The following is a 243,793-nucleotide window of genomic DNA, read 5'->3' on the forward strand; positions in this document are numbered from 1 at the left end:
AAAGTCAATTCTTCCAGACCCTTTGGAGGCTTTTTGCCTGCTCTCGGTGATTTTGTCTTCAGCGGCGTTTGGAAGGAAACCAACCCGACCACTTTCTCCCAGTCTCTGTAAATCATTCCCCCACCCCTTCCACTTTCATACTCAAGTTAAGGAAATAATTAAAAGACCAGGAAAATGAGCTGTTGGCAAGTTTCCTATGAAATTGCTCAGCGCTGGGGTGCTGTGCAGAGTTTGAAGCCCTTCACAGGAGCAGGGTAGACTTTCAGGGAGCTGCTGTGATGCCTCCGTCAGAGGGATTTGGCCACTTCTGTGGCTCTCCGTTCCCTTCCCAGTGCTCCGAGATGGCAGTTTGCTGTCTCTTTGCCAGAACAAAAGCACTGCTCAACACCCAGGTGGCTTCTTTTCAGCTTCAGATGAAGCCAGCCTTCGCACAGGAGCCTGCCATGTCGGTGGAGTTGCCAGCCAGCGGCAATTTCCATCTCAGAGGGATGCTTTGAGGGAAACCAGAGTGTTTTTCCCCATTTACCCCATGGCTCGCCTGGCTGGGGGGTTACTTTGGGGTTCCCCAGAGGGCTCCATTGTACCCTCACCCTTGTCTTGCTGGGCTGGAGATGGGTTTTCTCAGCTTATTTGGGCAACATCTCACACCCCCGGGGCCAGACCCTCTGCGCTGGGACTTGCTGAGATGGTCCATCAGCAGCAATAGGAACTGCGTGCGGCCGGGGGGGACACCACTGCCTTGCCCTGGCGGCTGTAGCCCCTCTCATGTTGTCTCCCTTGCTAAACCCCCAAACACATCCACCTGGGGCTGGTTAACCTCTCCCTGCTCCCTCCAGGAAGGCCACATCCATTAAGTAAAGCCCCATCAGCACCTCGCTTGGTTTGCGCCCAGCTGCGGCAAAGCAGAAGCATCTGGGGGAAATTTGGGGAAGAAGAAGAAGAGGAGGAGGAGGAAGAAGGGTAGGGCTTTCCCTTCCCTCTGCTTTTCCTTTCCCACTGTCCCTGCTGGCGGTGGCAGTGCTGTCCCTCCTTCCCAGGTGAGACACGGTACCTCTTGGACGCGCTGAGTTAGGGGTGGTTTGGAGCGAGGTGGCTGCGGGGGTTGGTCTGGGCTCTGTCACTGCCCAGACACCCGTGTCCCGTGCTAGGACACCGTGTCCCGCTCCTCCGTGTCCCCTACCCCATGTGGGGTTGTGGGGACACCCTCAGACACAGGGACTTTCCCCACCTCTGCCCAGCCTTGCCGGGCACTGGGGGGTGTTGATTTTGCCCCTTCCTCACCTGCTCACGTTTTTGGGCCAAGTTTATCCTGGGCCAGGTTGATCCTGCTCCCGGCACGGCCCTGGTTTCTGCTGGAGCTTTGGGTGCTGCAGCAGCACCCACAATCGCTCGAGGCTTGGACCACGCATGTGTGTCCCTGACCTGGGTCGACAGAGGTGTGACGATGGGTTAAACCAGCACCTTCTGACGCCGGCTCAGCCCCGTCTCTCCCGGTCTGGGCTGTGGGGCTGGAAAACCCTCAGGTGAGGATCTAAGAGCAGGTGAAAAGCGAAAAGCTGGCACACAGCTCTCCTGGGGGCCGTTAGCCCCCACCTCGACTCCCCTGGGCACGGGGGGGCTCTCACAGCACGCGGCAGCCTCGGGGAAGGGTCGTGCCCGGCGCTGGCACATGGCCATCGCCCCGGCGCTCCCGGCTTTGCCGCCGAGCTGCTTCCCATTATTTGGGAATGCGGCTTTCGCCGGCATATGGGAGGCAGATTTTGCCCGGGGGTGCAAAGGGGGGGCATGGGGCTGCTGACGGCGGCGCTGACCCCCGTGCACCGCGCGGGGCAGGTACCGCGGGGGCCGTTCGCAGCTCAGGGCTGGAAAATGAAACATCTCCAAACCCCCCCCTCCCTGTGGCTGGCTGCACCCCCAAATCCAGGCTAAATTGCCGGGGAAACCTGCAAGAACACTTGCTCGGCTCGCTTCTGCAGGCAGACAGATGGACGGGGAAGAAATATAGGTGAGATTAGCGTTTGTCAGCTGCAGCTGGGCGCCCTGCGCTGGCGTTTCACTTGCAAAGCCCCGCTGCTATTCTGGAAGCTCAGCTTTCTTTTCCCATCTTTGTCCCTCCGCGAAGGGAAGGTCCCAGCTCCCCGTAGGAGCCAGGAGTTGGATCAAAAGCATCTTGGTGCATCCTGGGGTTTTAATATGGGGTTTTTTTGCCTTTTTCTCTGGCACTGGTGAGGCTATCCAACACCTCGCGCTGGGGTTGGCAAGTGGTTTAGCAAAGCGGTGGTTCTTCGCCGGGGGTGACGGTGGCCGGAGCGAACGTGTGGGTCCCGCGCGGGTCTGTCCCTGTGTTCCCAGGTCGGTGGCTGTCCTCCCCCGCCCCCCGAGCCAGCCCCCAGCTCCTGCAGAGCTCCTCACAGCAGATGCGAGATTAAGCAGGGGGCCGCTCTCTCCCTCCCCAGGCACCCATAAAGAAGGGGAAGGAAGTTTTCCAGGGCCTTTCCCCCAGCCCTGCTCACCAGCCGATGCGAACATCAGGCTCCTTTCCAGATCTTATTGTTCCTTTTTTTTTTTTTTTTTTTTTTTTTATTCCCTCCCCTCCTGCACTCACCATAAATCAGGTTGTTCTCCCCAAGGGCCGTCTAATGCAGCTGATCCCACACATGAAGACCACCTCGCAAAGCTCCCTCCCTCCCTCTCCCCCAGCACGGCTTCAGCCTGGGATGCAGGGAGGGTGATGCGGGGGAGGATGCTCGTTGCCCCCCCCCATCTGCCAGATCCAGGCTCCTTCCCGGGGGCTGAGGCAGAAACCCGTTCGCAGCCCGGCTCTGCTCCTCTTCCCCATTCCTGCCTCTTCCCCAGGGGAGGGTGGGGATTAAGAGGAAGCAGATTAAACCTAATGGATTGATTGCAATTATTTTCCCTTGTTTATTTGCAGTACCGTGTGGGAGCCTGAAAAAAATGAAAGGGAATGCTCTTTATGTGCGTGCAGTCCTGGTCCTCATTACGTTTCCTGCTAGAGAGCGACCCGGGCCAGCCAAAAATAAAACCGGCTACATTTGAGCATCCTATTTCAAGCTCTTATAAACTGCGATGTGTGAATACTTCTGTGCACGAACCCACACGCGATCCTGTGCGGAGCAGCTCCGACACCAGCCCCGCGAGGTCCCAGCTGCCCTCGCCCACGTGTCCCGCGTTGGCTGGGGACACGCACCCCCCGGGGAGCCGTCGGGAGCTCCCAGGGACAAGAGCCAGCCTCTTGTTTGGGGGAAGATCTACCTGTCACCACGCCTGGGAGGCTTCCCCCCGGCCCCCCGATTTGACTGCCCGAGGGCCATGTGAGTATTTCACATCAGAATCGTGCCCTGTATCCCTTTGCCTGCCCGGAGCTGAGCCCTCCAAGCTCTTCCCGGACTTGTTGCAAAAATTTCCCCCACCTGAATAAGTCTCCCCAGGTCCAGGGGGTTTGTGTAGGATCCCGGGAGGCTGATCCTGCACCGTGGGGTGCCGAGGGCAGCATTGCTGATGGCACCGGGGCGCAGCAACAGGCGCCTTGTGCCCAAAGCAGCAGAATGCGTCAAAATTAGTGGATTTGAGCCTTTTAATGCTCTTTTACAGCAACTGAGGTAACTCGGAGGGGTGCGAGGAGGAATCTGCCTCCTTTTTCTGGGTTTTTTCCCCCAACATCCAAGATCTCTCCTGGAACGCACCGGTTGTGCCGGGGAGCGGGGCGGGAGCAGGGCTGGCAGCGCTGGGGGATGCTCGGAGCTGCCCGGCACCGCCGTAAGCAGCTGTAAAAAGCTGGATAAGTCGTGTGAAGCTCCCGGCGCCGCGTTCCTGGCTGAGGTCCGAGTCTCCTCCGCTCGCTCCCAAGAAATCCTCCTCCACCAGATAAGGTCAGACTTTACATTCCTGTTGTTTATAAGGTTAAAATAGGAGGACGGGGGAAAAAAGAAGGAAAAAAAAAAAAAAACCAAAACCCACCCTCGAAGGCTTTGGGGCCACCTTCCCTACCATGGGTTCACAAACCTCGGCGCTTGGCTGGGGGGAAATAACCAAGCGTCACGCCGACGTGGAGATGCTCTTTATTGGCATCCGACGGATACACAAGGACAGTTACCCACCCGGCCGGCGCGGCGACCCGCCACCCCCCCCGTGCATCGCCCCCCCACCTCATGCTGCTCACACCCCCCCACAAACCCCCCAATTCCTTCTACGACGGCTATTTCTTCACCGTAAAACTTCCTAATAAATCGGCACTGGTATTACAGAGGGGTGAGTGGAGAAACACACATTCTTTGTACAACAGAAACATTAGAAAAGGACACAAAACGTACCGACGAGCACTAACTTTGGCTTGGTTTTCCCTCCCTGGTTTTTTTTTTTTATTATTATTTTTATTTTTTTCCTGCAACCAGGGATTTGAGGCATCCCCCGGCTTCTCTTTGGATGCTGAGTTTGTCTCCGTTTCCTCAGCCCTGAGGAAATCCCTTTACCATGGCAATTGAAACCTGAGACCGTGGCAATATTGTCCTGAAGAAAAGCAATTTCCAGCTGGCCAGGTACGGCCAGGTCGGCTTGTCAGACTGAATCGGGCAGTTTGTTTTGCTTTTGATCTGGGCACTTCGTTCCAGTGGCCCTCAGTTCGTATTTGAGTCGCTTCACCAAAAAAAAGGGACCGATGGAAACAACCTGGCGATAAACAACGTGTAAATTCATCCAAAAAACATCCCTTGTGGATGGCTTGCTCTGGAAGGAGCTGGCGCCCCAGACAGGGGCTCACAAGCCGCAGTCACCCGCTGCAAGTGGGGTTGCATATTTGGGGCAGTTTCCGTGGATTTTAGTGATGGGAGAGAGTCGGGATGCAGATGTGGGAGTCAGACCCCTGTCGAGGCCAAGTGTTCCTAACCAACTGCATTGGCATGAGCAGCCGGCGGCCAAAGTTGTTCCTCCAAAGGGATCTTTGCTCTTTTGTTGCACAAGGGCAGGAGGCATCAAATATCCCATCCTGGAGATCCGGATTCAGCCTGTCCTGCTTTATCATCCAAAGCACAGGGGGCAAAATTCCCAAAAGCTTTTGAAGGACCTGGGCGCTTGAATCCTATTGACGCAGGCTCCGATCCCTTGGGAAGCGCCGAGCTCTCCCTCCCGACGCTCGGTAGCTCTGCTGGGAACGGCCAATCCTTCCACATTCCCAAGTTTCTCTTGGACCTGCTGCAGTGATTTTGGGGGTGTGCATGTCTCCCTGCCTCCAAATTGAGTCTTTAAGGCCAGAAACGGGGTGGGACCGAAGGCTTGGACTGCAAAACGCAAGCTCACCTTGCAGGCAGAAGGGCTGCGGGGAAGAGCAGAGGGGCCGGGGCGGGCACCATCACCCCATGTCACACATAGAAACATCAAGCAGTTAGTAAAACGACACAGTATTATTTACAAATCTTGCTTATCTCCTTAGAGAGGGGAGGAAAAATCACCTTCTGCGTTCAGGAAAGGGTTTCTGGCTGAACCCAGAGGCGAAGGGGAGGTGGACCTGGCGCCGGTGCTGTGCACAGCTCACCGCGCAGTCCTTCCTCTGCAAAACGTCCGCGGTGCTCCAGGCAAGCGAGATGTCAAAGCTGTGCCTGTGCTGGGGACATCCCCCAGGACCACGGTGGCAGCTCGCTGGGGGAACGAGGTGCTCGCCCGCCCGGCGGCTCCTTGCCAGCATCACCCATGAGTGAGCCGGGTGCTGGGAGATGATACGCCAAGAAAATGCACTTTGGAGACGTGGAGGCAGTGAGTGATGTCCCCTCCCCGGGGCTGCGGTGGGGTCCAGGCAGAGGGAGGTGCTGGGGCCACCCGGGGATGCCCCGGGGAGGCAGTCGGTGCTCGGAGGGTTGGCAGCACCCACTGCACGCCCAGACGGAGGCGAAGGGCCCGTGGGGAGCGGGCAGGGGTGTTTCTGAGCCCCCCTTCGCAGTGCTGGAGGAGAAGGAGCCCTTACAAGCAGGGGTCAGGACCGCCAGCCCCAGCCGGGTCTGCGGGCGAGCAGGGACAGTGCAATCGCGGCAGGGTGGCTTTGCTCCGGGGTCGGTGCAGCACAGGGACACCGGGGCTGGCGCCGGGGGAAGGATGAGCAGAGCCCTTTCGTCGTGTCCCCGCTGCGGGCAGGCACTTTTTCAGCCCTTTAGACCTTTGGTGTCCTCCCGTGGAGCTCTGGCGCCGGGGAGGTGGTGGCACCCAGACACACGGTCCCCAACGTTCGGGTGGTCCCGGCCGCTCCTCACCGAGACCAAAGGCTGGCAGCGCTGCGGAGCGTGCGTGGGGGCTGCGTCCCCCCAGCTTCACAGTGTAGGTTGGGCTGCTGGAAGCCAAGTCCTTTCCCCCAGCCCACCCCCCCCGTGGTGCAGCCCAGCCGTGGGACCAGCCCCTTCCCCAGATCCCACTACAGCAGCTCCGGTTCTCTCCGTGCCCATCCCAGCCCTACCCTTCGCCTGCGGTTTTGGGGGGAAGCAGCTGGATTTCAGGGCATCGGAGGGGAGCAGGAGATAGCAGCGGGGTGGGCCAAGGAGGAAGATTGGGAGGAAGAGGAGAAATGGAGCCCCAAGGAGGAAGGAGAAGGGGCTGGGAGGGGAGAGAGGAGAGGGCTGAGAGCGCGGTGCTCGTTCCTGCATCCCTCCAGCCTCGACGGGCTGCAGAGGATGCTCCGGCGGCAAACAGGCTTCGGGCCTTGAGCGAGACCGAGCCCTGCACCCATCCCACTTACGGGCTGCCGGGGGGAGGTGGGGCTGGGAGGGGGTGATACTGAAACCAGGAGCTCAGTGCATACAGGACTGTAAATCGAGGGGGCCCGGGGAGCCCCCGCTTCCTTCTCACCCTCCCCTCCAGGGCTCTCGGTGCCGGGGAGGGGAGAGGTGAGGGGGCGAAGAGGGAAGGGGACCCCGCGGGGCCGCCCCGGGCCACCCTTCAGACGGGGGAGGTGGCGGTGGACTCGCTGTACAAGCTCTTGGCGATGTCCCCGTGCTGGATGTTGCGCAGGGCGGCGAGCAGGGTGTCCAGGGTGGCCGTCTCCTTGGAGGACCAGTGGGCCAGGAGAGCCCGGGCGGGCGATTCCTCCCGGGTGAACGAGTCTATGAGGTCCTCTTTGTAGCCCAGCTCCCTGGCCAGTTGCCTCCACGTCTCCTCCGCGGAGCTGCCCAGCAGCTTCTCCACCTCCTCCTGCTTGCTGGGCGGCAGGTTGGCGTAGAGGTTCCCGTCTCCCTTGGGTGCTGGGGTGGACGAAGCGGCGTTAAGCCCATCCCCGGGGTGCCCCTGCCCACCCTGCAGCCCCCGGTTGCCCTACCTGGCCCCTGGGTGCTCTGGCCGGGCGGCTGCTGGTCGTGCAGGCTCTGGCTGTCCACCGAGATGCCGCTGTCGCTGTGCAGCTTCTCCCCCTCCGGCGAAGGTGTCTGGTTCACTGGGCGGTTGTTGGCCCCTTGCTTGTTCTGTTTGCAGCTGTTCCACCTGCAGGGAGAAGAGCGGGGAGGTGACAGCCGGTGGTGACACCCCCCAAGGCTGGGAGGAGGTTTGTTGCTTTGTCCCCCTTTCCTGGGGGACCGCTTTTCCCAGGGAGAAGCATTTCTCCTGCAGCCTCAACCTCTCCAGCGTGGTGGCCGGATTGGTTTAAACTGGCACTTCTAGCTGCCCAGTGGGTGCCGAGCTCCTGAGATTTATCATGGAATCACAGAACCGTTTGGGTGGGAAGGGACCCCAAAGGCCACCCAGTGCCACCCCCTGCCCTGGGCAGGGACACCTCCCACCAGCCCAGGTTGCTCCAAGCCCCGGCCAACCTGGCCTTGAACCCCTCCAGGGATGGGGCAGCCACAGCTTCTCTGGGCACCCTGGGCCAGGGGCTCACCCCCCTCACAGCAAAGAATTTCTGCCTCAGATCTCAGCTAAATCTCCCCTTGTTCAGCGTAAAACCCTTCCCCCTCGTCCCATGGCTCCCCTCCCTGCTCCAGAGTCCCTCCCCAGCTTTCCTGGAGCCCCTTGAGGGACTGGAAGGGGCTCCAAGGTCTCCCCGGAGCCTTCTCTTCTCCAGGCTGAACCCCCCCAGCTCTCTCAGCCTGTCCCCACAGCAGAGGGGCTCCAGCCCTCCCAGCATCTCCGGGGCCTCCTCTGGCCCCGCTCCAACAGCTCCGTGTCCTTCTGCTGTTGGTGCCCCAGCGCTGGAGGCAGCACCGCAGGGGGGTCTCCCAGAGCGGAGCAGAGGGGCAGAATCCCCCCCCTTGCCCTACGCTGCTGGGGGTGCAGCCCGGGGTGCGGGGGGTTTCTGGGCTGCGAGGGACGGGTCAGGGCTCCCTTCTGCACGGAGCTGCCGCAGAAAAGCCTCTGCGCTGCCCGGGCTCGCGGGGGTCCCGGTGCTGCCTGTGGGTCCCCCCCACTCTCAGGGTGCCTCCAGCCCGGGGTGCCCGGGCAGCGGCCGAGCCGGCCCTGGCTCGCCCAGGTCCAGGTGCAAGCCCAGCGCCGGGATGAGCTGCTGAGCGTGATCGGCCGCGACGGCGCCTGCGGCGTGCTGGAATGAGCAGGGGCCGGGCAGGGGGGGCCGTTGCAATGAGGGCTGGGTGGGGTGCGTGGTGTATACCCCCACCCTGCTGCCATCTCCCTCTTTCACCTCCTCAAGCTTTCTCATGCATTTTTGGAAATCCAGCTCCTACCCACCCAGCCTGGTGCCCTTCCCTCCATTGCTGGTGACAGCTCCGGCTGCAGGACCTCCGCGGCGGGGGACATAGCCTGTTTCCCACTACCCAAATCCTCTGCCATGCCCCCATGGCACTGCCAGGGTCCCCCACCTTTTGAAAGCGATGTAGGCCACCAGCCCCACCACCACGGCCGCCAGGATGGAGCAGTAGACGGGGATGAGGTTGTCGGCGGTGCCGCGGCTCACGACGGGCTGCGAGCTGCCCATGACGGTGGTGCCGGTGTCTGCCAGGGTGCTGGGCATCACCTCGGTGTTGAAGGGGTCCCTGGTGACAGGCTCGGGGCTGTCGGAGCCCACCAGGGATGGCGTGTGTGTTGTCCAGCGAGGGTGGAGGTCTGCCGGGCAGGAGGGGAAAAGAAATGAGAATAATTAGCCGTGCAGCCGGCCATGCCTCGTAACGGGCTGTGGTGGGTGAACTGGTGAAAGGACAACGATCTCCAGAGGGATCTTCTTCCAATGGATACGGGGCCTGCGGAGGTGCCAGCTCTGCCCCATCCTGTTGTCCCCAGGCTTGTCTTTGCAAACCGCCTTGTCCCCAGACAGCACTGTCCTCCCTGGTCCCCAGGACAAGCTGAAGCCGTCCCCTGTCCCGAATGGCTGGTGGTGTCTGGTCACGGACGGGGACATGGCTTCATGAGCTCTTCTTTCACACCACTGGGTTTGCTCGAGTCCTGCAGCTCTTCCCCTGACGTCCAAGCTGCAGACTGAGCCCCGAGCTCCCACCGCTGGCACCGAAGCCCCAGCTGCCTCCCGTCCACCGCACGTCTGCACCGGGCCCGTGTGAGGCAACCAGCTCCTCCACAGCTCGCCCGGAGCCGGGCTCATCCGCTGCCAGGGCCACCAGTGCCTGGATTTGCCCCTTTCCCGGCCCCGGCTGGGAGTCACCCTGCTCCCGCCGCACCCAGGCACGTCCCACAGAGCGAGTGGATCCGTCTGGTCTTGCCCAGGGAAAACGCTCTCACCTGTGGCTCTCCCACCCCTTCCCCTGAGTGCCGGCTCCCTCCCAACCGCCCAGCCGAGCCCAGGGCTGCCCCCGCCAGCACCGAGACCCGCGGGGAAGTGCCACCTCCGCCGGCCCGGTGAGGACGGAGCGGGTGCCACGGCGGGGAGCTGGCACCTAGGCCGGACGGACAGACCCCCCTGCCCTTTGGGAGCGGCGCTTCGGTGGCCGGCAGGGCTTTTTCCGGCGGGGCCCCGCTGCCACTAACAAAGCTGGCCCTGTGCTCCTTGACTTATGGCTCCATTTACTCGACCCTTTCAAGAGAGCTGCGCTGGCTGCCCCCGCGCTGTGAATCAGCGGCAGCCGGGACAAAGCTCTTTTCTCCCCGGCCAGGCTCGGGGCAGGGAATCGCGCTGCTGCTGCCAAGGAGCCACCGGGGCGTCCCCAGCCGAAGCAGCCCGGTCGCTCCCTGGGGGCTCTGCAGGACAGCGGGGTGCAGGCTGGCACGGCGGGGCCTGCTGCTGGTGAATGATGCCCTCCCCCTTCCCCTGGGCACTGAACCCTCCTGGGCTGCGGGGCTGGCTGTTCCCCTGCCCCTCAGGGCAGTTAATTCCCATCAGAAACCCATCAGCTGCCACCGTCCCTCCTGATGAAGGCTGGGGCGCTGGCGAGTGTGGCATCCGAGACTGGTGAACCTCTCGGCTTCGCTCGCCGTTCCTGGACGCTCAAAGCCACCCGGCAGAGTCCCTGCGCCCGCAGCAGCGTCCTGCCAAGGGAGCCCCTGGGAAGGGCTGGGCAGACCCTGGGGCCGGGCATTCGCGAGGGAGTGGAGGGCTCGCGGCAAGCGCTGCCTCGGCAGGGAGCTGCGCGCTGAAACGCCCAAGGGCTGGGGGTCTCAGCTGGACACCGGGGTCCTCTCCTCTCCCCTGAGCCCAGGGACGTGCCCCTGCTGTGGTGCAAAGGGAAACTAAGACAGGGAGAGCTACAGGAGACCCGGCGAACCCTCCGCAACCGCTCTCCCCGGAAAAGGCGGCGTTACCTCTGCATTCGGCGTCCGAGACGGCCGTGCACTCCTTCACCAACACCTCGTTCTCCTCGCAGGTGGTGCAGGGCAGGCAGGGGTCCACGAAGTTGGCTTCACTGGAGAAGGTGCCCTCGGGACACTCCTCGCAGACCGTGTCCTGCGAGTCCTGGCAGGGGAACATGAGGCCGAAGCCCACCTCGCACACCCGGCACTCCTTGCAGCTCCCGCTCGGCTCGTCCTGGTAGTAGCCGTAGGCGCAGCGGCACACAGCGTCGTCCGACTCCACGCAGGGCGCGGACATGCTCTTCAGCCCCACGCACTGCGTGCAGGGCTTGCACGGCTCCGTGGCGCTCACCGTGTCCGAGTAGGTGACGCCTGGCAGGGGACAGAGGGGGAGGTGAGAGGGGTCCCAGCATGGCGTCCCCATCCCTGTGGCCACTTTGCTCCCCGGTGCTGGCTTCGTCCCCTCACCAAATGGTGCCGGGCCAGGAAGATGGGCTTGTGCAGCAGCTGCTGGCTGGGACCATCTCCTCTTTCACCATTTTCTCCCTCCTCTGAGCCAAAGGGAGAGGTGCGTGTGCCCCCCAACACCACCAAGCATCCCCCAGCTCCACTCCCCATTAACAGCTACACCCTTTCTGCAGCAGTTCCCAGTGGGGATCCGGCCTCTGAGCTCCTGCAGCCTGGGCAGGGCTGGATGCTGCCCTCAACGTGCCCGTCCCTGCCGTTATGTCCCAGGGTTATTAAACATTGGAATAGGCTGCCCAGGGAGGTGGTGGATTCACCATCTCTGGAGGTGTTTAAAAAAAGGGTAGATGGGGCACTGAGGGACATGGTTTAGAAGTGGCTCTTGTCAGGGTAGGCTAAAGGTTGGACTCGATGATCTTAAAGGTCCCTTCCAACCTCAACAATTCTATGATTCTATGATTCTATGATCCCTGGAGAGGTTCAAGGCCAGGCTGGCCAGGGCTTTGAGCAGCCTGGGCTGGTGGGAGGTGTCCCTGCCCAGGCAGGGGTGGCACTGGGTGATCTTCAAGGTCCCTTCCCACCAAAACCATTCTGTGATCCCACTAGTTGGTGCCCGTGTCCCTGGGTGAGCATCCCTGCCCCCAGGCAAGCACCATCCCCGCTTTCGACCTCTGGATGGTTCCCCTGGGCGTCCTACAGCCATCACAGCTCCCCAGCATCCCAAATGCTTTCTCCTCCACATCCTGCCCGGGGGGTCCCTCGGGCCATCGCCACCCTGTGCCCCCTCCCCGTGTCCCCAACGTGGGGTGTGATGTGAACAGGAGGTTACAACACTAATTGCTGACTCTCCTCTGACCCCGGGGCTTCTTGCTCTCCAGTTTCATCCCGCAGGACTGACTCTGCCGGGGAAATCAATCCTCCTCCCGCAGCCCGGTAAGCCACCCCCGCGCCCCCTCCCTCCCCTGCCCGCTCCCAGAGGTGTTTGAAGATATTTTTAGCCCTGGAAGACGGGTCAGCTCCCGTCCTGGAGGGCACAGCTGCTGTCCCTGCGTCGGCTGCCTCCTGTCGATCCCCCCAGAGCCCACACTGTCGCAACGCCCCGTCTTCCCTCGTCCGAAACGCCGGGGTAAAGTCCAGCCTCCTTGATGGAGAAGGTGTCGGGAGATGAAGCGCATCCCTCTGCTAGCCCTGCTCCTCGGGAAGGGCACCCAGCCACGTGCTGATCTGTAATTACCTGCCTGTCTCCTGGGGATGGTCGTGGGAGAGAGCAGCTCCCACCCTCAGTGGCCTCCAGCTTCCCTGGGTGGCCAACGAGAGACCAAGCCATGGACAGGCTCAGGGCAGAGCTGTTCTGGTGCTTGATTTTTGGCTGCTTTCAAGACAGACGGGAAGGAAGAGCCCCGAGACCGTGGTGATGGGCAGGGTTAGCATCGTCGGCACAGGAGGAGTGGGATGGAGGTGCCGTCCCAGCCTCAGCGACTGCTTCCCCACTGGGGCTCAGCTGCAGCAAACCCTGAGCAGCGACAGCCGTGACATTTCCAGCCCCCCGAGTATCCCCGCACCGTGTCTGGGTGTCCTGCTCCTCTCTGGGGGCTGGTCCCGTGCCCTCCCTGGAACTGCAGGACCCCTGGGATGAACCCGCTCCGCCACTGCTGGCCCCGAGCCACCGCCTTGGCTCTGCCGCGGTGTGGGCTAGTAGCCCACTGCCCATCAGAGCCAGAACAGCACCGGGTCGGCCGCTGGCATGCACGGCTCCCATTAACCTGGGCTCATCCTTTGCATTATTCTGAATTATTGATAGGCACCATTAGAGCGGGGAAGTGGCCAGGAAAGGCATACGGCTGAGTGGGCACATTTTCAGTGGCAGCAAGGTATCCGAGCTGAGCAATTACAGCTGAGATTCAACCAGGGCCCCCTCCCTCCCGCCCGCAGCGATGGAGGCTGGCGAGGGGGATAAATAAATCATGAGGCAGCAATCAGGGGTGGCTGGCAAGGAGGGGGAAGAAGGAAAATTATAATACAAAAAGCACAAGTGGCCATTTGTGCTAATGCAGGGATCGGCCCCCCAGCCCGACCCGCACGGGCTTTGGCAGGGCTGGTGCTTTGGTTGTAGGGAATGTTTTGCAAAACAATTTGGCTGGTGAATCAGGAAGATGTCCAAGGCTCGGAGACAGCCCGGGGTGGAGGTGGGGATCCCAGGGCCCAGGGCCGTGCCCGCATTCCTGCCCGCCGGCTCACGTTTGGCAGCGAGGATGCTCTGCTGGGACTGGGGCTGCCTGCGCCTGCCCAGCCCTGCCGCGGCGGGGGCCAGAAGGACCCTCTCCCCACCCCAGCATAGGCCAGCAGGTCTCCTTCTCCTCCCCAGAACCTCAAAATCCCACTCTGGGCTCAGAGGAGTGCTGGGGGGCATTTGCCCCCTCCCAGCTGAGGAGCTCCTGGGGATTAGTCCGTGCTGCCATTAATGAATGCATGAAAGGCTACAGCTGGGGCAGGGCTGGGGGTATAAAGCAGGAGGGTTTGCAGGGGCTTTGTTCTGGTTGTGGATCCTTGGTTTGTCTGCTGTCCCCTCTTTGGGGCTGGGTCACCCCCTCGGTGCTCCTTCTGATGAAGGCTGCCTGATCCTGCCCTGGGGTGTCCGCCACGTGCCGTGCAGCTGGGTAAGGAGGGGATCCTGCGTTGTAGGCACTGCCAAGCAAGGGGTGGCAGGGCTGTGAGCTGGTGGGGGGGGGGAAACTGGGGCATGGAGGGGGGACTGGCAGCTGCCTGGGGGTCGGGAGCACTCAGCCTTGCTGGCCCAGCAGCAGCAGAGCGGAGCGGGGCACAAAGTGCTGCCCTGGGGCTTTGCTCTCAGCCTGTGTGTGGGGCTGGGATGTTGCGGTGGCTGCTCCTGGCTGCTCTCGTTCCCACAGGGGTGGAGGAAGGGGCCAGACCCTTTTGTCCTGCTGCTTTCCAGCTCAGCTCCCTGATCCAGCACCGGAGCTGCTGCCTGATGTTAATACCCTGCAAAAATGCAAATGCCTGGCCTGGGGCAGCGTGGGGTTGGGAAGGACGAGCTGGGATGCAAACCAGCGCAGCGGCACTTGCACCCTGGCTGATGCGTGGGCTTCCAGCACCCAGGCCATGGCCCTGGTCTCTCCATAAGCCCCATGTCCTCCAGGGAGAGTGGGATGTCCCCCCAGCCCCCAGAAAGAAATCAGGGAGACAAGCCATCTGCCAGGCTGGAAGTGCAGGGGGTTACGGGAAACAGGCTCATCGGAGCATCCCCAGGGACGGGAAGGGATTTACGGCCCCACATGCCCGGCAGCTGGAGCCTGACACCCTGGGCAAGTTCCCTGCAGGAAGGGCTCATGGGGAAGGATGGTGGGTGCCCTGGCACCTCGGAGCAAGATGGGTCTGAGCCCGACGCAGCCCAGGAGGGAGCGATGCCGGTGGGGTTATCCTGCGCAACATCCCTGAGGTTGCAGCTGGGGGGATCCAGCCCCTGCAGCCAGGCGCTGGGAGGGTGAGTGCTGTGCATCGATTTTGCAAGAAAGCAGAAGTATTTTTAGCACTGCCCTGACACTGCTCTGTCCCCTGCTCCGCGCTGGCGCTGCTCTGCTTACACGGCTTCTTCCCCCCGGACTTCGCCTCCTCTTTGCTCCCCCGCAGCCGCGCTCCGTCCCTTCCCCCTCTCACACCACCTCCCCGCAGCGATCCAGGCTTGGCTGGCACAGCTTTTCCTACAAATAGTCGTCCTTAGGCCTTCAAAGGGTTTGCAGCAGTAAATTTGAAGGGCAGATTGCTTATGCTTATCGTGGCATTGTTTAAACTGTAACAGTTGGGCCACTTCATCTGTAAGCATTTAAGCAGGTCTCCAGCACACATCTCCGACCGACGTTTATGAAGCATTTGACATAGGCAATGCGCCTGGGGCTGGCCAGGAGAAAACTGCTCCCCTCTCTCCTGGGGACCTACGTGGTTTGCTGCTTCCCTCTCAAACTCACTTTCATTTTGCAGTCTTTATACGGTTTAAAAAAAAAAAAAATTAAAAATACAGGTAGCCCATTGGGAGACATCCTTGTGGCTGGATCAGAGACCGATGTGCAGTCGGCGTGGGGAGGGGAATTTTTCGGAGGCAAACGCTGGCCACAAGCCAGTAGCCAGGGAGCCATCAGGAGGGGAACGGTGCAGGAAGGGCGGGGTCTGCAAAGGTGCCTGGCACCGATGGGTCCCAAAACAGGGAGAGCTGCTGCACCCACGGCTGGGATTTGTCGGGCAGATGGTCTGGGGAAGGGCTGGCAGGAACCCGGGTGTCGGTGCGGAGATGGCTGCCCCGGGAAGGCTGCGTGGGGTGATGCTGTGCCCGGGCAACACTTCCAGGAGGGAAAGAGCGTGCACATGGGGACGCCCAAGTGCCTACTAATGCTCATGGTCCCCAAAACCCTCCCCAGACCCCGTGCCGGCCCCTTTGTGGCGCTTCAGGGGGGAGCGGGTACTCACTGTCCAGGCAGGGCTCGCAGACGGTCTGGTTGGCCCCGCAGGGCTGCACCACCCCCTCTCCCAGGTTGCAGGCTTTGCAGCACTCCCCGCTCGTCGTGTACATCTTGGTGAAGCACTTGTCCTTGGAGCCCCAGGCGGGTCCCTGGGAGAGAAAACGGAGCCGGGAGGTGACCCTCGATACGGGACCCAACCCGCCAGGGCAGGCGGACACATGTGGCGCACCCGGGTAAGGTCCTGCTCTGGGGTGGACGTTCCACATCGGGGCTAAAGGGGGCTCGAGTTAAATACACATCTTGGGAGAAATGACTTTCCTATGCAAAACTTGCTCATCAGGAAAATCCACATCTCCATGATCCGGGCTGGTGGGTATTCTGTGGGGGGGATGTGGGCTTTTCTGCAGAGTTACAGCATTGTTTGCCCTTGTCTGTCATCTGAGTTGTCTCCTCTAAGGATGCTGTGCTATCCTGAAGGGTCCAGCCCTTCCCACCCTGCAGGCTGGCGGCAGGGAGACCTGCCTGCACCATGGAGGGTTTGGAGAGCTGGGGTGGCAGCTCTGCATGTTGCTCTTGCTGCACATGGGGATCAGAAATCAGACCCCAGGATGGAAGTGAAGACTTTGGAAGGAGCACTGAGAGCTTCAGCAACATGACTGCCTAACGGAAGAGTATCTCCTTATAAAACCTGTCATCGCATATGGAAGCAATAAACCTGCCGCGAGTGGCGGGGTCAGAGCCACCCTGCACATGCACTTTGCAGCCTGGGGTGTGTTTGTGGGGCATCTGCTCCCCAAAACACCTCTTGGCCAGGGCGAGGAAGCCTCCTTGCCCAGATGTGGGGTTTCCAAGATGCTCAGGATGATCTGAGCTCCGCCGGTGCCCCTTTTGCTCCCTCTGCATGCAGGCAGGTGTGCTCCCGGGCTGGACCATGCCTTTGCCATCCAGCTAAGCCTGATTTTTCTTTTTTTTTTTTTTGGGGGGGTCGGGGGGAGAAACTCGGCGAATGCTTGGAGAAGCTCTCCCTCCCCGTGCATCTGGATGCCTCGTCAGCCAGTTGGCCGCCTCCTTGCACAATGCGGCGTTATGAACTCGCTGTGCATCATCCGGCAGCATCCGGCCCGGCTGAGACAATGGAGCGCCAATTATAGGCATCTGAATGACAAAGTGCTCCAATTACCCTGCGCTTGAAAGCATGTGCTCTCCTCGCTGGCGCTGCCTCGCCAGCCCAGGCTGGCAGCCCGCTCCGGCACCCGGCCCCAGCTGCGCAGGCCGGGGGGTTTGCGGAGGGGGGGTGTCTTCCCAGCACCCCCAAATGACAGCTGGGGAACGGGCTTTGGGGTGAGGGAAGGGGCTTGCTCCGCAGGGGGACAGACCTGGCTCACCGGGCTGTGCAGCAAAACCGGCTGGAGCTCAGCCCGCTGCTCCATCCCCGGCTTCCAGCGCCTCCCCTGCTTGGGCGGGGGTCTGTCCCCCTCCCACCCGTGGCCGTGGCGGCCGCCGCCGTGAGCGGGGCCGGGGGAGCGGCCGGAACGTGCCTGGCTATAAATAAGCGCTGGGAAGGCTGGGGCAGCGCAGCTGGGGCCGGCGGCCGCCGGCTCTCCCACGCCGCAGGCAGCTGTGAGCGGTCCCGGCCGCCCGCTTCCTCCGTGCGACACCCCGGCCCCCGGCAGCTGACCCCAGGGACCCCTGCTGGCCGCACGTCCCCCTCCCCATAGGGCTGCCACGATGCCTCCTCCCTGCCACGTCCCCCCTCTGCGCCCCTAAATGCTATGGAAAACGCAGCTTCCAGTCCCAGGTGCTGCACCCCCCGGCTCTGCCCGCGTTTCCCTTTCAGTTCTGTGTCTTGAGCACTGAAACCCCCATAAAGATTAACACACTTGTGAGAGGGGCACATGGTCTGCATTAGCCCGCTGAAATGTGCATGTTATTAACACAACTCCTGTTGACAAAGCCACAGGTATTAACACCATAAAGCATTTTGACAGCTGGACCGAGGCGGGGGGGCACGGACGGAGGGTGCGAGCAACACCTCTGTAAGCTTTTAATTGCTTTTGGAGTTGTGTCAGTGGGTTTTTGTGTCCTAGCAGATGCCACCGGTTGAGGAGATGGGCTCAGAGGAGGGCAGGCGAAGCAGGAGTTCGGCATGGCACCATTAGCTCCGGAGCCCTGGCAGAGAAAATCGCTTTGCACCGGAGTGGAGAAGGGAGGGGATGCTACAGCTGGAGATGGGCCCAGCGGCAAGCCTGGATCCGAACCGCCCGCGAGCCTGACGGACGGGCTCTGCCTTTCTTGGCGAAGCACCCTGCCTAGGAAAAGCCAAACCCCTGGCTCCGAGCAATCCCCAAACTTTGGGCAGCAGAGAAAGCCACGTCTGAGGTCTGCAGGTCCGGCCAACCCTCGGCATGGCGGGATCAGGAGGGCTCTGCCTCTTCCCACACGGAACTGCCGGCCAAGCAGCGCAGGTACAGAGCAACGAACACGGGGTGCCGGGGGTCGGGTGTCCCCGGGGCTGCGGCCACAGCTGGGGGTGCACATCTGGACCTGCCCGGGCTCAGCAGAGCAGCCGGGCTCCTGCCGTGCGCACCCCCAGCCCCCCCGGCTCAGTGGGTGAGATCCTGGGGGGCAGATGCAGCCCCGAGGCAGTGGGTGCCCCGGCTGGTGGCGGCTGGGCTCAGCCCTGGCCCGGGAGGCGGCTGCGGGGACGTGGGGGACACCGAAGCCCAGCCCCACTGCGGCAGGCGGGGGGCTGCCCCAGGTGGGTAATTCCCTGGGGTGAAATCAGTTGAATCCATACGGCTGGGACAGTCTTTGCCTTTCCTGCCACCGACCCGCCACCACGAGCATCCCTGGGGAGCTCGGCCAGCCCGGTGCCGTGCCCGGCACTGTGGGAAGGAGCCCCCCCGGCACGGAGCCGCGCACCGCTCTCCTCCTCGCTCTCCGCACGAAACCACTAAAGCGCCGGCTTTAATGTCCTGCCCGAAAGGTGTCCTGCTGCCTGACGAAACCTCTGGGACCCCCGTCAAATCCTCCCCCGCCAAAAGCCCTGTTTCTGCCCCAGGTAGGTGGGTCCATCCCCGTGTGCCCCCACCCCCGGCTCTCCTGCTCCGGGCGTTCCCCTCTCTCCTGGCCCCCCCGTGCCCTGAATTTCTGTCTCTGGCACCCGCTGAGGCCGTGCCCGTCCTGGCGGCTCACGCCGGGGGGAAAAGGGTCTCACCCCTCGCTCCGGGCAGCGAAGTCGGAGCTGGGAAGGTCTAAGGGAGATTTCTCGGGATGTGGGATGGCAGGAGATGAAGGCACTGGGGTGTGGGCGGCTTCTCCCCCCCCCCGCCCCCGCCATTGACTGAGGGCTCTGTCATCCTTTTTTCCTGGGTAAAAGGGATGACAGAGCTCGGTGCAGCGGGATCGGAGGGGCTGCACAAGCCGCCCCTGTGGGTCCCCCACCACCACCCGCCTCCCCGGGCGCCCTCCCTTTGCCGCCAGCGGTGTTCCGCCTGGCACCCCCGGCTCCCCCGCTGCTGCCCGGTGCCTCCGGGACCTCCCGCCCCGCATCCTCAGGGCTCTGCATCCCGGTACATGTGGGACCCTCCGTATCTGCAGCCTGCTACCACCGGGGACCCTCCAAATCCCCCCGCGCGGTGCCTCCGGGACTCTCCATCCCACCCTCGCCCGGTGCCTCCGCTACCCCGGGGACCCCCTGCGCTCCCGCGGGACGCCGCACCCCCGCTCCCCCCGGCCGGTCCCGCACTCACCGCCGGCAGCAGGAGCAGCAGCAGCGGCAGGAGCCCGGCCATGGTGCGCGGGGGCGGCGGGGCCGGTCACCCCCCCGAGAGCCGGTGCGCGGCCGGGCTGCCCTCCCTCTGCCGCCCGCCGCCTCGGCGGCAGCCAGAAAAGGGCTGCAAGTCCCTCCTCCTCCTCCTCCTCCTCTCCGCCCCCGGAGCATCACAGCGAGCGGCCGAGCCAGCACCCTCCTCCGCCGGCACACAAAGCCCAGACCCCCCCGGGTTCCCCCCCGGCCCCCACCGCTCTCCCACGAAGCGCTTTTGGGGTGCGCTCCGTCCCCAGCCCCTCAATAATTCGCGCTCATCCATCCCTCTCCATGCACCCTCCTTTGCTGTCCATCGGTCCACCTGTCTCCATCCCCTCAAACACCCACGTCCATCTGTCCTTCTGTCCCTGCACACCTCGCTCCAGCCCTCCGCCGGTCACCGTCCCCGTGACGGGTTTGTTAATGGTATTGCAGCCCTCTGAGAGGCTCTGGGCAAGTCGGCAGCTGTGGCTGGGATGGGGCGACCAGATCTCCTCTGTCTGCGTGAGACAAGGGACAACATCCCATGGGTGCCTGGATTTGTGACACCCCCAGGACGCAGACCCCAAGGTCTGTCACAACCGTCCGGGTGACAGGGAGGGGTCCCCAGCGGGGAGCAGGCGGGTGATGCTGCGGTGTCTGAAGCTGCCTCTTTGTAAATCCACCCTTGGCAGTAAAAAACAAACCCAAGCCATATTGACCGTATCTCCTCTGCCCCGGCGCTCCCAGCTTTTTTGCAGGATGTCTCTCCCTGGCGTCCCGCCCAGCCCAGACCCCACGGTGATGGAAGTTGGAAATGTCATGGCCTTTCCCCCGGCCTGGCAAGGACCCTGCCCTGGTGTGTCAGCGCCAGAAACGCTCTTTGTGGGGCTCACTGGAGAAATGAAGTGGGTTTTCTGGTGGCGCTGGAAAGGGAGGGTAGCTGGAAACGGCCCAGACAAGCTGTTGCTGGCCCCCGGGATGGCTCCTGCGGCCGGGACGGAGGAGAGATGCCGTCTCTCCCTGACTTTGTCCACTGCACAGTGGATTTGGCCTCGTGCCCTGCCAATGCCAGGTGTTTCCTCACCCCTCCAGGCTCTGCAGGTGCTTTTGGGGGTCTCTGTAGTGATGTTTCATCCAGACTTTGCCACCACCGTGACCCTTTGAGCCCCACAGCTCCCGACGGCCCCGTGGCCTCTTCCCTTGAGTCACATCTTTCTCTCTGGGTGCCAAGTGCCTGGGGCTGAGCGCAGCTCAAATGGATTTCCTCCTGAAAAGCAAATTATCGACCTCCCGAGGCTCACGAGGTCAGCTGCTCCCGGCCGGGCAGCCGGGAAGGGGTTCAAGGAAAGTCCCTTGTTCGCAGCCTCACCTTTTAATAGGACAAAACCGAAGCCAAAGCTGCCGTTTGTTCTCCGGCACAGAGATGCGGGAACACATGTGCGAGCCACATGGTGACAGGTTTGCCGGCCAGAAAGCCATGCCAGGGCCAGGTGGGGATGGGGCAGGGTGCGTGCGGGGCCATGGGACGTGGGATGCCCACCCGCAGGTCAGATGGGCAGGGAGGGAGGCGAGAAGCCAAACATCCCGCTCGCTTTTTAATGCACCGATGAATGGAAACGGGGCAAAGCTGCCTGTGGGCACAGCGGGGGGAGCAGCACCTCCTGCCATTAATCTGCCTTTGCCGCTCTACCACAGCGAGCGGCAAACCCAGCGGCTTTCCTTGGCCCCTTTGATAGATCCCTCCACCCCGCAGGGTGCTGGGCTGTGGCATCCCACCGCAGGATGCACTTGCCGGGGATGCAGGACTTGGGACAAACGGTCCCCAAGCCCCTCTCCCTCCCTGCCACCCCCCGAGCACCAGAGCTGCACAACAGCCCGATGCCACCGTGGTGAAATCCCGGTACCGGTGATGTAAAGCGGAGCCTGAGGCAGAGACGGCCGCTCAGCTGGGCTGCATCTGCACGAGGCTGGGCCGGCGGCCAGCGAAGGTAAGTGAAAACTTCTGCTCCCATCCCAGCCTTCCGCGGCTCCTTTGCTGACGGGACTCGCTAGCGCTTTTCATTAAATCCCCCGCACACTCTTTTTTTTCCTGTCCCAAAAAGGTTGCGGCCCTTTCCTGGCTCCATGAGATGACAAAGAGCCTCTTAAAAGTCTGCTGTCGCCTCTTGGAATTAAAACCAAACGCTCCAGGGGTTTATTTTCTGGGGGAGCATCCTTTAGGCTGCCAGTGGAAGACGGCACCCACTGCCGTATTACAACCCCTAAGGTCAACCAAAAGCTGCATCCCCCCGCAATCGGCTCCGTGTGCCAGAGTGTGGCCGGTCACACTCCTGGGGGCCCAAAACTTGGTCTCAGCGACGCTGCGGGTCCCGCTCTGCCCCGGCGGGACGATGCCGCGGGGGCTGGCGCGGCGCTGGCTGCCGGCAGAGCGGGGTCTGCCTTGCTGAGCACAGGCGGGGGGTGGTTTGGTTGCCAGCTGCTCCCTTGCCATAAGGAAAAGGGTTTTCTTGTTGGCTCCCCACCTCCCTTCAAGCTTGAGGGGGGACACATATCGGGAGGGTTCCCCACTGGAGGGGCAGCGTGGGGCTGTTGGCACCTGGGCAGCGTCGCTGCCTGGGAGAGAGACAGCCGGCGTCCCTCCTCGCCCCTGCAAAGGGAAGGTTTAATTAGCTAGAGCCCAATTACAGCTTGGTGAAATATTGCATTAAGCCCCTCTCAAGGACGGAGCAGGCAGCGTCCTTGGAGCAGCCGTTGCCGCCCCTCCTTATTTCTTCAGGCTCATCCAGGTCTTCCCCCAACCGCCTCCAAAGGCCGCAGGTGTCCGAGCAAACCCCGGCGACGCTTTTCCCCCTCCCACCCCCTGCGGGGACCCGCCGGAGCCCCCAGACCAGCACAAGTTAAACACCCAGTGCGAGCTCCAGCCTTCAAACTTTTTATTGATTTTACTAAAAAGCATAGGTAATTACTTTCCCGACAAAGACAGTAACACAGTAATGGAAAGTTATAAATAACGATGAATAAATAATACACATTGGGAAAATATCATCCCGGCCGTTCACAGCCAGGGCTGAGAGCATCAATAAAGGTCTGCAAGGAAAAGCCCGGGGAGGGGCAAAAGGGCCCCCGTGACCATGGGCTGGGACCGGTTTCGGAGCTGGGAATGGGTCCTGGAGCGTGGCAGAGCCTGGTTGTGCTGGGGGGAAGGTGGGGGGGGACCCTGCACTGCCCACGTTGTGCTGGGAAAAGTCCCTTTTGAGGGGGAAAGGGAGGAAATGTGGGGTGGAAATGGGGCTGTGGGGTTTGTGCCGCTGACTTTAACTGAGGGGCTTCACTTTGCCGGGAGCCATTGGAGCTTTCCTCAATGGAGAGGAATTCATGGCAATAAGGCACCTTTTAGAAAATTCATGACTTTTTTTTCAATGGAAAAAGGTAGAGGAGGAGGAGAAATTGTTTCACGTGAGCTCTCGGTGGCCAGTTCATTTGCACCTTGGGCCGCTTGGCGAGAGCCAAACCCCGTGGAGAGCGCAGGCAGCTCCCGCGGTCCTCGGGCCCCCGGTTCTCCTCGCGGTCGATGGGATTCGGGCACTGAAGAGCTCTGGAGGCTGAGCTCGGCTCTCGCACGGAGGGCACGGACCTGCTCCTCTCTCCCACCCGCCCTCGGCCCCTCCGCCAGCTCCGAACCCCCCCATCTGTTCTGTGTGACGGAGGGACGGGAAGGTCAGCTCCATCTCGAACTGCAATTTAAAAACGGCCCAGCATCTTCCCCGGCTGAAGCGTAGTAAACGCCGAGCGGCTCCGGGCTCCTACGCCCACGGCAGAGTTTTACCATTCAGGGGAAAGCTGCGCTCTCGATTTAGACAGCCGGGGAGGGGCGGCCGATAAAACCTCCCCTTTTTCCCTTACTCGAGCCGTGTGCCTGCTCATCCTATCTGTGCCGTGCTTCCGATGCAGCCTGCGAAAAATGGGGAGTGCTCTGAAAAACCAGTGTCCGTGCTCTGCGGGGAGCTGTTATTCCCGTGGGGATGGGGCTCACTTATTCCCATGGGGATGGGGCTCGGTTATTCCCATGGGGATGGGGCTCGACCAGACCATGGCACCCAAACCACACGGTTCAGATGTTGCCCTCCCGGCCTGGGGAGGGAGATCCCACCATTCCAGTGCTGGCTGGGGCAGGATGAATCCGCAGTCCCGGCCCTTTGTACGTGCTGGGGTGGCCGCAGCCCGCTGGTGTCGGCGGTGCAGGTGGGTCGGGGAAGGATGAACCGCCGGCGCTGGGGACACGCAGGGCAGTGGGGCGGAACGAAGGGCTCGGGGACACGTGGGCACGTGGCCGGTGACACAGGGACGGGGGCCATGGGGCCACCCCGGCACTGTTTGGCAAAGATTTCACTTGGGTTTTTGCCCCCAAATACCCTCGAGGTGTGGATATGGCCTGAAATCGCTGCTGGGCACCAACCCGGGGGGAAGGCTCGAAGCACCCCAAAAGCACAGCTCTGGGGCAGGAGGGATCCAGCGCTCCCCAAACTCACAAAAAAAACCTGATTTCCATTACTATCAAAGTATCCCAATCTGGTTTCGATTACGCTCCTTGATTTCCATGCCTGTAATTTCTCCTAATGCCTCTCTCCATCCCCCCCTCCCTTTTCACTTGCTGATCCCCAGCCTGACGGCTCCCAGCCTCCCTCCCTTTCCTTTTTCCTTTCTTTAACTGTCTTCCCAGCGCGATCCATCACCCGGCTGCAGCAGGGGGGATTCGTGGTAGCGGCTGAGATGAATCTCTTGTTCCTTATAAGGACCGACCGAAGGAATCTCCGGCGAGCGGAGACCACGATGTCCGGGAAACTCGATCCCTCCTCGGGATGGAGCTGATGGAGCCATGGCAAAATCGTGAGACAGTAAAAATAGACCGTGGTTTCCCTCCCTGAGAAAGAAGCAAGATTGTGAACAATTTAAAATAACACTGGCAGGGCCAGGCAGGGGGGAGAAAATTGCTCCTCGTGGCACATATAACAAAGGACATAAATACGTCCGCGGCAGCAACATTATCAATATTTTTCTGCTTAAGGTATTGACTGATTCCACATGCCAGGGGCAGGGCTGGCTTTCTTCTCACCAGCCCGGCTTTTGGGAAGTGATTGATTCAGTTTTGTTGCTGATGGATCAAGAATTCTGCTGTTAGGAGGAAATGAATGTCAAATCCGTCGTGGCATCGATAAGGACGGAGCAAGGCAGGCGGCGCGGGCTGAAGCGGGATTGGAGGGGGGGATATTTTTTTTTCTTGACTCATAGTTGGGCTTTTTGCTGGTTTTATTTTTATTTTGGAAGTGGACATTTATTTTAATTGCTTCAATGCTTAGCCAGTTTAGAATAGAATAGAATAGAATAGAATAGAATAGAATAGAATAGAATAGAATAGAATAGAATAGAATAGAATATTTCCGTTGGAAGGGACCTACAGCAATCATCTCATCCAACGGCAGGATGCTTTTCCAACTGTTTCCAGACTGCGCATAGCCCGGACAAGTTATGGGGCAGGGGCTGCCTCCCTCTTCCCTTCTCCCAGCATCTGGCCCGCTCCGAGCGGGGATGGTATTAGTGGTTGTGTTAGAAATATCACCCGCCCGCTCTGCCGTGCCTCAGTTTCCCCCGGTGTAAAGCAGGGGAAAGCTGACGCCTGCCTCTCTCACTGGCATCTGGAGAGATGAGCCGTTTATTTGCCGTGTGCTTAGAGATACTGGGGTTCTATTTATTAATTAGTGAAACTGGAAATGTCGGTTCACGGATCAGGGTGATTTCTGCTCTGCTGGTCCCAGGGCTGTTTTCTGGGCCCGTACGGGTGCATTGGCAGGTTGCGGTGAGCGTGGGGACATCCGACCATCCCGGACGACCAGCGCAGCCCCAGGACATTGCTCAGCTTTGCCGGAGTGGGACCACCATCCGCGGGGCGTCCGCACTCCTCCCCAGCCGACCTCCAGAAAACCCAGGGAGCATCCAGGCAGCAAAGCTTCGTCCTGCTCCCGGCTGCCAGGGAACAGCTGAGGCTCCGATCCGAGGAGGAGATTCCCCTTTTTGCTCCCCGAAACCTTTGCTACCAGAGTCACCAACCCATCGGCCACCACCCCACCATGGCCACCTGTGCGTTTGCACCGGCCACTTCCCGCGGCTCGGCCCCATCCCAGCCCTTTTCTGACAGCAAGATCCATCGCTGCGGCCGCCCCGCTGCCCATCACTCATCCTGCCTCCCCGCGGCACCGGCCCGAAAGGTTGCGGGTCGTTAAATCACCTTCATTTCCCCTTTCCAGGCATTTCTGGCAGCGAGCAAAGCGGGGGGGCGGCTGGTTGGGGGCAGGAAGAAAGGGGCTGGGGGGGGTCCGAGCCCCTTTCCTGGAGCGTGACGAGGTTTCTGCGAGGCTGGTCCAGGGGGGAGCGGCTCCGGCAGCGCCTGATGGTTGCAATCTGCCGGGGATGTGCCGAACAGCTGCAACGCTCCAGCCCCATTTATTTCCCTGCTCCCCGGGGTTCCCTGCAGTCTCCTGGTCGGTTTTGCTCTCGCTGAGGTCGCCGGTGAAGCCTTGAACTCCCGCTGGAAGGGATGAAATGCCCTTCCCACACCGCCCTCCGTCCCGTCCCCACGGAGACCCCGCTGCCCCCCAGCACCATCCAGCCCAGCCCAGCCCCCCTTCCCTGCCCGGAACAGGGAAATGATGAATCCCTCCTCCCGGGGCCAAACGAAGCCTTTTCTCCAAGATTTCCTCAAAGCCAGGTAATAAGCAGGGTAATAAACTCGACCAGGTCACGGCTTCCTAACGAACTTGGCCCTTTCCTCGCAGTGACCATCCGTTCCCGGTGGCTAAAGCCCTTCGGTGTCGGATGGTGCCCTGCTCCCGTGGATGCAGGGCAAACCGGAGCAGAAAGAGCTCAAAGATAATCCCATTTTCTCCTTTTCCACACCCAAAATCACACAGCCCGCAAGAGCGGAAGGACAGAGCCGGGTACCACAGCATCAGGGGACTCCCTTCTCCTCTGCTTTTGATTAAAATGCAAAACATTTTGGAGCATTTAGGGAAACAAAGAGATCCAGAGAGCCGCCTTCATTTTCCCGGGATAATGATGCCATCAATGATGTCAGCAAATGGGGGGGGGGATCTCGAGTGACCCCCGACAGCCCCGTTCCTCAGATCGCCATGTGGCTCCTCCAGCCCCGTCTCCCTGATGGATGGCCCTTTCCCGTCGCCTCTAGCGAGGGCAAAAGGTGCTGCCTCCGCCCGGGATTTGGGGTGACTTTGGGCTTTCCCTGGGCTGGGGCTGCGCGTCCACCCGCGGGGCGAGGAGGGGTCGGTGCAGCTCCGACCGCTGGGTCTCTACAGCCCAAACCTTCACTTTCATCGAGGGATACGGCTTTTTGGGGAGATGCCTGGCCATGTTTCTCTCCATTCTGGTCTATGCTGGTCCCAGCAGCCCCCATCCATCCATCCATCTGTCCATCCCTCCATCCATCCGTCTGTCCGTCCATCCGGAATGGTGCTCTCCAGCATCCAGCCCGTTCCTCCCACACCAACCCAAGGCTCCCCTGGTGCAGGAGGAATTTGGCCCTGGCAGAGCTGCGGAATGGGGCTCCTGGCAGAGACAGGGAGAGGGAGCGGAGGGAAGGAGAGGAGGCCGGGATTGCAAATGAAGCCCAAGCTGCCGCTCAGAGATACTGTCCCTATGGCAACTGCTTCCAGGCCCCGGCTGCAGCATCCTCCCCTTTTCATCTGCGCATCTGTGCGCAAAAGTGGGGCAATAAACCTCCTGGGGAGGGTGGAGAGGGGCTGGAGAGGGGGTGCCATCGCAGGGCTGCGAGGAGAGGTAGGAAACTGGGGGGGTTCTGCCCGGAGAGCTGTGGGGGAGCCAGTTTGGGGGGCAGCAGCGCTGTGTCCCCCCGCTGCAGCCTCACGTGCTGCTCCAGGAGATGCTGGATGGCCGGACCCCAAACCCTTCCTTCCGCTCAGGCGTCCCCAGGAGGCTGGTTTGGGGACAACCTGGGGTTTAAGCCTTTGTGTCACCCAATAGAGACCCCTCCCTTTACTTTTTCCCCAAATCTGCCATTTTAGAGGATGCTGGGGACCTTCCCAGCCTGAGCTGATGACCCCAGCAATGGTCAGGCAAGTTTGGAAACGGGAAGCCCTGCAGGGCTTGAGCCCAGATGGATTGAATTAAGGACTTTTAAGGCGGATGGGAGGCAGGAGACGATGCTGGGAGGGCAAAGCCATTGCACCTGATATAAAAGCAAAACTTTTCTCAGCGTCATCAGGGTGTTGTTCTGGAAAACTCACAAGCTCTTTGCTCTCCTCTTTTGAAAGGGGTGAAGGTTGGAGCCTCGGGAGCTGTGGTGGGTCCTTCCCAGGGCTCGGCTGGGTGCATTATCCAGCAGTGATGTGGTTGGGAGAAATGCATTTCCATCCGTCTTCCCGCAGGAGAACGGCTCCCATCAGCGCCTGGCAGCCAAGCGCTCACCGAGGTGATGCTCCCGGGGGTGGGATGGGGAGAGGGGCTTCTCCGCGCCTCCCAGGCTCATTAATATTCCTGCAGGGAATAAATCTTCAAGGAAAATCACTGCTCCGAGCCGAGGGAAGGAGTGGGCTGGGGGTGTGAGATGTGGGCAGACACATCTGCTGTCCCCGGGGGCGTCTCTCCCCAGCGGGAGGGTGAAGCGGGAGCTGTCGTCCCCGGGGAAATGCCGAACTGGGGCTGGCTCCGACTGCTTCCACGAGCAAAGCGGGTGCTCGAGGCTTCCTTTATTTCATCCCTACGGGATCTGGCAGAAAGGGGGAGGGTACGCGCCGCAGGCTGAGCTGCAGCGGGCGAGCGCGGTGTGCTGGGGTGACTGGGGTGACTGGGACGGCGGCTCGTCCCGTCAGGCTGAGCCCGGTGTGGGTCTGGAGCGGGCTCTCGGCGCGGCGGCCACCTCCCCCCACCATGTCCCCAGAGCCTCTTCCCAGCAACTGTGATTGAATCAGAAGGGAGCTAATTTCCCAGTCTGCTGAGATGATGAGGTAAACTAATTGCTGCCTTCATTCCCTATGCAAATCAGCCAGCCGCCGGCCCTCGCAACAAAGCCCAGAGCATCTGCAGGAGCCGGGCTGGGAGCGGAGCTGCCCCGCTTGGGTGGGAGCCGCTGGGCGTCGTGCCCCGACTTCTGCCAGCCCAGCATCCATCCATCCGTCCATCTGTCCAGCATCCGTCCATCCGTCCAGCATCCATCCATCCGCGCGCGGTGCCGACTGCTCTGTCCCCCCCCAACACCCTGCCCTGCCCGCACCCAGCCCAGCTCCTGCCCCTTCAGCTCAATCAATTATAGAGTTTGAGTTTTTTAATTAACTGCTTCCCTGTGGGTTATGGCAGGTTTAGCGGCTCTTTGCTGGGGACTCGGCCGCCCGTGTAGAGCAGAGCCACGGAGGGAAGGGAATGGGACGTTGCAAACGTCTTGTGCTCTGGCAATCAGGTGAGAGCTTTATAAAGGTCAGATAAATGAAGATCAATTGGATAAGGGTAATCTGATTGGGACGAGCAGCGCTGTCTCCGCAGGGAAGAGAGCCTTTCAGACCTGCTGGAATTCTCCAAGTAAGTAAACAACGCTGAGGACAAGGAGGAAATTGGTAAAGGCAATTTTATTCTGGCTTCTGGAAGGGTTTTAATGAGGTCCATAATACGACAGCAATGCACAAAGGCAGCTGGCGTTTGCCGTGGCAAGAGGGAGAGCAGAAAATCCACCCGGGAGCGGCAGCGCCTGTTCTGGAGGAGCGTCCCTGGGGGTGCCCGGCGGACGGGGGCTGGGCAAGGCAGGGAGCCCCGGGGTGCTGTAAACGGGGCCACGGCGCAGGGTGCAGGGCATCCCCCCCACCACCCCAGGTCTGGTCACCGGAGGGTCCCCGCGCTGGACTGGCAGGGGCTCTGCCGGCACCGTGGGAGAGGGAAACATAAATGCAGGAGGCTTTAATATCTTTATAAACCGCGGGCGGTTGGCTCCGAGCTCTCCAAGAGCTGCCCGGCCCCATCCTCGCCGCTGCGGAGGAGCAGGCACGGGATGCGAGGCCGAGCCTTCAGACTCCCCGGGGACGCGCGAGACACGCTGAAAGCAAACAAACCATTCTCTGCCGTTCCTGTCGCCAAAAGCCTTCCCCTGTGTCCGCTCGGCCCCGCACAGACAGCACAACAAACACCCACGTGTGCAAGAGGCAAGGGCCGGGGAGCCACCGTCCCCCCCACGGCCTTGGGTTGGGGGTTTTGGCTCAATTTCTGCTGGGATCGGTTAAATCGAGCGCAGGAAAGCCGGGAGGTTTGGGGAAATGCTCTCGCAGCCGGAAGGATGGAGAGGAGGAGGAGGGTGCAATGCTGTGGGGGTAGCCTGGGGGCTGCGTTTTGGGCTGAGATGTCAGGGATGGGGACAAGCATCCCGGCGTGAAGATGTAAGGAATTAAACCAAGCCCCTAATTCGCCTATTGTGCTCTACAAGGTGCTCAGAGCAGCTCGGGGTGGCTTTTCCTTCACCCACCTCCCTCCCCGTCCCTTGGGGACCCATTTGTCACAGTGCTGGGGGCTGCCTGAGCCCCCCAGCCACTTCCAGCCCTCCCCCAGCAGGGCTCGGGGCCACAAACCCCCTTATTTTGCCCTCTGGGTGCTGCTGGTAGCCCTGGCCGGGGCAGGGACGGACGTGGCAGCCCCGGCTGAAACCTGAGCTGCGGCCACTGGCAGTGACGGATGGGCTGGGGGCTGGCTGCTGCTTTTGAAAATCTCCTTGTTTTAAAAGCATTACGGCTCCCTGGCTAATAAAGCGAGGGATTTGCTGAAGCCGCTTGAGGTCCCATTTTCTCTGGAACCCATTTCCACGGCATGAATCACCGAGTGGAATGAACTCAATTAGTTCAGACAGAGGCAGGAGATAAATCAGGGTCCCATTAGGAAACCCTGAGGTTAATTTATGGCCTCGAGCAGCGCTGGCTGTCTCCCTTCTCTCCCCATATGCAACCTGCTCCAGCGCAAGCCGAGGAGCAGGGTGGGATCGCTGTTATCTTTCCCCTGGTGGAAGATGCACCAGAGTTATTCGACCAGCTCCCGGCCCTCGCCTTGACCAGATGACCCAGCAGCGGAGCCGCTCTCCTCGCAGGCAGCTCATTCACCCGTTTGCTCATTCATCCGTCACAGGTTTCCTGCGGAGGGAGGCTTGGAAGAACGCTGCAGCCTTCCAGGAAATCTGGGCTGGAGCTTCCCTCGCAGCAGCTCACTGCCTGGATGCTGGAGACTTTGCCCCGTTAAATCCATCCGTAGGTGATGAGCTCCTTGGGCCGCAGCCCGCGTCCCCTGCTTGCGATCTCAGGGGTGCTCGCTGGGCGATGGGATCCCCCTTCGCAGCAGAGGAGCTGCTGGGTGCTCTCCTGAGCACCCACTGATGGAGGCAGAGCTCCAGGAGGAGGGAGATGAGCCTGGACTTGGTCTCTCTGGCCCATCTTCCAAGGCTTGAACCACCAGCGAGTTTCCTGGGTGCTCGGCGTCTGCTCTGGAAGCTGCATCTCGACCCTGGGCGTCAGGCTGAGATGCTTCTATGAATAATGCAGCTGCTCTGGTCTCCTTCCAGTCAATGGAGAAGGACAGGAACCTTCCAGCGACAGTTTATATCTCAGATGGGCTGAATCATTGCCTGGGAAGAAAGAGGCATGTCCATCCCTTGCTGAGGGATCTTAAAGCAGACAGCAGCTCAGGGCAGCTCGGGAGGGGGATTCGTCTTTGTGCACGCACCCAACTTCACTCACACCCCTCAGCCAGGATTTTCCAGGGCAGTCAGGACGCCAAAAGCCCGCCCGTTGCTGTAGGGCCAACGGGAAAACCCTTGGAAAAGCCACTGGCCAGCTAGGGGCACTTGAGCCTTGGACCCACGAGCAGTTTCCCTGGAGCAAAGGGCTGCCGGGGAGGCTCCTGGGGAGGAGCTGCTCCTTCCGTGCTCGTTTTCACCAGGAAGGTGTTTGGGTGTCCTGCCAAAGCATCCCTGCTGGGGGGGCAGGACCTTCCTGGCCCCTGGGGGCTGCGGTTGTGGTGGTCCCGCGGGGATCAGCTCCGCAGCTCTGCCCCGGGAGGTGGTTTTGCTCTGGAGGTCCCTGGCTGCCGTCGACGAGTTTGAAAAGAAACCGCAGAGCACTAATGGGCTTCTGCAGAGTCCTCCCGGGGCAGGGTGCGCTTGCAACGGGCAGGATAAAAAACATAGATGGAGGGGGCGTTTGAAACATCAGCATCCCAGGGATCTCATTACGGAGCATCCCGCTCCCATCCTTCTCACTGCCGCCTCTCGGGTCGTGCTGCTGCGGAGCGAGGGGGGGAACCCGCTGCCGGGAATGCTGCCGCACAGGAGATCTGGACGGAGGGGACAATGGCACCGGTGTGACCTGAGCGGTGCTGCTGGGGTGCCTGGGGGGCAGAAGCGGATCCCAGCCCCATCCTTGCGTGGGAATGGGTTCCTCCTGGCATTCCTCGCCTCAGTCGGCTCCCTGAGGCTGCACAGGTGGGATAAGGGGGAAACCTGGAAACCAGCTTTCTAAGTGTATTTAAAAGTATTCTTTTCTAAGTGTATTTAAAAAAACAAAAACTTTTTCTAAGTGTATTTAAAAAAACAAAAACCAAACAAACAAACAAAAAAACACTGCCCTCTCCCTGAACCCACAAATTCGGAGCTTTCGGTCGGTTTTGGCTGGAGGCCTTTGCTGGGGATGGGGACATGATCCGCTGTGTCAGGCTGCGTCTCTGCGGCCCGAGCACTCGGCTGGATTATTCCGCATGAACCACTCGCCCCAAACGCGGCGGCTGTTCCCGGCTCTGGTTGTCTGCCCTCCTCCCCCTTGGTTGGTGTGCCATTTGCCGCTGCTGTTCAGCCGGCTCCCGGGAAGATTTGAGCGGCACTTTCTGCAGGTTGCCCTGGGCCGAAGGCAGCCGCTGGGCCGTGGGTTCCTTCCCTGCGTCCCCTGCTCGCGAGAGGTTTCCCTGGGACACGCAGGGCAGGGAAACGGTGCCGAGGCCAAAGGGTGCAGGGGGGGAGCTGGCGGTCCAGCCGTTAGTCTGTCTGCTCCTCTGCAGCTTCATCTCTGGGGCTCTGCGCCGCCGGTTGTCACCCCATGGTGCCTGTACAGCCCCTGACACAGCTTCTGTGGGCTCCGTTTATCCCGGCGGAGGAGCCGGGAGCCCTCGGGAGCGGGGTTCGGGTCAGGGGGCTGCACCCAGCCCTGCTCACGCCCTCCTAGAAATCCCATTGCCAGCACCTCCAAAGGATTTTAAAATTAAAACAAACCATCATGCATGCTTTTTACCCCTACAATTGCATTTAATTAAAAAAAAAAAAGGAAATCTGTGCAATTCCGTCTGCACCGAGGGCTGGGGAGAGCTTTGCTTGCTCCGCACAGAAACCCTCGGCCCCAAAGCGCTTTGAGCGGCGAATTGCTCCTGCTGTAACTGCATCTGGGGGGCAGAAAGCAGCTCAGGCACGTTCCCCTCGGGGAAAATCCTTCCCTGGGTGTCTCCTCCGGCTGCCGTCCTTGCTGGGGACACGACTGTCCCTTCCCTCCGGCGATGCCAAGGGGGGGACCCACCTTCACCCCCTCCCAGGTTTGCAAGCGCAGCTCCGAGGTCCCGCTTTCTCCGCAGGACCCAGGGAATGCAGCCGGGGGGGTGCAGTAAAATGGGAAACCTTGGGAAAGACTGGCATGAAGGTGTTCCCAGGCGGAAAGCGGGGGCAGCCGGGAGGGCTCGGTCGTGCGTGCAGCGGGGAAGGGCCCCGTCACGGCGGTTGGCCCCTGGTCCCCGGGGAGCTGTGCGGGGGGGGTGGGCAATCTGCTCTGAGTTCCCAAAGATTTTCACGCCTGGAGGGGGGTCTGGGGAAAAGCAGCAACTTTGCTCCCTGGTCTTCGGGAAAGAGCTCCCTGCATCAGGGATGCTTTCCCCAGGAAGAGTCGTAAAAGGAGGGTGCGGGGTCCCCTCTGGGGCCAGGCGGGGGTGACAGCTTGGGTGAAATTTGTTTCCCCCCCCCCAGCTTGGCCAGCCCTCGGGGTGGGGGCTGAGCATCGCCGGGCCCTGGGAGCTCCGATTCATCCCAACCATCCCCTCCGGCTGGAGGTGAAGCGGGTGGGAGAGGAGCCGCTGCTGCTGTCACCAAGCTCTGGGGTCCCTGTCACCGCAGCAGAAGGGCAGTGGGGAGGGATGGGGGGGCAGCAGGGACCCCACCCCGACGTCTGGGGGAAGACAGAGCTGGCGGCAGCGAGGAGGGTCGTGTCTGGGGGGGTTACGTGTGTCTATAAACCTCCATAACGCGCCGTGGCCGAGACGGACCCACGATGTGGCCGGGGGAGATGCTGCCAACCCCCGGCAGTGAGAGCCCCCCAAGCCCCCCCCAGCCCCACTCCCCCCAAGGCGCTGGCAAGTGGCGTTTTGAAGAGCAATGCCCCGAGGAGAGGGCAATGGTTTTTTTGTTTGGTTGGTTGGTTTTTGTTTATTAGCCCTCATAAAACCGCCGTTCAAAGCCCCCGGGGAGCGAGTCTGGCGCAGCGCAGGCTCCCGAGACACCGCCCGGGGAAATACCCCCCCGCGGGGAGGTCTGGGTGGAGCTGGGGGGGCAGGCGGACGGAGGGCGGGGGGGCAGTTCCTATTAGGGCAAAAATTCCCTCCAGTCTTTTTTGGCTTTTATTATTTACTTAGCGGCTTTTGTTTAAACCTCGCCGCTGTCCGCACAGCGCGGCGGGGAGCGTCGCTCCGCTCCGGCGGCCGGCGGCGTTCCCGGTGGATCCGCTCCCGGAGCGGCTGCTCCCGGAGGCGGTTGGAGCAGGGAAGGCTCGGATTCGGTCTCTCGTCGCTCCAGACCCCACGCGTGGAGGGTGGATGTCCCAGTCCCGGTAGCGTCCATGAAACCCCGCTGCTCCCAAGCCACGTCCCCGCGAGCGACGGGCTGGGGACGAGCCGGGGGGGGGGGAGATGGGGGACAAAGTCCCCCCCCGGGGGCTGCTTGTGGCTGGGTCGGCTCCATCGCGCTACACGTCCCAGGTGATGTAGGGACACTAATAACCCCTAATAGCACCTGACCCGTCGGGCAGGATCTGCCCCCCTCGACCCATCTTTCTGGGCGTTCCACATCCCCCCCCAGCTCCCTCCTGCCAGACCTGGGGAAACGCTTTAATGAAGGATCGGCTTTGGGAGAGGGGAGGGCAGAGGTCCTTGCGATCCCTCTCTTTCACTGGCAGCGACCACAAGGCTTAATTGAATTAAATGATTTAAGGATTTCCCCTTCGCTGCGGGGGAGGTGGGGAAGAGCCGGGGGGAGGCTGCGTCCATGTCCCGGCTTCCTGCAGATTCCTTGGGATGGGGGTTTCTGCTCCCCCTCCTGCTGCAGCACCTTCATGGACGGCTCATCCTTCATCCCCGCAGGAAAACGAGATTTTCTCTTTTGCTTCTTCCCCTGCAGAGCAGCGGCCGGCGCTGGGGGCGGCTGCCTGGCCCCGCGGATTTGGCTTTGCAAAGTGAGGGCTCCGCGCCCCCCCGAGCCGCCCCCAGCCCCTCTCGGTAGCGCTGCCACCAGCCTGCCCCATCGCTCAATTAGCAGCGGTTTGGAAAACGAGCTCCATCCCTAATGCGGAGCCGGAGCAGAGCCCGGCAAGAAACCCCAGCCGGGACCAGCGTCCCCCCCCGGGCAGGGGCCTGGGGGAGCTGCCCCCCGAAAACGCCTCTGCTGGAGGTCACACAGCAGTGTCCCCAGCTGGGGTCCCCCCCCCGCCAGGAGCAGCCCCCAGGGCTGGGGTGGGATGCCTCCTCGGCAGCGATGGGGGGGGGAGCCGTGTGTCACCTCTCTGGGGGGAAGGTCTCCCCCAGGACGCAGCTGGGTCCACCCCAGCCTGTCCCCACTGCCACGACCTCCCCCTGGTCCGAGGTGACAAGGGCTGACCCCAGCAGGGATGCGACGTCCAGCCGCTGTCTCCGGAGGAGCGGATGAATCCCGGCTTTCCCCGGGGCTGAGCCCCCCCCGCGCCCTCCCCAGGACCCGCGCAGCCCCCGAAGGTCTGGCTTCAATAAACTTCAAAGCCTCCTCCGTGGGCAGCCATTAGCTGAAGTGTTTTTTCATCTGCGTTTCGTGGTCGGACTCATTATTTCTGCTCGCTGCTGCCCAGGCTTCCCCGCATGGCGTGGGGCAGGGATGCCGGGGGGGGGGGGGGGGGGGGAGACGGGACTGGGGGCACCCCCCACCTCGCCTGGGGCAGCTTCGTAGCTCTGCAAGGGCGGGGGACGGGGCAGGATGTGGCCCCGCCGTGGATGGCCGGATTCGGGAACAGCAAGGAGTTATCCCATGGATGAGAGCATTGGGGGAAGGTGGGAACTGGAGGGGGTGTGTGTGTGTGTGATGCCTTTCCCGGAGCCCCCCAGGTCCATCCGAGCTCAGCAGATTCCCCGCAGGGCGGGATCTCTCCCCTCCCGGCTTCGGGGATGTTTCAGTAGCAGCTTTCGGTCGATGTGAACTTTGCTGCCGGGTCTGGGAGCCCGAGTGCGGGGCTGAGCCCGAGTGCGGGGCTGAGCCCGGGGGCTGCCCCCGCGCACCCCCGCCCCCCCCGGCTCACAGAGCCCCGTCTCTCTCAGCATCTTTCCCCCGCGCTCCGCCATCCGTCCGGGCGCAGCGGAGTAAGGACGGACCCGCACGGCCCCCGAGCTGCCTCTTTCCCAGTATCCGCCGATTAAACATTACGTGTGTCAGCGGGGAATTTAGGGAATCAATTGGCAGACAATTAAAGTGCATTGAAATTTGGGTGGATGGAGAAATAGGCAGCAAAAAGGCTTAATCTCGAAGAGCTCCCGGTTGTTAACGGTGCCAGGGAATGAAAACGCTGGGAGAGAGCCATGGGGGAAGTGATACCTGGGGAGCGATGGAGATGCATTTGGCAGAGAACGCCCCCGGCCTTTTAGAGCCGGAGGAGTTAAAGGGAAGGGCTGGAGGCGACGGGGCGCTCGGCTGGGGGCTGCGGCGGCTGCCGACCCCCCCCCGCGGGCTGCTAAGACAGCAGCGGGGCAAGTTGTGCCGTGGGGCAAAGAGCGGGGGCTGGGTACCCCCACCCCCGACGCCTGCCACCCCCCCGTCGGCTCTGGCTGCCGGCAGTGGTGATTCCTGCCCTGACTCACAGCGAAGGGGCCCCGCGGTTTGTGTCCCCCCCCCCAGCACTCTGCCTGCGGGACAAAAGGCAGCCTGGGGCTGCCTGACCTCGCCGGCGTTTTGGGGTGGTTTCTTTTCACGGCAGCTTCCACAAAGCGCCGGATTGTTTCCTCCCCGGCAGCCGGCAGCGTTCCTGCCTCCTCGGAGATGGCGGGGCGGCGGGGGGGGGCCTTTTTTTCCAGGGAGCTGCTCCAGAGATGGCTCCCACAGCCGGCATCGCCCCTCGGGGTGCTGGCTCACCGCGGTGCCGCAGCGCGGCCCGGCCCCGGGGGTCGGCACGGTGTTGGCCGGGCTGAGGATGCTCTGGCTGGTACCGCTTCTCCGGGGGCGGGGGGAGCTACACCACCGAGCGGAGCATCCCCGCACCCCATCCCTCCTGCACGGACACGGGGGGATGAGCTGCCCCCGGCAGGGATGCGGGGATCGTGCCAGGGACGAGGTGCCGGGCGAGGGCCGTGCCGGGGCTCAGGCGTCGCCGCAGCCGGGCCCAGCGGTGGCGGGGGTTCGGCATCCCGCGCCGGGAGCGATCGATCCGGCGGCTCGGAACGGCCAGGCCGGGCTGGAGAGGCATCCGCCGGGGTCACGCAGACAAGAGCGAGCACCTGGGACTAATTGCACTAAATAAATGAGCAATTAAAGACATTACAGGAAGACTAAAACATCCCAGACCTCCCCCTGACCCCCTCGCAGTTCCCCTGGAAACAGCCGCCCGGGCAGCAGCTCCGGGATGCTCAGCCCGGCTGTTCCCGGCGGGATGGGGGCCATCGCGGCCCCCCCGGGGGCGGAAGGGGCGCGGGGCCGTGGGGCACGGCCGTGGGGGCAGCTGCTGGCGGCCGGGCGAGACTGAAGTGCTTTTGTCCCCGGGGCGATGGGCTGCAGCGGGAGAGGCCGGGATTTGTCCCGCACCGAGCCCAGCCCGTCCCCCCGCAGGATTTCGGTGGGAGACAGCGATGGGGGTGGCAGGACACGGCCATCTCGGTCAGGGACCACCGGGATGCACCAACCGCACGCACCCAGGCCCCCCCCGACACCTCGCTCTGAGCCGCGCAAAAGCCACCAGGAGGGTTTTTCCTCCCCGTGGGCACCCGGCAGCGGGGACCCACAGACCCCCACCCAATCCTGGCCGTGTCGCCCCCAAAACTGTCAACTTTGCTCTTTTTTTTTTTCCCTACAGATGAGCCGGGGACTGTTCCTGCCCTTCCGGCAGGACGTGACAGTGGCACAGAAAGGTTGTGTCCCCCCGGGCACAGCGGCTCCCGCCAGCCTCAGGGGGGTCCCGGGGCTCCCCAGACTCCGGGGGGTGCTGGGGGCGCCGTGAAGGAGCAAGGGAAGGGATGGCCATGGCAGAAAGGGGAGGGGGGGATGTCAGACAGAGCCCAGGGTGGGCTGAGCGCTATTCTAGTGTCTGCGGGACGCCCTTTCTCCATCCCCCCGCCCCACAAGGCTGGAGGGGTGAGAAAGCGCTCGTTAGAGGATGCTCTTGTGGCTCGGGATACGCGCCCCGGGGTGAGCACAGCTGGGCTGTGGGGAGGGGAAAAGCCCATCCTGGAGCTGCTCCCATCACGGGATGGGGAATTAATGAGCAGTTAATGAGGAGCGGAGTCCAGCCCCGTCTCCGGGCTGCTCTGGGGGGGCTGTGAGGTGGGTGGGTGGGTGGGGGCTGGCGGCAGCACCCAAACTTCCTTTGAGGGGGTTGTACAAGTCCTAACACCCCAAAAATCTTAATTAGATTTAAGTCTTAATTTTCTGCGGCACTGCAAATCCTCCTCACCAGGGGAAATGAGCGGGGGCCGACGGCGCGGCTTCTGGCGCGCTGGGCTCAGGATTGCGGTGAGTGGTGGTGCGGGATGGGGGCAGGGGGCTCACCCCCTCCAGACTGGGCTTTACCTGCCCCCCCCTCCCAACACACTTAACGAGCAGCCAATTTGCTGGGAAGGAAATAAAAAGGTCTGCAATTAAAAAGCTGGTAGCCGCAACCAGAGAGGGTCAGTGGTTCACGTGCTAATGCAAGCAGATTTTGTTATGATTCATTAAGTCATTAACTCCCTTTTAATTGGAGCTCCTTTATGGAGATGCCATTTTACCTTTGCAGAGGAAACGGGGGTTGGGAGGAGGGGAGAGACACCCCCCGCCTTGCAGCGTACGCGGTACCCCACACACCTCCAGAGCCCCCCAGGGTCGTGTTTTGATGCCGGAGCCCCGGAGGAGCCCGTTTACTTCACAAATTTGATGGAAGCCTGAGGAAGGGGGTGAGGGTGGGGGACAGCTGGAGGATGCGGGGATGATAAAGGGGCGGTGGGTTTTGGGGGGCCGCGGTCTCCCCTGGCCCGGCCCCAGCCCCCTCGGAGCTGCTGGCCGGCAATTACCAGCCATTACAGCCTTCCCGGGAGCCGCGCGGGGCTTAATGCAGCCGGTTTCAGCTGGCTGCTCGCCTCCACCCGGGAGGAAACGTTGTTAAGCGATGATAACCATCGAGGAGCGCCGAGAAACCCTGGTCGCGGCGCCCGCGGCGCTGCCGGGACCCCGGCTGGCAGGGAGCTGGGGTGCTCCGGCTCATGGGGCGCTGGGGAGCCCGGCGGGGGCAGCCGCAGCTCGCTGCCGGGTGGAGCCCGACCCCAAATTATTCCCTGATGGGACTAGGGATAACCCCGGTTTTCTCGAAGCCCGGCAGGATTTTCCATCCTCAAACCCACGGCTGAGCCCTGGGGTCCCAGCCCGGCCCGAGGGGCTTTTTGCTTCTCCAGGGTGAGTCAGGTGAAGTTGCCCAAATGAAAGACAGGCTCAATTTTAAAGCAGATTAATTAAACTGCATTACGGGCCTGTGTGGACAGAGTTCAGAACGAAAACAGCCTTAATTCGATTTCTCTGACTTGCAAATCGCAGCAGGGAAGTCAGCTGAAATCACATTAAGGCCGTTTCCACTCTGAACCGTGTCCTCGCAGGGGTTTAATGTAGTTTAACTAATTTGATTTAAATGCTTATTGAGACTAACTGGGTTACGTGCCGGCCCGGGGCTGGAGCTGCCGGGGCGCAGGCTGGGACCCCCGTGGGGGGCCGGGGGTCTGGGAATGGGGCGGCAGCATCCCACCGTGTGTGACCCAAACCCACCGTTTAGGTTGGAAAAGTCTCATTTCTGCCATTCTCCTCTCGGGTGGCTCTGCTGCTGCATCCCCGCAGATCCACACCGTCCTTCACGGCCCCGCGTCCCTGGGGTCACCAGCCACCGAGCACTCGGATTCTCCGCAGTTTGCAAACTTCATGCCATAAATTTTTTGGGGGCAGCGGCGGCCGGGGACGCCCGGTTGCGGAGGGCTGGAGAAGAGGAGACTTTTTGTTCCCGTGGCAGGAGCTGGGCCAGGCTGTCCGGCCCCGGCCGCGCCGCCTGAGGACAATGAGCCGCTTCTTGAAGCCGCCGTTTCTTTGCCCCGTGGAGGAATGTCTCCCCGAAACGTGGCGGACGGCAGCCGCCTGCTTAAAAGACTCAAGCAGGGGGCTCAGCTCGCTGCCGTCGCCCATAGGGGGGTCCCGGCCCGGCGCTGTTTCGGGGAGTGCCTCCACGGCCACCTTCGCCTCACTCCCCAGGGCCTGGGATGCTCCTGGCTGTTTCGGGGCTGCTCATCCCGAACCCGACGGGTCACCAGCCACCAAGGCTTTGTGCCATGACCCCCATCCCCCAAAGGCAGGGACGGTCCTGGTGGGGGGTGGGGAGACATGTTGGGTCCCCCCCGTGCCACCAAGCAGCGTGTCAGCCCGTACCACCGGCGTCAGCCCCAGCTGAATCACCCGCCAGAGATATTCCCCGCACAAAGAGCCCATTTTCCTCCATTTTTGCCATGCGGGTGTCACCGGCTCCGACCCGGCGGCTCCTGGACCTCCCACCCTAAAACCTGGGACCTGGACCAAAAATCTCCATTGCCACGAGCCTTTTTCCATGAATGGGAAACGCTCGTTTTACACAGCGAGGGAAAGGGAAGGGGCAGCACAAACCCATCAGAAAACACACCCGTTATGAAATGCAAATCGCGGGACGATGCCAGGCAGGGGGTGCAAAACCCCAGCCCTCCCATCTCCATAAATCCTGAGTTTAATGGTTGAATTGTGCCCTGCATGAATCTCACGTCAAAAGGGAATAAATCTCTTGGTGTTTATAGCCGCGGCTTTGTCACCAATTAGGATGTTGTTATTGGATTAGATGCAAGCAGATAGAAGCCTCCCAGGACAAAGTCATCCCTGGGGGAAAGCCCAGCGGCTGGTGGGGGGTGCACGGGGACAATGCTGGGCCGCGGGGGCTGATCCTGGCACGCAGGGATGGTGGCGGATGCTCCTGGGGTTTGTCCCTGGAGGGACGCACGTGGCCAAGAGCAGGCGCAGGAGCACCCAAAATTCAGCTTTACGGTTCCCGCCTGCTGCAGTGGGGGGGCGGGCAGGATCTGGCCCCCAGATCAGTTTGTGGTGCCCAGGGGTTTTGGGAACAGCGACTGCAGTGAGGGCCATGTCCTGCCTGGGTAACTTTTAGGGCTTGTCCGTGGCTCCCTGGGGCACCCCCAATTTCAGCTGGGCTTCAGGGGGGGCCCCGGCAGGTCTGGCTGCCATCGAACACCTTCACCTCATCCTGTTCCTTTTTGGCGTCCGCCTCCCAGCGCTGCTGAGGCACAAAAGACCTTTTGTGGCCTTGGAAGGAGTGTTGCCAGACACAGGATGGGGCTTCCATAGCACATCTGTCTGCACAGCTGTGCTGGGGACCTGGGGGACCCGGGGATGCCATGGGGGATGCGGGAGGGGGTGACCTTCCCAGGCAGGAGCTGCACACACGGGGTTGGAGGCGCACACAGACAAGAGCTGGGGACGTCGGCTGGGACGTGCCCTCGCTTGTTGGGCCCCCGACTGTCACCCCACTCAAAGGGCAGCACGGGCAGCCGGGAGCCTCCATCGCTGGTTGTGGAGCAGCTCCGTGCCTCAGTTTCCCCACCCAGCGCAGAGCTGGTGGGAAAGGGACCCTCTGAGCTCGCAGAGGGGACGCGGTGCTCCCTGATCGCTCCTGGGACCTGCTGGGCCCTAAAGGAGGGGGTTCAGCACCATTTCCACCCCGGGATGCTCCAGGGGAGGACGTGGCCCGGGGGGTAATGAGGTCCCCTGTGCCCAGCGGTGTCACATCAGAGGGAAAACCCGCCGGGGGGGGGACGGACGGGTCGGGGCTGCCTCGGGGGAAGGCGGCTCCTCCGGAGCCTCCCGGGGCAGAGGGTTTATTTCTGTTGTTCCCTCTCTCTTCTTTCCCCTTTAATCGGGATTCCTGGAGCCGATGGGAGAGTGCTGCTTCCCTCTAGCGGCACCGGCCCCTCCTGCTCGGGGGGTGGCCGGGCAGCGTGGGGGCTGCTGGCGGGGGAAAAAGGGGCCTTTGTCGGCAGCGCCGGGGGCTGCCCCGAGGGTTGTCTGGTTTCTCACGCCCGAGGGGACAGAGCGCCCGGCGGGTGTCTGCCCGCCCCGGGGACGGTGTCGCGGGCAGGCGGGGGATGTGGCCGGACGCCGGCGGGTCCCTCCTTGGCACCGCCACCGCCTCTCCCTGACCCGCTGACCCGCCGCTGTCCCCGCGGCTCCCCCCCGGGCCCGCCGCCCCCTGCCCAGGCGGTACCGGGAAAGGCCGCCGCCAGGCCCGTTTCCTCCCGTGACAAGCCGGGGTGGGCACGCGACGGCTCACCCTCCCCGGGCCTCCAGGCCGCACCTCGGGCCCCGCAGAGCCCCGCACCGGCCCGGGGCAGCCCCCACGTGGCTCCCCGCCGCCAGGACTACAGCTCCCAAGAGGCCCTGCGCGCGGCGGAGAAGCCTCAGCCAATGGGAAGCAGCCTTGCTCAACTAGCCGGCCGCCGCGGGGCTCGCCGGGAGTCTGGCGCCGCCGGGCCGCGGGAACGGACAGGCAGAACTACATATCCCAGAATGCCGCGGGAGGGCGCGCGGCCAATGGGAGGCGGGCGTCTTGGGGCGGCGCGCAGGCGCGCTGGGGCGGGCGGCCGCGGATTCATGTGGAGGTCAGGGGCGCCGCGGGAGGGGAGCGGGGCCGGGGGCGCGGTGGGTCTCGGGGGCCGGAGGGCGCGGCGGGGGCCGAGCCGAGGCCTGCGGGCGGGAGCGGGGCCTCGGCCCACGGGGCGCCTGTCCTGGGGGCGATAGGCCTGGAAGGGAGCGGGGAGGGGGAGGCCTGGCTGCGGGCGGCGGCCGGGGCGGGTGCGGAGGGCCTTGGAGCGGGGTTAGCGCCGGGGGGCTGGAGCGGGCTGTGATCCGGGGCGGGGGTCGGGGCAGCGGCCTGGGCCTGCGTGGGGTGCTGCCCGCCTCCGGCGCCGGGCCCCGGGAGGAGAGGCGGCGGGTGGAGGGGGCCGGCGGGGCCGAGGCGGCGGCCGGCGGGGAGGGGGAGCGGCTGGGGATGGCCCCGCTGCGGGCTGGGTGTTGTGGAGGGGGGTTCGTCCTCGGCTCCCTGGGCGCCCACTCACGGGAGCCCCCCGCCTTCCGGCTTCGTAGGGTTTTAACCAGCTGGGGGGGTTTCGCAGGAGGGGCTTTTTAAAGGGGCTGGAACCGGACGTGTGAAATGGCTGCGAAGGTGTTTGAAAGCCTTGGGAAGCTCGGCCTGGGGTTGGCTGTGGCAGGTGGAGTTGTCAATTCTGCTCTTTACAATGGTGAGTGGGAGAAGCCGAGCGCTTCCAGTTCACTTTGTATCTTTTTTTTTATTATTATTTTTGTCTGTATCTTGGCTGTTCTGTGCTTTTATTGCTCATGGAATCGGGGGAGAACAGACACGAAGCCTTGCCGGGCTGCTTTATACCTTGTGTGTTGCACAAGCAAGAGGGTTTGTGGGGCCCTTTCTCTAGGAAACTGTCGAGTAGTTGCTGCCCTTGTGGGCAGACTGGGGGACGGGGAGTCATGGCTGCGTCCCCTCTTGGCCTCATTGCCCCAAATGATCTAATTAATTTCACTGGTCTCCTGTAGTAAAAGGCTTTAACTGTCCTCGATGGAGCGTTCCGTGGAGGAGGTTCCGGTGTACAAGTGCAACGGGCAGCAACTGGGGAATTGCGCTTGACCTGCTGTTTTCTTCTCTAGTTGATGCGGGCCACAGAGCCGTCATCTTTGACCGATTCCGCGGGGTCCAGGACACAGTGGTAGGAGAAGGTACCCACTTCCTCATCCCCTGGGTACAGAAGCCCATCATTTTCGACTGCCGCTCTCGCCCCCGGAACATTCCTGTGATCACTGGCAGTAAAGGTGAGTGTTCGGACCCAGCAGCCCTACGAGAACCGGGTGCTCTGATGATTTTTTTTTTCTTCTGGATGTGGAGATCCCATGTCTCCTGAGTCCAGCTTGGAACAGAGTCAGGAATGGTTTCACCTGTGTTTTTTAGTTACAGAACAGAGAGAGGGACCCTTCCTTCAGTCCTGTAAGTCGTCCCTTTCCACATAAAGTCTCTGCCTTTACAGTAGGGCAAGTAACTCCCCACATCGCAAACAAACTGAAGCTTAAATCTTATCTGTCAGGAGGATTTGGATCCCATGGTGAAAGGAGCAGTAAAAATAACTCTTCTTTGCTGGGAAAAAGAAGTCTGAATGTTTATTATTTCTCCTTTATTTGCCCTGGGGAGGACAGCTTCAGGATGTCTCCTGTGCCTGCGGTTTGCCACTAAACTTGTGACTTTCTTCACACAGATCTACAGAACGTGAACATCACGTTGCGTATCCTGTTTAGACCAGTGACTGCCCAGTTACCGCGGATTTTCACCAGTATTGGAGAGGACTACGATGAGCGTGTCCTGCCCTCAATCACAACCGAAATCCTCAAGTCTGTTGTGGTAAGGACAGCGTGAAAGCTGCTGGGCTCTGCCCGTCCTCTTTCTTTCCTCCTTTTAGCAGTGAGGACCTGCTGGAGTGTGGAATATGTCGTGCTCCAGACTAAGGCTTCTCTTTTCACCCCCAGGCTCTTACGGGCCATAAAAGTAAAATAAAAATAAAAAGTTAATTGTAGCTACACTAATTGTTTGTGTCTGGGTCATTCTGACTGCTTGGCCTGGCTTGATTCAGTTTGGATGATCTCTGGATGGAAAAAAGTTTCTTCGTTCCCTGCTCTTAGGTGTTGGCTCTGCTCTTCAGGATGGGAGTTGCAAGTCAGGAGACTGGGATTTTCACTTCTCCTGTATCAGCTTCCTGAAGATCTCTGGCTTTGGAAGCATCCCCTGGGGACTGACAAATAATCGTTAACTAGCTCTAGTCAAGTTTTTGTGTTAAGTGCTCACCTGCACAACCTCCTCTCCAACTTATACTTAAATTCGCAGTCATTCATTCAGTCTTTCTCCTGCTTCACATGCCTGGGCAGCTCGGTGTGTGCTGGCTTTGGGAGAACTGGGTTAACACTGGGGCTCGTGGGTGCAAAGACAGGCAGGGCATGGAGAATCCATCACTTCTCGGAGCTGTCTCCTCACTGGTGTCCATCCCAATTCCAGGCTCGCTTTGATGCTGGAGAACTGATCACTCAGAGAGAGCTGGTCTCGAGGCAAGTGAGCGAAGACCTCACGGAGAGAGCAGCGACCTTCGGGCTCATTCTGGATGACGTGTCCTTGGTAAGAGTTCTCCCTTTTTGGTTTCTGTCTTTGGAGTGTGCTCCGGTAAGGGCAGTGGAGAAGAGACTCAGAGACAGAAGGCTGAAGAGTGGGCTGGAAGTTTGGGTGTGTGGACTGTGTTTGTCTGTCTGCAGGGGCATGTGATGTGGTGACTGCAGCTCAAGTCAGTACTTCTGGCTTTGTCGCTGGCCTTGGGTGACCTTGAGCAAGCCCTTGAAGGCTCAGCTGCACTGACGTGTTGACAGACTCCACTGTTGCAGGGCTTTTATAGTTAAAATGAAGAGCAAATGCTTCTGTGGATGGTGGATCAGGCTGCACATTGCTTTAGGGAAGCCCGCTGTTCCACGAGCACCCTGACATACAGGGAGAAAGTGCTAGGCATGAGGAGGTAGTGAAAATACTCTTGATAGCATCCTTTTTTCTCCAAGTATTAGGTTTTCTCCTGACTCTGTCATCTTCTGAGACTGTTCAAGCTCTCCCCTCCTCCCTCTCCTATCTCCCTATAAGCTTTGTAAATTAAATCTGTTGTAATCTGGCTTGTACGTGCCCCTCTCCCTCTCTCTTCTGGGGTTCCCTCCAAAGCCTGCTTAAAGGAAAGGAACACGAGCCGTTTCATTTGGCTTTGAACATATAGGAAGCCTTTGCGGGAAGGAGACTTTGTTTCTGCAAAACCTGAGATTGTGACTCTTTGTATCTGGTGCTTTCCACTGAGCGCCCTCCTGAAAGAAATTCACCTTTCCCTGTGCCATGCCAGGAGCCTGCAGCCGCAAACAGCGGGGCTGAGCACACCAGTGCATAATGGGGCATGAAAGGTGTAGGGTGGCTTGGCCGACAGCGGGCTCCCCTGCCTGGGAGGGGAGCGCTGGGTGAGCGGGCTCCCTCTGCCGAGTGCTCGAGCAAGCGGCGGTGGCAGGAGCGCGTGGTGTCTCTCTGAAGGTACTGGTGTTACTGGTCTGCTGGACTGGAGCTGCACTTGTGACATCTCCCTTAGGACTTCAGAACTGGATGGGGAGGCCTGCTTGTCCCAGTTTCTGTTCTTTTAGGGATACTGGCTTTCTATTTCCACTCCAGTTTCCCTGATGCAGCCAGGCTGCCTCCCCCCACCGGGAGCTGCGTGGGTCACAGTGGTGCCGCTGTAAACTCAGCGTTGTGAACTTTGCTTGATTTCTGCTCTGCAGACCCATCTGACCTTTGGCAAGGAGTTCACGGAGGCGGTGGAAATGAAGCAAGTAGCCCAGCAAGAAGCAGAGAGAGCCAGATTCATTGTGGAAAAGGTACCTTGTCCTTCTGAGAAACTTGGAAATGGTTCCTGGTATTTCCTTCCCACTCCAGCTTGCAGCGAAGATCTCACTTCCCTGTCCAGGAGACTGGGCAGGTTGTATGACAAAGTCACTTAGTGTCATAATGCTGACATGGTTCTCAGCTCTGGCATATGATTGTTGGACAGATAAAGCCTAAGGTTGGGTTTGTGGGTCTTTTTTCTTCCTTCCAGTACTGTGTCACAGTCTTATTGGAGTGCTGAACAGAAATGTCTGTGTGGAGAAGGAGGGAGGAAACAGCGCTCAGGAGAAAGCGTCAGTTAGAAGCAGGGCTCAGGGTTGAGATTTGCAACCCAAGTGATCCTGCTGTTTGTGATTTTTGAGGGGGTGGCCGAAGCTTTCCATGGTGTTTGATACCACGGGCACAGGGGCCTGTGTCCTAGGAGTGTTACTGGCTGCATCTTGCAAGACCCCATAATCTGAGATCAACCCGGGATCTCGGGGAGCATCCACAGAAACAATTTTGTGTTAAAGTACCCTGGTACAGTGAGAACGTGCCTGTTGAGATTCTAAGAACCTGCAACTACACCCAAAATTAATCCAGTGGGTACAGTAAGATGCATGTAATCAGCCATGATGATTTAAACAGAAGTGTTTATCTGACCTGGTTTTAACTCCACTGAAGTTCTTGAATCTTTCATAGGCAGTTTTCCACCAGGAGTGCCCTGTGGTGGGGTAATGTTTCATGAGGTTAAGACTGATAAGGCAATTTCAAGATGATTTTTTAACCTGTTTTCCACGGTAGGCAGAAAAACAGTCTAACAGAATACAGCCTTCTATCTTAGCTCTCCTGCTGGGGAAAAGAACAGTAGGGTGGTGAAGTGGGAATTTCTGTTTTAAATGTGACACTAGCATCTTCCCTCTCTTTTGTGCTTCTTTTCTGTTGCTTATTCCCCTTCTCACCCATGTACTTTCAGGCTGAGCAGCAGAAGAAAGCCGCTGTCATCTCTGCTGAGGGAGACTCAAAAGCAGCCGAGCTGATTGCCAACTCGCTGGCCACTGCGGGCGATGGCTTAATTGAGCTGCGCAAGCTGGAGGCAGCTGAAGACATTGCGTACCAGCTCTCACGGTCCCGCAACATCACCTATCTGCCCTCTGGACAGTCTGTGCTCCTCCAGCTGCCGCAGTGAACCTGGCTCTGCGAACATAGCTAGCCTCATCACCTCTACCTACCAGATCAGCCCTTTCCAAAAGAATCTTTGCAATTTCCTCATTGGTAAAAGCAGAGGAAATTAAAATTCAACCCATTTTGAAATCTTAATCAAATAAAACTGAACGCTCTTGACAAGAAGCCTGCATTCTTCCCATGTACGGTCAGAGGAGTGGCCCCACTGACCATTAAGCTAGGTTTGAGAATTGCCCCTTTCCAGGCAGTTTGAGCAACAGGAGCAGAGTTTTCATCTGTTCACTCCTGGCAAACAGGTAGCCCAGGTGACTCCCTGACCACAAGAGTGCTGTATCAATCCGGTGTCACAGCGATGCTTCAGTGCCTTTAGGCTGGCTGAGCCAGGGTCGTTACAGACTTGCAGGTCCTGGACTACGGAACAGGAACACTCAGGGCTCAGTCTTCAGTCAAGCCAGTCTCTTCAGGTGTCAGCTGGGAGAAAGAGGACATCTCAGCTCTTAGGACAGTGGCTCTGCCGTGCCTGGCTGAGCCATAGCACTGATAGCTGGAGGCACAGATCGAGTGGATTGTGGCTGGGGGTGAGAATAGCAGAGATTGACTTCATGTAGTAGATGGATTTCAGGCATGGAGAAGAGAAGATACTTCCTCTGCAGGAAATACTTCTCATGTACATGGGGCATCTCCACTTCTCCCCCTGCTGCCGCACACTGATCTGTTTGCTGCTGCCTGCCCTTCTTTCACCAAGGTCAGTAGAAGTGGCAGTTGGCCTATTCCAGATGGCACCTGGGACAAAGGGGGGATGACTCGGTGCTCCGTGGCTCAGGCAGTCAGAGGTGGGCAGAATTCTGTGTTACATCAATGCTCTTTTTATTTAGGGAAACTGAATCGTGAGGAGGATGTGATGAGTGAGATTGTGTAACCAGCCTTCAATAAATGTCACGGTCCCAAGTGTAGTATTGTGGGATGTTGTTTTGTTGTTCTTTTTATTATCTCAGAAGAATGAAGGTTGGTCAGCGGAGCAAGACATCTCATGCTTGTGCTAGATTATTTAGATAAAAGTCACTTAGCACAGGCAAATAGGGCTTGTTCCTGACAACCTAAAACCTTGAAATATGATTCTTGGGCTGAATTCCTGCAACAAGGTAAGGCTGAGAGTATCTTGAGGTCATTGTGAAGGCTTTTAATTGCTTTCCATGCACGGTTCAGGCTGTCATTTACTGCATGTACATACATTCTCCAGGGTGCTCTTTTGATGCAACACGATGCTGTTGGAAAGAAAACGGGGGTGTATTGTACCAGGTACAGCCTACAGCAAACTTCAGACCTGTCAGCGGCTGTCAGAAGGCGTGGTACTAGCCTGGCACACCACTACCCCCATCCTGCAAATCGGGTGCTCGTACAATGTCTGTTATCCCTGAGCAATGCTGTCTCAGGCGGGCGTCATCGCTACCCTGAGGATGTTGAGCCCTCGGGAAAGCTTCTGTGAACGGTGGGCTCATTTCGTCATCGTACAGCCACTTTGGATTGTTGCCCTCACCTCTGGCGAAATGGAAAGACTTGCCTGCTCTTTCTGCTGGGCAGGGTACGCTCTTGCAGTGATGAAGTGCCTGAGCTTGCAAAATATTTTAAGCAGCTGAGCGGTCGGGTCCATAACTCCTAAATAACTTCCAGACCTCTTCCCCCTCCAGTGCTCTTGTTCTTTATTCTTCTGGTTTACTGCTTCAGACACTTGCAAGGAAGCTTCCACTTTTCTCCCAAGGCTCCTTTTAAAACCCCCTTAGTGTTTCCCGCGCTTCTCTCTGTTAGTTTCATGCACCAGGTGTTGGGCTCAAAACAGCGTGTCTGAAATCCCTCCTCAGCTTCTGTGGCTCTGCATTACTTCTCCCTCCAGTTCTGCATTTTCAGTGGAGTGTGGAGTGTTTCCTGCTGCTTTTGCTGTTACCCTCTCTGGAGGAGGTGTCTGAGGCTCTAACGGTGGCCCCTGGGTCTGATTAATCACCATTTCCTTTGCTTTTGGGTGTAATTCTTTTTACAAATGTTCCCTGGCTGTTAACTGCTCCTTTACCCTCGCTCTGCCTCGCTTAATGCCTAAACCTGCCATGAACTCATCAGACTTCAAAGCTGCTCTTGAACCCGTAGCTGTCTTGGTGTGTGCTAGCTGAACCCCCTGTTTATATTGTGTTTATAGCGGCTCTTCGGCCTTGTAGGCCATGCAGACGGTCGAGCTCTCTGGCTCCAGGTGGGAGCAATGACCCTAAAAATCAAGACATGGTTTTGAGTGGGCTGCACAGGGATACTGGGTGAGGAAACAGCCAGCTGCTTGCTGGATGAGCGCCGCTCTGAGAGCTGCGCAGCAGTGAGTGCGCACTGCCTGGCATCCTCTGCCAAACCTCTCGGGTGCTGGCAGACTCCTTGATGTAAAAACAAAACAAGAAGTTGAGATCGTGTAGTCAAGGACTGGCCTGCCTGGCATTCCTGGCCGAGGCTGGACTAAAGGGAGTTGAAGGCTGAACTCTGCCCGGGACGCCGGCCCTTCCCTGGCAGCGTTCGGGAGGTGTTAGCAGGGTGTGAGCGCTCGCTCTGTGCTTTACTCGTCAGGGCAACAGAAAGGGCTTGAGTAACACGAAGGCAGGCCGCCCTCGCTGCTCAAACAAACAAGACGTCCCCACCCTCTCTGTTTGGCATTTCTAACCTTGTTGCTCTTAATAAACTAGTAACAAAAACTTGCTGGTGAAAGTGGAGCACAAGCTGAGGTTGGAGAAACAAGAGAGAGGGTCAAGGCGTGTGGCTTTGTACTGAGGGCAGAGAGCGGAGGTTTGTTGCGCGGGCCCTGGTCTGCCCTCCCAGAGAGCCTGCGTAAAGCGCTCCACCAGCCTGGCGTCCCGAGACTGTCACCTGCTGCTCTGCCGGCTCCCAGCTGCAGGGCAGGGCTATTGCAAGGGCTCTTTGCAACTCTCATGCGTACGAAGGTGCTGGAGATGCTCCAGAAACAGCAGATCTCCCTCCTTCACCTCATCCTTAGAGAGAGTGAGAGAAGGGCTGTCTGGTGACCTTGCCTGGAGGAGCAACGACGGGCTGGGGCAGAGTACTGCATGACCGCCATGTGCCAGGTCTCGCGGGTGGGACGCTGCAGCCCAAGGTAAGCCGTGACCAGGGGTGGGAGGCAGCTGGATGATGACACTTGAAGGGAGATGGAGAAACTTCAGGTTTGTTTCTGTGAACAGAAAAGCCCGTGGGCCGGCTGTTATGCCTGGATTCCCGCTGTCGGAAATGAATGGCACAAGCCTGATTGATGGAAGAATTTCCCGCATTGGGCAGTTATACCAATTCTCTATTGCGTGGACTTTGTGCCACTTTGTAAGGATTGTAGCCATGCTAAAACTTCTGCTCGGGGGAGGGGAATGCTTTCTGTGCTCAGTTTTTTCATTTTTGCCACCTATTTGCACAAAACACTTTGAATTCAGTATACCTGACAACTTTTAATCCCCCATCAAGTTAGTTTGAAATCGGTTTTCTCTGGAGGAAAGACAACATGATTGCATAAAGCCAGTGCTTCCCCAGCAAGGTTGGATGTGTTACTGGGCTGGAGATGGCAACGCAGCTAAAACGGCCCAAAAATTTACTCAGAGAAAGGCTCTGCCCCAGTCTTCTCCCTGGGTGTTCACTAGTCGGAATTAAATGCCCTTCTGTCAGGTTCTCCCTCCCCCAAGCTGACTCACACCAGCATCACACTAGGTACTCCTGTATCTTCCCATTTTCCAACAAACTGTTACGCTTAGCACCAAAGTCCTGGGGCCGGGGGTGTTTCGTGGGTGAGCGATGGAGGCTGTAGCTTTGTTGCTAACCGTGACAGACCGCCTTAGCCAGGAGGGACGCTTGCGAAGCGGCCACCTTCTCCAGAGGCGAGATGAATGCCGGCTGAGGCCGGCAGCTGGGCTGCTCTCCCACCAGAGGGCAGCAGCAACGCCGCGCTGGGCACAGGGAGCAGAGCGGGGACCGAAGGGTGTCCCTCAGCCTCCCGTGGGGACAGGTGAGCGGGGGGGTCACCCTGCCCTGGGCAGAGGAGGTGAGGAGTGGGCGCGGACGAGGGCAAACGCAACAGCACAGTCTCCGGGCGAGGAAGGAACAGCACAACCTGGCATGAGACCTGTGAGATGGGCAGTACAACTTGGGCAGGCGGGCATGGAGTTCAGTCCCTGTGCCTGGTAAACCTGATGCCCACTGCGGTCTGCTGAAGATCTCCAGCAACAGGTTCTAACTCCTCCCACCTGAGGTAGCACTCTGGAAGGTGCAAATGCCTGTCTCCCTTTCTAACCCTGCTCCCAGTGTGGCTTGGCTTTGCAGCCTGCCCCCTTGCAGCCTTTTGAGCGCTACTCCTTTCCCACCCACCAAGGGCCACCCCTAGTTTATTACTGGGACAGGAACAACAGAAATGTCTAGGTATGACTTCAGAGGTGCAAGCTGCTTTAGCTTGACATTAGAGAACAGCATTGAGTCCTTGGGTCCAGCCCACAAGTATGATGTGTTCATACGGGAGGGCCCAGTGTCGGTAAGAGCTTGGTAGTTTTTTTTTTTAACCTGAAGTCCTGTAGTTTTGTGGCCCCAGAGCAATTGGAGTAATGGCAGCACAGAGTCATCACTTGTATTTCACTGAAGACAGCCCAAAAACTAAACTATAGTACCAGGTTTTGGGCAAAGGCCTGCTGGAAATGGGCAATATAAGACTTGCTGGGATGACTAAAGGGCCCTGTATGAAGGAGACTGCAGCCCTCTGCTGCCGGAACCTGTCTCCCACTTGAGACCAAAGAGCAGTGGCTGGTTGGTTGCCGCCTTCACACATCAGAGCCCTACAAGCCAAGGTGAAATCTCCCTGCCTACTGCTCTTGGGCTGCAAACCTCCCGAGAGGTTTGGGTTTGGTTTTCTTCCTGGGAGACTTTGCCTTGCTTCTCCTTCCTTTCATGCTAGTGGAAGAGCTCAGCTCTGCACCACCCGCAGCAGCTGGGCCAGCCCGGTAGCAACATTCAGACCAGCCAAACAAGCTTTTGTTCGTGATAAACAAACAGGAAACTGCCTGATTTCCTCTGTGTGTTCACCCTCTCTCTCGCGTGCGCTCTCTCCCTTATTTAATAGATAACCAGTCTACCTGACTTGTGAAGAGGAGACCAAAAGCACCCACATGGACAGGCGCACTGGGGCAGCTGTAATTTGCAGTGTGGCTGTTGAACTGAAGTGGGCTTCTGCTCCCCGACAGTCACTGATGCACCGGAGCTGAAGCCTCTCCAGGTAAGGGAGCTCCCGAGTCTGTGATAATTTGTACCCTGCAGCAAGCTGGCAGCACGTCTGAAGTGGTTAGAGCAAGGGATAGGGAGGAGTTTCCTTATTGCTTCCTTTGTGCTGTTTATATCCAAGTGGATCTAGCAGAAAATGCCTCTGTCCTGAAACACAGAGGATGTGGTGGGGGCTGCGGGGGGAGAAAGCACTTGTGGAAGTGGGTAGGAAATAATGTCCTAAGCCAGACTGGAGCTCAGCTCGGCTGGGAGATGGAGAGCAATTCTTAGGGCCAAATTTGGTTTAATTATTCCTTGCCTGGCACTAGTCAGTGCTGGGGGCTGAGACGTTCCTCATATGCCTGGTTTCCATCAGCAGAACTGAGCTGACTTCGGCCCAGCAAGTCCTCACTTACACTGGTGTAACTCTCAGAGGTAGGTCAGGTTTGCTTAGGGATGGCTCGACTTTTGTGATTTGGTTTTCTACTTGGTGAAGCAGGGGAGGACTGTCACAGGTAGAAAGGTATCAGGGTGAGTGATGGGGGACATAGTGTACTCTATCTAGGGGATGCAGAACAAACTTCCAGAGAAAGAGAAGCACTTGATGTCTTTAGAAAAATATGGTGGATACTTCTTTTAACCACATGCTCACCTACAGCCATGCTTGGTTTACTTTCCGCACCCATAGAAAGCAATAAAACCCCAAATCTATGGGGAAAGGACCTGGTGGAGCAGGCATCCAGTTCTTGCTGAGCACAGCCTCAGAAAGGAGAGGAACTAGAGAGGCTGGGAAGCTCCCACGGGAGGCTGAGCTCAACTGCTGCTGTAAAAACAGCATTTGGGGTTCCCCACAGTGGATCTGCACACAGTGCTGATCTGGACCGAGTCAGAAGCCTGCAGTAAGTTATCCTTGATCTCTGACAAGTCAAAGCTGCGCACAAGCACGGGAAATTGTGTCCCAAACTGAGCTGCAGGATGGCAGTGCAGTCAATGGAGTGAAGTCAGTGGAAGATGCCAGTTGCAACATATGTTCATGTCCCCCATGCTGGTAGGGGCAGGAAGGGCAGGAGGAGGCTAGGAAAGAGTGCGTGCAGGATGCCTCTGAAGCAGTAGGTTAAAAATATTCGAGAGGCAAGAACAGGAAGGAAGCAGGGGTTAAGCCTGAACAAGGTGAGTCTATCCCAGAGACATTAATTCAAACATGACTTTCATGGGGATAAGTCTTGCAGTGCCCTTTCTGCAAAGCTGGTAAATACAGCTGTTTCCTCTGTCACAGCATCTTCCCCCCAAGCACAGGCTTTTCATGGGTGTTTTTCAAACCCAGAGGGATGTTTCTACACAAAAAGCTAGGCTGGAAGATTGGGTGTGAATGGAAAGGACTCTAGTTAAACCAGTTTGTTCTTCACCAGCCAAGGTACATGGACCCTACTTGCACTGCTTCGGTAGGGGTTGATGCTGACCTGAGCAGAGGTGCTCTTTAATGCAGGCACAGAAATGTCTCTAACAGCCTGCTATGGTGATGTTTCCATTTAACAACTGCCCCAGCACAAACTTTAGAACTTCCCTCATGCAGGCAGTCTGACGGGGAGACCACCTGAGATTACAGCGTAACACCAAAGCTGATCAAACAGACCACAAAGAATAAAAGCCCAATTCTCTAAGTTGAGTTTCCCTCACCCTGCTCTTGTCCAACTGCCATATCTCATGATCTGTGTTTTACTTTATTTAAAATTAAAATTAAGGAAAAAAAGGGGAAAAAAAGCACAAAACCAAGGCTCCCCGAAGAGGATTTGTTTTATTTTTATTTTTTTTGTGGCGTGATTTTTATGCAGAGGCTGGTGGCTCTGACAATACAGTCATGCTACCACCCTGCCCCCAGTACCCCAAAGAAAGTTAGTAACCCACACATAAATCTGCCAGGCTTTTCTGTATTATTCAAGGCTGTTACCACTGCCCTGCCCAGACACAAGGCCCTGCAAAACCATGCTGAAATCAGCTGGCCATACTGCATCCCTGAAGAGCTGCCCCTCAGCACCCAGGTGCTTGCTGCGCTAAAATACTTGTCAGGGAGGGCTGAGTGTGTCTTCTGAGAAGGGCAAAGTTAAAGCTGTGGCACACGAGTAGGTGTACCAGTCTGGAGTTCTGCTTCTCAGGTGTTTATTGCATATCAACTGCGCCTGTACCCTGCTGCTCTGAAGGTCTAATCTCAGGCAGAAGAAGATGTTGGTGGGTGTTAGCTCTGCTATATTATTTAGAGGCAGTTCATCTTTAATTGTGGCCTTACACTGAACTAGTAAAGGAGAAGGGAGAATGGGAACCGGAATTTCCTCTGCTTGAACTTCTACTTCGCTCTGATACAGTCTCAAAGCCCAGTGCCTCTGCACTCAGTGGTGGTGGTTCCCTCAGACAGTGCAGGGTTTCCTGTGACAAGAACTAGCAGGAAAAACCCTTTGTTTTCCTTTTGCTTCCTTTCCCATTGCTTGAGAGGATCCTGAATCTTGCAGGACATAGCAGGATACCTAAAAAATAAAGCATTAATCTGAGAGTCAACTGGTTGGGTTGCAGACTGGGTCGGCAAAGTGTCAGCACCCTGTCCATGCCTCAGTTTCTCTTCTCCCCCTTGGTTTGTTTTCCTAGTGGGGCTGGTCCTTGAGCAGCACCTAGCTTCAAGGGCCTTTCTCCCTGGGGAAGGACAAAGTCCCAATTGCAACTATGCCCACATAAGTGTCAAGTCATGCCCAGTTCAGGCTGTTCCCAAACAGAGCTGTGATGATATGGCAGCCTCAGCAAAAGACTAACATGCGGAGAAAGGCTAGTGCTGTTCCCTGCTTAGTGCCAGCCCTGTCACCAGCACCAAGAAGCCACCAAGAGTCACCTCTCACTGCAGTAGGAGACAGGGAGGCTAGCAGGAAGGCAGCCCATCTCCCTGTTGGCTGTGGGAAGAAAGGGCTAGAAGGGCTGGTTCCCTGGCTGCTGAGTTTCCCAAGAAATCATCACAGCAGGAGTCTGGATGAAGCAGAGAGCCATCGCTGCCCAGGTAAAGCCGAGAAATCTTGTAAATTGGGCCCCATCTCACAGGTCATGTGAGTCCGTAGGCAGACATCTCCCTTACTAGAGGATTTCAGACCTGGTTTGCTGCCTGAAAGCCATATGAAGTCACCAGAGCAGATGGCTTGGGGATTGTCCAGGAACACCTAACTTTGCAAACCCAAAAAGCCTGCCCATGCCACAGGAAAATTAACTGCTGATGAAAGTAGGAGTTCACCTCTGCTTGATTTTTCTCCTTCCCACACTATTCTGCAGCTGGTACTAGTAGTTATCCCCACCACAAAGCTTGCTGCATCTCAACAATACTCTTACTTGTTAAGTTTGCTTTCTCAGCAAGTCTAGAACACCTGGTCCTCTAGAAAAAACACAGGTGGGCAACACTGTGTTCTGCTGTGTCCGAGACCCCTGGCCCAGCAAATTCTCATAGTTTTATTGTATTTTTCACCCTGAAATGTCCTAAGCTGCTTAGCAGAAAAAAAATCTGGTTTCCAGGAAGGGGCAATGTCACCTACTGCTGTACTGCTGCTAGTTCTGGAGAGAGCTGCAGACAGCTGCTTGCTGAAACATTGCAGCAGTTTAGGGAGGAAATGAAGATCTGTATCACCTGTCCCTGGCACCACATGCAACGAGAAGGACATGTGAGGGTTATACTATGTTATAGCCCCACTGGTTACACTACAGAGAGAAGGGAAATGCCAGAGAGAGCAGGCGCAGGAGCCACAGCATCTTACTGAGCAGGGAACGAGATGCAGAAAAGTTGCATCTAGAAGTTGTACATCAGTGTGAAGGGAAAGCAGAGATGACAGCAAGGAAATCAGAGGGCTGATAAGGATCTGTGGCTGCGAAGCAGGTGTGTGCTAGGGAGCGGATCATATGCAAGAAGAGATGTGGGGCTGTTGCCACATTTTGTTTGTTTCCCTTTACCTGGCTGACATGTCTTTTCATGTCAAAAGCTAGATCAAAGAGAGGGATGTAAATAGCTGAAACAGGCTTCCTTGTGGGAACAGGGCTGAGTGCCACAGTCAGCCTCTCAGCTGGATCCCTCCTTGGGAGCAGCATGAGGAGCTGTCACCCTCCATTAGCCAAGCACCCAGGGAAGAAAATGTGCGACTGCAGGGTGCCCTGGGCATTCAGGAGCCAAACCACACAGTGAGGCTAGGAAGAGGCACTCTGCTCTGCACCATCTCTTCCCTAGGCCACTGTTGATGGGACACGGCAAGGCCACAAGGACAAGTGCTTTGGTTTCATCGTGTCAGAAGCCCTTCAGAGTCCAAGGATATTTGCACTTGGTCCCTGATTTTTTATTTTTTTTAAAAAACTACAGAGTCATGGTGTCCATTGAGAAAGAGGGATTTAATGCTTCCTTTTAATCTCTGCATAACTCTTACTTGGGGGGACTGAAATCAACCTCGCTGACACCATTTAAAGCTGAGGATGCAGAGCACCTTTATTAGGAATGGCCCCTGCAATCTTCCAGTAGCTATTTCAACAAGAGGGAACCTCATGCTGCAGGCTCAGGGTAAGGAAGCCAGGTTAGAAAGCCACAGACTGCATCAGAGAAGAGGGAACAGCCTGGGAGACCAAATGCTCTCCTCACATACTGGAGAGAGAGAGATATCATTAAGGCCCTGGCCCACTCTTGTCCCATGGATGGACACCAGCAGTGGCTTTGCCTTTGTGGGTGTTGAAATAGTTGATGGCTTTACTCCTCAACTGTGCTCCTTAGGATAAGAGTGCCCACTGATTTCCCCCATCCCTCTACTGAAATCCCACATTTGGAAGAGGGGCTCTGTCACTCATTGCTGTCTTGTTTGTTCACCTTCCAAAAAAGAGGTCCCCTGCATTTTTCTTCCTGCCCTTTTCAAGGCAGGAAATTCTACTACATGGCATCCTTCACGTGCATACAGTTAACCAACAGCAGCACCACATCCCCTGACATCGTCACTGTATTTTTCTCAAGAAGCTGCATTGCGTGAGGGCATTGGGCTAAGATGGAACAGTGCCCATGCTCTCAAAGCTCAGGGTCTCCCCTGGCTACGCCTTCCTTCTCCGGCTATACACAGGTCCCAGCAGAGATCAGAACAGCCTGGGGCCTGCTCTGAACTGGGCCAGCTAATAACAGCTCCCATGGGGCTGGTCAGAGCAAAGTGCACTGTGCTGTGCCCCTTTCCCATGCCCCCGCAGCAGGGCTTGCTGGGGCAAGGAAGAAAACTGGCAATGTTGTTCTAATGCCCACCATGGGGCTTCACCAGCCTACCCTGCCCCTTTTATTTGATTGTGAACTGACTCTGAAAGCTCCAATCCCTGCTCTGCACAGGGAGTTTAAACCTGGGTTATTATTCAATAATCAAGAACAGGTCAAATACACTGGTACATAATATTACATTTCAGGGGAGTGAGGGTGTACAGATTTTTTGCAGAACCTCAAATCAAGTGCCCTACACTGTCGGGGGGGGGGAAATTTTCAGCAAGCAAAACAGATGAGGAAACAAACCACAGGTAGAGAAAGGACTGCGGACAAAAGGATTTAAAAGAGGGGGCTACAGCAGGAACACAAGTCTGAGAGCAGGCAAGAGGGAGCCAGAGCTACAGGGCACAAGAGATTCCTGAAGTCCCTGGGAAGCAGCTAACACTACCAAAACAGCTGGAGCCCTTCCCCCTTTTCCTGCTACTCTCGCTAATTCTTTTACCGCCGCCAAACCTAAACCACAGCAGTGCTCTTCCCTCCTACACAGCACTCAGCAGTGGTTTTCAGGGCTGTGGAGTAGGCTTCGCAGCTTCCTGGGAGGGGTGGTACCACTGCGAAATGCTGTGCCAGCCTGGAAAACAGCAGCCCCGACCCTCCCTGCCTGCTTTTATGAGCCCTATACGTGCCACCAACAGAGAGCTCTACCAGCAACAAATACTTACTTCTTGTCACATCTCCCTCATACATCAGCCTGGGCCCTGCAGGTGGGTGTAATCAAGAAACCACAGGCCAGAGTTAAGTAGTTATTAGTATTTTAAGGGGAGAGGAAAGTTTGAACAAGTGGGAGCTGGGGCTTGGCATAATGACAGAAGCGATCAACTTCTCTGGCTACTGTAAATCAGATAGGGCCTCACTGATGAGGCCCTTCTTAAGCTCTTACCTGGCTCCTGAGGAGCAGCTCTGTCCCTACACGGCACAGTGCCCTTTCAAAGCGCCGCCCATCCCGAGGCCGCAGCCGCCGTGTGAAGCGTTATCCCCCTTTATCCGTGAGGAGCGGGGCCCCGAGGCCTGACACCGACCCGGTTCCCCATTACGGCCATCATTCCGTCGGCTGCCGGGCTGCGACCAAGGGCCTTCACCGGCGCGGCGGCGGTGCCCGCGGAGCACGGCGAGGCGTGGGCCGAGGTTAGCCGCAGCGCGGCGGAGCGCTCGCCACAGCATGCCCGGCTCAGCTGACTGCAATTAGGGCGGCCTCTCTAATTACCTCAGCGGAGTAACGGTCGGTCCCGCTGAGGGGAGCCGGCGCCCTCCCCCCCCCGCCGCCTTCCCGCCGCCCCGCGCGCGCCGCCTCACCTGAGCCCCGCGGGGCGCCGGCGCATGCGCTGCCCCCCCCCCCTCCGCGCGCCTCACCTGCGCTCCGCGCGCCCCTCCGCAGCCTGAGGTGAAGGGCGGGGGGGAGGCGACAGCCCGCGTGCGCATGCGCCGCGCGCCGCTCCCCTCAGCCTATGGGTGTCCCCCCTCTCCCCCCCCCCGTCCGCCCCGCGCGCGCTCCCCCGCTCGCGCACACGCGCGCGCTCCCTCCGCTCCCCCCCCATCTCAGCGCGGCAACCACCTCCTCGGCGCGCGCCCGCCGCACGCACGCGCGCCCGCGCGTGCGCGCGGCGGAGTCGCGAGACTGGCGGCGGCGGCCACGTAGCGCTGCGGCGGCGGCGGCCGAGGGGAGCGCGAGCCGCGTCCGCCGGCGGCGGCGGCGGGGCCTGGGCCTGAGCCCCGAGCCCGAGGCAGCGGCTACTCGAGCGCCGCGGCGGCGGCTGAGGGGGCCGAGCGGAGGGAGAGAGGGAGGGCCCCGGCCGCCCTGCCCTCCGCCCTCCCGCCTCGCCTCCACCCGCCCTCCGCCGCCTCGCCTGGTGCCCCCCTCCCCTCGCCGCCCGGCATGGAAGGCGGCGGGGGCGGCCCTGAGGGGATCGGCCTGGGTGAGTGCGGGCCGCCCGCTCGGCTGGGGGATCCCCCTTCCCTTCTCCTCGGGCCTGGCCGCAGCCGCCGAGCAGCGCTAGGCCCGGCCCGGGGGTGGGTGACGGAGGGAGCGGGGTAGAGCCGCCTCCCGGCCTAGAAGGGAGCGGGGCGGGGGGGGGCGGGAAGCGCCGTGCCAGGCCCGCAGTCCCTCGGGGGAGCGGGGTGCGGGCAGGGCACCCCCCGGGCGGAGGGGGTGCAGCTTGCGGAGCCCCTCGGCGGGAGGAGGGGGGCGGGCGCGGGAGGAATGCTGCCGGGGGGCCGAGGGCTCTGCCCGGCCGCTGCACCCCGCGGGGAAGGGGCTGTGCCACCTGCATGGGGCAGGGGAGGGAAGGTGAGCTGCGCGCAGCGAGTTGGGGGGGGGAATAAATAAATCCTTGTTCGTTTGGCTGTGCTGGAGCGCCTTTCCACGGCGCTCGCCGCTTTCTGCCTTTGCTTCCCAGCCCCCTCCCGCGGAGTGGGGGCATGGAGGTGTGGGGACCGCTGGCAGCCCCCGCCTTCCTCCTTGTCACCCGGTAATTGTGCAGCCACCACCATGCGGGGTCCGCGATCGTTAGGAAGGGACGCGGTTCTTAAACACACTCCCTTCTGGGACTGGAGTTGTCAGTGGGTAGGTGAGGAAATGAGGTGTTACCTCCTCCAGTAGCTGGTTCTGGGTCTAGGTGTGTGAAAGGGGGGAAAAAAAAATCAGATGTTTTCTCTCTTCTTCAGTCTTTTGCTTGGATATCTTCCCCTTCCCTTTGCTCTCAGGACAGATGTTGCGCCCTGTGTGCCCTGGGGTTTTGGTTGTTTTGATTTTTAACTGCCTTCTGTGCAACTTTCGGTCGTGTGGATGTCTTGGTACAGGTATTGTTAGAATGAAAAGATATGCTTCGAGATAGTGTATCTCTTTGGTCTTAATAGCATTGTGTAAGTATCTTTTATCACAACTGAGTTTTGGCATCTTGTGCAGTAGAAGTGATTTAAGTCAAAGCGAGGGAAGTACTGTAGACATAAAGGATGTGAGGAATGTGCATTTTTATCTTTTCAGGGGATGACCTGAGCTGTATTGTTCTGGGAATGGCAACTGGCACATGCTTTGTTGACAGTGGTGTATGCGCGGTGAATCAGGAGAGTGATGGTGGGATATGTGTGTGTGCGCTGAATAAAGGAGATGTAACACGTGAGCATTGATTTGTGAAGGATGGTCTGGTGCACCTTGATTTGCCACCGTGCTGATTGACTGCGGCTTGATTGTTCGCCTGTGGAAGTTGGGTGCTCTTTCTCTTGAGGTGTCTGCTGTGTATTAACAAAATGCGTATTACAGGACTATGGACACTGGTGTGCTTAAAAAGGCTGTGGAGTAGGAAAATCTCATATAAAAAGGACCTAATATTTTATGGTGACAGATAACTTACATCCTTTACATGGGTCTAGTGTTCTCCTGGGTACCTATTTGAAACCCCTTTCTCTCTCTACCTGCATGCAAGATGCATTTTTTTCTGGTTTGTAGAGGTTAATCAAGCACTTGCACTATGGTTCTTGTGCTGAATGGATGAAGAATCCCATCCCTGCCCCAGGCAGCCAACACTTTAAATTTAGATGTTGATAATAAAGTTGAGATATAGAGTAAACTCAGTGTGAATGTGTGTAGTTGAGGGGTAGAAATTTGGAAAGCTTTTTCAGAGAGTGTGTGTTTGAAAGAGAAGTGCAAAATCATGATGTCTTTTTTTTTTTCCAACTAAGCAACTGCATTTAATAGGATGTCAGAGACTTGAGATTTTATTTATAATTTTGTCTAGTGTTTGGTGACTAGTATTTATAGCTACATCAGCAATTCTTTGCAGTAATCAAAATCAGTGTATTTGGGAAGACCAGTAAATGCTCTGTGGCTTAGCATTTGTAATATTTGTAAAAAAACCTTTCAAATGTTTACATGATCAAAAGAGACTTTGGCATTATAGGCTATTGTTCATTCGTCTTAAGGAACTTACTTGGTAATATTACTATTTCTTCTCATCTGATACTGATACAGGAAGCCTTTAACTGATGTTTTCTGGAGGGGGAATTCTTCAGCAGTTTTATATGAATGGTTTGGTACGTATGTGAGTTAAATTATAAAAGCAGTTTGTCAGGTTGTGTTGCAAGATATTGGGGTGTTCTGGTTTTATTCTTACTGCCAGAATCATAGAATGGAAATTTCATACCGAGAGGTGGATTTTCATATAAAGATGGAAAGTTTATATGTACAAGAAATTGCTTATAGATCAAACAGACTTTGTCTGGTGGCGTGCCACCTAGAGCTGGATGTGTCCATGTCAGAACGACTTGGGAAGAATCCTTTGAATTCACACAACTGCGTTAAATAGATATTTCCAGTAAACAAGATCCCATCTTCCAGTCTTGATATCGTGTGCTGTATCGGTGCCTAATGGAAGAGTGGTGTACCAATAGCGTATTTGAGATAGGCACAGGTGTGTTTAATGTGATTACAAAACTACATGTCATCAGTGACCTATTTCTCTGTGGCACACTATAATATCCCTTATCAAAGAATAAATTACTTTCTAACCGTGTGAAAAAGAGAGACATAATTGGAAGGAAGTACCAACCAATTGAGAAGATTGATATGTTCTCTAACAACCTGATTCTATAGATTATTATTGTATTAAAATATTTTATAACCGTTCTCTTGGTTAAATTCCTACAGCACAGAACAGCTCATCTCTTAATGTATTCAGCTCTCTCCCTACAAGATCCAGATCTTGGCTTCTAAATGGAAGATGAAGTAAATTTTAAAGAACGTAATTTTGTTTTTTAAAACAATATTAGTTTACATTTTGCTAAATATGTGCTATTTGTCTTTTCAGAATCCTAGGATACCAAAGTTTGGGGTTTTCCCCCCAAAATAGTTAGAAAAAACGTGGATTTTTATGTGGAGGTCATTTTATTATCATGAAGTTATACGCTTTAAATATTAATGCAGTCAGTGAGCAGATAGTGTCTACAGTTGACATCACCCTGTAATGTCTTGTGCTTTCTCAAGCTGAGGAAGCATGGTTGAATTATTTCAGACTCTTTTCCAGTACGAATGTGTAGTTTTTAACCTGTTCTTTCTGTGGATCTAGATGCCTAACTTCCAGCTGTTTACACTGTAAATACTAGGCTTACATGTATCAAAAGTCTAAATAACCTCTGTTAACATAAAAGGTTGTTTCGTCTACAAGTGACAAAATTGATGCCTTTAAGAACATTTTAATAAAAGTAAGATTTGTCCTTGAAGTTGCAAACTCTGTTTAAACACCCTTATAAATGAGTGTGAGTAAAATTACATACCATCTTGGGTCTTTGCAGGGTCTTCATTTTCAGTATTTTGGAAAGTGGGTGGGGTTTGCTCATAACTCTTAAATAGAATTCGTGTAGCTCTCATAACAGACTTTCCTAGTTCAGTTGAAACATTCATTATAACTTAAACTTCTAATATCTAATTTCCGAATTACCTTCACAAATGCTTAATTTTCCAAGTGATGTTAAATTGGTGATTTTTAGGTTGCTCCTCCCTCCTGAAAAACAATTGCATAGGGAGTGAAACTGTGGCGGTAGCTCTGGTGCCAGCAGCTTAAACTCATTAAGACGAGCAGCTTGCATTAGTTTCCTTGACACTTTCAGACACCCTTCCCTGAGGAGGTTTCAGAGTAGTAGTTTTCACTAAAGAGAAACATTTAGCTATGCTAAGCAATTACCTGCACTTTATGCTGTGTTGCCCTCTCGTTTGTGTATTTTTAAGTTTTGAAACTTGATTCTTTCCCTGGAAAAGTGATTTTAGGAATGTAATAATGAATCACAAGTCTGTTAGAGTGGCCCTGCTTGAAGATAAGTTACTGGAATTAGGATCCATATCAACATTTGTGACAAAACCTGTTAAGCCCATTTCATTCTGTCCCAGGTACTAAATACAAGTGAACAGAAAGTTTTTCAGCTGGAATTTTGGAGAAATATTTGTGGCACCGCTGTGAAGACAGATGGCCTGGTAGGATAAGGTGGTAGAGCTTTTCTTTTTTTTACAAGCAGAAAGTTTTATAGTTGAAAATGTACAGACAAGCATCCATTGAGCCACATACCTTCTTTTATGGGAATGTTGTACACAAAAAGTTGCAAATATTTGAGTTGGAGCATAGCTGAATCTTGCAGGTGCAGAAAGCTTGCTAGAACTTTGCTTTTCCTATGGCTGACTAGTCTCATGGAAGACAGTAAAAATCTGTTCTGAACTACACAGTTGCTTGCAGGTCACGCTTATTTAAGCGTTTTTAGTGCTTATGTGATGAAAAGGGAATTATGGAACGTGTCTTAATAGTGCTGTCTGAAGACGAATTACATACAGTGACAACTGTGAATTTTAATGGTAGAAGGCAGATTATTTCCAAGGAAAAGCCTGATTGCTGGTAGTGTCCAGTATCATAGCACGTAGCAAGTTGTGTCAACTAGCTGTGTCACTGTAATATTTTTGGACGTTTGCTGAAGAGGCATATTTATGTTTTCTGATTGATGCAGATATTTTTTGCTACATATGTTTTAAAGAAGGAGCTCTCTCTCTCTCTCCTTCCTGCTCATACTTCTGTAGGTTTTCTGGTTCTGTCCTTCCTAACAAATTGCTCTGTTTTGTACAACGCTGGGAGCTCTATCCTTAATTCCAGTAACTTCCCATGTTTTTCTTTTCTCTTTCAGGCCAGCAAATTTGAGGTCTCACATAAATGATGGGGTCAGGTGCATTGCCATCCCTCAGTATATTTTGTGTGCTTTCTCGCTGTAGTAAATTCTCTAAGTGCCCTGTCGAGGGACATGCGCTGTGCTTAATTTCCCATGTTTTAACTGCATGTCACTTTATGAGGGACTCGTGTTGGGATAGGTGTTTAATGCATGGTGACAGTCAGCTCGACATTATGAAAATACAAGTTGTGGTATACAGATGTGAAATCAGAAGTCTTTAGCAGGGACAGAAACATTTCCTAATAAATCTTCATCGCCCATGTCATGTAATAGTAAAAATGGCTGCTGAGAATCTCTAGTTTGCTTTATTGTAAAGTGCGTGTCTTGAATCATTCATTTCACACTTACTAGCTGCAGGACAAAATCTGTTAGTCAGAGTGAAATGCCATGCTGACTGCAGTTTAAAGGTCTGAGAAAAATTATGTTCTGAATTTAATTGCAACTTTTTGCCAGGCAGTTATGTTTTAACACGTACCTTGTTGCACCTTTCTTCTTTCACTTGTACCTTTCTAAACTCATTCCAATTCTGTTTTCCTGTTTGATGTCCCCTCACCCTACTCTTTCTTTATTACACTGTTTTCTACTGCCTTTTTTAAACTTATTTCCTAAACCAGTCAGTTTTTTCTCTTTTAGATTTTCATAGCTTTTCCTCTAACCTGCAGATTTCTTGATGAAGGATCCCACCTTCTACTTATCTTTGATAAATTACCTAGCCCACTTATGGTGCTATAAAATCATTTAACATAATCTCTCCTGTGCACAACCGACTTCTATTATCCCACACTCCAAGCACTTTAAATTCAGACAATAAGATGAAGTTAATTATCCCTGCTGTCAGTGGACACTCGTCTTCCCTTCTCACCCTCCCTTCACATGAATAACCCCAATCTGACTGAGATTCTTACTGAGATGCTACTCCCTGTCTTGCTTAGGGAGCTGAGTAAGCGTTGTTCCTTTTTGCCAAGAGGGAAAAGAAAGGGTTTGGGTTTTTTTTCAAGTGTTCTCTCTCTCACCGTGAAACTTGCTGGCTGCTGTATAGACAGCATCTCATTGCTGCGATTTGGAATTTGTGCGTCACTGGGTAGGTCCTGAGGTGGTTTCTGTGATAGTTCGTTCAGACCTTTGCCAAGATGTGAATTTAACTTGAAGCCTGTAACTCTGATCCTGCTGCTGTTAGGATAAATCTGTGGGTTTAGATTATAATGTGTCAGGAAGGAGAGGGCTCTCATATCTAAGAATATTTTCATTATCTTTAAGAACTTCTTACTTTTAAATGAAAGCATGAGCTACTCAAAGGCTGAAGTCATTTGAGAAAAATTCCTGTTTGCTACAGGTTCTTGAAAGTACATGATTTTTTCAACCTCAATTCTTAAACATAATCCTCAGATGTTTTCCAGAAAGTTGTTGTTGTGCTTCTGATTCTCTTTCTTTGGTGTTTTATGGATGGTTAAAGCCAGATTGCACCTGTAGAACAAATTGAGTATTTCAGGAAGCAAAATCTTACAATGGATGGTAGTATTCACGAAGTTGCACAGTGAGCTGGTTCAGAGAACTGATCGAGCTGGATGTTTATCCCAAGGAATGGTTATTTTCCAGGCAGACTGATTTCCCAAGGCATCTCGCCATGCAACCATAAGAATGCCAGCGTTGGCATATAAATAGGGAGAGCGTACTGCCTCCTTTGGCAGCCACGCAGACTTAGATCAGATTAAAATGAACAAGTAGGAGCCTTAGTTGATGATTGTCCTCACTTTGCCCAGAAGGAAATTTAAATACAAAGCGGAGATAAGATGTCCATAGCTGCATAATGAATTAGAGGAAAAACTGGGAATAAAACCCACTGTATCAGTGGGAAGAGTATTTATGCTTGAGAACTGTACCTGTGAAACGTGTGAAGGTTGAGATGAACTGCCGCCGTGGTACAGGGGCTGTTCTGATCGCACACAGACTGGCTGAACAGCTTCGTATCTCCAGGGCTAACTCTGGTAACGGGAGGGAGCGCACTGAAGGTAGTTTCTACTTGCAGATATGAAATATGCGCAAATAGGAGTTCTGTTGAAGTATTATTACTTGGTTAGCGTTTTTTGAAAGCTGATAAATTTGTGTGTTGTTAAATGTGCTTTGTTAAATCATGTAAATATTATAAAAGCGAGACGGTCTGTTTTTCCAAGAGTTTATGTTGTGCGTCTAAAACAAACTCTGTGTGTAATGGTTCAGAAGATTCAGTAGCTCAAAACAAGACAGTAATTGATAGTGGAAGATCAGCATAGCGAATGGTTGTTCAGGGTTTACAGGAGCGTTGTGACATTGTGCAACAAGAAAATGCTTACAATGGTATAGTTTTGGTATTGGCACATTTAGACTTTGTCAACACCAGATTTCTTAAACTTCTGCTGGTGATTTGTGCTTGCATGAACACACATATTGTCTTTGTATTAACTGCAAGGTTAGCTGGGCTTGATCCGAGTAGCGTTTGGTGATTCAGTAGTTAAAATGCTGCTCGAAGTTACAAAACTGAAACTGTACAGACGAATGCAGGTGTGTTTTTGTGGGCAGGCTGAGAGGAGGAGATACTAAGAGAAGGGAAAGCTCCTTGTGCGAACTCTCCATCAGCACAGCATTGACCGGTACGAGAGCGCGGTGAGTCCCGCTCCTCGTGAGTGCATCTGCCGCTGCGCGGGGGACATGGCACAGCTGGTGCAAGCTTTCTTGTTGCTATGGAGGTTTTTTACAAACTCGTTGCTGGTTTCATAGTCAAAATTATCTAGTGCGTAAAGAGCTCTAAATGAGAAACGGAGAGGATGTTGAACCTATCCGTAAGCACATTCCAATGATGTGAGAAGAACAGACTTTATTTTAGAGAGATCAAATTCACACTTCCACGAGGCCAAAGAAGATTTCGCTATTTAAGCCTTATTTTTTCTGCTACATACCACTCTCAGCAAAGTTCCAAAATATTTAGCAGGTTTTTTTGAGATAAACTGATAGACTGAAAACAAATCAAAATGTTTTTCAAAAACTCCATTAAGCTGTGACTGAGGGACTCTGTAAAGTGTGTGTGTGTGTAACAGCACACACTCAGCTCACATGAGATTATTTTAAATGTTCCGTTGTAACAGCATAAAAAATAAATAGTACAGGAGCACATTCCGAGCTGTGATGTACAGGCTGATCAACAACTGAACCTGTCTGTGAGTTCAGTTAAACTGAACCCTTCTGTAAAATACACAAAATTTTTACCTCCGTCCTGCATATTGCAAAGGTCTCCTGTAAGGCTTGCTAGGAGAGGACGTAAGCCTATTCTGGATATAAAAGTTTATTATTTCTTGCAAAAAAAAGAAAAGAAAATGAGGAAAAACACCTTTCTTCCAGAATACGTGTCCAGGTGGGAGCTATACCTGTCAGCTTCACCTTGTGAACAGACCATTTACATTTGTTTTTGAGCTCTCTCAACTGATTGCCATCTACATATTCAAAGACACAGATACGCATCTAATGGGTTTTTCTCCACTCCTCCTTTCTGGGAGGAAAAATGCTAACTTTGGGAAACGGAAGTACAGATCTTGATGCTAGATTTCCTTTTTGTGTTCATATGGCTTTGTTTGTAGCCTATATTGTTAGTGCAATCGTTTGCAATCTGAGAATAGGTTAATGATGTTTTATAAGAAGTGTCATCACTGGCATCTGAATATAAATCGATGGTTTAAAATCTTAGTGAAGTTTTTACTAGTCTTCAAGATATGTGAGCAGATAATGATGAAAGCAAGAGTTTTTAAAGCAAAAGGGAATCTAGCTGCTGAACAAGAGGAAAACCGGGCAATAAAAAGTGATTTGGAACAAAGAACAGGCTAATGAGGGCAACAATTGCCCTTCAGTATCATAGCAGTGGGCAGTTTTGAACTTCTGGCACATCTTTTGATGAGTATACAGTTTGAAGGGGCAGATAATTCCTTACTGTGGTCATACAAAGCTTTTTTGCCTCATCTGTGTGTCTTCAAGTTATCAAACAATTACAGAAAAATAATAAATGGGAAAGGTAGGTGTATACTTGTGAATGACTACTGTTAAGTGGCGACTACCTGGTTTTGTTTTAATCTTGCTTTCTGTTTGTTTGCACTGAATGATACAGATGAGACACAACAATAGATTTGAATTCCTAATTCAGTCACAGGTGTTTAATTTTTATATATTTAAGGTAGTAGGAAGGGCTTAGACTTCTAATTTGAGTGTATGTCGTGGTGTACTAGAACTTCTTTCAAGGTGGTTTTGCCTAGTAAAAGAAAAATGTTGAGGTTTATGGCCGGCATATCTAAAACTAGTTCATAGCCAATAGAAACCCTTCAGCTTATTGCAAAAGCTGAGGGATTATAATGCTGCTGAATTCTGAAATGGCAACCTCTTAAACTACTTTCTGTGGAGATAATGCTTGAAAAAATTCCAGCTTCACAGTTCTGGAAATCACTGGTTTGAAAGCCTTTGTCCCTCAAACCAGATTTCTAGATACAGCCAAATAATTCATCTTAAGAAATGGAAAAAAGCCTGGAGATTTTTTTTTATCATAGTTTTTACGTTTTAGCTGCAGGATATTATATAAAGGCGTCTTTCTGGAATTGGAAGTATGGTCTGCTTCATTTTCCATTAGACTGTTAAATACTTACAGGCAAATAGCCAGGTTCCATACAGTGAAAATATGTTGCCTGCTGAGTTAGCAAGATACCTATCATAGATTATTTTAGGAATGGTCGAAAAAAAATAACTGGAAGATAGGACAGTCTGGATGCTGTACTGCATCTTCAGGCTTTCATATACTACCCCGCCATACGTACTTCTGCCCGGAGCTTTACTTGGCGAATTGGGCAGTATTTATTCACTCTCTGGTCTTTTGTTTCCCTGCCAAGGCTGCCTGCAATACTCTCCGTTGCTGCCAGCCTTGTTGGGTTTTTATGATGTGCGTGTCGGTTTGCTTAGTTGTACCAAGACTAATCCATTTGAGACAGAGATGCCCAAATATGTTGCATAGCTTTAATTTCACCAAAATACAAGGCACAGTGCCGCACACCATTTTATGTCTGATCTTTTATATGAGTTGATGGGAAAATCTGTTTCAAGTGAATTGAGAGCTTGCAGTGAAAAGAAGAGAGTTATGATTTTCTCTGTTTTTCACAGAAGAGTCCCAGGAATTGTGAAAGCCGTTTCTGAATATCCTCTGGCCGTGTTACACCGTATTCCCAAAGTGCGTGTCCCGCTGGTGCAGGCGATAGGATTACCCTTCCCTCCTTGCCTTTGTAGCTCTGCTGAGCGTGAACCTATTGCAGATACCATCTCTGAGGTGGGTGTTACGAGCTGTCCCTTGTGCTCTGGCAGATGAGGGAATGGATCGTTAGTACCAGTCAGTCTTTTTCTTTTGCATTTACATGGGCAAAGGCAGGCTTGAGTACTTACCCAAAGAAATGCAAAAACTGTGAGGATGTGCTGACTGTGGCTCTGTCTTGAGATAAAACTTAGCACTTAAGAACATATTTTCAGTGCTTTTGCATATAAAGCAGCTGAGATGCACAAGAAAGGAGTGATTGTACGAGGATATAAATAATTCCCTCTTGTGTTATAGCCCTGATTGCTCTCCGCTGACATGATGTAACTTGTACCAGATGTGTGTTCCCACTGACTGGGAGTCGCTGTGCCTGTGCGCTGTGCTGTTTCATGCACCTGTTCTTCAAACTGTGCAAGGATATTGAAACTTCTTTTTTCATGTGCTCTGAAATATTGCTACTGTATTGAGCTGTAGGTGACTGGACCATTTTACTCAAGCACTTTGTATTTTCACGTTTCAATCTCTAGTTACTTCTTGCTAATACGGTTTTCAGAATTCACATTACCTAAGGAGCGGAGTTGTAGTGAGAAAGCATTAGTGTTTTGTTATTTTTAGGAAAATAAAGAAGAACTTTGAGTTGGGCAGTATACTTAAAGCTAAGGGGTATCTGTGCAATGAAAATTATATTTTTCTGATGCATTTTCTTGTATTTCTGTCCTGCCTGCTGATAAAATGCTAACTTGAAATTGATTAATGGATAACACTGATTAATATCAACAGAAGCAAAGGCAAAAATCACACTCTTATTTACCTCTACATTTATACATACCAGAACGATGCGTTCTCTTATCAGCGCTTTAAGATAAACACATGTGCCAGTTTATCATAGTTCTAATGCTTCTGTATCCAAATAATGTGACTAGTAAGGTGAAAGCATTTAACTTTAAATGATGCTGCTCTTTTGAAAGGGTTGACCTACACTTGCATTCTGAATTCACATAGGATTTAGCCATACTAGAAACTTCTACCTGATGAGTAGAAGGGAAGCAGGGAAGCCGGCGCTCCAGTTTTGGTTAGAAATTCGGGTGGTGGCCAGGCTGTAATGTGTCCCAGGTTTGGCATAATGTTGGAGCTGTATTTAATTAATCCCCCCCACCTGCAAGCACTGCCTTAGTCCTGTTCCAACTGTAATTTCTTCAACAGCTTCTTGACTAGTTTGAAATTGGTGTGTTATCTTAAATAATGTAAATTATTTATTTATGCACATGGTTGTTTCATCACCTGTAAACTGCGTGCAAATCTGGTTGCCCCAGGACTTAATGGAGCTGTAGCTTCAAACTGAAAGGCATCCAGGATCCTTAAAAACTTCAGGTTGTTAATGCATATGCAAAATGGCATTGCCTTTAACTATAACACAGTTATAGTTAAACTGCAGTCTGAGAGAAGTCTTGTTTTATGGAAAAGAAAATTTCAACTTTCAAGGTGCTCAGACTTTCTCATTGAACTTGCTTTTATGTGTAGTGGTCTGTATACCTAAAGGCAGAGTGGAAAATCTGTTCGTTCCCCGCAATGCCCCTTGATTGTATCCATTAAAAAGCTGCTGAAATCTGTCTGCTCTTGAACCGAAGAGGGGGAGAAGAAGTTCTGGGGGTTGTCTCATGTGAAGTTACAAGTCTTGTGCTGTAAGGGAAGCATGCAAATTATTTGTGATGCTTGTATAAGGTGTGTGGTATTTCGGTGCTGTGGCGCAGGTTCCCCCACATGTTGGGTGCGAAAGCATTTTTGTCTTGGGAGCTGTATTAAGATTGCGAGCACTTTGTAGTGTACCGAGTTGGAAGTGAAATCTAGTACAAGTGGCTCATAAAACCAAAAAGTTATGTTCTGTACCTGTCTTGAAAAGGCTGTATTATAACAAAGAAAGAAAATAATGGATGGCTAAGAAGTTAATGCATTTGTCATGTTCTACATTGACTATTTTTTCTCTCTTTTTTTTTTTTATAGTATTTGCTTTTCATGCAAGAAGTAGGTGAGCTGCAGGAAAGCCCCAAGCTCTTACCCTTCTTCCTCTTTTTCCTTCTGGTTTGTGTAAAAAAACTTACACAAGCAAATGCCACTGATTTGTGAATTGAGGCATGGGTATTTTCTTAAAGGCATTTTCTGGTCCTTATGGCTATCCGGGAAGAGTGGGGGAACTTCCAGATGTTGATTAAGTAATAGATTGATACAGTGCTGTCTTTGTGCCTGTGGACAAATCGCCCTTGTGCTTGCAATACTCCTAGACTTGCCAACCTACAGCAAGGCGAATTATACCAGCGTCTGTCAATTTTCAGAGCTAATTTTGATAACATTCCGTGGGCAGCAATTAAATTGGTTAAAAATAAATAAAATAAAAAAAAATTAGGCCGCATTGATGAGGAGCGGCGGGGTCATCGCTGGTTGTGCAGTGCCCCAAAGTGCCTCTTGTGTCTTTTTCTGGGAGCTGCCAGAAACGTGTGGGTAGGAAGAATGAGCAGTGGAGTGTCCATCTGTGGAGCTGGCACACAGCTGTGGGCCAGGCAGGGTCAGAGGCTTGCGGGGAGCCTCGATACGCAGAAATGACTGTGCAACCACTTCACTTATTACAAAAGCTGGAAGCAGCAGTGCATTTTCTTTTTTTTTTCTTCTTACACAGTGTCTGCTTCTGGTGGATGCTTGCCAGAATTCAAATCGTACGTCCTTGGCACAGGTTAGACGAAAATATGAGATAGCCAGACTGTCAAGCTGGTCCCTCTCTGAGGACAAACTAAGGACATGTAATTTAAAGTCATTAACCTCAGAGTATATCGCGCTTGGTCTGTGCTGATTTCAAGGCGTCTGTTGAGCCCGAGCTGGGGCAGGTAATTGTGCTAGCGCGCTCTGCTATAAATTGTTCTATTTTTAGTACAGATAATGTGAAGAAATGCGGTTTTTCTTTAGAAGTAGCGAAAGCATCGTATGAAGTGTTGCTCCCAGATACACATGCTTCCTCCACCTACACATTTGTCTGCAAGTTGTTTGTACTTTTTTTCTGGGTTGGAGCCTTTAATAGTCTTAGGCTTGCAAACCCTTTTTCTATGATCTTTGGTCATTACTAAGTGTTGCATGAACTTCATATGTTCATTCTATGCTCGTAATACAGTTATTCCGGAGGTTTACATCTCGATAAGCTTCTTCAAAAATTGCTTTGAGACGTGTATCCTTTTTGCGTTTTAATCAGAACCTGTATCGCTCCCTTCTGTAGTATGGCTGAAATGGACTCTGTGAGCCCAAGCAGTTCACCAGGTTTGAAAAAAGCAGATTCGTCTTTTTAAAAAAAAAAAAAGGCAAAAATAAAACCAAATGCTGCTTTCTTACCTTTGGGATTAGAAACTGAAGGAAAAAACTCTTTCTCTGAAATTATTTTGGGCGGTATTTAAACTACCATCCCTCAGAACCGTCAGCAGCGTAGTGGTGCGTTGCTGGTATTGAGTGTATAAGGAGGGCTTTGCTTTACCAGCTGTTGGACTGTTAAGTAGCGTTGTTCGAAAGTTGCGGGTCCCTTGAGGGTAGCAGGCGGTGTATTCAAAGTGAAAGTAGGTTACTGATTCTGCAGAGTGAAGTGGTTTTAAGACCAAATAGCTTTGATAACTCAGAATAAGCCCCTTTGTTGTTTTTCATTTGAAGTGGTACTGTGTTCATACAAAGGGGTTTATTATACAGAATATCCCTTAAATGAGCAGAGGTGAAATGACGCGGGATATGGAAAGAGAATATTTTGACGTGCAGTAAATAGAGGGTGGGTGGAGGTAAAGCTTCCTTTTCATGACAAGTTTTTTGCTTTTTCTGACTACGTAGCAGCAGCATTCTGATAGCCTTCCTGATTCACTCCTGCAACTTGAGAGTAGCTTAATATGCTGAGGAAATAATCGGGTATCGTTTTCTACATGACATCGTGATTTTCTGAGCTTCTGAATAATTCATTAAATTTTGTTAAAGGGAAAGCTAAACGGTGGATTTCATCATGCTCGCTGCTTTCTAAGGGCCTTCCTGGGTATAGGGTTGTTAATTTTGGCTTGAAGTCGCAACCGGTTTATTTTATTATTTACCACCTTTTCCATCTGAATATTACTTGTGATCACAAGCCAATGTTAACAGCCCGTCTCCACGCATTTCCCCGCCCAGTTGGGTCTTGGCGCTGGTCTTCCTGCCTTGACTGTGGAGCTGGGAAGCTGGAACCCAAGACCCTGCTGGGGATGGAGCGAGGAATAGACCCCGCTGTTGCTGTGCTGCGAGTCTGGCTGTGGGTCGCTCTGTTGGGCGTCTTCAGGGCACTTTTTGAGGGCATTTGGAAATATTGGGGAACCGTTCAAGAATCTGTGCTAGTAATCGGATGACTGGGTATTGGTCCGTCTCTTTCCCCAGCGTGTCACTTCACAAAGACTGTAGGACAGAGTTCAGTCATCTTTATTATTCACACCACCGAGACCATTGCTAGATTCATCTCCTGTTCAATTAAATTCACTTCAAAGGGGGAAATTTCTGGTGGAAGAGTAAAATAAAAACTATAATATATAAATTGTATTAAAAGATGTTTGGATGGAAGTTACTGCATTAGTAGTGTGAAGAGTATTTTAACTCGGTACGATGTGGAAGGAAATTATCATAAAAATCCGTGTCTGTAATACTGCTTTAGGTTGGTTGTTTTTTATTGTTGCTCCAAGAATACTACTAATAAAAACGGCCATATGATTCTGTGAATTCCAAGTGTTTTATACCTGTCTGCTGGACTTAGCCCAAGCTTACAGCCTCAAGAAAATTTTCCAATTGCAGTAGTGGGGATCTGGTTTTCTTCATGTTTAGCTGCTCGATCCATCCATTTTTGTTAGGGACCTTCTTTGTTCTCAAGTCATGGGATGTCTCTGAGGCGCTGTCCTTAATTCTCCTCTTCTGCACCCTCTAGTCACAGGCTGCTTGGCCAGGAGTTCCAATGTAGTTCTGATTTGATCTGCACAGTCAAAAATCTTGGCTTGATGTTGCAATATGCTGCTACCAAAATGTAATTGTCCGGTGAAAAACAGATGCGAGAGCATGATTACTTGTATTCATTAGGGATCACGTGGTGGTTTTTTGCAAGAGGAAGTAACAGTGTCCTGGTCAAATTCCAACTTGGATAACTGCAAGTGAAATTTAGGTGGGCAAATGTAATATTGTTTGGCTACTGTATTGAGGAATAAGTAGCTGGGGGAAGGGAGAATGAGACAAAAGAATAAGTGCCTTAAATCAAGAGGCTGTATGAGCGATCTGTGAGGTGGAAACAAGCAGGGGACACAGTGTTCTTAATCTGATTTAATGCTGCAAGTTGAAAATGTCTCCATTGAAATTCTTCATGCATATCTACGTTAATGGAATGTTGTTTGGTATAATAGGCCCTCATTCTGGGTAAGGATGGGATCCCTTTGGGAGATACAGAAGGAGAAGAGGTATTTCCATGTAGGTACGTCCCTGGTTTGATGGAGAGGCGTATGGGAGTAGAGCAGAGTTTTGGGACCATCAGTGCTCCCGAGAATCCAGGAGAAACGCAGATCAGCATCTTGGCCAAGCGCTGAGGCAGGTGGCAGTGATCTTTGGCAGGCGGAGAATATTCATTGCCTTGATTTTCCCTATCTCAGGAGTCTGGTACCACTTCTGATCCCCACAAAAGGTGTGTGTATTTGTACCTAACTGTCAGTTCTGCTTGAGACAGTGCTATAGGACACTCCACCCCCAGCAGATACAGCTCATAGATAATATACCCCGCGCTTTACTCCAGTTGTACAAACTCAAAACAATTTGCTGACGATCTTAGTGTGGGTTTTTTTTTTTAATTGACTTTTTCTCTGTTGTTTTTTATAGATAAAATGTTCAACGGTTCGTTGGCAACTTTATCCAGAAGAATAATTACTACTGCTCTGCTCTTGTCATAATACCAGAATTCTGTGACCTACACGTCAGTGCTAAACACCAGCAGAGAATCATTTTGTTCACTCTGTGTAGATGGAACAGGCGTCGGTCTTGAGAGTCCATCCTGATTTAAAGCTGCTTACTTGTTTTTCTGGGATTAAAGGTGCTCAATGAATCAGGGCCCCCCAAATGAGTCAAACAGCCAATTCTTGCCAACAGTTGGTTGAAAACTGTGCCGCGCATGTAGCAGGGATGGCGCAAGAGGACAGTCGCCGTGGTCAAGTGCCACCTACGTTCTATCATGGTGCCAGCCAGGAACTTGATCTGTCCACCAAAGTATACAAGAGAGAGTCAGGAAGTCCTTACTCTGTGTTGGTGGACAGCAAAATGAGTAAACCACATCTCCATGAAAGAGAGGAGCAGCCATATTTCAGGGAGAACAGATCGGTAGGAGAGGTCCGGGCTGTGAAAGAAGATAGAGAAAACTCTGACGACTCTGAGGAGGAAGAAGAGGAGGAAGATGAAGTGACTTACAAAAGGGAGCAGATTATAGTAGAGGTAAACCTTAACAACCAAACATTAAATGTGTCAAAAGGGGAGAAGGGTGTCCCCTCCCAGTCCAAAGAGACTGCTGTTCTTAAGACCAGCAGTGAGGAAGAGGAGGGTGACAGTGGGGAAGAGGCCACTGAAGACAGTAATGATTATGAGGAAAATGAGAGGCAGAAGAAAAAAGAGAAAAGAGTGGAAAAAGTTAGTGTTGCACAAAGGAGAACAAGGAGAGCTGCATCTGCTGCAGCAGCCACAACTTCCCCACCACCCAGAACTACAAGGGGTCGTAGAAAGAGTGTGGAGCCCCCCAAGCGTAAGAAGAAAGCTGCAAAGGAGCCCAAGGCACCTGTGCAGAAATCAAAGTGTGAAGAGAAGGAGACTTTAACCTGTGAGAAGTGCCCCAGGGTGTTTAACACACGCTGGTACCTGGAGAAGCACATGAACGTCACTCACAGGCGCATGCAGATCTGCGACAAATGTGGGAAGAAATTTGTTCTAGAAAGTGAGCTGTCCCTTCACCAGCAAACAGACTGTGAAAAAAATATCCAGGTAGGTTTGCTCACCTGCTTGCCAGATTTCCATACCTTCTGTCGTGCCCTGGATACAGCTAGTGGACACTTCAGAGGGGGAAATCTTTTGCGCAGACCAGGTCCTGACCCAGACCTTGTCTCTACGTATCAACACTTTGGTGTCTTCCAAAAGAAGTAAATTGCAGGGAACAGAGTGTACAACTGACATCTGCTTTAGCAGAGTTACTCTAGTGTTTAACTACGAGCTGGGGAAAACGCAAAGCTGCTTTAACAAATGTCAGACGCAAGAGTAACTGGCCTGAAAACAAGCACATTTGCAGTGAAGTACTTGACAGGATAAACGCTTCTCCTTCAGGTGCTGAGCACCTGCAGCTATTGCTAGCTTTAAAGTCCAAAGTGTTTCAGTGTCCTGAAACTCAGTCACAGAGTATGTCCAGGTAAGGTTTCAAGGGAGAACGGAATTACGGCACGTTGCTGATCCTGGAATCAGAAATTTGTAAAATACCGGAGAGGCAAGCAGGTGAGAAAGAAACTAGTGAAGTCAGGATCTGAACTTGTGTTAAAATGTAACTTTTTTAAAATCCTACCGCGATAATTTTATACAAGTAATTTCCAGTAGTGTTCATGTATGCATATGGAAGTGTATGAATTCACGTAAATCTGTTCCCGAGCCTGCCCTTTTCCCAGTGCAAAACGGAGCTCCGTAAATCTCACTGATAATATAACGATCTCTGGCCTTTCTCACCAGAAGATTTGCAGCTTTTAATTTTATACAACAATGGAAGCCTGTGTTGTAATAAAACCATTTTGAAGTTTTAAGTTGTGGAAAGAGTTTCAGAGTTTCTGATTCATCTGTGGTTTGTACTTTGCTCATAGGCATTTATGTTCTCATGGAACTGGGGGCACTGTTGGTTTATCTGGCGATTTGAACGTGCTTTTTTGCCTTGTTAAACTAGGCACAGCGTTGCCACCTACTTCTGAAATAATCCCACTGCCAGCGTGAAGCAGCTGGAGTTCAGTCTCTGCAGAGCCGAAATGTTGGGAGTTTGTAGGGCAACGAGTTTTTTGCCTTGTCCGATGAGTTTTGCCAGAAAGATTTAAGATTTTTTTGTTTGTTTGTTTGCTTAAATGCTCAACTGAATTGGTATTCGGTTCCCACTGTGTGGGAGACAGTTGAATTATTTATTGCAATTTCTCTGTGCTGTAAGACTCAACTGCAGCTCTATATAACGCTATGCTATTTTTCCTTATGTTTCAGCTCATAGGAGGAAGACTGAAGGAAGGAGTAAAATATAAGATAATGAACCTTGAGCGTAGTTAGTAAAATGCATAAACATTTCAGTATCTCCTTGCAGTTTTTGAAATAAAACCTTCAAAGATTTAGCTTGGCAGAGAACGTTTAAATGTAAATTTAAGGAATGCCCTATCATCCAGGTGGCTCATTCACAGCATAAAATCTTTTGACTTTAAATAGGGATTCATGAATAATTTGTGTGTGGTATTGCATCCTGTAATCCATGCACCCCTATACTTCTGAGGGTTTACATTCCTATGTCCAAAAGTTATAGGAAAAGAATAAGTTGTAGAAATGGTGTCTTATATCCAGTACCAGAAGAATCAGGTCCAGAAATTTTCCCAAATATTTCTAGTGCCAGGAGCGCTGCTAGTCCTCTTCAAGTTCTCAGTATAAGCATATATTCAGCAATAATTTTTGTCTGTCCCAACATTTGGAATGTGTTTCACAGCTGCCTGCTAATTTGTTTTTATTACACTTGGCAAAAGGAGTAAGGGGATATGAAAGTTTTACATTAATGTAGGGTTTAATATGTCAAGAGGGATATGGAGCTTTGTCTAGGAAAAAAAATGGTTTCATTATGTAAGTGGTAATTGAACTGATAAACGTGGCTGGCTCCTCTCTGTATTTTTCATCTAAGTGATGGAATATATCTGTTTTTCCAGGTAACTTCTGGTTTTCATCCTTTCAAAATTAGCGCTTTCACAGAATTTCTGTTGTCCTCTTAGACTGTCTGTGTAGTAGCTCTCAGTATTAGTGACTTAATTACTTGCTGCTGCTCATCAATTAGATTGTAGACTGACTGCTTCAAGGGCTTGCTTAACCCTCAATCAAAGGATTTTTGTTGGTTTCTTAGCATTGCTTTATTCTCTAGGTTTGGTTTTTTTCACCCCAAAGACCACAGTTTGTTCCTGACATGCCTCCAAGTAGGTACTTTCAGAGGCAGAGGCTCTCCTTGGAGTCCACGTGGCGAGCATGTACCAGAGTTCCCAAGCCTGCAGAGATGCAAGCACTGTGGAAGCAGCATAACTTGCCTGGACAGAAAAGAAACAATTTAAGTATTTGCTAGTTCTGCAGTGAAGAGCATACAGCCCTTCTTACGTCGAGGGAAGGATTGGCAGAATTGATAGGCAGAAAACCAAAGATACACCAAACACCCCAACAGCTAACAAAAAATAACAAGACACGATTCCTTCCTTGTCACTTCAAAGCTGAAAATGACTTGGTATCCTCACATCTGTGTCTGCTGTCAAGCTTCACAACTAGGATTATTCTGGAATTTTCAAAATTGTGCAAGGATTTTTTTTTTATCAAGTCTTTAGCAAGAACCGACTATTGGGGGAGGAAAAAAGAGATGCGTGAAAGCCTGTGGATCCAGCTCACCGCTGACTTTCTGGAGGATCCACAGTAGTTGTGGGAAGAGAGTAAAATACTGTTTGGATACGGTCATTTTAGACCTACTGCAATGAATAATTGAAGAGTCAGAACACGAAAGAGGGAGGTGACAACCTGCTTTGCTGTATGAGCTGTGTTCCAGACTCTCCACAGGGTCAAGAGCTGCAAGATGGAAGGTGTCTCCTGTGTCCATCGAGAAGGATGAGGCCACTTTGACCAGTTCACGGGCTGTCAGACCTGCAGTGTTGAGGGGTCACAGTGCTCCTGTGAAAGCCAGGGCTGGACGTGGTGGTGTTGGCTGTCTCCACCTCTCTCGGGTTTGGATTCTTCCCACGCCGGCAGCATCAGTGCCTGTGCAGTTGTCTTCTCTGCGTTAGCTCCTTGAGGGCTGCATCCACCTATAAATGCTGCTGTGGTTCGGAATTATGTTAGTGCAGTGGCTGCGGTGCTCTTCAGGTGGCACCAAAATGCAGTGTGTTAACATCCTCTCTAATCCTGCTTGATCTGGCTTCTCTTAGTGTAATTGTTTCATCTGTGAAACAGTAAATGTAAGCTGAAGTGCAGTCTGAGACAGTATATAGCATTTTGACTTGTTTTGGGCTTCTTTTTGTCGTGCAAAAGGAAGATACGCAGCTTAACTCACAAACTTGAAACGCTATATCTTTCTAATTTAAACTTCCTTCTATTTATCCCATTCATTCAGTGCGTTTCCTGTAATAAATCATTCAAGAAGCTCTGGTCCCTCCATGAACATATCAAGATTGTCCACGGATATGCAGAAAAGAAATTCTCTTGTGAGATTTGCGAAAAAAAGTTCTACACCATGGCCCACGTGCGGAAACATATGGTTGGTGAGTTATTGATCGATGCTTCTGTTGGTTCTGCCTCATAATGTGTCTTTGTGATGCTTAACTCTAATTGCTGTTTTCAAGAGAAAAATAATAAGGCAAATTCAGTTGGCTGAGCTTTATCCTCAGCAAAAAGTTCAAGTCTGTAGTCCTGGGCAGCAAGCAAAATACGTGTGTTTGTACATAGGTGCATAAGCTGTTCAGTAATAATTTTTCTGCTTAGAGTTGGAGGAAAAAATTGGTTAAAGAACTGTTTGCATTTGAATGACCCTCTCTAATGTACTGTTGTGTTGCAGCACACACGAAGGACATGCCATTTACATGTGAAACCTGTGGAAAATCATTCAAACGCAGTATGTCTCTCAAAGTACATTCCCTACAGCATTCTGGAGAGAAGCCTTTCAGATGTGAGGTGAGGCAGCAACTGTTAATGCGTTCAGATATGGGAGCATAAAGTATGAAACCAGTCACGCTGTCAGTAGGTGGAAGCTGAATTGACTGACTTGTAAATGAGATGTAGTTTCATAAAAATCTGGGGGAAATTCTTCTACATGTAAGAGCACAGCAGGAGTGCACCTAGAAGCAGTTCAAACGGGGATGTATTTGGTTTGCTTTTACTGCTGGCTGTCAGTTTTTTTCTCTGAGTACACACTACGGCAGGATTTGAATCCTAGCTTTCCCTCGGTGTTCATAGCAAAGCCTGATGCAAATGGCTTTAATCCTCCCTGTCCTGCCTAGTAACTTGAAACAGATAGAAGTGGCGACAGTGAAAATAAACAAATTACTGCTTGATTTTTCACTTGTGGGAAAAACTATCGTCCTCACTGCAAACCTCCTTGAGATCTAAGAGAGTGCTCTCTCTTTCTATTTCTTGAACCGTGTGTGTGTGTGTTGGGATCGCGTTGAGCATCTCGCTGTGCGTTCACGTGTGTTTGTGGTTGTCATTTCATGCCTGCCCCCGGCAAGGAGACCCCATGAGACTGACTTACCCAGTCATACGTCTGGGGCAGATAATGTCTCGGTCATCTGATGGGGATGCTTGTGGGTATCACATGATGGAGGCAGAGCTCAGCTGGACATGTAGTAGTAATGGTGGTAGTGCAGCCAGGGTAGTCTTGGGGATAAAACTCCTAGAGAAGGAAATTGCCTCATGCCAATAAGTAATAGCTGTAAAATAGACTGGCTTGCTGAAAAACAGGCCTGCTGCAGAGAGCTGCCGTTGGTTTTGCTGTGTGAGCAGAGTCCTCTAGTGGAGACATGCCGTAGTCCAGCAGAGATCGCTGGCAAAGCTGCAAACCCTCCAAATGGTACCTTAAGCCAACAGAAGCACTTTTCTGTTGGCATAACCCTGTCTCTGCCGGGCTTCTGCCAACAGCTGTGTCAACTGAAGGTTGTGACTATTCCACGCTCCTTGCCAAGGCTCCTGTGCCAGCAGGCCTTTTAGTACAGACCAAGCTCTGCGCTTGCTAAATAATGTAAATTCTGCGTTTCTGTGGGGGTCTGCGTGTGTATTAACTCGGCTATTCTTTATACGAATAAAAATTTTATACCATTTAATACGATGGTATTCCCATCGTACGTGTGAGTGCTGTCCCGGGACTTGCTTCCTGCTGTGCGATGCCTGAATATCGTGGGTTGCTGTTTTTCTGTTGCAGAACTGCGATGAGAGGTTTCAGTACAAGTACCAGCTGCGTTCCCACATGAGCATCCACATTGGGCACAAGCAGTTCATGTGCCAGTGGTGTGGCAAAGACTTCAACATGAAACAGTACTTTGATGAGCACATGAAAACACACACTGGTAAGAACTTTTGAAAGAAAAGCACGAGTACCTCCAGGACAAAACCTTTCACGGACTTCTAGCTGTGTTCCCTTCCTTGGAATTTGGGATCAAAACTGTTATCCAACCTATAAAATGAGACAGGAAAGGTTAATACGTTACCTTGCTGTTAAATCTAATTGTCTGTAGCCCTGTGATTCACTGTGGGGGGAAAATAAGAGGTTAGGCTTACTTCCTTGTTACTTTGGTCTGAAGGAACCCCTTGCCAAAGCCTTATAAAAGATTGTCTCGTGCGTCAAAATCCAAAGGTGAGAGAGGATTTCATAAAGACGGAGGACTTGTGTGGAACAACTGTCTCTCTGTTTGCTGAAGGTAGCAGTCACAGCAGCTTCGGTAGGATGCAGTTTGTTTGCATAAGTATGCTGAAGTAAGTATTAGCAGATGTTCTGTGCCTAACCGATTGCCCTATCTGTGTTCGGCAGGAGAGAAGCCCTTTATCTGTGAAATCTGTGGGAAGAGCTTCACCAGCCGCCCAAACATGAAGAGGCATCGCAGAACTCACACAGGGGAGAAGCCCTACCCATGTGATGTGTGCGGCCAGCGATTTCGCTTCTCCAACATGCTCAAGGCACACAAGGAGAAGTGCTTCCGTGTTACCAGCCCCGCCAACGTGTCAACTGCTGTCCAGATCCCACTGTCCACGACTTCTCCTGCCACCACAGTCCCTGCCGTAGTGAACACACCCACCACCCCAACTCCACCTATCAACCTGAACCCCGTGAGCACGCTTCCTCCACGCCCCATTCCCCACCCGTATTCCCACCTTCACCTACACCCTCATCCTCACCATCCGCACCATCTCCCCATCCCCCCGGTTCCTCATTTACCCCCTCCTCCGGCTCTTTTTAAGAGTGAGCCTTTAAATCACAGAGGCCAGAGTGAGGACAACTTTCTGCGACACCTGGCAGAAAAAAACAGTTCAGCACAGCACCACTAACATCTTTGCTTCCTGCCAGCTCTTTTCCCATTTTATGCACATGGAAACGTGCCCTCGTGGAAGTACAGAGGGTTAGTTGGTGAGGATCTTGGTCTTTCTCTTAGCCCCAGCAGACGGTCCTAATTTTTCCCTTGATGCAGTTAACAAACAAGGAAACCCTGTTTTGGATCAGCAGCGCTCGTTTGAACCTGGGAACCAACAGGACTTGAACCCACTTTGCTTGTGTTTTACTGGTGACTTTTATAAATTTCAGATACTGAGACTTGTGGAATTTTATAATTTCATATCAGCTGATGAGGTATGCTTGCTTTTATATCCTGGACTTCTCCTCAAAGAGGAGATAGGCCTGGTTTTCTTTGTACTAATCGGAAAGGCTGTGAGATTAATACAGAGCATTAATTGTATCACTGTGTATCGTAATGAATTCTTTTCAGCTTTTGGTGCCGGCTATGGAGTGAGCCAGCCACTTATCACAGTATATTTGAGCATTATAAAGAAAGACAAAAAAATTTCTTGTTTGTGTAGCTCTCCTAACACACTCTTTATTTTACTACAGAAATTATTTTAGAGTTTTTTGTATAGACCTATTTAGTAGTCTGTTTCTAAAATGAAATGTATTTCAATAAGCGGTGTAATTTTTTCAGTGTAGCTGGACCTATGTTGTATAATAGATAAATTTTTATAATCATCAAAATGTGATTCTTAAAAGATGCATATAGCTTCTATAGTTAAAGTTATTCTTACAACCATACAACTTAAAAGGTGCTTCAGAGAAGAAAGGAACCCAAGAGGTCTCTGGAAAGGTTGCCTCAAAAGTGATGTTGATTTCAGAATTTTACGTAATTTATTTTATTAGGGCTTTTTTTTTTTTTTTTAACCTTATGTTTCTCTTAAGCATTTTGGACAAGGCCGTTGGGATACTGTATTCCTGCTCCACGGGTTTTCTTAATAGTTGGAGTGAGGTATGAGATGGGTGAGAAAGGGAACCCCTTGCGCGTAGGGACCTGCTAGTTGGGGAGCAGAGAGTCACGCGAGGAGGAGGGGCATCTCGCGTCAGCCAGGCATCTTTTTCTGTAGGAGAGCCGGTTTTAATGGCTTCTTGTGGTATGATTTAAGTTGGGGATCATCTCAAATGCTGCTCTTCAGATTGCTTTTTGGAATTCCTGGAGTTGTTAGGAGAGGGGAATCAAGCGAGCTCGTAAGTGTGGTGTTTCTGACTGGTCGATCGCAAGAGTGAGAAGTTTGAATGAGACGGCGGTGTTTCAGTTGCGTTGTTAAGAAAATGCTGATAGCACTGTATGTACCGTGTGAAGCTCTATCCCATAAATGTAATGTGCATAAAATTATGGGATGATTTCTAGGGGTCGTAGTCATACTTTTGGCAAATCTGAGTTCTACAGTCGTAGGATAGGAGACTTTGAATTGTAGGCACGTCACTGTTCCATAATCCTGGGAGGCAATGAGGGGGAAATGACAAGTTAGTGCAGGGATGGCGGGCTGGAATGCCAAATGTATCTGTTTTAACCAGTGAGTAGCTGTTTTTTTCAGGTTTGTATTTCTCTTCAACTAAAACTAAACATAGCAGCATTATGCAATCTAGGATCTTGTTGCCACCTTCAGTGAAGACAGAGGCCCAAGGCAATGTACTGTAAGTCCTCTTTTCCTTAAAATTCCTGCTTTTCTGTGCTGCTTTTGAAATTAAATCCCACCAGACTATATATCCAGAGATCCTCGTAGGCAGACGTGGGACTTACCATTCTGCTCAGTAATGAACTGGGGTTTTGTGGCTAATGGGATTAAATTTTTTTTTTCAAGATAGCAGAAATGGTGGAAATTCTTCTTAGCATTACTTCCTCGAGGTTAATGCTGTTAAGCACTGTGTTTTGAAACGCCATGTCCTCTGTCTGTTGAGAATTAGCTCCTTAGTTGATGATTTTCACCGTTTTCTAACACCTAATCATTAATGTTGGTTTTTTCATAACAAGCATAGGAAACTTCAGGAACCAGAAAGGGCAATTTCGGCCCAAAAAACCTTCTCATTTTTGGCTGAGCTGAAACCCCTTCCAGCATTTCTGAAAAATAAAACAATGTTTTTTAAATGTCTTCTCCATAATATTTATATGCACCCTCTTACCTTCTAGAAGAGAAAGCCAGTTATGAAAGTGAATTTACGCTCATGATTATGACTGTTGTATTTACTGTGGCTGGTCCGCCCCGGAGGTTCTATGCATTCCACGTCACATTTGCAACCTACGTTTCTGTTGTGCCACTATTTTATGGTCAGGCCTGTTATTAAATGATTTTTAAATGCTAAAAAAGTTCTTGGTAAATCAGTTGTATTCCAGTTTTGCAAAATGATTTTCTTCTCAATAAATTTACAGTATTAGGCTGCTATTCAGAATTCTAAAATCTGGGACAGTTTTTTTCTATTATTTAGTTCACAGCAATGATGCATCTTGTATATTTTCCTTCCGAGGACCTTCCTTTCTGTGGGAGAAGATTTAAACGATCTGACCCGCTTAACAGTGTCATAGTGTGACATGATGTCAGCAGATTCTCCTCATGATCTGGGACAAACCTGTCAAAAGCTGACATACTGGTCTAAAAGCGTGGCAACGTGGTACCTTACAGAGTACGTATTTCAGCAAGAAAAGGAAACTGGCTGTTACAAAAGGCAGGAAATCCAAAGTTGAGATTTGCTGTGGCTTCTCACTTCTGCTTAACGAATTTGCATTGGCGTGCACACCTTCTACGGAATTTGCGCAACACTAAGGAATGTTATCAAGCGTGTTTACTGCTTATGTCGACAAACTGAGCATGATGTTTTGTATCAGCGTTCCTGTAGTTAGTAAGTTAAAGGGTTGGTTTGTGTTGCTCAAATGTTTCCTTCAAGAAGAGCAAAGATCAATTATACCAACTTTGGGTTTGGTTTGAATGTTTCTGGAAAGGGACTAAATTCTTTTTTTGGTTTTGGTATCTTTTTTTTTCCCCCAAACATACTGTAGCCTATGGCAAAGTTTTACTGAACTTTTAACATTGCATTTTTAAGGAGAGAAATTCAACAGAATTAACACACAATCGGGACGTTGGCATTCGAAGATGAGCAGTCTAAAGGGCAGCATCTTTTCCGGAGAACTTTAAACTGCTGGTCCACCGGACGGTGCCTTATCCTTACTAAAGGCATTAGCTGCGTGAGCTTGTTTGCTCAGTGTATTATCTCAGACTAACTTATCTTTCAGGATAAAGGTGTGGTGATTATTAGTTTTGTATTGTCACACCTGGCTGAATTATTGACTCTGCTGTTTACACAGCCCGGATGCTTCTTAGATGGCCTAACTTAGGTTGCTGCGTGCATCAAACGTTACCGTCACCCACCTTGTATTCCCAACCAAATCTTAAACTATGGATGTCGGAAAGAGTCTTTAAGCTGAATTTAGGCTTTTATCACTGGGAAATTAGTTCTTATCCAACAGTGCAGCCCATCTGGATGTTTTTGTCTTTGCCCTGGTGCATCTTTTGAGCATGTGGCAGCTCTTTTCAATTTGTTGAAGAGGAGGAGGCAGAGCTCAGGGTATGCAGTTTAAAAGATAGTGCGTCCCTTTGCCGGGTTTAGTCTGTTTTAGCCAAGTCAGCGACAGACCAAGTTTACCTCTGAGCTGAAAATATTAGTATTTTTGTAATACATTTAATTTGTTGCCTATTCCTTTGCATTATAATGACCAATGGTGTGACCGTCAGTGGGGTTGAGTACCATTTTTTTTAGGAGTTTGAGAGAGAAACTGTTGGGCAGGGCTGGTTCTGTTCGTGCAGAGATGGCGTTGTGTTGTGTTGACACGTTTGGAGTTGATTATTACTTGCAGGGTATGTAGGTAACGTGCCTTTGATGAGAATATGATAATATGCAACTTGCAGTGAGGCACTCAGCAACACTAATAATGTCAAACTTTTGTCACTCTTGGGACTTGAGCTCAGGGTCATAAAATGTTGAAATGATTATTTTATGGTTTCGTATTTCTATTGACTGACAGTATTTAAAAAAACAACACACAAACATAACGTCTAGCTCAACAAGGCTTTTTTTACCCACTAGTAAGGAACATCTCACTTGTAAATAGGAGATGGGTCAAGTTTCTGGTGTTGGTTTTGGTCTTTAAACCCGGGAGACACGGCTACCTGAGAGATGATGGAGGTGAATTAAATAAATGCCTGTCCATTTTCATGACAAAATGAACTGACAGTTTTTCCAGCCTGTTACGTACTACGCTATGATTAAGATATGAGTGATTCCTAATGGAAAACATGACTTTATTCTTCTATCTTATCTGCTTCTGAACTTTGAGCTCTATTGTTTTTCAGGAGTGACTATAAAAGTTCTTCAGATCTCTGTCCTTACAGTCTGATGATGTTATTTTTTTAATGGGCATATAATGCTTTTCTTTTTTTTTTTCTCTCTCTCTCTTTTTTTTTTTTTATTTTTTTTTTTTACTATCTGGGGGGGCATAGTATGTACTGCTGAGCAGAAACCTCACGTCGAGTTGAAGCCTGGATGTGATCTGCATCCAGGTTAGAAGAGCGTAGAATGGAGGTATGTTAGAACCGATGGCCACGTGGCTTTGAAGGATGATATTTTTATGTTAAAGGCAGTGAGTCTGGCACTATGTGTTCTCCTGAGTAGTTATAGATTACCTTATCATGGACTACTTCTAACAATTTGGAATTGCCGTTTGACTTTTCAGACATCAGCATCGTTGTAACTTCTTCGGCTTGGAAGTGGTAAATGCCATACCTCTCTAGACTATGTAGTAAATCTTCACGTACTTCAAAGGCAGGAGAAAGGTACATCGAAAATGAATGACGATCAGATGGTTCACTCTTCCGCAGTTTAAACTTAAAAGCACGAGTGTCACTGTGCAAGTTTTGATGTGGGCATTAACATTTAAACAGTCTTTCATAGCACATCGCTTGCCGGCTTCCATCAAATGAATTTGCCTTTTACCATAATGGTTATTTTACTCCTATCTTGAAAACATTTTTGTACTATTTCACCATTTGATTTCTTCCGTAGAGTGCTCTTTCCCGTCAATGCTCAGGGAGCGTTCTCTTCCAAGGGTGCAGGTGGGGAAGAAGAACACTCATTTTCCCAGGGCTCGTGTGCATGTGAATGAAACTTGATGACTTTTTGTGGAGAGTTAAGGGTGATCAAAACTGGAATTAAACTCAAATTAGCAACTTCCACTGTTTAAGCAGACAGAGGGCAGTTTTTTGAAGTAATCTGGCACTAGTAAGTGGTATTGTCTTGCTGGCCTTGGGAGGGATAAATTAATTCATTCCTGTATTTTGATTTTAGCACATTCATTGTGCTACAAATAAATGAAGTAATATATTGGAGGCGTGGCAGAAGAATTAAAATCCACCCTTAAGGAGAGAGAGGTTCAAAAGAAAGGCAAGCATTTGCATTTCCTATAGAGGCTAGAAGAAAGTCTACCTTAGGGTTCACAGATATCCTTAATGAAGATTTTTATTCTGGCAGCAACAAGATTTTTTTGCAATTTTTAAGCTTCTAATATAATTCTGAATGAGAAATGAGGATTACATTAATTTCATTACCGCTTTCTGACCCAGCAGGGTAATTTCTGCCCGAGTTGACCTGCCTGAATTTCTGCTGGTGCTTAAGAAAAAGTTGGTCGTGGATCGAAGGGGGCACCCTCTGCTCTCGGAAATAAATCAGTGCTTTTCTGGGGACAGTGCTGCCGCCTTCTGTCTGCTTAGCTGTGCCTTTTTAAATGAGGATAAAGATTTGAAAGTGATGTGGTGGTTTGGGGTTTTGTTTTTTTTTTTTAATTTCCATTTTTAAAATCAGCCTGTCCCTGTATTTTTTTTTTTAATAAATCCTCTTGCTTTCTGAACCTGTTGCTGCTCTTACAGATTGTAATTAGCAGATATCTTCTGATGAAATGTCTTTGAATATTGGGGATAGCTGCCTTTGTACCGAGTCATGGCCTACGTGTATGTACAGAGTGGATGTACTTTGTGACACAGGCCGTCTCTTTGTGTACTGAGAACGTAGGTACACAAGCACTGTAGTCAAAGGAGGCTCCCCGAGAGCAGCAGTTGGTTTAGATGTTTGCAATCTGTCCTCTTTTTTCATCACATATTGCTAAATATTTCATTCACCCGTGTCTTGCTGATCCCTCTAATTTAGCATGAAAATGGGGGGGTGTGATAAGTGCTTGCGTTTATAATTCTTACGCTGTTTTCCGTGGTCTAAGGCTCTTCACCGTCTACTGCAGTGTAAGAGCCTTGTGATGCACAAACACATTGGAAGGTGAGAAATTCTCTAAAATTTTCCACCAGAAAGGAAACACAGCTTTTGTTTGAATTCCCTCTCCTGAAAAACCTGCCAAACTCCTGGGCAGAGTGCGCAAGCAGACTAAAAGTCCCCTGTTGAAGTTGTCTATTAATTATTATCTTTCACTTGGAGAACTCTGAACGGGGTCATTACTGTTTATTTTAATCAACATGTACAGCAGTACATAGTTCCCGGAGATATTTTTAATCATGTTTCTGCACAAAGGAGAAATTTGTAATAACACTGACACAGATCGGTTGAGGATGTCTTTCCAGGAAACTACACATCTAACTTTGCCTGAACTAGGTGTCTGGTTTCCCAAAGGGTCGTTAAAGCATTTTAAGCTGAATTAAGCAGTTAGAGAGACTTGGCTTAATGGTTGGTAGGGAAACACCCCCACCCTTTCGGGGATTGATTGATTTTTCTGCTAGCCTGAGCTAATGCGCTTGCCTAGGATAAGAAGAGGCATTGAGGGCAAAAATGAAAATCTAATGAACAGTTTAAAGACACGCACGCACGTAGCCTGTTCAGAGTTAATGCTGTTGAAACGATTACCCCTACAGAGAGGCCAGTTATCGATCCTGCTGGACAGGTGGACCGAGTGCGTTAGAAGTACAGGAATAAACCATGGTATGGCCTGGAATAATACAGAAGGTCACTGCTTTGGGGGGATTTTTTCATGCGCGTATCGCCTCTAAACCCACAGAAGAAACACAAAGATTTGATGGAGGTTCTTCAGGTGAGCTGCAAGAGAATTAAGTTTTCTTCCTGGTTTAGAGCGGCAGGTATCATGAAACCATCACGAGAGCAGAGATTTTGTTTCTCCTTGTTGTTTACCGTGGTCCAGCTGGGAAAAGCGGCTGTAGGCAGTGTTCAGGGAGCCACTTGGCTGTTCCCAGGCATGTGCAGGCTGTCTCGGGGCTTTTTTCCCCTAACACGACTGCAATTTGAAACCCAAACTTCATTTGTTAAAATGGAAGTTTTGCGGAGCGCTGCTTCACTCCGGCTGACGTGCTGCTGATGCTGAGCTTGCAGCCCTCCTGCCGAGAGGGTCTGGCGGTGTCGCACCTTGCATTCTCCAACCTGCAACTGCAAAATCAGTCGTGGGAAAATTTTGGAGATTTGTCATGCGTGTGGTTTGGGAGCTTTTTGTTCGGGTTTGATTTTGTTTTTAATGAAGCAACAACTAATTAGTAAATATCTTGAGTAGCATGGGAAGGTTATGAAAATAAGTTGTTGCTCCATTCGAAAGTCATAACGTAGCACATTTCTCAGAAATGCATAGTCATAATTCTTCCCTCCGTGAGAAGTTGCATAACGCGAAGAGAAAGGGGAAGGATGGGTGCAGAGGGAGCTAAAATTTTCCGACTTTCTGCTTTCTTCTGAACCCCCGTTGGGGTTAACGCATTGACATTTCTGATGAGAGCTGGTACTAGCAAGGACTAAAAGGCATTAACAAAGTGAAGTCGGGAGAAAGCTGCAGCGTAGACCTCACGTAGCCGAAGTGGTGACAGCCCCACGCCACCGGTGACGTTGAACCGAGAAGTGAGGATGTGCAATTGCTGCTTGTACCCGTCGTCTTATTTGACCTGAACAAAAGCGCGCGTGTTATGGCTAAGTGCTGTTTCTGTTTACAGTCTTAATTTTGCAATCAGATTGCCTCAGCTCTGTTTTGCCTGTAGTCTGAGAATAACGATCAAGGGGCAACTGATAGCGGAACGTCACTTTGTCCTTCTGGGTCTTTCACGTGTGCTGCCACCACGCGCCGCACGCTGGAGGGGGACACGGGAGTTAAGACTGTGGGATGTCGTGCTCGTGTCTGTGAATTGTGAGCCGCAAAATAATTCTGCGGCCCTGCGCTGGCACGTCTGAGAGCTTGCAAAATGAAAGACTGAGGCAGCGTATTGCAAAATAGTTTCCAGTTTTGCTTTTCAGACAGGAATCCAGCCTTTCTTCCCTCAGTAACTCGATGCAGGGCGATGAATTGAAGTGGTGTTTGCGTACTTTCCCTATAAAATATTGGTATGCTTTCATCTCCGTGATTAAAACTCTCAGCCTCCCTCCTCTCCTGCGAGAATTACTTAATACCTTTACCAGGAAGACAACTTGCTCAATAAGCTCTGATAGAACTAGGAAGCTTATTAGAAAAGAACTGTCGTAAAAGAGAACTTACTATTTAAGGGTTTCCAGTGGTGGTTACTTGTGTGCGTACTGGAGCAGCCTGTGTGATTAAATTCAGTGTATTACAGTCAGATGAGCAGATATCCCTGTTCTGCAGGTGCGGAGCTGAGACCTGCCTGGCTTTATGTAAGCGGGTGGCAGCTGGGATCAGCGCTCCGGGTTATTTCTGGTCCGGACTGCGGCCCTGGCCACAGGATCACCATTTCCCTGTTCAGTTCTTTCTAGATTTTCTACATATAAGGTTCTTCAGACACTGGATAGCGTGTATTATAATAAAGGAGATAATCGGTCGCCTCTCCGTGGCTATACGGAAGCTACTACATACAGGCAAAAAGCTGTGAACGCAGAAAATAGCAATTGGGAAATCTTACTCATCTCACGATGTGTTTCTGATGGCTTAAGCTGAGCAGGGAACAGAACGGAGCCAGCGTTTCAACTGGAGACGTCTCCGCATAATGATCTATAAAATTAGTTCAGACTGAAAAATGATTCCTTCCCAGACAGCTCAAGCACGAAGGGATCAGCTTTCTGTTAAGCCTCAGATATCATTAATAGTCCAAAGGTCTTGTGACGCTTAAAATTACTGCCCGTGTCCTGTTCAACCGCGGGTTTGGTAACCGTGCTCTGATTCTTCTGTAAACCCTGTGATTTCAGCAGGTTACGGTGTCCTCGCCTCCCTTTACGGTCGGGTTTCCGGCGGGCGCTAAAGGGCGAAGCGCCGTGCGTCAGCGGAGGGGTTGAACTTGGTCTTGGCTGGGGCCGACCCAGTTCCTGGGGCCAGGAGGAGGAACCAGCGCCTGGGGAGCGAGAGCCCCGAGGGAGCAGGTGATCTAACTGCCCGTTGGGGTTGCAGGTTTGTGGTGGCAAATGGTTCATCGCCCATCACCGCAGAAACCAGGGAGTGTGTCAGAACATACTACTTTACCTGGAGTCGGAGTTTGTGCCCCTTTCTGTGAGAAATCAGGTATTTTAGGGGGTTTAATTCATAGGTGCTCGGCCTGAAATGTTGTCTCATGTTCTGTGAAAATGTGAGCTTTTTGCTACTAGCAGAAAACTGGATTTTATTATACGGTGTCTCAAAGATTTTAATTTACCCATTTTAGGCATATATGTTCACTGATTACAGTAACCCACCCTGCCTACTGTTTAAAGAAAGTACAGAAATAATGTTAGATTGTCACGGAAGGTAAATTCAGTGGCTTAAATCGATTTAAGCTAGTGCAACTCGCAATGCGTTATGTTGCTGTCGTAGCTCTTGGCCTTTCCCATCCCACGGAGAAATCATTCCCCAGAGGGCTGCGATTTAGTCTGGGTGCTTGCGGATGTGGAGGAGACGGCCGTGCGGGAGGAAGGGCCTGCGGAGGGTTAGCCGGGAGATGGCAGTGGAGGGGATGAAGGCAGGCAGCTTGCTCCGCTGACGGTGTCAGTGCTGGAATCTGGGCGTGCAGTAACTTTCTGGATTAGAAACCGTTTCCAGCTTGTTTCTAATTAATTGCTAATGTCTCTGGTCCCTCAGACTTTCACATTGCTTAAAGTTGTATTTCCCTGACTAGAGGCACTGAACGCCGTAAGTCCGTCTGTGTTGTGGTTGCAGCGACTCTTCGTCGTGGCTCTCGCCGGCAGAATTGTCCGAGCTCCTTTGAGTCGTGCTGAGACAGAGCCCGGGGAGTTTTGTTCTCCAGTATTTTCTAAATCTGCTCAGGAGCTTGAGGCTGCGGTGAGCAATTTGTCACCTCTGTCAGTCTCTTCACAAACCGTTGCGGTGGTTGGTGTCAGTTGGATGGGATGACTGGCAAGGAGTAGGAGGATTTTTAGGCTTGGTTTATGACAAAGTAGATGGAGATTGAACTCGCTTCCCTGCGGAAGGGTAGGGTTTCCAGCTGAAGGAGCGCAGCGTGCTTCACAAGGTGGGCTGCAGGTCCCGAGAGCATCGCCTGGCCCCGCTCACCAGCGCGGTGGTGGGAGGGCGGCCAATGCCGCTGGCCTGGAGTGCGTGGAGATCGTTGGCGTTATCCGTGCCTCTCCTGTGCCACTTCAGCAGAAGCTTATCCCACCTGATAAAAGCCCTGTCTTTCCTGATTTCTTCTTGGCGTATAGAACAGAACATATCAAATGCTTCGACTCCTGGTGGGTGGTGACTCTTCTAATGAGTTTAGGACAGGGAACTGCTGGAGAGGGGACAGCAAAGGGCTGCGAAGCTGATGAGGGGACTAGAACATCTCTTACGAGGAAAGGCTGAGGGACTTGGGTCTTTTCAGTCTGGACAAGAGAAGGCTGAGGGGGATCTTATCAATGCTTATAAATACTGAAAGGGGGGTGTCAGGAGGATGGGGCCAGGCTCTTCTCAGTGGTGCCCGGGGACAGGACAAGGGGTAACGGGCACAAACTTGCCCCTGGGAAGTTCCATCTCAACAGGAGGAGGAACTTCTTTGCTGTGAGGGTGGCAGAGCCCTGGCACAGGCTGCCCAGAGAGGTGGGGGAGTCTCCGTCTCTGGAGACATTCCAACCCCGCCTGGACGCGTTCCTGTGCCACCTGCTCTGGGTGACCCTGCTCTGGCCGGGGGTGGGACTGGGTGGTCTCCAGAGGGCCCTGCCAACCCCTACCAGTCTGTGACTCTGTGAGTTGCTCTTTCTTCCTTAGTGACTTTTAGCAGTAAATACACAACCGAAGCCCACGCGGAGAGGAGGAGCTCGGGGAGCCCTCAGCTTGGACTGGTGTCACCCGCACTGAGCAAAGTTGGCCGTTTTCTGTGCCGAGTGTCCCGACTGCCGCACCGGGGGGGGACACAGAGAGCTGTGTGGGGAAGTCGCCCCCTGCGGTGAAATGAATTTAAATAAATGGAGTTTGCTGTCGCTTTGCTTGTTGGCTCTTGAGGGTTTTCCTGAAATTGACTGTGTAAATACTACTCGGCCACCAGAAGTTTATTGGTGTTTGCCAGAGTACTGTGTTGAGGAGGTGGCAGGAGGTGAGCAGCGGGGATGGAAGTTTCCTTGTCCAGGTGCCGTAGGGATTAGCTCAGCTCCTTGTGAGTAAAGGAGAGCTTCGGTTTTACTCTGAGCTTCCCCGAAATACGAATCGCAGACCGTGGGTGCCAGCACGAGGAGGTCTGATGAGGGCTACGGAGCTCGTCTTAACCCAGGTTCTTGGTGCGGATGGAAATGAAGCACGGGGGGGACGGGACGGCCAGAGGGACAGACGGTTACGTGGCCATTGTGGGCTCAGGGTTGCTTCTGCGCCGATGCCATCCGCTTGGTGGTGAAAACACCAGGACAGCCTTGGAGAGGAGCGTGCCCCGGTGTATTTCTTGTAGCGCGGGGCTGTTACACCCATTGGGAGGGATCCGGGTGCTCATGGCAGGGTTGTCATCTATTCAGGGGTTGCCAGGAGCCAGGTCAGGTCAGCGCAGAAAGCGCTGTCCTCGCTTGCTCTCCGGGGTTCTTCACAGTGGAAAATCACTGGGATACGGGATCACCCTTGCCAAACTCCTCCGGCTGTGATGTTTCTGGAATGATCTTTGCCCCGCTGCCTTTCGGTGGGAAGGAGACAGAAGGCAGCGGAGAATTTGCCCTTTGAGTTTCCCACTTGCCTCGTACCCACTGACGGATGCCTCGGACGCGGGCTGCTCTGTTCCCGGGAGCTGGGGGGGACTCCGAGAGGGAGGGGAACCGGCAAAACCCACGCAACGGGGTGTGCTCTGCATCAAAAAGCCAGCGTGTCTCAGACGAAATAGTGGATAAAACATTTCCTTGATAACCAGGGCTGTTTCTCAGGAGAGCCGGTGCCTGCAGGCAGCTGTCGGCACCTAAAGGTCCCTGTCCTTTAACCGGGAGGAGCCGGGAATGTTGGGAAAGGTCCTGGAATAGCAACTCTGGCTGCAGAAGTGCTCCCAGCTCCGCTCGGACTGCGGCTGGACCTGAAATTTTGCCGAAACGGGGAGATTTTAGAGCGTTGGGTGCCAGGGCTTGAGCGCTGGGCCGACGTGGCGCTCCCCGGAGCAGCCGGCACAGGGAGTGCCCGCGGTTTTTTGCAGCCCGTTTTAAATCTTGTTTGCCCCTTTCCATTCTTAGCCACTTATAATTAAAAAGCAAGACAAAACTCAACCTCTGGTGGTCTCTTAACTACGTGTTTTTAAGGCCACGCTGCTCCGTCCCCTCCCTGCCCACACCCTCTGCCTCCAGCCTTTCAACAAGCTGCCCTTATTTTAGTTTTTTTTATTTATTTTTTTTTATCACAGGCGACTCCAGTAGAAATTAGACGTCCTGCAAAACCAAAGATACCACTTAAACACCGCCCAGGAGGGTATTTCGGGGTGTGGACACGTCTGTGCACCCTGCAATTCCCTGGGCCAGGGCAGAGCCAGCCCTAAAATTACCCCCCTCCTCCCCCCCCCCCACCCCCCAACAAGCGTCCCCGGGGGCCAGTGGCTGCCTGGTAAAGGCTCCTTTCCCTGCACCAGTTAAAGCCCCCCCCGGGCTGTGGTTTGGGGAGCGTTTGTGCATTTTTGAGGTCCCTTGGCATCAGGGGCTGCCCCTTTATTGGGGGGCAAAATCCCCCCCCCCCCCAAATGGCTAAATTACAAAATTGGCTTTTTCCAGGAGGAGGTTTGTTCCTTATTGCCCGTTGTTCAACTTTTGGGAGCAAATCGGGCCGCGGCGCTACCGCGGTATCGGCGTGGGGGGAGCAGCGCGTTCATCCGCCCCCGCCCCGGGGCTGCATTTTGGGGACCATTTGTGCGTTTTTGGGGTCCCTCAGCCTCGGGGGCTGCCCCATTTTTGGGGAGAAAATCCCCTCCGAAGGGCAAAATTACAAAACTGGCTATTTCCAGGAGGGGTTTTGTGGCTTATTGCCGTTTTCCAACTTTCGGGAGCAAACGGGGCCGCGCCGCTACCGCGGTATTAGCGCGGGGGGGGGGGGGGGGCGCAGAGCGCTCCCCCTCCCCGCGGGCTGGGGGCGTGGCTCCGGCGGGCCCCGCCCCTCTGGTGCGCACCGGCGCGCCTGCCATTGGCTGCGCGGGCGGTGACGCGCCGGGACTGCGGCTGTTCCGCGGGGCCGCGCGCGGCTCCGGCTGCGTCGCTTTAAAGGGGCCGCGCTGGCGGCAGCCCCGGCAGCGGCCCCACCGCGCCGCCACCCCGGCTGCCTGCGCGCCCACCGGCGCCAACCGGGCGCTCCCGGCAGGTTCCGACCCGGTAAGGAGGCTCCGGTGGCCCATCAAGCGTGAGTCTGCATCGGGGCGGCCGGTACCGGGAGGTGCCCACCCGGTCGGGGGGTTCCGCTGACCGGTACCGGGAGGTGCCCGCCCGGCGGGAGGCTCCGAGGACCGGTGCACCGGGTGTCGGCACCGGGAGACGCCGATCCGCTACGGCTGGTGGCGGTATCGGGAGGTGCCCACCCGGTGGGGGTCTCCGGTACCGGGAGGTGCCGGTCCGGTAGGACCCCGTGGGGACCGGGGCGGCGGGTGCCGGTACCGGAGGGTCCCCACCCGGTTGGACCCTGAGGGGACCGGGGCGGCGGGTGCCGGTACCGGGGGATCGTTGTGTCCCCCCGCTGGTTGGACTCTCGGGGGACCCGTTGCGGCTGGTGCCGGTGCCGATCGGGCGGGAGCCTCCAAGCACCGACGGTGCATGAGTCAGCCCCGTTGCGGCTGTCGCCGGCACCGGGGGGACCCGGGGAGCGGCCGTGCCTGGGTCGGCGCCGGTCCCGCTCCCCGGGCAGCGCGCTGCTGGCTTGCCGGTACCGGGGCCGGAGCAGCAGCCACCGTCGGTGCCGGCACCACCGGCCGCACCGGGCTGGCACCGGCGCCGGTCCCCGGGGGGGCGAGAGGCCGCGGGATGCGTGTGCCCAGCGGCGGAGCCGGGAGCCGGTGCTGGATTCCCGCAAGCCAGCCGCCGATCCGGCACCAAACGCAGCGTTTTGGGGACAAACCCACCTGTTTTAGGGGTTTTTTGGTGGCTATTGCAGAGCCGGGAGCTCCGGCCGCAGCGGGAGCCCGTGACTGCGGTAACGCCGCGGCTGCCGGCAGGAAAAATAAACACCATTAAAAAAATCATAATGGAATGTCCCCGGTAACCCCAGGTGACCGACCGCGGCGTCGCGGCCGTCCGGCGGGACAGGCCCTTCCCGGGGGACGTGGAGGGATGCGGGTGCCGGGGGATGCGGACGAAGGGACGTGGAGGGGGTCGGGGACCCCTCCGAGCTCTGCTCGCCCCCGGTTTATTATTAATTCGCTCCTTTGCTTCTGCTTCGGGAGCTGTGTCGCGGGAGGGCGGCGGGAGCGGGTCGGGAGCGGTGAAATCGCCTCACGATCCCGGGGGGGCCGGGAGGGAGCTTTTCCCTCCTCCGCGCTGGGGGCAGCAGGACCCCCCCGTCCTCTTGTTTTGCCCTTAAAACTTGTCCTAAGGGCTGGGCGAACACCGTTGCCAAAGGTCAGTGGTTGGGTTTTGAGTTAAAATTAAAAAAAAAAAAACAAACGTTGTATGCACCAAAAAACATCAAATTTTTTTTTAAGGTTAAAAATATTAAAAGCAGGCAAGAGCGGAGCACACCGGGGGGGTGAAAACCAGCCCAGGGGCTGTGCCCGCGATGGGGAAATGTCCCCGTGCCCCATCACTTCGGAGACTCCGCGGGTCCCGGCCCCGAAATGGGGTGCTGGTCCCCGTCCCGGCTCGGGCGCGGTGGGGGCTGACGGGGGCCCGATCCCGCGGGGGGCGGCAGGTGCGAGGCGCTGCTCTGCGCTCCTCCTGCGCTGAACCCGCTACGGCGTTAAACCCGCAGCTGATCTGCGGAGCTGACGGGGGCGGCCGAGGTTGCTGGGCTCCAGCCTGGCCTCCCTGGGCCTCTGCAGGGCAGAAGAGCCCCAGGGATGGCAGGGGGTACGGCCAGAGCGGGGAAAACGGAGATTTTGGGGATAAACTACCCTGAGGAATCATTCTCGCGGTGAGCCCAGCACCTCCCCGCTTTTATCAGGCATATTTTGACCCTCATCCCAAATTAAGCCCCTCCGTTTGACGCGCTTAATGAGCAAATAATTTGTTTTATTTTCTGTTTTCGACGTTCAGGCTTCGCATGATGTTAGGAGGCGCTTCCGCTTCTCTCTTCTTTTGGAGGGAGTCCCTTTTTTGCAGAAGGTGGACGGACGCGCTCCCGGGAAGCAGCCGCCGGGTGAGTCATCTCGGCGCAGAAATAGCTCTGCCGGCAGCGGCCACACGGTCCTGCTGGGATGGCGCTTCCCCCACCTGGGTTCAGCGGGGTAATTTAGGGCTGGGAGATTTGCAAAGTATATTTTTCTTTTTATTTTTCTCCCCTCCGCTCCCCTCCTGCGCGGGGCCGGGGGTGGCGCTGCCGGAGCCCACGGCTCACCCCGCTTGTCTTAGCCGGAGAGGAGGAGCGCGGGTTCGTGCAGTCGCTCCTAACGCCGGGATCTCCCCTTTCTCTATTGTAAGGGGGAAAAAAAACACATGGGGGAAGGATGGAATTTGCCCAACAGCCCCCGGGGGCGAGAAGTCCCATCCCAGACCTTTATTCACTAAATAACGCCGGCTTAGATTTTAATTTCTCCTTTGAATAAAAGCCACGCGTATTTTGGTAACAGTTAGCAGCGTTGGGACAGCCGGGAGCAGAGGGCGGCTCTTGCGGAAGCGTGGCGGGATGCTCCCATCATCCTGCCGGTACCTGGGGGCAGCGATTGTCCAGACCCACTTCGGGGATTGTGGTTTTCCTTAGAAATCCTTTAAAAACTGGTCCGGTGGCCTCTCTCCTCCCCCACGCCGGGGAAGGAGCCATCGGGGCCAGGGGAGGCTCTGGGCAGCCAGGAGCCTGGCAGAGGAACCGACAGCATTTTCCAGCTCTTGGGAACGGCTGGATTTACCCCCGCTGGGGCTGCTGGTGGCCACGGTGCTCCGGGGGGAGCGCAGGGATGGCGGGGAGGTGGGACGGGGAGGGGGGAGCTGGCGGGGAGCTCGGGGGGGGGACAGGTTAAGGTGAGATGCTGCTTCCGACCTCCGGCTGGTCGGCAGCTCCGCAAGGAGCCCCGGCTAAAACAAGGGAAAAGAGAGCAAAGTGGCTCTTCCCCGTCGTCGGTCAGTTTTTTATGTACGTGACGGAACGTTAAGGGCTGGGGAGGGGGAGCTGAATGGATGGCATTTGGGGAATCTCAGCGGAGAGGGGCTGAAGGGACCGTACGTGGCGCGGAGGCGCTGCTCAGGCCTGTCTTTGACCCCATCTGCCCGGAATTCAAGCCGCGCTGTTCGCCATTCCTGCCTGGCAAAGCGCAAAGCCCTTGGGCCCAGGAGCGCTTTTCCGGGGGCGGAACGGCTCCTGTGTCCCCCGTGTCCCTTACGGCTGCCCCGGTGGTGTCCGCGGGGACGACCAGCCCTCCCAGGGCTCCTGCCCTGCGCCGCTGCCCGGCTCCTTCGGGCTCCCACCCGAATTTCTCACCGCTGGCAGCTCTTCGGAATATAACGACAAAAAAATTACAATTACTCTTTCATCTGTTTCTTTCCCCTGTTTCCCTTGGTTTGGACCTGAAAATGGCGGTGGCTAATCCCGCTCCCAGGCCGGCTGTAGCGTTATTTGGCGTCAAACCACATCTGTAAATAACCGTCGGCTTTTGGTGGAAGCTTCCGCGCAGAAATAACTGGTGTCTGGCTTGAAGGCTTCACAAAAGGTCGCTTTTACGAGGTTCCGAGCCGGGGTTTAACTTTGAGCGCCCGATTCCTCCTGCCGTGTGCCACCTCAGAGCCGCCGTCGGGGTTTATTATTTTAGCAGAGTCACGCATGGCGTTTGTGCCCAAAATAGGTCAATGCTGGGCTTCAAACCAGGCAAATCCCCCACAAATCACCTTCAGCTGCAAAACTCTTCCTGTTGTCATGCTGGTGGCCAAAAAAGAAAAAAAAAATCAGAGTAATCCTCCTAGCCCCGGCTAAGCCGAGCGACTGGTGCCCAGTTAAAATTTCCCGTGTCCCAGCACGTTATTCCTCCCGCTGTCCCGCGTTTCCAGCCGGGTTTTGGCTGCGAGGTTGGGGCTGTTCCGAGGTTTCCCATTGCTCTGCTCTCATCGCTGTGGACCGCAAGAGGTCGGCAAAAATCCGGAGCCGTAACCCGGGCGCTGCCTGCGCTGCGGGGCAGCCTGGCACGTCCCGCCTTCGTTCTGGGATAATTACTCCATTAAAAAAAAAAAAAACACCCCAAACTAATTACACTGGAAGAAAATCAGGGCGATTTTGGAATGGGGCACGTCTGTCGCCGAGCCCTTCTGCTTGGCCGCTTTCCCCTGCGGCAGAGCCCGGGCGCTCGGGGAATTGAGAGGGATGGGAAGCATTAAAAGGGCTCTGCCGCGCTCCCAAAACTCCTTTAATTCCTCCGCTCCTGGCAGGGAAGGTCCCGAGGTTGGGAATTGGCTGCAGGACGCAGACCCTGGCCGAGCCGTGGTGGTTGATGCCGTGCCCAAAGGTGGCAGCCGGGGAAAACCCAAGCCATTAACCAAAAATCCCCCTTTTTCTATGGTTTGCAGCCCGGCGAGCCCTGAGCGCCGCCGTCAGCCAGGCGCGGCCTGCGGAGGGATGGTCTTAAAATGAGAAGGTGCTGCGAGGGCGTCGGGCTGCCATGCCTGTTTAAGGTCAGTGCCGTTGTCCCCTCTCCCGTCCCCGCTCTCCTCGGGGTCGGCAGCGGGAATCGGGTGCCGTCCTGCGATCCGCCGGCCGGGGGGAGCGGGTGCTGCGGGGGCAGCGTGGCCTCAGCCGCGGGGGGTCGGGCTGGGGCTCCCCGGCGCTGCAGAGCGGGTTTGTGTCGGTGTTCGGGCAGGGCAGGAGGCGGCTGTGAGTTATCCCGGGCGTCCCGGGAGCCCGCGGTGCCTCCAGAGCCCGACCCGGGGCAAACCGAGGGTGGTGAGCCCCTGGCCCAGGTTGCCCAGAGAAGCTGTGGCTGCCCCATCCCTGGAGGGGTTCAAGGCCAGGTTGGACGGGGCTTGGAGCAACCTGGGCTGGTGGGGGGTGTCCCTGCCCGGGGACTTCAAGGTCCCTTCCCACCCAAACCGTTCTGTGATTCTCTGATTCGCTGAAACTGCACCCAGGTGACGGAGCAAAAATCAACCTTTTCCCCTTGGAAAAGTCCTCCAGGCTTGTCCTGGCATCAAGAGGGGTCTTCACGGGCACAGACCCCTTTCCAGAGCTGGGACAGGAGCAGGTTAGGGGGTAAATCCAACCAACCCCCCCCCCAGGATCCTCCCTGCACAGCCCCCCCCTGCCCCGAGGTGTCCCCATGTCCCTGGGGAGGACGTGTGCGGTGGTGGCCCGGCACAGTGACCGCCGTGATTGCGGAAACGGGATTAGCGCTGACAAAATGATCTCTTTATAGGCAGGATAAACGCCTTAGGGCCGGGGCTGAGGTATGTCAGCAGGGGATTAACCCCCCCCAGGCCCAGCTGGGCTAATGAGCTGCCTGGGGGTGAGGTAGCCAAGGAGCATCGCTCTGCGGGGCTGGCAGCCTCTTCTGCTGTGGTTGCCACCGTCGCTGTGCCAGGGCCGAAGCCAAGTGCATTGAATTAACAGCTGGGCATTATCCTTCGGCCTCGCAGGGTGTGGGCATGGCCAGCCCCCGGCCTCCCAGGTACCTCCTCGTCTTCGATTTCGACGAGACCATCATCAACGAGAACAGCGACGACTCCATCGTGCGGGCGGCGCCGGGGCAGGCGCTGCCGGAGCAGATCCGCCAGACCTTCCGCGAGGGCTTCTACAACGAGTACATGCAGCGCGTCCTGGCGTACATGGGGGACCAGGGGGTCAAGATGGGCGACTTCAAGACTGTCTACGAGAACATCCCCCTGTCCCCTGGCATGCCGGACCTCTTCCAGTTCCTCTCCAAGAACCAGGAGCTCTTTGAGATCATCCTCATCTCTGATGCCAACATGTTCGGCATCGAATGCAGTCTGAGGGCAGCTGGTTTCTACTCCCTCTTCCGCAAGATCTTCAGCAACCCGTCCGGCTTCGACAAGAGGGGGTACTTCACCTTGGGGCCCTACCACAGCCACAAGTGCCTTGACTGCCCGGCCAACATGTGCAAACGCAAAATCCTGACGGAGTACCTGGCGGAGAGAGCCCAGGAGGAGGTGGAGTTCGAGAGGGTCTTCTACGTGGGAGATGGCGCCAATGACTTCTGCCCTTCCGTGACTTTGACTTCCGCTGACGTGGCTTTCCCGCGGAAGGGCTACCCCATGCACCGCATGACCCAAGAGATGGAGAAGAAGCAGCCTGGAGCCTTCCAGGCCACTGTCGTCCCCTGGGAGTCGGCTGCGGAGGTCGCCCGCCATCTCCAGGAGCTCCTCAAGAAGAAGTGTTGAGGATGGTTCGGAAGAGACCTGCGCACTCTAAGCGGTTGGGACAGGAGAAGCCTGGGGGGTGACACGCTGTGCCCCGCGCTCCTCGGGCCCTGCTCCTGGGTCGCTTTCCTGCCTTTCTCCCCAGTGATTAAAGCACTTTCTCCAGGTCCCCCCTCCTCCGTCCCCTGCGGTGTTGAGCTGAAGCCTTCTCTATGCAGCTCGGACACCGACTCCACTGGGGGTGTTGGCCAACAGCGCTAATGGTGGTTTTTGTTGTTGGGGGCTTTTCTTCCTCTTTTCTTTTTGACTTCGCAAGAGTAATTCCTGAAAGACCCGAAGCCGGCCCCCCGTGGGCCGGGCCCTGCACATGCTTCCGCCGGCCATCGCCCCCCTCGCCTGCCCGGCCTCCGCCGGCCGCGCCAGGACCTGCGTCCTGGTGCCTTCAGCCTGGTGCCCGAGGGCTCCCTCGCCTCTTCGTGAGGCCACTGGAAATTCAATCCGGGGACTCGGGGCTCCCCGGCTTGTCCTCCGCACCCCGCCTGGGGCAGGGCAGCCCCCCCAGCCGCGGAGCCTTGCGATGGAGCCAGTTGTCCCTTCAGACTTTATTCTCTGAAAAAAGGTGACGCGAGGGACAGGAAACCTTTCGGAAAGTTGGTACCTTGGAAAAAACCCTCCTCCAGCCCATCCCACCCACTCGCCCAGGGCAGGGGCACGGCGGCCGCGTCCCGCTGCGGGGAGGGGGACCTGCCCTTGCCTTCCAGTCCCATCCTCTGCTTCTGCGCCCAGGGCGAAGTGTCCCCGTGTCAGACAGGTTCCTCCTTGCCCCCAGCCATTACCGGTGTCTCCTCCTGTTTGCTGGATCGTATGGACTGCCTTTTACCCCAGGGGGGGAGGAATTTCTCTCCCGACCTGGTGGAGGGGTGCCGAGCCTCCCCCGGGAGGTTGGTGCTGTGACGCTTCTGACTTCGGGTCCCCAGAGGCCGAACCCCCCTCCCCGTCCCTGTGCCCCGCTGCAGTATTAATTACCCCTTCTAATTGCACACTGCAGGGGGGACCTACAGTATTCGCTGCTCTCTGGTGTTGGCTTCTCCCGGATTTATCCGCAGCCTTACCGGCCCCTGAGGGCGGCTCGTGATCCTCCAAAGCGCAGAAACCCCGGCGGCAAACCCGAGCAGTGAGGAAATAACCAAAGCAGCCCTGAGTTGTTCCTCCTCTATTTCGTTTCCCTTCTCTCTGTTCTTCCTCCTCCAGACCCCATTCAACTGTGTGGAACTTAAAGCCATGGAATTAAAAAAAATACATATATATGTATATAGATAGAATATCTATATATTGCAGATACACGAGTAGTTTGTATCCAGGACATAAACCTGGGTGTGAAACGGCTCCCCGAGTCGCACAGACGTGTTGTTTCTCTTCCTTGGGCTGGGGCGAGGGGGGGACGGTGTTGGAGGGGGAGCAGCAGAGCGGGGCCAGGCTGCAAGCGACGCTCTGCCAGGGACACTGTGGGGACCCCTCTGGGGCAGGACGGGGCCCTGGCTCATCCCCCGCTCTGTCTCTGATGGGGACAGCAGGCAGGGTCCCTGGGGACGCGGCCGGGTGCGGCTCTTCTTGTCCCTGCGGGTGTTTGGCCCCGTCTCCTGTTCCTGCGCTTTGGTCCTGCGCCGCCCTCGCTCCTCCCGCGGGGCCAGGGGCATCGCCAGGGTCAGACCTCGGCCTTTCTGGCGGCTGCGGGGCCCCGGGGCTAAACCTTCCCCGCGGCAGCAGCAGCCCGTGCTGCCGTCGTGGAAAACGTACGGAACAGGGAGACGGGAGAGCGGGCGGCAGGGGATGCTCTGGGTGACGGATGCTGCCGGGATGCAGTGGTACCCAGCGGTGGTACCCAGTCCGGCTGCCCACACAAGCTGTGCGAAACCCCAGCTGCGCAAAGCCAAGGTTCAAAGGCAAAGCGGAGTCGGAGCAGGAGCAGGATGCGGCCGAGTCAGGCTGGGGGTGCCGGGGGGGACACCTGTCCCCAGCGCTCAGCAGGGCTCCACGTAGTTGCCGGGGAAGAAACCCGCTTCCTCGCCCATGACACCCTCGCACCAGCCGTCCGAGTAGCGCCGCGTGACGAAGAGGAGGGCGCCGGGCTGGAAGGAGAGCTCGTTGTCCTTCTGCTGCGTGTAGGGGTAGAGGGCCACCACTGCGCGAGGAGGGAGAGAACGGCCTTGGAGCCCAGCGAGGCCACCGCGCGGGACAGGCCACCGCCGGGAAGGGTAGGAGGGGACATGAGCAGCCCACGGCATCGCTGGCCATCCCAGCCCCGGCCACTGCCAGGGCAGAATTGGGCCCTTGGTGCCATGGCTGTGGGCAGGAGCTCAACCAAAAGCACCGTGGGGAGGGGATCTGGGGACCCACCGCACCTTTCCCCAGGTAGCTCTCCGGGGCCCAGGGGGGGTCCTCTGCGACAGGTGGCGGTGGCGGGGCCAAATCCTCAAAGTCGGGCAAAGCTGGCGGCGGCGGCGGTGGCTCGAGGTCATCGGGGCCTGCAGAACCCCCCCAGCAAGACCCATGGGGGATGAAGTGGCTCCATGGGGAGCAGAAGCCACGCGCAGCCCCCACCTCCCCACTGCCCTCCCCAAGCCGAGCATCCCTGGAGCACCGAGCACTCACCTGGGGGCAGGAGGTCCAGCGGGGGCACGGGCAGGTCCCCCGGGGGTGGCGGGGGCAGGTCCCCGGGCAGCGGTGGGGGCGGCGGGATGGCAGCAGCGGGCGGTGGGGGTGGCCCCGGCAGAGAGGGGGGCGGCGGGGGCGCGGGGATGCCATCACCAGGGGCTGCCGGGGCCCCGCTGGAGCTGGGGGCGGAGGAGCGGCGGTGTCAGGGTGGGGGGCTGGCTCTGCCCCCCGCTTTCTGAACACAGACACTTGCCCCGTGCCAGGACGGGGTGCCACTTGTGTGGTCAGTGTGGGGGTGTGTACGTGCCTGGGTGTGTACCCACACAAGCCCTTTCCCCACTCTGTGCCTCAGTTTCCCCATTGGGGACCTTCTCTGTAACAGGATTTCGCTCTAGAAATACGCACGGCCCAGGGCGGCCGAGCTCCTGCTCCCCAACCCCCTGTTTTCCATGTTTGCAGCAGAACGTCCCCGAGCAGCGGGGTGACGGTGGCTGCCCCGGGCCCTCCCGCCCCACCCAGGCCCTCCCGCCCCCCGGGCAGTGCCGGTACCTGACGGATACCAGCGAGGCGGTGGAAGAGGCCGCGGAGAGCTTGCCTTCGGGGACCACGGGCGGCTGGATGGGCTCGGGGACGCGGGCGCTTCTCCTGCGGGCAGAGCGGGCGCTGAGCCCCAGCTCGGCACGGGGGTGGGGAGGGGACCCCCATGGCCACAGCACTGGGGGAGCCCGTGGTGTCCCTGCCGCCGTCACCCGCTCGGTGACACGGAAAGGCGAAGCGCCCCGCACCCGTCCCCAGCCTCACCCCAGGGTGCCTGCGGCCTGCGCCGCCGACTTGGTGCCCTTCCGCGCCAGGGTGCCCGTGCGGGACAGCTGGGTGCTGTGGTCCTGCAGGCACAGGGAGACACGGAGACGCCACGGGTGAGGGCAGCTGCAGCCACCCCACGAACTCATTGCACCCCAGAGCGCTGTGCTCCCCCGCCTCTGCGGGCAGCAGCACCCCAAGGTCTCTGCTGGGCCCCCCCCGCGCAGAAGGAGGTGCCGGCGCGGCAGTGCGGAGGCGGCCGAGAGGCGCCTGCCACCATGGGAACCGTGGCCCCAGCGCCGCCACTTCCCCCCTGTCCCTGCGGTGGCTTCGCCGGGGCCCGTGCGGCTGCCAACCCCTCCCTGACCCGCGGGCGCCTTCCTGCGCGGGTGGTTTCGGTGCTGGGAAAGGTGCTGTGGGGGTGAGAGAGTCGCGGTGCAGCGCCGGTCCCAGCGGCGCCGACGGCTTTTGCTGAGCGTTGTGTGCCTCGGTTTCCCTTTGCTGTATTGAACCGTCCTCCCCCCCTCCCCAAGCTGGGACCACCGAGCCCCCACGGGATGAGTCCCCAGGTGGGCTGTGGGGCAAGGACAGACCCCGCGTCTCCATCCAGGAGGGGTTTGAGCCCACTCGTGCGTCCATCACTGCAACGCTGGGGACGTCGGGGACCGAGAAGGCCCATGCAAGCCCCCTCACCCCTGGGGGACACCCCCTGAGCCCTGGGCTGACCTTTATGCCGTGGCCGATGTCATCCAGGACGCTGAAGTTGAGGGGTTTCCTGTAGTAGGGCTCCAGGCAGGGCTGGCTGGGGGGGGCCATGATCTTCTGGTAGGACGGGAACCTCTTGCTGATGGTCAACGAGCCGATCTCCCGGCGAGACACCTTCTCCTTGTGTATGTCAACCCTCTGCGGAGACGGCACTGTCCCCACTGCCCCATCCCGGCTTCTCCTCACCTCCCGCTGCCCCCTCCAAGTCCCACCACCCTCCCCAGCCCCCTCTCCCTGCCCGTAAGGGGAGGGCTCGCAGGGAAGGATCAGGATTGAGCCTGAACCCCCCACCCTGGCCGAAGCTGCAGGGACAGATCCCGCTTTGCTCCATCGTGGCAGGGCCAGTGGTGCCCTTGATGCCGCCACAGCAGATCGGGCCCTTCCTAAAGCAGCGGAGGGGGCAGTGGCGGGGGGATGCATGAGCCTCGGCTGCCCATAAGTTCTTTTCCTGCTGCTTCCAGTGTGACCACAGGGTCCCGTCTCCTCCCATGGCTGGAAAGGCTCCAGGCGCCTTCCAAGTGCCAGGAAGAGGGCGGGTGGCCATGGGACTCCGCATCGGTGTCCCTAAGCTCTGGGAGGACGAGGCCAGGCCCCAGCGAGGGGACAGCGTGACAGCCCAGCCAACGCTCCGAGCCCCATCACTCAGCTTCGGCTCTTCTGAGGTTTCCCAGGCAGTTCCCGCGGTCCCCCTCCATTGGGATTTGCAAGTGCCCAGACTGGGAGAACTCCTGGAGACCAGTTTGGTGGACTCATGATGTGTTGGGTGCCCCCACCACGCCCCAAGCATTCCCAAGGCGAGGAAGGGGATGCTACGGGGGGCCGCCGGGCTCTTGAAGGTGTGAGGAAGGAGCGGCTTCGGCCCCTTCCGGCTGCCCAAACCCCCTTTCCCAGAGCCCACCCCCTTCTCAGCACCCAAACCCCAACACGTGCCAGCCCCGGCCCAAGGATGGTCCCACCTGGGCCACGCAGCTGACGTCGGCCTCCACCTTCCGCAGCTCAGCCGCCTGCAGGTCCAGCAGCCGGAGGAAGGCGGTGGCCAGGCTGTTGACCTGGTAGGTCACGCTGGCCAGGGACTGCGTGCTCAGCGCCATCGTCTCCTCCAGCGCCTTCCGCTTGTCGCTCGCCTGGAGGGGGAAACCCAGCCGGTGGGACGAGCACACCGCCGCTGCCCTCCATCTTCACGCCGGAGTCACACGCTAGCGAAGATGCTTCCTTCTGCTTTCCAAATGCATCAAACTTCCTCCGGCTCCGCCGGCGGGACACAGGGACACCCGGCGGGCAGCGGCCCTCGGCTTTTCCAGCACTGGGGATTCACCGTGATTTCTCCCCGGGATGCTGCCACTGGTGACAGCCAGCCATGCCACCAGCCAGCCATGTGTGGGGACAGCTGGCCATGCCACCAGCCAGCCACACGTGGGGACAGCCAGCCATGCATGGGGACGGCCAGCCGTGCCACCAGTCGTGCTGGGGACATCTCGGCTCTCTGACCAGTTCAGCGCGTTGCCCCTTCAGCCCCGCTCCGGCACATCAGCCACCACCAGCCCCTTGGGAGCAGCATCGGGGGCTGACTCGAGCCAGCAGGGCCACCGAGACGGGCTCTGCAATGCACATGGGGACCCCTCCGGCCAAACATCCCCCCCCCGCCCCGCAAATAGGGCCAGAAGAAGCCTTTTCCCTCCTATTTCATCCAAAAAGCTCTTGCCCCCCACTTTCCCCGGGGGAGCCAGGCAGGGAGGAGGAGGAGGAGGAGGAGGCAGAGGAGGGAGGCTGACTGCAGCAGAGCTGCACACTTGCTCCGCGTGTGCAGGCACCCAGCTCACCTCTGCCCAGCCAGGAGACACCTCCGAAACCCTGGGGACAGCCTGGGGACAGCCCCAGGCGGGGCTGGTGTCCCTGGTCCCCTCCCAGGGCACCTCTGGAGGGACCAAACCCCCGGAGAACTCGCCCTTCGTCCCAAACCCACCCTGAGAACTGAGTAGAAAAGCTGCTGTGGAGCAAAAGGGGAAACTGAGGCACAAGAAAAAGCAACAAACAGCGGCATGCAGTGCTTGGTAGGAAGCAAACGGGGACGGTTGGGCTCCCGTCTCTGAGGGCAGAGCCTTCGTTGTCACCCACCAGCCGCCCCTCGGGGACCACCGTCTCGCCAGTGGTGGTCCTCCCAGCATCACGCCCAGCCCCAGAGCCACAGCTCGTCCCACGAGGTCCCCTCCCGTCCCCCTCACCTGCAGGTAGTTGCTCTCGCAGTAGTCGGCGACCCTGAGGAGGTTGCAGTGCTGGTCGCGCAGGACCTGCCGGCCGGCCGGGATGTCGCGCTGCTGCAGCTGCTCCAGCTCCGCCATGGTGCCGGGCTCGGCTCCCACTTCCTCCCCGGCCGCCTCGGCGCCGCGTTTTGAAGCTCGCGGCGCTGATGACGCAGGGCCCGCGGGCGCTGCGGTGTCCCCGTGCCGCCCCGAGGGACGCCCCGAGTCAGGCGTGGAGCCCACCCCGGCCACCTGCGCATGGAGGCCCACAGGAGAGCAGCGAGGAAAGGCGGGGGGCTAGCGGGGTGGAAGCCATCGTGGCCCCAGCCCCACGGGGGACGTGCTGGGGCTGCGGCTGGTGGTCACCCCGCTGGGGCGGGGGATGAGAGCGGCTGCGACGGTGAAGGATGTGAGTCACGGAGGAACCGGTGGTGCAGGGTGGGGGCGAGCGACCGAAAAAGGTCCTGACCCCTGTCTCGGGACCTCCACGAGCCACTCGGGAGGTGTGGGGCTGAGCCGGGCTCGGGCGCATCCCAGGAGGGTGATTCCCTTCCCTTTGCAGTTATCAGTTGGGCAGGAGATAGAGCCAAGGGCAGCGCTTCGACTGCCAGGCCCTCCTCCCTGGGAAAGCCCCGGGCACCCCCCACGGCATCGCCCCGGGCACCGGGACCTCGCTCAGCTCAGGGGACACTGAGGGATGTGACAAGTGACCCCGCGGAGGTGCCCGTCCTTCCCTCGCCCGGGACAGTGTGTCCTTCTCCGTGCTTTGCTAACAATGTTCCACATCCCCGCGGGTGAGGCTGTGCCGAGGGCAGGAAATTCCCACTTCCACAGCGCTTGGAAATCCCCCTCCACCCTCCTCCTCCTCCTCCCGCTTCCTCGGGGCCTCCTGGGCTCAGCCCCAGCGCCTTTGCACCGTCCGGACAGGAGCAAAACCCACGTTAGGGCTTGGCCCTTCCTGAGCCCACGGCCCCACCAGCACAAGGACGAGGGAAATGATGAATTTCCTCCAGCACCGTCCCAGCTCCTCACACCCTGAAGGACCAAGAGCCGCCGGAGCTGCTCCCGGTCCCCGCCGAGGCTGCTCCAGCCCCCAGAGGTCCCCTGGAGGTCCCCCCGCCCCTGCTCCCCTCCTCTCCATCCCCTCCTAAACTCTGTGAAAGCTGCTCTGATTCCCACAGGGGTTCGGTCCCTCCATCCCAGCAGGACCCAGACACCCCACGGGCTCAGACACCCATGGCCAGGGGCTCAAGGGCTCCCCGCGTACCCCAGCCACCCACCCGTCCTCCCCCATCCTCACCCTCCCCGCAGCCCCACCACCGATTACCCCAGGGCTTTGAGGCTAATGCCCAACACCTGATCAGCTTATTCTCCTGAGTCTATTATCAGCTTAAGGACAAAAGACATCTGCTCCCCACCGCCCTCCCAGAGAGCTGAAGGAGCCTTCACGCCTGGATCAGGAGAGCGAGGGTCCAGTTGACGGCGTCTCCTCTTGGATGGATCTCTGAGCATCTCACTCTGAGAGGGGCAGCCCCTCGTCCCCGGAGGTAAGTGGCTTCGCTCCCTCCAGGTACAAATGGCATCGTGGGATCCACCAGGTTTGGGAGCCACCTCCTGCGCGGGTTGGTGGCACGGCTGGGCTGTGGCTTTCGGCTCCTGGTGCTCTGCCACAAGCATCTCCCGGGGCATCGGTGGGGAGAGGAGCACGGGGCACACGCCATGAGAGCAGCCGCAGAAAGCCAGCGGCGCCCAGGGCCCACAGCTTGATGCCTTCCAAAGCAGGGCCAAGGCATGTTTCAGCTTAATCACAGTTATTATTTTTTTTATTTAAAAGGTTGTGGCCAGGTTTTCAAACCCAAGCCTAAACACGGGGCGAGATCTCAACCAGCCGTGCGGGAATCTCACATAACCCGTGGAAAAGTGTTGGGCTTTTCCAACCCACGCGGCCCCAAAATCCTTCTGTCGCAGCGAGCGATTTGCCTCTGTGTGCAAATAGCCGAGTCCACAGCAATGATGGGGCCTCAGTCCATGTTAGCACTTACCAGGGGTTGGGGGGGGTATAAGGAGGGGAGGGAAGGGGAAAAAAAAAAAAAAGGAAAAAAAAAAGGAAAACAGAAGATACTAAAGAGATTTAGTTCCTTAGAAAACCTGCAAAGATGCTCTTGCCCAGGCACAGCACAGAGATCAGGAAGGTCAAGTTTGCAGACGCAGGTTCTCCTCCGAGACCGCTGCTCCGAGAGCCCCGAGGCAGCGGCTCTTCTCCGTGCTCAGACGGCCCCGCTGAACTGGCCACCCCCTGTCTTGGGGAAACAGCCTCTGCAGTAGCAAAAACCTCCTTAAAAACCAGGCTGGATCCTCCTCCGCTGCCCTCGAGCTGCATCTGTCGCTCGACGTGCCTGCTGAGAACTAGCAAACGAAGATCTGGTTACAGCAGATGTTACAAGAAGGGTTTTGAAAGGTGCCTTCAGCCTCGGGTTATTTTTTTAGCATCAGCCCATGTCTCGCCGTGGGGGTAGCCGAGACATCAGCGGTGTTTGCAATATTCTTAGGGCCAAAGCAATAGCCCTCATGTGCCTTAGAAGCCCATCTATATACTACTAATGCGCCGTTTCCCTGTGGTTACAGGGCAAAATGGCTCAGGACATGACAGAGAAGGAGCTGCTGAAGATGGAGCTGGATCAGCTGAAGAAGGAGGTGAAGAACGAGAGGCAAATGGTGAGTTTTTCCCCCAAAGCACAAAGGGGCCATTCCCCGGCGTAACTTCCTGACCCGATTGTGCTGCAAAGATAAAAAAACCCACAACCCCTGAAATTAAACCTCAAATACAGGCACAAGCATGTGCGTTTGCACCTCTCCCCTTGAGGCAAACAGGTCCCTCGGGCTGGGAATTGCAGCCCCACACGCAGCGAGGTGCCCGTAGGACCCCAGGGGTGCTCTCGGGGACACCCCCGGCTGGGTGGGACGGTCACGGCCGCGGTTTCCCCTCTCCCGGCCGCACGAGTGGGTTTGTAGGCAGCCGAGGAGGGCGGCGAGGGTTCGTTCCCGTATCCCACGCAGAGCATCTCCTTCCTTGGCAGGTCTCCAAGACCGGCAAAGAGATCAAGGAGTACATCGAGTCCATGGCGGGCGAGGACCCGCTGCTGAAAGGTGTCCCCGAGGACAAGAACCCCTTTAAGGAGAAGGGCGGCTGTACGATAAGCTGACACCCCCCTGCTGCTGTCACCGCGGGGGACAGGGATGCTCCCGTGTGCAAGCCAAGACTGTCAGAAACCTGCTTTCCCTGTAGTGTGACCTCAGCGCTGGAGAGTTGAGAACCAAAGCGTAGCGCATCTAAAGGATGGTAAAAGGAAAAAAAAAAAAAAAAGAAAAGAAAAAAAAGAAAAAAAAAGAAGAAAAAAAAATGTACCCCACTGCCACAGGAGATGAGGTTGAGCAGCCAGCGCAGCGTCTGCTCTCGTGCTCTCACGGCTGATTTACATTTGGTTTCCTGCAAGCAAAACTTCTGCATTTTCAGCAGCCAGCAGCAAACTGGGCTTTAGCGAAACCGCGGAGCTGTGTCTAGTCTCAGCCTTCTCCAAGCAGCCCAGCGCCGGCGCCGAGCCCTGGCTTGCTGCAGAAGAGCCTCCCAGCAGAACCTTGCTCAAGCCATTTCCTCTCGGTGCCTCGGTTTCCCCATCTGGCACAGGAGGGCGATACCCACCCTGCTGCCTGGAGGCTTCCAGGGGTCTGAAGCTTTCTTCTCTTTATTCCTACACGTCCCTCCAGCTGGTGCCCACCGCTGCCCACCACTCCTGCAGCCCGCGGCTCGCACCCACCAGGCACCCTGCATCGAGAGGCGGGGGATGGCCAGAGCGGGGCTGGGTGAGCTTCACCCGGCGCAGGGCAGGGCACGGGAAGGAGTAAAGCCCCAGGCAGCTTGTTCAAACTCTCACCCCACCTCTCGGTCTCGCTTCCTCCCCTGGAAACCCCCTGGCAGCCGTGGGAAAGCAAGCCCAGGACTGTCAGGTCCTGCCCGCGACCGTGGTGGCTCCAAGCGCTGCAGCCGCTTCACCATCATCTCCTCTCTGCTGCCACGACCGGGCCCCAAAGCCTCGTCCCACCATGTCCCACCAGTGACGGGGATGACTGGGAGCAAGCGGTTTGGGGTGGCAGCAGGTCCTTGGAGCAAGACAGGACCCGCCAAGCCCCAGGCGAGCAATACCCCGGCCATGATCCTCCCGCTCCCAAGGGCAGCTTTTTTCTAGGACAAATTTCATCCCCTGCCTGATAGAAAAAAGCACAGCAGCTGGGGCACGGCCCGCTTCTGAGTTCAGCAGGGTGATACTTCGGGGACGATTTGTGGGGTTTGTCGTTCGGGGCTTTTTGGAAGTTTTGGGTTTTTTTTAAATCATACAAGTACTTTTTTTTTTTTTTTTTTTTTTTTTTTTAACACATACATATTATCGTTGGGAACTCTCCGAAACATCCCCAGATGGCCAACCCCAAAGGGAAGCAGCAGCTCTTTGTATTTCTCAGAGCCCTCCAGGTCCCACCGAGGCCGCACTCTGTCCCCATCCCGCTTCTGCTTCATGCCAGCCCCCCAGGACACGCTCCCCCGGGCCCAGCCAGCTGCTGCTGGGGGTGACACATGTCCCACGGCTGATTGAGACACAGCAAAGGCACCGGCTGCGAATGGAGGGCAGGAACGAAGCTCCCCCAGCCCACGGACGAGGCTGCTGGGGAAGAGGCGCTGGTGCAGCAGGTCGGTAAGGCCGTGGGTCCATGATGACACTGGTGATGGCTGCCAGGGCTCCGGGAGTGCGTGGAGACAGGCCTGGGAGCAGTTTAAATGCAGGGAAATGGCTTTCGACCCCAACCGGAACGGTGTTCTCCTGCCTTCCAGGCTGCCACTTGGTGCCATCGCCGGGCCGGCCCTGCTGGGCACAGAGGCCTTGGGGCAGAGGGGTCCCAGCCCCACAGACCCCACCATGGCAGAGGAGGGACACAGGAAAAGGCTTTTCCTCCCTTCCCCACCACTCCCCCGCCGCCAGCGCCTCAATATCACCTCCCTAGCCAAAAAAAAAAAAAAAATATTAAAAATAAAGGTGGTTTTGTTCTTGCTCGCAGACGCTAAATAAACCCGCCAGCTCGACCGTGGCCTGTGTCTTTCTTGCGGTGGGGCTGGCGGCCCTCAGGAGAGCGGCTTCTCCTGGGCCCAGGCGGCGCTGGGGAGCCCGGCCTGCCCCTAATCAGGCCGGGGCTCCAGGGATTGACCCGTTAATCGACGTTAAACGGCTGGAAAACTGCGTCAGAGCCGGCTAAACCGCTGCTGAAGAGATTCGGGGCGCTTCAGGCCCAACAGCGGCTTAAAGCGGGCCGTTCCTACCCGAGGCCCCTGAGACCGCCCACCCGCGTCCGCGAACCGGCGACACCGGGCTCCGCCGCCCTCCAACCCTATAGCGCAGTGGGAGGCGGGGCTGAGCGCGTTTCCAGCCAATAGTAGCGCCGGGAGTCGAGAGTGTCATCCCGTGCGCCCAATCAGCGCCGGCAGCTGGGAGAAGAGCCCACCGCCCTCTGCCCCGCCTCGCCGCTCCCACGCATGCGCGGTGAAGAAGGGGTGCCCACGCACAAAATGGAGCCCGGTGGGGGCGCTGAGGCCGCCGGGGGACACACCCGGTGCTGCCCCTCACCTTCGCCCGCCACCGATTGGCAGCCGCCTCCCGCCGCGTTACCGGAGGGGAAAGAAAAAAAGAAAGGCACACCGAAAAGGAACGCGAGGTCCCACCGAGATTTGAACTCGGATCGCTGGATTCAAAGTCCAGAGTGCTAACCATTACACCATGGGACCGATACGTCTACAGCCCGCCGCTGCGCCCTCAGTCTGTCTCCCCGCCGCCCACGCGCGAATTTCCGCCCCCCGCCGGCCTGATTGAGCATCCCCCCTACTCCCCCCCACTCCCCCCAGCCCATGATAACGGGGCTCTGCTTCCCACCCCCCCCCCCCCCCCACTCCGGTGTCGCCCGGTATCCCGAGGATGGCCGCCGCTCCGCTCCACACCCGGCCTTGGCCGGGGGGGATCCTATATCCCCCGCCGTGGGCAGCCTCCGGTCCCTCCCGGGGGGGCTCAAGGGTACCGAGAACGACCGGCCGGTCGTTCTCGGTACCCTTGAGCCCCCCCGGGAGGGACCGGAGGCTGCCCACGGCGGAGGGGTGGCAGCACCGATGCTGCATCCCCGGGGGATGGGGGCGGGGGGGGGAGGTTTGCAGAGGGTCCATCCCCCGCTCCCATCACCCCCCGACGAGATAATTATACCAATTATTCCTCCAAACCCTATTAAATCCTCGGTACCGGCCCCGTTCGGCTGCTACCGGCACAGGCCGTAGCATCCTTCGGGATGGCCCCCACCGTCACTGCTGCCACCCCCACTCCTCGGCCCCAGCCCTCGACACACGTCCCCCCTTTATTTCTCTATTTTTTTCCCTCTATTCCCTTATTTTCCCCCACCATTTCCCTCCCCCCCCCGATTTTTCCCTTTCCCCCTTTGATTTCCCTATTTTTCCCTCTATTCCCCTATTTTTCCCCTCTATTTCCCTTTTTTCCCCTCTATTTCCCCATTTTCCCCCAATTCCCCTTTATTTCCCTATTTTTCCTCTATTTACCTTTATTTCCCTATTTTTCCCTCTATTTTCCCTCTATTTCCCCTTTATTTCTCTATTTTTCCTCTATTTCCCCCCTTTATTTCTCTTTTCCTGTTTCCCTTTATTTCTCTGCTTTTCCCCTATTCCCCCCTTTATTTCTCTTTTTCCTCTGTTTTCCCCTTCATTTCTCTGTTTTTCCTCTGTTTTCCCCCTTCATTTAATTTCCCTATTTTTTCCTCCTCCCAACTCCATAAAAACACCCAAACACGATTTTTTTTTTTGCATCTTTGTTTGTTTTTTTTTTCTCTTTATTTTTAAAAATGAAACAGTGGAGTAAAGCGGTTTGTGGCAAAAAAAAAAAAAAAAAAAAAAAAAGAAGAAACAACCTCGCTGGAAGAGAAATGGGAAATGGAGCCCACGTCCATCCGTTATCCCAACTCCACCACACCGCCTCATGCGAGGGGACAAGGGAAGAACACGGATTACGAGAGGCAAGGAGGAGAGGGAGGGGGAAAAGGCGAAAAGAAACAAATCAGCTGAACAGAGGAAAAACAATACCATTATAGGAAAGTACATTTTTTTTTTCTTTTCTGAATTGCCTGAAATTGTATTGGGGCGGCCGCCAGGAGCAACAGCACCCTTGGGTGCTCCCGGTGTGGGGGTGCAGAGTGATGCAACACCCCCAATTCAGCTCGGTCACCCCCCTCCTGCTGCCACCAACCCGCTGCCGCCGTCCTGCCCCAAAAACCCGCTGGAAAAAGGAAAAAAGAACAAGAAAACCAACCATCGGCTGCGATTTCCCCCAGCAACAAACGGGGTTCAGCCCCAGCGGCCGGGGGAGCGAGGAGGCTGGAGGTGAAACTGCTGATGGAAGAAGTAAATATCCAAGTCCAAAAGGCCAAAAAAAAAATAATAAAGAAATGGAAGATTGAGCATTAAAAAAAAATAATAAATCAGTCACAACCAAACATTTTGGACTGCTGAGGTCTGGAGCTTTTACAACTAATGGCCACTTTAAAGTGAAAAAGAAAGCCCATAAATTCTATTTTTAAAGAACATTTTTCTTTGGAAAAAGAGAGTAATTTTTAATTTTTTTTCTTCCCCTAAACTACAGCATGTGGAGTTGCCACTACCTAGTTTTTAATCTATTGTTGCTAAGAGGTAGATAAACAAAAATGAATTGGTTATACATAAGGTCGTGCCCCCCGGGTCTGACGTGGGGTGAAGCTGAGGGACTCCATGGGCACCGGCTGCTCAGGGCTCCCGGGAAAATCTGGGGTTTCCCAGGGGGTTTCACCCCCTCTGGAGCCACCCAAAAATTTGCTGCGTTCAATTCGGCCGCAGGAGCCACCAGACACCGTGGTGGCACCAGGGGGGTCGCGGTTTAGGGCCAGATTTCCTCCTGAAGTCAAAGAATTTGATCCCGAGCTGAATCCAGATGCGCTTCGAACGAACCAATGCAATTAAGTGCTGTGTAACGAACGCTCACGCCAATTACGGGCCGTTTTAAGGATTATTTTCTGTCCCCATTCCGGTCAATCCCATCGATTTCCCAGGATGATGTGCTGACAGCGACGGGCGACGCCGGTGCCGGTCCCTGCCTCCCGTCCCCCCCGCGGGCAGCTCTGCCAGGGCCGGGCTCGGATCAGCCCTTCCCCACCCTGAAACATCGGCAAACTCCCTCCCGCCGGACTCGGCGTTGCTTTGCAGAGACCATTTCCCAAACTGGTCCAAAAAAATGGCTTCAGTTGTGTCGTACATCCCAACCCCTGGGGCTGAAATTATTAATTCGTTATTTTTATTTTTTTTAAGCAAAAAAAAAAAAAAAAAAAAATCCCTTTCGGTCTTAGCTCGCGCTGATCCGCAGCACCTGGGTACTTTCCACCGTTCATAACCCACCGCTCTGCCGTGCTGGCGGGGACAGGCTGCTGCCGTGGTATGGCAGAGCATCTCACTGCAGTCCAGCAGAGCATCCCAGCATGGTCCAGCAGAGCATCCCACCACGGTCCGGCAGAGCATCTTGCCGTGGTCCTGCATAGACTCCCACCATGGTCCACCAGAGCATCTCACCATGCCCTGGCAGAGCATCCCACTATGGTCCAGCAGAGCATCTCACTGCGCCCTGGCAGACCATCCCACCGTGGTCCAGCATAGGGTCCCACCATGGTCCAGCAGACCATCCCACCATGGTCCGGCAGAGCATCCCACCATGGTCCGGCAGAGCATCTCACTGTGCCCTGGCAGAGCATCCCACCATGGTCCAGCATCCTACCATGCCCTGGCAGAGCATCCCACCATAAGCTGGCAGAGCACCTCGCCGTGCCCTGGCAGAACATCCCCCCGCGCCCCGCCGCTGCTCAGAGAGGTATTCGTTCATCTTCAACAAAAAAAACTCTAGATAATTCTGTAACGTACAGTAAAGCAGCAGGGATCCACCGCACACCCGAGTCAGCCCGGGGCTGACCTCTCCAGGGGTCCCACTTGCCCACTAGCCCATCCCGGCACCCAGGGAGCCTTCCTCACCGGCCCTCCTCTTCCTCCCGTACCACGCGGCTCTCCCTAACCGCGGGGAGGAAAGCCGGGACGCCAGCACTGCCCCCCCGGCGGGCGGGAGGGTCCCTGCTGAGCGCAGGGGGTGCAGATCCTGCCACGGGGGTGGCGAGGGACCCCCCCGTCCGTCCCTCGGGGCTCCCCGTCACCTCTGAGGTAGTTTGCACGTGTACGTTTGCAGCTCGCAGCACCTGCATGGTCTCCAAAAAAAAGAAAAATTCATGATTTAAGAGCCTCTGTCTGGTTTCGCTCTGCTCTGGATCTCATCCGCAATCACAAATGAGTTCAAAAAAGAAAGAAACTTAAAAAAAAACCCAACAAAACTAAGAAGAAAGGCTGATTCGACCAAATGGGGACGCGTGCCTCTCCTCCCCACGCACAGCCAACGCGGAGCTGCCGCCGGGCATCCCGAATTAATTAAACCATTCTTGACGAGCCCCCGCTGCGAGGCCGTGCCCAGGCGCCAGGTCCCCAGCCCGTGGCCACCCACCAGCAGATCGACGCCTCCCGAGCTCAAGCACTGCTCGTCCCTGCTTTCCCGTCGCCATTCCCGGCTCCCAAAAGCAAATCCAAAGCCAAATCCTTCCCTCTCCGACTGGGAAAGGCCCCGGCACAACCCGAGCGGCCGCCGGAAGCCAACGCGTTTGGAAGATGCTTAAATGTTCCCGTGCCCTCTCAGGGGAATACGCGTTTCACAGGATCACACCAATTTCATCCAAACAAAACAAAAAGCTACAACGGAAAAAAGAAATTAAAAACGACCAAAAAAAAAAAAACAAAAACAAAAAACAAAACAAAAACCACCAACCTCAGAACCCCCCCCAAAAAAACCCAACACCTCGGTTACTAAATTCTCTGAAAACAAGAAAGTTCCAAAAATATCAAAAGCCTATGTTGCATGGACCAGCAGGGGACAGGGAGGGAAGACCTACATCAATAAAGAGAAATTAAATTAAAGAAATGTCTTCAACTGTCGTATAGCAAGTCTGCGTTTCTGGTCTTTTCTTCAGAGTCTAGAAAACACTCAAAATAGTTGGAGCTAGAAATTAGAAAAGAATTTCTTTTTCTGACGCTGATTAACTATCTGACTAACTTTTACTGCTTTTTTAATTTTTTTCTGCGCTAAAAAAATAAAAAGAAACCCAAAACCTAATGCCCAGAAAACATAAAATGTAGCTTAGAGGCAGTTTCTTTTCAGTATTTACAATGGATTTTCCTCTAGTTTGACTCCGTAAAACCCCTCCGCGCTCGTCGGCCGGCTCGGGCTGCAGGGAGGGAGCAGGAGCCCACGGATGCTCTTAGCGGCCGAGAAAACACTCTGAGCTTGGGAGAGAAGAAACATTAGCTGGGATTTGGGGATTAGTATTTTTTTTTCTCCTTTTTCTCTCTTTTTTTCTCCTTTTTCTCTCTCTTTTTTTCTCCAGCTGGATGGCAAAAGATGACTCTGCCAGCATTAAAATGAGGCGAACCCCCAAATGCAAGTCTCTCCGGAGCGCGATGCTTCGCATGGGATGTGGCATCCGGGAGCACCGAGTGCTTCCGAGCCGTGAATTTATCCATCCTCCCCCCAGCCCTGGGAGCAGCATCGCCCCATGGGGGGGGGAAACTGAGGCACAGAGCTGTGTTTTCGCTTGCTTTCCTTTCCCCCCGGGGCAGGAGAGGCAGCCGGGGCACAAGCTCTGCCCGTGGCTCCTCCCCATGAGCACAAACCCCTTTCCCTGTTCCCAAATCCTGCCCCGAGGCTCCCCATTTTCCCTCTGCTCCAACTTAAAAACCCCACATCCCTCCTCACCCCGCGGACAAGGACATTTTCTTTTGGACAGCATGTCCCAGGATGGGGCAGGGGCCGGGGCTGCTCCTTGCTCACGGGGGAAAAACCTCCAAAATTAAAATTAAAAATAAAACAAAACCCAAATTATTTCTGCTCGGATAAAAAAAAAAAAAAGCCAGAGAGGAGGCGCGGGCACCGCTCACCCTCCGTGAGGGGTTTTCCCCCGAAATTACCTTGTCTTCTGGTGCACGGAGTGGCTGCAGCGGGGCCGGGGATCCTTCCTGCTTGGTTTTGGGGTTCACTAGAGCTTTTTTTCTTTCCTGCTTATCCATCCCGGGGCTCCCCCGCGCCTCCTGCCACCCATCGCACCGGGGATCCCGCTTTATCCCGCCTTCAACTATTCCCAGCTCAAGCTCGGCTCCGGAGAAACACAGGAGATGCTCAGAGGCGTCTTTTCTTCCTTACTGCAAAATCACTTTATATAAATAAATTCCCTCGGGAAAACAAAGACCTTCCCCAAAACAAAAAGCACCGATCGCTCCTGGGTTACGGCAGCGGGACCGGCTTGGAGCGGGGGGAGGAAAAGCATCAAAGGTTTCCCTGAATCATCAGATTTTAGGTCAAGATCTCACTGCAACAACCAGATGGACAGGACTGGGGGTGCTCGGGGGCGGGGGGAAATTTGGTGTTTTGTTTTTTTGCTTTTTTTTTTTTTTTAATCCCTCAATGATACAGTTTGAACCAGTTATCAAAAATGCTTGCTGTCGGAAAAAGACAATTATAATCACCGATGTCTGAATACATTTGTTCTGTGCAAGGCTGGAATAATATTTATAAAAAAAAAAAAAAAAAAAGTAGAGAGCCAGAGATTTCAAGTAATAAACCGATTTTCCCTAGGACAAATGCCAGTCTTCCTTAAAAAAAAAAAGAAAATTAAAAAAGAACGAGGAAAACCCCATGGAAGTCCCTTTCCCACCACCCCGAGGGGCAGGAGCTGCCGGCCGAGTGTTGCCAGCCCCAATTTTGCTCCTTTGACCCCACATTTATGGGGAAAAAAAGGGGTCAGAGCTTCTCTCTCTCCAGTGACGGCCGGATCCTGTGCCGATCCCTTTCCCACCCCCAAGATTTAGGGGCTGCGGGATGGGGACGGCAGCGCCCGCCGCTCCCAAATTCACCTCACCACCACCAAATTCCTTTGTATTTTTAACTAACATGCGAAACAGGGTCTTTTACCTGCAGGTACGGTGAAAAATAGCAAAATAGCACTTAAAAAACCCTCCCCGTGAACCTTTTAGAGCGGGCAGAGAAATTCAAGCCCATCGGTCCTCAGGGCTGGATTCACGCTCTCTCCTCAATGTGCGTTTATAATAAAAAAAAAATTGGCTCCCATTAATTTCTCTCTCTCTCCTTCTCACTTTTTTTTTTTCTTTTTCTCCTTTTTTAAAATTGCTTGTCCTCGGTAAAACGGAGGCAAATCTCTGTAAAATACTTTAACAGCATCATAGTGGAGAAGATGGTTCGACGCTGCCTCCGTGGCAACACAGGAGGCCGATTCGTTTGGGTTCTGGGATATATATAAATATATATAAATATATATATATATATGGCTTCCAAGTGTTTGAAAAAATATCGCCTGAGCTGGTGCGGTTTGAATACCAGCAAACCCCGTGTACCCCACTTTGCATAGTCAACGCTGCCTCGGAGTCCGTCCTCGCATCCCCGGGAGGGAAAGGTTTCTGATCCCAAAGCTCTTCCATTATTTGATTTCTCGCTGGAGTTGGATTGAGAAAGGCCTTTCAGCCAGTGGCAGGTTTTGGTTCAGATTTTTTTTTAATTTGAAAAAAAAAAAAAAAAAAAAAAGAAAAAGAAAAAAGAAAAAAGACAGAAATTAAGTTTTTTTCCAATTGAAAAAGTCGGTGGGCTCCAATTTGCCCATGGTCTCGAAGAGTCGCGACATCTGACAGCTCTTGTGTTCTGGTGAAATTCATTAACTGGCTTGAAAAGGCCAAAAGAACAAAAAAAAGAAGCTGCTGCCATCTTTTCCACTATGTCTGAAATTCCTGTCGTTCTCCATAGAGAGCTCATAACACTTGGTTACCTGCACATAACTCCTGGCTCATAAGAAATTATGAAACTTAACTTCTCTTTTCATTAAAAAAATAAAATATTCAAGACTATCAGCTTTTATATAAAATATCAGCAAGCCCCAAAAAAAAAAAAAAAAAATATCAATTGCTGAGGTAACTTCATACCTTGAGGTAGCTTTTTTTTTTCCTTTTCTCTTCTTTTTTTTTTTCTTTTTTTTTCTCTTTTTGTGTTTTTTTTTCCTCTCGTTGCTCAAACACACAGCAATACCTGGCCTTCCCCCACATCTCCCTGTTGTTGCAATGGTTTAAAGGACAGTAACTGCTGCCGTGGTCCCGCCTCGACGGACCACCCGCCTTCCCGGTGCTGCGCGGGCTGAATTCCAAGCCGGGTACCAGGAGGGCCACTCTCCGTTTCGAAAAATAAATGATTAAAAAGCATCAGTGCGAGGGTTCGGTCCAAATTCCCTCCTTTTAGCCCCAAATTGGCTCGCCCCGGGGACAGGGGGGGTTGCTCCCGGGTCTCCTCCCACCCAGCGGGTGCGGGATCCGGCATCATCCTTCTCCCCCCAGATTAATCCCAGTTTTGCTTTTCCACCCTCCCGCTCCGATTTGCGGGAAAATCAGCGTAAACCCACGTTTTGGCTGGATTCGCAGCAGAAAACCGCGGCGCCGGGGAGGCAAGGCCTTCCCCTGCCTGGAGGAGGCGATGGCAGCAGTTACTGTCCCTTCCAAATACTCAATATTAAAAACAAATCATTAAAATATATCTAAAATATAAAATCCACGTAAGAGTGACGGGAATCAGTAACCATATTACATTCGTTTGACGCGTCTATTTGGTGTTGTCTCATGAGAACGCGGTTGTTCTTCCTGCAGAAAGGAGGGTGGCGGTCGGTTCCTTTTTTTTTTTTTTTAAATAATGAAAAAAAATACCTTTATATACTATTAAAAAAATGTGCCAAATTTCAAGAATATTTTTTCCCCCACCTAGAGAGATTTGGGGGGGCGGGGGGGAATAAGTGCCGGGCACAAAACCGGCCCCGGATCAGCGAGAAAGCATCTCCCCTCGACCCCCCCAAACCCTTCTGCGTGCATTCAGCTCCCATGATGCGATTACTTGAGACGAAGATTAATTTTTAATTAATTGCGATAATTAAGATTTCCTACCAAGCAGGGGTTTTTTTGGCCTTTTTTTTTGTTTGTTTTGGTGGTGGTTTATTCCTGTTGCTGGAAGGGAGGAGGGAGAAGCGACAGCCCTTCCCTCGCCCCTTCCCTTCCCCGGACAATTCGCCTGGTCCCTGGGACGGGTCGTCACCTCCGCAGCGGAGATCGCTGAGAAAAAAAATGGTCGTGGTGTCCCGCTTCTGCCATTATCTCATAGGCTTAAAAAAAAAATTAAAAAAAATTTTTTTTAAAATTATTTTTTTAAACTAACCTAAAATGAAAAGAAACATTCAAACAACTGAAAGAAAAAAAAAAAATATCCTGGAAAATAGAGGTGCTCTCCTGGCTTCTAAGGCGTTTCAAGGCACTGCACTGCAGGCAGCGCGGGCAGGAGGAATCCTGCCCCCCCACCGCCGGTTCCGGGACCGGAGCGGTGCAGAGCTCCCAAGGGACCCAAATCCATTTTGGTGCTCAGGTGGGATTTATTTTTTTTTAATTTTTAAATTTTTTTTGCCCACAACGGGTCTCGTTACCAAAGGGGGGTTTGGTAAGAATCCACCGGAATTTCTCTTAAAAAAAAAAATTAAAAAAGGAAAAAAAAAAAAAAAAGAAAATCAAAATTAAATGCTCCAAAAGGCTTAACGTCGCTCTGGGAATGTCCACCAGCCGCGGGGGGGAAGGAGGGAGGGAGGGAGCCGGGGGTCAGGGAGACGCAGCCCCACTGGGTGCCCCAGCTGGGACGGGACCTCCAAAAGGCTACTTAAATGAGAGGGGCAAATGCTGCACCCGCGAGAGGGGACCCGGCGCCGCCGTCCCCGCGCACCCGGCGCTGGTCTCGGCTGAGCCGGCGTGTGGCTCAGCACCTCTCGCTTCATTTAAGTAGCTGTCCCGGCACCTGGAGCTAAAAACGGATCCCATTTTTGTATTACCCTAGCCATCTACCCTGGAAGCCAATCAAACTGCCCTTTAATCTCGATCGGTTAATGAAACAAATTAGCATCTGTCTACGGTAACTGATTCCCAGCCACTCTTAAGCCCGGCATTGGCTTGTTCCGCGTTTTCACGTTGGTGTCGGTGCCGCTCTTATTTCCTCCGCGCTTGCGTCTGGCCACTCTGTCCCTTCTGGTGCTGCTGCTTCACCTGGGCCAGGATGTCTCGGATCTTGCGCTGAGCCATCTGCGGGGGACAAGAGCAAAGGGGGGAGCTGGAGGGGGGCACCCTGGGGCCGGCCAGACCCCGGGGACGAGGGAAACGGCTTCGCGTCTCGTGAAAGATGAGTTCAACGGGGCTGGGCTGGGCGAGGTGGCTCCTGGAAATCCCATCCTGCCTCAGTTTTCATAGAATCACGGAATGGTTTGGGTTGGAAGGGACCTTAAAAATCATCCAGTTCCATCCCCTCCCCCTGCCCTTTGGGCAACCGGGCTGGTTGCTCAACCTGGCCTTGAACCCCGCCAGGGATGGGGCAGCCACAGCTTCTCTGGGCACCCTGGGCCAGGGGCTCACCCCCCTCACAGCAAAGAATTCCTTCCCAATATCTCATCTCAATCTCCCCTCTTTTAGTGTAAAACCCTTCCCCCTCGTCCCATGGCTCCCCTCCCTGCTCCAGAGTCCCTCCCCAGCTTTCCTGGAGCCCCTTTAGGGACTGGAAGGGGCTCCAAGGTCTCCCCGGAGCCTTCTCTTCCCCAGGCTGAACCCCCCCAGCTCTCTCAGCCTGTCCCCACAGCAGAGGGGCTCCAGCCCTCCCAGCATCTCCGGGGCCTCCTCTGGGCCTGCTCCAACCATTTTAGCATGGTTTCCTCCACAAGCTGGGTTTGGGAGGTCACACTCTGCGTGTGCACACACTCCCACAGCTCCCCCTGCTTCCCCCCCTGTCCCTCACCATTACCCACAGCAAAAGGCGCAGCTCCCCATCAGCCATCCCGCAAACACCACCAGCCAGGCGCGGAAAAAACGTCCACAGGAGAATACAGACATGGACACAACCCCATATGAGCCATCAGAGAATCCACCAGTGCTAGCGCAGGAGCTGCCGGGGCCATACCTGGCTGGCGTAGAAGTGCCCGATGATCTTCACAATGACCTGCTCGTTCTCGTCGGGGGTCTGGTCCCGCGGCACCACCACCTCTGCCGCCGTCAGGTTCTGCAGCTCGTTGACCTGGGCAGAGACCACCCCGTCGTGCCATGCCCCTCGGGAAATGCCCTGGATGGCGCTGCATGTCCCCGGCCACCGGCACCAAGCAGCCACCCTCCCAGGGACGTCCCACCCCACCCCAGGGTGCTCCCGTCCCCATCCGAGAACAGCTTCTGCTTACGGTTTTGCCCCCTTTGCCGATGACCCGGCCCGCGGCCGAGGCAGGGACGCGGATGTGCGTCTCCAGCTTCACTTCTTCCTTCGGCCCAAAGAAGTTCTCCTCCTTCAGCTTCCCGTAAATCCTGCCTTGGGCCTGCGCAGGGGAGGGAGCACGGAGTCAGGCATCACCCGAGATGTCCCACCCCTGCGCGTCCCCAGTGGGTCTCCATCCCCAGGACCCGGATGGGACAGCATCCCATAAAATCCCGGTTCCTCAGGGTTTCACACCAGCTCGGCCCCGGGGAGAGCCGATGCCGGGTTTACCCGGCCGCGGACGGGGCTCAGAACTGGGGTCACAGCCCTGCTCCTCCCCTCCCAGCTCCGCGAGGCCATGGAGAGGGACACCCCGAATCCCCCGCGGTGACGGCAGCGCAGGGCGAACCTTGAACTGAGCTTCTGGAGGGCCCGTGATGACGACCATGCGCACTTTGGAGTCCGGCGTCTCCGGAGGGGCAATCTGGAGGGGGGAGAGAGAGGGCGGCTGCGGCGCGGCACGGGCAGGATCGGGCCCCCAACCTGGGCTTTGCGGGTGGTTTTCCCAGCCAGAACGGCACCCCTTGAGCGGGTGCTGGCAGAGGGAAGGTCCCCATGGGACAACCCTACCTTGATAGAGGCACTTGCGAACCGGGAAAGCTGCTTGATGTGCTGGCCCTTCTTGCCGATGATGGCGCCGACCGCCTGCGCGGGGATGAAGACGTGCACGGTCTCCTGCTCCGGAGGCTGCGGGTACAGTGTCACCAGTCAGGCTAGTGTCACCAGCCAGGGCTCGGTGCCACCATGGGGATCAGGCTTCCAAGCTCCCCCCCACAAGCGACGCCCACACCTCTCCCAGCGGTGGAGAGCTGAGCCACCCCCAGGCCCCGTGGGGTCTGAGCACCTGCTCCACCACATTTGCAAGAGTTTAAAAGAGCAGATCCTGCACCCACGCTGGACCTGACCCGCCTGCTGGCAGCAGGAGATGCCGAAGGCATATCCCTGGCCATTGCAAGGGTCCTCTCCCACAAATAGCCCTGACGCTATCCACCCCAGGGTGTGAAGAGAGCTGGCTGACATTGTCGCAAGGCCGCTTTCCATAATCTTTGAGAAGTGGTGGAGATCAGGGGACGTTCCAGAAGACTAGAAGGTGGCTAACGTCACCCCCATCTACAAGAAAGGCTTAAAGGAGGATCCAGGAAATTATAGGCCCATCAGTCCCTGGCAAAGTTATGGACCGAATCCTCCTGGGGGCTATCACAAGTCAGACGAAGCCCGTGATTGGGAAAAGCCAGCACGGTTTCACCACGGATACGAGTTACTCCTGGGGAGATTCTGATTGGACATAAGAGGAAAGAAGGAGGAAATCCTTTCATGAGGAAATCTTTTCACAATTCAGCCATTGGAATAATCTCCCGAGGGAAGTGGTGGATTCCCCAGCATTGGACACTTTTGAGATTCAGCTGGGCAGGGAGCTGGGCCACCTTATCTAGAGCGTGCTTTTGCCAAGAAAGGTTGGACCAGATGGTCCTTGAGGTCCCTTCCAACCTGGGATTCCATGATCCTATGGTGCAGTTTGAGCTGCCGGGGGTTCACTTACCATGAAGGAGCTGTACGGCGCGGCCCCGGAGACGCTGCTCGGCGGAGGAGGTACAGCATTGGAGGAGGCAGGGAAGAGGCCAACCGCAGCCAGGTTAAGGCCAGGGATGAGGTGAGATTGCAACTGAGGGCGAGAGAGGAGAAATGCTCGTTGCCTTTATCGGGGCAACCTTCTAGAGAGCTCCCATCAGCCGAGACGCAGGGCAGGACCGAACCCCACTCACGCTCATGGCGGCCACGTCGTTCTCGTAGGCTTCCCTCACTTTCTTCATGATCTCCTGCTCCGCTTTGCAGCAGTTCTCGATGGAGCCCTTCACCGTGATGGTCCTTTCGGGGTTGTACAGAGTCAGGTCCTGCAAGCTGATGGGAAAGCCAGCGTCAGCACCGAGACCCTGCCCTGCCCGACCAGCGCTACGCCAGGTCCTCTGGTCCTTCTCATGGGTGCCATTGGCATGCTGGAGACACGGGGTGCCACTGTCACCGTGTACCAGGACCGCTCGGTCCCAGACAGAGCAGGGACCAGCATCACAGTTGGCACTGGGAAGTCCACTCTCCCCAAAAACATGGCTTAAGAGTAAACCCCAGTCCCAGCCATCAAACCAGCGGATCCTGAGCTCTGCAGCCCTGGAGAGACTGGGAGGGGACATTGAAGGGACGGGTAGGGGAATACAGAAAATATAAAGCCAAGATTTTTCAAGAGAGCTCTGGGGAGTAAAGCACCCACACCACGGCTGGCTTCCCAGCTGAGACAGACATCTCAGCCCACTCATCGCATCACCCGCTTCCTCCTCCTCCCCCCGATCCGCCCCGGCCTGAGGAAGGTCTGCCCTGGTTTCCCCAAAGGGAGCGAGGAGCCTTACGATGAGATGGTGATTTTTGTCTCCGTGTCCTGCTCCACTTTCTTCAAGTTTCGCCCTTCTTTGCCGATCAGGCGCCCCACAAAGTTGTTATGGGCCAAGATTTTCAGAGGCACTTCATCAGCTCTTGAGAGAGGAATGGGGAAAAAAACAACATGAGGGATTACTGCGGCCAGAAGAGGAGGGATTTGGTACGGAGGGATGGGGGGGAAGCTCAAGTCCCCTTGCCTGGAGTCCCCCGGTCCTCCAGGCCAAAGCTCCTGCACACACGGGAGCATCGCCTGGTTCCCGGTGTTGGGACGGTACCAGACCCCAAAGAAGAGCCGCGGATGGGATACATGTGCACAGAAAGGCGGGGGGAAACCTTACGTCTTGGTGTCCTTCGCCTCCTTCTGCATGATCTCCAAAATCATCTTGCAGGCGGCGGAGCAGCCCTCGGGCGTGGAGTGGATGCTGATGGCTTTTTCTGCAGCTCCTGCGTTTTCTTTCCGGTGCACGTCGATCCTGCAAGCAAAGGATGGGCTCTGGGGCCGGGGAGCAGCTCTGCAGCTTCCCGGCTGCTCCGCACCCCCCACATCCCCATGGACCGCCGGGAGCTCACGCTCGAGCGTAAGGTTACATGCACCCAGGGAAGGAGACAGGAGTTAATTCTGGGCTCGCTACTCGACATGGACGCGTTGGCTAGAAGCTCAAATCACAGCAATCCAAATAAGGCATCGCCCTCTATTTATTTTAAGCAACAGGAGCGATTAAGTGGTGGAACAAGCACGTGCCTGGGGGACGGGATGGGCTGTCCATCACTTTACATCTTAGATAAAGCCTTTCCTGGGGGACAAGAGCCGTAGCCAACACAAGCTCATGGGCCAAATGCAAAGAGCCGGCGGGTGACGCTCAATAGGCTCGTGCTGAATGAGACCGGCTGAAGCAGCGACCCCCCGACGTGCCTGCCCAGGTCCCGGCCCAGCCAGGGCAGCCCCGGCAAAAGGACACGCGTGGGGAAGTGCAGCCAAGAAATCCTGGCTGGGGCAGGGTATGGGAAGGTGGCTCTTAGACACACCGCCCTGCACAGCGGGAGAGATGGAGGGGCCTCAAATAGCCCATTCTCCAAAAAAAATTCAACCTCACACATCCCTGCAGACCGGCTCGTGGGAGAGCGGACTCACTTGGACTGCGTTTGCTTGGTGATGTTCCGGATGGTGGCCCCTTCCTTGCCGATGATGGCGCCCACATACTGGGTGGGCACCAGGAGGCGGAGGGGGATATCCACCGGCTGCTGCTTGACCGGTGCCCCCGCGGTGACTGGGGAGCCCTGTCTGGGGGCACCGCGCGCCCCGAAGCCGCCCCGCCGCCCGTTCTCTGGCCCTTGCATGGACTGCTCGTCGGGGATGTAGGAGACCTTCAGCGCGTGGTTCTCCAGCTGGTGCCCGTTCAGCTTCATGATGGCTCTGGAAGGGGAGAAGGGGTTGGGGTGGGGGTCCCTCCTGGCACGGTCCCATGGCAAGCGGCAGCGCATGAGCTCAACCTAAAACGGGTCAAGCCCTCCCTGGTGTAAAGCCCAGGAAGCACCGGGAGAGGGGAAAGGAGATGCCATCGATGCTATGAGGACCTGGCAGGACTTTGCACCCAGCCTGGATGAGCCAACACATTGTAAGGGAAACTTCTCCCAGCACCCATGGGATGGGATGGGAGTGATGGGTGCAGGACAGGACGGTGCAGGGAGCGATTCCCACGTCTCCTCCGCCTTACACGATTTTTGGCTGGTAATTCACACCCCTCTCCCGGCGGGACCTCAGGGGCTGCGAGAGCCAAAAGCTGTCGGTAGATGGAGCTGGCAGCAAGAGCAAGGCAACGGCTCTCCGCAGCTCCTTCAAACTTCCCTGGCTTTCTACGGAGAAAACCAAAACTGCAGCTCTCCAGAAACCAGTCAGTGACTCAACTCTTGCAAAAAAAAAAAAATTAAAAAAAAAACCAAAACACCTAAAACTGGCTCGAACAGAGACTTTTCCTGCTAGCAGCCCTGTCCCTGCGGGATGGGAACAGACCAGAGGAAGGTGCTCGACGAAGCACACGCACCCCGGAGGAGAAGGGCAGAAGGGCTGCAGATCTAAGAGCAAAACTGCTTGCACAAAACTCTTCTCTGGGTGCTTCCAGGTGAAAGAAACCCAAAATATTTCACCTTACAGGGAGCAAAGTGCAGGGCTGGTGCGGATGGACAGGGGACAGGAGGACAAACCGGGAGCGTTCCCCTTGCCAGGGTCTACAGCCGGACCCTGCCCCGTGTTATTACACAGAGTAAAACAAGACGGTGGCTCCCCCACCAAGTTCTCCTGTGGCTGCGTGCACGACCACAGCAAATTTGGGTTTGACAGTTGAATCGGCTGGGCAGCTATTTGGAAGCTGGAGCTTTGGTGGAGTGACCACGAGTGACATCCCCAGGGCTGTCGGTGCGGCCACGGTGGCCACATTTGAGACGTGGCCGCCTCGGTGACGGAAACCTTCCCGGATGAAAACCTATCAATCAATCCCCGCGTTCCTCCAGGCTGCTCTCCAAGGAAAGGGCTAATCCCATCCCTTTTCCACCTTTCCAGAGCCCTTCGTTGGTGCAAAAGGAAAGTGAAATAAACAGCAGTGAAAACACAACGCGTTTTCCATTTGCAATTAGTGCAAACTCCCGTCTTCCCCAGGCAGGATGGGGAACAGAGCTGACAGCCCCCCAACGACACCGCCATCAGCCAGAGAGGACACGTGTTGCCTGACCTAGCTCCTACCAGCTCCTACCAGATTTGGTCTCATTATTACTTTTTCTGGAGACATAACTCCTGAAATCACGTTAAGTACAAGAAAATCTCCACTTTTCCTTCAGCAAAAAGTTACACTTTTACTCCCTGAACTGCAGAAAAAAGCCTAAAAATGCAGATGTCCGTCTGAAGGTGACAGAAAACAAATCAGAGTTCTATTGCGTTCCTCAAAGATTTGCTGCATTTTTAGCTAAAATTTAGGAATTCCGGGGTAATCTGACTCCCCGCACTGGAAAGCCTGTGAGCAGGGAGGGGGCCGGCGCCACAGCAGGGAGCGCAGCCCGAGCGCCGGGGGGCCGCGGGGCACTTACTGCCTGGTCTGCTCCCGGTTGGCGTAGGTGACGTTGACCACGGCCGTCTCGCTGTCCGTGTTCACTGCGAGCAAGAGAGGCAGAAATTAGAGAAGCGGCACAAACGCTTCAGGCCAAGAGCCCCCCCAAAAAGCGTAGATCCCCCTCTCGGACGAGTCCCCGCCGGGGCTCCCCAGGGATCTGCAAACGTGCTTCTCCCGCAGGGAAGCGGAGCATCGAGGGCTCAGGCCACGCTGGGGCTCGCCCTGGGCAGCACAGACCTTCCTGCCTCATTTAAAGGATCCCGATACGCCATCGCGCTCCGCAGCAAAGCCACCGAAGCCAATTCCATCCTGCCATCCCTCGCCGGAGCCCAGGGATGGTCCCAGGAGCTCCTCCGAGCCCTCCTTTCCATTTCTAGGAGGGTTATGGTAACTCTACTCTCATTAAACGTCCCGGGGGCGACATTAAACCTCCTGTCTCAACTAATCGCCATTAGAGGCTGAGATAAAATCTGCCGAGCGGAGACAGATCGTCCCCGTCGGCCGTGGGAGAGCATCCGGCACCTTCCCCTGACGCGGCGGCTGGTGGGTACCAAGGGTGCGGAGGGGACGATGCCGACCCAGCTCCAGGTGCAGGGGACACCCACACGCGCCGCCTGAAGCCACCACACGGGACTCGCCTTTTAGCAATAGGGAACAGAAAAAAAAAAGCCCCCGCGACCAGGCTGAGACCTCTTGACATCTTTAGCCATGGCTCCTGCTGACAAAGGAAAACCGCGTGTCTCTCCTCGCCCTCCTCCCCCCCCCTCCAAAAATAGCTGGAGCAGAAAATATCTGAAATAACAGCAAGTTGGCGTCTTTTTTTCAGTCCTACCTTGCTCGCAGTTTTCTACAGTGCCATACTGGGCCAGCAAACCATCCAGAACCTGGAAAAGGGAGGAAAAAACCCAACCCACCTTACACTGGGATTGTCAGGACAGAGCAGGGAAACACAATCAATCAATAAAGGCAGCTTTCTAGTCATTAAGATTTCACAAGCAATTAGACGAAGGAAGCTCCCGCCTGCCCCAGGACGCTGCAGGGGGAGAGTCAGGGTAAAGTCCCGGCGGCCGGCGGGAAGAAAGGATCCATTTTGTTCCTTATACAATAGATAAATCATATAACCCTGTTATTAACAGGGATTTCGTTGGTGTAGCTCACATTGCTTCTACCAGTTGAATTTACCCCTTTAATGGAAGAGGAATAAGCTATACGGACACAAGGATCCAGCACAATTAGACCCAATTAATAACAAAGAAAAGGATAAATCAACTTTAACCCCAACTACAGAAACCTGGGGGGGGAAATTAGTCCTTAAACCTGCTCTTTACTTCTCCGCTTGCTCCTCTTACCTCCCATCGCAGCTGGGGTGGGATGTTCCGGATTTGAATTTTCCGGCTCCTGAAATAAAGGAAAAGTGATTAAAAAGCAGGTTTGGTGTCTGACACGCGGCTGCCTTGCGCTGAACTGCGGCACGGTGATGTATCTAAGCAAGCTTTGCATTTCCATACGCTACCGGGGTTTCTGATGGCTTTTGGCTAATTACGGCCAGCCCGGTGGGTGCTGGATTTATGCCGGGAGCTCCACCGAGAACAAGATGCCAAAATCCCCCCCGACCCTTCAGCACCGGCCGGAGCCCTGAGGGGGGCAGGGCTGGGAAGGCAGGGAGTTCTGCCAGATGAAATAGAAGGATTAGAAAGCAAAAAGGGAACGCTGCGTTCAGGTAACTGCCCTCCTGCCCTGGAGGCACAAAGGGACAACCCTTGGATGCCACCGACGGCCAGTGGGACCCGCTGGAGCATCACTGCCGCGTCCAAAGACCCGGCGGAATCCTAACCGGGGAGACCAAGGCTCGGGCATCCCGGCTCCGCCACCCGGGATGGTCTCAGGCTGCTTCTCCACTCACGGTTTTGGCTCTTCCTAACCTCACTTTTCCCAAAATAGAAACTCTTTTTTTTTAATTCCAATGCCAAATTTACCCTGGGGGTGCTGAACCCCCCCCTTGCCCTGCAGCTGCCGCAGACAGCTGAGCGCAGCCGCGGGCTCGTCCGGCCACGTCACCGTGGCCACCGTCCCCCTGAGGTGCTGCCGGACGCCCCAAGAGCCCCCACCCCAAGGCAACGACACCTTTGGGTGCCCAGGGCTTGGAGGGACGCGGCTCTGTGGGTGCAACCCACACACGAACAGTGCCAACCCCCCCCGTGGATGGCTGGTCCCCCCCATCAGCCTCTGTTTTTCAGGAATAACCAAAACGACTGAATTTTCAGATGCCTAAAGAAAAGGAAGCTCAATGCCATGACCACAGCGGGCAGCTCGGCGCTTACAGCACTTTCTCAGGTAAATACCCTCAGACCTGCTCACCACAGACCTGGGCTTCAAATTCACAGTATTTATGAACACGTGAAATAATGCAAAAAAAAGGAAAGAAAATGAGATTCCAGATCCTTATCTTCTGATTACACGACTTCAGAAGGTGGCTCAGCTCATTTGTTGATGAGAAGAAATCGTCTCGGCACGAACCGACCCAAAGCTGTCGGTGGGGTTTGGCCGCGCAGGGGAAGATTCCTCCTCATCCCGCCAGGGAAGAGCGGCTGCCTCGAGCATCCCCTCCGATCCGTGCTCCCCACGCAAACCCACACACACCAAAATCCCCCAAAGGGCTGTCTGGGTCGGTTGGTTTCAAAGAAAACCAGAACTGATGTTTCCCAAAGTCACCAAAGACTGAGCCCCGAGGGTCGGGATGGCCGGATTCGGGGCTGCTCTCCCCTCTAAAAGTCAGAATGAAGCACAACAATTAAGATTTTCAGTGCTCCCGGCGGCTCAGCCACCTGGAAGGCTCCAAACACCAAATCTCGTCACTACTACAGACGAAACCAGGGTGGATGGGGAAAAAGAAACCAACCCAACCCTTAAACTGCCGCGTGTTGTGGGGGGCTGCAGGAAGCGAAGCCGGGGGAGGACGCTCTGAAACCAGACCTCTTGTTTACATGCTAATCCGCATCCCAAAATGAATGGGAGAGAGATTAAGAAATTCAGAATGCAAAGAATGTCCCAGTCCAGGGAGGGTCAAAAGGATTTGAAGCGATGGAGGAAACCCCGCAGGTCTCCCACCGCCCGCCCCCGCCACGGAAACTTCTCCAGAGAGCTACAGGCATCTGCACGGGCAGGGCATGTGTTCGGCACAGACGTGACCGGAATCGAATGTGCTGTGGAGAGAAAAAGAGCCATTTATGTCCTCGCACCGTAATCCTGCTGGTGGCATCTAATTTTCTCCCCCTAAAAAATAAAATAAAATTTAAAAAATTAAAATAAATTGGATTTCCTTCGCTGAACTTTGCCGGAGCGCCTGGCTGGGCAGAGCATCGCCCGCATCCGCGCCGGCCGGGCAAGGCGAGGGGCTGCTCTGCGCCTCTCCGGGGCCGCTGGGCTTTTATTAATATGTTAATTAACCGGTAATTCCTCCCATCGCGACCACGCCACTGGGATTATTTGCCGCTCCTCACGGCCGCCATCGCTGACGGATATTAAATCCCCACGAGGCCACACTCGGAGGCAGAAGGGTCGTAGCCCAACCGGGCGAGCTGCACAAAGCAGGGCAGGATCCCGTGAAATCCCGGGATGAGCCGGCACCCTGAAAACGACTCCCAGCCCATCGCCATCGGTGCCCCCCCTGCCCCAGGGAGGGCAGAATCGGGGCCGCATCCGTCACCCCTCAGCCAGGTCCAGCTCGACGTGGAGTTGCCCCACGATGGGTGGAACCCCCCGCCTCCGATGAGCAGCTCCGAATCTGGCTCCGTCGGCGCGCTCGGCAGCGGCTGTGGTTAGAATTACAGAGGAAATCATGAATAAATAAACCCCGCTATTGGCTTTGCTAGAAGCAGGTCCCGCTGTACGTAAATCCTCGTTGCGAAATGCCAACTCTTTGCACCACCAAACGTGACAGCCCGGTCCTGCTCCCACCTCCGCGCCGAGCCGAGCTTTACTCCAAATAAATAACTCCGCAAGACGGCGACTCCTTGGCTTTTTATTCACGATGTGCCAAAGGCAGGAGCTCCTCCCTCTCGTGTCGACGAAGGCAACCTCCGCTTGCCCGACCTTGGCTGCCAGCCGGGACCGGTAGCCGTGCCCCCCCCAGACCAGCCCCAGCATCCCCAGCCCACGGGAGACGCTCACGGATGCTGCTCATCTCATGCCGAAGGCAGGAGCCTCCCAGATCCTTGGGGTGAGCCGGAGCGGGCTGATCGACCTGGGTAAAAAAAATGTCTGTTTGCAAATCTGGACGGTTTTTGCCTGCGTGCTGGTGGATTTTTTTTAAAATTAAAAAGAAAAAAAATAACGGTGGTGGAGAGAGGAGGGCGAACGGCTGCAGGGCTGTAAGGGGAAAGAAACTGCAAATCCCAAGGACGGACCCAGGCGTCACCCTCCTCCTGCTCCGTGGGCTGTGATAACAGGATTTCAGCATCCCACTGTGTCCATCCCACAGCCCTCGGAGACCCCCAAGCTGCCCGGCAGCCCCCAGCGGATCTGCGGGCTCTCCTGCAGGGGCAGGAGGCAAAGCGAGACCTTTGAAGTCTCTTGACGCTCTCCGTAACCCCTCCCCGGCCGCGGGCTGGGCTCACCGAGGAAAAAAACACCCACCATGATGCCACTGGACTGTAACCGGGGGGACCCGCATCACAGGGCCACAGCGCAGACGGGCACCTTGGGTCAGCCCCTCGTCGCCCCCGAGCAGTGGAAGCACCAAGCTCTGCTCCGTCGAAGCCTTTCCTTGGCTTTTCCTTCAACCAGCTCTTTGCAGAGCTCAACACGCCACCAGGTGAAACCTCGCTGGGGGGAAAAGTGAAGAGACAGAGCGAAGCACCGCGGAGGGTCCTGCAATAGCCAGGCACCGGGGAGATCTCTCGCACTGTGCCCACCGAGACCGCGGGGGTCCAACCCGAAGCGCACCAGGAGGAGCGTCTGCCCAGGAGGGAGAATACGAGGTGAAATGGGAAAAAGCAGCAGTTTTCGTTCAGAAAACCCCCACTGCTCGTTTCCAAAAGCCCTGGAGGCAGCTGGAAAAAGCCCTGTGTCCCGAATGCACCCAGAGCCCCCCCAGCCCCCACGGCATCGCTGGCCCCCAGTGCTACTGCTGCGTCCTCGGAGCTGCGCACCCTCGGGGACCCACAGCACATCGGCAGCGCAGACGGACCGGTACCCGCCGCCGCCTTCACAGAAAACCCTGATCACTAAGAGCAGGCAGAATCATCATTATTAAGAACCCCAAATTAAGTTTTGCGTTTCTTTTTGTTTGGTTCTGGTTTTTAATTTTTAAATCTCACTGGGAGAGAGCCAGGCACAGATTCAGCCGTCAGGATCCCTCTTCTCTCACCCCTGGATGCATCCCCAGAGATCGCCTTCCAGAGGGGTGGCCAGAGCCTCCCACTTAATTAAGAATCTGCTGGTAATTCCCCGGAGTGGACTGGCACGGTGGCAGCGGTGGCAGCGACCCAAGAAAGGGGCACTTGCTCGTTAGGAGCCGGCAGCCTGGCCGGGGGCCAGCGGGAGGCTGGGGCTGGCCACCGCAAGCCGGAGCCGACGCAGCTCGAGGGTTCCCCTCTCTTTCGCATGAGCCCTGCGCGGTGTTTTCGAGGCGATGCTTGGGGGGGGGCACGGACAACAGCGCTGCTCCTCGTCCCATCACCATGGGCACATCCCTGCCTCGAGACTCGCTGCCGCCTCCTCCCGAGAAAGTTTTGGCCACGGGTTCCACCTGAGACGGGCTGCTCCCTCCCAGCATGGAACTGCCGGAGAGGCAGAGGGAGAGGAGCACCGCGGCACCCACAGCCACTGAGCAGGTCGGCAGCAGAGCTTGGGACAAACCCCACATCTCCCCATCACACCCCATGGACGTGCCTCCTTCCCCTGCCCCACGGCACCTCGCGGCGCAGGCAGGGGCTCGCCGAAGGACCCGGGTTATTTTCCCAATGGGATTCAGCCCTGAGCATCGCCGGCAGCACAGAAGCAGCCGGAGGGATCGGTGCGGTGGCACAGGGGAGGAGAGGAGGACAGAGGGTGCGGGATGCTCAGGTCACCCTGACTATTGCCTTCTGAGCACTTAGCCCAAACAACATTCCCTGTGATCCACAGGGATCACAGGACACTCGCAACCGCCTGCATTGCCAGAGCTCTACAAGGCTCCCAACACCCCCCCGCACAGGGGATACCCCCATAAGCAAAACAGCCCCACGGCGCAGCCAGCCCCATGGATTTCCTTCCTCTTCCCCCGCCAGCCCAGGTTTTGTCTGGGCAGTTTGACTTCTCTTTAGCCCCAAAGCAAAAGGCTGATTTGGTGAACTTCTGCTAGAGCAGGGACCGATCCTGAACACCGCGGCCGGAGATGCTGGTCCTTTGCCCACATCGCTCTGCTTTAGGGTGCCAGCCATAGAACCACAGAATGGTTTGGGTGGGAAGGGACCTCAAAGGCCACCCAGTGCCACCCCCTGCCCTGGGCAGGGACACCTCCCACCAGCCCAGGTTGCTCCAAGCCCCGTCCAACCTGGCCTTGAACCCCTCCAGGGATGGGGCAGCCACAGCTTCTCTGGGCACCCTGGGCCAGGGGCTCACCCCCCTCACAGCAAAGAATTTCTGCCTCACATCTCAGCTAAATCTCCCCTTGTTCAGCGTAAAACCCTTCCCCCTCGTCCCATGGCTCCCCTCCCTGCTCCAGAGTCCCTCCCCAGCTTTCCTGGAGCCCCTTGAGGGACTGGAAGGGGCTCCAAGGTCTCCTCAGAGCCTTCTCTTCTCCAGGCTGAACCCCCCCAGCTCTCTCAGCCTGTCCCCACAGCAGAGGGGCTCCAGCCCTCCCAGCGTCTCCAGGGCCTCCTCTGGCCTCGCAATAGCTCTCCAGCCACCCCCGAGCCACGCAGGCACCAGACACACTTTCTGGGGGATGTTGGCTACAGCATCTCCCTACATCCAACACCTCCTGGACCTTCTCCATCCCTCACCACGTATTTCTCAAAGCAGAGGTGACCAATGGCACCAAGATGTGGAGGGCCCAAGCGCTGACGGCAGAGTGCGGCCACGCTCTGGGCTCTCCCCGGCCGCAAGCACCAACCCCATCCCGGCCATCTCCTACCGACACCACTTAGGCAGCTCCTCGGGCAGGAGGAGGAGGACGCCGAAGCCAGAGACATGGGGGGGACCTACTACAACAGAACAACATTAACGATGGCTTTTCAATCAAATGCAAATGTTATGCAAATTTGGGGGCTGAAAACACAGTGCATCCCTGATTCAATTAACAGCATTTCATTTATCTAGTTAGGCTTTGATTCAGGAAAGCACTTAATCCTGTGCTTAATGTGTTGTTGTTGTTGTTTTTTAATGTTTTAAACATTTTTAAATAGGAAAATGTGGTTGCTAAGACACAAACGTTGCCAGGGGGACTCAGAGAAAAGTTGTAGCTGAAATTACTTGCTTTTCCCTTATAAATTGATAGGCTTTCAATTTGCCGGCATCTCCGCGAAGCACCAATATTATCCCTAAACTCCCTTCTTTGTCAAGGAAACAAAAGCACAAACAAAGGAGGTACCTGCTGGAAGCCCCCAGCAGGTCCCCACCACGCCTCCGAGCACAGCCCAGCCCCGGCCGGACGGGATCTGCCTCTGGGCTTCAGCCACCTCACCTGGGACCTGCCACCTTCTGCGTTGCCCCCCAAGCCAACACACCTCTCACCCTCCCCAGTGCCGGACGGCGGTCACACTATTAAACCCACCGACACGCGGCCACCCCCAGGACCAGGCACGTGAGGTCCTCACTGGACCATTGCTCATGCACTGGTAAGGCAGGAAAAAAATGACATGCCAAATCCTCCAGATGATGCTCAAGCAAGGCCTGCGACCTTGACTCCTTCAAATACATCATTACTAAGGTTTGAGACGGATATTTGAATTTTTTTCCGAATCCAAACTGCCTGACCCAGCTCCTCCTGGAGGTGCTGCAGGTCCAGGATGAACTTTCGGAGCCTTTGTGGTTTGGAAGAAAAATCTCAATATGGGAATGGAGAGGAACCATGGAAAAGTCCTCCCCTGAGTTGTGAAGAGCATAAAACCAGAGCTCCGAGATTTGGAGGCACCGCATTGGTTTGGAGCATTAACGCCACATCAAGAATGTTCAATACGAGCATATAAGTAAAAAAATGCAGATCTGGGCTAACGTTTCCTGAAGGTTGGGGGGTGAGCCCTAAATTAAGGGCATTTTTTACAGCATTGATTTTTTCTGCCAGACTTAAGGCCATCGCTGCCCTCTCCTGGCCATGCCACTCCCCACCACTGGTCCCCCCACCGCAGCACTGCCCAGGCCCCCGTAACCCCCCCTTGGCCCCTCGATTCAAAGCCTGGTTTCACCACTGAAGCTGCTGATGGAGGTGGGTTTGGACTACAGCCCGGGCTGTGATATGGGGCGGGTCACATACAGCCCCACAGAGCAAGAAAAAACATGGTAGAACCCCATCAAAATGCTCTCAAACGTGCTACATTTGAGCGGGATCCGGGAGGGATGGAATGGGAAAGGAGAAGAGCATCCCCTTTTTTGTCCTGAAAAGGGACCCAGCTTGCAGCCTGCTCAGGAAATACTGATTTAAACAATGGTTTTTCCCGTATCTCCCACAAAGAAAAAGCAAAGGTCTCCCAGAGAACCAACCCCCTGCCGCCAAACCACCACCTCCCACCACACCTCCACCTAATGTCATCAGTGCAACCAGCTCTTCACCTCCAACACCCTTTCTTCTAAACGCATCTCGTGTTTTTTCGAGCTGCTATCCTCCTTCCTCCCAACCCCAGCGACCTGCTCGCCCTCACGTCCTAAATCTTCACAGAGAAACAACTCCTCTGGAACCACGCACCACTGAAAAGCCCCCGCGGCCACAGTGGCTGCTGTTTGCTGGGGGACCCGGCCAAGGCAAGAGAGGAGAGTGCCAGCTGCAGCCAGAGCTGTGGGGTGGCTGACGGGAAAGAGATTTGGGGGTGGAATGAAAGGCAGAGGAGGCTGAGAAAGAAATAAGGAAACACATACAATGACAAGATTAAAGCAGCAGTAGCAGGAAGAAAAGCAGAGAGAAAACTGGGCTCATCCTTGGAAGAGAAACGATGCAAGAGGCCCTTCCTGAGGAGATCAGGCCAAGCCAACGAAGACATTTGGCTTCTGCGTCCCTCCAACTGCAAAAAGTGAACCGGCCATGGGATTCTGGAGTAACACATCATCCACGCAAGAGTCTCCTCCAGACCCACTCGCCTTGGCTAGTAGCTACCTCTGGCAGGCAAGCACGTCGTGATTAATCCTTTCCATCAATCATCTCAGCAACCACAATTTGATCTTGGGCTAATAAATCCATCTAATTGGTTTCTCCCCGTTAGCTCTTTTTTGGAACCGCGTTGTACACGCAGAAGCACGCCTAATAATTGATTAGATTTTTTCAGGGAGCTGCCGAGAATGAGAAGTCGTCCATGAGCATCCCTTTGAAAGCCTCGGAGAACTCACTCCTGTTCCTAGACGACCTGCTGTATCTTGGGTGCAGAAGGAAGGGGCCGGTTGATGCCCAGAGCAGGAAAAAGGCTCTGTCTTACATTCCCTCCTCTATTAAACCTCTGTGCCACCTTCCCACTCCTCTTTCTCCCCCACTGATCCCAGGTAGATGGTGCTGGCGCGGAGCACACCCAGCTACGCACCAACCTCCCAGAGGAGTCAATACCTCAGTGCTTCAAAAGATGCAAGAAATCTCAAAGAAATCTCAAAACCCCTTATCCTCAACTTGCCCAGAGGAAGACTCCAATCATCCCCCAGAATTCTGCAGTTAGTCCTTGCCAAAGTCAATACATCAAGTATCTGCGGACAGGACAAGTTTAACAGTAAGTAATAGAGAGGAAAGATGGATGAGTTTCAGACAATGCATCCATTTTGCATTATCTTTCCATTCTAATTTGCTGGCAGGTTGCCACGGATTGAAAGGCTCTTTCTGATGCTCTGAACATGCCCCAAAGCCAAGCCCAGCGAAACTCGGTGGGTTCCCACAACCCCCAACCCAACCCCAAACCTCAGCGGGACGCGCCCCCTCCGACAACGGAGCGGCAGGAGAAGCCCCCAGTTCCCTCCCAGCCGCCTCCAGCCGCGGGGCAGCTCGGTCCCACCGCGACCCAGCAGCCAGCGAGGCACGGTGAGAGACTTTCGTCCCTTTAAGAAAAATGTAAAACTTCAATTCTCAAACTGCCCTTAATCAAACCTGACGCCCGAGCTGGCGCTGGCCACGAACACGCCAACAAATGTGATGTTTAGAGGTGAATTTCCTTGCAGACCACGACATGTGGAGGGGTGGCAGATGTGGGACTTGTTCCTCACCCCATCTTCTACCCATCGACTCTGGAGCGCTTCCGAGACCACCACCAGAGCACACACAATGCCACAAACTCAAAGGCAGCTGAGCAACAGAACACATAGCATCATCTGCATGTCCGCAAGCGCTGAAGGGCGCACGGCCAACTCCGTGTGGGTGCCACATCCTGATGCCGATATAAAAACGTGAATAAAAGCACACACGAGACAAAGGATATTCTGCATTTTGGTGCGTTCTGCACATTTCAGAGCATCTCTCTCCACCCACCAGGGCCAACTCTGAATAGAAAAGGTCCTGAGCGTGGACCACCTGCCTCCAGGAGCTACCACATCAGCCAGCGACGCGGATGTCTCAGCCCACCAGGTCTGGACTTCGGACCGTCTCGAGGATGGGCTTTGCCATCCTCCCCCAAACCCAACAACGCATAAAAAAGCTCCGGTGGGGTGAAACCCACAGCATGGCCACGCCGACGCCCACCCTTCGTTACTGCCTTCGTTAGGGTGCTGGGGATGGGGTTTCAGCCGACAGCCGGGTGCCACCCACAGACTTCTCTCCCACTTCTCCTTACCACGAGAGGGCACCTCCGTCCTCCTCCAGTGCCCGGGATGCATTTCTAACTGGTTTCCAGTGGCCCTGATGGCGCTGCGGGCTGGGGGACGCTCTGGGACGAGCTCAGGCTTCGCAAAGCAGCCAGCGGCGCTTCGGGCAGCTCCCACGCAGCGGCGTCAGCGGGAACCCCGAACCCCGCCAGCACCCGCTCCCGGGCGCCTCTTACACCACTCTAATTTCTCAATAATTAAGCATCATTACCAGGGTGATTGACGGGTATGTTTCACCTAATTCTGCCTACAGAAAGTGGCCAGGGCCAACTTTTTATTCTGCATTTGCAGCCCCCCCGGACAGCGGGGCATTGGCCTCTCACTGCAGATCTCACAAACCCCACGGGCTCGGCGCGCTTCGAGCGGGGGAAACGAGGAGGAATTCGTTAAAACTGAGGGGAGAGGCAAAGACTCAGGGCCCTGACAACTTCAGATGCACAAGCACACGTCAGTGCGAGAAAGGAAGAGGAAACAAAACTGCCTGTGACTTCTGAGGGGGTTTTCTGAGCGAGGTCTGTGTCGGGAGGAGGAGGAGGAGAAGGAGGATGCAGCACGGGGACCGGTGGCTTTGAGGGCTCCTGTGCCACGACGTTACAGTGCCGGAGAGCGGCACGACCCCGCAGCCCCTCCTGCCTGGCAGATATGGATTGGTCAGATAAGACTGGATCAAAAAAATCGATCTGAGAGTCTCCGCGCGGGGCTCAGCGCCAGCGGCACTGAGCCTGTTCTGAGCCAAATCAGGTTGAACCAGTGCAGCGATCGCAGGCAGACAAGCCCTCCCAGATCAAAGCTGACTCGTAAAGGGAGAATCCAGGAGTTACAACACAGATTATCTTAATTCAAGGGTGGAGACCCTTTTGCCAAAACTCAAGTTAAAACCCGTGACTCGGCCCCGCCAGTCCTCCCAGTTTGGGTGGGAAGGTGGCAGAGGGGGGGTTCAGACCTCCAGCAGCCTGGGCTGTGAGCAGCGGGCTGGTCCCCATCATGTCGGGCACAAATCCCAGCCCGGATCCCAGCCAGGAGCCCCCCAGAGCCCCTTCCAGCCCCGGCCCCGCGGACCTGGGGCGGGTTTGGTGGCGCAGCTGGGGGTGGTTTTTCCACTGAAAGCTACAAGTGAAATCAAAATGCTTCCGTTCTTCTGTTCAAGGGCAGGTAAAGAGAAGAAAGTAGCCGAGATGAAAAAGTACAAGTGAGGCTTTTTTTTTTTTTTTTTTCTTCTTCTTCATTTCCAGTAAAAACTTTCAATAGCAGAGCGGAGTTCTGCACCAAATCGGGTCGAAGCCAGACTCGCTTTCTCTTGCATTTCCTCTTCAGAAAGGAGGTGAGGGCGAAGCAAAACTCTTCTAAGAAAACGCGACGCAGTGTTTCCATTGGGAAAAAGTGAGAAATTAAGGTTTCTTGTGCGGAGCTCACCAAACAAACAAAAAAAAAAAAAAGAAAGTAAGTTACCCTTGGGGGGGCAGGAGGAAGGATGCCCACGAGCCCCCCTCAGACGGGCGGCGGTGCCAGGGAGCCCACAGGGACACGGCCAGGCTCCTCCTCGCGCATCTGCGCGGGTTGGGAGAGGGACAACCCCACCCAGCTGCTCCCTTCGTCCCACCGCGGCCAGACCAGCAGCAGAGGAGATGTAAAGTTTACAGATGGGGTGAGATGTCTCATTTTTGTTAGTTTTGGGGTGTTTTTTTAGCAAGGGGGTCAGGAATCAGAGAAGGAAAAGGCTGAGGCTCAGGTCGGACAGGTCAGGAGCTGGAAAACAGGAAAAATGGGGTTTTCCTACTCCACTGCTGTTCACCTCGTAACAGAGTACAGACCGGCACCGAAGCAAAGCCATCTAAAGCCCACCACTACTTTGGCCCAGGCAACACGAAAAGCCAACCCGACAAACACACCCCCCAGACAAATCCAAAGCATCGTTAGGGAAATCCAGCACAAAGCCACCGGAATATCTGAGCTGGATTTTTTCCTGAGCGAACTCCCCTCGGACGCGCCCGTGCCCTCTCTCCTCTCTGCCTCCCACGAACCTTCCCCCCTCGCCAGGTTTTACGGGCACAAGGAGCGGCAGAAAGCAGCTACCAAAGTCGCATGGACAAGTATTTGGGGAAAATAAATATAAAATTTGTGCTGTGCAAACCCTTGACGGCAGGCAGGCAGGGTGTGCGGCCAGCCGGGCACGGGAACAGTATCGTGGGGTGCCCAAAGGCTGACCGGGGGAAGCTCTCCATCCCAGCCACGGCTTCTAAAGGGTCACAAAAACCCTCTCCCCCCAACGTCGTATCACATATAAAAGCCGCAGCCACTTTGCGCCGCTGCCTTCAGCAAGAAGAGGCTGCAGATGTCGGAGAAATTTGTTGCGTTATTAGTTCAGCTGTAACTGAACGCTAAACAATGACTATATAGAGTTCATACAAAGTTGTGTATTTAGGCTCAAATTCAGCACGTGCCTCATTTTACCATCGAAGCAGCCCCGTTAACTTCAAAAGGATGGCTTCCCTGCTTAAAAGCGCATCCTTAGGAGCCTTGTGAATCCGAGCCTAAAAGCACAACATTTATACGAGGCTCTTGGCTTCTCATGAAATTACACCCCAACAAACAGCTCCATCAAAGCCTGCGGCAGCCACACGCTCTTCTTCCTCAGAGAGACGGCAATTTTCTTTCAGCCTTTGCTCATTCCATCGATTTGTTTATAAATACTTTTATGCCAGAGCGTGGAAGCACAGGAGATCACAAAACACACGTGAATGCCTTCATAGCAAAGAAAACATATACTCACGCGTAGGCGTGTGTGTATACGCATAGGCGCACACCTCCCCGCACCGGGGACCAGGTCTGCTTGGATGGGACCCGCATTAACCAAGGAATAATTAGGCCACGATGGAGAGCGCTGGCTGGAAGGCAGGACGGCAGAGCTCCCCCCATCGCCCATGGAGGATGCGGCGTTTCCCGACACCTCGCAGGCAAAGGCTGCTATTGCTCGCGGTACCTTAATACAGCCGGCGTTTAACTGTGGGTCATGCTCTGCGCGCCACCCAACCAGAAGGTCTGATCCCGTAGCCTTGGATCACGCAGGAGTTTCCCGGAGGAAACGCAGAGGCAGAAGGAGAACGGAGCATCCTGGGCATCGCTGCGCTCCCCACCTCGCCCTGCGGCAGCTTGGCCCCGTAGTCACAGAATCATCGAGTGCTTTGGGCTGGAAGGGACCTTAAAGACCATCCAGCTCCAAACCCCCTGCCCCGGGCAGGGACACCTCCCACCGGACCAGGTTCCGCACCTCATCCGCGGCTCCCCATCCCTTGCCCATGCGTATTCCCAAAATTCCAACAGTTCGACAAACTTTTGACCACAGGCACTAAACGCAAGGGCTCTCCACGCAGCCAAGGGCTCAAAATTAGGGGGACAAGTAACTCCTCTGGACCCACCGGCTGGTGTCCCCAGCGTCCAACCCCTCCTTCGGGGCATCGGGGGGCGAAGGAGCAGGACCCAGGGGAGGGGGGGTCAGGAACTGCTGAAACCTCCTGGCTGTTGGCTGGTGGATCCAAATCTCCAGAAATAAGAAGGAATCCCAACAGTCAGATTTCTTCCAAGAGTGCTCGGCACATCAGGCGCTAATCGCTTCTGAAAACAGAGCTTTTATTTAGACGCTTAAATGCGAGTTGGAAAAATCTGGCTCCAATTGTGGGTGAAAATCTGGCCCTCAGAGGCTTTTTTTTTTAATTCTCTTCCCTTTTATTTGGCTCTAGATCACAATTCTCCTGTCTCTCTTACACCCCGGTCCGGGAGGCTGCTCCCCCGGGATCTCCGCTTTTCACTCCGTTAAAAAAAAAGGAAAAAAAAAAAGGAAACTACAGCGGAGTCTCAAAACTTTCTCCTTCTTGTGCAAATCTATTTCCCCGTAATCTCCAGTGCTGTTTACGCACGGCAATACCCCCGGACCGTGCGGGATTTGCATCTCGCCGCGCGCCGCGTGGAGCCCTGCCAGCTCCCGGCGGTTCCCGGTCCACGGGGCGGCTGCTGCTTTTATTATAGGCGGGCGGCGTTCATAGCATCTTAAAACTCAACCTGCTGGATTACTCTTTAAAAATAAAGCGCGGGTGGGCGTTCTGCCGGGGATGCCCGTGGATTAGGGTTTTATTTTCTTAAACTGGTTTGCTCCGTACGGGACCGGACAATTACAGTAGCCAGAAAAGTGTGAAATTTCAGCTCTGACCATGTCAGGGCTCCCAAGTGTCAGTTACAATAAAATAAATGACCCATTTCCTGACGGATCGCGAGGGCTCCTCCGAGACGGACGGACAGATTTTTTTTTATGTTTGTTTATTTCTCGCCCCCCCCCCCTTTTTTTTTTTCCCCTGGCAGGAAGGCTGCGCTCCCCGGCTTTCGCAGCAGGTGGGAGCGGAGCAGGGATGCTCTCGCCCCCATGCCGCTGCCCTGGCAGTGCCCTCCCGCCTGCTCCCACCCTGTCCCCAGCGACGTCCCCGCTCCCTCCCGCCGAGCTCCACCTGCTCCTGGCTCCCCGCCTCCAGCCAGAATCTCAATAAATTGTCCCTCCGCTCTTCGGGTTTTATTAGCATCCTTGGGGAAGCTCCCGTGTACCGGCAGCCGGAGCAGGCTCGAGCCGAGACAACACCACAGGGAGGATGAACGGTTCCCAAAAGCACTTCCCAACACACACAGCCTGTCCCTGTCCCCTCCAGACAGGCTCCGGCACCCCAAAGCTGCAGCGATACCGAAAAGCGGACGGCTTTGCTCCGGATGCTCCTGAAAGGAAGCCGAAGCCCAGGGAAGGGGAGGAGGGTCGGGCAGCGTCCCCGAGGGGAAGGGCTGGCAGGAGCCAGAGAGGGGCTGCAGGACCCCAGCCCTCGCCAGACCCTTCCCAGAAAGCCCCATCCGCTGCCAACTCTGTCCGGAGGAGAAAACCGAGCCTGTTTCAATTAAAGCATGATTTTTTTCTTTTAAATCTATATACTTAAGACTGTGAAGACGGCTCCAGCACCTTCAAGAGCAGGCTACGGACATAAACCAATAGGGAACTGGTTTCCACTCCCCTTCAGCGGTTTGTTCCACCAGAAGCAGAAGACACGCACTGGTTTTCAGAAAACCAGCTTCAAACATCACCTTACAGTAACTTTCCCCCCGTTTCCCAGGGGCAGCACCGACACTGCAGTGGCGTAAAAGCCCCGGCGTGCTTCGGTCCCTCGGCTCGGGGCAGGACTCGGGTGGGGAGGGACCTCCTGAGGTCACCTCGGCCAAGCCCAAGGTTCCCCCGGCTTCGGTGCCACCTGGGCAGAACATCTCAGGGTTCACCAGGACACAGGCAAGGACCAGGACAGAGAGAGGGATGGAGATGGAGGGACACCCCCCGGCACCTCTTCCAGAAACAAGGAACACCTTCCAGCCCAGCCCCCTGCAATCCCCCCGGTTCCACCACCTCCGGGATAAACTCCCAGTTTTCGGGTAAAGCCCAGCAAATGTTTCTCAGCCGAATTCCCCGCGGGGTGCGCACATTTGAGCGGAAGCGCTGGGAAGGCAGCTGGGATAAAACACCGCACATCTCCAGTGGACAAACACCCCCGGGGGTCTGGGCTTCTCGTTTCATTAAAAAAAAAAAGGTTAAAAAAAAAAAACATAAAAAATCACTTTCCCGCTGAGCAGACTATTCCATAACTGCAGCGCTCCTTGTGCCTTTCCTTAGGAGCCATCCCAAGCAGACGCAGGATGATGTAGGACATCGGCCCCATCGCTGCTGAGTTTTTCTCTTGTGACACTCGTTTTCTCCAATTTTTTAAACTTTGCTGGGCAAGTGCATTTCTTGCCCTCGCACGTACTCGGTGCCTGGGTCCTCTCCACGCAGAGCAGGACTTTAAAGGTGCGGGAAGGCTCAAGCTCAGCGAGGAGCCTGGCAGGAGGAGGAGGAGCAGAACCGTCCAAGCTACTTTCTCTGCTGGTTCCTCCCCAGTATCCCCTGGTTTACGGGGGTCCGGCCGGCGACTGGGAGCGACTGGGAGCCCCTCTCGCCCACGCACCCACCGAGGCAGCTGGCAGCGATGTTCCCGAGTGGGTGATTTAGGAGCACACATCATCACTTAAGCTTTTAAATGCCTCCAGTCGCGGGGAAAATGAGAGTTTTCACCTAAATCTTTGGAAAAGCTCCTCTCTGGTGAAAAAAACCACCACCAAAAAACCCCGCAAAAGTCTCTGCAACTTCTTTAAAAGGCGCTTTTTTTTTTTGCCTTTTTTATTTTTTTTTTCCCAGAAGAAACCAGCAACCTCCAGGTTTCGGGCTCCTCAATTTTTCCCTTTTCTCCTACTCCCCTCCTTAATTCTTGGGAAGGGAGAGACCCCAGCATTCCCCGGGGGTTCCCCCCACCTGTGCTTTAGGCTCCCGCTTCTCCCCATCAAAACCCTTCTATAAAACCAGTGGCATCATCAAAAGAAACAGGGGAAAAAAACCAAAAACCCCACACCTTCTGCTTCCATCGAGGGAGGCACCTTCCACTCCTAAATCCAGCAAACCCGGCAGGCAGGGGGAGCCGGGGGGAGCCAGTGTCCCCAACAGGGCAGAGGGGCCGGAGGTGTCACACACCCCCCCCCCCGGCCAACCTTGGACCCCCCCAACAGCCTGAACTCTCCCCAAACCCTCCCAGGAGCTCTGGAAAACGTTACCATCGCTGGGGGCTCGGGCTGGGGCGGGCAGAAATCTCCATTTTTAAATTTATTTTCTTTTTTTTTTTTTCTTCTTTTTTTTTTTTTTTTAAATTCTGAAAGGTCTGGATTTTCAAAGCGAGTACTTCAACCCCAGCTTCCCTTCACCATATCTCTGTTCGCTTGGGGTTTTTTAACCTAAAAGGCAAAGACAGAAGCAAATTCAACCGGAGAAGCGGGTTCAGCCCCAGCAATCGCCCCTGAGGTTCTCTAGGGAATTCCATTTATTCATTTCTTTGGAATTTAAAAATCCCCAAACTCTTAACAAAGGGCATCTACACGGGACGGGCTCCATTTTCAGTGGGTTCAAAACTTGAGGCTACAAAGTTTATGTTAAATTGCAATTTCTTGGCCATATTTGCCAGTTACGGCTCCTACATGGAAACGGGGGGAAATCAAGGCATTTCCCTCACTCCAGGCTGGAAATTGGGAAATACATTCCTTCTCCCAGGTGTGCTCGAATTGATTAAGTCGTCTCAGCTTTAAACCTCATGGATGAAATTTACTGGCAAATTGTTGACGACTAATTTAACGACTAATTATTTCTAGTTTTTCCAGCAGGAAATCACCAGAACGCCTTCATTTCCAAGGGGCTGGAGCTCTCAGAGGTGTGAGATCAGCAGCAGAGAGCTCTCGGCTCAGAGCTGGGGGCTCACGGAACCAAAGGGAAGAAGAACACAAGTTTATTTCCCTTTTTGGTAACCAAAAAAGTAGCAACAAACCGAATCCCATTAAACTCGACATCCTCAGAAAGGAGCATTCATCCCGCCTTTCCATTTCCATTCCCCGCTGCAAACAAGGGCGCTGCTAATTTTTTTTAATGATACTAAAACTTTGAAACCAGACCTGTTTTAAGGAGAAGGGAACGATCTGAAGACTGGATTAAAAGCATATTTTGTCTCAGCATTCGAGACAGCGTCTTTATTTTAATGGAAAAGAACTGGCAAGCTTTTTTTCACCTTAATTTTCAGAGAATCCAAACACCGGGCGGGAGAAAGGCGCATTTTTCAGTTCATGCTGACAAACAAAGAAATCCCACTCGCTGTTATCAAAAAATTCTAAAATATTTCATTACAAACAATTAATTGCACGATTATGCACGGGTAAAGAGAACGTTTCGCCAGTGTGAAAACACGGATTTGAAACAAAGACTTGGGGGGGGAAAAAAAAAAAAAAAGAAAAAGCCAATTTTAAGATTTCTCCATCCATTTCTATCCACTCCACTCAACCCCTCAGGTCACTAACACCGACGAATTCCCACCTCTGCTCGGGAGCACACGGACCCTCCGGACCCTCGGAACCTCCGAGGGGCTCGTGGGGAGCTTTACTGCAAAATACTCTTTTCCTTTTAAACCTACGGGCTGTTATCAACCCAAATCCCTCTCCTCCCCCCCCAATCGCTTGGTTTCATTCTCTCTGGTCGACTCACTTCCACATTCCTCATATTTGGAATGTCTGCTTGATGGATTCACTTTCCCCCCCCGCCCCCTCCTCCCCCCTTCATTCATTCATTCTTTCGACCCCACCGACTTCGGGCTTTTCAGCTTCCCAGCTCCAACCCCCCCCGACCGATCCTTCCTCTGAACTAGGAAAACTCAATTATTTTTTTTTTTTTTTACCCTTAAAGAATCTTTTCTTTTTTTAACCTTCTGAAAAAATAAAGCAGGCAATAATTTTTAAGATTATTTTTTTTAAAAATCTTCTTAAGTTTCTCCAAGTTTTCCTATCAGCACAGACAAATCAAAAATAACTCCCCAACAGCAATCAGATGCTTTAAACAAAATCTAAACTAACTTTAAAACTCTTTTTTATTTTCTTTTAACAAAACGACGTATTTATCAGCACTGACTTTTCTTTACAGTCTGATACTCCTAAAGTATTTCATTAAAATGGTTCCCCGTGATCATTAACATAATTTGCAGCGTTAAGTGTTATTTGAAGAATCACTGTAATTAAACAACTCTAAAACACTTTATCCTTCTTGGCTATTTTGGTGCGGCAGCTACACGCACCAATCACTTCTTGGGCCATATTAACACGTGCACTATTTTTTAATTAATTTCTACCACGGGTTTAGGGGACAGGAGAGATTTTAACGAAGGAAATACACCAGCGGGAAAGATTTATTTACAACACGCGATTTCACCGGCCACTTTCGTTTCCAAAAAACCACTTTTCCTATTTGCACTTTCAACCAGAAGAAAAGGCGACCGAAAAGCCAACTTTTCTTTTTTTTTTATTTTATTTTATAAATTAACTGGAAAACGCACCAACGCTCACGACTTGTTTTCCCACATTTCTAAAGGGAGGGAGGAAAAAAAAATAAAAAAATTAATAGCGGGTTGGGGGGGGGGGGGAGGCTGTTTGGTTTAGATCCCACCAAACCCATCTGATTTTGTCCTCCCTGCTCACACGTAATTAACCATTTCCTGTTCATGTGCCTTCAAACTGGAAAATCCAGTCTTAAAAACAAGCAGAAAGGAAAGGAGGAGAAGAAAAAAAAATAAAAAATAAAGTTGCTTTTGAGGCAGCCCCCCTTCCATCATCTCAGCCCTTATCCAGGGAGGCCGGGGGGGGGGGGGGGGAGCAAAATACACCAGATTCCCCCCAAAAAAAGCTCTTTTTGGGGGTGACCAACCTGCCAAGTTTACAAGCAGTTGCCAAAAAGTTGCTTTTATTCCGACCAGAAACACAAACGACTTCCCCCAAAGTGAGACAAAGTAACGGCGGCGGCTGCGAGGGCGGCGGGGACCCCCCCGGGACCGACACCCCCCGGGACCGACACCCCCTCCCCGGGAAACCCCCCCCTGCCCCGCCGGGACCCCCCCGGAGCGACCGGCGGCGGACGCGGCTCCCGGCGCTTCAAAAGCGGCACCGGGGGGGGGGGATGGGGGTTGTTAAATGAGCCCCCCAAAAAGGGTTTTAGCAGCAAAATGCAGGTTTTAAGGAGACGCGGGAGAAAAGCAAACCGCGACCTTCCTTCCACCTATTGTAAAGTTACACACACACACACCCCCCCCCCGCATTTCTTTGCGTTAACCAGCACAGAAATAATCCCACTTTCAGTGAATTTTTCCCCGCACGCTCTTGGGGGACGAGACCTGCTCCCCCCAACCCATTGATTATCCAGCAGCACTGAGAAAAAATAAAAAATTGAGTGTGGCTGGGGGTTTTTTTTGAGCGTTATTCTGTTCCCCCTCCCGGGGTAATTTGCCTTTCCAATAACACCCCTTTGCTCACCGATAATGAAGCCCCAGCAAGTCACCCAGCGCTGTAACGAGCCCTAGCGACCCCCCCTCAATGAGGTGATAAAAAATAAATAATAATAATAAAATCCTGTGTAGGAAATTATTAAATGGATTTTTTTTCCCTTTTTGGGGGTGGGGTGCAGGGGGATCAGCCCACTCTGCCGTTATTAGCCAGGGCTGTGAAGTTGGGTATACCCCCCCCAACAAAGCCAATGGAGGGGGGACACCCCAAAACTGGACTCCCACCCAACGGGGATGGGAAGAAGAGAGGGGGTCATGGAGAGCCGGAGGAGCTGGGAGAGTTTGGGGAGGAAGAGTTGGCTTCGCCCCCTCCCTCCGCGCCGTAACCGCCTCGTCACGTGGCCGACGCGGGTTTCGGGCTGTGCGATCCAACGTGGACTCTTTGGGCTTGGGGACTAACTGGCCCACAGCCTCGGTGGCCACCCCTTGAGTTGGAAATGGGGAAGGTTCTCCACCCAAAAAAAATAATAATAAAAAAATTAAAACCTCTTTATAATTGCGATTTAAGGCGGGGAGCGCGGTGGCGGGGCCGCTCCGGTGTCCGGCGCCCAACAACAAAGGGCCAAGAAGATGGAGAGGGTCGGGCTGGGCAAGGCCGGCAGTGGGCGAAGCCGCTCGGCAGGTAGATAGAAACCACCCAGAAAAGCATTTTTTGCCCCAAAATAAAATTTGCCGGTGGGCAGGAGCTAGGCCAGCGCCCCGCACTCACCAGGGTTTAAAGCCCTCCCCAGCATGGCACGGCGAGACCGGCCCCATGTGGGGCTTTTTCTTCCTTTTCTTTAGGTCCTCACCATCAAATGCTGGCAATTTTCACTTTTTTAATTTTTTTTTTTTTACTTTTTTTTTTTTTTTTAATTTTTACAGTTCTCTTGGAAAACAAAAGATTTCGCCCATTTTGCAGCAGAGGAGGTGAGCGAGGTTTGGAAATTCTTCCAGTGCCACAAGTTTGAAAATCCCAACCCAAAACGCCTCAGCCATCCATCACCTTGGGCGAGCTGCTGGATAATTGTTTAACCATTTCTGGGTGGGTTTTCTTTTTTTTAAAGATAAAAAAAAACCCAAACACAACCAACTTGCTCACAGAGGAAGTTTTCTTTTTAAGGAGGAAAAAAAAAGCAAACAAACAAACAGAAATTAAATGTTGAGCCTCAAAACTGCCTCTCACCTCGCTGGGGACGCGTCTGAAGCCAAATCACCAACATCTCTAATTTCACATGCACATATTTGGGTATCATTCTTTTGCCTTACATTAATTTATTTTTTTTCTCCCCCAACAGAAATTTAAAAAAAATAATTAAGAAAAACAAAAAAAAAGAAATTAAAACACTGTATTACCTTTGCTTTTTAGGTACTGAATGTTCAATCTCTAGCTGTTTTCCATGAAGCTCCACTTTCCCTAAAAACAAAATGTGGCTGTTTTTTAAAATCTGGGTGGAGTGGTCCGAAAGCTTTGGATAACACACTATCACGTGAAACCTCCCAATTTAATTCAAATTACGACGAACTACGCACAAATACATTTTCCGATTCCTTTACAAGTGCATTTTATTCAACATAAGGCTGGCTTCAAATGGGGAGCGCTGGGAGGGAGGGGGGAGTGAACCGGCCGGACAATGTTCCTTAGGAATATTTAATTCCTTAGTTCAGCCCGCTCGGAGCGCAAAAAAATGAGGAATAACGTTTTGAGGCCAGTTCTTCGCTTTTCTTTAATTCCGCCTTCTTTAAGCCCTGCAAGAAGTCCCTCGGGCCGATTTCTTCCGCCCCCCCCCCCCCCATTAAAAGGCTCAAAAACCGTAACCCCGCGGCAGGAGTGGATTTCCCTCTGCAAATGGAGGGGGTTTCGGTGCCGCTGGGTTGTGATGATGATTTTATATTTATTTTTCAGAGGCGGGGGGAGAAGAGGGGAAGAGCCCGGCGGGAGGAGCCCGGGCCGAGGGAAGGGGGCGGGAAAAAAAATATTAAAAATTCAAGTATTTTAAAAATTATCTGCTTCCCGGGGGAGCTGCTTTTTTTTTTTCTACGCCCCCCGCCCCCCCCATCTCCCTGCGAGCAGCATGGCGACCTTCGCGCTCCTCCACACATCACATGCCCCAGGAAACCCAGTTTCAAATCAAAATGGCCAAAGTCCCAGCCCACCCCCCCCGCCCCCCCCCCACGCCAGCACCGCGCCGGGACCCCCCCGCACCCACCCCCGCCGGGGCGACCGCTCCGCGCCCTGCGGGGAGATACGTGGGGTGGGGGGGACACCACACACACCACCCATGCGGGGCAACGGGGGGTTGCGTGGGGGTGGCTCCCCCCCACCCCCACGCTGCTCGTTTTTGGGGTGGGGGTGGGAGGGGAGCGGGGTCGCAGCGGCCGCTGCTGGAAGCCCCGACGGGGCGCACCGCTTTGGGGCGGGATGGCGGGGTGCTGCGCCCCGCGGGGGGGGTGTTGAGGCCCGGGGGGGGTCGGCAGCTCTGCGGGGGGAGGAGGACGGGGAGGGGGGGGGGTGTAAAGGCGCTTACCCGAAAAAGTTTCGATGGCTTTCATGGCCCACTGCTCGTCGGGACAGTCCACAAAGGCATAGCCCGACTTGACCAGGAACTGCCCGCTGAAGGAGATCTTGTGGTCGTTGAAGACTTTCTCCAAGTCGGCCGGAGTCACGTTCTCGTTGAGGTTCCCGATGTAAAGCTTGTTCATGGTGGCGGAGAAACTGGGGGGGAGGGCGGGGGTTGGGGGGGGAGGGGGGGGGCGGCGGCGGGGCTCGGAGCGCAGCTCCCGGGGGGCTCCAGCGGCCGCCCGCGCCGTCGGGCTCCGGCCGCCCCTCAGCCGGCGGGGGAAGGGGAAGGGGAGGGGGGGGCTCTTTTTAACCTCCCTTCTTTTTTATGTTGTTTTTTCCCCTTTTTTCTTTGGCTGGATTCTTTTTTTTTCCCCCCCTTTTTGGGGGGCGGCGGCTGTTGGGAAAAGGGAGGGGGGGGGGGAAGGGGAGGGGGGGGCGGCTCCGGCGGGTGGCGGCGGGCAGGGCGGTGGCGCCGGTGTCGGGGGGCCCCCAAGTCGCCGGAGCGGCACCGGAGTGTCACCGGACGCCGCTCGCAGCCCGGGCACCGCCTCTAAATAAAACCGACCTGGAAAATGAGTGAAAATGTTTGCGGGAGGAAGCCACGTGGTGATGCGGGAGGGCCCGGCCCCCGGGGGGGAGGGGCCGGGGCTGGGGGGTTGGGGGGGGCGGGGGGGAGGGGGCGGCCGCCACTTATTTATTTATTTTAATTTAAATACTACGTTATTTACCTCCCCCACGCACACACCACCCACCCCCTTCCGAGCATCCACCCGCTGTCCCGTGGGGGTGTCGTGTCGTTCCCCCCCCCCGCCCCAAACCCGCCCAGCCCCGTCCCGTCGGAGGCACTTTCCCATCTGCTGCAGCCCCCCGCCCCCACCGCGCCCCTCCCCCACCGCGCCCCTCCCCCACCCCTTTCCCCCGGTGCCTCAATGGGATTTTTCTGGGTGTAAAAAACTTCGGCATCAAAGGGGCCGGGAGGTCCCCTGGCGCCAGGGGATTGGGGATGGAAGCAAAGGGGGGGACACGGCCCGCCCCCCCCCGGGGCTGGCCCGGCCCGGCGGGGCGGCTGGGGGAGCCCCCCGGGGGGGTTATTGTCCACGGCATTGTTTTAAGCCCTTCATGTGCAGCCCCGCGGAAGCCTTGGGGGAAGGTGGCGGCGGCGGCGGCGGCCGGGGGGGGGGGCTCCTCCCGGCACAAAAGGGCCCCACGGTGGAGGAGGGCCCGTTCCCCGACGGGGCTGGGCTGGGAAGGCGCGGGGCGGGGGGGGGCGACCCTTTTCCCTCCCCGCCTGCCTTTTCTGGAGACTTTTATTTTTAGGCTCAAGATGAGTTGAAAATAGCAGCGAACCCCCCCCACACACCCACCCGCCCCCCCCGCGGCCTTCCTGCCTCCCCGACGGGGCGGGCGGGGGAGCCCCGGTGCGCCGGGGCCGGGATGCTGCCGGGCGGGGGCGGCTCGGCGTGTCCCCCCCCCTCCTCCCCGCCGTGTCCCCCCTCTCCGTCCCTCCCGCCGCGCTGCAAGTAGAGACACGGTGCGGCCCCCCTGCGCCCGCGGTTCAACGGGGACGTTCCCCGGGAAAACCCACTCCGGGGGCTCCGCGCCGCCCGCCCTCCCCCCACCCACCCCGCCTCGGGAAAAATTTTTTAAAAATTAAAAAAAATTCCCGAAGAGAGGATTTTCGCCCGTTGCGGGCAAGGCTGGGCTGGGCTGGGCGCTCTCCGGGCGCGGCTCCCCCGGGCGGCTCCGCGCTCCCTGCGCGGCCGCGCAGCCGGTTCCGCGCCCCCCGCCCCCCGCCGCCTCTCGGGGCGGCCGCGCTGCGGGGCCGGGGGGGGCGGCGGGCGGGTTCGGGTGTTCCCTCGGTGTTACGCGGCCGGGATGTGCTGGGCTCTGTTGCTAAATATTTATTTTTTCGTATTAGTTCAATATTTTTTGTTGCTGTTTGGGGAAGAGCCTCGCGGCGCGTTGGTCGGTAAATAAATCTGAGATTTCTCGGGAATCGGAAGTTTGTGTGAACCTGAAGAAACAGACGCACATGCCCGGGGACATGTGCATGTGCTACAGCCTCCGAGGAAACGCGTTAAAATGAGCGATAAAAACCCTGGGAAATGGCCATTTAAAGCCCAAAGCCTTTGGTTTCCCCTCCCGTGTCCCCTCCCTTCCCTCATCCCGGGATCTTCGCCTTAAAACCCTGTGGCTGCTGCACACCAGGGGAAGTTTGGTTCCATCCTTCCAGCTGCGTTATTTGGCTCTCCCGAAATTACCAAACGCAATTAAAAGGAGGAGCCCGAGCAGGAGCATCGCTGCCCCCACCTCTGCCCCCCCACCCTGGGGCTGATCCAAGCTCTAAACTCACACAGGTGAAAAGAAGAGAGCAAGAAAATTGGGAAATCAAATTTCCCTGCAGCTCAGGAAAAGGCACTTGGAGCCTGGCTGCGAATTGGAGGGGGCACCGTCCCCCAGTGACCCCCCCCAGCCGCAGCTGAAAGAAATGATCCTCTGTCTGCTTCCCATCTATTTCTAATCTCCACCAGAATACTTTTGTCGTTGGTTTTATTGGTTTACCCACTACCTTCCCCGTGTAACATAATCCTTTGCGATGATGAAATGAAGGAAACCAACCCTAAAAAAAAAAAAAAAAAAAAAAAAGAAAAAAAGGGGGGAAAAAAAAGGAAAAAAATCCAAACAAAGAGGGAAGTCTTCAATTTCGATGTGCAACAAGAAGGGCTATCAGTCAGCCTCCTCCCCTCGCTGGAGCATTCCAGATGCAAGGTATTTAGGGAATGCAAAGAGCAGGGACTGAATCATTGATCTGCTGGGGGGGGACAGGGCTGAGCTCCCCCCAGGCCAGGAACTGGGGGGGACAGGGCTGTCCCCAGCCCAATCCCAGCCCTGCAACACCCCCCAACGCCCCCCCAAAAGGGGAGCAGCTCCCCCCTCCCTGACTGAAATGGTCCCAGCAACTGCAGCAGGAATCCAGTGGGATTTCTGGAGCCAGGGAAGGGCTGAGCAGCAGCCTGAACCCGGGCGCTGTCACTCAGAAACACCCCCCTGGCCTTTTTCCTCCCCCAGGATTTTCTTCGATTGGGTTGGAGTTTTAAAAACCCCTCTGAGGAGTTGATTTTATTATTTTTATTTTTCACAAACTTTTTCAAATTTTACTGCCTCACTCCCCCATCAACGTAAAGCTGCTTCTGGCTTTATACATAAAATCTAATTTGGGGAAAAATTGTTTGGTTTTTTTTGTTTTAAAGATTTAAATCTTTGAAATCAGGTAGAAACGGTCCGAATGACTTTTTACAATTTATTTACAAATTCAAATAATTATTGTTGCCACTTAGGAGTTTGGGGAAAGCCCTTTAGGGCGAAGGTTGAAGCCGGGTGGGAAACGGTGCAGCCGAGGCTCCGCGAGCCGGGGCTGGTGCCAAAGGGTGTCATTGCTGCCGGCTGCTCCAGTGCTGCTCCTCTGAGGCACAAGATAGCCAAAAGCATTATTTTTATGACAAATTAGCAGCAAACAAGAACAGATTAGATTCTGTTGTTTTTCTGCCAGTTACCGTTTGAATTTTCTTTAATTTGTTGTTTGGGGGGTTTTTATGTGTTTTGGTTTTTTTTAATCTCTGTTGGTATCACTTGTATTTAATTTGGCCACCACTAAAGATGCACCCAGAACCCCCAGAAACTTTGAAAAAAATCTTCATTTTCTAAAGTTTGAAAATATGCATTAATTGCTATCTAATAAATACGGGCTGAAAGTTTTCAGTAAAATACACAGGTCATAAAGGAAAAAAAAATAAGAATTTTGTTTTCACAGAATCTGTTCCAATCAAATCCCAACTAGCGGAAATAATCTGAGTACGGAGAGAGCCTGTCCTCAGGACATAGGTGAGAATTCAACAGAATAAGGAGAGCGAGGGTTACAGTTGGGAAATATTTCCTTTTGCTTAAGTGGAATCCCAGTTTAAACCACCTTTTGTTCGGTTTTTATTATGTGGAAAATATTCATGGCTGGAAAAAGCAGCTCATATCTGAGAAGATCCAGTTGATTAAAGCTCAGTGTTGATAAACTGGGTAAGAATTGGACTCGCTATGAAACGAAGAGTTTGCTTTAAAACAAAATTAAGGTTTGAAGTAGCTGGTTGATGATCTCCGGGTTCTCTGGGCGTTGGGAGCAGCCTCCCGGCGTTTCCACGCGGCTTGGTTGGGGCGCAGGAGCATCCCCAGCCCCGGGGAAGGGGCTGAGCCGGGGGGAGCGCCCCTCCACTCCCCGCAGGGCTCGGGGAGCACCAGTGCGGAAGGTGGAAGTGGTTAAACCCCCAACTGGCTCCAAAACCTGCCCGTCCCCTAAACATTTTAGTGCTTCAGCTAAAAACAAAGCAAATGCTGCAACAAACCCTGCCTCCAGAACCGGCTCCCATCCTGCAAAATCCTGTCGTTCTGCCACCGAAAAAGCTGGAGGCGCTTTAGAACCAACCCAAGGGAAAACCACAACCCAACAACCATTTGCTTCTCCCCCAGCAAAACAACAATTTCGCTGCCCCCCAAGTGCCCGGGGGGCAGGTTTTGGGGCTCCCACCCGCGCGGGGCGCTCGGCTCCGCCGGGGGCTGGGGCTGGTGGGGCTTCTCCCGGGACCACCACCTGAATTCTCCGCTGGGCTTTGCAAAGCCGGGGAGAACTCTTCGAATTTCCACACCCCAAAGCCGCTTTGCGTAGATTTCTTTTCTTTTCTTTTTTCCCCCACACCCCACACCCAATGGAAATGGTTCCGTTTGGGGTTTTCTGCCCTTTTCCTTGGGTAAGCGGTGAACTCCCGACGCGAGGAACGGAAAACGCTGCTCAGAATGAGCCCCGAAACGTGGTTGTTCAGAGAGTCCCTTTAATTTTCAGTTTTTCCCCCAAATGAATACACCACCACTTCTTCACAGCAGACCTCTCCAACCTGTGAATTTGGTTTTTCTTCCTCAAAAAAATCACCGGGAGCAGCTGGACGGAGGGACAGGTAGCTGGAGCAGCCATTCCAGCTGGGGGTGGCTGGCGCGGTGGGGGGAAGTTTTGGTCTTGGGACAAGGATGAGCCAAACCAACGTGGCTGAGAAAACGTGGTGGGGGATGAATCCTGCCGCTGCTGAACTCCCCCTGACCTTATATCGAGTAGGAGCCGCTCTTTTGAACCCCCCCCTCCAAACGTTTGCAGCACTTCCATAGCACAGATGAAATGTTTTCCTTGCAGTAACTGCAGGTATTTGTATCAGATTTCCTCCAGTCTGAAATAAATGCATTTCTATCAGATCTGTGCCCCGCCAGGACAAATCTGGGGGCCCTGTGATCTCCAGTCCCCATTTAAATCCCCCGAAGAGCCGCGGGCTCTCCAGCACTCGCTGCTCTTCATCCCCCACTTCCTAACCCCCCTGGAGCAGGAGGCAGGGGAGGCTCAGCCACTCGTGCCACCGCGTTTTCCCCTAATTCTTTATACCCAAAACAAGTGTATCCCGGGAGGTGGGAAGCCGCGCGGCAACGCTTTCTGTTGTGGGTCGCTTTAAAAAATATAGGTCATTTCACAATCGAAACCTTGACCCGTACCCACCGCCTGCGCCGGGGCACCCGCACCGCTGGGCTGCCGCGGAGGGGATGCGAGGAGAGCAGCGAGGGCACGAGATGGAAATAATTTCACGTTACTGAACCGGCCACTTGGGCAGGCGCCTTGCCGTGGACCGGGCTGTCTAGTTTCTCGTCCTGCTGGTACACACTTGGGATTTAGCGGGACTGATTATTTCCTCTCCTTTCCTGCAGTTCCATCGCTCTGATCTCCCCAGCTGGGCGGTTCTGGCTCTGCCCGGGCTGGAAGCGGGAATAAAGGATGGTTTTCACATGAAGGTAGCTGCCGCGGGGTAAAGCACCAACGGATTAAAGCCCAGGTAGTTTGAATGCTGGAGCGAGTCCGGACCATCTCGGCAGCCTCAGGGAGCAGTGACGGTGCTCCCTACGCAGAGGTAGAAGTGGCAGTCGTGAGATTTTTTTTTACGTGCAATTCAGCGGTTCAAATAAATCTTCCCCACACGGATGTTCCAGGTGCTTCACGGGCTTTGTGTTACAGCAGGTACCGTCCTGTAGGTCCCTGCTCCTGGCGGGTACGACAAACATTTAAGGAAAAAAGAAAGAAGCAGAGCGCACAGCAAGGAGAAGTCCATATTCCCCACGTTTTATGGTCCCCATTTTGACTTGTTTTGGGGTTTTTTTTCCTCCCAAAGGAACTGGCAACCAGGAAGGCTCTGAGACAGCCGCCCCAGCGAGCTGGATTCGTCGAGAACAAGCGCTGGAGCCTTAAAAGGCCCTAGGGTTTGTTTGCAGTTACAAGGGAGTATTGGCATTTAAACCCATAGCTGGTATTTTGCCATTGTGAAAAAACCTGTTCCATTCCCGCGAGCGCTGGGGGGGGCAGGTCCGAGCCCGGAAGGGAGCGTGGCGCTCGGGGCTCCAAAGATGCCCCATAAATCCAGCCCCTGTCCCCGGCGCAGCCCAACGCGAGCGCTGGGCAGGGCTGAGCACGGGGACGGGATGAGGAGCCGGGCAAACCCTCGCCGCCTTCGGCTGGAGCCAAAGCTGCTTCCGCCAAGTTTTGGGAAGTCTGAGCCTCCTGGCAGAGTCCTGCTCCCCTCCCGACAGCACCAGCCATTGCTGCGCGGGAAGCAGAAGATTCTGATGGGATACAGAAGATGCTGATGGGATGCAGCAGATGCCCCATGGGATACAGAAGCAGCCCTGTGGTAGCCAAAGCTGCGAGCGGCCACTGGGACCCCAGGCAGCTCCGGGAAGGGAGAGGAAAGCTGGAGACTGGCTGTGGGGTCAGGGTTTGGGGAAAAGGAGTCTCATGTTTAGGATTTACGCTCTGCCAAGGTGCAGCAGGGTGAGTGAGAATAAAGTGTGTAAGAGTAAGTGCGAGGTGTGTAAGTGTAAGAGGGTGCGAGGCGTCACTGCTGGTGTTTCAGGGAGACAAATGAGCTCCCCAGAAAAGCTGTGAGTGTCTCGACACCTTTGACAGCAGCAAAATTGAGTTAAGAACAGAATCGATCTTGAATCGGGACCAGAGTTTGAATGATACTCCGATGCCTGTGATTTCAGGGGTTGAAAACTTTAAAATCCCTCCTCCCTCTCTCCCTGCGATCTGAGGAGCAGAGCAAAGGCGAATACTGGCCGATCGTAGCCAGATGCGATGAGGAATCTCGGATCAGCCTAACGCTTGCACACCCAATGGAGCAGAAAGTGTGATTTTCGCCTGGGACATGGACACCTGAAGCCCCTCTCTGGCAGAGCAGAGGAGCCCGGAGCGGTGCCGCACAAAACAGAGCCAAAGAGCGTGGCTCCAGAGGGAAAGGGAAAAACCTTACTGACCGCATCCGCTGGGAACAGGAGAGAGGGGTAAACCGTGCCAGCGAAGGCGAGATGTTCGAGCTAAACGCTCAGTAGGTGGGAAGTTTGCAGCATTTCCATTCCTGAAAACTTTTGGGAATTGATGAGACCGGTCCTTTCAGAGCGATTTAAGCGGAGCGGAGGCTGCCCGGGAGCAGGGGAGGGAATGGATGACCTCCTAAGGTCACTTCAAGCCCTGTTTTCCGTGAGTACGGGGACAGCTAATACTTGAAATGCTTTGTAATCAAAGTTGCCCTTGAGACTGTTCGGTGTCTCCCAGCGGAGCCGAAGGACGCTTTCGGTGGCGCAGCTGTGATCTTCCCAACGCATTCCCCAATTCCCGAACCCCCAACTCCCCGAGGCAGGTCGGCGGTGAGGAGGAGCAGGGCTCGCTCGCGAAGCCCGGGGGGGATGCAGCAGGGCAGCCCCAGTCTCCTGTCGAATTTCCAGGGAGACAAGTGCCGCGGATGGGGGAAACCTGAAGTGTCTCCCGTCCCCAGCCGGGACCCAGCTGAAGTTTGTGGAATGATTTATGGAGAAGGCAGGAGACCGCGGACGATGCTACAAGGGTTGCGCTGCCGTGGTGGGCTGGGGCTGGCGAGGAGCGATGTTGGCGTCGATAACAAGCCCCCCATGGCCCCCGAGAAAGCAGACGTGGGCACGTGGCCCTTCCCCGGGCTGGCGCTTCCCTCCTTGCCTCCGCGCTTCCCAGTGCCAAGCGGCCACGCGGAGCTTCGACCAGTGGATATCACACAGCCAGAACGAAACACGGACGGCGCCCACCCGTCCTTGGAAATAACTTGTGCATATCCGCTTTTTCATTTGAAAGACTGAGAAATTGTAGCGTGATGCTGCTGTCCCAACTGCGTGACGCGCAGATGCCCTGAAATAGCCATAACCATGAACCTGGCTCAACACTTAATGTTGCTGGATATTTATTTCACTCTATTAACTTTATATCCTACAGAGGCACTTAATGAGAGGAAAACAAATAGGTTGCGCTTTGGAGAAACAAGATATCCAAGTTGGCTGGGAGTGAAGTACCCAGAATACATATAATAAAGGCACCGGGATAAACTATTCTGTTTTATTGATTAGCAACTGTGCCGGGAGTGTGAATTGGTCGCTTGTAACTACTGTAGTGCATCATTTATTACAGCGGGCACGGCGCTCCCGCATGGGCGACGAGCTTCTGGAGAGCCTGGCACGCTCGTGTGCTGCGAGCGAAAGGACCGAGCCACGTGTTAAGTGGTTCCTGTGAGCGTAGTAATTACTCCCTAATAGCACCCGACCCTTAATCGACACTAATAACGTCCTTCTGAGCCTTTACCTTAATGCAACATGGATGCAACACTTCTTTGCTGGAGGGGCTGGTTGTGCCGGGGAGTCGGAGAACGACAGCAAGATCCAGCCTCTGCCGGGCGGGGGTGGGACGAATGCGGCTCATCCTGCGTCTCCTGGAGCAGGAACACGGGTCCTGCTCGAAACCTGCTGTGTCTGACGCTCCGTCCCGGCAGCGCTTCTCAGAGGGGCAGAAAAACCCTCCGCTTTTCAGGCAGGAGCTGCAAAAGGGGCAGCCTTTGCGTGGAGAGATGCACCTCATCGCACTGGGTTTCTGCACGTGTTTGGGACAAGATACAGCGGGGGCACCGTGCCAGCACAGCGAAACCCCCTCCCACGCCGAAACCGCCAGCACTTCACTTTTGCCATTATTACCGCAATTCCGTTAAGGGCTGCCTCTTGCTCAGCCCCGTCACCCAGAAATCCGCCGCCTTCCCCACAAAAATCCCTGCTGCAGCTGAGCCAGCACAAACCTGGGAGGACACACACACACACCCCCACACACACACCCCCCTCCCGCAGCCAGGTGTGCGGGGCCCTGCTCCCAGCAGCTCAGAATTCCACGAAAACAAAAACAAAAACAAACAAACAAACAAACAAACCCAAACAGGCTGGCAGACCCGAGGGGAAGGCTGAAACTTGGATGACCTCCTCCAAAAGTTGGGGCTGCCCGGGGGGGACCGCACTGCGGAGGGGACCGCGCTCCGTGAGCCAGCGCAGCCAGCCCCGGGCGCTGCCGTGCCAGCGGGAGCAGAGCTCAGCGCGGGATTTGGGCTGGCATGGGCTTAACCTGCCCCGCTGCTTCAACGGACCGGGGCTGGGCGCGATGGGGATCGCAGAGCAGCAGGTACGCGCCCGCCAGCGGTCCCTGAAGAGGATTTATGTGTTAAAATGTCATGGGTGCAGTTCTCCCGGAGACATGCGGGGCAGCGGGGCAGCTCAGACCGCGGGGAGGATATTTTGCCAGGAGACGGTCCCGGCAGAGCTGATGGGGAGTGGATTTACCCCCTGCGCTCTGGTGGCACGAGGAACATCTGCAGAACATCTGCTCTCCTGGAGCCAGCTGTGCAGGGGCAGGGCGAGGTGCTGGCCTCGCTGACCCGTGTCCCCAGCAGGCGCAGAGCCACGGGGAAACTCCATCACTCACGGGGGCAGAAAGAGCCAAACGGGGGCTCAGCTCCAGCCCCTGCCCCTCACTGCCCACGGGCACCTGCTCTGCCACCACCCTCCACCTCCTCAACCAGCGCTGCCTCCCCGTTTCCTACCAGTGTCCCATCTGCCACTCTCCATCCTAAGTGTTCTCCTCTTAGAACGCACGTTTTGGGGGACAAAGGCTGTTTTCAGTATTCGGGGTTTGCGCAAGGGGTTGCAGAACCACAGTCGGGATGCCCAGACATGATGGTGACAAAAATCACCACGACGGCAGCTACTGATTTTAGCAAAGATACTCCTCCAGTAAGAAAGAGGAGGAGCAGACTGGATCTCTCTAAGACAAGACTTACATTTTGCAAAAGATGGAAATTAAGGAACTTTTTACCACGGAAGGGAGGTGCTACGTGGAATTAAGGTTTAGACCATGGAATGAGGGTTTAGACCAATGCCATATGTGTTGTGCCCACAATCCACGTTCATTCTCCATTTTGTGGTATCGCCATGTGTAATTGCCATTAACGTAAACATATTTTAAAAGGTTATTTTCCTGTTCTGTAGGTCAATGGACCTAATGAAGCAGCTCTAAGAGGGTTTGAATTGCTCTGATCAGGTGCTTGATTTCCTGTTTACTTCATGGCAGGGGGTTTGGTCCTGCACAACTAAGGTATATAAAAGCCCTGCCGGGTCTCCTCCGCACTCAGGACGGGCTGAAATCCCCCGGGCAGCTTCAGAGGAAGGTAAGAAGCTCTATGTCAGCCTCTCTTTTTAACTGGTTAAGATCTTTCTTTACTAAGGTGACAGCAGGAGCGAGCAGCGTCTGCGAGTGCCAGGCAGTCGCCGTAGCAGAGCGGGACCAGCCCGTGCCTTTGGCTGAGTTTTCCCAAAGGGGCACAAAACCGGCCGTTTTCTCGGCAGTTTGGCAGACAAGACCTCCGCGGTGTGCGGGTCGGGTTGTGCAGGGACAGACTGTTGGCATTTTGGAGAAGGGTTCAGTACAGGGCACATGTCAGGTCGGCAGCTGCACCCACGCAGGGAAACGAGGAGAAATTGGTTCTTAGTCGCTTTTTGGGAGCTAAACAGGGACAATGCCTCTTCCGAAGCAGGCTCTTGCACAGGGGACTGGAATTGCTTCGTGGGGTGAAGATCCCACCGGTTGCTCCTTGCTTTGTGCAGGAGCCGAGCTGCAGGATGACAGGAGCGGGGTCGCACGGCGAACGGTGCCAGCCGGGGCGAGCAGAGCTCGAGCGCTCCGGGTCCGCGTCACAGAGCAAAAGGCGTCTTCATTTAACTCCAAAATGGTTTTTTCGAGAGTCCCTGAAAACGTGGACAGCTTTTCCTCCCTGTTTGGGTAAATTCTGCGAAGGAGCGCTGCCCTTTCTCAAAATTAAGGCTGCAACGCTTTTCCTCTCCTCGCGTCGTAAACCATTACCCCAAGCAGGGCAATATTCCTGCACAACTTAGATATTTTCCGATCCATCATCATTCCCACGTTATATCACCAATATACGAAAGGAACAGCAAATAAGAGGGAAAAGCTCAGTTATTTAATCATGACTTTTTTTTTTTTATCACTTAAAATACCCCTCAGCTTTTTGTATAATGGACTTTACTTCTGCTGTTAACACACCCTGTAGCTATTTGTCTGTTGTTGCTTTAGCTCTAAGTATTTTAGAGACTTTGCCAGTGTTCAGAATATCACGCCTTTGCTTTTAAGAGCATTCCGCAGAACTCGATGCATCTGAGATAACGTAACACCTTCAGTATTTTTCTCACTTAATAGGAAGGGCAGAAAACGTTTGTAAAAGACGTCACAATTTCCCAGAAATACAAAATGCCACAATTACGGGCAACATCCAAACTTGCGAATCCTCGCTCTCTCCAAAACAGTCGTTGGGCTGTTGTAAGAGTTACAAATAACCACTTAGCGGAGTAAAGTTCTACCAATGTATGAATACATTTTTGAAGGACGAGATACTTGAATCCTGGTCTAGACCTTTTCTTTTTGTTACTATTTTATCCCTGTTAACAGCAGGTCTCCGTTGCAATGCTGTTTCCAGAAATGTCTATAACAAAGAGTGAGGTGAGGGACAACACAGTATGTCTGTGAGCCGTGATCAAAACCATTTTTGTGTGGAGTTCGCAGAGCTGGAATAGTAATTAAAAGAGCTCAAATGTCCGAGGGCTGTGGAGCCGAACTCTGGACGTGAGGACGAGGAGCAGCTTGAAACTAATAAATCTTGGAATCCGATCCTGTCACTGTCCATGGGATGCTTTTCATAACTGACAGTCGCTGACTCTGGCTCCAGTCCCTACATACGGCATTATCCATCCCAAAGGAAAATCTCCCAGAAATCAGATCAGGCTCCTAAATCCTGCGGAGCGGCAGGGTGGGATGAGCAGGATGCTGCTGCTGCTGAACTGCCCGCTCCAGGCTCCAGCGCAGGTTCCCGCTCGCATCCTCCGGGGGGAACCGGCCCCCGGAGCACAATGAGAACCCACAGGGTCAGCTTGTAAACACGGGGGAAGACAAAGCCCTCGCCTCCAGGCATGCGCGACCCACAATGAATTTGGTGGTTACAATAAAAGTATAGGGAACGATCAGTAAAAGACACCGCGGTGGGAAAGAGCGTGGGCATTGAGAACAGCGATTTAACTGGGAAGGGCAGAAGGGGGCTTTGTAGGGTGGCGAAGGCTGCTGGAAGCACAGGGACTGAAGAAGCACATTTACAAGCGCAGGCGCGTGCCCAAGCACTGCACGTCCCTCTGGGCTCACTGTCCTCTCACTTCTGTGTCCCACGTTCTACAGGGGCCGGGCGTCTGGATCGCCCTCTGCTTCCGAACAGAGAAACCAGCCCAGAAAATGATGTCTTTCAAAGTTCTCTCTCTGCTCCTCGCTTCTCTGGGCTTTGTTTTGATGGAAGAAAACATCTCGGGGTAAGTGTTTTGGAAAGCTCACGGTGTATTTTGAGCCTTTTCCAACTCCCCACTGGAGGCAAATGGACTTCTTCCATTGGCATCTTGGTAAGTAGGTGAGAAAATGAGTCCTGAGGTAGATCTCAGATAATAGAGACAGCCAAGCGTATAGAGATGAGCAAATGATAAGAGAGAGATCAAACTAAAGCCCTGAGCCTTTGAGCCGGAGCCAGGAACTCCCAAGTTTTCCCTACAAATTTCATGGCTCTGGGTTAGGAGGAACAAGCTGGAAGTCAATCAGGAAGACAAGGAGGTTGGCTGAGAACTAGAAACAAGGTGTAATCATCTCACATGAAAGAGGCTAGGGGGCATCCAGTATCTGGAAGCTTCTGAAAATATGACCAGTTCCATAAAGCAGGTCTATAATAAAGACTTTCCCTCTTTTTCCCTGACTCCTGCTACAAAATTTCCAACCGCCACCTGCGAATATCCAAAAGAATCCTTACTAGAGCAGTAGGAGCTGCTGCAATCCCAGCTAATAGTACTGGAAAAGCATCAGCCTTGAAATGTTTTGCTAACTTCCGTAGCCACTGTCAGAGCCGCGCTGGTCTCAAGGCCAGCCCTTGTCTCCTGCCACCCACCCCGAGCCTCTCCAGGGCACGGCAGAAGGTTCCTTGGCCCCAGGTGTGCAAACCCCTGGGGGAGGGAGCCTGAGCACACTTGGTGCCTCAGCTCAGAGCCAAAGTCCGTGCGAATCGGGCTACGGCAGGGAAAGGCACACCGGCTCCAGACCATCGGCAAATATCCCGAGCTCATCTCCTCCCGAGCTCCCAGATCTGCGCTGCAGTTGTGTCAGCAGCCAGCCAAACGCAGGGGGAGCACGCTCGCCCCTTCCCTGGCCACCTCCTCGCGCTACCATGCAGGAACGGCCACCTGAACCGAGAGACATTAAAAGCGATGGCAAAACCTCGCTGGCCGCAGGGACCACCTGGGCCACCACCTGTAACCCCAGCGAAGCCCCGGGCGGCGGCGCGTGCCCCGGGCTGTGCGCGACTCGCTGTCTCTCTGCTCTTGCCCCAGCGTAAGCGTAAGGACTCCCAGTGCCAGACCAGTGCAAAGACGCTACTCTGAGGCCACCCTGGCGAGCGACTACAGCCGCACGATGGACAACATGCTGAAGAAGAACTTCGTGGAATGGTTGCTAGCCAGACGGGAGAAGAAAAGCGAGTAAGTGCGTAGACTCTCAATGCTCCTACGATCCAAACCCAGGGCTGTCATCAGCCAACTGATGGCTACAGAAGAATGTAGAGCTGAGGATATTTTTCTTGGACTGCAGCAGTGATTCTCTAGGGAGTCGGTTTTCTTTTTTTCTTTTATTTTTCTAAGTGCTAGAAATGTTTCTGGTCTGTCGGCACACGGCGCAACTCTCCCCGTCCCTTTCCAAGACCTCCGCCTCCTCCGGCGGCTGGGAGGTGGAGCGGGAGGGAGCCGGCTTTTGTGGAAAAGCGGCATTTGGGCACCCTCTTGTGGCACCCGGCCTGATCTCTCCCCCTTTCGCCTTCCCAGCAACATCATCGAGCCGTACAAGAGGGATGCTGAGCCCCAAGCATCAGCCGCGAACGGCCAAAGGTTGGACCTGGGCACCCAGGAAGCCAAAGAATTCTTCGCCTGGCTTCTGAAAGCCAAGAAAAATCCGAGGTGAGGTGGGAGAACAGAAAGAGAAAACCTGTGGCAGGGAGGGATGCGGTCCCCAAGGCGCTGAACTTCTGCAGGAGCGTTTTGGGGCAGGTATTGATGGTATCACGCAGGAAACGAGAGGATTTTGATTTCAAAAGGAAATTTCACATTTTGCAATTCTGACCCACGAGAGGAGAAGAACAAAGACCAAAAAAAAGCCTCTCTAATTTTGAAATTTCTCACAAAATTCAGATTTCAAAAATATAGACGATGGGGGTCTTTTTTTGTTTTTGCAAATGTCAGCGCAGCCTCATCAAACCCCAGCGCTTCCGTAAGGTCAAAGCACGGATTTTTGGCAGGGCTGAAGCGCATCCGCTCCCCAGCACCGAAACAGAGAAGTCCAGATGAAGTGCTTTGACCTAATCAAAACAAAGCCCCCTCAAAAGAAAACTCTCCAGTGAAAACCCAGATGATACATTTCTGCAAAACATTTTGATTTGACCAAACCAACCCACGGGGGGGTGAAAAAAACCCCACTCGTTCACGCTCTCAGCGTGTTGACCAGTTCATTTTTTAAAAAAAGAAATAAAACGGTTCTTTCCTCCTATCACTGCTCGTATTATGAAAAGTCTGTCGTCTACAGGAGGGACGCCAGCCTGACCCGGGGGGAATTTCCCGGTTTGTTTCTGATCTGACTGTCCCCAGTAAAGGGCACAGATTTATTTTTTAAGATATAACAATCTTAAAAATCGTCATGATCACCGGTAATGATGGCGACAGGAGCTCGCTGGGAACAGGTACCTCTGGGCGAGGTAACCCAGTCCGTCTGGAGCTCTGCGTCGCCGCAGCTCGTGCCTCGGTTTCCCGAGCCGTCTGGCTGCGAGCACCCCCGGGTACCTCCGCGCTGCGGCTTTGTGCTGCGTCAGCACATCCACAGCCTGGCCCTCGCCCGCCCCACCGCCCCCGGGCTCGGCTTCATGTCACAAAAGTTCCACAGGCAAATTAGGCACGTGAGTCCGGAGAAAAATCTGTTCTCGGGCACTTTCTGTATTTAAAATTTAAAAAAAAAACAACACACAAACAAAAAACCAACCCCCCCAACAAATGAACGAGGGATACATTTCCTCTCTTTAACATGAAGGGGGTTTTACAAAACCTAACAGGTTGCTGCTGCTTAGTCTTAAAATGGTGGCAAGAAGGAGGAAAAAAAAAAAAAAAAAGGCACTTACCGCACAGAGCCCACGTCCGTCAGGCACAATCCTAGTGACTTCTGGCAAAAAAAATGGAATTTCTAACTGCGGGGAGTCACGGGACAGTCACCCAGAGCAAGAATCTGGGGGCAGTTGCTGTTTTTTACAGCCTTTGCATGAAAACCGCTTTAGAAACCAGGGTGCGGGGGGTGCCCCGGGGTGGGGAAATGAGCGCGGCTACGGTTCACAGGGGCGTCTGGGGCCAAGCACTCAGAAAATCAGCCACCGAGAGCTGCTGGTCGTACTGAAAATAACAAATCAAAGGAACGAGGGCTTTGAGGGATGTGAAGGGGTCACTTAGTCTGACCTCTGCTCCGAGGCGGGATCAGCGCGCCCGAAACTGCTCCTGACAGATGTTTGTCCAACCTGGGGTGGAGGGGGGAAGGGAAACCTTTGATGCTAGCGATTAATCAGCTTGATTAGCTTCATTTTTATTTTATTTTTTTAAATTGTTTTCTAGTGTCTCCCTTAATCTCCTTAATTGCAAATAAAAAACGCGACTTGCAGGCCAAAGTCCTTCTCGGAAACAAAGCCCTTCCTTTGCGGGTTTGGAGCGCAGACGCTGCTGCGCCCACGCTCTGCCGTCCTCCTGATGGCAGGGGGTGAAGGAGGAGGTGGGGTGCAGGGGGGTCACCGGACCCTTCCTCCTCATCCCCCCGAGCCTGACAGACACGTTCACTGCTCGGGCAGCCCCAACGCGCCACAATGAAGGCACCGCCACGTGCAAAGAGCTCACCGCGGCAAAGAGAGGTTGAAGCTTTTTGTGGGTTTGTCCGAGTCAGACACTGGAAGGCGAGGGAAATAAAATACCCCTGTGAAGCTGAGGGGGCTGGGGTAGGAGGCTGTTAAATACCGCAGCTGGATCGTTGCCTCTCCTCTGTCTTTACGACATGGCGCATTTCTTGCAGTTTTGCTTCTCTGGAAGGTTCGGAAGGTTTGAAGGATGTTTTGAACCAGGAGTTTCTGACTTGGCTGATGTCGACTGATCTCTGCAGACCAACGTGAGTGTCTGGTCTCCCTGTTCCCGTAGTTACAAGCATCCCCACAGACGCTTTCCCGGCCCTTGTCCCCAAACGCACTTGCTGCAGCACTCAATCCACAAATTCAGGATTTCTTGAGAGATTCACGGAGTGCTTACATGGCGCAGCTCCGCTGGGTTTGACTGGAGAGTTGAGAGCTTTGGCCAGAGTTTGGTTCTGGAAAAGTATCTCCAGACCACTCATACAACCAAGATGGGGGAAGACAAATTTCACAAAATTCCTGCCTAGAGAAGGGAGGTTAGTAAATCCTTTTCCCCTTTTTAATGAGAAAAGGAGGTGTTCATCAGAGCACTTACAGGAAATACTTTTTTCTGCGCATTGTACACTGCTACCAAAGGCATTCAGAGAAAAACACAACAAGAAACCGGGATGCAAAAGGTGCAGGGGAGGCCCCGAGGAGGCTGAAGGGAATGGTGAGCCCACCCTGTGCTTCGCTGAGGAAAACGAAGGCGGAGAGAGAGACAAAGTCACCATCTATAAAAAAAAACAGAGCGAGAAAAGAGCTGTTCATGCTAATGGCAAAAGTTGGCACGAGAACAAAAAGGGATGAACCGGCCGTGAATAAATGTAGGTTGGAAATAAGAGGTGGCTCTGTGCTACAGACAATTCCCTGCAGCTCGGTCAGACAATGTGAGCCGAGCGGCCAGCCAGCCGGGCAGGGAAAACAAATCACCGTTGAGCTCGTACCGCAGCCTTTCCTGCAGAGAAACACTTATTTGCATCTCTCTCCTCTAACCAGTTGCCAGTTTTTCTCAGAACTCGTAGGTACTTACTAGTAGATACTAACGTCGATACACATCTTGCTATCAAAATGGATTTGCAAGGTATTTGAGGGGGCTGGGGGGCAGAGGAGGCAACGACTTGGGTCTTGTTTCCTACAGAAGCCAAATGAAAATGGGTTAAGTGCAGCACCACGGGAATTTTATGCTTTTCTCTCCCACTTCTGCTTTGCTAGGACTGTGTAACTCCAGGACCTCCCCGAGGAGCTCCCTCTTCACCCTCTCAAGGCACATGAGAAGGAGGAAGATGTCTTTTATTCACTCTGTTCTATGCACATTGTCTATTTTGCTAATGCAAGCAATAAAGAGTTTCTTCTGAAGCTGAAATAAGATTCAGATAAGACGTGATTTGGGGATGGGCTATAAAATATTACTAGATTGCTAAAAAAATAAGCCCCTTCCAAAGAAGGCTCATAAGGGTCACAACACACCTTGTGAGTGTCAGTGAACTGGCCGACAGCTGCCTGAACCCTAACACGGGAAGACCCCGATCGTGGGTTTTTAGGAGTTTAGGACCTGCCACTGGGCGATGACTTAAAAAATGATGTTGGCATCAGCGGTGGGCGCTCAAGATCATAGATTCACAGAAGGGTTTGGGTGGGAAGGGACCTCAAAGCCCACCCAGTGCCACCCCCTGCCCTGGGCAGGGACACCTCCCACCAGCCCAGGTTGCTCCAAGCCCCGTCCAACCTGGCCTTGAACCCCTCCAGGGATGGGGCAGCCACAGCTTCTCTGGGCACCCTGGGCCAGGGGCTCACCCCCCTCACAGCAAAGAGAACAGAGTGAAGTTCAGCTCGGGCTGCAGAGGAACCAACCCTGGCTGAGGGCTGGCCCTGCCGATATCTGAGCCAACCTCCCTTCTGAAGAAGGCTCCGGGGAGACCTTCCAGTCCCTGAAGGGGCTCCAGGAAAGCTGGGGAAGGACTCTGGAGCAGGGAGGGGAGCCATGGGACGAGGGGGAACAGTTTTAAGCTGAAAGAGGGGAGATTTAGCTGAGATCTGAGGCAGAAATTCTTTGCTGTGAGGGGGGTGAGCCCCTGGCCCAGGGTGCCCAGAGAAGCTGTGGCTGCCCCATCCCTGGAGGGGTTCAAGGCCAGGTTGGACGGGGCTTGGAGCAACCTGGGCTGGTGGGAGGTGTCCCTGCCCAGGGCAGGGGGTGGCACTGGGTGGCCTTTGGGGTCCCTTCCCACCCAAACCCTTCTGTGATTCCACCACTCGCCCCCCCTCCTGCCCCCCCAACCCGGGGCTCCGGGGGGGGAACCCCGTCCCACAGAGGGGACCCAGCCCGGCACTCACCCCCCTCTGGGGGTCAGCCCTACCCGAAGCGGGGCTCCCCTCACCCCGGGGAGCCTGAGCCCCTCTCCAGCGGGGGTTCCTCCCGGGGGGGCTCAACCCCCCAAGCGGGGCCTCTCCCCCCCCCCCCGCGGGGGAGCCCAGCCCCCAGCAGGGTCTCACCCCACACACACACAAAGGGGCTGGAGGCAGCCGGTGCCTCCGCAGCTCCCCCGGGGGGGACCGGGGGGTGACGGGACGGGACGGACACACCCCCCCCGCTGTGCGTCAGCGCCGCGCGTCGCGGGGAGATGACGTCAGGCGGAGCGCGGCGGCGCCGGGGCCGGGGCTGGTGCCGGGGCCGGGATGCACCGGCGGGGGGTGGGCGCGGGCGCCATCGCCAAGAAGAAGTTGGCGGAGGTGAGGGGCGCCGGGACCCCGCGGGGGAGGGGGCGGGCTCGGGGGGGGACGACGGGTCGGGGGTGTCGGGACAGTGGGCGGCGGGGCCGGCCCGTGGACAGGTCCCAGGCCCGTGCGAGGGGGGTTGCCAGGCCCGTTGTCGGGATGCCAGGCCCGTGTGAGGTGGTGTCGGGCCCGGGGGTGTGTGTGCCAGGCCCGTGGAGGGTTGCCAGCCCCGTGTGGGGGTGCCGGGCCCGGCGCGGGGGGTGCCAGGCCCGTGTGAGGTGGTGTAAGGCCCGGGGGGAGTATGTCAGGCCCATCTGAGGGTGTTGCCGCGCCCGTGGAGGGTTGCCAGCCCCGTGTGGGGGTGCCCGGCCAAGTGTAGGGGGGAAATCAGGACCCACCGGGCCCGTGGGAGGGGCACCGAGCATATGTGAGGGGTGCCCGGACCCAGTGGCCCTGGGGCAGATTGCCAGGCCCCGGAGGGGTGCCACCCCCCCAGTCTCGGCTGGGGAGCTGCCAGGGTCCATCAGTCCCGTGTGAGGGGGGACAGACCCTTTGTCCCTGTGGTGGGGGGTGCCAGGCTCGGCGTGGGGCCATCCCCATCCTCACATCAGCCATCCCAGCCAGCGCCAGCCCTGCTCCAAGCCCAGGGTGCCCCAAGCTTCCTGGCAGCCTCCCTGCTTGCCCAGGACACCAGGCCACGGGTCTTCATGATTCCTCCATCTTTAAGGAGCACCTCCCCTGTCCGTTTTTGGTTTCTGGTCCATCTGTCCTGCAGCACTCTCTCCATCATCCCGTTTTACTCTTCCAGGCGAAGTACAAGGAGCGAGGGACGGTCCTGGCTGAAGACCAGCTGGCCCAGGTGGGACACCCACCCCTGCCCTGGCAGTGGGAATAACCATGGTCGTGAGCCCAGCCGCAAACCTGGGCTTCGCTTCCCCCTCGGCTTCAGTGTCTGGGGCATTATCCGTGAGCATCGTGGATAATGATGGCACCCCTTAGGCTGCCTTTCCATCAGAGAGCTGTGGTGTTTGCTACAGGTCTCGTCCTGCCTTCCTTCTCAGGACCTCAGCAACGTTTAATTTCTGTAGAACCGTTTCTGCCCCACGTACATCACTGCTGCCCCCTTCTGAGTCCGTCTCTTGGTTCAGAACAGCCCTTTGCCTTGTCTTATCTCCGCTGATGTTAGTTTGTATTCAGTGTTAAAAGAGTACATGAGGAGAATTCTGATTCCATCGAGCGATTTTATCTTGTTTCCTTCCTTTAAGACCACTGGGGCCATCGGCACTGGGTCAGCAGCACGTCAGAGACCTGAGTGTTTCTTGACTCTGTTCACTTTGTGCCTTTTTGGGGCTGTGTTTATGGAAACAATGCTTTAGTAAGTCTTAAGACAGAAACACTTCTCTGCAATTCTCTTTCAGATGTCTAAGCAGCTGGACATGTTTAAGACCAACTTAGAAGAGTTTGCCAGCAAACACAAGCAAGAGATCCGTAAAAACCCCGAGTTCCGGGTCCAGTTCCAGGACATGTGTGCCACCATCGGAGTGGATCCTCTGGCATGTGAGGAACAGGCACCGGGGTGAAGGACTAAGGATTCATCTTGTTGTTCTCATACTGTAAACAGCTCGCAGGGCTGTAGAAGTTGTCCTTGAGGAAAGCTGATGGTCTTTTGATTCTTGGGGCTTCTGAATTGGTGTAATGTACCATTGGGTGCTGTTTACTTAAAAGGGGGGGGGGAAACAGGTGGAGATAACCAAAATGGAGACTCTTCATTGACAGATCTGAGAGTCCTCACAGCGAGGTTTGTGGGCAGCCTGCTCCGCAGCAGGAGCTGTTAAGGAAAGGATTTTTGCCAATGGTCCAAGCGCTTTCCCCTTTCTCACTTCACAGCCGGTAAAGGATTCTGGTCAGAGATGCTGGGAGTTGGAGACTTTTACTATGAACTGGGTGTGCAGATCATTGAAGTTTGCCTGGCTCTGAAACACAGGAATGGAGGTGAGGATCCCACTGTGTCTGGTTTCTAGATGGAAATAGAGCAGGAGGATGCCTTTTCCTATGGAAAATGTGTGGCATCACTCAGTGTAATGTTCTTTAGTAGATTTCATGAAATACTGAGATGGAGGTTTTGTCTTCATTGCCTCCAAAACGCCGTGTTTTGTTTCTACAATGTTAGAGCTGCTCCCTGCTGGCAATCACCCAGCTTTATCGATTTCTCCAGAAATCCATCCACTTTGCCCCGTTCAGGTAACAAAACCGTAATTCGCAGTATCATGGGGAAGAAGCAGGGATTAATGACAGTCTTGAAGGAGTATGAAACTGCTGAGTTACTGCTTTGAGCCCAGCAGTAAGACTGTCTCTAAAGGATCACAGCAATATCCAGAAGAGTTGGAATACCGGTGCTAAGTGCCTAATGAAAAGGCAGTAGATGTTCTTCACTCCAAACGGGCAATCTGAGACCAGGAATGGGCTACAGCAAAGCCAGTTGAAACTTGAGTCCGATACATTTGTGGGAGAAGGCAACAGCTGACTGCTGCACGGTAGTTCTGGGAACAGAAGTGACTGGATGCTTATCTCACCCAGGGCACGATACTGGGAACAATGAACAGCCGCTTGTAAAATGGAAGGCAGGGGTGAGCCAGTGGCAAACGCACAAAGGGCCCTTGACTGCTCTTGCTGGAGTAATTCTGTTGCTGTGCAGTAACGCTTTCCTGTCCCCCTTTGTTGACTTCTAGGTCTGATAACACTGGAAGAACTTCATCAGCAAGTGCTGAAGGGAAGGGGGAAGTTTGCTCAGGATGTCAGCCAGTGAGTGTCTGGGTGTTACAGGGGAGGGGAATCAAGTAGCATTCGGGGAAGAAAAGGGGGTGACTGACCTCAGCAGCACTTGAAGGCGCTGCTGTTAGTTGAACCCCAAATTTGACTTCTAGCAATGGAGCCGCTACATGTGATGCGCAGTTGATGATTTAAGCGTTTCAGAAAGCAGCAGTGTGCTTTCTCTGGGAGCCCTAAGGACTGTTGCCTTGAGCTGGAAACAGCTAGTTCCCTGCAAATCCAGCTCTCCTGCTGCCGGAGTCTGCTGGAGCTGCTGTGGTCTCCTGGGCTGTAAGGAAGGGGCTGATACTTGTCATTACAGAAGCAGATTTTAGGGCACAACTCGCCATCATCACTAATTGGGGCTGAATCTTAAAGTTTGGCACTTACAGCTCGGGTGCCACAAGTGTGTCTCTAATGCAAGTCTGTACTTCTGAAGGGGGGCACAAATAATTCTGTGCAAACTAATTCTGAATTGTTCTATAAACTTTTTTTCAGCTGTCGATTACGTGAAACTGCAGCAAGCTCCAAGGAGCTATTGCTGCTCATAGCTTCTGCATGCCGAGCCTCCCTCATTTAGAGAAGGTAGCGTGCAGCCTGAGAGAGGCTCTCGCTTTAAAGCCTTGCATTGACCTCTTGCTTCTCAGGGATGATCTCCTTCGTGCAATCAAGAAACTGAAGGTCTTGGGGAACGGCTTTGGGATTATCCCTGTTGGTGGAACGTATCTGATCCAGTCTGTACCGGCCGAACTGAACATGGATCACACTGTCGTCTTGCAGCTGGCAGAGGTATTGAGCCAGGAGATTTTAAAATACAACCACCCTGAAAGAACCTTATTGCTTCCACGACAGGGAACTGTGATTAGACCAGCCCTAAGTAAAACTGTCCACACTCGTCTAAACCGTGGACTTAAGTCGATGATAAGCACAAGCACACAGTGTTTTTCCTCTCATTTCAGAAAAAGGGCTATGTAACAGTGAATGAGATCAGATCCAGTCTGAAGTGGGAGACGGAACGTGCCAAGCAAGTGCTGGTATGTATGAGGGGCTCTCGTGCCCAGTGGAGTTCAGTGACAGGGCAGCGACTGCTCCCCAGCCCTGCAGCGGGCACTTTGCTGGGGCTGCGTTACCACGGCATGCAGAGGGCACCCTAAGCGAGCTGGTAGACCAAAGGCAGAGTACACGCTGCCTAAAGACAGACTGAGGAAAGCAGGGTCTCAGAAGCTGCAGATACTCCTGTGGCTTCACTAATCTCCATTAAAACTTGAATCTGGTTAGCTCAGGTCCTACATCAACACGCAGGGCGGGCACGGCTGGATGTCTGAACTATATTTCTCCTGGTCAAGGTGAATAGAAATGCTTGTAGCCCAAGCTCTACACCCTTCCTTTCCCTAGAGTAAATGTGGGGTCAGGCCTCTGTTGTGAATGGCTTCTCAGGCATTTAGTCAAGTTTCACTCACAGTTTCCGCTCTGTTTGTACAGGAACACTTGCTGAAGGAAGGAATGGCCTGGCTGGATACGCAGGCAGCAGGAGAACCTCAGTACTGGCTGCCTGCTCTCTTTACAGAGCTGTACTCTCAGGAAATCACTCCAGAGGAAGCCAAGGAGGCAATACCTTGACTGCTACGTGTTCTGTGCCTGTATATAATTCTTCTTGCGGGGTTATTTGCATATCACCTGAAACACAGGGACAGCGGACTTGAAATAAAACTTTTCTAAAAAGCGTCTAGCTTGAAAAGTTTAATAGGACTAATTCATACTTGCTTACCTCTGAATTTTCTCCTCTGCTGTGGGTGGAAATGCCACTTCCCATTACAGACAACTGATTACCTTGTCACAGCAAGAGGAAAATTATCTAAGCTGCTATTGCAACTGCAGTCTCGGAGGATGCAAATGTGACTCTGGCTAAAGAATCCTGGAGCCAGCAGTGACACTGAGAAACTGTTCTGTAGTCCTCTCTGCTCTGTGAATGAGGCGTTGTTCCACTAAGGAGTACCACAGTCTAGATTCTGCCAAAACAAACTTTATTGCACAAAAAAAAAAAATCTTATGTACAATAGTATATAAACAAGGTATCTTAGAGTGACTCTTGTGCATATATTTTCAACTCAATTAGGTCTAAAAATCTGTTGCTAAAACATCTCTGCGTAGAGCAGTCATTTGAGGATTGTCACTTTGAAATGGAAACATTCAGAAATGGTAGGACAGACAACATTAGAGCTATAAAACTAATACTTCTCTGTTACAGCCACATGCTAGTTATGTGAATAGTGTCCACAATAAGGCATTTTCTTGTTTCGTTGTATCGGTGGATGGTAACGCCACATGCATCACAAACAGATTTCAGAACCAGCTCTGCCCTGGGAAGGCAGCAGAGTCACAGCTCTACCCACAACGCTACTGAATGGTGAAAAACAACGTGACATTTACAATGGGATTAAAGAGGCGGTAAAGTAGCAGACAGCTCATGACTTCTCGGGAGACTGCGCCGCCTCCCCGAGACCTCATTCCAAGGTGAACACCGCTTCAGTTACTCTCATCTGGTGGATGTGTTGAGTGAGTCCTATGTAAGTTCAGCTTTCCCTCGAGGGAAGATGGGGTTTAAGTCGAAATCAAGCCAATGACAGACCCAGGGGAGTTTGCTTGCTAAAGGGAAAAAAGGTTCCCGAGTTGTTTAACGGCAGCTTAACAATTGAGAAATGTTTCCACCTTTCAGCTTTTCAGAGCTGCTCGAGCAGCAGTGCGCAGGCTTCTGGGTTTTGCAAGAGTTGCTCTAAATCACAGAGACTGAAAATAATTGAGTGACGCATGGGGCATTGCCGTTCTGTGCAGCCCACGGCAGGGGTCTTTCGGCCCCTCTTGCTGCGCTTTTTTCAGAACAAAGATGACCGTGTTGGAAGTTCTCCCACCACCATCAGGAGTCTGAAACAGGGCCGAGCTGGTGGGAAGGTGTTTAAGGAAATCGGGAGAGGGCCCAGGACAATGTGCAACTTTGTGCTTAGCTTTCTATCAAAGCTCCCGTAAAAATAATTAAAAAAAAAAAAAGAAAAGTAGATTAACCTCTTTATGACCAAAACATCTGATCAATCATCCCCAGGCTCATTTACCTGGAGAAAGCGGGTATTTCACCTCCACTCAAGTTACACCGGATACATCTTTGATGTAATGGCACTCGCAGCCAGCAGACACCTTGCCGAGAGGCTGGCCTTCGCTCACGGTAAAAAGCTGCTGTTTAAAACGTTCAAAGCACTGAAGTGTTAAACTTTACGACACTCGGCTAAGCTTGCGCCCGGCCAAGTTTGGCAAAGGAATTTGTCAGTAACAAGGCGTAGACCTCTGAAAAACTCCACCCAGAACCAGTGGCTTCCTTCGCTGGAACTGCCCCTTGTTCTAGCGTTTCAATCTGATGGATCGAGGTGGCAGCGGGGTGTGAGGTGGCAGGAGGAAGAAGGGAGGAAAATAAAACACTGCGCTGACTAGAGAGGTGGAAAGCAAAGAGTACTTCAGTTCAGGAAACAAAACGGCTCTGTTCAGAGCAGCCAGAATAAAATATTTCTAGAATGCTAAATTCAAATCAAAACCTTAGAAATATAATACACAAACTGGACTTACTTTTAAGTGCTCCCCCCATCTCTGACCAGTGGTCTTCTCACCCTCCCTTCCCCAGGACACCAGGGTGAACACACCTGCACTCGATCTATGGATTCTTGCCGGTTCCACTTTTCATCTGCCCCTTTGCGCCTGAAGTCTCAGTGGACAAAGTCAGCCAGGGCTCGAGTAAAGCTTTCAGAAAGGAGCCCAGATTCCACCACTGCTCTTTATCTTTGGTCTGTCTAGAACAGTGTCTAGAAGAAAGACATCAGGTAGATGGGCTCCACGGAGCAGAGAGGCTCCATCTCTCCCAACCCGCACAACAAGGTTTCACCCGGGCGCACGCTGCGTGGGCCCCGTCATACCCTGGACTCGTCAAAGCGCTCCCACAGCTACAGCTCCACGTTCAGCATGGCCCCAGGGAAGGGCTCACTGTCTAGGAACAGAAAAGCTGTAAAGAGGATTCGCAGTCTAGATCTCATTCTTTAATCAAATGGAGAAAAAAAAAAAAAAAAAAAAAAGAAAAAACCCAACCAGTGTAGGTGTTTCCAAAAAATAACCTGATGCCACATGCTCCGGCTTTCTAGCAAAGTACCTTTTAAGAGTAGCCTGTCACAAGCTTGGCTTTGTCTAGCATGAAGTCTTCTCGTTCAGCGTTATCCGCCAGAGCAGTAAAAGGAGACAGAAGATATCCCGCAGTTCTCTGCGCTCTGGCATTGGTTTGGTTGTCGAGTCTGTCAGGGGTACTCTAGAGTGCGAAGACAGAACATCCCCACGGCTTGGCCTCTCCACTGTTAACGCAGCTCTAAGCTTTAGAGCAACCTTGAGTGTCCGTCTCTGTCTCGGAGGAGCTGCTCTCAGAGTCTATTTCTGTATTCTCCTGCTGGTGTTTCTCTTGCACCTTCTGCCGAATTCCTTGCAAACGCACTAATAGGGACTGGTAGTCAAAGTGGCCTCGTTTTTCACCAAAAGGATCCTGGAAGAAAGCCATAGATAAGCCTATTAATATAGACCACTATGCTTTGGCAAGAGGCAGAAAGAAAAAAAGTTGCAGAGTAATTGGGCAACAAATAGCCAAAGACTTAAGGTTTTGTTGTGGTTTAACTCCAGCCAGCCACTAAGCACCACACCACCGCTCGCTCGCTCCCCTCAGTGGCACGGGGGAGAGAATCGGAAAAGTGAGAAAACTTATGGATTGAGATAAAGACAGTTTAATAAGTAAATCAAAAGCTGCGCACACAAGCAAAGCAAAACAAGGAATTCATTCCCTGCTTCCCATGGGCAGACGGGTGTTCAGCCACCCCCAGGAACGCCAGGCTCCATCAGGCCTAACGGTTACTTGGGAAGACAAATGCCATAACTCCAAACATCCCCACCTTCCGCCTTCTTCCTCCAGCTTTACACCCTGAGCATGACACCATACGGTATGGAATATCCCTCGGCCGGTTGGGGTCAGCTGTCCCCGCTGTGTCCCCTCCCAACTTCTCGTGCACCCCCAGCCCACTCGCTGCTGGGACGGTCTGAGGAGCAGAAAAGGCCTTGACTCCGTGTAAGCCCTGCTCAGCAGCAACTAAAACATCCTGTGTTATCAGCACTACTTCCAGCACGTAGCCCTTTATTAGCAACGATGAAGAAAATTAACTCTACCCCAGCCAAAACCAGCCCAGGGTTAAATCCCATCTTATGACGGAGAGGCCCCTAAACTTTCCACTGTCGTGGCAGAGGCTGAAGACTTTCTTTTTGGAGTCTCTTTTGGGAATCCTTACAAACCCAAGCAGACTTCAAAAACAGATGAAAGGCCAAGCAGACATGGGTTGGATGTTTGAGGAAGTAAGCTATTTCAAAGATTCGGTCTCAGGCCCAAGGAAGATGTTACAAATGAAAGCCCTTAAAATCCAGAGGCCAAAGACTTGACCACACTTTATTTTAGTGCTACAGACCCTCTCCAAACGAAAGCATCGCCTTCTCATTTGAAATCAAGGCCCCTAGCTGAGATGTAGCCAAGTCAGAGGCAGAAAGTCTTTGGAGATTATCTAACGTTCGCTGCTTTCATCCCCAGTCCCAGGTCGGAGACACGTTGCCAGGGCTATATCAGGTGGTGGTGGTGGAGTTCACCCTGTCCCATCTGATGGAAACCTCTGGTACAAGCCAACATGTGGCCCCAGAGGTAAGAATGCAGCACATCTGGCAAGCACTCAACCGATGCGGAGCCTGGAGTGACTCCATTTTAAATACAGGATAGCGAAGACGACAACAGCATCTCCCCAGCAGGCTGCGGTCGCGCTTGCTGCGCTACTACTTCCAAGTGAGCAGAAAACAGACCACGGCAGTCACTGCCTCTGGGAACCGCGCACAACACAGTGATCTTCACAAACCCTGCAGAAGGCAACTGAGCCCTGGCTCCTTGAGGAAGAAACAAGAGTGGTTCACACCTGACAATCCTCTAATATTAATCACCAAACTTCACTACACAGCCTTCAGTTCCATACTCTCCGGAGCTGTAAGTCAGGCACAGACCTTCCTTGTGGGAATTGCTCACTCCAAACATCAACTCTCCTGCTTTGGGAGTGCTTTCAATTTATGAATTATACAGCCAGCGACAGCACTGACAGGAAAAAAGGGGCTCAGAGACACAAGATCATTAAATCAACCACCTCCATCTTTTCTTAGCAGTGGAATTTCTCAATGAGTCAGACAAGAGGTGGCTGATGAGGGAGGAAGACACATCTGTTCATATGCAAATAGCTTGGCAATCTATTCTTTAAAGTCTGCTTTCCTGCAGAAACAAGCTCCTGTATTCAACCTGTCTAGATGTGTCTGCCTGTACTGTCAGTGTTCCCCCCACCCCCTCCTCCCCCAGTAACTTTTGACTCAGCCACTTTCAGCCTCATCCGACAGAACAAGGAGTGTCAGAGAAAAGTTCCCATCTGCTGTATGAGCAAAGGAATCCCAGAAAGAGAAACTCTAACAGTGTCCCAGCAGGAAAACGCTGCTGTGGAGTTCAGATGCCACCAGCATTGGATAACCTGCCTGTGCCCTCCCTGCTTAACGCCAAATCCGCATAAAAGCAAACTGTTCGGGCTCCACTGCCGAAAGTGCAAGCTGCTTGCCTGGAGAGTGCCTCAGGTCCAGCACTCAGAAATCTAACGCCCTCGGAAGCATTGCGCGTGCACGCTGAACTTGGGGAAAGTAGTGTTTTACCCCCAGGAACGTCTCAGTTTCACAATTCAAAGATAGAATATACAGTTCACAGAAAAGATCCAGATCCACCCCGTGGACCTCTCGGTGCTGCACATTGTTGTTGGTCACTAAGCACACACCCTTATCTACGGCAGCGTGTTATCAACAAGAAAATTGTCTGCCACCCACCTGCATTGTCTGTCCTTGGAGATAAAGCCTCTCTTTACACACCCCTTCGTAGAAGTCGTAGTATTCCATGAAGGATTTCTCCATTACGCCCCTGAATGCAACGAGAGCAAACAGTCAACACAAAACGACAGCGTTACAACGGTCACATCATCCCGCATCACCCCATCCCATCGAATCCCCGTTCCTGCAATCGGTGTGGGCACCCACAGGGGGTGTCCCAGACAACCAGCAGGGTACAGCGAGGCAGGACACAGAGCAGCATCGCTGCAGCTGAAGAGATTCTGCGCGTGTTTCCACAACAGCTGTGTTCCCCTCCCTCTGAGATTCCCCCCCCGTAAGACAAGGCACATTTATTCTCCAACACAAGGCAGAGGACGCAGCCGTTGCGCACGTTAACATGGCCTTTGCCGATGCACGGCTCCTGGGCACCGCACACAACAGCCATCCACTTCAGGGGAAACAAAATGACTCTTCGCCGGACCAGGGAGAGTTAAAGGCTTCCTCTTCCCTGAAGCAACTCCCAGGAACAGCAGCCAGAGAAGTTCATCCTGCTTCCCCACACCCACTTTCTTATGCTCTCTCCATGCCTGTTTTCCATACCGTAACGGCTCAGGACAGGGACACTTTCCTTCCAGCATGTCGCACACTGCTACTCGGATGGTCTCATGCCGAATGCACTCGTTATAGTTCTTGCTGTCCCCGGGGTGCCGCTCCTGGAAATAGAATTTGGGCCAGTGAGTCCACGCGAATGCAACGGCTCTTCGTCTCTCCCTCCTGGGCCCGATGAACTTCACTGGTGCACGAACCCACCACGGCTTGTCTGTTCTGTATATGCTGAGCTAACTTATACCGCAGATGAAAAGCTGGCAAGATGTTACATGTCTCCAGAGCCTCGGACTCACAGAGCTGTGGAGACAGGTCAACTGATAAAGTTCGCACAGAAACCTGCCTCTCTCCGAGACGCAGGAGACCAGGAAAACCTGAGCAGTTTGGTTCCTGTGTGACAATATGTCCCAAGGAAGCCATTTCAGGAGTCGTGCAGCAGAGAAATGAAGAGCATCCCATCTCCCCGGCAACTTCTCGAATGCCTCTTGCTCTTCTGTTACCTTACACATACATGAGCTAAGCAGCCTCCGGTTCGGAGCTGGCTTGCAACTCCCCCTCAAGCTCTGACTAGAGGCAGAGCAAGCTGGAAAACAGCCAAGCGACATAACCTACTTTTGTCCCCGTTTGTCAGAACGGGACGTGCCACCAGGAGCGAGGGGTGGAGGGAAGAGACAAACAGCTGCAGAAGCAGAGATGATCCACCTCCAACTCTCACCTGCTCAAAGCCGGGCTCGTTGTGATAGGGGTTCTCGGTCATCAGGGACTGGATGGAGATGAGGACTGAGGAGATACTCTGTGCTGGGCTCCATGCGGGCCCGGTCCAAGTGCTGAGGCATTAAAACAGAAAAGCAACAATTAACAACAGAGGACTGGCCCAGTGAGCACCATCCCTCCAACTACCACAGATCAGACAGCTTGGGAAACCACATCTACACCTGACGGAAACGCGACAGGGAAAGAAGCAGCTGCTAGAGATACGGAAAGCACTGGACACCGAGAAAGCTTTCATGGTCCAAGTAGTTTATTCTCTCAACCAAATGAAAACTTCAGCTTGAGCAAGACAGAAGCGGCTGGTGAACTTCGCTCCGCTGCTGACACACACGGGGCATCACACGAGTTGAGGAAAAGGACCGTTTCCAAGCATTTTACAGGGCACTCTAAAGCTATGGCTATCGGCTCACGCAGCAGCCTGGAGCAACACAAGTTACCAGCACTACCACAAGCCAAAACCAACCACTCTTAAGAACAGAAATCTGATTTTCAAGACTCAAACAAGACCATCGCTTGTGCAGTCTAACGCGGACACTGAGCACAAGGACTGCTATCAAAAGCACTAACGGATGCCCTGCTACAGGAGTAAGGTGCCCGTTTTGTACACAGCATAGCAAAAACCTTTGCACAGAACAACATAAGCGGGAAAAGCTGCTCCGCTGCTCGCCCTTAATATCCTAGTTCTAGATACAGACCTGTCTCCCTGCGAGCTGAACAAGGATGTGCTGACCCACATATGCTCTTCCTAAATCCTTTCGTTTGCAGCTCCCTCCGCGCTTCCCATTTCTGCTAAGGCCGAGGCTCTTTGTTCACTCGTCAATAATTTAGTTTCCGTGCCAGGGCTACAATTGCAAGAGCAACAAGGCAGCCTGCGTGGGAGCTGCGGGGCGGTTCAGACCCCCGAGATACAGATGTGCCCTACACACCTCAGTGCTTCCCATCCAGCTCATGGATGAGGAAGACTCCTGTGCCGAGGAAGGTGTTTCCCAGCACAATCCGTCTCTCAGCCAGCCCTGAGGCCGGGATCTATCAGCCGATGGGTATCGGCTCCTCGGACCGGCTTTGGTGTAAGTGGCGCATGCACAGCGCTGCTGAAACCAGCCCAGCAAAGGCAGGCTTAGAACCACACCAGTGCTCAGGCTCTTGCTGGTTGATCCAATCCCTACGGCAAGTTCAAGCCGTCGCTGCCCCTTCCTCACCTGGCTGCCTGTTCCTGCCCCTCCGCAGCAGAAGGAACTACGGGCTAACAGCCCGGCTGCACCAGTCCGGAGTTTCCACAAAAGCCTTTCTTTACCGGCAACAAAAACTGTCACAGCTGGGGTTGGGAATATCACACCGCGGCCAGGGTTCCCCTGCAGAGCCATTCACTCCACCGGGACTTTCACACGTTTAAAAATCAAGCAGGTGAATAACGAGCCTTTGCGGCGGTGGAGCCTGTTTGAACAGGCAGCACGGGAGCAGCGCCTGTAAATCATTCCCCCCGCCGCTCAGCCCCACAAACTATGTGTAGGTGGAAGCCCAGAGCCGTCAAATGGCTCTCAAGGAAGTTCTTAGTGGCTTTTAATTTTATTTATTTATTTTTAAACCCACACAGAGAGAGGAAATTAAAACCACAAAAACCTACATTCAAACAACATTAAGGATCGGGCTGCAAAGCGCAAAAGCGGAAGAAACGCAGCGCTGGGGCTGAGGCTTCGCAAGGGGAAGCAGGAGAGAAGTGGCAGCGTCCACTGAACGTCGTGCTTCCCCTGCTCCCTTCTCAGGTGCTTTTAAAGACAAGTTAGGCTCTTGTTCCAGCTGAGGAATTTGTGCTGCTTTACAACTCTGATTCCACACACAACTTCAGAGAAGCGTAAAGGTGCATCCAAACACACGTCTGGGGCAAGGAGAGGGCACAACGCGCTGAGAAGGATGCGCGAGGCAGAATACAGCCTGCAGCCACCTCCTGAGTTCCCATCAAAACAGCCAAAGTCTCCTCTTACCCTAGAATACTCAGGCAGACTTTCCCATTGCGGTAGAAGTTGGGGTTAAACCTCACTGTGTTATTTCCCGTTGTCATCAGTTTGACCCTTGGTGGGTGGATGGGATAATCTGGAGGACAGCGAAACAGGAACAAGAAGAAACCCCCTTCATAAGGCGTGTCAAATGGGCCTGTGATCAATGCATGAATCTGGAAAACAAAAGCCCGTCTTGCGCACCACTTCAAAATTGTGCAGCACCGACAAATCCTCAACAAAGCCGACCGAAGGCAAGAAATCTCCACCCAGGCAGCAGCACGGAGGCAGCGTCTTCCACAAGCACACGCCATGTGCTGGCCATACTTAACCCCCCCTCCTTCCCTCCTTGGCCAGAGCCGCTGCTGCGCACTTCTCTCCCCTCTGCCACGCTCCATGTGCAAAGCCGGTTTCCAACGCAAGGTTTGGCCAGAGGCCACAACAGCTGCCTCCCATACACCCCGATAGAGCCCAAACCAGGCTGAATCGCAGTTCAGCTGGTAAGCTATGCTTTAAAAAAAAAAAAAAGAAAAAGAATCCAAATATGAAAAAAAATCTAATTTTAGAAAGGAAAAAAATTCAGAATTTCTGCCAAAACTAGAGCATTCCTCAATTTTATGGTCTCATGCTGATTTGGTCTTATTGAAACCAATCACTCAATTTCCTCTGCCAGGATCCAAAATTAAGACCCTATTCTCTCCACGCTAATTGCTCTCAAAGATCCCAATTGTATACCAGGAAATCTACTCCCTTTGGGCTGTTACGGAAGCTTACTCCCCAAGCGATCCAAGCAGTCCCCTTTCATGATCCTTTTACCTCCCCGGGATTTCAGCTGAACGCCCCAAGGCCGCGGTTCTACACACCCGCGTTTCCCTTGAAGGGCATTTTGTCACTTTCAGCTTCGGAGGCGGAGGGAAGGCAGAGCTGCAGGTAAGTGCCCAGGAGGGAGCTGGCTGCGCAGAGACACTCCCTTTGTGCTGCCTCCAAAACCCCAGGAGGCCTAAGCCAGGCAGGCGCTTCTCTGGGGGGGAATTTGGGGGAATCTGGGGGAAGCCGCGTTTGTCAGTGGGGTGGGAGAAGTGTGCAGCAGAGGAAAAACCAAAGCAACCTCACACCCAGGCACACGCAGCTCTCGGAAACCAGCAGAGCCAGACCAGGTGACACTGGCTGGAGAAAGGGCAGCACCAGCCAAGAAACACACCGGATCAAGAACGCTGTTTGAGCAACCTCTGCCTCCCAGCTCACCGCGTTCTCTCTGACATAATCGGAAATTCCCAGGCCTGGAAAACCCCGAGAGCCAGGAGGGGAAGAACTGGGGCCGGAGAGGCTGTAGCCATGCCTGTGTCCCCAGGGAGCAGGTCTGCTGGAGGGGACGTGGTGGGGGCGGCAGCGGGGGTCAGACCCACACGAGACCCTGGCATCTGCGAGAACCCGGAGGGCAGCTCCGCAGCAGGACAGGGCCCGGGTGCAGGGACACGTCCCTCCACCAGCTCACGACAATTAAACATCTCCGGGTTCCTCAGGCGGATCACAGACACTCCAGCACTGCTTGTGGCTATTGGACGTTTCTCATCTCCAGCCTCTCTGAGGAGCCCCCCATAGCCAACGGCTTTCCACGGAGCTCTCTCTTCCCTGAGCCGCTCTTATCGATTGTTTTCAAGCATTAGTAGGATGAAACGAGCTGGAGCAGCACCCCACTGGTTCCCAGGGCCACTAAAGCAGAGCTGGCTTTATCTGTGGAAGCTCCTCAGACCCCTCTGGTGATATCCCTCCGGAGAGCCAGCTTCCTTGAGGGCCTCCTCCCATTTTAAATGCAGCCCATCTCAATGTCACCCAGAAAACTGGAGCCTTGCTGTGCTCCTGCAAGCATCAGCCTGACTCCTCTCAAAGCATTATGGGAATATACTCCATTTGGGCAAACCCTTACAGCAGCCACCAACAGCATCATACAGAGAGGCGGAAAGTTGAACCAGCTCCAAATCTTCTCTTACCTTGGTCATGTCATGGGGATCAGGCACAACAAACATTCCCGGGGGCGGTTCCTTGTAAATGGACATGATATCCCTGAAGAAAGGAAACAGGAATTAGTCAAGATCTCCCTTGGCGTTCATCAGCCCTCGAGGCACGGAACATTCTAGACAACAGATCTGTGCACGGATGCAAAGGGACAGACTTTAAAGATGGAAACTTGCAAGTCATAAGGAGCTAGACATTTTTCTTTCGCCTCTGACTGTTTTCTGGCTGAGCTCTTTCAACTTATCCCCAAAATAGTTGAGGTATTTCAAGAGCACAAGCAGCATCCAATGAATCAATACGCGAGGCACCAGACCAAGCGCAGCCTGACTACGCGCTGCCTTGGGTTTTACCACAGATTGGCTCCAGTGCATAAAACTTCAACCGTAAACTTCCCCTAAGGTAGTCGCTTAGAACTTCTCTTATGTGAATTTTGTTGTTTAAAGGACGACTTTCCCTCCCGGTGTTTCCCCTTTTCACGCTCAGACTATTTACAGTATCCCTTTCGTACACCCAGTCATTTGTTTTCCCCCAACACACCGTGAGTCAACTGCCTTTGAGAACGTTACTGGTCTGACAAATTTGGGTTTAATCAGACAGCGGGTTCAAGAGCTGTCAGGATGCACATACACACACGACTTGATCCCAATGGCCTTGTTTCCGTAGGAACTCGGACCAAACGAACTGAAAAAACCCGCAACAAATCACCTACAACTCTGTGCAGTTTACAGAAGAGCCGAATGGCACCCATTACCTTTCATCGCCCAAAAACCTGCCTCCCATAATTGGAGCTGCGCCAAGCTTCAGGACAAGCTCCCGCTCAACATTCCCATTTGGGAAGCAACCAGAGCCCAGGGAGGTTTCAGGGCGACGACAAGCGCGAGAGCAACAGGAGAGCCTCGCCTTCCTGCCTACCGTTATGAAGTCAGTGCTTTTGGCGTTTGGATTGGAAAGTGCCCAAATATCTGGTGCCATCTTTGGAAGACATTATACAAGCTCTAGAACAAGGATGAGCAAGAGCCTGGCAGGCAGCAATGCTCGCTCCGAAGGAAGAGGAAGAACTTGTTGAAACAGTGCCAGCACGTCTAACAATACAAGAGCATATTGCTCATTATATCAAAGGCTATCAACGCCAGGTTTGATCAGACGATCCTTTAAAGAGTCAGAGCTGCCAAACCGGTGGGCACCAGCAGGAAGGAGGATCGCTATGGACAGGTTTAGGATAAACATCTTAACTCGATCGTTGATAGGGACTGAGAAGCCTGTTCCCCTCCAAGGAGCAGCCAGCGATGCCGAGGGCAGGATCAGAGCCATGAGCCAAGGAGCTCTGCTGCCAAACGCAGCGGCAGACGGAGAAAGAGACCCCGGATGGGGGTACGGGGGTCCACGGCTCCAGCACGGGCGAGTCTCCATCCTTGCCTGCGCACCTGGGCAAGGAGAGCCCGGGAGCATGGTGGGACGGGGTCTGTTCCCAGGAGAGCCCCAGAGCACCGCTGGGCGGGGGGGGGCCGGGCCCTGTCCCCAGAAAAGCCCCGGGACACCGAGGAGGAAGGGGGGCCCGGGCCCTGTCCCCAGGAACGCCCCGGGCCCTGTCCCCAGGCCCGAGCCCAGGTCTCCAGGTCCGCTGGTGAGGCCCAGGGGACAGGTACCGCCTTAAGGGTACTGGGGACGAGCTAAGCGTCTCTGCCGGGTTCCGAGCCCCGGCTCCGGGCCCGCAGCCCTCCCAGCAGAGGCCGGGGCAGGGCGGCGGGGCTTCTCCGTCCCGCACCGCGCCCGGGGCAGTGAGGGTCTCACCGTTTGATCCGCAGGAGACAGGCCGGGCTGGGCCGCTCGCTGTCCCAGTCGCCGCTGACCGTGGGGTCCCAGAAAGCGGAATGCGTGAGGAGCGCGGCCCCCGCCGCCGCCGCCGCCGCCGCGATGGGGGCCCCGCCGCTCCCCGGGGCGACGCCGGCGCCCGGCGTCGCAGCGCCGAAGCCCGCCGCCGCCCACAGCTCGGCAGGGATGAAGACGCCGGGGCTCCCCGCGCCGCTGCCCGCGCCGGCCGAGGCGCTGCCGCTGCCCGCCGCCGCCGCCGCCAGCACCGCGGCCGGGGCCGCCTCCTCGGCTGCCGGACTCTCCGCCATTCCGCGCCCGGCCTCGGGGAACGCCGCTTCCGGGACTCCGCACCAGCGAGTCCGCCGACCAGAGCGGCCCCCGCCCCGCGCCGCCACCACCGATGGGCGGCCAGAGCGGCGCCTCCCCCGCTCCCACTGCCGGCGCAGACGCCCCCCCGCCACCATAGAGTCGCCCCGCCCCCGCCATAGAGACGCCTCGTCCCAGGCTAGAGCGTCCCGCCGGGAGCGGCGCGCCCCCTGCTGCGCCGGGGGTCCCTCGCGCTGGAGGCAGCAGAAAGAGGAGTTCGGGGCTTTTTGGGTGGAAAAAAGCTGTGTTGGGGAGCGGCTGCTGCAGGGGACGGGCCTCAGCAGCCCTCAGCATGCGGCAGGGCAGCGCCTCGGCGAGCAGAGAGTGAACCGGGGCGCGGTTTTAGTGCCAAGGTCACGCCTGCTTCACCAGGGATACCACAGCGGCAACGGCCATTTACGCAGGGTTTCGTACACGTAAGGGAGAATAACCGTAACTAGCTGAGATCCAGGGAACAGGGGAGCTTTCCTGACAGCTCCAACCTGCTCCCAACACCCAGAGATGGTTCCCACAGCGCAGGGTTACGCGTCTGGAGGAGACGGAAATCCTTCCCAGAGGGGGGATTTCTCCTCCCGTGTAGCCAGTGGATTCTCCTCCAGCTCCCGTGGGCTTCAGAGCCACGTTTCATGGAATGGTTTGGGCTGGAAGGGACCTTAGGCCCATCCAGTGCCACCCCCTGCGCTGGGCAGCGACACCTCCCACCAGCCCAGGTTGCTCCAAGAAGACTCAGGGATGGGGCTTTTTTCGGTCAGATTCTCCTCGTCCCCCTTCCCCTCCCCAGGCGCGGCTGTAACGTGCACAGAGCAGCTCCTGCACCCTGTTCGCATCCCCCAGGAGGTCACTACCACTCATCTGAGCCTTTAAACACACGGAGTAGCTGGATTAATTCAATTAACTAAAGCAGATAAGCAGACAAGCCCCCGCAGCGTTCACCTTCTTTAAAGGCACAGCTGTCCTACCGCAGGGGCCAAGATCCGGGTTAGATTTTAGCATTTCTCTTCCCTAGAATACTGCAATCTCTAAAATAGCTGAAGCACGTAACTGGTGGGGGAAGAAATACAACTCAGCTGTGGTTCTTTGTGTAAAGCAGTGCTTTGAGGAGGGACATGAACAGCATGACCTTGAAAACAGCTCTTTGTAAAAGAGGAAAACTCGGACGATGTGGCAGTGCCTATCCCTGGGCACTTACTGTAATTTATGCAAACACCATTAATACACCTCTAAGCATGGTCACCTGTGCCCCTCACCTTTTCTACGTACCATCTTTCAGATGAAAAAAAAAGGCAGCATAGCATTTTCAACAACAGTACATGGAAAAAACAACGCTTTGTCAGCTCATCTGGAAGAATTTGCTTTACTAGGGCGATGCTTGTTGGGATTTTTGCATAGATTGGAGCTGTTTGAGGACATCCTCTCCTGTCTAGCTGAATCCACCTTAGTTTTTCCTCCCACCATCATTTCTTATTCCCCTTCTTTATCAGCAGGTTACCTCCATACCCACGACATCACCCTCTTCAACAAAGAAACCAGTTTCTCCAAATACTCCCCCACCACTGGACCAGCATATAAGGAAAAAATAAAGAAATAAAGAAAAAAAAAAATAAAGCCACCAGTTTATTTAGAGAAATCTTGTCTTTAATTGTCAGTCTGGAACGCTCTGATGGAAGCAGACTCAAACCGCAGAGGACAGAGTGATGGAAGCCGCAGCCAGGACCAGAAGTTGTCACATAGCAAAGAGGATAAGGAATGCCACCATCAAACAGAAGAGCCCCATGGCCTCAGACAGGGCGAAGCCCAGGATGGCGTAGGAGAAGAGCTGCTGCTTGAGAGATGGATTCCTGGATGTTGGACAAGGGGGACAACACAACAGAGAGAAGGAAAAAAAAGAAAGGATCCACAGTGAGAAAAAACAACCCCAAACCAGAGCCCGTACCACAGAAAACCAGGATTATGTCACACAGGCAGCGGATTTTGGAGCACACAGCAGATTTATGGCAGGCAGCCACTGGCTGGAATGAGAAAGCCAGGATTTCTCCCTGGTTTTAGTGACATGTTGAGCCCTGAAGGCTCGTTTCACCTGCCCTGGTGGTACCAAGCGACGGCTCCTACTAACAGCTGGTGCTTCATTTCTTCTAGAGGCAGGCAGAGCTCCACAGAGCAGCTGCATCCTTCAGAAGTACAGGGTGGAATCAAACAATCCAGGTGATTTCTTAGTCATTTTAATAGAATAATGGATTACAACAATTATTTTATATTCCAAGGTAAACACAGTGTCTGCTTATATACGCTACACGTGTAGAGCTGGACATATATTCCAGAGAAAGCTCTACTAATCTACTAGGTTTAGTGCGGGAAGAAGGGAATAAATTCAAGCCAGCCTGGAATCTTACTCACCTGGCATAGCCAATGATCAAGCTGCCAAACACCGTCCCAATACCCGCTCCTGAACCGGCCACACCGACTGTGGCAGCGCCGGCACCAATGAACTTAGCAGCAGTGTCGATATCCCTGGAAACAGCACTGGTCTGGAACTCGCGGCGGGTCAGCTGTGGAGGGGAAATGCCAGCTGGCTGCGGGGTACAGGAGAAGAAACATGCTAATTACACTTTTAATCATAAATATAGAAGTTTAATAAAATATGATCACTGTTTATCCTCTGCTCAAGGTAGAGCAAGATGAGCCAAGCTTGATAAGCCATCACCGATCTGGGCTAGAAGTCATATCTCCATATTAGCCCTCCACTTGACATACAAACTTGCTCCTCCATCTCAGGAGGAACCATCAAGTACCACAGGCGGCGAGCACAGAAATACAGGACGCCGTTTACCACGTAAGAGTCTCACCTGTACAGTCTGCACCTCAGGCCTGCTGAAAACAGACACTGAAACTGGTCTGGCCAGAGCCCTGGAACAGCACCGGAACTGAAGCGAAACACAAACAATTAACTCCTGTAGTTGGATGTGTCCACACTCATCCTCAGAAAAAAGCAGTTACTTTATGGAAAACAATCTTAGAATTGTTTAAAACATCTCAAGAACGAAACAAGACTAAAAACCAAAGGCACATGCACGCGTAGGATACTTCTATTTTAGCCAGTTGGATTAAGTCCATGAGCAACTGTACCACTGAGCACACACGGCAGCACAGCGAGTGTCGTATCTGCTACGGCAGTTCAGGTGTTATTACAATTCCACACATTTTCTTCCTAATTCATACCTTGAAAGAAAGGCACCTCTGTGACAATCAGTCAGCTTATCTTTAGAGAAGCCCTTGGACCTGCGGTTCATTGCACATCTACCAAGATGGTAGGTCTCACCCTCCGGTCACCAGAGGTCACCTTGTTTCCCCTCCTCATTAAATCTACGGTGAAACCAACCCCACACGACCCCACCTCAGCCGAGGGTGTCCAGGGCAGCGTTTTGAACCAAGCACCACAGAGAAAGGCTTCACAATCATCTACTAAAGTACCATTATACGTCTCTAAAAAAAAGCAGTGACTTACCAGAGCTGGGGAGCCGAGGAGAGCCAGAGGAGCCTGCATTTTGATTAATCTAAAATAAACGAAATAAAACAGAAAGAAAGAAGGAATTGGGAATCTCAACACTACCACCACCAGCCAGCACCGCCCCCCCCCGCCCCGGGACCGGCACACACCAGCTCCATCCGCAGCCACGTCCCCGAGCTGCGCCCGAGGCTTTTCCCCACCGCCCCCACTCCCGGCTCCGGCTGCCCCCCCCGCCCTCCCTCCGATAATCCCCGCCTGGGCCCTCTCCAGGGCGGACCCAGCGCCGCGCACGTTCCTCCCTTCCCCGACTCGGTCGAAGCCCCTACCGAGGGCCCGCCCGAGCCCCGGGGGGTGCGCAGGGACAGCGGAGGCGCCGCCGCTCCCCGCGCCCTCCCCGGCTGCCGCCTCCCGGCGAAGGGCACGGTACGGCCGGGCCCCGTCCCCGCCGCCCGCCCGGGCCCGGCGCTGCCCCGGTGCCGGCGGGGGATCGGCGGGGCCCGGCGAGGCCCGGAGCGGGGCCCACCTGCGCGGGGTCCGCTCGGGGCTGCGGCGGCGGCGGCTGTGAGAAGAGCGCGGCGCCCCCGCCCCGCTCACCTTGCCGTGTCCCCCCCGCGTCCTCCGCGCTCATTGGCTGCCGCCCCGCACGGCGCGCGGCACGCCGGGACAACATCCGCGCTCCCCATTGGCTGCGGCCGAGCGAGCCCCTCCCGCCAGCATCCGGGACAGCGCGACGGGGCGTGAGGGCGGTGTCGCAGAGCGGGCCGCCATTGGTTGGTTGTTTCCGCTGCGTGCTCGCTGATTGGCTGGCGGTCTGGAGGTCTTCCAAAGGACCATGAGGCCGCGACCCATACCATAGAGGTTACCATAGAGGCGGGGCCGTGATGGCAGCGGGGCGGGCCCGGCCGCCCTCTCCCGTGCGCCGCCGGCGGCTGCTCCTGCCCCCGCGCCCGCCCCTCCTCCCGAGTCCCTCCTAAAAGATCATTTTGAACGTTTAAACATTTTTCCTGTGTTTTATTAAAGCGCCTGGTTCAGCTGGAACGCTGGAGCCGAGGTTTAGTGCCGGGGGGCCGGGTGAAGGGGGCCGCTGCCCGGCCGCGGCGCAGGGGCAAGGCCGGGCTCCCTGCCCCGTTACCGGCAACCTCAACCGCTGGGCACCGCCGCTGGGGTGAGGCGGGGGCCGGCGGGCCCGCCCGAGGCCCGGTGTCCCGCCCGCCGGGGTGCCCCGGAGGAGGGGGGCGGTCGGAGGGGCCTCCCCAGGGCCCTGACTCGTTACCGGGGCGTCAGGCTCCCGCTTTGCCAAGCTCCCACCCCCTCCCGAGCCAGGCGGCCCGGGACAGCCGGCACCGGTGCCCCCGGTCTGTGCCCACCCCGCCACCGGAGCGCCGGCACTGCAGGGCGGTGCTGGGGGGAGAGGCCACTCCCCGCACCGAACTACGAGTCCCAGCAGCGCGGCCGGGACCGCCCAGGGGGAGGTGTCCCGGGACAGGGGGGCTCCGCCTGTTCCTGCTCCTCCGCCTCCTCCTCGCAGCCCCGGAGGGTTCCAGCCCCACTTCTCGGTGAGTGAGGCGGGGGGCGGCGGCGGGGTCCCGTGTGCCCCTACCGGAACCTGATTCTGCCCCCCGGGGACTCCACGGGAGGCCGCGGGGCGGGGTTGCCCCGCTGCGAAGCGACGGCGATACTTTCACTTTCGTTTCCCGGTGGCGGAGACGGGGGGTGCCTGGCCCGGGGTCCGGGGGAGGGACATTCCTGTCCGCTCCCGGCCCTTCGCCGGGACCCCACGCACGGGGATGCCAACGGGGACCGGAGCCGGCCCCCCTGCCCCGTGGGACCCGGCGGCGGGGGACTGCCCGGTGTCCAACCGCGGCTGGAGATCGGTCTCGCTTGGGAAGGGGGAATCCGCGTTTTTGTGATTTTTTTTTTCGGGGCGCTGCGGGTTAATTAAAGAGGGAAACGGCAACAGCGAACGAAAAGGAAAAAATCCCGAAAGTCCCCGGCGAGAGGCTGGGCCCTGGGCACCGGGGGAAGCGGGATTTATTTGGGTGAGCTGTACCGACACCTCACTGCCTGCCCCCGGGCGGGGACACCCCGCAGGGGGAGCTGCCCCCGTCCCCTCGGGCCCCTCTGCCTTGGCTGGGGACTTGGGAAGCTCTTCGCCGAACAAAAAATGTCAACGTTAATAAAATGTCCTCCCCACTCTACTTCCTGCCATCTTTTCCTGGCTCTGCCACCAGCGCACTCTACGTGGGTTGTTTTTCTTCAACATCACACTTACTTTCACCAAAACATCTTTTTTTTTTGCAGCAGAATGCGTTGTTTTGCTGCATCCAGACACTGACTCTTCATTTTCTTTGCAAATTACTTTTAAGCCTGGTGGCAGTAAGGGCTCGTGTCCTGTCCTGTCCTGTCCTGAAGCGACGCAGAAACATGATGAAGGTGCTGTCCTTAGCTTTATTTTCTTTTTTTTTTTTTCCTGTCTGGTGGCTGTAAAGAGGTCCCTGCCATTTGCAAATCATAAAGGCGCATCGGGGTAGGAAAGACTGACATCGGGCAGATAATGACTGAGGTTTAGATGAATCGCACGCTGTTTCCTGCGCTTTACTGAGCTAGCTAAAGGTGAACCTGCCGTCCTGGCTCTCCGGGAGGATTGTACCACATCCATTCCTACAACCTGCCCTGCCTTCCGCTTCCCGCAGGAGGAATTCTCCCTCCTCCCATGGCAGCCGGTGTCAGTGCAGTTCTCTCTGCTCTTTCCAGCTGTGGATACCTTTTGCTCTCCAAGCACACCCCGCAAACCCCCTCTGCACTTCTGCCTGATTTTCAGGCCTTTCTTTGGCACAGAAAACAGACGATCTCCTGGGTGATGCCAATAAAAAAAAAAAAGCGGGGTTCCAGGGAGTTCATTTCCATGTGAAACTTCTGGATTAGAGATGACCTGACATGCTCCAGTGGGATGGCTGCTCATGATGAACTTTCCCTCCATTCTGAGGTCAATCCTTGCTCGCTGCTGCTGTCACCGAGAGCAGCTGAGAAGGTTCTGCTTTGGATTCCTGGAATTGAATTGTCTGGGATTGGCGGCAGGGTTTTCTCAGCAGCGATCTGCCCCTTGACAGATTGCCAGGGCTGAAGCCTGTCTGCCTGCGAGATGTGGTGGCAAAGGGGGTGATTTAGTGTTCTGTTTCCAGTCCTGCCTCGGCTCCTGGCAGCGTGGGTACTGTTTTGATTGATGCACCCACTACAGATTTATGTTGTGTGATTTGTAGTGTCACAACACACCGCACAGTTTTCTGTATAGATAACTCATGCAAAAGCTTTAGTGCTATTTGTTGACCTGGCTGTCATGCTACATATTCATTTCGCTACTGAGAATCATCTTGCGGTTTCAGCGAGGCAGTCACGAGTAGCAAGGCTATAATAGCCTCATGACACAGGCTCGCGAGACACAACTAAGACGACCTGCCTAACCAGGATCTCCTCCGGTTGTGCTCTTCCATGGGAGCTGAGCTTAGCAAGGTACCTCTCTTCCCTCGCACCCAGGAAGCTGAAGATGAAAGACATTGTATTTGGAGGTCGAGTCATTGCGTTGGATCGGAATGCAGAAAGCGAGGAGGCTGTTGAGTTTGTTTATCAGCAGCATGCGTGCGCCTTGTACGTCTCACCACGGTCAGGCAGTGAAGGGGGAGTGTGGCAGGGCTGCGACTGCACTAGTCTGGAAGCTCCTAGCACAACGACTGTAAGCTGCTATTTTTGTCTTATACTACTGTCGGAGCATCTCACTGATGCGGCGAAACCTCTGTTATTCTCAAGCACTGTGCTAGTCTCCAGATTTCAGCAGAGCTGATGCACCCCCACATTAACTACATACGGTGGGGATGTGCCTGGCGTGCCAAATCACATGAAAAACGTGCTGTGGGGACAGCTGGCGATCCAGCAGGGTCTTCAAGCACTGGATCCCACAGCAGGTGTGCATGCTCCTCCTGCTGCAAGGCATCACTGCCTCTCCCATGTAGGAGATCTGTAGAACAGTCAGCGGGTCTGGTTCGCGGGTCCCACAAAGGAGAGAGGTTGCTGTGCCACGCTGGCAGCCTCAGAGCACCAGGTAGCATGGCTGGGAAGCAGCAGTCAGATGAAAAAGTGAGCGTGAGCAGCAGCCTGGCCACAGCGGCAGGGACATCAGCGAGCTCCTGTGCCTTGCTGAGAAACCTGGGTGTGGGCATAGGGGGTTTTGGACCTCACACTGTCTCATTCCCGGGCCGTACCTCTTCATACCCTTCACAGACACAACGGCGTTGTCAGCACCTCAAGACGAGATAATCCCCTTATTCTTTCCTCTTGCAGACTTCCACGATGGATGAGACCTCAGATGAGCCTCCCACTTCTGCCGTCCTCTTAGACAACTGCCACTTCTCCCAGGTCATCTTTAACAATGTGGACAAGTTTTATGTTCCCGGAGGAGACATAACCTGTTATTACACCCTCACACAGAACATCGTTCCTCGCGGGAAGGACTGGGTGGGCATCTTCCGGGTAAGTGAGTACTGTGAAACCAGAAGTATGAGAAGGCAGCAGCAGAAGAAACAAACAGCGTGGGCTTTGACAGAACAGTGTTGGGGAATTTTTTTCAGTAATAACCTTGTGTAATGCAACATCTTTATTGTGCCTTGCGACAAAATGCCACACCTGTTGTGACCTGAAAAGCTTCAAGGCTAATCAAACACTCTGATTATCCTTTCGTGTATAGGCCACAACTCTTAGAAGTCATAATATCAACGCAAAAATCCTCCCAGTAACTGATCTATGTGGAAATATAGTCCCATTACCACAGGGTAAACATGCACTGTGTGATGCCTTGTAACAATTTTGCTGTTGCAGGTGGGATGGAAAACAACCCGGGAATATTACACGTTCATGTGGGCTCCTCTACCCAGTGATGCCCGCAGTGATACCGCTGTGAAGCAACAGATCCAGTTCAAAGGTGAGCGGGGAGCTTGGGGGATGTACGTGCACGTGCACACACAGATTTCCACTTTCCTGCCACCAATAAGCACTGCATTCAAAATTACAGGATATCTGCAGGACCATGCGTTGGGAGACTTATTTCAAATCCCATAGTAAATCACAGAATTTTGAGTCTGCTAAATTCTGCCATCCTGAGTGAGCGATATTGTTTGTTTTCTTATCACTGGCACAGGGAATGACTAACAGTGCAGGAACAATGCTGAACTAGGATGTCTCAGTTTTCTGAGGTTCTCACTTTCTGTGCTGTAGAGTTAACAGACTTGAATAATTAGAAGCTGCATATGACAGGGTCGTTATGTTTGTCTGAAGCTTACTACCTGCCAAAAGATGATGAATACTACCAGTTCTGCTACGTTGACCAGGATGGCGTGGTCCGGGGGGCCAGCGTGCCTTTCCAGTTCAGAGCAGAGACTGAGGATGATATCCTGGTGGTTACCACACAGGTAGGTGTTCTCTCTTTCCCTGCTTTTTCCTGCCTCTGCTTTTATTGCCATATGCTCACTGCTGACATGGAGTGATCTGGTGAATCAGATGCCAAGCTAGAACTCAGCAGACTTGGATCCTAGTCTTGGCTTTGCTACTGCTCAGTCACACAAATTTGGGCAGCCTTTGTTCCTCCACCTGCCATTTATCACTTAGATTGTGAGCCCCTTGCAATGGGGAGCGACTTAATACATAGTGTTTCAGGACCCTTTGGATATTTTTAAATGAAAATGTCATTTTCTTGGAAACAGTCTCCCATTAGATGGGAGTAAAAGAATGCACATACACAACAACTGAGGTGCTGTGAAGCCAAGCACACTTATTTTGCAATGTCTTATGTGCAGCCCTTTTGTTAATGACTACACTGCGCGTGTGATTCTAATCTAACAAACTGCAAAAAGCCCCAAACCTCTGCCTCTGCTGACTTCTGCAGACACAAAAGGCACAGAGCATCTTAAAGATCAGGGGCAGTATGTGCTTAGTTTTGGGGCTGGGTTGATGGTCAGTTTTGGACAGACTGGGGAGAGTGAAGTAGCCATCTGGTCCGCGCTAGTACTGAAAGCACGGGGAGGTACAGAGTGTTCCCTTTTGCAGAGCTCATCTTTCTTTGCCCTTCCCACTGTGCTATTTGGAATGTAGCTTTTCGGTGCTTCTGTTACGACTGAACAACTTTGTTGCTTGCCAGGGAGAAGTGGAAGAGATTGAACTACAAAACAAAAATCTGCATAAAGAAAACGAGGAGCTGAAAGCAAGCTGTGCAAGTCTCAAGAAACAAAACATCGATCTGCAGAAAGAGCTCAACAAGATGCAGGTAAACAAAAAAGTAAATAAAATAAGTCAGAAACTTTAAGTCTGAAAGATGAAGTGGGTCTGAGTCAGGTCCTGAAGCATGCATGTTCCACTGTATGCTTCCAGGAGAAAACTAGAGAGGTTTCTCCCCATATTATCTGTTTAATCCTTTACCAAATCATACAAGACCTCTACTGTGATAAGAACAATAACGGTGAACAAGAGGCATCTGCAGACACAGGAGTCAGGAAGATATGCGAAGGGGACTGTTCAAAAATGTTTTGTAGGCTGTCCCAAAATCGTATTATCATTGTCTTTTCCTCCTTCAGTTTTGCTCAGGGCTTAATATAAATTAAATGGTGTCTGAAAGAGTAGTTGGGATGCAAAGGAGAGATTTCCCTCCTTCAGCTGGGCTGCCTGGAAATGTTGTGTTTGAGGGATTTTACAGTTCCAGTGCAGCAGGACTATTGCTTGGGTCCCATTTACCTCCTGTCAACCTCACTGTGATTTTCAGGAGCTGCAGAATAGTTTAGAGTCTCTAAGGAGCAACACAGAGAAACTGGAACTGGAGCTGAATTCCCTGAAGAAGGAAAATAAACAACTAAAGGAGCTGGATGACTGCAGAGAAGCAGAACTGCACCAGTAAGTGTATTTACAGCATATCTCCAAACAGGATTTCATGTAAGCACCTTGCCTTTATGGATTAAATTTCCACCCATGAAAGTATGATGTGTTTTGATTTGTTCTGAATAGACTCAAAGAACAAATTCAGAATGTGACCTCTGACAAGGAACGCCTGGAAACCAGACTGAAAACAGCAATGGATCACATGGACCAGCTGCAGGTAGCAAACACAGAGCTGCCCTCCTTCACTTTGCTTTGCCTCTGACAGAGGACTGAGCAATCTTGAGCAAATATGTAGTGTATGAGTTTCTTTTTTGATTACCTGGGTTCTTTAGGAAAATGTCAACCTTTGATATGATCTGACCTCCAGGAAACCTCAAGAAATCTGTGTTCTGGAAGGGAGGGTAGAGGGGGATGTGCTAAGAGAAACTGTCAGGATTTTATTCCCTAAAAACCATCCCCTTTGCACACTCATTAAGTTGACCAAAATCAGACTGTTGTTTACTTCCTGCTAGTTAAGGATCCAGGCAGAAAACACTTCAGTTCTGAAAAACATTCTAAAATTATGTTCAGTACTTGGATGAAAACAAGACTTGTAGCTGGGAGGTACGTGAAGGGAGGAGGCAGACTGGAAATAGCTTGGGGGTTAGGTCTGGGACATGGGAGACCCAGAGCAATGGGACAACCATCCAGCTATAGAGTTTCTGGTTTTCTCTTTGCTCTCTCCCTTCTCAGACTAGAAGTGTTATGTTGAAACTTAGAAAGCTCCCCAGAGAAGGTACAAATGAATACTGTGTTCTGATGAATACATCAGCTCCAGTATATCCCCATGTAACTTTGTAGAAAACTGTATTCTCAGTTTCTACAAAGGTTTGAATGGAAAAATGTTTGCAGAAAAAAAATTTAAGCAGCCATGGGTTCTGGAGCTTTGCTTTCTGCAGCAAAAAGTGCCTGTGCTCCTCACTCAGAGCTGTTCGATTCTCACTTTCTGCCCACCCTTCTTTCTCCCTAGTCTCAAGTGTTGAATTATGAGAAAGAAATGGAAAACCTGTCTCTCATGGACCGGGACAAGACAGAGCAGCTTGAAAGTTTGAAGGAAGAGAATCGCCAGTTACGCGCGATTGGAACTCAACAGGTAAAGCCTTCCCTGAGCATCACAGTGCTTCGGGGAGCCAGGGCAGAGAGGCTGAGGCATCTTTGGCAGTGTGCAGGTACAAATACTGCTCAATCTTAGGAGAATCTAGGGGTTTCCATGACAGAAAATGTCCATGGTGGCATGACTGTCCACATAGGTGGTTCAGTGAACACACCATCTGGCAGATTCTTAGAGTATACATATATTCTTATAGTATACACATATATTCTAGTTTTGGAAGAAACACCTGTATAACTAGAAACGGTAATATTCATTCTCCGTAGCAGGAAAATTCAGTCTCTGTCTTTATCTCTTTTGAGTCAGCTCAAGGGATAAAGGAAATCAGCGGGAATTCAGGACTGATGTTTGGCTGGTTGCAAATCATTGCATCTAAGCAAAATTGTTTCAGGACTGGGACTTATGGGTAAATAAAACAGGTTGACCTAAATCTGCCCAGGCTACATGCTGTTAATTTTACTTCCAACAGGAAGCTAACTGGTAATTGGTGTAAGGCAGCAACCTTGCTCGTCTTCTCCTCTCTGTTTATATTTTTGTCCCTTTCTCATCTTTAATATCTTAAATTTAGCATTTAATAATCAATGAAATAGATGCAATATGGTCAGAATGCACCAAAACAAGCTGTAAACAATACAAAGTTTCTGTTCTGTAGTTTGGTGCTCTGCCCCACATCCTTCTACGACACCTCTTTGCAATTCCACTCATGAAAATCTGTGATTTCTGTGCAGAAGGAGGAAAATAAGGAGCTTGAATGTTGCGTGGAATACTTGAAGGGGTCGAAGGCGGAACTCGCTTTTTCTGTCCCCCCTGTCTGCAGAAGGAGCCCAGGATTTGTGGGGGTGCAGCTAGGGAGATGGTCCCAAAAGTGCTGGGCACAGAGCTCTTTGGAACCTGCCAGTATCTGTGCAGGGGAGCTGAGATTCACTGACAGTGCTGTTTCTCACCTTCTTTCAATTTGCAGAACCATCACAATTTCTCTGTGATGCTGCCAATGACTATATTTGTAAATAAATTAAGTTTATGGACAAAAGGCTTGCTTTTCTTAGGTAACCACTGCAGACCTTTTAGAAGTAATCCACAAACCTCAGCATGGGAAATCACTCCTTGAAGGAACGTGAATGATATAAAAGAAAAGGGCAGCATGCTGTGGCCTTTCTTTCTCCTGAAGAAACCATCATTGGCAATGACTGAGGCTGTCACATCATCTTTAGCCTGTTGTCCTGAGTGACCTTCTAAAGGTGCTTCTCTCTCTGTATGTGCTACTGGGGAAGCTTTTGGAGGCTCTACTCTGACTTTGGCATTGAAAATCAGATGCCTAAAATAGATGATGTGATTACCTCCGCTGTGATGCCAAATGTTCAGGATTCTTAGAGTGGTACTTTGAGAATGACTGCAGAACCCCTGAGTACTCTAGCTTATCTAATTTACTGATTTAATTCAAGGGTCAGCTACAAGATTAATTCCTAAGGATGTACTGGCTATCCACCATCAACGCAAGTCTGACAGCACCAGGAAACCTGGCACGCTTGGATAGCTCTCACCTGCCAGGGTGGATTTTTCAGCTGTATGAATTCCTTTTCTTCAACCCCTCTCTTTGTTTGACCTGTCATACGTCCCCTTCGGACGTCATCTCACATGTTGTAATGAAAATACAGACCATGAGTGATGACATAGAGATATACTTACTAGGTGTTAAACTCTGAAATGGTAAGACTTGCAATGAAAGTGAAGGTTATTTGTTGGTAATCAATACAGCATGAGTCAGCTAGGATATGACAGCTCCAGTACTTGAAGCTGACATCATTTAATTGTCAGTTTCCCATGATTTACCAAATAACACTCTTCCTTCATAGCAACAAAACCAGGACTTAATGAAAGAACTTGAGGAGCAGAAGCGTTTGTTTCAGATTCTGCAGGCAAAAAAGAATGAAGCTAATGAGGAAAATCAGGTGAGAACTTGGCACAACTCCCTCGCCTTTCTCCTGTATTGAATACGACACTGATCTCTCAGTCTAGTGTTCAGTTCCATTAACCCTTACACCAAACAGATCGTTAATTGTGCCCGCACGTGCACCATCACCTAAGCCAGGCTGCCAGGCTGTCTGCAGGCATGTACAAATGACTCTCTGCTTACACTCGTGGTGTGGTGTTGCTGCCACGACTGTACAGCCTAAGAGGGAGGGCCCAAAAACATGCATTTTTTTCCCCCACCACAGAATAGACTGGTTTATCCATAAGAGCGTGGGCATTTTCAAAAACTCCTAATGTTAGCTTCATTCTTACAGCACTGAAATGAATGGACTTAGTCATTTAAGCAAACATAGCCTTTTTGTCCAGTCTAAACAGTGACTGCTCAGTTTTGTTGCTTAGTCTGCGTGACTTCATGACAGCCTTCTGTCTTTTAAAATGCATTACTCCATTGCAATCATACTGTCTGCCTTTCCAAGCAGGCCACAGAATAGATCCTTGCCCTTCCTTACCTCACTTTCCCATTCTGTCAATCAGGACTAATGCTGAGCTACCTAAAAGAAGTTCAGAGCAATTTTGCTTCTGATATGAGAGGATCTGTGTTAGTGCAAAGCGTGACTTTTCTCTGAAATGGTCTCCTGAGCATCTGGAAATACATTCTGCCATTCTGTACCTTTGCAGAAACAGAGGGAATATGAACTCCTGAGGCATCTCGCACAGGCTGAAGAGGTTTCTTCCTTCTCTGTTGCTTCACAAGCTCAAGCTCCAATTCCAAGTCCAGAAGTAGGAGGCCTTCTGTTTGGAAATCCGTACTATGGTGAGATTACTTGGCATTCTGTCTGAAACCGCAAATACACGTCAGTTAGAGTCTCAGCAAATTATCCTCCCTCTCAAACTGAAATGCTGTAGAAAAGACATTATTAGCAGCACCTCTGTGCAGCTTTGCATGTGTGCAGATGACCTGGCAGCTGCAAAATGCTGCCAGGTGTTAAGAGCTGACTTAAGTGATCAGCTGTCTGTTCATTTTCTGCCAAGAGAGACAACTATTAGCTAGTTTATTCAGCTGTGAGACAGCTAGTTCTGTGGCTTATGTCCAGTTTCCATAGTCCTAAATATAGAGGTTTACATCCAGAGCCACATCCTCATGTTTCAAGAATTACTAGTTATCAGCACATTACATTGTTAATCATTTTGTTGTGGCTAAATTGACTACTTCTTTTTGCAGCTGCGGGAGCAAAGCTGGGGGCAGGAGCTTCAGACTTAGTAAGTAAACCGGACACAACTGGACATGAATTTGTGGTTTATGGACATGAATTAGTATTTTGAAATAAAAAGCTCCAAGTTCAGCTCTATAATTCATTGTCTACGTGCTGGTTTAGTCCTGGTAAGATAGTGGACAACAAAATGGAGCCACGTATGCTAAACACGTACAATTAGTAAGACTTATATGTGTTAAGGAAGAGAAAGGAGACTCTGTTGACCTTAATCTTTAAGGACCAGCTCTTGGCAGCATCTAATGTCAGAATGAGCAGCATGCAGCTGCTAAATACTTTATTTCATATTAGAGACATGAACATTTGCTATGTAAGATGGAAAGTTAGCGTACTTCTCAGAAGCCCTTGACTTTTAAGTGCTGGAGACATCTGAAAACTTCAGTGTTAGAAGTCAGAAAGACTTGTCCAAAAGTGATAATATCTGGCTACTAAACTCTTCTGTTTCTTCTCTTTGAATATAACTTTTAAACTGACTTTATTTGCATTTCAGGTTTCTATAAGGAAATGCCCCATGTGCGATGAAGTATTTCCTGAAGACAGTGAAACAAGTCAATATGAGGCCCATGTGCAGAGCCATCTCCTGGAGTGCCCACTCTGCAATGAGGCCTTTGAAAAGTCCAATAAGCAGGTGTTTGATGACCATATTTTTTGTCACAGGCTGGAATAATTCTGAGTTTGTATCTGCTCTGTAGGATAGCTGGCAGAGGCCGCAGTATAGAATAGACCAAAATCACTGTATAGGCTTGATTCATGCTAATAACATCACCCAGACAAGACTGACTACACCGCTAGTACTGTAATTCTGAGCTTTCTGTTCCATGTAGTACATGACCGACACATAAATCAGGTCAGACATCCACATCCTGAAACTGAATCACCATCACAAAACTTAAGTCCTCTGTCTTGGATCAAGTATATATGCTTGTTAAACGAGTTACAAATCCTATTGTTAATAATTTAGTTGAATGTGGCACCTGTCCTTTAGAACAGGATTGGCCATGTAACCGTTCATCCAGGTAGGGATCCAAGTGATGGGATGTAGTACAGCAGTTTTCTGTACTTGGCTGATACATCTCTATTATAAAGGTTTTATTCTTTAATATAGCACTGTGTTTACTAACCAAAGACCAGAAACATTGTATAATCTTTTAGGATTGCACCTTCAGTCCTGCTCAGCTTCTAGAATGCAGAATTATTGATAAGTAAAAAGTCTAAATATAAATACATCTCTTTTTTCGCTATCAGATGTAAAGAAGGGAAAGAGACATTTATAAAGAGACCAAAGATCTGTTTGCAGATCTGAAGCTCTAGGGCTCTCCTTACAGCAAAGTAGGCTTATTCTAGGGTGAGGCACTTGCACTGTTTTCTCCATCCATCTCCAGATGAGGAAAATCTGAAATTTCTGTAACAGGGAAGGTCAGTATGGTGTGGAGCCCGTAGAAAAGCAGTGAAAAAAAAAAGCAGAGCAGAGGATAAATGGTCTCTCAGACAGAAACCAGGCATCCTTATTTAAAGGAAATTATGAATTTGGATTCTTTCTTTTTTATGTTTCTAAACCTTCTTGATTTAACAAGAGCCTGTTCTCAAACCAAAACGTTGTGATCCAAAACTAAGTGCCTTGGGATATTACAATGCTTTATGCATAGATTACCCAATTACTGTTTTTATTTCTGCTTCAGAATTTTCAATTTATGATTAACAGCTCTTTTTTTTAATGCAAACACAAATGGGGAAAGGTTTACTATACAGCTGTATTAGACTCTGTTTCCTGATGAATATCTGAAGCAACAGAAAATCCTAAGAAGTTTACATAGAGTTTTAAGAATATTTAGAGTAACAAAGACTTTAAAATGTTTTACTGTTTTGACTCTACACAAACTTTTTATCAATCTAGGTTTAAATAGAGTATTTCCGTCTTGAGATGCACTATACTGGTAAGCATTATTTAAAAAACCTGTAAAAGAAAACCGCAAACCAAAATAAAAGCTATATGGAGAAAATCTGTGATAAAAGGTGTCTCTTTCTGTTCATTCTTAAAGAAATAAGCTGGAGGAATTGACGGGGTCTTAAGGGAGCTATTTGCAGGCTTTCAATTACTTGCTGAAGCTTCTGTCTAACAAAGTACTTAAGCACCTCTCTGAATAACTTCTAACACACAACACGGTCTCCCTACGGGTAGTGGGACTGTTTCTGTTTAACAGAAAGCACATACATTTAACTGGTTGATCTTCAGTGGCTCCTCGCAGCATGGGAATATATCATGAAGGCCAAAGCATAGTATGGGATAATGCAAACGAATCTGGAAAGTAAAATGAGCTATATGGGATCTATTTGTTTACATCCTTACCAGCAGTGCTGATCTAAAAACCTAGAGCTGCCTGAATTCCTGCTGTGTTATAGGAACATCCGCATATCAATATTTTTTTCTCAAGGCAAGGAAAAAAAGCTGAAAACCTCCTCCCTTGGGATGAAAAACTATTAATTAAAAAATACTTGGTATTGTGCATGTTTTGACATTATTGATCACTATATCTCAACATTCCTGGCACAGCTTTATCCCAATTTCGACAATCAAACATTCCATCAAAATAAGACTTATTTTTAACTGAACACTTGTTTCCTCAGGAAAAGCCCCATTGTTTTTCAAGAAAATGCTTTTCCCCCCAACCGCTTCCTGTACGTCCTTGTTCTAAATTACATTTTTCTTCTTTTACTGCTTTACATCTTGACAGAAGCAGATCAAACAGGAGAGATACAAAAGCAATTTTTACAAAAAACCCTCATAGTTCACCCAAATGCCAGTTATCAGACCTCCTTCCTTTCTACACTGTAGCTAGTACTGTCTTTTAGCAGCTCGTATCTCAAACCCAAACCCGGTCACCTGGGGTTAGGGTTATGTCACGATGCCATCTACATCCTTGACCTACTGGTGCCAACTGTCGGTGCCCCCAAATTGCCTCTTCATCCCTTTTACGCTGGTACCCATCATTTTCCACTTCATTGCTACAAATCTCGCTGCCTATGTTGAGCTGCTGGCCCTGGGACACAGGCAGCAAGCGGGTGACCGGCAGAGGGGGTCAGACTGCAATAAATCTCATGAGGATGCTGGCTTTTTGAAGTATTTTAAGGTATGTCATTTGTTTTCTGTAATAATTGCATAGATTCAGACTCCCAGCCATATACTTTGGCCTGGTGCAGGTCATACCTTCCCTACCCTGGGCAGCCAGGGACCAATTTACCCCAAAGTACAAATTACATCATATATTTTCTGACCAAGTTTTCATTTTGCTTGTAATTTACAGCATTATTTATGTTACTGCTGCATTTAGCCTTTGGAATCATAAGAGGTTTCAATCCTATCTCAATTTTATGGTTTAATACAGAAGTAGCTCAAATGGCTGATAATTAGATATAGTTATACTTTGGATGAGATCCAATATTACATTGATATGTATTGGATAAGGACCTTGAAATAAATTTTCAAGAGGGACAGTAGGTGTTTGGCACAATTTATACCCGAACTCACGTAGCATCTGAATAGACATTCTTAGAAATATATATATAAAAGGAAGAAGTCATACTTCGTGGGACAAATCTCCATGAATATATAAGTTTTTAAACCTTTACAGAGCTTATCAGTCTGGTCCAGCTTAGGAACTGGCCCAGTTTGCTCTCCATGAGCGACCACTGCTCCAATGCAGCACAGCATTGTCTATTCCCTCATCCAGGAAAACCCGCTCAACCTCAGAGAGCTCTTCTCCCTTTCCTTGGTCCTTTTGCTTCTCCTTCATTTTTGCCTGCCTTTTCCAAGCGTGTTCTTTCTTTGCGCTTTCTCTCCCATTCACACAGAGTATATTTTGAATGTATCTGTCCCTGTCCACAGCACATCATTTTCCAATTAACAGCTATGTTTCTGTATGTGTAAAATCCAAACCAGAGGATAACCTCTCAACGGCAAAGACACACTGCAAACTACGGTCACAGAGGGCATCACGTACCAACTGATATCAGTTCATTTCAGAGGAAAGACCATTGTTTTGCCTGGAAAAGTTATTTTTGGTGCAGAAAACAAAGAGGCTGGCCACAAGGGAGACAATTCCAGATTCCCAAACTATTTCAGCCCTGAAAGCTGGAGTATCTGGAAGGATGCTGAAATAACTGACTGGTGGCTCAGCTTCTTTCAGAAAGCGATTCCCAATTGTACAGCCACAGTCCCCTTCCTCACTTGAACAGACTCTTTCCTCCACCCTGGTTCATCTCCATCTATCCACGTATTCTCTCCTCTTCCTCCAGAACAATTTGGACCTTCAGCACTGTCAGTCTCCTCCAAAATCACAGCGCTGAGGTTCAGGGTGTAGATGAGGGGGGGGTGGAGGCATGGAGCGCCACCCATCTGGCAGCGTTGCCTTTCACCCTGCAAAACACAGTCTGGGAGCGCTGCTGCTGTTTCTTGTCGCTTCACCTTAATGAGGCTCCCATGGAGAGCGGAGGAGGAAATAAAAAGATTCCCGACAAAAGGAATGTAAATAGACAAGATGCAGGTGAACAAAGGAGGAAAAGGAAAGCCATGTACAAGCCAGCTATTGAGTGGTTATACTCGGTAATCGACTTCTCAGTTTGATTTTAAGACACAGCAGAAGAGATCAATAATTCTCTAGAGCAGCACAATGCACATCCAGGGTTTAAAGTGTTTTGGTTGTCGAAGTCCTTATTTCAGGAATCAGTCCTATGCTTACTTAGTAAGTGGAGAGACGCTTCTGTGTTTGGCGTGTCAATGATGGGAAGCGGAAGAGAGCAGAGAAGGGAACGGTGGAAAAAAATGTTCTAAAATGACACTCAGACAGACTGCCACACCAATTCAGGTGGGGCAGCTCAGAAAAATCTGTGGAAGAAAATGCTCACAGGCCTCTGTGAGAGTGAAAACTGAAGATATTACATTACACTTATGCAGAGGGTTTTTTTCTTTCTTATATTATTTTGCAAGGACACGTTGTTTATCTTTGTTCTGCTGTGGAGATCCAGACTGACCTATTCCTGCTTGCACAGGAGTCAATGAGTCCCTTTATCTCTAGTGCACTAGTACAAATAGAGAGTGCTTAGTGGGTATATAACGGCATGAAACCCAAACGCTGCCATTTATCACCCTCTTTATACTGAATTAAATCACTATGTGAAACGCACTGAAGAATCGAACCTTTATTGTTCTGTTGGTGGAAGGATTGGGTCCCAGAATTACATCAGTTGTTTTCTCTAAACAGCTATTAGCCTCCTCCATTATACTAACAGAACTGGTTTCCATCCTCTGCCTCATTTATTCCAAACCAGCATTATTGAAGTGAATGGGGTCTAGGCCCTGGATATTAGAAGAGCTGTTGGTCTACCCATAAATAACAAGTTGTCAAGGATTTTAATGGAAACCCTTAGAGTGCTGTAAATCTGTGCAGTTCTGCCTGCATCCCCTCCCTCATTTCCATCACAATATCACTCCAGTGGGACCGCAGCTTGCAGCATGTGCCAGGCAGCCTAGATTGGTAGGACACGGGGGAAGAAGGGGGAAAAAAAGAGCTGGAGATGGGGTGGGGGATTCAGAACAGTTGGTACTGCAGAAGCATCTGCCGGGTGGCCGGTTTCGGAGTCACCTGGGCTATTCAGCATGGCAAGGGGAAAGGGCTATTCATCCAGGGGGACTGGAGCGGGGAATAACAAAACCAGGGATGCTTGTGGAATAAAGACGAATGTATTGCAGTTTACATTTCGCTCCGTTGGTCTGTGAAGCAGTAAATCTTAGCAAGTAGAGGGTTTTGTTAGGTTTTGATCACATTTTAAGTGGCAGAGCTAGGGCAGTGGCACTGCATAGACTGGCTCTTGCTGTTAGGCAAAGAGGATTTCCCTTTTCAAGATTTATTTTTTTAACCTACCTAGCCAGTCCAAACTACCTTGAGGGAAAATTTGACACCACATCTTGATCCAAACAGCAATGCTTCTGTAGTTCACTGGATCTGGCCAGAAACTGGGTTACTACAAAGTATGCCCCTTGACTTAGTCATCCCCCAAATATCTGTAGCTCAGCTGCCTGCTCAGATCATCGCACCTTGCTGTATACAACACTAAAGCCTTCTAGGAAGGAACTTGAGCTCACTCGTCCGTTCTTCGTCAGCTATATGATATTATGGAATATATTATGGTTGGCACAGCCACGCTTGTGCCCATCCCGCTCACAAAGCAGACAAGACGGCATGAGGCCCTGTTTAAGAGATTGTGTGGGCCCTCTGCCTTCTGAGGTGCCAGAGCTCATTAAAATCTTTATGCAAGGTCAGTTTAGGCTTAGATGTAGGCTTGCACGCTGGCTTACCACATAATATAAATAAAAAATTACATTGGTGACAAAGCTTTAGAGTGCCCAGGGCTTACAGTCTTACATAATTACTAGTCTGGCACTGAGAGTTTAAAATACAGCAAAGCCATCAGCAACACAGATCCTAAATTAATTACTTTAAATACAGCTCCTTTCACATTACAACCTCCCATGACAAGCACTGAAGAAGCATGCCTTATGAGACTTATGCTCTACATAACATAATTCAATATTACCCCTATGTTACAGACAGGGAAACAGTTACACAAACATGAAGGAATTTGGCCAAAGTCTCTCAGAAAATTTGTGGCATAATTCCCCTTTCCCTCACCAGATTTACCATTCATTTTGAGAAAGGCTGAACAGCACGAGAAATGAGCCAGGATGGAGAAAAAATGGATGGCTGCCAAAAGGGATTGATGCCTTTCAGACTCCAGGGAGTTTTTAACCCTTCCCAACGGTTTTCCCAGCCTGAAAAACCTGGTGGGGTTCATCAGGCTGTACTTCTCCTCTACTGATCCATAAGAGATTCGCCAGTGGGAGCAGCTGCTTTGAGACTGAGTTGATAACTCAAGCCCTGAGGCACTTACATCTGTACGTCTCATCCCCTGCCTGCTTCCCTTCCCCAGTAACAGGATGAGACTAGAATATTGCATGTGCTTTTATAATGTGTATTCCTGTGGGGCCTTGGTCATGATTACGGCATCTAAATGCAACCAGAAACAAACAGTGACAATGAAAAAGACAAAAAAGATGGTCAGCCTGAAGATTCTGAACATTTTTTACACTAAATTTCTTTCTGTTTAATAATATCTTGCAGTTTCATAAGCCATTCAGTGTAGTTAATTCCTTTTTTAATAACAGTTATAGTATTTCTGAGAGCAGCTGCTGCACATGTTATGTAGTACAGCTGAGAGCGCCATATGGATTTTTAATTCCTAAGAGTTATTACTTGGTTGTAGCAGTATATGTGAACCCACGCTTGCCTTAATGGAGTCATTAGACTTGACAATCCTTCCTTAAAGAGGGCTATTGTTAGGATAGATCTGATCCAAAATGTAGGAAACGTGTAGAAGAAGGGTTCTTCATTATATAAAACACAGAACCCCACTTTTTTTTTTTTTTTAGGCAGCTCAGTGTTTTTTACACCTTCAGGAAGTTCCTTCTCTGTTAGTACAAGATAATTTTAATGACCTATATTCTGTCCATTTAGAACTATACCTAGAAAGTGTGCCTTGAGGTGTTAGTGTTGCTTTACACCAGCAGGTTTTTTAACAAATCAGGCAAAATGGGGACACTCAAACTTTCTTGCAAGCTACTAGAACACCCCTCTGCACTTAAAGGAAGAAATCTTATAATACTCAGAGTTACAATCCTAACACATATTCTGGAAGAGACCTTAGCTTTGAGGGAGATATTAAATCATATTTCTCAGTGAACTTTTCTAAGACAAGCCCTAAACATGAGATTCTCACACTTTATCCTAAAACATGTGGCCCAACGAGAGACAGAATATAGACTAGACGCATCACTGCACAATCCTGAACAGAAATTTCTTTGGTCCCAGTAAAGCTTGTAATCCTTGTGTTTACAAGTGGCAGAAGAGAAAAATACACTGCTGTAATGTAGAAGTTATATATACCTATAGATCACTTGAATGCATTGTATTGAGTATGCTACAGATTGCTCAAATAAATCTAAGGAGCTCACTGGATCTTTAACTCTATTGAAAACGCTGGAAAACTCTTAACCTTATGACACATATCAGGATTGTAAAATTTAAAATGAATTCTAGTAAATCTGCTGCTGGCTGCCATGGAAACGGAGCAGGTTAGTTTAAAGGAATCAGTATCACCCAAAAAAAGAAAAAAAAAAAAGGGGAATCCAGGCCTTTTTTTGTGTGACAATTAGCTTAGAACAACCTGCTCCATTTTTAGCCATCTCAGTCTGTTTCCATGGCAGCCAGAACTGAATTCATACAACTATTGCAAATTCTGGATGTAAATGGTGCAACCCATTGTGTGTGCAGCACTAGCAGACCTTGGAGTCTAATTTCAGTTTCTCAAAGCTGGCAGTTTTCTTTCATTATTATTTACGTAGGATGATTTTTGTGCCTTTTTAAAGATTTAAGACAAGGATCTGGACATGACTGCCAGCCCAGAGTTAGGGCAGCATGGACAGAGCCAGTGCAGACCCATCTGCAAACCTCTGTCTGTTTAAAACCCAAGTCCTGAAATCCCACCCAACCAGCAGCACAGCGCCTCATGACAAGGCATGTTGCCTGACAAACTCCTGAAGGGAAGATCCTGTATGCCCACTACTGCTTGGGGATCAAAGTCAAGGACTTCACTACCTGGTGTCACCTGAAGCTCCTGTGGGCCTCACGCCCTTCTTCTGGCCTCCCAAAATGGCATGCTATAGTGGTGCAAAGGCAGACTCCTCCACTACCAGCTCTCCACACGAAGCTCGCAGAAGAGGAGCAGAGCTCTGAGGCGGTGGGGAGTGGTTTAGTACCACCGCATCCCGCCCGGCCACGAAGCGAAGGGACAGCTGCCCTCAGGAAAACTCCCCTCCTTCCCTCACGCCCTCACGACGCCCCGCCTCAGGCAGCACCTCCCAGAAACCCTTGCGCAGCCCCGGCGTCCCTCCCCAATATTCAAATCACTCCGGTCCTCGCAGCTCGGATTGGCTGTGACCGTTTAAATGAGGCCACGCCCCCTGAGCGAAGCGTGGCCGTTAGTAGGCCGTTGGTTTGGGGGCGGGAAAGGCGGCCAGCAGCGCCGGAATGCGCGTGCGCAACTGCGGCGCAAGCCCGCGCGTCCTCTTGTTGCCGTAACAACACCGCTCCCTCCCCCTTGCTGTTTTTATCCAATCAGAGACCCCTCTGCCTACTTGGCCCAATGGAGAGGTCACATGTTAATAAAGTGGCGGGGCGGAAGGGGGTCGTCTTGCCCAATCAGGAGGCGGGAACGAGCAAGGGTCTGCTACCCCTCAGCCGTCCGGTCGCTGTGGGACTCGCCTCGGCCTTTTACCTCAGGGGCCGCCGTGGGGGCGGTGGTGCTGGCTGGCTTCACGGAGGCGCCCGCCCTCCCGGATCGGCCCTGCTGGGGCCTCTGTGTAGGCCGGGGGAGGGGGGCGCTCCGGCCCCGCTAGCTGCCCCCGCCCCGCTAGCTGCCCCCGCCCCGCTAGCTGCCCCCGCCTCCAGCCCCGTGGTGCCGGCTGAGGGCGGGGACGGGGGATGGCGGCCTCTGAGGGCGTTCCCCGGGGTCGGTACCTGTCTGGGGAGTCTCCCGCTGGCCCTGAGGTAATGCCGAGTCCTATGTGACAAGTGCAGGGGGGAAAACCTTGGAAAAAAGCTCCTCAAAAGTGTAGCCGTAGGTGGGTCTGTTGGGTTGTAGAGTCTGCTCCTGGCTCGAGGATGGAGCCTTGGGAGATCATTTCTACTGTCTCTTTAATAGAGAAGCCAAAATAATTGCGGTGAAGCCGATTCCTAAAGGAACAGTAAGTTTACATTTCATAGAATCATAGAGTGGTTTGGGTTGGAAAGGACCCTGAAGATCATCTAGTTCCACGCCCCTGCCCTGGGCAGGGACACCTCCCACCAGCCCAGGCTGCTCCAAGCCCCGTCCAACCTGGCCTTGAACCCCTCCAGGGATGGGGCAGCCACAGCTTCTCTGGGCAACCTGGGCCAGGGGCTCACCACCCTCAGAGGGAAAAATTTCTTCCTGATATCTGACGTAAATCTCCCCTCTTCCAGTTTGAAGCCGTTACCCCTCATCCTATCACTACATACCCTTGTAGAAAGTCCCTCCCCAGCCTTCCTGTAGGCCTTCTTCAGATCCTGGAAGGGGCTGGAAGGTCTCCCCGGAGCCTTCTCTTCTCCAGGCTGAACAACCCCGACTCTCTCAGCCTGTCCTCACAGCAGAGGGGCTCCAGCCCTCTGAGCATATCCATGGCCTCCTCTGCACCCTCTCCAATAGGTCCATGTCCTTCTTGTGCTGAGGATTCCAGAGCTGGATGAAGTACTCCAGGACTACTCATCAGAGCAGAGGGGCAGAATCCCCTCCCTCAACCTGCTGGCCAGATTTCTTTTGATGCAGCCCAGGATATGGTTGGCCTTCTGGGCTGCGAGTGCACATTGTCAGGTCACGTTGAACTTCTCATCCACCAGCACCTCAAAGTCCTTCCCCTCAGGGCTGTTCTTAATTCGTTCTCTGCCCATCCTAGATGTGTGCTTGGGATTGCCTTGACCCAGGGGCTCACCAGGGGTCACAAAGTTATTTTAACACATCGCTTGAATTGTTGGAAATCAAAAGCTTTAGTGTCCATGCGCCTTGTTTTGCACAAAGTTTGGCAGGCTGTCTAAGAATTCCCCCACTGATGCAGTTGCCTTCAGACATGTGTTACCAGTCATTAGTCAGAGTATTTCTTTATTGGCCCCGGGGTGTCCCCTGTTGTTCTAACACTTGCTCTTTGCGAGTATTTGCTATCCCTAATGTTTAATCTTCCTGAAGTACTAGCTTGTGATCATTATACATATTTCTTTCATAATGACTGAAGTTAGGCAAGAAGTCAAAACTTAATATGTCTGTGAGCTCTTGCCAGTATTTTCTGGATTCGTGCCTTGAGAGAAGAACATGAAGAAGTACTGTAAATGGCTCCTTTCCCAGTCCAAATAAAGCATTATTCAGAGTTGTATTCCAGGAATCTTTGTTTTTCACCAGTTTTCAGAAATATCAATGGAACTGTTTGTTATTGCTAGCTAGTATGAAGCTTATGAAACAGTAAGAAATTGTCGGTTTGTTTAGTAGTCATTTATGACTAATTGCCTAGATTATCATCTAAAGCAGGCGGTTTGTAAATAATACATCCATAGTCAGCAAAAGCAATCCACCTTGATTGATTGCCAAGGTCTAATTGAACGGTGATTCTACATCTCCCTCCGAGTCCAAACAGAGAGTTTGAAGTTACAGATCTTCCTCCTCTTGAAACTGCTTCTGCTCCGCGCTGCAGTGCATGGAGCTGCTGGCGGGTATGGCTTTTGGGGAGCAAGAGATAACGAGGAGTGAACAGCATGCTGGAGAGATTATACCGTCTCAACAGATGGGTTAATGGAAATGAAAAATAATCAAGTGCTCATGAGTGTGAGTTGGTTAGGCTATACGCATATCATGATCCATTTAAATTTTTTTTGCAATCAAAAAGGTGGAGTTCAAAATATTTGTTATGTCTTTTTCCTCCCTGGACTTCTTTCCCCAGAAAGTTAGCCACTTCCCTGGAAGGAGTGAGATCTGTAGGAAATATTTGCCAGCTGGGAACATGAGCAAGGTAGTAAAGCTCTTCCCAAAATAATTCAACTTCTTTCTCAGTGTCTTCTTGCAGAGTAAGCCCTTCTTAAAGCCTTTTTTCTTGGCACAATTATTTTTTAGCTATCAGATTTAAATTCTATTATTTGCATGTCAGAATTGTCTAGCTTCCAGCATATTAGACGCCTCTCCTGAGTACTAGGCAAAGATGGATATGCTGGGCTAGAGGAAAGCAAATAGTTTTCTCTGTCTGAAATTAGTGCTGGAAAAGAAATCAGGAAAAATAAGCAATTGGCACTTAAAACTTTTTTAAGTGCAGAGGACTGAAGGAAAGTAGTCCTGATTCTTCAATCTTACAATATTCTTACAATCCTATTTGCCATTATAGTTAAAGTTACACTTTTGCAAAATTCTTGCAGTAGTTTGAAAACCTAGACCTAGAAAATCTACGTTAGAAAGCAGCTTTAATGCAATTTTTTCACGACTTTTGTAGTGTCCCTCTGTTCTGTTTCTCTCCTCATAGATATGACAATTTGTAGCCTGTATCTGTAAACTGGACTCTGGCTGTCAGGGCAGAGACGTCTTCATCACCAAATCTGAGAAGGACACAAAACCCGGACAGGATATGATCTGCCAGCTCTACAGCTCAAGGGTAATCCCTCCGTTCCATGCTTCAAGATTGCTGCTTTGTCACTGAGATGGTGTTTTAATATCCAGTTTAGCCTTGCCTTGATGTGGTCACTCAGCCATAAATAGCATTCACTGGTCATTTTCTTCAGATTCATCATTGTCGAAAGAATTCATTGCTGTCAAAAGACAAATGTCTACTTTACATGTTATTCTGTAAACTCTTGTTCAGAAATGACTTCTAATATTTTGAGACAGAATCACCTTGACAATAGTTCAGGACATTCGGGATAGATGCATTGAACAAGGAAAACTTTATCCCTCATTAGGGAATGAGCATTTAAGTTACTCATTTTTCATGAGTCCCATTAAGCCCTATCGCCTCTTCCAAATAAGTGTCTCACCAAGGTGTTTTTGATTGACGCTTTTAAGTCATGTCCCAAATGAAATCTAATATAAAAATTTCTGTAAGCTTCTAGCTGTTTGGACTTCCAATAATTTGAAGAGCAAAACCTTAATTTATTTTGTTTTATTGTTGACCTTTGGACACACTTTGTTTTATGGACTAAATTTGTTTGACTTTGCATTGACCTCATTGTTATTTTTTAGGGAATGTTCCAAGGAAAGAATGAAAGTCTATGAATGTCTGAAAAAAATAAGAGATGGAAGGGAGGACATGTGGACCCTCTGGCTTGGAGAAAAAGAAAGTAGGAAATCAGATCCTCTTGAGCAGGAGACAGAGTGGACTGACCCACGGGCTCCTTTTCTCTTGTTAATGTTTCATTCCTTCAAACATTCATGCTTGAAGTGAACTTCAAACACTTGGTGAGCTGTATGAAGACCAGCTATGGCTTTAAATGAAGTGGAGAACCTGCGAACACTGGCTGTCATGCAGACCCAAGCTCTAGTTTGGTCAGTGTTAGGGACGTACACCCCAGTAAGGGGCATTTACAGTATCTTTCCCAGCTCAGCATCAGGCTAGACTATGGTAGAAGCATATCTGGCACAGAAGGGAGAGCAGCAGGGCCATCAGCGAGGCTTGTCACCTTTGCTATAGCCATTAATGAGTTACCAGTGTTGTTCGTGTGTTTCAAGCAAGTTTGGAAGCAAATTGGCTTTGTGTACTCCTTCCAAGCCTTTTATTATTGGTAGATTTAAGTTTGATCTGAGGATTTATGTGGTGGTGACATACTGTGACCCTCTGAGGATATTTGTCTATAAAGAGGGCCTTACACATTTTGCTACTTCAGCATCCTCTGACCTTTTGCATAATAGCTTGGTAAGGAAACAAGTCTATTAGCAGAAGTTAATGACAGTTCAATACATAGCAGACAGAGAGACAGAGAAATCATAATAGTTCCACTGTCCAAAGCATCTTTCTCTTGAGAATCTCTAAGCACTTCATAAATACTAGTAATTCATCTTTCTACTATCTGAGCACCATAAATAAAATTATGCATGAAATATTTGAGCAGATTCTGTAGTAGAAGACAGCATGTGTTATATTATCCAGATCAGTGCTGCATACAAGTTTTGGCACAGTTAATACTTCTATAAATACATACCTAATTAATTTTCTGTATTATTCTGGTACTAGTTTTCATGAAGCATTATTTTTTGGGAAAAAAGATAGTTATAAGAAAAAGAAATCTTGGAAGGAAGAAAGTCCTAAGTGCTAAAATATTTTGTTTTACTTCTTTATGAAAAGAAGTCATGGCTTAGCTGATGGCCAGGAAAGGTTCTGGTATGCAGTTCTGGATCATTCCAACACAGAATTAGCTCTACTAATAAGTGGTTGTAGAATGGGGCCTGACTGAGAAAGAGGGTTATCTTCCATTGAAACTGCTGATTTCTCAGAAGTGATGGAATTGGAATGCTGATGAGATTGCAGTGAAGTGAAATTGAAACTGTTGAGCCTCATTTATTGGGTTCTTTAGAGTAATGGGATCAGTATAGGGCTGATCATATTTAGTGCCATTAAATCTTCTGTGCTTAATTAAGATGCTTTGTACATTATGCAGTGTGACCAGGATCATGTAGAGAAGAAGGGAGGAGGCTAATACCTTTCTAACCCTGCATCTTGTTCATTCATTTACAGGATAATGTATGCATGCATCTGACAAATTATTCCATTAACAAGAACAGAGTTAATTCTGCCAGAGAAAAAGACACTGGTAGTAAGAGGTAAAAAGGAGATAACATTTCTAAGCTACTACTCCCAGAGGGGGTAGTGTTTACCTTTTCTCGTACACCTTCATATGCTTGACATAAGTCTTCAAAGCATCTCTCTGTGTTTCCCCAATGCACCATATTTTTTGCTGTTGAATAAATCAAGTGAAGCAACTCAGATGAGTAACAGAATTGGACACCAAAATTGTGAAGAAAACTCCACAGAGGGGAGTTTGTACTCCAGCTTGACAGCATACATTGGATTTGTTTCAATTTTTTTCCTTGAGGTTAAATGCTTGCCGGCTTTTCCTCAGTACACTGATTTGTCTAATAAGATCTTACCACTCCTTCCAAACTTTGCTTGTAATCTTAGATCATCACACCATAACAATTCTATATCTTTACTGTATTTATCTTGTCAGCTGTGATAGACAGGTTTATATTCGTTTACCTAGACATAATATTTGTCCTATTGCAAGCATTTCTCTTGCAATGTTCCATGTTCTTTCTTTGTAAATAAATCGGCAGCAGTGCTGTGGCTGTGCAAGGCATAACTTTTGTAAGGTGATCCAGGAGTATACATTTCTTTTTTACATTTTGCTTCCTAAATCCTTTCCTGTACTAGGACATGAGACTGCTCTAACTCAGCAGTAGGTTGAGCAATAGGAGTTTCTAGGCGTGAATACAGTTATAGCGATATAAAGAAGCAGTAGAGTGATTGAGCTATTGCAATATTAGGGTAGAAATACATCAGTTCAGTTACATTTGTGTTTGTTATCAAAGTTTCCAATATTCTGCCCTTTCTAGGAAACTGGCCACTTTTTATAACTGCATGCAGAAAGATGGCTGTGATACCAGCCAGATGTGGCTGCATATAGAGATGTTATTAATAAAATATGGATAACAGCACATGCTATTATGAAACATAACTATCACATCTGCTCACCCAGTTACACCAGGGTAGTGTGTACTTTGAAATACATGGGTTTGATACTATCTTGAATCACAAATCCAAGCCCCAGTTGCTTGAGGATAAGAGTCTCTCGTTGACCCTGCAACATGAGCATGTATTAACTGGTCGGTCTTCCTTTTTTTTTCCCCCTACAGCCTGTTGGTTGCTACCATCAGCCTCTTTCTTACCACCACTTTCGGGTTGGTTTTGCTCTTTGCAGGTCTCCTGCAGAGTTCCTGGAGCCGGATGGGTGGCCAGCAGAGGGGGATAGACTACACTGAATCCGTGGAAAACCAGTGGCTGTGCTCCTGGACGCTTGCGAGGAGCTTTGCCCGCCTGCAGGAGTCCTCACCTTGGTGCCCAGCTTCACTCCAGTTCTTTGCCTATAGAAGAAGTTCAGTTATCCGTCACCCTCGGTGGAAGTTGCTTGGTAATGGGAGGGGCAGACAGTGGTTCTTGGAGCACAGCGAGTTAATGCCAATTCCTCCTCTTCTTCTACTCCCAGCACCCACTAATATTGATATCAACTCTGCATTCAACCTGAGGATATAATTTCAAACTGACTGTGTTACTGATTTGTTTCCCTCTTTCCAATATATATAAAAAACAGCTGGCATCACTCTACCAAGAACAGGCTGAATACGAAGGCATTTTTTTCCAGCTTAAGTGACTTGTTCACAAATCCTTGTTGAAACCAGCAGCAAAATGCCAGATTTCCTGTCACCTCTGACCTTAGATGCTGGGATCAAGTATAGTGCATCCCCTGACCTGGCTCTGCATGTCTGTCACCTGTAAGATATATTTAACTTCCTAACACACTACATACTGTGCTCTAGGTAGCCATCAAATTACATAGGAATTCAGTTTATATGCAGTTTGAGGCAGGTAGGTGAGGAAGGGCTTTCGCATCAGTTATTTTATCTTATCGGTTCTAGCAATAAAGGCAACAGGGCCAGACACAGAGCCCGGTTTGTGGGCTCTGCTTTCTGCAAAAAGTTCTATGCAAAGGGGTAGGCTGGGCTCACAATTTCTCCTTTAGCATTTCCTGGAGCCACAGAATGCAAACACAGTTCAATTCTCGGCAAGTGCGGGTGCTTGGGATTAAACCTAGGATGCGGTGTAAACGCATTCCTTTAGTCCATCTGTGAGCTCAGATATGCTGAAGGATATTGTCTCTGTTGCTCCAGGCTGGGTATGATTTTTAGCAAAAGTCAAGTAAGATTTGGAGCCACTGGATGGCAACAACTACAATCCAAGAGATCCTGCAGTATGTGGTCATCACCCTTCAACAGAGTCAGATCAGTAAGTAAAAAACACTTCGAGGACTATATTCACAGTATTTTTTTCTGTTTTCTAATTCCAGTTCTCTAAAACCTTGATCTCCTTGTGAAAATATTGAATGGCTTGTGGCAGCAGCATACTAGTTGTTTGATGCAGAGAGCAGCATAGTGTGCCCTAAGTTACAAGCAGTGGAAGCTACAAATAAATTTGAGGACAAAGGAAGAGGAGGAGGAGAAATTGGGTGGTAATATTTACCTGTCCAAGAACTACCACCTTCCAGAAGTATTCTGCAAATAGTGGGTGAACTGCATACAGTGAAAAATGGTATAGTGGGCCCTATCCCTTGCTGGGGCTGTAGTAAGGAGAGACGGGAGTTACTCAGCAGGTGATTTTTCTTCCTCTGACTCAGCATTGTATCCTCAGTGTTCTATTTATAGATGTTAAGGCAAAGCATCAAAAGAGCAAAAGTTTCCTAATTTTAATTTTAAAGTGATTTAGGAATGAAGGATTGAACACTGCCAAGAGGGGAACTCATTTGCTTTTTGTGCTAGATGATTAATCAGCAATATTCAGTGTATGATAGCTGTCTCAGAAATGATGTATTGACCTGGTAGAAGTTATATTTAGAAGGCAAAACCTTGACAAGGAAGGTGCTAGCTTCTGCTGCCTTCACTTTTGCCATCGTGTCATTCCTGGAGACAATACAGAAATACACTGCCAGGAAGAGGATTTTCAGGATCTGTTTTGCAAGTTGTTCACTAGTCCCACGTGCAGGTTTAACAGAATCTGTGGGAGTGTCACAGGCTGGTGGGGAAGGGTGTGCTTTCTTTCACAATATGATTTCAGTCTGCTTCCAAAGCATGTGTCTGTTCTGCAGTCTTACAGTGGTAGTATGGAGTAGCTGGTCTCAAGCTGGTGCCTTTATGAGCAGTGACACAAAGGTGGTGATAAGCAAGTACCACCAAAATAATGAAACACTGTCCTGCATGCAGGTTAGTTGCACGGAGGAGCAAGCTAATTTGGGAACCCCCTTGTGAAGCAATGTCTGAGCTGAGAACTGACAATGCACGTGCAGCTCTGCCTTAGCTCTACCGCTTCCAGAATCTGAGCTAGGTTGTTTAGAGTTTCAGCCTGTAGCGTGGACATACCATTCGTATGTTAAATATCATGTTTCCTTCCTTACGGGGCTTGAGCAAACCTCTACTCCCAAAATTTGTGTCTCCGCAAATGAAGACATCCTCTCTTCTCTAGACAATGTTGTTCACTGGGAACTGACAGAACCATTTTGTTGTTTCTTTTTTAAAAAAAAATATACTCTTTGGCAATTGCTTCCACTTTTACAGCTTTGCTAGCAAGTAACATCCATCAATACAGGACCAGTGAAATTTGCCTTTAAAAAAGAAGTGTCAGGAGTTTGCGGGTGTCCTGTCGTGAAACCGTTGTACTGGAACTTGATGTATATATGCTTGCTGTGATGGTAGCTGATTGCTGCCAGCGCTTGTTTTGCTCAATGAAAAATCCTTTGCAAAGAGTGCCGGTGTGGTGTCTGATCTACTTAGTGGAATACAATTAGTGAGGAAAAAAACTTCTCTGTACTGAACTTCAGCTGAACCACCGAGTCCTTGCACCACATCTCAAAAATTTTCTATTCATGAGGCAAGATATGTTCAAACAAGTCCTATGCATTTATGACTTTTCATGAGACTGTAGAGTATTAAAAAAAATACATTCATGTGGTGTAGCAGACTCTCAATTCTCAGTCTCATGAAGAGTAAAGGGTGGAAGAGGCCGAAATGAGGGACACCAACTGTGATCTTGTGAGTCTGGGGGTTTGGCAGGGCTGGTTGTTTGTATTGCTCCATTGAGAGTCATTCATTTTGCACTTAACCCTGTTAAGAGAGCACTCAACTACTCACAGATATGCCCTTCCTGGGCCTAGTTTTCATCTGATTAAAGGCAAAAAGACCTCATGCATCTGACAAATTGCTTCATTGGATAAGGCGATCTCTTTTTCAAGCTCAATTTCAGAAAATGTGTGTGTACTGCATATTAACAAAACTGGAGGTAAGGAGACACTGTCCCCATCCAAAGCACTCACAACATCTGCCTTGATAAAAGAAAGATTTGAGGCTATTGCTTCTTGTTTCCTCTATCAGCAACAGAACAAATATAACCCGGTGCCTCATTCTGCCTGATCTTCATCGTTGTGTCCAGAGCCCACTGCTGTTAATAGTGCCGGTTCGGTGTTCAGCGCTCCTTCTTTGAATTTGAGTTTCACCTGTGGAACTATGTTAGAAAAATGCTGGCGGGGGAGTGGGGGGGAAGTGTTGTTTTGTCATGGTTTTTAACAAAAGCACTTTCCAGATCTGCTGCAGAGGTAGCTACAGGCGCTGTTCCGCTCTTTTCTGTTCAGTTGTTTTGTTTCAAAGCAGGCAGTCACTGAGGGAAGGTGGGGACTGAGCAAGGGATGAAAACCTCTGCTCCAGCAGAACAACAACATGAAACAAAATTAAAAGGTAACCAGTGCCTCATCCTCAGTTTTTTTAGCTCATTTTTTAACACTAGCCAATTTTGTAACATAGACTGAGCTGATGCTCTTCATTTCACTGACCTCAGCAATGTTGCACCAAGAATGAATTTAGTCTTGGTGCATCTCATCAATCTGATTTTGAATCAGCTCCTGATACAAGCTGTTTAGCCCTGTGAGACAGATGTGTCTGTGTTAAGGAAGATAATTCCAGTGCAGGGCATCAATAAGATATTCATCTTTTCATATATTTTAATGGAAGTTTTGGTAGAAATTAAGGTACCTACTCCAAGACTGTTCCTGTGTAAAAGTACAATCAAGGCAATTAGTACCTCTTTCTTTTATCCATCCGTCAGTTCTGGAACCAAACGTACATGGAGAAAAGAAGCACGGCATATTAGAAACACTATACAAAACATCACGAGTGGATTGGGAAAATATGGTTATAACAATAGTATTGTGGATAGGGAAACTGAGGCACCGAGCTTGCTGCTAGTTGACAGAGATGATCTTCTGTGTCACTGGACCTCTCTGGAACCTTCTCTGTGACCCACGGAACGAGGAACAGAACCAAATCTCATTCTCTCCAAAGTGGAGTCGATCATTCTGACAGCTTCAGCCTGGTTTTGGTTCCGGCTCCAGCTGTTAATGGCACAGGCTTGGATCCGACAGCAAAGACACCCCTCGGGGGCTTTAGCTCCTACTGACTCCTGAGCAAAGAGTGAGATCCTGTAACATTCGTGTCTACAGCCTTGTTCTGGCCATTTCAGAGCTGAGAGTGAACCTTCATGGTTGGATATATTCAGACACCTCTTACCTTTTAATTCTGGAAAAGTGAATTTCATTAGGATATTCTTTTTTGAAGTCATCTATTTCAATAGCAGAATCTCAATAAAAGAGGTTCTGTGTCTGTAAAAGGAAGTTTCTTCATTGTCTTGTGTTATTGTGGAAAAAGAAAAATGATACAGAACTAATTATTTCCTTTTTTGGTTTCACAGTGATACAAGTTTAAGTATTAAAATGGACGGATGTGTAAATATAGTCAGAAAACAGCGACTCCAAGCAGCTAATTTCAGCAGATCTGGATTACTGAAGGTTGTTCTGTGTGCTGTGTGCGCCCTGACCAGTGAGTTAGGACAGGATGGGCTATCCTTGAGAGCAGTGCACTGGGAATGCACATTTTATTTAAGAGCTTAAATGGAAGATGGCCATTTCTGGCTTCTACATAATTGCTAAATACTTAAAAACTGTCCCAAGCTGTTACAAAAGTTTAGTCCTTTGAAAGCCCCTAACACATAATCCCACAAGTTGTTAATACTTCTGAAAAATCAGATTAATCATAGAATCATAATCATAGAATCATAGAATCATTTAGGTTGGAAAAGACCCTTGGGATCATCGAGTCCAACCATCAACTCCACTCTACAAAGTTCTCCCCTACACCATATCCCTTAACACCACATCTAAACGAGTCTTAAACGCATCCAGGGATGGTGACTCCACCACCTCCCTGGGCAGCCTATTCCAGTGTCTGACCACTCTTTCTGTGAAGAATTTTTTCCTAATGTCCAGCCTAAACCTACCCTGCTGCAGCTTGAACCCATTCCCTCTTGTTCTATCACTAATGACCTGTGAGAAGAGACCAGCACCAACCTCTCTACAATGTCCTTTCAAGTAGTTGTAGAGAGCGATGAGGTCTCCCCTCAGCCTCCTCTTCCTCAAACTAAACAGTCCCAGCTCCTTCAATCGCTCCTCATCAGATTTATTCTCCAGGCCCTTCACCAGCTTCGTTGCCCTCCTCTGCACTCGCTCCAGCACCTCGAGATCTCTCTCGTATTGAGGTGCCCAGAACTGGACACAATACTCAAGGGGTGGCCTCACCAGTGCTGAGTACAGGGGGACAATCACCTCCCCCCTTCTGCTGGTCACACTATTTCTAATACAACCCAGGATGCCATTGGCCCTCTTGGCCACCTGGGCACACTGCTGGCTCATGTTCAGCCGCTTCGCAATTAGAACCCCCAGGTCCTTTCATGCCAGGCAGCTCTCCAGCCACACTGCCCCAAGCCTGGAGCGATGCATGGGGTTGTTGTGGCCCAAGTGCAGGACCCGGCACTTGGCCTTGTTGAAGCTCATACCGTTAGCATTGGCCCATCGGTCCAACCTATCCAAGTGTCTCTGTAGAGCCTCCCTATCCTCATGCAGATCAACACTCCCGCTTAGCTTCGTGTCATCTGCAAACTTGCTGGTGATACACTCTCTGTCCTTATCAAGGTCATCAATAAAGATGTTAAACAGAAATGGTCCCAACACTGAGCCCTGAGGGACACCAGTTGTGACCGGCCGCCAGCTGGATTTAACTCCATTGACCACCACTCTTTGGGACCGCCCATCCAGCCAGTGCTTGATCCAGCAGATCGTATGCTCATCCAGGCCTTGAGCCGCCAGGTTTTCCATGAGAATTCTATGGGGGACAGTGTCAAATGCTTTTCAAAAGTCTAGGTAGACAATGTCCACAGCCTTTCCCTCATCCAATAATCTGGTCATCTTGTCATAGGAGATCGCGTTCGTCAGGCAGGACCTGCCTTTCATAAACCCATGCTGACTAGGCCCGATCCCCTGCCTGTCCCTTAGATGACTTGTAAATCCATCCGTTATATGACTTGTTAATCCAATTAAGTGCCCAAGTGAGAGTTGTACTCCTCTAAAAATCTGATCAAAAGAGATGATAGTAACCGCACCTTTTTATTTAAGTTGAGGAAAATCAGCCAAGCTCATAGTACTGAAAAGGAAAAAGAAAAAGAACAAAAAAGAAAAAGAAAAAGAAAAAGAAAAAGAAAAAGAAAAAGAAAAAGAAAAAGAAAAAGAAAAAGAAAAAGAAAAAGAAAAAGAAAAAAAGCCACTGTCCGCTTGGTCTGGCTGCAAAGCACATTTTCAATAAGTTTATGCTCTAACAAGCTGTATCAGTTTCATCTCAGTAGATCTGATGGTTATTGAACAGTGTTCAATGTTCTGGAGGGTGCCAGGCACATAATTGTTTTTACAACACTGTAAAATGAATCAGACTGAAATTAGTGTCACTCAGCAGAATCGCTTTCCTTCCCTTTAAATTACTTAATCTGAGGGTTAATCAAAAAGAAAATGAAGTTTTGACACTGCCCTTCAGCTAAGGGCAAGTACAGGTTCAGTTGTCTTCACTCCATTTGGCCAGGAAGAAACGTTTTACAGCGTCTGCACTTGTACGCGTGCCACTTCCCAGCCGCGCAGCCCAGGGAGAGGCAAGACGGTGCTCAATTTCCAGCGCTTCCCACTTAAAAAAAAAAAAAGTCGAATTGGCAGAAGAAGGAAGCTGATGCCATTTTGCCATTTTAACTCCTGTGAAGCGGGAGCTGGCAAAGAGGAGTTAGAGGAAAGCTAGGGAAAAGGGTGTTTCTGTGGGGAAGGTCCTCACAAGAAGAGGTTGGCGGGTTCATCTCTTACAAGGCAGAGACATTCTCACCCTCCTCTGGCCCCGCCTGAGCTCAGGAGCTGGGGAGGTGCGAACAGCTAATACAGCCCAGGTATGCCCTTGCGTACAGATAGCAAATACCATCTCCCTGATTTCTCTGCTATAAATCGGCTCCTTGCTGAGATAAACCAAACCTCCTTTGTTCTGCCCACTTTGAATTGTGTATCTTGGAAGCAATTCCAGTAAACGTCTCTGCCTTGAAGGCTTTCAGGTCCCACTCTATGTGACTATTGCTTTGTTCCGATCATTCGCAGTAGCAGGTTTATTATTTTTTCACTCCATCATATTTTGTATGCACGCAGGTTTCAGTGGCATTTATTAGTAGTATGTTTTTAGAACAACGTCTGGCTGATGAGTTATATCAATAACAGCTGGGCAAAGTGAGATGATCATGAGCTATAATTATTATATACAGCAATACTGTCGACTAAAGGCTCTGAGAAATGATCTAGGCTAGAGGATATCTGTAGTTTCAATAGTGCATAATCCCTTTGCAACAATACAATTATGCAAAATGAGATTAAAGGGTTTATCTGCATGTGAAAATTGCATCGGTTTCCTTCATATTGCTTTTCAGCTGGTGTAGATAATATTCGTCCTCTGATAGCTTCATTTCAAGAGCTAGTGGCACAACAAGCCTCGGCTTCCACTTTTCCGGCTTTCCTGAAAGAAACGGTACGTCGGGGGCATTTCAGTCCCTTTGGGGTGAGTTCAGAGAGCCCCTTCTTACACAGCTGGTCTGCCAAGGCTGAGCTGCTGAGGGTCAGTCCTCCTCCGTCCCGCAAATGACCGTCACTTAATTCAGTTTCAATACAGCCCTATCATAACCGTAAGCTGTTGCGATCCGGCACAGGCAGCGTGGGCAACCTGCCACGGGATCAGGGCAGGGCTCTCCGCAACACCCCCGTAACAGATGGACATGTGAGTCCAGCAGCAGAAGACATACCCCCCATACCCGCCCCAGCTTTAGTACGCTGAACAATGGGAGTACAACCAAAAATAACAGAGGCTTAATGCATGTCAGGGGCCAAAATATTTGCTCAGCAGCTTTCAGGGGCCTGTAATTCCAGCTACCAGCCGGTGGAGGAAGGTGCAAGTCTCTACTTGTGTGCGTGGAGGAGCTGTGCTGCTCCCAGGGCACATCCCCTCTGTTGGGAACATCTGATTGGGATTTAATTAGTTCCAGTGCATATGGGATGGCTTCTTTCAGTACAACATATATCTGAAGATTTATATTCTAGCAGAGACAGGGAGGGATGTAGCTTGTGGAGTGCTCTGACTCCCTTCTGCTGAAACTGCTCTAGATTCCCTTCTCCACAGCAGAGCCAGAAGAGGGGTTGTGTCTGAAATCCCTGACTCATTATACCGGAGTAGTGTCGGGATCAGGGGGAGCCAATACAGATTTTTTAGAATATCCGAGATAAAACCCCTCTACCTTCAGAAAGGATACGGGCCGTTACAGTCTGAGGAAAATGTCTTTTCTACAAGCAATAAAAATGGGGGAGCTCAAGAGAGGAGATGATTACAATAAGCCAGCCATGAGGAAACAATATTTACTTCTCAATCTCTTTTCTTAAGCAACAACCAATAGTGTTTCTGACACGTGTTCGGTAACGAACGGAAAATAGGAAGCCACTGGCAGCAATGTCACACACCCCGCTTTTAACTGTTGGGGCCTGGGTGCAGAAATACATGATAACATGGAGTCCCGCGGGTGGTGACATTGCTCCCAACCGCCGAGGACCAGCGAGCAGCGTTTATTGGTCCTGGCATTCATAAAGTGCTCCGGCGCTCCCCGATGCCTTGCGGTACGTGACTAGTCAGCAGGAGAAGTTGTACATACTGACAGTGCAACGGCAACATGAGTCGTCAACCGTCTGGCGGGCGGGTGCCTTGGAAGTGCTCTGATGTGGCGCACTCACGACGCAAGGAGGGAGAACCCAGATCTGCCGCTCCTTCTGGTGAATACAAAATGATGTGGGCAGTATTAGAAAGTCTAGATTAGCTTGGCACTGGGAAGAGAGTGACAAGCCAGATCCCGTCTCCTGCTGGTGGGTGTGCAAGTGTATGCACATGGTCAACCTCTTTTGCTACAGGGAAACTGGTCTGGACGATGTTGGAAGGACGTTTGTCAAAGGGAATGGCTGAAAATATTTTTTTAAGGATTTCTAGGGTGGTAGTGAATAACTTCTGCATTGTGAATGTTTTTTTCCCTATATTATGCTTTGGAAATCAGAGTTATTTCCCAACTGTGTTGATCAGCGGCAAGGATCGGACTTAAATGAGGAGGAAGAACATAGTCTGAGACCACCAAAATACTCAGGGCAGGTTGCCCGGGGCGGCTGAGAGATGTGGCCGCAGGGAGGTGGGCAGCAGCTCGGGCGTACGGCTGCGTGCGTGGGGCTGCCTGTATTGAACCTGCAGCTCCCGCGGAAATGCTGCCGCTGGCCGTTTCAATATCTAGACTTTTAAGAATACCATGCAAGCTAAAAAAAATCAGAATTCTGAAAATGGGGAATTTTTGAGTGGAAATCATGACCTGTAGATCCAAAGAGTGCATAAACACCTGGTACGGAGACACAGAGAACCGTCTCTGGGTAAGAGAAATGTACCCATCAGTGGGAACGAAGGAAAATAACTTAGTGTGGACAGAAATAAATGGTAGGAAAAAATGTCTAGTTTGCATATAGCTTTCCTAACGGCATGCATGTGTGTTTTATTTTTTATTTATGATTGTGCTGTAATCTGTTTCATTTTTTGCATCCTTATTATTTGATAATTAAGGAAGCAAATTGATTCTCCTGGCTGGAGGACAAGAAGCTGGAGAGATCACCTGGAAATTAAGGTACAAATTGGGTGGGGAAAGGTTGCTGAAAGATGCATTATTCCATTGCCATTAACGTTTCATGAGGACACGAATGATTCAACAGGGAAAGTTTAGAGTTTTTCCAACCGGACCCAAGGGTCTGCCCCCTGTTCATGCCCGGGATCCCAAGGAGCCCCGGATCCCACAGGATAAATTTGCTGGGAAGAAGAAAAAGAGAAGAAAATGAAACCGAAATAAACCACAATTTCGCCGTGGGGGTGCTCCCAGCTGAGTCGTTCGCAAAGAAACCTCTCCTTAAATTAATGACTATACTGGCACCTTTTGGGGCACCTTGGGGGCACCTTCAGTTTTGCCTCAATTTTAATAATCTGAATAATTAACATAAAACAAAGCAGTTGCCTTCCCGCATGGGAACTCGATACCTTTGGCAGCCCACGGGGAGGAGAGGCAGAGGGTGTCAGCGGGCACCGGCGGGGGGGTCCCTGCTGCGGGACACCTTCCCTGCTCCCAGCACACCTTCCCCCCCGGGGCAGGGTCTGGGGGGGGCAGTGCACCCCCGAAACCCAGCGGGGGTCGCCCGGGGGAAGCCCCAAAGTCGGTGGCACCAAAACGGGAGCGCAAAAACCAGCCGTTTCCCAGAACGGCTTAAAAAAAAAAATCCCAGGTAACGCTGAAATATTACGGAGGGAATATTCAGGAATTAGGGTAATTCGGGCAACACAGGCACTAAGTGGAAAAAAAAGGTTTTTTTAAAAAAATCTTAGCCGATTTTATAATAATTTCTCTGTTTTGCGGTGTTATCTCGGTATTTTGTTATCGGGCTTTTGGGGTGTGGGGTTTTTTTGTTGGGCGGTTGTTTGGAATTTTTTTTGCGTTTTGGCACATACTAATAAACTAAGGGAAGGAATGGAAAGAAACCTTTCCTTTCCGCTGCATTAACTGCAACAGAAAAAAACCGCGTATTTGTGACTTCAGTAACAGGGAGCTTCCAGAGCTTCCGCACACGCCTTTGTACGTGCTGAAATGCGGGGGCTGGTATTAAATAAAAAGATCGTCGGGGTGATATTTTGTGTATTATTATTATTATTATTATTATTATTATTATTATTATTATTATTATTATTATTATTATTATTATTATTATTATTATACATATAATGCCTTAATAATTTAGTATTTACCAATATGATTATTACTGTATCAATATTAAAAATACTAACATAATGACTGATGTTAATATTTATTCGTAACTTATAATACATTGATAAATGCACTTCAGTTACTTAAACCGCTCAGGGAAGCTCCCAAAGGGATATCGGGTCTCGATTACAGTTGGAGGGGCTTAATTATTCCATCTCCATGGCCCAGACAGGGAGGCAGCGGGGTTCCCCCGTGGGAAGTTCCGTGTCCCGAGCACCGGGAAAACCAGCAAGTGGAGGGCGAGGAATCCGGGAGGGGAACGGGCTCGGGGGGGCTCGGGGCAGGTGTGGGTCGATCCGGTACCGGGTCAAAAAAGGTATTCGGTCAAAAAAAAAAAAAAAAAATCTATGGAGATGTGGGCATGGTTATAGTTACGGCTGGTTTGCGACACAACGCGCCTTAGGTGTTCATTCTGCTCCGCAGCAGCGAGGGGAAAATACAAGGAATTTCCTTGCTTTTTAGGGAAAACGAGGGAAAAGGCTCGGGGCATTGACTCTCGTATTGACATGAGGTCTGAGCCCTGCGATGCCCTTGCTGCTCTGCCACGGTCCTTATTTATCAGGAGGACGTTGGGAGCAGGGAATATTACAACCTTTATCCTGCTCGGGGGCGATGGAGATGGGAATCCCCCTGCCTCCAGCGCCGGGATTTATTTAGCTGAAATGTACAGACGGGGACAGATATTTTTTCTTTAATTGCAACTGCGGTAAACTTTTCAGACGTGATTTCTTCAGCCCTAAAGCAGCTATTTCTGCATCGACAAGAACTTCTTCTTCTGCCAGCCCGACCCGAGCTCCTGGTCCAGCCCCCCCGGCGTGTGCTGAAACCCGCGGGGTTTTGAACAGTCTCAGGGTGCGACCGGCCTGAAATGCCTGAAAAATCCCCGCTCACCCCCAAAAGCGGCGGGGCTGGGAGAGGAGCCCCAATTTCCCTTCCGAGGGTGGAAAAAAGGGGAGAAAAAGCGATTGCAAACGTCGGACTCGGGTAATGCGGTCTCCCTGTGTTTTGCCCTTTGGAAAAGGACGGAATTATGTTTCTGCAAAGCAGAATATAAAGCATCCGACCTTGTCCTTCTCGTAAAGCAACAATCCTGCCATTGTATTCACGCGTGGGATTAATGTAGTCTGGCACCGCTTGTAAACGCACATTTCACTCGCCCATCGACTAATACTTGGCACTATTTATTTATTTTCCCCCCACCATTCTGGCAAGTAACGTTTGGGCATTTAATTGATTCACAGCAACGCATTTATCTCCTAAACCAAATCAATTCGGCACCAGCTGGCAAATCCCAACAGCCGGGAACGCGTCGCGGGGAAGCTGCGAATCCAGCGTTGAAAAATGACGGGAAATACCTGGATTTGGCTATCGGCTTCATTTAAGACTAAAATGCTGTTCAGGTCCCGGAGCCCCCGGAGCCCCCCGAGCCCCGGCTGCAGCCCGGGCAGGGAGGGGGGAGGCGGCTGCGTGTCTGCCCCCGGCCGCCCCCTTCCCTCCCTGCCTCCCCCCGCCTTCCTCCCCGCCCTCCTCCTCCCCGCCGCCCCGGGCAGGCCCGGCCGCCGCCCCTGCAATAAGGAAGGGGACGGAGGGGGGGGAAAGAGCGACCTTTGAAACCCCCCTCCCCGCTCCCCCTGCCCCGGGCACCCCCCCACGCCTGGCGCTCAGGGCCGCCCGGGGGGGGATGCAGAGCCGGGGGCACCCTCGGGGCTCCCCCCTGCCCTCCAGGCCCCCCCACGGGCTCTGGGGAGAGGAGAGAGGTACAGGGTGCGAACGGTGGGAAGCGGAGGCCGGGGTGCTCCGGGAGGGATTTGCTGCCCGCCCCGTCTGATTCACCGGGGGACTTTACACCTCCCCGGCGGGGTGAGCGGAGGAAGCGGGGCAGCGGCAGGGGAGAGGAGCTCTGCGGGCCCGATTTGGCCTCAGAGCGTTTCCATCCACCCACATCTTGTGTTGTGCTCTCAGTCCTTATCGCTCTTCCCACCTCACACTGGGATCTCAAACTGGATGCAAGGGCTGGGGAGGGGGCGGGGAGGAGACCCTGCTCTCAACCTTTGCATTACAGAATAAGTAGAAAAGTATAAAAATGCATTAAAACCCACCGGGACGGCGATGTCTTTCCCCGTCCCCCACGACGCTGCAGCCCAGGGGAGCTCTGGGCTGATTCGGGAGCGATGCTCGGTGCCTTTCCATGCTGCATCCAGCCATCTTCACTGGGAATCACCCCACGCCGAGTGCAGTGGGCAGGGGGGACAGGAGAGACCTCCCCAGGCCTGGCCTGGCAGTGACAGTGACAGTGACAATGGCACGGACCATCTCCCAGCAACTGTATTAATCTCTTGGCGATCTGTTCATCCCAACACACCCGCTCTGGTCTCTGCTCTGCCTGGGCAATGCTGAGCCCCACCCCGGGCCTGTCGGTAACCCCTTTCAGGCATTATTTATTGACCCACCACCAGGCTCAGGAAGGCAAAAAAAGCCTGAACGGGGCACTTGGCCACTTTGTGGATGTCCGTGGATCTCTCCCTGCAGCACAGGTGAGAAACACACAAGGTTCACTCAGAAAAGCAGCAATGCTGCACCCCAGACACCTCCTCGGGGCATTTCCATAGTGTGGCTGCCCTGAGGAGGTTCAGATCCGTGGTATTGACCCGCTCTGAAGACTAAAGCCCCAAAAGTCTCACGAGGTTTTGTCACGAACAGCAGGAGGCATAGTCCCCATTGCAGCGGTCACCGCAGGCCTGGGGACCTCAGTTGCCGTCCTGCCGGCCTGAGGACTCGGAGCAGCCATCGCTCCTCTTGCCGTGATTTACGGTCCATCCTGCGCAGCTCGGTGAGGCTCCCCTGGGCGCAGGGCGTGAGTCACGCCAGGAGCGTGAGCTCGGGCCAGGCCCTCAGTGCAGATCACCGTGTCGGTGACTCGGTCCAAAAGACAAAAGCCTCACGTTTGAGTTTCTACCCCAAAAAAGTCTCTGAGCTAAGAGAGAGACCAGAAAAGAGAGCAACAACTCATCAAGGGCAGCGGAGCCACCCTGGAGCAGAGGCACAGTTCAGCTGAGAGCCTTTCCTATGGGTTTACGCTGTAAGGGAAGGGGATTCCTCTGGTTCCTCCCTCCAGGCTGCCCCGTGCCCCGGGTACCCAGCAGAGACATGCCTGGTGCGGGGGAGCTGCCCCTGCCCTGCCTGTGTACCACGGATTTGCCTCCTGTGGGGCACGTTTTTAAGAATAGGCCTCAAAATCTTCCTGATTCCACCCAAAATGTGGCTCACCTCCTGCCCCTCCCCACATGTGGCCAAGCTGTGCCCCCTCGCAGGCTGCCTGCGCCACCCTCAGCCCTCTGCGGGCTCCCACCAGCAGTGGAGGGAGCAGCAGGGAAGCGTGAAGGATCCCGACGGCTCCTACCGAATTAAACATCAGAAGCGGGGCTGAAAAAGCCAAGCCAAAAGCAACTCCCCTTTTCTCCCACAACAGCTGAAATGGATCGCTTCAGCTGAGCAGGAACCCGGGGGACGGGGAGCGAGTGCCTGGTGCGTGCAGGGATGGGCGCACGCTGCCGGGCTCGGCGCCGACAGGCAAATGTGCTCAGGAGCAAGGGCTGCTCCAGCGGGACGGGATGGACAGGATGCACAGCCGCAGCACACAATGCACGTTCGCGCACATAGAGGGGTGTCTGGAGACGCACATTTTGCCATATTTAAAGAAAAGGTATTTGAAGAGCTGGACTGCACATAGAGCCAACACAAGCAGGAGTGCGCAGCTGCATTTATGTGGCTGTTCCCAGGCCGAGGATGCGCAAATGTCTCTACTGCAGTAGACAGCGAGATAAGACACAAACATATTGTATAATACATTTGTATTATGTATAATAATTAAAAAAGCTCCAGGCAGGAGCTTTGGTTTCATAAGCTGCACCCAGGCCCCACCCCCTCCAGGTTTTTGCTCTGTGGGTAGAGCCATCGCGGACCCCCACCACGCTGCTTCCCCTCCCGGAGGCAGGAGCGGGGTCGGGGTTGGTCCCTTCTGAGGTTTAGGCCTCCCTGGCCGAGGAGCTCGGGACAAGGCAGGATGCGGGAGTGGGAAGGGGGCTCCTAGAAGGGCATTTTCCAAGGGAGCGGAGGGGTTTGGGGCTAGGAGCCGGGAGGGGGTACCGGCAGCTGCGGTCTTTGGGGACCCACCACGGTATTTCATTCTCCATTTTTGACAAACTGGAGGGAGACATCCAAACTGGAGGTTTCAGGCTGGACAGCCTGGGAGCAGCACAGAGCTCCACCTCGGCCCTCCTGGTTTATCATAAAGAAATCAAAAGGAAAGGAAGGAGCCTCCGGTCAAGCCTGGGGAGAGGAGAGGAAACCTGGGAGGTGCAGGGGTGGCAAGAACCGAGTTAAACAAAACACCTCGAATTTGAAATCACCCCAAATTTCACCCCAAAAAGGGGAGGGGTGGGTGTCAGAAGCGCACTGCAGTGATTGCGGCGCCGGGGCTTCAGCGTGGAACGGGGATAAAAAGAGGGAAGAGAAGTCAGGCCAGGCTCTCTGTTCCCATGCCAGCTGATTTGTTCAAAGGATCCACGAGAAATGCACTATAAAGTACAGATTCTGCCCCTCCAGGCATCGGGGAGAGAAATATTCGCACCTACGTCCCCCGGGCTTCCGGGGATGCTTGTGGGGTGGGAAAGGAGGGGCCGGCGGTGAAGGGAGAAAAGAGAAATAAAAGATCAAAATGTTTGCCTTTATTTGATTTTTTTTCTTCCCAGAAATATTGCCAAAATCAGAAACCAAAGAGCTGGGCTCCCTTCCAAACCCAGAATTCAATTTTCCAACAATTGATTATTTCCAAACGTTCAGTCTTTAAGTAGTTCCAATTTTATTTTTTTTCCCCCTTCAAACTGCTTTGGGGTTTGGGTTGGTTTTGAGGGTTTTTTTCTTGTATTTTTAACGATGGCCTCAAATTCAATTGCTTTAAAAAAAACATAGACCATTAAAAAGTTATTTCCCAGTTTTTCGTATTCCAGATGGTATAAATATTAAAAGGATCCTAACGAGAACACAATAAAAGAATAGTTGCAAACTAATAAGCGCATTTGATAATTTTAAGCCCGATCACAGAGAGGAGAGAGGAACTAGTAAAAGAAATCCGGTTTTTCCTTTAAAATAACCCAGTTCCTCTTGCTTTATTGTGACCTTAAATGTTACACTGAAATTTTCTCCGTAAAATTGTCAAAAAACGGAAATCTTAATATCGGTTTGGAAGCCGCATTTTAAACTGTTTCCACGGCAAAGCCTGCTCGAAAATTTCCGAGCGTGTTAGAAAGAGGATGAGCTGAAGGGAAGCGAGGTCTTAAAAGCACGAGGTAGGCTGCGATTTCGGAAACCGGTAATACCTCTAAATAAATTAGCCGAAGCGCAGGGAGGGAGTTTTTTGGGGTGAAAAAGGTGAATTCCTGCCCGACGCTGCTCCCGCCGGGGCAGCGGCCGCGGGAGGCGGAGGGGTGGCGGCGGCCGCCCGAGGAGTCCTCGGGAAACGGAATAAAAGCAGATTTCCCTAAATCGGAGGTTCCGACCCCTGCTTCGTCGGGGCGCCTGGGCGCTGGGCTGCCGCTGGATCCCACTCCTCCTATTTTACTTTTTTTTTCCCCCGCTTGGATTTAAAAATAAATAAATAAAATGAAATAAAGTGACACAAACTACCGGGAAAGTCTGCAGCCGGTCGCTCTGTCCGCGGATCCCGCTCCAGCCTCAACCCGGGACATCTCGGGAGCTTCTCCCAGCGAAGCCCCCGGGGGGACCGAGCTCTTCCCGCCGCCGTGGGGGCTCCGGGGGGCGGCGGGGCCGGGGACAGCCCCGACGGCCGCCGCCGCAGCGAAGCCCCGAAGTCAACAGGCTCTTAACTTTCAACTTGGCCTTGACCTCCGGATCCAGCCCGACCTTTTTCTGGGAAGGAAGCGGGGTGAGACGCGGGGGAGCTGCGGCCCCGTCGGCAAACACTCGGCCGCCCGTCGCCCCAGCGCCCGGGTTATGGGGCTGGTTCAAAGCAAATGGGGAGAGGGCAGGAGCGGGGGGGAATAAAAAGGGCATCAAAGAAGGAGTGCAGTCGTTAAACTACGGAAAAGGGAAGAAAGGAGCTTTGAAATCGGAAAGGTGAAGGCTAAAAGCACAGGGATTTTAAAAAAAATAAAATTATTTTTTTCTCCAGGAAAAGAAAATCATCATTTTCGGTGAGACTGCGGGATTTTCAGTGGACGACAAGGGCCGAGGAGCCAAGATGCAGCTTTGCGCTGTGGTTTATTTATTTCCCTGGGAGGGAGGACGGGGTGCAGGAGTGGATCTTGCCGAGACAACGTGGGACAAAGACCCTGCCGATGCGGGGAGCTGGAAGGAGCCCTGCTTTTCGGGGGGAAAGCTGCCCCCCGCAGCCAAACGGGGCTTTTCCCCACCTGGGCGAGTTTGCAACCATCACTTTTAAGCCCTGTTTTCTGTGGTGATTTCTGTCTCTACGCATCCTACCTTGCTGTGGCTCATTGGGCCACTGGGTCGTTGCTTTGGTGGCCCAAAGATGTGGCAGAAGGAGAATTTTTATTGTGATTTGACAGTCAGAAAGCATAAATCCCCGATTTCTTTGCACGAAGGAAACAAGGCATGAGCTCAAGCTGCCTTCGGGGGAATTCTGGCAAAGCTTTTCCTCAGACAAGGCCTTTGGGGGAAAACCAGAGAGAAAAAGGGGAGAAAAACGCGGCTGTGTGTGTTTATACCATGTGTACAGACTATTCGAAGCGCACGTACCTGTATCATTTATTAGCACGCACATGCACACAGGCCTCAGAGTATTTACCCCAAACTTTTCCAGGCCAATGTGATGCCTCAACACCGTGTCCGTCCATCTTTCCCCCTTCTGTCTGTCTCTCCACCTGCCCGGTGCTCCTGGCCCCCAAAGGGGCTCACTCTCTACATTATTTTCCCACCACCCTCCTTTTCCAAGCCCTTTCCCTTCAGGATGCTTCTCAACCGACCTGCAGACCCGGGCCAGGCCCAGACCCACACGTGGCAATATCTTGGTGCAAATAGATTGTTTTCCCCTCCCTTGCAGTTATTTTTTCGGGGTGCCTGGGACCCCCCCCTTTCCCCTCTCTCCTTGCTTTTAAGGCCATGCCCTGTCCCTCTCCCCAGGGAGGCAGGTTCCGGCCTTTTGCAGCTGGAGGTGGGGGTGTGCGGCGATGTGCGTGGGATAACCCCCCCCGAGCAGGGGCAGAGAGTGAGGCTGGGGCGCGGGGAGGCCCCGTCCCCGGGGGTTCATCTCTGCCCCCATCGCTGCCCGCCGTCACCCTGCTGGGCCGAGGTGGGTCCCCGGCTCTCCTCGGGCTGGGCCGGGTTTTTGTCAGGGCAGAAGCCCCCGGACCTGCGTGGCAAGAAGGGGCCACACCGCAAAAAAGAATTTAAATAAATAAAAAGGTGGTTTTAATCTGAGCCCGGATTTTTCCATCGGGGACTGCTCCTCTGCGCCGTTCGTGATCCTCCTTCCCTCCTTCCCCTTCCCCTCCCTCCCCTCGTCCCCCCCATTCCTCCCCCACCTCTCCCCCCTTGGTTTTTTTTTTTTTTTTTTGCAAGATGCAGCGCAAAGAGGCGCCTCCCGTGTACCCGCCTGTCACGTGCGGGGGGGGGGTCGTCCTCCTCCTCCCATTGCAATAAAAGTATTTTCGCAATTTCTGCAGCCAGGGTTTATTGGGGCTGGAGGGTTTTTGTGTGGGGTTGGGTTTTTTTTCCTCCTTCTCCGTCCTTTTCCCCCCGAGCGGCAGCCAATGAGGCAGCCCCCGGGCGTTGCGTCAGGGCAGCCCGGCGGGGAAAGGCAGCTCTCGGCAGCTCGCAGCCTTTTAAAAAGATCCGGGGACCCCCCTCGGGCAGTGCCCGGGTGCTGCCGAGCAGGCTCTCCCCATGCCCCGGCCCCCGCGCTGCCCCCCATGCAGCCCCCGGAGCCCCGCGGCCCCCCGGGCCTGGAGGGGCTCCTGGCAGCCGGCGGCTTCGCAGGCGGCCAGGGCAGGGGGCTGCTGCCGCCTCCCCCGCCGGCCCTCGGCGGGCCGTCGCCTCCCCCCGGGATGAACCCCGGTTACCCGCCGGAGGGGCCGCCCGAGCCGCCCAAGCCGTGCCCCGCCGCCCCACCGCCCCCCGCGGCCGCCCCGCCGGGTCCCGCCGCCTCCGCCCCGCTGCCCTACGGATACTTCGGCAGCGGCTACTACTCCTGCCGGGTCGCCCGCAGCGCCCTGAAAACCGGCCCGGCCCAGGGCCCCTTCCCCGCCGAGAAGTACCTGGACCCCCCCGCGGGCAGCGAGGACTTCCAGAGCCGCCCCGCCGAGTTCGCTTTTTACCCCGGCTACGGGGCTCCTTACCAGCCCGTCGCCGGTTACCTGGACGTGTCGGTGGTACCGGGGTTGGGGGGGGCGGGGGAGGCCCGGCATGAGACTCTGCTGCCCGTGGACGGTTACCATCAGCCGTGGGCTCTGGGCGGCGGCTGGAGCAGCCAGATGTGCTGCCCCAAGGAGCAGGGACAGGCCGGGTACCTCCTGAAATCCGCCTTTGCAGGTAAAGTCCCTGCGCTGGGGCTGGCGGAGGGGAGGGGGTATGGGGGGTGCGTCGTGTGTGGAGGGGGGTTGGGACCAAGGCTTAAAGTAACCTGCTGGGGAGCGGCTTTTGCCCTCCAGTCACACTTAATTACGAGCCAAATTAGCCAGTAGGTAGGTTTCACGAAATAATAATTCAGATTAACACCGGGCTTTGCAACGCATCGCCCTCCGAGCAGGGAGGCAGATGGTGCTACTATCGGGATCCCATAGCGATACTATCGGGGTTCCATAGCGATACTATCGGGATCCCATAGCGATACTATCGGGGTTCCATAGCGATACTATCGGGGTTCAGACCCGATCCCTCGGAATCGGGCTGCTTTAGAGGGGGGAAGGGGTGCCCATGACCCCCCACCGTGCAGGGCCGGGAACGCGGGGCCCCTTCCCACGCACCCCCGTCCACGCCGGTGGGACTGAACTCCCCCCCGGCCCTGCGCGGCCGCGCACTCACCGCGCGAAAGCGCGGAGCGAGTACGCGAGTATTAGCGCGGGTCTCACCCGCGTCGGTGTTTTGCCAATACATGGGTTTCTGCCCCCAGAAAAATAATAATAAATTCAGGGAAGAAAAACAATATTTAAATATCAATTGGGCGAATGTATCACTTAAATATCTTCAAATATCATCGCTGTCAGGAGGCCGGAGGGAGGAACCGGGGTGGCAGGGAGGGGGGGTGCTGCTTGCAGGGAAAGGTGATGGGAGGTGGGTGCAGGGTGCGTGGAGACCCCCCCGGCCCCGCTCAGCCCCGTTTCTCCCCACCCCAGACTCCGCCGGGCCGTTGCCCCCCGACGGCTGCTCCTTCCGCCGGGGCCGCAAGAAGAGGGTCCCGTACAGCAAGGGGCAGCTGAAGGAGCTGGAGAAGGAGTACGCCAGCAGCAAGTTCATCACCCGCGACAAGAGGAGGAAGATCTCCGCCGCCACCAACCTCACGGAGCGACAGATCACCATCTGGTTCCAGAACAGGCGGGTGAAAGAGAAAAAAGTCGTCGCCAAAATCAAAAGCAGCAGCAGCACCCCGTGAGGACACAGCCACCGCAAGCCCCGAAGGGGGTCCCCGTCTGCCCCCCCACCCCGGGGTGTGTGTGTGGGGGGGACACACCGGCACCGTCAGCGGCGGGAGCGAGCGGCCCCCCCGGGGCGGGCTGAGCCGTCCCCGCCGCCCGGGGCAGCGCAGGGCGCTGGGCACCGCTCCCCGCCGCTCCCGCGGGTGAGACCCCCCCCGAAAAGTGTGTGTGTGTGGGGGCGAGTTCGGAAGATGCCCCATCCCTGCCCGCTTTGCACGCAGAGGACCCTGTACAGTTCGCTCTTGCGTTACAGCCGCCGCCGCCACCTCGTGCTCCCTCCGTCTCCCACCGCTTCGGGTTGAACCGCATCCTCAGAGCGCTTAAAAAAAGTAATAATGAGGAAAAACTGGCCTAATTGCATTAATTAACCCCAATACTCAACTCCCGGCTCGCCTGCGTGCGGCCGGAGCGGGGCTGGGAGGTTACAGGGAATTTGGTTTTTAGAAACGAAACAAAAATCTCCTTAATTCCGGCAGAAGTATCAAAATGCGCGTCTAAAGGAGAATAAATATAGTCCAGGTGTGCTGGATAGAAACACACGCGCATTTTTTGCATAAACGCGCAGGT

The 243,793-nt window shown here is 53.1% G+C and overlaps 13 protein-coding genes, 1 long non-coding RNA gene and 1 other non-coding gene across 29 annotated transcripts; 8 read left to right on the forward strand and 7 right to left on the reverse strand.

The window, feature by feature from the left end:
• Nucleotides 1–3,673: 3,673 nt before the first annotated feature.
• On the reverse strand, nucleotides 3,674–19,491 carry NGFR (nerve growth factor receptor). Its single transcript, XM_074562289.1, has 6 exons — nucleotides 19,367–19,491; nucleotides 15,622–15,763; nucleotides 10,690–11,049; nucleotides 8,802–9,045; nucleotides 7,313–7,473; nucleotides 3,674–7,238 (listed from the first exon to the last, which is right to left on the reverse strand). Exons 1-6 carry the CDS (start codon nucleotides 19,406–19,408, stop codon nucleotides 6,937–6,939), a joined length of 1,251 nt encoding a protein of 416 aa, XP_074418390.1. The 5' UTR covers nucleotides 19,409–19,491; the 3' UTR covers nucleotides 3,674–6,936.
• Nucleotides 19,492–42,540: 23,049 nt separating this feature from the next.
• PHB1 (prohibitin 1) lies at nucleotides 42,541–48,595 on the forward strand. 2 transcript variants are annotated; one of them, XM_074561803.1, is made up of 7 exons: nucleotides 42,541–42,630; nucleotides 43,144–43,269; nucleotides 43,691–43,852; nucleotides 44,290–44,432; nucleotides 45,081–45,197; nucleotides 46,376–46,471; nucleotides 47,434–48,595. In XM_074561803.1, the coding sequence occupies exons 2-7, from the start codon at nucleotides 43,182–43,184 to the stop codon at nucleotides 47,644–47,646; spliced, it is 819 nt and encodes a 272-aa protein (XP_074417904.1). In that variant the 5' UTR covers nucleotides 42,541–42,630; nucleotides 43,144–43,181; the 3' UTR covers nucleotides 47,647–48,595. The 2 variants fall into 2 exon arrangements, with proteins under 2 accessions (XP_074417904.1, XP_074417905.1); XM_074561804.1 differs by having other exon boundaries at nucleotides 42,607–42,670.
• Nucleotides 48,596–59,784: 11,189 nt separating this feature from the next.
• Nucleotides 59,785–83,946, forward strand: ZNF652 (zinc finger protein 652). Its single transcript, XM_074562460.1, has 6 exons — nucleotides 59,785–60,119; nucleotides 76,103–77,248; nucleotides 80,622–80,769; nucleotides 81,063–81,178; nucleotides 82,422–82,566; nucleotides 83,028–83,946. Exons 2-6 carry the CDS (start codon nucleotides 76,340–76,342, stop codon nucleotides 83,540–83,542), a joined length of 1,833 nt encoding a protein of 610 aa, XP_074418561.1. The 5' UTR covers nucleotides 59,785–60,119; nucleotides 76,103–76,339; the 3' UTR covers nucleotides 83,543–83,946.
• An 8,711-nt stretch (nucleotides 83,947–92,657) lies between these two features.
• On the forward strand, nucleotides 92,658–104,771 carry PHOSPHO1 (phosphoethanolamine/phosphocholine phosphatase 1). Of its 7 annotated transcripts, XM_074562463.1 has the most exons (5): nucleotides 97,085–97,259; nucleotides 99,129–99,231; nucleotides 100,625–100,735; nucleotides 101,583–101,687; nucleotides 102,645–104,771. In XM_074562463.1, exons 4-5 carry the CDS (start codon nucleotides 101,643–101,645, stop codon nucleotides 103,404–103,406), a joined length of 807 nt encoding a protein of 268 aa, XP_074418564.1. In that variant the 5' UTR covers nucleotides 97,085–97,259; nucleotides 99,129–99,231; nucleotides 100,625–100,735; nucleotides 101,583–101,642; the 3' UTR covers nucleotides 103,407–104,771. The 7 variants fall into 7 exon arrangements, with proteins under 7 accessions (XP_074418570.1, XP_074418565.1, XP_074418568.1 ...); XM_074562464.1 differs by lacking the exons at nucleotides 97,085–97,259; nucleotides 100,625–100,735 and adding an exon at nucleotides 92,846–93,036; XM_074562467.1 differs by lacking the exons at nucleotides 97,085–97,259; nucleotides 100,625–100,735 and adding an exon at nucleotides 92,846–92,925.
• Nucleotides 104,697–110,085, reverse strand: ABI3 (ABI family member 3). The gene is made up of 8 exons (XM_074562461.1): nucleotides 109,829–110,085; nucleotides 108,563–108,730; nucleotides 107,568–107,744; nucleotides 106,842–106,924; nucleotides 106,590–106,685; nucleotides 106,038–106,219; nucleotides 105,788–105,910; nucleotides 104,697–105,567 (listed from the first exon to the last, which is right to left on the reverse strand). Exons 1-8 carry the CDS (start codon nucleotides 109,943–109,945, stop codon nucleotides 105,407–105,409), a joined length of 1,107 nt encoding a protein of 368 aa, XP_074418562.1. The 5' UTR covers nucleotides 109,946–110,085; the 3' UTR covers nucleotides 104,697–105,406.
• A 1,150-nt stretch (nucleotides 110,086–111,235) lies between these two features.
• GNGT2 (G protein subunit gamma transducin 2) lies at nucleotides 111,236–113,185 on the forward strand. The gene is made up of 3 exons (XM_074562470.1): nucleotides 111,236–111,393; nucleotides 112,472–112,561; nucleotides 112,924–113,185. Exons 2-3 carry the CDS (start codon nucleotides 112,478–112,480, stop codon nucleotides 113,047–113,049), a joined length of 210 nt encoding a protein of 69 aa, XP_074418571.1. The 5' UTR covers nucleotides 111,236–111,393; nucleotides 112,472–112,477; the 3' UTR covers nucleotides 113,050–113,185.
• Nucleotides 113,186–115,601: 2,416 nt separating this feature from the next.
• Nucleotides 115,602–115,673, reverse strand: TRNAQ-UUG (transfer RNA glutamine (anticodon UUG)). The gene has a single exon. It is a non-coding gene; the product is annotated as a tRNA-Gln (tRNA).
• A 9,447-nt stretch (nucleotides 115,674–125,120) lies between these two features.
• Nucleotides 125,121–155,901, reverse strand: IGF2BP1 (insulin like growth factor 2 mRNA binding protein 1). The gene is made up of 15 exons (XM_074561734.1): nucleotides 155,392–155,901; nucleotides 154,220–154,280; nucleotides 133,298–133,346; nucleotides 132,781–132,832; nucleotides 131,926–131,989; nucleotides 129,980–130,261; nucleotides 129,186–129,320; nucleotides 128,820–128,942; nucleotides 128,184–128,319; nucleotides 127,961–128,083; nucleotides 126,991–127,107; nucleotides 126,770–126,844; nucleotides 126,350–126,481; nucleotides 126,079–126,192; nucleotides 125,121–125,213 (listed from the first exon to the last, which is right to left on the reverse strand). Exons 1-15 carry the CDS (start codon nucleotides 155,564–155,566, stop codon nucleotides 125,121–125,123), a joined length of 1,731 nt encoding a protein of 576 aa, XP_074417835.1. The 5' UTR covers nucleotides 155,567–155,901.
• Nucleotides 155,902–168,183: 12,282 nt separating this feature from the next.
• Nucleotides 168,184–172,979, forward strand: GIP (gastric inhibitory polypeptide). Its single transcript, XM_074562498.1, has 5 exons — nucleotides 168,184–168,257; nucleotides 169,317–169,463; nucleotides 169,803–169,934; nucleotides 172,072–172,164; nucleotides 172,943–172,979. Exons 1-5 carry the CDS (start codon nucleotides 168,184–168,186, stop codon nucleotides 172,977–172,979), a joined length of 483 nt encoding a protein of 160 aa, XP_074418599.1.
• Nucleotides 172,980–174,551: 1,572 nt separating this feature from the next.
• Nucleotides 174,552–179,191, forward strand: SNF8 (SNF8 subunit of ESCRT-II). The gene is made up of 8 exons (XM_074562091.1): nucleotides 174,552–174,673; nucleotides 175,467–175,517; nucleotides 176,077–176,215; nucleotides 176,546–176,650; nucleotides 177,388–177,460; nucleotides 178,114–178,255; nucleotides 178,426–178,500; nucleotides 178,949–179,191. The coding sequence occupies exons 1-8, from the start codon at nucleotides 174,620–174,622 to the stop codon at nucleotides 179,084–179,086; spliced, it is 777 nt and encodes a 258-aa protein (XP_074418192.1). The 5' UTR covers nucleotides 174,552–174,619; the 3' UTR covers nucleotides 179,087–179,191.
• A 279-nt stretch (nucleotides 179,192–179,470) lies between these two features.
• UBE2Z (ubiquitin conjugating enzyme E2 Z) lies at nucleotides 179,471–192,042 on the reverse strand. The gene is made up of 7 exons (XM_074562089.1): nucleotides 191,605–192,042; nucleotides 189,789–189,861; nucleotides 187,786–187,973; nucleotides 185,748–185,859; nucleotides 185,027–185,139; nucleotides 184,427–184,517; nucleotides 179,471–182,033 (listed from the first exon to the last, which is right to left on the reverse strand). The coding sequence occupies exons 1-7, from the start codon at nucleotides 191,931–191,933 to the stop codon at nucleotides 181,863–181,865; spliced, it is 1,077 nt and encodes a 358-aa protein (XP_074418190.1). The 5' UTR covers nucleotides 191,934–192,042; the 3' UTR covers nucleotides 179,471–181,862.
• Nucleotides 192,043–193,592: 1,550 nt separating this feature from the next.
• On the reverse strand, nucleotides 193,593–196,195 carry ATP5MC1 (ATP synthase membrane subunit c locus 1). 3 transcript variants are annotated; one of them, XM_074562561.1, is made up of 5 exons: nucleotides 196,091–196,195; nucleotides 195,494–195,542; nucleotides 194,835–194,912; nucleotides 194,386–194,561; nucleotides 193,593–193,829 (listed from the first exon to the last, which is right to left on the reverse strand). In XM_074562561.1, exons 1-5 carry the CDS (start codon nucleotides 196,177–196,179, stop codon nucleotides 193,715–193,717), a joined length of 507 nt encoding a protein of 168 aa, XP_074418662.1. In that variant the 5' UTR covers nucleotides 196,180–196,195; the 3' UTR covers nucleotides 193,593–193,714. The 3 variants fall into 3 exon arrangements, with proteins under 3 accessions (XP_074418662.1, XP_074418663.1, XP_074418664.1); XM_074562562.1 differs by having other exon boundaries at nucleotides 196,020–196,180; XM_074562563.1 differs by lacking the exon at nucleotides 196,091–196,195 and adding an exon at nucleotides 195,823–196,067.
• A 718-nt stretch (nucleotides 196,196–196,913) lies between these two features.
• CALCOCO2 (calcium binding and coiled-coil domain 2) lies at nucleotides 196,914–208,815 on the forward strand. Of its 6 annotated transcripts, none has more exons than XM_074562568.1 (12): nucleotides 196,914–197,052; nucleotides 199,832–200,020; nucleotides 200,366–200,468; nucleotides 200,822–200,955; nucleotides 201,681–201,806; nucleotides 202,299–202,426; nucleotides 202,538–202,628; nucleotides 203,421–203,543; nucleotides 205,415–205,510; nucleotides 206,211–206,346; nucleotides 206,755–206,792; nucleotides 207,294–208,815. In XM_074562568.1, the coding sequence occupies exons 2-12, from the start codon at nucleotides 199,841–199,843 to the stop codon at nucleotides 207,468–207,470; spliced, it is 1,332 nt and encodes a 443-aa protein (XP_074418669.1). In that variant the 5' UTR covers nucleotides 196,914–197,052; nucleotides 199,832–199,840; the 3' UTR covers nucleotides 207,471–208,815. The 6 variants fall into 6 exon arrangements, with proteins under 6 accessions (XP_074418669.1, XP_074418670.1, XP_074418667.1 ...); XM_074562569.1 differs by lacking the exon at nucleotides 196,914–197,052 and adding an exon at nucleotides 197,803–197,929; XM_074562566.1 differs by lacking the exon at nucleotides 196,914–197,052 and adding an exon at nucleotides 198,630–199,006.
• Nucleotides 205,324–215,762, reverse strand: LOC141732939 (uncharacterized). The gene is made up of 3 exons (XR_012584187.1): nucleotides 215,512–215,762; nucleotides 206,203–206,368; nucleotides 205,324–205,471 (listed from the first exon to the last, which is right to left on the reverse strand). It is a non-coding gene; the product is annotated as an uncharacterized LOC141732939 (long non-coding RNA).
• Nucleotides 215,763–223,447: 7,685 nt separating this feature from the next.
• HOXB13 (homeobox B13) lies at nucleotides 223,448–243,183 on the forward strand. The gene is made up of 5 exons (XM_074562499.1): nucleotides 223,448–223,514; nucleotides 230,382–230,449; nucleotides 240,717–240,885; nucleotides 241,470–242,123; nucleotides 242,927–243,183. The coding sequence occupies exons 1-5, from the start codon at nucleotides 223,448–223,450 to the stop codon at nucleotides 243,181–243,183; spliced, it is 1,215 nt and encodes a 404-aa protein (XP_074418600.1).
• Nucleotides 243,184–243,793: the final 610 nt, after the last annotated feature.

The sequence above is a fragment of the Larus michahellis genome, chromosome 18 (assembly GCF_964199755.1).
Source record: "Larus michahellis chromosome 18, bLarMic1.1, whole genome shotgun sequence".
NCBI lineage: Eukaryota > Metazoa > Chordata > Aves > Charadriiformes > Laridae > Larus > Larus michahellis.

Coding starts and splice junctions, on each gene's coding strand:
- SNF8 (XM_074562091.1), top strand. CDS start 174,620: ATGCACCGGCGGGGGGTGGGCGCGGGCGCCATCGCCAAGAAGAAGTTG. Junction 174,674..175,466: donor CCAAGAAGAAGTTGGCGGAG/GTGAGGGGCGCC, acceptor TTACTCTTCCAG/GCGAAGTACAAGGAGCGAGG. Junction 175,518..176,076: donor CTGAAGACCAGCTGGCCCAG/GTGGGACACCCA, acceptor ATTCTCTTTCAG/ATGTCTAAGCAGCTGGACAT.
- NGFR (XM_074562289.1), bottom strand. CDS start 19,408: ATGGCCGGGCTCCTGCCGCTGCTGCTGCTCCTGCTGCCGGCG. Junction 11,050..15,621: donor CTGCGAGCCCTGCCTGGACA/GTGAGTACCCGC, acceptor GTCCCCTGCCAG/GCGTCACCTACTCGGACACG. Junction 9,046..10,689: donor CTCGGACGCCGAATGCAGAG/GTAACGCCGCCT, acceptor CCTGCCCGGCAG/ACCTCCACCCTCGCTGGACA.
- CALCOCO2 (XM_074562565.1), top strand. CDS start 199,041: ATGAAAGACATTGTATTTGGAGGTCGAGTCATTGCGTTGGATCGGAAT. Junction 202,629..203,420: donor ATCACATGGACCAGCTGCAG/GTAGCAAACACA, acceptor CTTTCTCCCTAG/TCTCAAGTGTTGAATTATGA. Junction 203,544..205,414: donor GCGCGATTGGAACTCAACAG/GTAAAGCCTTCC, acceptor CTTCCTTCATAG/CAACAAAACCAGGACTTAAT.
- UBE2Z (XM_074562089.1), bottom strand. CDS start 191,933: ATGGCGGAGAGTCCGGCAGCCGAGGAGGCGGCCCCGGCCGCGGTGCTG. Junction 185,860..187,785: donor GTCTGCCTGAGTATTCTAGG/GTAAGAGGAGAC, acceptor TTAATGCCTCAG/CACTTGGACCGGGCCCGCAT. Junction 182,034..184,426: donor TCCAAGGACAGACAATGCAG/GTGGGTGGCAGA, acceptor GCTTTCTTCCAG/GATCCTTTTGGTGAAAAACG.
- ZNF652 (XM_074562460.1), top strand. CDS start 76,340: ATGAGTCAAACAGCCAATTCTTGCCAACAGTTGGTTGAAAACTGTGCC. Junction 77,249..80,621: donor ACTGTGAAAAAAATATCCAG/GTAGGTTTGCTC, acceptor CCATTCATTCAG/TGCGTTTCCTGTAATAAATC. Junction 81,179..82,421: donor AGAAGCCTTTCAGATGTGAG/GTGAGGCAGCAA, acceptor TTTCTGTTGCAG/AACTGCGATGAGAGGTTTCA.
- HOXB13 (XM_074562499.1), top strand. CDS start 223,448: ATGGCAACAACTACAATCCAAGAGATCCTGCAGTATGTGGTCATCACC. Junction 223,515..230,381: donor CCTTCAACAGAGTCAGATCA/GTAAGTAAAAAA, acceptor GATCCGGCACAG/GCAGCGTGGGCAACCTGCCA. Junction 242,124..242,926: donor CCTGAAATCCGCCTTTGCAG/GTAAAGTCCCTG, acceptor TCCCCACCCCAG/ACTCCGCCGGGCCGTTGCCC.
- GIP (XM_074562498.1), top strand. CDS start 168,184: ATGATGTCTTTCAAAGTTCTCTCTCTGCTCCTCGCTTCTCTGGGCTTT. Junction 168,258..169,316: donor ATGGAAGAAAACATCTCGGG/GTAAGTGTTTTG, acceptor CTCTTGCCCCAG/CGTAAGCGTAAGGACTCCCA. Junction 172,165..172,942: donor ACTGATCTCTGCAGACCAAC/GTGAGTGTCTGG, acceptor TCCTCTAACCAG/TTGCCAGTTTTTCTCAGAAC.
- ATP5MC1 (XM_074562561.1), bottom strand. CDS start 196,179: ATGGGGAGCGCGGATGTTGTCCCGGCGTGCCGCGCGCCGTGCGGGGCG. Junction 195,543..196,090: donor CGCGGGGGGGACACGGCAAG/GTGAGCGGGGCG, acceptor CGTTTATTTTAG/ATTAATCAAAATGCAGGCTC. Junction 194,913..195,493: donor TCCTCGGCTCCCCAGCTCTG/GTAAGTCACTGC, acceptor GTTTCGCTTCAG/TTCCGGTGCTGTTCCAGGGC.
- PHB1 (XM_074561803.1), top strand. CDS start 43,182: ATGGCTGCGAAGGTGTTTGAAAGCCTTGGGAAGCTCGGCCTGGGGTTG. Junction 43,270..43,690: donor CAATTCTGCTCTTTACAATG/GTGAGTGGGAGA, acceptor TTTCTTCTCTAG/TTGATGCGGGCCACAGAGCC. Junction 45,198..46,375: donor TTCTGGATGACGTGTCCTTG/GTAAGAGTTCTC, acceptor TCTGCTCTGCAG/ACCCATCTGACCTTTGGCAA.
- IGF2BP1 (XM_074561734.1), bottom strand. CDS start 155,566: ATGAACAAGCTTTACATCGGGAACCTCAACGAGAACGTGACTCCGGCC. Junction 154,281..155,391: donor AGCCATCGAAACTTTTTCGG/GTAAGCGCCTTT, acceptor TTTTGTTTTTAG/GGAAAGTGGAGCTTCATGGA. Junction 126,193..126,349: donor TCGGCAAAGGGGGCAAAACC/GTAAGCAGAAGC, acceptor GTCTCTGCCCAG/GTCAACGAGCTGCAGAACCT.
- PHOSPHO1 (XM_074562469.1), top strand. CDS start 101,643: ATGAGAAGGTGCTGCGAGGGCGTCGGGCTGCCATGCCTGTTTAAG. Junction 101,688..102,644: donor GGCTGCCATGCCTGTTTAAG/GTCAGTGCCGTT, acceptor TCGGCCTCGCAG/GGTGTGGGCATGGCCAGCCC.
- ABI3 (XM_074562461.1), bottom strand. CDS start 109,945: ATGGCGGAGCTGGAGCAGCTGCAGCAGCGCGACATCCCGGCCGGCCGG. Junction 108,731..109,828: donor GCGAGAGCAACTACCTGCAG/GTGAGGGGGACG, acceptor TTCCCCCTCCAG/GCGAGCGACAAGCGGAAGGC. Junction 105,911..106,037: donor GCTGGACCTCCTGCCCCCAG/GTGAGTGCTCGG, acceptor GGGGTTCTGCAG/GCCCCGATGACCTCGAGCCA.
- GNGT2 (XM_074562470.1), top strand. CDS start 112,478: ATGGCTCAGGACATGACAGAGAAGGAGCTGCTGAAGATGGAGCTGGAT. Junction 112,562..112,923: donor TGAAGAACGAGAGGCAAATG/GTGAGTTTTTCC, acceptor CTTCCTTGGCAG/GTCTCCAAGACCGGCAAAGA.